This window comes from Lepisosteus oculatus, chromosome 13 (genome assembly GCF_040954835.1).
Source record: "Lepisosteus oculatus isolate fLepOcu1 chromosome 13, fLepOcu1.hap2, whole genome shotgun sequence".
NCBI lineage: Eukaryota > Metazoa > Chordata > Actinopteri > Semionotiformes > Lepisosteidae > Lepisosteus > Lepisosteus oculatus.
The window spans coordinates 19,446,742-19,718,372 of NC_090708.1; the positions used below are offsets into that span (position 1 = coordinate 19,446,742).

A 271,631-nucleotide genomic window follows, 5' to 3' on the forward strand; every position below is an offset into this window, starting at 1 on the left:
CTCTGCGGTTGACTCGCAGGGTCAGCTGCCAGGGGAATGCCACTAGGGTTTAGGACTGAAAAGCAAATGATGGCAATAACTTCTTGCATTCATCCAGAGCTTGACCCAGGAAATCAAGCATTTCGGTGCCGCACACACCTGTATGATGTACGGTAGCCAATCTGCATCAGCAGCCCCTGTACACGGCAAAGTGAAGACTTGCTTTAATTAATTTAGTGGGCCAACTTTAGAAAGGCCAGATGGTACGAGCACAGAGTTGAATTTAGCCAGGACGCTGGGGTTAAGACCCCTACTCTTATGAACAGTGCAATGTTGTTTTTTTTTAACAACCATGTAGCCAGGGCTCTGGTTTTGATGGATGACTACTCCTACAGCGCAGTGTCCCCCATCCCTATCCTTGGGTCTCCATCTTGAAGTACTGATCCAGAGGATTCAGAGCCACCTAGTAGTCCATCAACACCATGCATACAGCAGTGCCCCAGTCCTGCCAGGTCCAGCCTTTCTTAGCTTCCGAGATCAGACTTGAAACAAGAAGAGCTGAGGAAGTGGTGTGGATCAGCTCTACTGCTCAGTCGGAGACTCAGTAACGTACTGATGTACTGTGGAACACGCTATGTCAGGGGCTTCTCCTCAAGAGATAAGAGGGGGGAAAAAAAAAGAACAGACCAGACAAGTTCTTGTAAATGAAAACAGATATTTTAATGGAAGATTGGTGCTTTCTGTACAAGAACAATGTATTTACATCCCTCCTGTGGGATTATGTACACAGATGTATCAAGAGACAACAGACCTTGAACAGGTATAAATTAAAACAATAAATACTCAAAACAGGAGTTGCGAATGAGATGACCCCAGTCTGGGCTGGGGCACAGGCCTCCTGCAGTGATATGTGATATGAGTGACTCCTCTGAGCACTGTGCCCCATGGAATGCAGACCTCTTTGTGGCACCCATAGTGTCAGACCATGAGGAAAACCAACAATCAGCCAAACTGCTAAGAACTTTGAAATAAACTCCACAAGGGTGTGTTATGGCTGAAGTGGGTGGTGGGGAGGGCCAGGATTGTCACCATTCTCACCTTTTACACTCGACAGACTTTCGTTGAATGGAATAGAAAAGGCAACCGCTGTTGTCAACCTCTAAATCACAGAAAACATGCCTCTGCCACTGTCCCCTACAGCTTTGATGGGAGGAGAGGTGTGTTCATGAGGGGAAAAGGACCTTCCCAGGACACTGGAGATTTTCAATTTCTGCTAAGACGTGCAATGAGCCCAGTACCATACATTTGACTTCACAACTCCCTCCCCAACCTCCATGTCTCCCCTTTACAGAACCACCATCACACTGGAGCACTGCTCCTTTGAAACAGTGACAGGAGCATTTTCATGTTTTTTTTGTGTGGAAATCCAGCTCTTTTAAAATGACAGAATCACCAACACAAACCCTTCAAGACATCCAAGATCAAGATAGATGGAAGTGGGGCGAGTGTAATCGAACATTAGATTCCACATCCATTGTGTAGCTGACTAACAGATACATGGCAACACAGAGTACATCTCACAAAGCTGTTGGTTGTAAATGTGCAGTACAGTACATACAGCATGGAGACCAGCACTCTCATTTCTAAACTTCCATGAAATTGTATTAAAACATGCATCTCCGCCTAAAACCTTGCATATTTAAAATCCTTTTCATCAGGGTTCTCCAATACACAGCGGTCGCTTGTGTCCCACTTGACTGGCTTGACGCCCACACACGGGACTGCAGCAGGGCAGAGCAATCACAGGACGGCAGCCTCCTGCCAGTATCGACACACAGGCCGGTCGAAAGTGCCAAAAAAAAACACAGGACAGGGAAAGAGTGGGTGTGCTGGGAGCTCTGGGAAAATGTGCTTTCACATTCTCAATCCTACCCTTACTGCAAAGGTTATCTGGAAATGTTTAAAAATGTAACATTTCCGGTTTCCCATGACCAGCCCTGACAATATGTGGCCGGGGACTCTGGGGACATTCTTCTGGCACCAAGCAGCAGAACCAATGCATCTGGAAACCCAAGAGCAGGGATTTCAGATAGAAGAAGGACTGGATGCCATAGTTTACATGCACTTATTAAAGCTGACATATCAATCTATGATGGGAATATGCCAGGTTGGGCAATTTTGAATCTCTTCGTCTAGATTAGCAACAGCGAGCTCTGCGAGCACTCAGGGGGTCGCCAAATATGAACCCACTAATGCATTTTAATCTGACAGGTTTCACTTTTAAAGGACGTGACGTTTGTCAACAATGCTTTGTTGTGTATCTGATCACCGACATTGCGGAATGCATTTTCCTAACGAATTTGTCATCTAGATCTTATCCATTATATGCAAGCAACTGTTTCTAAAACTACAGCTTGTTTGATCTATGTGGAGATACGGGAAATTAAGCTGTGTGCAGCAAAAAAACGAATCCATCGCATTATTCTACACCAGAAGAAACACTGTTGCCTGTTCCTCGCTGTACTGCCACTTGAGCGGTACGCATCACTGACTTTATGACTCCGCAGCACCAATGTATTTCTGATATAAATAAACAGCTCACACAGTGTTCACTCCTGCAATCTGATGAACCCAGGAAGGCAATCAGCGTGGGAACTAACAACAAAACAGTGACTAGTCCAGGAATATGGGCGACTGGAGACTCAGCTTAGACAGACTGAGGAGGAGGCAGATCAATGCCCTTCCCTTGACCCGTTACTGACAGGCAGCAGCGCTCGAGAATTCCCTCTTCTCAGAAGTTGCTCTCTTACTAGAATGACAGCTGACCCAACACTATCAAAAGTGGCTAAAAAAGAAAGCAAAAGTAATATGTTCAATTTGATAGATAAGATCCCATTAAATAGCGAGCTCTTCAATTAAACAAGAAGGGGAAGTACAATCGTTTCTGACATGTTGTGCAGAATATCATGTCCTGCAAGGACACACTTGAGTATTGAGCATCATGTCTGTGTGGCCTAGGTAACACAACGGTGTTTGTCGGCCGCATTCTGTTAACTGTTTAAGAGCTCTGATGGCATGTCACTACATCTCTCATTGACAAAACAGGAACAGGACAGTTTTGGGTTAATTAAAATAAGATGTTTCTGAGCAGAACACACCCTAGGTCTGCCGCTGCAGATGCTACCTGGCTGGGCTCACCCTGCTTTCTTCCCTGTCAGTCACTTTTCTGACTTGGAGGGGTTCAGTTGTAACCCCACAGATGCCAGCTTTGCACCACTGGCGCCTCAGGCAAGCACAGACACCCTATGTCTGAACCTGAGTTTCCTCTCTTACTAAACAGGATAACCACTGCCAACAACACCTCAGCAGAAGGGTAAAACTAACCTGTCTCATGATGCTCCACACAAAGCTCAAGTTCCCAGTTAGTGGGTGAACAATCCAAAGCTAGGTGAATTCTGCTTCACAATGAAATGTAAAGCTGTCAATGAAGGATCAAAAAGGTGTCACAGCTCCTCCAGTTACAAGATAACAGCTCCTGCTTAAAAAACCCCAAATGTCTGAAGAATTGTGAGGCCCCACTTTCAAAGGCCTTTAGATTTCTGAAAGTCAGTGTAAATACATCACAGCATGAACGGCTCATTGCGTTAAAAAAGCCAGTTTCGAGGTTCTTTGATCATTTCAAGACAACACAAAGACATGTTGTGCAAAGACGTCAGAAGGAAGCATTAGGAGAGCTTCATTAACCAACAGCACGCAGAGTCAAGACACTGCTCATGTGTCAAATGAGAAGGATTATCATGACATTATCTGTGAAATTCATTTTGCATCAGACAGGACAAACTGAGCAGTCTAAACAAGGCTGTAGGCTTCTTTCTGATCAAAATGAGGTAAAATATTAGCAATAGCTTTTATCAAGTAGAATTATACAGACTTTGCAGCCTTATCAAGTTAGGGCTTACAGTATATAACTGTAATGCGATATAGAATGGTGGTTCTAACATCAGGGGAACTTGTGCTTGGCAAATTCTTGACACTTGGTAAACACCCTCTACAAATCTGTACTTATCTACAAAAGAATAGTACAGAAAACAGTACTGGGAACAGCAGCATGAAGTTGTTTGCATTGAAACCCTGGACCATTGCAAAACTGAGAAATGTAGAAAAACACAAGGCAGCAGGAAGGGATTTAGAAAATGATGGGTATATCCAGCGCAAGGGCACGGCGCAGCAAGTCCGAAAGACATGGGTAGCAGCCAGTGACTCATGGCAGTGGGTACACTGTGTACTCACCAGCAACTGATTAAAAGCACACACAGGGGACAGGACAGCGGAAAGAGCAACTAATCTCTCCTCTTCATACCTAGAAAAGGGGGCTTTAGAATACAGCAGAGAAAACACAACCCTGCTGACTACCACAACCTGTCCATGAGGATGCCACTGTATTAGTACCTGTCAAACAGCAAATAGACCTGTGTAGACACAAGGAAAACAGCTGTGCTTTGTTAACACAACAGACAGAGAAACATGACTGTCCTAGCAAAAGAAAGGACAAAACAATATCAGGTTACCAGTAAAGCTTTACGCAAGAGCTCTTCAAGGGACAGTCAAAACTGTTGGGCAGACAAAAAATCCTTGACTGTGGCTTGCTTGCTCAAATACTGAAAAATACCAGGATTGTTTTTTATATGATGTCTAACGCATTTTAGACATTTAGAGAGCTCTTGTTACAGTGAAAAACTACTGTAGGTTTTTGCTTTGTTTTTTTTTCCCCCACTTTGTTTCCGTTTTTGTAAATTAAAAAATACTGTTTTTCCAAGAAAAAGCCTACCCCCTTCCAAAAAAATACTATCCATGCACATGAACGGTTTTCCATTTCTGTTCTAAATTACACACATTCCTGGAGCACTAGTCCATTCCAGGTAGATATGACACTTCCCTAGTAATAGTTTTAACCTTTGGCACAATTGGGAAAATTAATGTAAAAACAAATTCAGCACTGCTATTTGGTAGTTTACCACAGCTACAGTGCCCAGTTCATGAACCCCCTAGGTTGGTCTGACCCGTTATAAATTTTAGACCAAAAACAATTAAAGTCTTCAAAAAAAATAGTAAAATAAACATATCAAACAAAGATATGATAGTTTTGAATTATTTAACAAAATGATAAAATAGTAAATAGCCTCTTTTGAATAAGTACATGAACCCTTAAAGAAAAAAACTTAAAATAACTTCCTTACACTTATACAACACTTTTCTGGACGCTCCTCTCAAAGCGCTTTACAGGTAATGGGGACTCCCCTCCACCACCCATCTGGATGATGCAATTTAGATTCAGTAGCTGCTGGCACTTCCCTTAGCAACAAAGACTAAAACTGAACACACAGATCAGAACACATTAGAATAGCTGAAGACATGATTTTACATTTTGGATTGGCCAAAGTCAAAGTCTGGAACTAATCCTCACTGAAATGTTGAGGCAGGACCTGAAGTGAGCTGTTCATGCAAGGAAGCTCTCAAATGTCACCGACATGATGCAGTTTTAAAAATAAGAAAGGGTCTAAAAGCCTCTGATGCCAGAGACTGATCAACTATGTTTCCTATAAGTGTTAAAGTCATTTCTGCTCAAGGAGGTGCTACACGTTACTGAATCTAAGGGTTCACACACTTGTTCACACGAGGATATCTGCTTCTGGATCATTATGTTAAATAATCTAAATACATTTAATGTCTTTGTGTTATGTTTAATCAGATTATTAAAAATTTCATGAAGCTGCTTTAGGTCAAATATTTGAGAATACAAATGAACCCAGTGGATTAATATTTTCTAGGCTCTGTATATACAGTTCACTCACTGGGATCATGAAAAAATGAGCAGCTAAGAGATGATGTGAACATTTTCAGGTGATGTCAAAACAAAAGCACAGAAAAGACATATGTTGAAACATTAGACTGGTCAGGAACTCCTACTGCCAAAGAGTTTGACTTGATCCATTTCAAGTTAATCATGGAATTTCTGGTGACAGAAAAAAACTGAACTGGACAGAATTCAGAATACTTGCTGCTTATTGGTCAAATAAGGCATGGCTGTGTTCTGATTGGCTGTGCTGGTGTCCAGGATTTTTGCACGTAGGTATGACATCATAGCAAGTGTTTGGTCTGTTACACAGGAGTAACAGACTGGCAAAGTGCTGTTTGTGAACATTCACTGTTTTCTAACGTGGCTTTCAGAAGCAGCTCTTAGTTTTAAGCCAGATTGACTGCCACAAGGCAACAACTGCAAAACACAGGTTAGTTTAAACTGTATAAGCCCAAAGAGGGGATGAGTGCTGTTTTTTCAATAATCCAACTAAATTAATTCGTCCTCCACTCCATTAACAATATCTTGATTTCTAATTAAAGTTTTTTACACCACATACAAGCAGGAATGGCAGATAAAGGAATTTTCACAAAGTGAAAACTTGGTTTCTTTGAGACATTTTTCCTGATAACTCTTTACAGAAGTAAAGGCAGCTTTCGATTTTAAACAGCTGGTTTGTTAGACATACTAAATCCTTAAACTTAAGAAAAGGAGTTCACTCATGTAGGCCCTTTTCATGTTTTTTTTCCGGTATTAATAAGAACAAAGGCTGCTTTCCTTTCTAGTTCAAGGCCTTAGTGATGTTTTGGACAACAATCTTGCACCAAGGCAACACTATGAATGCAAGACCAAAGCATGAATCAGCTTCTGCTTGGAGCTGTGCCGGGATTGGTCGATGGCACTAGAAGGTGCAGTGTGATTGGCCGATTAATCAGACCACTTAAGGCACAACGAGCTTCTGGTTGGTCCACTGATCGAAGGTGTGGCTTAAAGGAATAGAGCACTGTTTGAAAAGCCCTCATGGGAGAGGAGGTGCAGTGATGTCACTGGTCCCTGTCAGAAAAGTCTCAAAGCACTAGGTGGGTGTGGGGTGGGAGGCATTGGGGCAGCACAGAGCTAGTTTGGAACTAGTTTGAGATGGACAGACATGAGCTTAGCAGCTGGTCACTGGAGACACTCAACCAAGAGCTCCGTGATGATGCACAGCCTGGTCACCTCCGGGGTCTGGAGTCACAAGCACAGGCTGTGAAGAGAGAGACTACACCTCGCTGGCAGGAGTGGTCCGGCTCAGTTCCCTGATCCCGTGCAAAATCCTCTTCATGTGACCCACTTTCGTCACCCCAAGATCCTGGGAAAATGAAAAACAGTCATCTACCAAAAAAGTATAAATTATTTTTATAGACGTCTTGTTAAAAGTACACCGACGATATAAAGTAGCAAACAATCCATGTTTTAAACAGCTCATCACTAGAATCTGAACGTTCAGAAAAGCATCGTCCAGATGACATGGACAATAGACATTAAATAGAAAGGTAGGTACTCAGATACAACGTGCAAGCTCTTATTGTCTCTCGCAGGTGATCCAGAAACAAGCATTCCACAGCAACGTGAATTTGTAATCTCATTTCAACATATCAACAAACACTGTGAAGGTTTTTCAGCAAGGATTTAAAAAAAATCATAGCAGACAGCCTATGGCTCCATTGAAACCTGCCCTGAGGGGAAAGACCAAGGGGCACATTGCAGAAATCAGCCCAGGGCTTTGGAGTCTTTAGAAGCAAACAGTCCATTAGTGAAGGGAAAGTCGATGACTAGATGTGAAGAAATGAATGAATTTAGGAAGCAGGTTTGTCAACATTAGCCTCAAACTTTACAATCTATCCAATGTATTCAAGAGAACCACCTGATTACTCAGCTCACTAATTAGAATATAAACTGTGTTACTTAGCAGACTAAAGTCACTCACTCACAGTGTCTCAGTGCTTATTTGGCCCAATCTTCTTCCTACCCAGAATTTAACTTTTAAAGACATTACTGTTTGCATTTCTGGTTTTCCATCCCACTCACTCACATTTAGCCAGATCTCACCTCCTCTGCCTGATTTATCCCACAGACAATACTCCTCCAAATATAAGGGACCCATTCCTAAGACCTGCCTTCTGCTGCAACTTGGAACAATATACTGATCCTTTCATCCCTCAAAACTAAACTTTTCCTGCCCTCCTGCTGCATCTTCATCTTAGACTTAAGTCTAAGTCTTAAGACTTAGACATTAGTTCTGATGTCCAGTTGCGCACTGTGCCCCTCCTCCTACAACTACAAGTCCCTCAGTTCTGAACTCAGGATCACATGACGCTATAGCCAGATCGCAAGTCCCCTGCAGGAGTCTGATGTGACAAACCCGATCACACACCTCCTGTGAGACGTGTGAGGAGGGATCAGAGAGGAGCATGCACGAGGTGGTGGGGAGGGGAAGGCGATACCTTGAGGTCGCGCCTCTCCAGGTGCAGGAGCTCAGTGCCCCGGACATCGTGCCCAATGAAGATTTCCTTGTATTCGCAGAGGCTGAGCAGTTCCAGCCAGGCCGCCACCTCCTCCGTTCCCCACTGATGCACTGTCAGAGAGGAAGCCCCTTCAGTACCCGCTCACCAGAGAAAGAGAGTGTCCACAGCCCCACCACATTCCTCACACAGAGCGCACGGCGCAATGGGCCACAAGTCAGGAGTGGAAGATCCCCACTGATCCACTGCAGTAGGCTGCTGCCTTTGACGCAGTGTGGGATTTACTGCATAGCATCCTCTATGTACTCTTTACAAGCCAGAGGATAGCCAAACAGCCAACCAGTAAATATCAACTCTGTTCTTTCATGCCCATCGAGCTTTATAAAAGATCCTGTCGCACCGATGGCCGATCAAGCCTATGTTATACTACTGTCATTTAAGGAGCAAAACAAGCATTGTATCTATGCCAATCTACTTGGAACATGAGAGAGGGCCATTCGGCACACCACGCTTGTTTGATAAGTTAGTAGTTTATTGATCCTAGGATCTCCTCCAGTCATATCCTTCAAGACACCAGGGAATTGTCTTTTAACAGCATGGCTGGGGAGGTTGAATTTGTGAATGCCTTTGAGGATTCTGAACACTTGAATCATTATCTTTTCTGTTGTGGCAGAGTACAACAGATATTGTTTTTTTAGAACAGACTTCTAAAAAGAGATTTTAACTTGCCATTCTGAGATAACTAATAATCAGAAATTACAGTCTGAGAGAAGCCTGGACTTCAGTAACAGAGTGTAAACATAATATATAGCACAAGTACACAAAAAACTGCTTTCTATTGACTTGTAGAGAGTTGAGAGAGAGACTTTGAATGTGGGGGGATTGTAGAACAATCTGTAATCACCAACCCTCAGAGCACATCATCCCAGATGAAAAAAAACAGAGTAGACTTCTCTGTGTGAATAAGACTGACATCTTAATCATAACTCGTGTTGGAGTGGTGCAACAAACTCACAGAAGTCTTTTAGCATTAAAGAAAGGAAGGTTTACTTAGAATATGGGCTCTCGATCCAGAAAATTACATGCAGATTACAGTACCATTCCTCTCAGTAGCACATTTCAATAGCAAACTGCATTTCCCTAAAAGCAGCACCACACTGTGGTAAAATGAATAGGGAGATGTTAAAAATCTACAGAGCCCATTAGACATGTTTTTAATTTCCATTGTCATGGAAGTTTAATATATTTTGTACAAAAATTCATTTAGCAGTCAGTCCATCATACAGAGAAATTTAGGAAGAGAGATTATATAACAACCAAATCGCATAAGACCCCATTTCCCCCTGATTATCATCTTGATCCCTCAGGCTGCAAAGCACATTTTCTGACATTGAAGCAGTTACGTGTACAGATCTTCATAATCACATACTCGGAGACCAAAGAAAAAATTAAAAAGGAAATGTGGTGTCTTTGCATTGTTTTAACCAGCACAGAATGTCACCGATCCCACCGAGTATACTGGCCAAAGTAATGAACACTTCCTCCTGTCTGTATTGGTGCCACAGATCCACAGAGACATTTCTTCTCATGGGGGGTGTGTTAGTAGGTCTGCATGTGTGAACTCGAGAGTATGCCGGGCAAGACTTTCTACTGCAATCAGCTTTGAGAGAGATCTTTTCCCTCTTAAAGCTCAGGGCTTATGCAAGCTACTAATACACAAGATTGGGGAGCATAAGCTTCCCTCACCTGCCTACAAGATCACCGCAGATCAGATTATAAGCATGCTCCTGTGCTTCCCAGTCCAGAGCGCAAGACCTGTGAAATGTCAGAGGTGACCATGACGTAGTAACACGAAACCAGCTCATAGTCTGATCTTCTGGCTCATATGGGAGCAGGGAATAATGAATTCCCAATCACACACTTTACAGCCCACATTCTGGTTTGTGCATGGGAACTCCATGACACATGACTGTTGATATGACACTACCGATACTACCCTGCCTGTGGAACAAGACCCAGGTTTTTAAGACCCCTCTTACAACTAATGGCATTTCATACCTGGTAGCCCCAAGCTGGCACTGGCCTCCTTATTCTTGTTATTCTTGTCCTTCTTAAACTTGGGCACCAGGCGAAACTTTGCGCTGCGACTCCGTTTGGCAAACTCCATGTGAGCCTGGAGGGGCAGAGGGAGGGAAATCGGTCAGACTCAAGGGGCAGGAAATGCTCTTTGCTTCCCCTGGATCAAAATGAAGAGCACATTCAATTAATTGATTATATGACTGCAGAACATTCTGAAAGCAACTTGGTCTTCTTCATAAAAACCCCCACATAAAACAGTCTGATAGTGAAAGGGCAGTAGGGTCAGACAAGATGACAGGTTGTACATTCCCCACAATGGGGGGCGGTGTATGGCTCTGTGACTAAGGATCTGGAAGGTTGCCGGTTTGTATCCCGAAGACAGCAGAGGAATCCTACTCCGTTGGGCCCCAGAGCAAGGCCCTTAACCTCAACTGCTCCAGGGGCGCCATATAAATGGCCGCCCCTGCGCTCTGACCCCAAGCTTCTCTCCCCGTTTGTGTGTCTCATGGAGAGCAAGCTGGGGTATGTGAAAAAAGACAAATTCCTAATACAAGAAATTGTATATGGCCAATAAAGTGATCATATCCTATCATTCCCAACAGCTTTCTGGGAAATGTAGTTTAGACGAGAACTGTCATCTCATCTGGATGCTGCACACTGGTGGTGGTGGAGGTGAGTCCCCATTACCTGTAAAGCGCTTTGAGTGGAGTGTCCAGAAAAGCGCTATATAAGTGTAAGCAATTATTATTATTATTAGTATTAACCCACAATCCTCTCACATTAACTTTACTCTATAAACCAACGTTTGTGAAAAAGCGGTGAAAGAAGTGTACAGGTTTTCTTGCTCATTCCAGGTAGGAGGGTACCTCGTCGTCTAAGGGCTCAATGACCTGGCACAGCCACGATATGTCTGCCAGTTTGCGGAGCTGCTGGTCTACACTGCTCAGGGCACTGGTCAGCTGCTCCTTCTGAGGAGGATCCAGTTGCTAGAGAGAAATGCAGAAAGGTCAACACCAGGACTCAGCACAATAGGAAGTGTGCGAAACAGCACTACCTTTTTAACTGCCATTGAGCTGCACTGTTTTTTTTTTGCCTAATTTGTCTACATATGATTCTTCTGACAAAACAATAGCGTATCACTTTATAAATGTCTGTGTTTACAGCAATGTTTTGTCATTCACTCGTCAGACATAAAAATGGTGCTGGCAGGTTTAATTCCCTTGATTAAATCGGGCCAGCATCAAGCAGTTTGCTACAGTTTTTATCATTTAATTTTCAGACTTCTCAAATCTAAGACTTTTCATCTATTTTCATCCATTAAAAATGAATCCAGAGAAATTCAAAATTTGGAAAGATTAGAAAAAAAGAACAGCAACACATATTCTGTTCATCGTGTCTCCACTTAATTAAGAAACGGAATCACGCACTGAAAAAGGCAACAGTCTTTCCGACTATGGGCTGACAGCAGTAGGAGTGTGTTACTGCTCCCTGTCTGTTGCAGCAGACTCTTGGCGAAGTGTGAATTTGGCACTTACCAAGCACATCTTTCCAGCCAGCAGGAGCTCTGTTTCGTTGTGCAGTGCTTTGACGTTGCTCACCATCTCCATCACCACACTGCAGTTCAGGCCCTGGACAATTAAGACACGGGCAGGTCGGAATGTCATAGGTTTCAACATTTGTCCTACCGCCAACAATCTGACCTGTGCTTTTAATTTAGTCTTCCCATATCTCTGTGTCTAGACAAGATGGTTGAAGTGTCCAAGAACACCAAGTGTTCAAGAACAGTTCCAAATGTTCAAGTATTAGAAGGCTGTTGTGATAAAGTTTCCAATGTCAGTGTCAAAATAAATGTCACACAGTTTTTAAAATCCTCAAAGACACTTGCAAAGACAACTCAGTGGATTCCTGCAGAAAGAACAGTGAAACACGACCCACAGAGCAAAAATAGAAACTATGTTTAAGTACACTTAAAACTGAGTGCAGGGGGCACTTCTTTACTCAAAGTGCTGTCAGAGTATGGAACAAGTTACCCAACTATTTTGTTGGAACATAGACCCTGGTTCCTTTCAAGAAACAGCAGGATGAGATTCTCACATCAATAGGCTACCAGCTACCAAGCAGGCCATTTCGGTAGAATTGCCTCCTCTCATTGGTAACCTTTCTTCTGTTCTTAATAGGCTGGCTTAAAAGAGCAGGGTATCTGACAATGGGGACCTGTCTGCGCAGGCCTGTGAATACCACAAGAAGTGCTATTTTCTTTCTTTACTGGTGAAGGGGGCTCTGCTCTCCATTGCCATTGATGTATGCAGACTGCAGCTGCAGGACCTACCTCTGTGTTCTTCGATTTGGCGTAAACAACATCCATAGACTTGGAGCTGGCGTTGACCGCGTGGGCGAGCTCCTGCTCCATGTTCTGGTGAGACTGGGCAATCTCTCGGATACTGAGTGCCCAGGGGAGCAGAGAACCATGGTTAACACAGAGGTCCATCCAGTTAAAGCACAAGAACACCACCGAAGGGCTGTGTGTATGGCTAAAAAATGTGTCATTAAAGACTGTACACACACACACACAGCACCTAGTCCTAAAGACAATGGCGTGAAACCAGTTTGCCCTTAGACATCTCACAAGGCATAAAGTTAACAAGGAGGCTCAGGAACTAAGATAAATCCTGCAGAATATTTAGTATCTCCTCTATACTACGTCAGAAAGCAAAGAAGACAAGAAAAGAAAAGACTAAAAAGTAGGGAAATCAGTATGAATTGATTCAGCATATAAACGTAGAATTAAGTTACCTTCATTACAGTAATAAAGGTAAGGAGGTTACAGGAAGGCCAAATGGATGTTCAGTATAAACCGCATTTTGAAAACCTTGCTTGGCGCCTGTACCTGTGAATGAGGGCACCGGCTGCCTGGCCGAAGAGGTTGATCTGAGCCGCTTCTTCCTCTGACACGATCCCTGGGTGCAGTGCATGCTGGGCCGAAGGGCGGGCAAACTCACACTTCTGCTTGTCCTCCCAGGACTTCAGGGTGTTCTCAAAGGCCTGAGAGAGGGAGGAGGGGGAGGGGAAGAGTCTGAGTGTAACCAGGGCGGACCGAGCTGGAGCCAGTGGGTTCTGGGGCTACAGATCCGAGCTGCTACCCACCCTGTCCCTGGTGAGGGTCTGCGTGCGGTTCTTGTGGACGATGCGGATGTACCCTGGAGGCTGGACCCAGGCCTCCCCGTCCACCTGCACCGGCACACCTTCGTCCCCCAGGATGGTGATCTTCACGGTGCGACACTGAGAAGACCAGAGGCAGCGGGAGGGAGACAATGAACAAGGTACGAGCCGTGTGTTTAAAACCAGCATTAGTGCACCACTACTGGGCTATGTTTACCTGGGAAATCTGATTTTAACAAAGAAACCCACAGAGAGAGCATGCAAACTCCACACAGATAGCTGTCCAGATACAGAATTGAACCCAGTGCTGCAAAGCATCAGTGCTAACCATTGCACTACCATGCTGCCTGACAGAAGTTTTTTTTTTAAAAAGTAATCTTTAGCTCTGAATTCCTTTGTGTACTGTATTTCTCAGTCTTGACTGACAATTAGAAAGCAATCCCTGGACATCTGAACACTACCTACATAGACAAGCACAGCACCCAGCTAATTGTAGGGAAGCTAAACACCTCAGCACAGCTGAGCAGTTTTATTTACAAAATGCATTCTGTAGAACTAAGAGGAAAGACAGCAGTTTTCTCGGAGATCAACTCAAATTCACATGTCATTTCTACATTATTCTATACCCTTAGGTACAACGTGAACTGACTCTTGTTAAATAAATGCAGTGCTAGTAAAAACACATATCTTTGCACACTGCAAACATCAGAAAAGCCCCTTTGTCAAACATCCATAGCCTTACTGATGACCTGTTACACAACAGGTGAACTGTAATGCTTTTAAACTTCAGAAAACCAGTCTTTACAAAATCAGACACTCTCCCATGACAATCTGAAAAGCACTTTCCCTCGCCTGCCTCCTCTAAGACCAGCAACTGACAAAGGTACAGCGGAGCCTGTAAACAGAAAGCCCAGGAGGCCCCTCTGGCACGCCTGGGCTCCTCTCTGGCCCTTACCTGTGCAATGCGATGGTGCTGCAGGTTAATGACCCGGGACACGGCCATCTGCATACTGCCGAACACCGCAACCACCTCCAGGATCTTGTCATCGAAAGAGGGCGCTGTGAAGGTCTGGAGGAACGAAAAACAAAAGACAGAAGTTTCTTCATTACCACCCATTATGTAGAGACAGCATCAAAGCCCTTCTTCATTCTCAGCATTTTAGGGAACTGATGCACGAGAGGGTCAGGGAGTTTGTCTCTTCATCTGTGCTAATAAAAAGTGACGGAAGCGCCAATGAAGTACTTTAACACTGCTGTTGACGGAAGTGTTTCAAATCTAAGGGATATAATGATATCTACAGAGTATATATATATAATACAAGGGTGTCTGTAAATAAGAGATGGATTTAGCCTACTAAACATAATGGTTAGTATTGCTGGGCAACTTATCCTTAGAAGAAAACCATTTTGCAGTAAAGTAGGAAATCTTGATGCTGCTGATAAACCACAGCCTTGTGCATCTGTCACAGAGGTTAACATGTACACTACAGGCATAGACCTGAGGTGATACCAGGATCTCCCCTAAGCCTAGTGTGACGGCAACTTTATAATTACTAAGCTGGGTTTAATATAAATACTGCAAAATCCCACAAGGTAGCAGAAAAACTAGAAAAGGTGCGAAGAGAGGTTTCAGAAGTTTTCTCACATCATCCTCCTTGGTGCCCCCCCAGAAGTTGGTGCCCCCGGCATAGCTGGGTATGTTGAGCACAGCAATGCCCTGCAAGCTGGGCAGTGGGATGGGTCGCCCGTCACACTGGGGAGAGAAAGAAATGCATGAAATGAGGCACAAGATCCATGGCTGGCATGAATGGGGGCTTACTGAAATTCATTTCCAGATCGTGTGTCACATTTCTTCTTAAGATTTACAATTCTAGCCAAATATTACAATTTCCAAACAATTAATGCGTGTTCACCTCTTTAGATGTTTAGCATTTAAAACAAGATGAACATCACCGAAAACAAACAAGCAAAGGTTAACTGCAAGCTGAAAAACATTGCGGCTGTAGAGCCCTCTCTGTGTGTGTTCACCATGGAATGACCCTTGACTCGTTCCTTTGCAGCCATGCATAGGAACAAGTTAGCCACTTGGACTCTTTTGCGAAGAAACACTATAGATCACGGCTTTCAAAGAAATGGATTGTCTTAAAATACGGTGCTTTCTCAGCTAACAGCTGTGAAACGAGATCTGGGTCTCGCTCGTGTGATGAGTGCGTGTCTCCTCTGCTCCTGCTGGGATTTGATCACGGTTGCACCGAGAATGCACAGTACCTCTCCCATAGGCATCCATTGGGCCTCAACACAGATTCAACAGAACAGCCCTTAGGGCCGTCTGCACAGCAGAATTCTACACTGGCCTGGTTTCCAGGTGCTGACATCACTTCTGGAACAAGCTCACTACACTGAGCCCTGTTCCACCAACACTGCAGGGGTATTTGCAAGCAGGTCCTTACCTCCAGCAGCACCTTCTGCTCCAGGTTCTTGTAGGTCCGATGGAGCAGTTCCTTCGTCCCCAGGACCCCGTACCACATCATGTTCTTCGTGCGGCTCCTGGAGAGCCAAGCCAGAGTTGAGAAAACATTGCTTCTTCCCTGGCCACCCCTGCCTGGCAATACTCTGAACTACTCCAAGACAGGAGCTAAAAGAACTGCTCTAGATATCTTGCGATGGAGTTAAGTCTCTGAACACTACCAACAAATGCATAAAATTTGGTTTTAAAAGATTCAACAGAACTAGCCTTCCACAACGTTCACTCCAGAAATAAATATCTAATCAATTAGCCTCTAAAACCCTCGCATGCCATTTCTGACCTACTTTTACATGCTCCTCGTCCTTCTGTTTTGAGAAAATAACATTTTCATCGATGCATCAATTACCTGCACTTTTCTGGGTGTTCATCTCGCTTGTTGTTGAAGTCCAGGGAGATTTTTGCATCCAGTCCGATTCCAAAGTAGTTGTTCATCACACATTTTTCAGTGTAACAGTCACTACCAGGAGGGAAAAAGAAATTCAGTTCAACATTGCCTTGTTCACTATGTTTTTAAAAGACAAGGGAATAGTAGTAATGCTTGGCATTGAGCAGGTTGCATTCGATCATGGTTTCGAGCCCAGATCATGGCACCTGCCAACTGTGACCAAGATTCCCCAGCTGGCAGCACACAACTGGCCAAGTTCACAGTGACTCCTGCAGCCTCCTGGGCACAGGTTTGTGGTGCCATTAGTTTGGGACAAGTCACTCCTCCAGTCAACGCCTGACCTCCAGTAAGGAGCTGTGGTGTCCTTTATGTCTTAAAAGACAAGTGGCTCAAAAGAGACTGACAATAATTTTTTGTTCTCCCCCGTGTGCTGGGTTTGTAGCTACAAGCGGAGGAGTGAAACACAATTGGCAAATCCAAATCTGGTGGAAGTGGACAAAAATAATTGGCAATCCCAATTGGCTATTCCAAAGTTGGTGGGTGTGTACAAAAATAATTGGCAATCCCAATTGGCTATTCCAAAAATTGGTGGGTGTGTACAAAATTAATTGGCAATCTAATTGGCTATTCCAAAAATTGGTGGGTGTGTACAAAATTAATTGGCAATCTAATTGGCTATTCCAAATCTGGTGGGTGTGGCAGAAATATGATGATTCCAAATTACACATAAAAAGAACAAGAAGACTCTGTTTCCTCTGCTTTTCCACATATACTCACAGGTTCTCTGGGTCGCAGTTGAAGGGGTCGGCATTGACCAGCAGTCTGCTGATGACTGAGCTGCCAGGAAGGGATCCAGACATGCCTGCTCTCAAATCTGCCAGGAAGAGAGGGCAGTGCTGTCAGAGAGGACAGTGATTTTTGTGAAGCTGGGCCACTGATGTTGCGCTCTGTAAGCGGCCAACCACAGCACAGTCAGATTGATCAGATGGCTGACCTGAAGCGGACGACAGCCCCCCGAAAGTCTACTGAGCTGACACGGGTACATAATGGTAACCAAGCGAAATGTAACACATTTGCTCCTGGAATTAAGTACTGGGACTAACAAAGTATTACCCTCTGTAGCAGGATATACATCAGCACAAGAGTTGTACTCTTTGTCATTAACAAGGTACAGGGCAGATTCAGGAATCATACTTGGGAACAGAATTTTGGTGTTCAGCATTGGCATGTTGTCCCGGTTTCCGGTCTGTGCTGGGAGCGATGCTGAACTGCCCAGCGATAAACTCCCCTTGCTGATCAGTTTTTCGCATGGTGATTTGGACACTGTCAAAATAAGATGCAAACAAGATGCAGGTGAATATACCATCCTGAGCCATATCCTTCAGATTTGTACTTTTTGCAGCCACTGCACATAAAACAGCCGTTAAAAACTGCACTTAAAAAAATACATTTTCTTATTAAACAAATTTATTGAGAAGTAATCTTAACTTATATGAAATAATATGAACCAAGACAAGAATTTACAACAAAGTGTAGACATGCCAATGCAAGCTACAAAAGATAGTAAAATATCTGTAAAGTGACCCAGAGGAGGGTCTTCCACTCGTACTTGTCTCAGGATCCTTTCAAGTGATTATAAAAAAGGATTCTGCTCAGACTTCTTGAAGAATAAACCCTGATCTGCTTTACCTCACCTGTGCTAATACTGCACATGTGCTTCAGTCTAATTGACAAATTCAGTTTATTTTTACTTTCATTAGAAAAGGGCATTATGGGCTTCCTGCTCAGTTTATTTCCTGTCCAGGCAGGAAGCGACACTGGGCCGAGAAGGCTCACCTCGGCGAGCGGGCCGGGCCTTGGTGTTGTGGCAGGCGTTGTTCCCGCTCTGGGAGGACTGGAGAGAGAGCTTGTCTTCTGTGCGGCTCTCCTCCTCCAAGGATGGACTGAGCACGAACACCTCCTGCTCCTGGGTCTGGGCGTTCTGTTCATCCACAGCTGCATGGCGACACATCAATACAGACATGATCAGCTGGACACTGGCCAGTGACGAGCTCCTGACAGACACGATCAGCTGGACAATGACCAGTGACAGCCTCCTGACACAGTTACGATCAGCTGGGCAGAGACCAATGTCAAGCTCCAGAAACAGACAAGTAAATTCAGAAAGCACAACTCATTGTCCCTGACAACATTCAATCTTTAGAATAGCAGCTACATGACTGCTGTAACTTAAATCTCCATGACACCCACTACTCTTTGTGTATAGAAGTGCCTCCTGTTCTTGGTTTTAAATGCACTTTCACATAGATCCAATTCTGGCCTCTAGTTCATTTTACACTTTTTAAAAAATGTTCAGTGGATTGACTTTATCAATGCCTTTGCGGCATTTGCAATTTCAGAATGAAATCTTAATGCACAAGGCCCAGTACATTTGTTATGGTCTTTAGACACTTCCCTCTGACACAAAGGGCAGCATGATGCCAATCTCTGAGGTCTCCTAGAGGGGAGGAGAAAGCCGAGGAGCTCACCCTTCTCCGTGTGCTCGATGATCTGCCGGATGGCTTTCTTCAGGCTGTTGGCTCTTAGCATGAGCTGCTCCCGAGGTTTGAAGATGGCGGAGGCCGCGCGAGGGGAGCAGGGCGCCGGCGGGACAGCTGGCGCGGACAGCACCACCCCCTCCCCTTCTTCCTGCTCCTCCGCTATGGTAGGCGGGGGGGTGGGCAGCATGCTGGAGGCCTGAGCTTCCTCGTTCAGCGTCTTGAGCAGCGAGTCGAGCTTCTCTTTCAAGACCCCACACTGCCGGGGAGAAAGGGCGACGGCCAGTCAACGGAGAGGCAAGGTCACGAGCGCCCGCAGGCACACTTTCCACACGAGAACCAACAACGGGTTGCGGACACAGCCGCAGAAAAAAGCATCGGTACCCTGATGTCAAAGATACATTTTTAAAAATATGTATTCGTTTAGGCAGCTCCTATTGCTGTTAGCACACATAGGCAAGCTTTCTGAAGGCAGTCTGGAAGGAGGGCATCGAATCCCGCCGTCGGCAACGGGTGCGACAGTGTTATTGAATACCGTTGTCGGTAACGGAGGGTGGCAATGCTTTTGCCTGCAACAGAATAGAGTCTAGACTGATCTGACCAATAAAGCACACTGTGGTGAAAACTGCCAAATAAATGTAAAGATTGATGTAGAATGTGATGTTAAAGATTCCCACATCGACCAATAAAATTCCAGGGGCTGGGCTGGACAGGGCCTCACCTTTTTGGCCATGGCCTCGGACTCCTCAGAGCTCTCCGGGGTCTTCTCGTAGGCCTTCCCCACTCGGGCCACGAAGTCCTTCACGGTCTCACACAGCACCCTGCAGACACAGCGCACACACAGAGGCCTAGTTCAAGCAACAGCGCAGTGGTGAAATTCAGGATCTGGTCGAGTTGTTTTAGTGGCGAGGTGATCACCGCCCCATCGCAAGCCTTTGGGCCCGAAAACAAGGCATACTCCAGCTGGAGCATAAAAATCTGCTTTTATTAAAGGCTCTTGCCACAGCACTTGCCAACACTTGGGGGGTAAAGAACAAATGTTCAGAAAAAGCAAAGAGTGTTACGAGAAAAACTGATAAAAAGCACACCCCCAAATACGAATATACCGGGCTAAAAAAAAGGAAACACTTCCAGTTTTTAAAATCTTTTCTTTTTAAGGGTACATCAAATGGTGATTTTGTTGTGCTTAAACTACAGGTCTAGCATCGAATCCAAGACGCTCACTTGGCTGAGGAAATCACCACCGAGTGCTGGTCCGAGGTCAGGATCTTGGACAGGTGTGCTGCCACGGAGTCCTCATAGGTGAGAATCTGCTGCACCTTCAGCAGAGAGGCGACAGACACAGGCTTAAAACAGAAGCACACCATGTTAAAAACCTGCTCTTCTGGGAAAACCTCATTTTCCTAAATAACAGAGAAAAGTATTATTCTCCATAATCGGTGCTGGCGTTATATTGCGCTGTCTTTAATATGGAAATAAAAAGAAACACAAAATGTTTGCTTGCACAAAACACTAGTTTCTAGCATCAGTGTAGAGCCTGCACATGTTTTTGTCAGGCCTGTAAACACACGCAGGCGCACAATAGTGCATATCAGCCAGGCTCTGGGAGGATTTACAGTGCGGCCTACACGTGGCGAGCCGTACCTCGGAGTCCTCGCTGCAGTCCTCGGTGACGGTAGAAGTGGAATGTTGCCGAGGGAACTTGGTCTCATACACCATGATACTCCACCTGCAGGCGAGGGGTGGAAACACACAATCGATACAGAATCCTCTCATTCACAGCACTGAATATTAGCTTCTTTATCACACTCTGAGCAAAAAAAAAGTAAAGAAGGAGTGACAGACAGAGGAAAGGTACAGTAAATACTTCTAAGGTACAGTACTCTGGGGTTGTGCAGGTATCCTTAAAATGTGGAGGGGCGACTATTGCAGGAGCAAAGGATCCCCCTGTCAGCTTCAATCCCTAATCCCAGCAGTGTTCAGGACCTAACATTTAATCTCCAGTACCAACAGAGTTCAGGACCTCCTAAAATACAACAAATCTCTAACCACTCTTGCTTGTGGGACTGCCCAGATATAAACCATGGCTCTTCAGTGTCTAGAATCTGTTCTGCTCTTTGAATTGATGAGGCACTCTGAATCCCCATTAGAGATTCTAACAAAGAGCTGGTGTCATATTTGAGACAGAACCCGCAGGACTGACTCTCTTTAAAACCCCCGAGGCCAGTCAAGGCTGTCGGTTTAGCCTGCTCCAGTACTGTGGATTCCCTAGGGTCAGCCCGCTTCCCTCACCTGTCCAGCATCTTGGTGCTGGCGCGCTCCAGCTTCTCCAGGATCTGCGGCAGCTGCGTGTCGTCGTCACAGGCCGAGCCCCAGCCCAGCACCCGCGCCAGGTCGTTGCCGGTGCCCAGGGGCAGCACACCCAGCTGGCACTACCACAGAGAGAGGCAGGAGGGCAACAGGACCGTTAAACTGAGGAATTCAACTCAGATTCAATGTAAAAAATATCAAAGCTATCAAAGCGCGGGAGCATAAAAGGTCCAAGAGTTAAAACTCCGGCGTGTAGAACACAAGAATGCAGTTGCCTTACTTTTACTGTTTCCAATGCGGAGTTTAGGTAAAGAACAGGAAGAGCAGTATGTACCACTATCTGTGGGACTCTTAACTAAACCTAAATCTTTACTCTATCCGCATCTACCAAGAGGTAGAAAAACTGACATGTTTGACTGTGGAAGTTTATTGCAGCTTTCTTCCACTAGAGAGCAGTATGACTCAACTGAACACATTGAAAGAGCCCGAAACAGTCCCCACTGCACACTGACTTTTGTCCACTTGGGATCCTTCAGTGTCCGAAAAATAAAATATCCTGCGCTTTAACCATTGTTACAGAGGCACAAGTTAAATGTTTGTTTTGCTCATTTTAGGAATTTCTGCCTGTCGGATCAGAAATGCCCTTTTGTGAGTTAGAGAAAACAAAAAGGCTTTGTTGCATTTTTGAATTCGGCCACATGAAAAAGCCGACTTAAATGTAGCGGTTACCAATCCCCTCATTTAAAAACGCAACAGGAGCCTCCAAACATCCACACTCCCTGCCGTCAGTGGCCTTGGTTTTGGTTTTAAGGGTAAGGAATGTGGGAGTTGGGATGGTTATGTGGTTATATACGTACACAAGCTCAAGGAGGAATGAAAAAGGCCCTATACCTGCTTGTGCAGAGTGAGAGCATCAATCTCCGACAGCACCCAGCCCACACTCCCGTCCCCACCGCACACCAGGATGCGAAAAGTGTCGAACTTCTGGAAGAGCCGCAAGCTGCCCACACACATACACACAAAGGTGAGATCGCTTAGCTTCCGAGCTCCGCCTCAGGAGAAGCACAAAACACACACGGCGGCCGGGGGAAGAAACGTGGAAAAAAGCAAGCGAGGGAAGGAAGTCCCTCGGACGCCGCGGAGCCTGGTGTTAGTCGCCCGAGGGCTGCACCTGCACGCACCAGACCGAAAACAGGCCGGAAACGAGGGGAGTGCCAGGAGAAGACGCAGGCGTCCGTCTTACCCGAGGTGGGGACCCCCGTTCATCAGGTCGAAGACCTGGGCCGGGTTGAGCAGCTGTTTGAAGCGCCGCAGGAACTTCACCCCCTGGTTGTCGCCGCTCTTGGAGTTGACGAAGACGAGGAGGGGGCTGGTGCAGGAAGGAGGGCAGGTGGCCTTCCAGAAACCTGGCCGGCAGAGGAGAGCGGAACCACTGAATGAACACTGGCATAAAAGCCAAACACAGATCTCTACTATATCAGATCTCTGTTCTAACCCGCGAAACGGCATTCTGTGCGCTCACGGAAGTCCTCTAGGCCAATCCCAAACGGTCCTGGAGGAACGCTGTTCTTCCGCCAGATAAGTGCTTAATCGCAGGCTTACTGATTTCAGCTTTCTATCTGGGGCGCATTTGTAAATTTGCTTTCAGTTCTTAAAAGCTCAAATGGGGTTTGTAACTGCTATCCACCCTGTATGGGCTTCTGAGTTTCAGGGCTGCCATCATTCAGGCGTGATGCCTGAAATGTAACCAACTGAACCAACAGTAACTGTGGGGGTGCCTAATACAGCATCAGCTCATCAACTAGTCAGCTAGCAAGAGCTATTCAGTCAGAAATAAAATCAAAGCTGAGAGGCCATGTAAACATGGGAACAGTACCCTTGAAGTAGGGTTTTCCTGTCACTACACTGGATACCAGTCAGGACATTTTAGTCCAGAGGGACTTATATGGTCTACTGGTGTGCCTATATATACTCAAAGCAGGAACTTGATTCTCATTAGAAGTCTCCCATGCCTGTACTGATCGAGTGAAGATAGAGCTGTCTAAAGGAAAATGGAGAATAACTTCAGAGAGCTATTACTCACCGTCTGAGTCGATACTGTTGAGGGCAGTTGGGGGAATGACGGACACTTTGCACTGACCCAGCGGACACTTATTGGACAAGAGCTCTTTACACGCTGTGTGTACCTGAGACAGAGGAACAATCCCAAAATCAATATTGCATGTATATCCTGCCCCCTAATGTGACGTTTGAAGACACTTTCTTAGAGGGTGTCAAACTTTCTCTCAACCCACTGCTGACCGACAATGCTCTTCATAATGCATTGAGGGTGATCACAGCAAGATAAAACAAATCACTACACACGAATGGCAACACGTTACTCATAGAGACCTGGAATCCCACAACCAGTCTGGCTGTAAGGAGACTCCCATTTCCTCGCACAGTCCAAAAACATACTGGTAAGTGAGTTGGCTTCTGGAAAAAGTGTGTGTGTCTGTGCTGTGATGGACTTGTGTCCCATCCAGAGTGTGCCCTGTCCTATTTCTTGTGGGGATAGACTCTGGCTCCACTGCGGTCCTGAACTGGACAAAGCAGTTCGAACACAGATGGGCGGATTTCTAACAGTGACTACAGGCTTTTGTCTAGGGCCCAAGGTTTTGTATTTAATATAATTTGAAGTACATGAAAAAAGCACGCAATGACGAACACACCCATTATGGATTTGTATAGAAAAAGATCAAGAATAGAATTAATGATCATTTGTGAAACGCAGAAGTACAGCTTTTAATAATTTTTTACATTTTAACATTTAAACTAAAAGACAAACATCACCAGCCATTAACTGTTATTTATTAATGAAAGAACAACAAAACAGTCCAGACCTATAAGCACTGAAAACACTTTTGAAAAGTGTATATTATGGGCTTTATGCTATGATTTCTATTATATCAGATGCAGGGCTGTGAGCAGAGGTCCTGGCTGCTGGAGTCTTACCATGGCTTTGCACCACAGGCAGCGCCAGTCCTGCAGGCGCAGTACACTGCCACAGGTCTTGTCACACACGGTGCACTTGGCGCTGACCGGCAAGTTCCCCTCCAGCCACTGGTGAGGCATGGAAATCTGCAGGGAGCAGACATATTGGAGAAACAACACAAACGCCACAATACAGAGCTTAAACAGCTCAAAGCCCAATCTGAGCCGTTTGTATTCGGTCTGACGCCGAACTCCTCCGAAACCTCTCGTCTCAAAGAAAGGGCGCATTGTCACTTATCGGCAGTCACGGTTAAAACAGCCTCCAGATTTACACTGAAGACGCATCTGTGGCTTTCTCTTATCTGCTACATCTGTCAGTTCTCATAAGTCTCTTACCGATCTCTGCACATTGCTCGGCTTAGCAAGCCTGTGGTTTCCATATCATAACCTTACTTAGAAATGCCCATCTTCTTGTAAATGTACACGTTTCTCATGAATGAACAAACTTACACAGACCTCCGTTTTACCTGTTGTCTTTATAGATGATTTTGAAACGCCTCTTTTGGTTTGCAACTACAACCGACCCCTTCCCTCTTCTTAAGAGTTGTCACTTATTTGCTGATGCTGTACGTTCGATGAAAAGAGGCCGAGATGAATCTTTCCTACACGATAACTGATACAGAATTTTGGCCAAGTACAGAGACCCTTCAGCAGGCAAGCTCGACAGATAGCTCAGGTCCTCCAACAGTGAGTACTATTCTGAGCAGAGCTTCCAGTGTCAGTAACGCTGCATTAGAGAGCACAGCAGGCAGTCTTACCCCATCCTCATCCTCGATGATATCCTTGCCGATGGAAGCCAGAGTGGTCCATTTACAGTTGTTGGTTGCCCTGATGGCACAGCGCTTGTGGGCTTTGAACTTACACACTGAAGACAAAAGGAGAAACAGTCAAGAATCATGCAGCCCAGAGAGTTGGCCAAACCAGCTGCACAGCACTAGAAGAAATAAGACAAAGAACCACAAAGCAGGAGACCAAACACTGAAGCCTGCGAGTTGCACCTGTAGTTATGGTGAGTCACAGTGTCTTTCAGTTTAAAAACGTGAGAAAGGCTACAATCACGATGAGGTGATTCATCCCATTTTGCTCATTTGATAGTTGATAGTTAATTGATCCAAGAATATCATCTAACTGTTTCCTGATGGAAGAGAGAGTATCAGCTGTTCCACATTCCCACAACCCCTTGTAAACAAGTGCCTCCTGTTCTCAATTTAAATGCACTTCCATGAAGGTTCTACTTGTGTATTCTGGTTTGTGTTGCTGTTATGCCCCAACGAGATCCAGCACTGCTGCATTAGCTCCACCAATTGTCAATGCGCATTCCGCACATGCTGGAGACTTACTGGGGCCATCCTCAACGAGATCAGACCGGGCCTATCAGGCCAATTAGGGAACATTGCACAGTATTTAAGCCCTGAGGAATCAGTCCTCAGGGCTCAGACATTGAGTCACTAACCCTGCTTTGAGTTTGTCTCAGGCTCTCAGAAGTATTTCTCAGTAGTCTTCGGTCTTCAAATAGATAATCTTGATTTCTGCATATCCTGGCTCATTGACTCTAATTTCCACTGAGCCCGTTTCAACACCTTGTTGGGCCCGGCCCAACAGTTTCACTGTTGGATCTCAAGAGATCCACTGAGTTGACTTTGTCAGTGCCTTAGAAGATTTCATATTTATATCAGGTCCCCACGTAGTCTTCTCTGTTGCAGACTGAAGTGCTGTTCCCACTAGCTTGCTCTTCTCTGCACTGATCCCAAAGTAGCAATATCGGTCCTATAATGTTGTAGCCAAAACTGTGAAACACATTCTAAATAAGGCTTTACTAGATTCAAATTATACATTTTTACCTATATATTCTAGCATTTGGTTTGTCTTTTCTTTTTAATTGCTTCCCCACGTTGCCCACAAGATGTAAATGATGCGGCAACGTAAACAACTCTTTTTTTATCATAAGCCTCTTCTAACTTAGCAATTCCTTCTTGGTATTTATAAGCTATCTTATTACTACCTGTAGTGGTATTACCTACATCTTTTATTAATTTGATTTGCAGCTTCTACAGTGTTGAAATTGAAACTGTCTACAAACATGATTCATTCAATAACTATTCTGTGATCACTGAGATAAATTAAGAGCAGTAGTGGCTCTAATACAGAGTCCTGTGGTGCTTTGCTGGGTACATCAGCTCAATAGGAGTATGCACCCCTTACCTGTACCCTCCATTCTCTGTTTCATAACTGATTCTCAATCCAAACACTCATCTACTTGAATACCTACCTACTGCAATTTGAGAATTAATAATTAATTGAAAATCTAAATAAAAACGTAAGCCCTTGGTATATTCATTACTGTAGATGCTTGCTCAAAGAACCCTAACAATTCAACAATTCAATTCAAGGCAAGGCCTTCCTTTTCTAAATGCTTTTCTATTTCTTTCCTAGGATATAATTTCCCCACAGGTGATCATCTTGAAATAATCATTTCCTTGACCTTGTGTGCCACATGACTTGGAATCATAGGTCTATAATTACATAGTTCATTTTTCCCACTTTTCTTATGGATGGACACTACACTGGCATTTCTCCAGTCCCCGAGTATGACCCCTGTCTTAAGGGACTTTTGGAAGAGTTGCGTCAATGGCTTCTGAATAACGTCTCTTTTTTCCTTAACTACAATTGGTTAGATACCATCGGGCCCTGGGGATTCATTAATCTTCAGTGCTTCTAGTATCTAATACACTCTCCCTCTTCTGTTCTAGCAGTATCCAGTACAGAGCCTGGTACTTCCACTGCCTGAGGCCTGTTGTTGACATCTTCCCTAGTGAACACCTAAGAGAAATACTCCTGAGTACATCAGCCATTTCGCTTTTGTTGTCAAGAAGTTTCCCATTATTCTCCGGGAAATATTTTACTTCATCCTCGAGAGTTCTTTTTCAGTCGGAGTACTGGAAGAACTTTTTATTAATTTTAGCCTCAATTGCAATATTCCTTTTGACCTGTACCTGCAATACATCGGGCTATGTTAAATTCGATCCTGCTGGCTTTGTAAAGCACTCTTTTCTGTTATAATTCTTCCTCATCGTTTTCTTGAACCATCTGGGGCACTGTTTTTTTGGCTTATGATGTTATTCAATTTTGGAATAAAAAAATCGTTCTGAGCTTTAAGTAGAATCTGTTTAAACTGTTACCATCGATTTTCTACTGATTTCATATCCTGCTATTTGTCGCATTCCTTTAAAATCTGTTTTCTGGAAATGGTAAACTTTTGCTCTGAACTCTGGGAAGCTCTTCCAAAGATACTGAGACAACAAAGTACAGAGTTATTTTTGTTTTACAGTCAAGCAATTTCTGTTTGTTGTTTTGAGATGAAATGAATGATAAGTAAATGTACATTATATTTTAAAGCAATTCCTTAGAAACATTTGACCATATAAGAACAAATACGCACTTTGTGTTCAACCTCAATGTCAAATGACCATATGTATTGGGGCAGAGAATTTCAAAGTACAGTAGTCATTATTTAGTTGTGCTTCTCCTATAGACTTTTTGAGGTCTGCAACACAGTGAGCTCAACAAACTCCTTGGGTAATCTTGGAGCTGCTTTGCTGCAGACACTGAGCTCTTATCCATTCATGGGGTGCCCAGACTTCTTTATTTTGTCTTGTAAAATGCTTGTAAAATTTTTCTTGTGTGTAAAATGCTGCTCAATTGGATTTAAATCTAATTCCAGCTACAGAGGCGGTCATTTATGCTGAAGACATGACACTACTTCTGCTGTGCTTCAGAATTTGCAGTAAGCAAAAAGATGAGCAAGGAAAAGCCAGCACAGTGGAGCAGTGATTAGTAGCACTGCCTCTCAGCGCTGGGGCCCTGTGATCAATTCTGGACCTGGGGTGCTATCTGTGTGGAGTTTGCATGTTCACATGGGTTTCCTCCAGGTGCTTCAGAATCCTCACATAATCCAAAAATATACTGGTAGCTTAACTGGGCTCAGGGAAAACTGGCCCTGGTCTGAGAATGCGTGTCTGTGTGTGTCCTGTGATAAACTAGTGGCCCATCCAGGGTATATCCTGCCTTATGCTCGCTGCTTGCCAGTATAGGCTCTGTCTCCCCTTTGTCCGGGAATCGAAAGAAGCAGTTAGAAAATGGACTGATGAGTTTTGGAACAATGTCTTATACACAGATTATCTCAAGATACACCTGCAAATGTTCCAAACAAAACTACAGCAGCTATGAGTCCCGGACTGGACGTGAATGGGCACCTCTGGGACCAACTCACTCATCTGGATTGATGATTTACTGTAATTAACAATGGCAGCAGCAAAATGAATTCTGAAGTTTACACAAAACATTTCATCTTCTCATGTAGATGAAAGTGCACCCATATTTAAAGGGTGGTGCTTCACCATGCAGCACTACAGTGGCCCAAAACATGGGAGTTCACTAGCAGGAAAAAATTGAAAATCTGGTCGTCAATCTGCAGATTTAAATCCAATTGAGCAGATCTGACACCCCCCAAAAATTCAAAGTATTTCTGGATTGAACGTAAAAGTTTTTTTTTGTACTAATGTGATCAATTGTATTAATTGAATTACCAAAACTAAAACATTCATTAATTTCACAATCACAAACTGCAAAAAATAATCGGTTTTCACTTTGCTGTCCCCAATAATTTTAGAAGGAGCATAAGGGACACAGAGAAACAAGTGAAAACTGTTTATTCAAGAAAGAACTGAGTGGATGCTAAACTTGATTGAAATCAATAAGGACAAACACATACAAAAAGTACACAATCAGAAGTGCAGACGCCCCCAAATCACTACACCTTCTACAATAATAGTGTTATCTTAAAACTGGCACAGTATGCATCAGAAAAAAAACAGTCATCAAAAAGATCTGACTTGGTGCACCTGCACACACGTGTTGCAATGGAACACATGAATCAAAAGAAAAACACCAAGGCGTCTTACTTGTTCTTAACCCTGTTTGCTAATGAATCCTGCTCGTGTCCATAGCAATACTGCTGCTATAGTTGCAAGACTATAAAAAGGTCTTGGCAGAACAGTTCTCTCATCATGAGGTACAGAGGCAGCTTACAATACCATGTGATTATTTTCCAGATTCCAAAACTATCATGTTTAGAAATCAGGCAGGTGTATATCAAAGGTGCAGTATTCTTGAGCAAACCCTAAGTGACCTGTTAAACAAACACCTTACATATCAGACTTCAGAGTGCAAAAAACAGAGAGGAGCTCAAAGGGCGAGAGGCAAGGAGAGGCTTGAAACACCAATACAACAGGGCAAAGTATAAATCTTCTAGGAATGGATATGAAATCACATATTAGTGTAGGAAATTCAGTCCATCAGTATCTTCACAAACAGGTATTTGATATACCCATTACTGACTATAACGGCAAAGATGTTACACAGATTCTACTCTTCGCTCCTATCATCTCTGCATTCCTTTTTTTTAAAATTTGAGCCTAATAAGGCCACCACACACAAAAGGATGACTCAATGTTACTGTAAGAAAACCATACAAATTTCATTTCTAAAGAACACTGACCGACCTGGGAAGTTTTTTTTATATGAAACAGGCTGGCAAGATGCCCACTGACTTCGCTTGGCAGTAGGAACAACGTCAAAGCTGTGTTCCAGAACCACGGAGCTTATTTATCATCATAAAATGATGTGCCCTCACACGTCACTGGCTGTGCCCTTTAGCGAAACCAAAACGAAGGCTGAAAACACTCGGAGAAAAGACTGGGACTTAACAGGAACAAGATCGCTCTTCACACAACTGACAACTAGGGAACGCAAAGAAATACAACCACCGAACCCTAAAATCACAGCAGTCAGTGATGTGTTGGTTCTTCAAAGTGGATTTGCAAGACCATTAGTCTATGCTGACTACAGTTCCGGCCTCTGAGTAGGACACTGTCTGTGAAGCTTGCTCCTAGCCGCATTGTGCTGCAGTCATACCATACCTTCACAGGACAATCCGTGAGAGGTGACCCCCGACAGAGCCTCTCGACACACGTTGCAGTAGGTGGGGCGCGCGTGAGAGCAGGCGTACCAGTTGTGCATCCCTGAGAAATGGTCCATGCTGTACTGGGTGGACTGGAAGACAGCACAGAGCACCAGTTAGCACCGCCGCAACATCTCACAGCTAGGAAAGAATCAAATGAGTTAAAACAGCGCCAGTGTCCGCTTACAAAATGAATACGTCAGACTTTTCTCTCTTGTTTAAAGAGCCCACATTTCCTTTGCACCCCTGTGTTCTTCAAGTTCCCCTTGGGACACCCCTTCAAATGGGCATCGCATCTGGATTCGTATTTTATGCCTGTCCGAACGCAACATCTAAACAATGAACCTGCTCTGTCATGGCCAACCATGGCAGAGATACACACAGTCCCAAAATCATTAACATCTTTAAGACCCAGAAAACTGCTACAAGACCAATAGCTGTTACTTGCCTACAGACAAATCACTTACCTAATTCACTTACTCTCCATCACAGTCAAAACTGCTTTGAGTGTGCAAATAAATTTGGCGTTATATATTAGTGGTGGTTATTTAGATAGATATCTAAAATGTGTATAGAACTGTATTCTCCCAGGAAGTTTCTTATTAATTACACATATAATTGTGCCTTCTGTTTAAGGGTCACAACATGCTTTGAAATTTTATAGATTAAATGGCCTGCATTTAAAAATAAAAGAGATGAAAGCTGAATGGGCTAGTTCAGACAGTAGGTGGCTCTGGCACCACCAGGGATGGGGGCAGGGTTTTTTGTGTGTGTGGGGACTAATTTCACCTCAAAGTGTTCCCGGTTCTGAACGCTCTTCAATGCTGCGATCCAGTCCTCCATTTCTTTGCGGTTCTCGGCACACAGGATCAGCTTCCGGCACGGCGTGATGATCTGGAAAGGGAGCAAGGTGGCAGGGGCTTGAGTGGGGGCTCATGGGAGATCGAGGAGGGTCCAAAGTCAAGACGAAACCGCAGCTGAGCCGGTGTGCGTAACGAATCTGGCACTCCTGTCCTACCACCGCAGTACACTTCGCACACTTGGGGAAACGGCAAAGTGCAGAGAGAAGCACAGAATTAATTTCGACAGATGTAGCGCAGGGAGGTAGAGGCGGACTTACTTGGGCAGAAATCCCAGCTTTCTGAAACTCAACAGCAGCTTTTGAAGTGGGGGCATATTTTCAGTGCTGTAGCTCACAGTCTAATGCTGTTAATGTAGAAAATGCTAAAGAATGGCTGCCAAATATCTGTGGGAAAGGCATCCTGGGGCCGACCGGGGTCACATTCTGAACTCTCAGAGACACCCACAGCTACGCAATGCTACTGGACAGCCGCCATTTTCGCAGAATATAACAAATACGAGAACGCCAACGGGACTGGAAAACGAATGTAATGACGTCACAGAAATGTTTGAAATATCACAGCTTAGTATACGGATTCTTTGTACATTTGTCTTTTGAATGAAAAAATGCACTCTGTACTTATAATGCCAGCTTGCAAAGTTAAGTACAGCTCTCAACATTTTCATACGACAACAATCAGTAGGGGAAATTAAGCCAACCACATGCAAAAGAATATTATGACTTTCAGCAGTCTCCGTCTGTAAAGTCAGTTTGAAATCATTCACATCAGTTAAGTGTCCCAGGTTTTTCATGGGCATCAGCATGTTTTCCAGACGTGCTTGGTGAGATCTTAGCTTTTAATGTGCTCTTGGATGAACAAGTCAGATTTTGTCTATGCAGGGAAGAGCCTTGCTCACACCATCTTGTTCCTCTCCGAGACGCACACTCCCTTCAACGTAATTTAACCCCGCCACACACTACTGGCCCTTTCCATTGCCAAGTCATTATATTTCTAAAACATACTCATGTGTACAGTGATTACATGCTAAGCATTACAAGAAAATAGAGTACAACAAAAGCTTTACAATCCAGCCCTTTAGTTACCTAAATGATCTACTAATCAGCACTTTCTCCCAAAGACCATAAATGATCATCCTATGCTATTCGGAAAAACGGCCGATTCTAATCGGGTTATGCTTTCTGTTGCGGCTGTCATCCGGAGAGCTCAATTACATCCATCTTAGCACAGACACAGTGTATCATCTTTGCCTAAATTTCGGTTGAAATCTATTTACACCATTTGACACCCTGCTTGCAGCCTCAGTCTTGATCCTCACTGCCTCGTGTGTGTACCCTCTCTTCTGTGCTCGTTGTTGGGATCTAACTGCCTCTGTATGCTTGCAGAATTGGGTGGCGCACTGGTTAGCATTGCCTTCCCTCAGTGTTGGGACCCTGGGCTCAAATCCTGTGCTGCCATCTGTGTGGAGTTTGTATGTTCTCCCCATGCTCGTAAGGGTTTCCTCTGGGTGCTCTGGTTTCCTCCCACACTCCAATAACATACTGGCTTGTTAAGTGGCTTCTGGGAAAATTGGCCCTGGCGTATGTGTCCTGCAACAGTGCAATATTCAACACTCCTAATTTCCTGTGGATGCTGGGTAGTTAGGTTTTTATTGTACACGGCATGTTTGTATTGTGACTTCATTAGTGAGAGAGTTGACCGGATACAGGTGATGAAGCGATTTTACCTGCTGCATGAAGAGGCAAGTGAAAAAAAAAAACCAAAGTAAAATACAGAAAGGAACCAATTTTCCCACATATTGAGAAAACACCACCTTCCTGCATCTGGAAAATTGACTCAGTAAGTCTAGGTGGATTTGCTAACAGATGCAGAACCTCTTTAAGGAGGTACAATATCAGGATTTTTTGCCAACATTTGTTTAATCAGTGAGTATAGCATAGATGTGCAGAACTATGTTAATTGTCTGCCTAAAGAGACTAATCAACAAGCAGGTTCAAGTGTGATGGTCTGGGAAGGAGTGTCGTGTTGCTACAGAACTCCACTTGTAGAACACTGAACAAGACCTGGGACCTCATCTGCTGTCCTTCCTGTGGGATCATCCTGATGAGACGACATTCCAGCAGGAGAACGCACAAGACAGTTATCCCACACAACTGGCTTGATTCCCACTGAACATCTGGGGGTTGAACAGTGACAATGTGTGGCATCTACGGCTCAGAGACCAGTGAACAGGTATGTACTTGTCCAGGATCTAAGGCACATCTGGAATATGGTGCAAAGCATACATTGCATTTGTGTAGCTTACATTGCTTCCTGCTGTGATAATGCAAACTATCAACTTGTGACTTTCACAGGAGATGTACTAATCATTTCTATTGATGACAAATGTTGATCCGCATGATTCATTAATCCATGTCATGTATATTCAATGGTCAGCACACATCATATATACAGAAAAGATCTTGCCATTCTGCTGATAACTTTCAGAAGTTCTTGCAGTTATAAGTGATAACATTCTTTTGATGTTCTGTAAATTAAATTATGGCACCTTAAGCCGATATGTGCTGCCAGTATTCAGTATAGCTGTCACATGCTTGGAAAAGGAAAGAGGCAAGAAACTTTTAACAGCGTGGACGTCAGCATGCTAATCGACTTCCACTCTCTCCAGCCGGGAGACAAAGAGCACTCTGTTCCTCAGGCTGGTAAAAATAGTCACCCATCTTTCCCCAGGCACTCCGGCGTTCTGAGGAACTGTAGTGACCTCTGACTGCAGCTGACCCCGCGATCTGTGCACAGATTTGTTAGCATGCCCCTTCTCCCTTTAGAGAATGAAAGATCTTCCACACATAGCATCTATACCACCAGAGAGGATTACATTTTCTTGTAAAGTGGGAAAATGAAGAATGTGTATTCAACAGGGGAGTTGCGTTTCTAAGAAATCAAACAGGTTGTTAGTGGCTGCTCTAATCCTGATGATGAATAAAATGTTCAGTCGCTAATATGAGGCTATAAATTTATTCTGACCCTGACTGATCAATTAGGAATCCCCACATGGAAAGAGGGCACAATCTTCAGGAAATGTGAACTAATGTTCAGCGAGAAACAAAATTGTGTCACATCAACCTGGTTAGCTGGGCTGAGACTGCATCACAAGATCTGTATCAATGTCGTTAAAGACCAAGGCTTCGGGGGGAAAAAAACGGTTTACATGGAGAAAGAACACACAGGACTTTGTCCACTTTCTATTACGTTCTGCAATAAGAAACTGTTTTAAGTCGTGGCGTTGCTTCACACACATTTTTACAGCTTTATAGAACAAAGCATGATTACATATTAATGCTCTTGACTTAACACATAACATTAACCACACATAGAGAATGTCAAGCTCATCTGTTCTTCCACTGAACTTATTCTTCTCCAGTTTTTATACATCCTTGGCAACTACTTTTACAACAGCCAAATGGCACCCTACTAGATTCTCTCGGACAGCTAATCATGACGCAAGCAAAGGCAAAAAAAAACGATTAAGTAGCCAGTACCAGTATGCCTGCTGCTCTGTTACTGAACATGGGATTCGAACACAACAATGACTGGAATGAGAAGAGGAACATTGGAGCAGATGGGGAGGAAATTCGCTGAAGGAGTGACTTCATCACCGCTGGCCAAATTAGAAAGGAGAAAAAAAACAGCATAAAACCTTTCCTCTGCAAGACGTCACTATGAGAACAGAGGTCTTCATGCAGAGCACATTCCGTTCTACTTTCTGGAAGGAAGTCACTGAAACAAAACCACCAAAATCACCAAATCACCAGTTATTAGACATGATCAAACCCTGAACCGTTCACAGTATATCAGATCCAAGCTGCAACACCAGCAACATTCTTTAACCCACGTTTTGGCATCGAGTGGCATGTTAGAATAGCTCTTGTCGAGACAAGATGAAATGGTATCAGGGGGGTTGTAACAAGAGAGGTGAAAATCGGACTCCTATTACAAAGCAGTAACTACACAAGCTGCAAACCCTTGCATACTAGTAGGGAGCACGTGTTTATTTAATATCTTCATGGGTGTGTAGGAATAAAACCCCATGAAACACTTGGCCTATGTTTGTTCTTCTGTCTCATCACTACAGTCTCAAGGAAACCTTTCAAATTGCAAACCACGAATTGGATTAAATTGCTATGGAGAGGGACGCCGATTTAACTCCCCGCAACACAAAATCAGGCATACATTAAGAGGGCTTTATCTGCTTAAATGGCACTTCACAATCTGTTCTTCTTTGAATGTTAAATTTAGCCCGGCCACGAAACTGGGTAAAAACAGCAGCTAACGAAAGACAGCAGACACAAGACAGGATATGCAGCAAATTAGATATTAAATAACAGGAAAGGAAGGGTTTATATGAAGCACCCTTTAAGGATGCAGCTGGCGCAGAGACTGGCAAGGATTACTGTGATTACTGTGATTACTGGATACAGACCAGCTCAGGCACGTGCTCTGAACTAGGTTTGTGTGTGAGGCACAAGACGTGGATATCTGAGCTGAATCTAATCTGTACTGAGGAATCCCATCGCCTTTTTGTTTTTCAACAAACCACAAACAAAAAGTTTAGAGAGCAAAACGGACTTGCTTTGTTAGTCAAAACTCCTTGCATTTTAATTAGAACTGCCGATGAAAGGGCCTGTGGGTCCCCAGGTGTCCCTATCTATATCCAGGAAAAAGGAGTGACTTTTCAGCCCAAGTGTAACAATGTACAAAACCAAGAAGCATAGCACATCTACTGAGAAAACAGTGGATTAATGACTCCATTAATAAATGCAATCAAGTGGAAACAGCCGGGGCTCATTAATGAGAGTGATTCTTTGGAAAAAAGAACCCCCAGCCAGAAAAGGTAAAAAAAAAACTGAATTACAATTATCCAACAAAAACATGCTGGGTATCACTTGCACTCTATCAAGCAGTGAAAGAGGAAACAGTACCCCACCTTCTACAATAATAGTGTTATCTTAAAACTGGCACAGTTCCTCAATACTTCTCTCTGGATTTCTGAATTCAAACAAACATTAACAAAACAATTATTTCTTCACTCTGCACATTTTACAAGGTTGTGTAAATACATACAGTATGAACATCTTTAACCTATTCAAAAGAAACTTACCTTAGTGTATGACGTCTGATCTTTTTATACAGGTTAGATATCTGCAAACAGCACTACAATAGTAATGGGTGGCAGCTCAGAACTACAGGAGCACAAAATCTGAGAAAAATACAAGCATTTCTCTCAATGATCAGTAATACCTATAAAAACAAAACTGGAACTGGAACTAAGAACTGCATCAGCAGAAATATGAACAGTTCGGTAACTGGATATTAACAAAATTTCCTTGTGGATGTGCATTTATTTAAAAAAAAAATGTTTTACTTGGACTATAATTAGAGCACTCTCAAGGAAATGTAACATACATAGGTCACAGCACCGTGCCACAAACCACACCAGATTCTGCGGCACCAACAGATCGTTTATCACTGAGAGACTATGAAGAAGGACTACTGGCATTTAAAAAGCAATCTTTTACCACAGAGCACAGACTGCACCTCTCCCCCACCCTCCCTCAAGCCCCCCTCCACATTCCTGAAAGTTTTTTTTTTATCCTTGCGCCTGAAACGCATAATCAAACCTTTCTTTACCTTCGTTTACCCCTCCCTCCGCAAGCCGCATAACTATCTGGAGAGGTGGTTCACCCCCTACTTTCCAAAGCCACAGCTGTAATTAACAAGCCAAGTATAGCGGAACATGAGAGAATGGAATTACCTGACTGAGCGCAGCAGTTTAGCTGAAGACAACAACTATTCCAGAAGAATAATTCAGTATTTCTCAGGCAAACACGTTATTTAAACAAAAATAGTCCCAGCCCATCAAGCTGATGTTTTCTTTTCCCTTAGGTTTGTCAGGTAGTGCAGCTGAGCTTTCATCTGCTGAGCTAGTTTAAACTTTACACCCTAAAGTCTGGACACTGGAATTGACTCCTCCTTTATCCGGCATGGTGACTCACAAGCATCCTGTCGTCACGCCAACCGTAGCAGGGGGGTGGGGCTGAGTCCAAGGGAGCCACCCACTTTAGAATTTCTGAGCACTCCAAGGAGGCTTGCATTGGCCATGTTTAAACCTAGGCCACACCCACCCAGACTATTGCAAGCAATGTTGAGCCACTCTAAACATTTTGAGAAAGAGTTTTTTTTAAAGCTGATTAATTGAGAATATGACAGAAGTAGTAATAAATAAATGATAAATCATTTGGTATTCTTACTGCTTACTGGAATGCACTAAAGAAACAAACATCTTATTAGTTTTTCAGAAAACACTCTCATTGTAATCGTCAATAATACAAATTATCACTTGTACAGTACACTGTGCATATTAACAAATAATTACAATAGCGTTGTAATTATACTATTTTTCAGAAATATCAGATAACTAATAAAGTGAAATTACTTAGGAATTCATATTCTTGGCTGTACATTACCTAGTTCTGCTGAAAATGAACAATTGTTCAATGAACAAAGCATTACAATAAAACTCCCCCATCAGACATAATCCAGGGAATCGCCGGTTACTTGAATCTCATGGTCTAAAGACAGCGACAGGAAATTGATTGCATAAACACTAAATTGATGTCCATGTCAGTGCCTTTCAAATTCTTGGAACCTGCACAACTTCTGTGAATGAGAGCAACACTAATGAACAATATAAAGAAATCTTATGCAATGACCTTTCTGAATAATAGGGGCTTTTGTTTCATTTTGGCACTCCTCTTTTCTGTGAACATATTAGGTGTTATGCAACAATCTGGCTTTATTCAAAAACAGAAAAAATGTTGATAAGAAAATGAAAAAAAATGGTTTAAAATTCAGAACACTGCACAACAAAATGTTTTTGGCTTGCAAACTAAGTACAAGCATTCTTCTGCACTCCAAAACATAGTATGCTTTATATCAGCACTGATACATTCTGACAATATTCTCAACAAGATATTTTGGGTAAAACTGTAATAAACATCTTTGGAGTGGAAAATGATTTCTGCACAGCGGGTAGAAAGTAAAAAATTATTGTGGGACTTTAAAAAGGCCAGCTCATAATCAGATTATTTCGATTAGCTTTCCATAACCCATATGAAATAAAAGCACCTTATTGTTTGAAAGGAATTCAGAGGAGTTTTCAACCCATCCAACCAACAGCCTCGAATAACCCTGTTTTGCAACCACTTTTTAAGAATATTTTAAATCAGTCCATGGTATCAAAGAAGAAAGCATGTCTTGTACAGCAATAAACAGCAAAATGGATCTGCTGAATAATAACACTTCTGTCTTCCCCTGAAGTATGTATCTAATGTAAGTTTTTTTTTCCTACTTTAGCAAAGAAAGCCTTTTCCACGGATACACTCATGAGCACCAGCTGCAAAGCCAAGGGCTACAAAAATGCAGCCTCTCATCTCCACTCTAAATATAGAGACTATAACTTGGATGTTATTCAGGACCAGTCTCAGCTGTCCTTAAACATAAAGTGTGGGTGGCAATTTCTTTTCAGACAATGAAATAAAGATATTTGAAAAGTTTGTACAATTCAGTTGAGACTGCACTTAAAAAGAATAATCCCCACCAACCACCCCCTACTCTGACAATATTTTCCAGATGCAACCTCTTGAATAAACTCCTCATTTCCCAGCTCCTCTGCTCCAAACAAAAGGGCTACACACCTTACCAGTGTAGCACGTAAGACTACTGTAGGTGTAGGGTCTGACAAGTATCACACTGAGACAGGGATGTGACAAAACTTGCTGTGGTCTAGGTGCTCCAGTGGAAGAATATTATAATGGAACTAAACCAGGGAAATGAAAGACACAACCAGCTTTCAGTTTCTTAATGAAACAAAAAGGTGACCCTACATTTCCTTGGGAGCCCATCTCATCCCCTACATTACTGTTCAGTTCAAGGTTTTTTATGTGACTTTGTCTCATTCACAACAGTTTTGCGTCAAAATTCTTGCGTTTCGGTCGTTACAAATCGCACTGCTGCATACGCACTGTACTGCTTTGGGTTGCAAATTCGGACGTCGGTGAAACCCTCCCAAAAAACTTCTGGTAATTCTTTCCGAACCCGGAACAACCAGGATGTCAACCCACAGAAAGCTGTTTTCATGGGACAGCGGTTTTGTTTTGGCTTAAGAAAAACGGCAAGGAAAAAGCTGACTGGTCTCTTTTTATCTGCCCTAAGAAGCCGTTCAGTACATTGTTGGAGTATAAACACAAAGTATTTCAGACATTTCCTTTGGGGCTCACGATTTTAATATTAAGTACATGGTTCTTCTATGCTACAACTAGTTTTTGTCACTATTTCATAAGCACATTTACATTAGAAATGTAACGTCTGAATATAAACTTATTTCTGGGACTTGCGAGGTTGCTGTTAGTAAGTACCTAGTTATCTAGTAACTCATCAATAAAAGCTGAAAATGATGATGCACACAACTGAAAACATCATTTACTTTCACTCCCCTTGCTCTGCTGCTTATAATTGCCAATACTGAATTTGGTCCATCATTTTGCATTTATAGTCCATCGTTTTTCTTAACTGACATCTTATTTTACTGGTTTACTCACATCTCCATTAGTACGGGACGCCTAATGTTTGAAATCATGTAATGAAATCTACCCAAGCATGTCTTCTGACGTCTTTGGACGTCTGTGTGCATCTGTGTAGGAGAATGAGATTAAGCAGCGCGAGGGATTCACTTACATCACCAGCCGTTTCCTTATGAGCACTCCTCTTAGTTGTTTCATAATCTGCTGACTATGGTCCGTGGGGATCTGTGCTCAGGGGGTTCCTTGCTTATCCAGATAGACAGGCCTAATCCAAAGTGTAACTTCTGAAAAATGTTGCTTTACTGACTTGGAGGAATCACAATGTGGCAGAGAATCACGTAACGCTAACTGGTGATGTTTTGCACATGGGCAGTCATGAAATACTAATGCAGGCAGCATTACCCTTCCCGTAGTCACCCTTGAGCTTGGCAGACAAGACCCCTTGGACAGTCAACAGGGCAGTGTCAGTTTAAACTCACTAAATACCAAATCTATGACTAAGAACTACAAGTCTTTTCAATACTTGGGAGTAGAGACTCATCTTCTGGACTCCCCCTCCCTACAAACTCCAGGCTTTCAGACAAAGGCCAGTTGAGCCCTGCTACATAATTACTTCTTTTTTTACTAAGGAAGGCCATTTTCTTCACCTGATTATGGCACCAGATCTCTTTATTTCATTCTGCAGCATCACACCATTTGCGCCCTGGACCTTGCAGTTTTTCAGAATGTAAAACACTCAGCCCGAGCTCCATCAAAGCAGCATGCAGAACCGACAGAGCGGATCCATCTGGAAGCATCTCCGCCGCCACCACTCCTTGTGCAAACGGGCCCTGGCGTCAGTAAGGCAGGCTGTGACCGGGCCGGGCCGGGAGCAGGACGGCAGAACTCACCGTGAAACTGTTGTTGACATTCTTCGTGCTGGACTCCGCGACGCTTGCGTCCGTGAGCTCCACCTCATCGAAGATGATGGACTACGGGATGAAGACCACAGACAAAACGACTTCGTCAGCTCGCATGGGAAAGGTGGCAAAAAGTAGGCGTTTGCCATTTGAGTACCTGCGGAAGGTCTCAGCTCTCCTTTTACAGACAGGGTCTTCAGGAGAGGACAGACTGAGGGACTGACCATTTAATGGATGTCAACACTGAAAAGCGGGAAAGAGTGGAAAAACGAGGTGTTGGCCGTTGAGTCTTCTTCAAGTATGAGAAAGAGAAAAACTGTGGGGATTATAAACACATGAAAACAAAGGACATAGCAGGTGAGAAAGAGCGTCCTATCACAGAGAGAGATTTGGAAGAGGTGTAAAAAGCTTAAATCTGTAAAAGAAAAGGAAACTCAAAATTACTCATTTATTTGGCTGAGGCTTGTATGTTTATAAGATAAGATCCCTTTATTAGCCATATACAATTTATTGCATTAGGAATTTGTCTTTTTGTAAACCCCAACTTGCTCTCCATGAGAAACACAGACAGGGAGAGAAGCTTGGGGTCAGAGCGCAGGGGCAGCCATTTATTAGATGCCCCTGGAGCAGTTGGGGTTAAGGACTTTGCTCAGGTGCCCAACGGAGTAGGATCCCTCTGCCAGCCGTGGGATTTGAACCAGCAACCTTCCAGCCAAAGGTGCAGATCCTTAGCCACAATGCCACCGCTCTGCCCAGTAAAGAGACTTACATTTGCAGCCCTTTGTACATCTGGGTAGTTTACTGGAGCAATTCAGGACGAGCATTGCAGGGCAGAAAAGAAACTGAAGCTAAAAAAAGGAGTAATAGTCTAACAAACACAAAACAGTCTAATGACAGGCTTCTTTCTGATAGTTCTTTCCAGAACCTCTCCCATTCACTTTAAACACACCTCCCCCGTATTTCCATTCATTTGTTCTCTCTTCCCCCACATCTGAAGAGGACTCAACAGTCAAAACGTCTTTCGACTTCTCAGTGTGGTATTTATTTTTATCACATTCACAGAGCTACTCTGATGTGTTGAATTGGTACCACTGGCAGAGTTTGTGCTACAAGTTTTTTTTTTTGTTGTTCTGCCCATGTGTACCTTTGGTTGAACTATCTGGTATTAAACTGCGATACAGAACACTTTGGTAACAGTTGGTCCTGGCTTTTACAGTATATTCCCCAGATCTGAATCCCTTTGACTTTTGCAAGGGTTTCTTAATGGCAAATTAGGTAACTTTAACCACTGGATCACTAAAGAACCGAAAGGGAGAAAATATCAGGCTTTGATGAAGGCAGGCTATCTGGCTGAAAACAACAGCTTTGTTGTTTTTTTGCTTCAAGTCTCTGATATTACTTTCAACTGCACTGCAACACTAGTATGCTTGCCTCACCACACAAAGTTATTGTACCTACAGTTTATGCAAAATGGAATGACAAGTGCTTTCCTAGAGAGACTGACATTCCAACAGGGTTCATGAGCTGCTACTATCCTAGTTTATCTTTCAGTAGGCTGCAATAAAAAACGAAGGAGCGGAAAGTACTTCCCATGGAGTGACCAGACAACTAGGAGACGGAGGCAGGGAAGACTACCTTGGCCGTTTTTGCATAGTAGAGTGTCCGTCCTCGGAGCTTGAAGTACCGTTTCTTCCAGCGCTGGAAGGAGTTGGTCTGTTTCATCAGCATGCCTTCTTTCAGAATGGTCTGAAAAAGAGGAAGTGAAGAGGTGAGAACCGTACCACATGCCCCATCTGAGCAGAAGACAAGCGCTTAGGATTTTACTGCTGAACTCAACCTATATAAAAACGTTTGTGCAATCTTGAGCTATAAGCTACCAAATCACTTCACAGAAGAACGATTTACCCATTAAAAAATGATTAATAATGCAGAACCTTAGCTAAAGCTTTTCTGCCTTTGAAGGAGATTCTGGTACAACAGGTTTGTATGTTACTCGGCTTTCCACAGCTCTCCCTAATGGATTCTAGAGGTTGAATCTTACAGCACATGCTATCCATATAGAAATTTGCTATTGCTAAGTTGGACCTGAGGTTGCTGCTGAATTGGGCCTTTGTCTTGGTGTTACAGCCCTGTTGTTTAAGTCAGCTGTGTGCCTTGCGAGTCTTCGGCCAGAGGCTTATCTTCGTCTGCTTGTTAGGCGCGCTTTCGATCCATGCCAGTGGTGTCAAAATGTTTTCAGGCTCGAGCACGTGTGTGCATCCCACAGACTAATGGTGAAAGCAGGTCAGGCTGTCTCTTAGTATCGTACTGCTACAGAAACACCACAGACTGTACTGGTTTACACCTCCAAATTAGCCCATCCAGCACTGCCAACACACTGCTGCTACTGTTAAAGAGCGTGTCTGACTGTTGTTGACACTCCTTCTCGCTCCATCTGCGTTTTTTGTTCCATATTTAAATTCTCGTCTGGTCAAATCAATCCTGCGTGATGCCCACACCAGGCAAGTATCACTAAGCTGCAGGCAGGAAAGAGAGAGACTGCACTTTCACTGCTTCATTAGCTGTGGGTGAAAAAAAAAAAGACACAAACACCTCCCTCCCCCAAACCACAAAAATAATACAGACCCAAAGGCCAAAGCCTTCAAATGGAAAAAAACTCCACAGACTAGGTAGACAGATGACCTCGACTGACACTCGGGTTGCCAGTTCACTGATAAATGATGCACCACGGGTTTATTATTCAATGTTCGTATTACAGTCCTGTGGAGTGCATTAGAAGTGGCTGTCTAGTGATGCAGCCTCGCAACACTGTACGCAAAGGATCGTCTTTGCAATACGATACAGGCAGCACACAAATGAACACAAAAGTATCACCGTTCACACTATATAATTACATCTCGCTCTAAAAAAAGATGTATGGCTGGAATAATACATTACCCTAACACAACGAGAGAAAGACAGACTCCTCTACGTATATCTAGTGCATATTACTTAACACTCTGAAAGCAGGCACAGAAATTTGAGAGAAAGTCATCGACTTCCTCCCTGACCTCTGAACAAGTTGTACTGCCCCTTTCTGTTTCAAGTTCTCTGAAAAGGCAAGAGCAAACTCATAATGTGGTGCCATATTTACCAGCAAGACGATTAACAAAGCACCACATAATTTCTTATCTGCTGCTATAATTAGGCTGCTCTCTTTGCTCCCCAGCCAGGACATTTCCGTTTCCCTCTCCTCCCCCTCTTTACTTCATATCGATATTTCCTGTTGCTCAGTAACCCATTTTTAACTTTCAGGCCTAAACTTAACCCCTCCACCTAATTTTAGAACCTCAGCCAATCTGTGTCACTTCCTGTGTCAACACGCTTGGCGCAAAACGCACACCAAGTCAGAATGTACCATTGTTCTTCTGAGTCATGATCAGAGTCCTTTATCAATGCAATCTATCACCTGGGGGCTTAGGCTAAAATAGCAAAGACATGTCAGCAGCTGCAATGTCTTCTCAGAGTTACAGGACCTTTACTTGGAAATCACTTCTTTCTTGCTTCCACCAAGGCAAAGATGGCTTTGGTGTCACATAACCCAAAAAAAAGGAAGAGATCTAATGGGATCAGCTACAGAACACGAGTGGATCTTTCAAGCTGGCAAAGGTGTCATGGGAGAGTTCCTGCAGCCAAGACCTACTGAAGAAGGAACAGAAGACATATTATGGGAACCTCTTCCGGCCGGCCCAGGTTGCCAAGCTGACAGATGAGGGTTTGCGCTGTGAGGGACACAAGCACGCAGAAAGGCCCCCTGAGCTCCATGCTGAGTGATCCAGTCAGTAACAGGCTGGCCATGCAACACTCTTGATACTCAAAGCACAACCTTTACAGTGTGCAACTCAAAACTGAAGATGGCAGCACAGGCTCAATAATGAGTAACAGGGCAGCATGGAAGCTGGAACACCTCTCAGACACCTTGCCAAGTTCAGGTAACACACAAGAAGCAGTTCATAAGGATGGAAATAAGCCTCCTATTCCATAGTAGTTTGGTCCATTTAAGGTTTTCCATAGACAGGCTCTTATTAACAAAACATAAAATGTAAATACACATTTAAATTCATGTATATGCTTCAGCAAATTTACTCTACAACAAATTCAGCAGACAGTTTTTAGTTCTTACACAGATTGCAAATTAAAAAAACTTGAATCGGATCAAAACACTGTCTAGTAAGAGTATTCTCTTCCACCATTCCTACATTGATAACGGCACCAGACTGACACCACTGTACACTTCTGCTCACCGATGGGGGCAAGATGCTGTCCAATGCCTTCACATCACATTCCTACAGAAAGCATTTCCTTTAACTGATTAAAATGGAAAAGGTCATTATGAGCTCCACTCAGAAATTCACACGCCAAACCTTTCATCCCTTTGAGTGAACATAATTAAATTGCAAATCCCTTATGATCAAAGACGTGTTTAATTTTCTTTTCAAACAAAATAGCTTAATCCTTTCATGGTACAAGATTAGTAAAACACATTGCAAAGCCAGTGCCTTTAGGAAAGTGCACAAACTTTTATCACATTAAAGCTAAAATCTATTTTCATGGATTGCAAAGGAAAAAGGTCTGTATTCTAAGGCTTTGAACTACTATTTGTTACCATGCAGTCATCCTGTACAGTAATGTGTTTATGGCATTAAACCCATGAGGGTGAATCTGACAATCACGTGCCTAGATAATTCTGATCAAGATTCGCCTTTTTGATAAGGATCTTACAGAAAGTACAAAATTATATTTCTTCCAAAGAAAAGGTCAGATCCATGTGATCGCCATCTTCTTTGATTTCTCAGAGCCCCTGAAACATAAATGCTTAAAAAATACACATAAATACAGTAACATAAAACAGCCTATTAATCATTTAATGTCTAGTCCAGTTGATAACATTAGTTTTACATTACTGACATGATATATGAAATCTTATGAGTCTGTCACATTGATAACAGCAAATACATTTCCAGTTTATATTGATTTTGCAGATGTAGAGCAAAAGGAAACAGAACAATCCCAAATGATATGCTCCAGTAAAGCACACAAAATGTTTTGAAAAAACTTAATTCAGGTGCAGATTCACTGACCTATGCATTTTAGTCAGACGTACTATGTTCCTATAACTTACATGACCACTGCACAAGTCAGAGACCTGAAAGTGTGAGTATTTGCTATCAAGCAGGATGTTACCTAACATGGCTTAGAAACATGTGGACTAGGAAAGACGGCAGAGGTGTACAATATTAGCTCGTATCCCAAACGTGCTTTCTTACCCTTAAGCGTTCATGCCTAGTGTCATGACCAAGCAAAACTGACTCAAGGCTCTGCCATCCTGTGACATTAGAATCATTTTTTTTTAAAGATAAGATAAAAGGCAGGGATGACCAGAAAACCTGGTACAGGATACAGGGTGCAGGAAGATCTTCTATAGTCCGGACTTTATGTTACAAGCAATCGAGCTGAATCCAAATGAACAGAACCCACCTCCCCACTGCAACTCCTAAGATCCATGCGGTGCTCCCTGCTCAAAGTCCTCTCCGTGATACAAAAGGGCCGGTCACCCTCGCTCTGCATGCGGAAGCTGTACCACAACAACACCGGAAACTGGCCCTGCGAGTGCATTGCTTCTCCAGGCTGAGAGGGCCACTCCACACCCTACAGCCACCGAGGCTGCAGTGACACGGGGCCCTGCAGCAGGAAACTCGACAGCGACGGTGCGGTCTACCCTTCCTCCTCTGCTACATCAAAAGCTTCAACTTCAAGCTCAAATGAGCTGCCTAGGAAGGCAATTAAAAATCTCAACAATTTCTCCAATGTGTGGGGTGGAGGGCTGGTGGGACTGCGGACAAGGAAAAAGGGTGGGCTCGGTACCGCAGAAACGTCACGCCCCTTGGGTGCTTAAAAACTGGAACTGGAGCTGAAGGTTGTGGGTCCAAGCAAGAAAAGAGGAAATAAAATACATGCATACACCTGTAAGCACAAATCTAGGTACGTATTAACAGAAATCGCTCTGGTGGGTAGCTGCGTCAGCATGCATAGGCTGCTGAAAAAAGAAGAGAGGAAACAACTTTTCGGCTGTGGAGCCTTCTTCGGGTGTGATGAAGAACATCGTCACAACCACACCCAAAGAAGGTTACACAGCCGAAAAGTTGTTTCCTCTCTTCTTTTTTCAGCATGAAAAAAACCTATTACATGTATTAACAGATACACATGCATCTTGTACATATTCTCTACATAGACATACACTGATCAGCACTGACAGTGGTTTTGCAGTAAAGCAGAGCTTTTGCTTGAAGACTTTGAACATTTCTGTGCTTCAATGCACAACAGGCAGTCAATCGTACATCTTTAGAACCCAATCTAAAGCCCAACAGGGACTTGAAACGTAAAATTCCCAAATCTAACAAAAAAGGCCGACTGAGATTATCCTGTGCCAGAGGGCTATATGCAGTATTTGGGGAAACACCACTTGCTTTTAAAAAAAACTTCTACGCTATAAAATCAAAGTAGAAAACATTTTTTACATATCAATTATATTTCATTTGAAATTCTGAGTGGTTATTGAAGAACATACAGAACAGGGAAAAAATGGGACACTGTGTTCTAATCACAGGCAGTACTAAAAAGAATAAAAACTAAAAAGGGCTTCAAAACTGGACTTCAGTCCTGACTGGACACGTTCCAAAACGTGTGAGAATTATTAAGCAACTTCTTCCGAATGGACGACACTGTTCCATTAACTTGCATTAAGATCTTCTCATTTAGCACAGGATGGGTACACTCGTTAGTCGTTCATTCGCATTGCACAAAAATAGGCAGAATGATTAATCCCCGCCGAAAACAAGCATTACAACAATAATAAGACAAGGCAGCAAAGTCCACGAGGAATGCGCATACCATTCCCAGGCCTGCGCTGAGACTGGATGATGTTTTATAACAGGGACTGGCCCCTCGTTGTTCTTTATTAATGGACTTACGGGGGGCGTTGGAGTACTATAACTGAAGTCAAGAGATGGTAACAAAGTACTCTTTTTGTTACCGCATACATCGCACAAGATACAGCGTATTATTCGGACTGCATACACACTACGACGGTTTCAGTCCATCCACATCCATACCACCGATAGCCCATTCCCCAAGCGGTACATTTAAGTACACCTGGAACCCCCAGATCCTTTAAAAAGACATTTGAAAACGTGTATTCCCTGCCGCATAAACTAATATGTCGCCGTAAGCCTTTACGGTCGACGCTGCAGCAGAATGCAGTCCGGATGCTCACGGCGTTATTAGCCCGAAGACCCAGGTTAAGGGTTAATTTAATTTTATACACCGGTGTCTGAGAAAATCTTTATCAGCGCTAGTTCTGGGTTTCCAGCAACCTGTAGAGGAGCTACCGCCGCCCCCCGACACTGTCGCCACAGCAGCACCGCTATATTCAATATCGCCGAGAAGAGTACACAATGTCTTAACTTGTCCGTACCCCAGTTCAAATACTAAATGCAAAATAGCCGCGGTCAGAGCTTTGCTCTTATCGGCACGGAATCGCCGCAAGAGCCCCGGTCTCTCAATCATTAACCGGTGAACCGGCGAGGGAGACGCAGGGCTCGGCTGCAGAACCGACAGGCAGCTATACCGGCGTATGCATCAGACACCGGCGACACAACGACTCCCGAAGCGCTCTCATTGCCAAAGACATCTAGCTAATTTACTTTTCCTTCAGCGCAGGAGAAACTAACACGAGAGACAGCGCAAAGCCCCTTTTCCCCCACGCGTAGCGGTGGCTAAGCTGAAATTGCGGTTAAAGCACAACGGTCTCTAGCCTGACTTCGGGAGCGAATCAAATGGTTAAATGTAATTGTGCGTACAAAATGTTGTAGAAGCACAGTCCCCCCCGCTCTGTGACCAAAATATAAATAAAGAAGCCTGGACAGAATATTTAACTAACTTAAACATTGCACCTCAATGAGCGATACTAAGAAACATAATTAGATTGGCTCCGGCAAAGAGACCTTTCATGCGCTTCTGGATACGGGACTCTGTGCACAAATCCACACCCCCTGTGGAAAAAAAAATCGCACAGCCAGCACCGAAAGTTACACAGAGCAGCAGGCAGGCCTGAGATCCCCCTAAGCAAGGAGGAAAGGAATGGGAAACACCGAGGCATCCCCCCGGCCTGTCGTATATGCCGCTACAACACTTCCCCGCTCTGTGTCCATTTTGATGAAGTACCTTGCTTCGGATCTGGCCGGAGGTGGACACTTTGCGGATCAGTTTCTGTGGAGATCCGGGCTCCTGCTCCGGCTCGCTGTCTGACGATTCTTCCAAACACCTGGCCGCGGCCTCAGCTCCAGCCGCCGCCGCCATCCTGACATGCAACCCGGGGACTGAAAACCACGGGGTGTCGGCGCCACCGGGCGGCAGCACCGCAGACTCTCTCCGGCTTCGTTCGCTAGCACCGTGTAGCGGACACCTGTGGAAATGTGTGCCGTGTAGCCGGTGAAGTCAGTCAGCCAGAGAAGCAATTTCAGTCATAAATGTTTAATGAGCAACTCCTTCTATGAAATGCAGCTTAAAAAATAAGCGCCGAAATACAAAAAAAATCTAATATATTTACAATACTATATGGCTTTCTGCTTGTTTTCTTTTTTTTAACCAATAAAATAGTTTTTATTTTTGTTTTATTATTTTCAATTACATTTTCTTCAAAACATGTTTTTACAGCAAAAAGAATATGGATATAAGAATCCCAAGGTATCCCTTGTCGTACAATATTATTTGAATGTAGCGCTTGCAAAAAAACGAACCTCAACAGTGTGTTGAAGTGCAGATCAGCTTCTAATCTAAGTGTAGCGAGTCCAAATTTACTGAACGATATATATATATATTTGTTTTGCCAGCGTTCCTTTTCACTTTTTTTATTTAAAAAAAACATTCTGAAATCAACGCGAGGTCAAAAATGACCCAGAAAAGGTTATTTAAATGTTTTCGGGACAATTTCAAGTATTCCAAAATGTAACTATAAATCCATAAAATGTTGTGTGAGGCAGAAACACCAATTCTAGACGACAGACGGCGATTCCGGAATAACTGGTCAGGATGAAGGCAAGGGTATCATTGCAGTAACTGAAATCAGTCTCCCCAAATTCAAGGCATTGTTGAAGCTGTTCTTAAGGCTTAACCCGTATGTATGTCTCTGCACAGATCTTTTGACAATGCTTTACTTTCTACTCATAACCTCAGCCAAATTGTATGTTTCATTTGAGGGAAATAACTACATAAAAAATATGATCCTCAGGAGCTGTATGTGTTCTATGTATTTGAATGTATTGTAGCACTAATTTAATCTGGGAAACTATCATAGACTCACAGAAAGTCATAGAGTGGAAAAGGCCTATAGTGTATGATATAATATTCCAGCTGCATTCACCTGATCTCAATGTTCTTGACTTTGACCTTTGCACTCTCCTTAATGTCACATGCAAAACTACATTATGAATGCATAGCGCACATAGGGTCATGGTTACAATGGGACACATATATGAAACTATGTTCTATGAAAAAAAGGTTTTGCATGTAGTCTGTGAACTCTATTATCTTTATTTGAATTCATTATAAAGTGATGACAATGTCAAGCAGCCATATCACCCTGCAACTCACAACTGGCAACCCACTGAACATAAGCAGGTGTGAGCCTGGTCAGTACCTGGATGGGAGACCTCCTGGGGAAAAACTAAGGTTGCTGCTGGAAGAGGTGTTAGTGGGGCCAGCAGGGGGCGCTCACCCTCTGGTCCATGTGGGTCCTAATGCCCCAGTATAGTGAGGGGGACATTATGCTGTAAACAGGCACTGTCCTTTGGATGAGATATAAAACTGAGGTCCTGACTCTCTGTGGTCATTAAAAACCCAGGGCACTTCTTGAAAAGAGTAGGGGTGTAACCCTGGTGTCCTGGCCAAATTTCCCATTGGCCCTTACCAATCATGGCCTCCTAATAATCTATGAATTGGCTACATTACTCTGCTCTCCTCCCCACTGATAGCTGATGTGTGGTGAGCGTTCTGGCGCACTATGGCTGCCGTCGCATCATCCAGGTGGATGCTACACATTGGTGGTGGTGGAGGGGAGTCCCCATTACCTGTTAAGTGCTTTGAGTGGAGTGTCCAGAAAAGCGCTATATAAGTGTAAGCAATTATTATTATTATTAATGGAGTTCACACAGGATCCCATATACACTCTATCCAAAAAAGCCTTACCTTTGACCTCAGCATTAAAGCAAATTTATGTAAATGTATGTACGTTGCAGTGTTTGTCTTTGCTACAGTTTTGTAAAGTTGGAAACCATCAGTGGGTAGTAGAGATCATCACCATGTAGGCCAAGTCAGCCTCTGATCATTGTTGTTTTCAGCTATATTTATTATTTATTTTTCCCAGTACAATTCATGCAGCTCCGAAGGGTAGGTGTTTACGGGGTTGCAAGTGTGTCATAGTGGGTTGAAGATGGGCAAAAAGGTGTCTTCTGTGGTTAAACATGCACTAAAATGAGTCAAACAATCCTAAACCCTGAAAGCAAGAATTCTGTCCTTTTTTAATATGTGGTTTCCTGATTTTTATTTGACCATTCAAACAGGTATTTCACAGAATATTAAGAAAATGTAAGACATTACCAGGTTTGGACCAATGTTGGAAAGACTGGTGCAGATTGAACAGCATCATGGGAGATGAGGACAAACCCTGTTCAAATTATAGTCCTAACAGCTACTATTAAATTACAAAAAACTGGCAATTTGTTTCATTTGAAAAAATGTGTTTTTTGTTTCCCAGGTAAGAGATATGCGGTAACGGCCCAATTTGAACCATAAGCTACAAAATGCTTATAACTTACTAAAGACTGGCTGACAAGTTTCAGCTGAAGTAAATGAATAACCTGCCAGACCTAATCGTGTCTTGTTACACCACATCTCTAAAGGTCTGCACTGTTGTTGCCTCCTTGGCCTTTTGAATTGATATCAAATCTGTGTTGCACTGTTTCTTATCACTCGGCTGTTTAAATACAGGGGAACTATTTCGGTCTGATACATTTGTACAGGTCACTTTAGAACCACGCGTATGAAATATAATGCATGCCACCCCTCTGTACCCACAGAATGTACACGTGGACAAGACCTCCACATACCACACATTGTACATGCAATGCAGACACAATTTATTTTTTATTAGCCTTTTTATACCCCTCACACATCAAACATTGGGAGTGATTGCACTGTGGGAGTTTGTTTAGACAGGCAATCAGAACAGCTTTGAAGTAACACTGGGTCACTCTGAACGAGGTGCTCATGCTGTGTAACCTTTGCATGATGAAAACTGGCATCTAAAAACTAGTAAGGCTGATAAATAATACAAGAACATGATCTTTGAAGGTAAATATCAATAAGAACACCCCCCACCCCATCTAAGGCTCATGGATAAGCAAGGAACAGAATGACCTAGGACATTTATAGGTATGAAAAATAATGAATAACACCCCTCTGTATCCACAAATGAACAGATGCACACAATTATAGTTGAAGTAAAATATTTGTTTAATCAAACTGAGAACGATACTTCCCTAGAATTATGAATATGGTGTAATGCAGATATCTTGTTTTTATTTGAATAACTATTGTAATAGGTCCCACAAGACTGTATTGTACTTAGAATGCCTTAAATGTTGCAGTCAACATTTACTGTATATGTAAGATCACTGTATCACACTATAGGGCACCAAAGCATACATTTAAAATGCCACACTCTCAGATTTATGACTTACTCCTCACATACAGTACTGTACAATGCTTTGTTTTGCATTTTTTTTAAATAAAAACTCGACACTCAAGTCTCAGCTCCATGGAACAAGAGCTGAAAAATGACTGAAGATCACATTTGGAAGTTTCCAGAAGACAAATAAAGGTTTACATTAGTCCTGGAGAGTCCCAGTCCAGTAGGATTTTTACTGTAGGTGGCCTTCAAATCAATTTCTAAAGGCTTGGAACAATTTAACTATGCTTAATTAAACAAGTGGTGTGTTCATCCAAATAATTAAGAGATACATTGGAACACAAATCAGAATATCCTTCAACCTTCTAGGTCCAATGTTTCACTGAAACATTAATAACTTTGTCGATCAATTGCTTAAATAAACAAACCTAGTTTTTAAATTACACATGCTCTGGGATGACTTCAACTGCATTGAAGATTCTAAGGACCAGTTTTGGAGACTTTTGTTAGCTATACACTAATTCAGAAGGGAAAAAAAATTCAGCACAAATTTAATAGATTAAAAATCAATAATATCAGTATGGCAGTATTCTGATTTTTAATGTGCTTGAACTTATTTTAAATTAACTTGATTTTCAAAGTCTATATTGCATTATATAATCTAATATTAAGAGTTCTATACAGAGCTCTATGGCAATCCTGGTCCCAGGGGAACCACACCTGCTGTTTTTTTTATTTCCAGTCAGACCCTCAGTTACAAAATTAAATTCTCAAGTGACTTTATCAGAGGATTAATCTGAACTCTTTGAACATTTTCAGCTCTTACACATGTTGGATGTTAACTGCTTCATTACGTAAGTAAAATAAAATCCTAAACTCAACACTAGAGCTAGACATATTACAATCAATCTGTTACTTCAATTAAGGCATTAATTAGGCAATTAAGATCAGTTAGAATAAAAACCAGATCCTAGGATTGGGAACCCTGGGTCTACATGACAAATCTACTGTCCTTTCAGGTCATAGGCTAGTATGTTAACTAAATCAAATTGATTTTAGTTTCAGAACTGCTTTTAAATTATTATTATATTGGTCGTACAATATTATAGTTATATTTTACAGTGACGATACGAGTCCCCTTGAAATTCAGACAAGTATGAGAATTCCAAGACCATAATTTTGCATCATCATGTAATGAAGAAAAGAATTAAAAGTGTGATGTTCTGAACTGTGAGGAACACTAAGATGCTATACATGGCTGCCTAAACCACAGAATATCCATCCACTTTCCCAATTATCAAGTATAGGGTCAAAGGGGAGCTGGAGCCTATCCAGGAAAGCAACGGGATCCCAGTCTATCACAGGGCACACAGAGACAAGCACACACACACACTAGGGCCAAATTTCCCCAAGAGGAAACTGATGTACAAAGGCAGAACATAAAAGTCCACACAGATAACTCCCTAGAAATCAAACCCAGGGCCTCAGCACTGCAAGGCGGCAATGCTAACCACTGTGCCACCATGCCACCCATGACCATCTTATGTTTTCAAATTGTGACCATCAGTTCAAACTTTACATTGAATTTTCAGTTTTGGCATAATCGATCAACTGTATATTCGATGCAAACACTCCAATGGGCAATGGAATCGGGCTTAGAAACTGAATCACTTTTCTGAAGCGGTCAGGTTGTCAGTTTTGAGCCTTCCATATGTGAAGAATGCAGACACCTGTCTTCAACTTTCTAGGCGTAAAATCTGTGAGGGAATGTTAAGGTACACATTTGAACATACAACCCAAGGATCACGCTTTTGTCTTATTTTTTTCTGGAAATGAGGGCAGTTATTAGGTGTAGCAATCCAGGATCTGTTGTGCCTTTGTTGCTAAGCCCTGTCGGTCAGCTTCAAGTTTCGTTTCATTTGCTTTCTTTACTGGTCCATTGAGGCGGGATGAATAGAGCAAGCTCTGGTTCCCGTCTTAAGCCACACCATCACCGGATGGATGAAAAGAAGCTCTGCTTTGCCCCAGCTTTCAATCCCCATGAGCAAATGCCCCTCTGACCTGCAGGTATTCAATATCTCTCTGGGAGAGGCTGGAATGGAACCAGTGCGGTTACAGTGTTCGTTTTGCTTCAGGCAAAGTTTTTTCCATTACAGAATGGTTATTTTGCCAGGATTTGACCATCAGAAATTTTCTTCAGCTGTCAAAATCACTTTCCCAGTAAATTTGATATGTTCTAAAACAAAGGTAATTCTATGAATGGAATTACCACTGGGATAGAAGTGTGTTGTGTTGATGTCTATTGAACTCTGATAGGAATTTGATTACTTTGCTGTTAATAAGAACAACAACTTTTTACATTTCTGTAGCACTTTTCATCCTAACAGATCTCCAAACACCATGTACAGTGCCTTATAAGAGTATTCATACCCTTGTTTTCACATTTTGTTGCTTTAAGTTAGTGTTTGCAGGCATAACACTTTAAAATACTAATTAACAACTGTTATATACTGTACACAACCTACTGTATGATACACATTCTAAGCAAAAACAAAAATAAAGGAGTAAACAAATATGAAAGAACAATGTACAGTAAATGTCCAGACTGCATTAGTATTAAAACACTTTGTTGTGGCAAACATAAATTAGGTGCACAAAATTACCTAATGAGTCACACATTGAGTTGGGAGGCCTCTATATATGTCTAATAATGGTGGTTCACAAGATTTCAGAATAGATACACATCTTTATGTGGTTTTTCAGTCGGGTATTGAATTTCAAGTAAAGACTCATGATGAGGTTGTAGAAAAGTACAGATCGGGAGAAAGGTATAAAAGCATTTCAAAGACTAAATATCTCTGCAAGCATGGTGAAATCAGTCATTAATAGTTGGAACCCACCCAGACATCTTGATACCTAGATCAGCCTGTCCCTTCAAACTGTGCAGCAGGGCAAGGAGGAAACTGGTAGGATGTCACGATGAGGTCAACAGTGATTCTGAAAAAGTTACAATATTCTGGTCAATTCAATTCAGTTCAATTCAAGGTTTATTATCCTCTTGGGGAAATGTGTTTTATGGCACGGTCCAATACAACAATACAACAAGGAAGACAACATCACCAACAGAGAGCATGGAACAATAGTGTTACAGGAGATAAAAGAATTACTTTACATTGTTTGAGAGAGCTATTGCAGCAGGGATGAAAGATTTCCTGAATCTATTAATTTTACACCTGGGGCCACATAGGTGTCTCCCAGATGGCAGTAGTGTAAATTCACAATGGAGAGGGTGAAACACACAGTCCATAATGCTCTTGGCCTTCTTTACAACCCTTTGTTTATACAGGATACTTAAGTTGATTAGATTTGTGCCAATTATTTTGTTTCTAATTTTCACTAATTTTCCCCAACCTATTACATTTTAAAGTCCTGATGTAGCCATAACAATGAGTGAGACAGCATGTTATGATGTTTTCAATGAAAGACTATGAAAAAAGTATTAATATAGTTCTCTTTATCTTAAAACAACTGCTATTCTAAGAATAAAGTCTGTATTGGCTTTTTTCACAAATGGTTTCACAACATTTTTCTATCTCATGTTTTTTTCTATGACCAGTCCCAAGTACTTGTACTCACTGACAGTTTCTACAGTCTGACCATTAATCACAGCAGGTTGGAGGGGTGTCACATTTTTCCTCAAATCAATGACTAGTTCCTTTCTTTTCAAAATATTTAACTTCAAGGAGATCTTTCATACCATTTAGTAAAGTCACCATTTAGTACGAGCCCATGATGATTTTCTGTGTCCTTTAATAGGCTGACCAAGGCTGTGTCATCAGCAGACTTAAATAGACGTCTGTCAGTGTCTTTGTTCTTACAACTGTAAGTGTATAAAAAGTACAGCAGGGGGGACAAAACACGGCCCTGTGCTCATCCAGTGAAAGTGTATAAAAAGATTTAAAATGAAATTCTTTGAGATTTTCTGTGCAATCAACAGTGGCTGTATTGTGGCATTAGTTAAGGCATTTGTGGATAGGCAAGACAAAAGTCGAACTTTCTGTTCTAGATACAAAACATTAACATCTGACACAATCCAACATAGTGCATCCCTCAATCAACACCAAGTCAACTGTCAAGCATGATGGCAGCATTATGATATAGTCTGCTTCTCATCAGCAGGGACTGGAAAGCTTGTCAAGACTGATGAGAACACAGAGCAAAGTACAGGCAAATTTAAAACCTGCTTCATACCTAAAACTAAGACCAAAATTCACCTTTTAGCAGGACAATGGCCCAGGTCAAAGCTACACTGGAGTCACCTAAGAATAATATATAATAAAAGAATGTCCTTTAGTGGCCAAAGCAAAGACATGAATTGAATCATATTGAGAATATGTGGGAAGACATGAAAACTGCAGTCCATCAGACATGCCAAATCAGCTTGAAAGAGCTTGAGCAAATCTGCCAAGAACAATGGCAAAAACTGCACGAAGCTGGTATGCAAAGTATGTGGAGTCTTACCTGAAAATACTTATTTTTCTGCTTCTACCAAATATCGAGCTCATGGATCTAAATACATATGCAATCATCGTATTTCAGTTTACTGTATCTTCTTCTTAGACATGTTTAGTTTGAACAGTCAAAACAAACTTTATTTTGTATGAGCCCTTTGAAAGTGACTTTTCAAAGTGCTTTACAGAGAGAAAAAAAATACACAATGAAAGGAGATAGGAGAATTAAACAGTTACATTGAGGGTTTGGAATACAGAAGGAAATCAATGGAGCAAACACAGAACCAGTTAAATAAAAGCCCTTCTAAAAAAGAAGGTTTTAGATTTGAAAGAGCTCAGGAAAGGAGCCTCTCTGATATCCATATTGATAGATATCCTGAGCTCTGGGGCACGAATTTCTGGTGCTGTCAACTTTTGGACATATTGTAGCTTGTTCAATGTGGACTTGGATATCTATGTGAGAAGGGCATTATACTAATCAATTTGAGAGAAAACAAAAGTGTTTACCAGCTTTTCATCAACAGTTAGTGACAACATGGGATATAGTCTGGCAATATTTCTCAGGTGGGAGAATGATGTTTTTACAATATGTTGCACATGTTGCACATCAAGCCTGGATCAAATATCACCCTTAGGTTCCTCAAATAAGATTTTAAACTCAAGCACAGTACCATCCACGGATAGGGTTTCTGCATTGGCTTTACATAGTAGATAAAGGATGCCAAGAAGAATGACTTCAGTCTTGTCACAGTTTAAATGAAGGAAGATTTGAGTCCTAGTATTGATTTGGTCCCAGTATCGATTCCTGAGGAACACTAGACTTAAGAAGTCCAATTTCAGAACTGAAAATACCAAGAGAAACAAAGTTGTAGTAACCAGTGAGGAAGGACTTGAACCATTTAAGAGCAGTATCAGAAACTCCAAACATAGGCTAAAGATCAGAAAGTAAGAAATTAAGTTGAATGTTGTCAAAAGTAGAACTTAGGTCAAGAAGAATAAGGATAGAAAGAGAACCAGAATCAGAAAACATAATTGTTAGTGACTTTAACCAGGGCAGCTCTGTTCTATGTAGTTGTCTGAAACCAGATTGGAGGGGCTCGGAGAGGTTATTGGCAATGAAATGGTTGTTCAATCAAATTGTAACAGCACCATACACATTTTTTTACAAGAAAGGGTAGGTTAGATATAGAGTGAAAATTTGTTTAGGTTGTCAGATGCCATATTTGTTATTTAGGCACAGGGGTAACTGCAGCAGTTTTTAAGGCCGTTGGTACCACACCAGTACTCACGGAAGACCATAGGACAGCGATTAGAAAGACAGGATTGACATAAGACAGTGGGAAAGGAATCTAACAGGCAGGTGGTGGAATTCATACGTGATACCAATTTATTAAGGCATGCTAGAACTTTAAACTTTAACTTTTAAATACAATATTAAGTTTAAAAGATTGTAGGCACCATTTTGTAATGTCACAAAATAGAATGCTTTTGCAAGGTACTGTACAAGAGGGGACCCACTTTGTCCTCCACTGGATACCACTGGATGACGTAGAAAAGTCATTCTGCTCCAGCTTCCCCACTATACAGCAGATCAGGTGAAGGCGTGAGAAACTGTGAACTGAAAGGGTAAAGAGTAAACTGAAGGGAAGCTTTAGGCATGGTCAGACTGAACATATCCACACTGGAAATAACCAGTACACTAGAGATACCAAACCCCAATATTACAAACAGCCCTGGGATCTTAAATGACCAAGTAGCCAGGACGCCCAAGGAAAGTCTTGTCCAAAGTATGAAATTCTTACATTTGGCAAATTTTGCACCATTCAGAATTCCACTTGCTTTGGGAATTTTAATTGATGGACTAATTGGACTTCGCGGCCCCCAGAAAGTAAACATCAAAGCATGAAGGACATTTTAGGACACAGGAGAGTTCAAAGCATTCAGAATGTTTTTATTTCTATACTACTGTGTCTGGTAAAGAGGCAGATTAAATTAAGAGAGCTATACTTCTTAAGAAAGCCTAACTTGGGTTATACAGAATTCTTTAATTTGAAATAGTGCTGACGAAACAGCTTTTGATATCAAAAAGTCATGCTGCGAGTGCATTGAGACTTACTTCCACAATGTCACAATAGTATGTTTATGGACATTTAATGTTTGAAATCAGTATCTGTAAGTGAAGTTACAGTATAGTAGTGCATAATATCCATTTACAAAGAATAAGTGATATTTTGTTTGCTCGTGTCCACCAGACACATAACAAATGTGAGCAATGATGCTGAACTGACCAGTAGGTTTGGAAGGTTGTACTTTGTAGAGCTGACCTTCGTTGGACCTCATTCTCAGTAAACCCACTTAAAGACACGTGGTCATAAATGAGGCTGTCTAAGATTTACTTTCCCAGAACCCTGTTATGGAAATAATCGGGCCCAAAAGGATCATCTTTCAAACCGGGAAGGGATGTATGAACCGTTATCTTAAAATCAATTCAGATGCATCAAGGTCTGAAACAAAGAGGAGAGTTGTAGCTGAAAAGCCTATTATTATTTTTTTTGCAGCTGTGAAACATGAAATGCTAATAAGGTCATCTTACTTCCTTCAATAGGAAAAACAGAAGCCCTAGTTTTCTATCAGGGCTCACAAAGAGGTGTTATTTCACTGCGGCTTCTTTATGTCGCCGTTGTTTTATTCTGAACGCTAGTGAGGTATCACTAATGGCAGTGAGTCAGATTGCAGTAGTCACATTTTGGGCGAGGCTTATATATTGATAATGCCCAAGTCCCGGGTGATCACTTTGGAGAGGTCTTGTCATCCAGATTAATGACTCACTGTACCACTGGACTGGTAAGATTGCTGGTTTTCGCTAGTGGTCGATTCCTTTTGGTGGACGCAAGCCTTGTTTCGTCTAAGCTCATTCTGGTGTCCCTGGGAAATGTCTGGAATTCCTCAGTTTTTGGAATAGGGTGTAGGAACAATGAGCCCTGAGTTTCAAAGCTCACTGCCAGAGAATTCTGGATGGTTGTGTTATGCTTACATTGACAGTGGCAGTGCTGAAAAAACAAGATTATCACTGTACTCAGAACCCTTGTAAAGGTTGAGTTTTGGTTGTATGTAGTTGGTATGTTTCAGTTTCTTCATGTCTCTACTATGCATTTTCACTGCTAGATTTCTATTACGCTTTATGAGAACTCTTCTTAATCATGGTATGGTGTGATTGACCTAGGTGTACTATGCTATGAAGTAGTAAACTTTAATAAGGTTAAATAAAGACAGTGGCAAACTTTTAGTACTAGAGAGATTGTTCTCTTTTGATATCTTTCAACGGAAATGGTAAAATACAGTATGAGAAGAGGACAGCACCTTGCATGTTTTCGATTACATTAAGTATGGAGTGTGGAATTCTTGTTGTGTAGATCATTATTTATAATCACAGACTGCATAAAACAAAAGCCACAGAAAATTACAAATCTACAGTGTGTTTTTCTCAATTACTATGGTTGTAGTGTCGTTGCTAATGTCGCATGTACTGTATCAACACTTCCTGGAGTAGCAGTAAAGAGGACGGAAATGAAACATTAAAAATGGTCAAATTGTATGTAATATTTTTGGAAATAGACTAATTTTAGTCTTTTCAATGTGTTGGTTGTAGAAATGCCTTAATTGTCTTTTCTGACCACAGAATGTTTTATACCATGCCATGGTATACTGTATGTGAACTCCACGTATTGATTACTTAATGTTTTTTAATAGTTGTGTTGGAGTGGACTTTGGGTCTAATTCGGCTCCGCTACGACCCTGTATTGAATAAAGAGGTTAGAAAATGGATAAATGGAAAATGGAAAACAATAAATGTAAAAACTAAAAAGAGATGTCAACTCAGGATTCTTTATTCTGCCTACTGTGGTCTATCATTTCAAAATATTTAGCCCTAGTCATAGCTCTTCCTTTGACATCATGTTAATGTTAATAATAATGAATGTGACTTTGAATACAACCCTTATTGAATGTTCAAGTTTTGTTATTTTTACCAATATATACTTTTTATTGTGGATTAACCACAATCATTTTTTTGTGAATTTCATAGGTGTATAAAGGCCAAAAAGCAGTACGGCATTTTTTCACTTAACACTACATTATGTCTTGACCTGTTTTACTAAATAAAACATAAGAATATATAAAAGATTACAAATGAGAAGAGGGTGGTGCAGTGGTGAGCATTGCTACCTTGCAGTGCCGAGGCCCTGGGTTCAATTCTGGCTCTGGTGTGCTGTCTGTGTGGAGTGTGTATGTTCTCCTCGTGTCCGCATACGTTTCCTGCAGGTGCTCCAGTTTCCCCCTGCAGTCCAAAGACATGCTGCTAGATTAATTGGCTTCTGGGAAAACTTGCCCTAGTGTGAGTACCCTGCCTTGGGCCCGTGGCTTACCAGGATAGGCTCCGGCTCTCCCATGTCCCAGTACTGGATAAAGACGCTACAAAACGGATGGGCAGACAGATGAGAGGAGAACACTTGGCTCCTGTAAATTATGTATGTTAAGAAAATGGGAGCATTGAAATAGGAGTATTTAATAAGCATCATCTGTAACAATGCAATCGTACATCAGAGCAATTACAAAGACTCTATCTCCTAGGTGGACTAAATATAGTGATGTGGGGGTGTGGATGTCATAGGATTCAAAGAATTGAGTTTGGAAAATATCAAACAGCTTTTAACGGATGTTGAAAGGTGGTGTAAACATTGATTTAAATCAGAACAGACATTTTGTGTTGTGCACGGGGCCTAAATGACAAAAATAATTGGTTTCAGACTTTTTTGTTTATTTTTTCAGAATAGTAAAGAGATATTGAGAAAGACTCATTGCCTCTCAGACAAACTAATCCTGATCTGTAACAGGTTTGAGAACTGCATTTAAAAACCATGTATTTTCTTAGAGAAATTCCTGTTTATTGGTGAAAATGTAAGGAATTGAAAAATTCCACATCTTTAGTGTAAAAACGTAAATGAATGATTTGTGTAGGGCAATTGTAAATAGATTATAATTCAATGAATCATTGCATAACATATTTGGAGAATAATCAGTGGCTGAATTTACTAATCTTTTCGATTGCAGACAATGAAAACCCCGCTCCTCCTGCTGTGTCTACAGCTCCTATGGCCCTTGTGTGGAGCGATGATAACGCCACATCCTCCTCCAGAACGGGGTGGACCGGAAAAACCGCCAAACCCTCCTCCCAACCAAGACTACCACCCCATGAACCCCGCAGATCAACCACACATATACTCTCCTCAGCGCTTCCCCCTGACAGAGAATGACCCGTTTCCAGGGAACATATCATCCCGTTCCTTTGTCCCTGACATGAGTCAGACAGTGGGTTTGGAGCCCGATATGTCCTACTGTCAGATGCTGCTGGAATCTCCTGTCCCGCCGCCCATCGAGAGCGTCCCCTGGTTCTGCCTGTGCATGAACTGCAAGGGCACTATGGGACCGAAGGGGGATCGTGGGGAGAGAGGCCTTCCAGGTAGCGGCTCAGTTCCTAGAGGCGGGAGAAGGGATTCTGGTGTTCTGGTGTTTGTTCCGACCAATCTTTCTCCTTTTTTTAAAAGAGGACAAATGTAAACTTTATCTCAAGGCCTCAAAGTGATTTTAAAGACTACGCTAACTTAAAATTGAGCACCTCTTTTCAATTCTCTTAGTGCAAAATATAAGAAATAAGACAAGCTTATGATGTGAGTTTATCACAGTAGTGATATCAGAGTCTGTCAGGCCTTCTCTACAATGTTTCCCAGCATCTCTGATTCTACAATGCATCTTGGAAACGATTCTGTACACATAGGGTTTTAGGCAAAATGGGACTTTATTTTTCCTCTTACATCTCCGTGTTCTGTTCACCAAATTTAATCGGAAATAGCAATGTGGATCAGTCTTATTGTTTCTTGAACAAACTAATGATATATGCAATCCAGTCATTAATTCAGAATTAAGTAACACATTTTTGACAAATGAACCCTAAAAGGCTTTAACAGGCAGGTCTGAGACTCTGCATTCCAGATGTTTCTGCCTCTGGGCTTTCAAATTTTGTTTGTTTTCTTTCTTTCCTCCTTCTCCCCTGTACATTTAGCCTGGAGCAGGCTACTCCCTCTACATCACAGGTCTGGACCACAGACTGCTGCCCTGAGAAACGACCACAGTGCCCTCAAGCACACACTGTGAGAAGTCTTTTAGCACAGCTGTATGCTGAGAATGTCCCACCCTCCTCAAGACTTGGAAACTAGATTATTCTATTGCATTATGCTTCTTCCTATAAAATACCTACAGTACTAATGCTCTTACTGCAGTTAATTACAGTGGCAATGAAATCCAAACCAGAACTATATTTCCACAGGCCACCCAGGCAGTCCAGGGCCAAGAGGGTTCAGTGGATTCAGAGGACGACCGGGATTCGTAGGCCGACAGGGGCTCAAAGGTTAGTATCAGGCCCCTGCAGGAATTAGAACAATAGTTTTAATTAGTGGACAAAAATCGCAACTCTGTAGTAGTGTGATTTCAGCAGTGGGATATTTCCGGGATAATTCTGTTTCTGAAAGGTTTTGAAGAAAGGTTAAGAGACCCTCAATAATCTTCTCTGTGTGTTACGTATAGTACCTTTCTATGTTACAGAAAAAGTAGAGGTAGATTGAGTCTTTAGAATTATTACTGTGATCTATTATTTTTACATTTAGAAATATGTTAGATTACTTTTCTTCTGATAGTGTTCTATAGCGTACAGTTTTTTCTTTGATGGAGAAAATGCTGGACTGTGGTGCAGCAGAAAGCAGAGGGGTTTGTTGTTTCTGCCCTAGACCCTGTCACTGTGCATGCATTCTCATTAAGTGAACTGAAAGAGGAAACGATTCGTTTTCGCATGCTGGCCTCACTCTCGACCTCCTGTGTCCCTCACAGGGCAGAAAGGGGAAGACGGAGAGAAGGGCGATCAAGGTGTCAGTGGTTTCCGGGGAGCGAAGGGAGAACGTGGGCTGAAGGGTGAGTCCCCGACCTAAACTTCCACAGCTACCGAACTCTCATTCAACTCTCATGCTCTCCAGCTCTGGGAATGGGAAAACGATACAGCTCAGGCTCAGACCACAACATCTGGGCTACTGGGCAACTTGTAGTCCTATGACTTGCTATCCCCTCAAGAGTGTTTACAGGAGGAAACCGAAGATATTTTGATGCTCCTAGAGAGATTTTGAAGATGAACTGCTAGTTTTCTTACAGCCTGCTGTAAATAAGGGTTGAGCTTAGGAGCTAATGAACAGGGTTGAAGGTCACACTCATTGAGGCCGCTCTCTTGTGCTATTCTTGCAGGTGACAAAGGAGACCAGGGTTTGGATGGGATACCTGGACTGCCGGGTCCTCAGGGAGAGCCAGGCCAATGCCCAGTGGTGTGTCAGGGAGATCTGGGTCTACCCGGGATGACAGGGCTGCCAGGACCTGCAGGAGTAAGGGGACCGCCTGGGGCAGATGGCGTTCCTGGGCATCCAGGACAGAAGGGTGATATGGGTAGTATAGGGGCCCCAGGTCCGCAAGGGACGCAGGGGCCAAAAGGGGAGCATGGGGCAGAGGGACAGTGCAATTGCACGGATGGAGAGAAGGGAGCACATGGTGAGGTGGGTCCCCAGGGTCCCCCAGGGAATGCAGGGCACCCCGGTGCGAAGGGGGAGGCCGGGTTGCCAGGAACCAAAGGTGAGAAAGGGGATGAGGGCTTAAGGGGGGTGCCAGGACCCTGCTCTCCCACTATCCAGTCTGGGTTTTCAGCTGCCCTAGATTCCATTTACCCAGCTCCCAATCGCCCAGTGCCCTTCGGTAAAGTCATATACAACCTCCAGGGTCATTTCGACCCCTTCAATGGCATCTACATGGCACCAGTCAATGGCACGTACGTGTTCAGCTACCAGCTGGTGGTCTTCAGCAAGGTGCTGAAGGTGGGCCTGTTCCTGAACTTCAAACCCGTAGTGAAGACCACAGAGCCGAGCGACCTGGGCTCGGCCTCCCAGATGGTGGTGCTTCAGCTGAGTCGTGGCGACCGCGTCTGGCTACAAGTAAAGGACACCAGCACCAATGGTATGTACGCCAGCAGTGACAGCACCAGCACCTTTAGTGGCTACCTGCTCTACCCCGACTCCTGCGAAATGCCCCTGTCCCGAGATTTCCCCACATACGAGGAGGGAGATTACAGCTGGGGTGACGAGGACGAACCACCCACCAGGCATTCAACAACCCCGCCATAGGGCTCCCACCAGCCCCCTGTGTTCCCCTCTACTTCTCACCTTCCTGCTCCCCAAAGGAAGAAGGTGCCAACTCTCCCACTGAAACAGGACCTCCCTGGCACACTTTGGCCAAGCTCCATTTATTCCAGCCCTTCATTGTCATGAAAAGCTTATGCTTTCTCCTAGCCCTCACCACGGTTTGCTCTCCAAAAACATTAGAAAGGTCACGAACGAGAGCCCGTTTGGTAGTAAGTAGCAGATTGATCTGTGGATCACACCCAGCCTTTTCTTGAAAGAAGCCAGTTTACTGATTTCAACAACATGCCTGTGCAGCTTGTTCCACACTCCCAAAACCCCTTTGCAAAAGGAAGTGCCTCCTGTTCTTGGGTTTTAGATGCACTTCCACGTAGTTTCTACTTGTGTTCCCCTGATGTGTTTCATTGTTAATTCTGATTACGTCTATTGCTCTGATCTCTAATCTTATGTTTTAAATGGACTCTTTAATATGCGGGATGTAGCTAGTTCACCTCTTACCTCTTCCATAGCCAGAAAACTTGATCTAGAGCTGCCCGAGTCACAGTGAAAACTGAAATATGAGCATCTCACAGAATGCCATCCTTACTAATATGTGCATCGCCGTACCAGTGGGCAGGGAGCCCTGTTTATGTGAAGTTGGCACCTTTTTAGAAGCCACATAGCCTCTGTAGGTTTTGACAGTTCTGATCTGGTGAGATACCTTGTGCAATTTAATTGACGTCTGGTACTATTTCAATAGAAACTGGAGTTGGATCTGTAAGAAAATTAGACTGCTGGGAAATCTATTTTGATGTTGTCCTCAAAATAGACAATCTGGCAAAGATGTGTGCCAGACCTTGACTTTCCAACCTTTAGAGAAATTAAATGTCTTTCCAGAAAATTGCTTGTTTCTTCATAGGAGGTTGCCTAATTTCACAAAGGTTTTAATTAACAACAGGCTTTCAGTGTGCTGATTTAAACGAACCGGATTAAACAAACTTACAATGAAACTAAAAGGTCACTAAACACATTTGTTTTATGCCTTAGTAGGAATGAACAAAACTTTAACCTGTATAAGAGCAGGCTGGGATTATGCAGGTATATGTCCCGAAAAAGGTGCCACTGTCCCAATGGAAGTGACCCAGAAAAGGCTTTTAGAAGGTGTGAAACTCATGGAGGAAGGGAGGCAAACAGAAAGAAGCCAAATGCAGACCTGTCTCCCTGTAGAACTTTTTTCCTAGTATCCGGATGCCTGCCTGTCTAAATAGAGGGTGGATTGGATTTAATGGATTCCAAATGTTTCCAATAAAGTGATTGTACTTTGTGATTTATGATTCTGTGGATACATTTTGTGGTTTTTATTTTTATTTTTGCTGTTGTCATTTGATTTTGCTCTGTATATTATTATTATTATTATCCTTTCTAAATAAAAAAGATTTAAATGAAATGTCTAAGGAAAACGATCCAGCTACTGATGGCACATTATTCTAATGGTCTAGGAAGTAGTTCTGCTATAATACAGGATCATGGAATAGAAAATGCTAATATTTTTCAGAATCGAGCACCATGCAGTCTTGGTCAAGTAGAAACCATATTTGAATGTGAGCCTTCAGTATGGTAGGGAATATCGCTGCACATAAATTTTCAGATAACCAGAATTAAAAGACTGGTGCTTTATGGAGAAAAGTAGAATAAAAGACTAGTAATACGTTTTGCAGTATGTGTAATGGAAACTGAATGCATGTTTTTTTGCATTGCACTCATAATAAACAGCGTAACATTGTAATCCTGGTATTACCTATTCATCTATGTTCTAACTGCTTCAAACCCATATTACAGAATTTAATACCAACAATTCTCTGTACTGTAGAGCTCAGTTTTTGACATGTATGACTGGATTTATTTCAATTCAGCTGCTGTGTGAAGTTAAGAGCTTATATTTAATTGGTTATATGCAGTCTTTGCACACAAGGATTTATTAAGACACATCTTAATGCAATTAATGCAAATGTTGCTAATGCATCTTTTACCACAATTTTCCAGCTTTCTGAAACCTTTATCTCAAAGTGACTATCTGGGAAAATGCCTTAAGATACAGAAGAACATAAGAAAAGCTGGTTGCGAGAGGAGGCCTGGTAAATGGTTTAAAGTCATTTAATATTTTTTAAAGGGTCCCAAGGGCTTCAATAATGATGAACTTTGTACCAGACATCATAATTGTGTATTTAAAGCATAGACTCCCATGATCTTTCCTGAATGTTCTTAATCTGTAATTTGTCATTGTGTCATTGATTTTGCAGCTGTCGCCCTGATCAATTTGGTCAATAACCCATCATGATTACGAATATTTGAATCTTCTCTGTTCCAGGCGACAGACTTAGCTGACTCAATCTAAATTCAACATCCCATTCATGCCAGAAATTAGTTTCTCTTATCTACTTTGCACTGCATCAAGAACAGCAATACCCATCTTGCAGCAAAGTGACTAAAATTGAATGCAATATTCTACACGAAGTCTACCTAGTGTATTGTATAATTCTGATATCACTTTTGTTGATATATATATTTTGATTATATACCCAAACATGGTTGGCCTTTTTTTTTTGCTTCTCCACATTGTCACGATGAATCAGCAATAGTATTCTCAGGCTTTGCTTTTATTTCGGTTCTATATAAGGCATACATTTAAATTTATCCATGCGCTACCTGCACCTTATACATTACATTTATCCACATACAATTTCATTTGCCAGGTATCTCCCCAGATCAGAACAGTGTCTAAATCCTCTTGAAATGTGATTTGATCTCTACTCTTTCATCTGTATATGCAGGCATGTTGTGGCTATTCAATTGCTTTTCTGCTTTCTCTAGATGGTGTGACTGGTAGAACGGTATTTGGAACTCTACCTAGTTGTGTAGCATGTGCAAATTCCACACATTCACTAACTATTCAGGATTGTAAAAAAAGTTGGAAGAGTAGTGGTTCTGACACTGATACCAATGGCACACCATATGCAACCTCACTCCAGCCTGCAGTAACTCCCTTTACCAGTACCCTCTGCCCTCAGCCCATTAACTGCTTCTCATTCCATGTGCTGGTTTTCATTTCTACAGCCTTCATGATGTACATGGTACGTGAAGTACATAGTGTGTATCCTAAATGTTTCAATAACTGAAATGGAAATAAAGCACAACCTTTTCTCTTTGCATTACAGCAGGTCTTCTAGTACATATTCTTATGATACATTGAAACACAAATGATTAAAAAGTCAGAGTGATATCAAATTCACAATAAAAATACAATATGACCTGTAACCTACTTGTTTGTGAAGAAAATGCAGCGCCAGTCCTACAATCAATTCAGTGACATATTACTCTAGCAGTTCTATAAATGTTCACTTTCTTCGTGTATCATTTTTAAAATACAAAATACTAAGTGTCCTGATGGAAGTGAGAGACAGTCACTAGAAGATCACACGCATTCCTAACTGTATTCCTTTCTCATGTCCAACGTACATGAAGTATTTCAGGTCTTATTTATTTTTACTGATAAGCTTATTGTTGTTTCATGGAACTAAAATCCTTTTCTTATTTCAAAATTTAGTGTTGCCATTGGAGTTGACGACCAGAATAACTTCTACACAACAAATTAAAACCTGAAAGACAATGCATAATAAATTAATACACATTATCCAAACCCTCTATATCAGAACTTAAAATTGACCTTATAATTTAAATTGTAATGGGTTTGTTCAATGACAGTTTCCCTCTTAACAGGGGACCCTAGGTATACAGATATCCATTTCCCTCCACAGCAAGTATCATGATTGTTAATGGCGTGGTAATTAACATGACTGTTTGTCTTGACAGCTGACAGCTTAGTTTGCTTTATTTTTTTATTCCAGTCACATTGTGGGACATGACAACAAATTTCAACTCCATTAAATATAAAGACGTAAAGAAAGAGACCACAGATTGATGTTATTGACCATGTTATTTTCTGGTTTTCGCAAGTTTTACGTACTCCAAACAGGGATTTTCTGTATCTCACAAGCTGAATTGGTGCTCTTAAAAATGCTTGTTTCTTGTGCAGGGCTGATATACGTCCTTCGCATATGCATCAGAATGTGTTGTGCTTTTTGACAAGACACTCTGTAACAGCTTAAACAACCATTAATGGATCTGTGCAAGAACACTGTACTAAAGACATCAGCAAAATTGTGCTCATTATAATAAACCTTTATTAAAAAAGAAAAGCCATTACAGACCATGCAGGTAAAAGCTCTGGGAGATTTATGAATGAAAAATAATACATTACAGATAAAGTAAAAGGAAAGGAGGAACACCACCAAATAGCACTCCACCATCAATAATTCAGACTTGATCTGGGATGGCTTTACACTTAACAGACTCCATACAACAACAGGCAGTGCTACTGGACTTTACTCTGTTACCTTAGGTAAAATAGTGCTACAGGTCTGTAAGAGTTAACAGCTTTCTCTCCCATATACACTACATCTTCATAACACTTGATGCAGCCAAGATATCTACAATAACTTAACTCCTGCAGTTTTAAGATATTTACTACAGTCAGAGTGCAGCAAAGAGCTTTCATACAGATGGTCACATCTTCTCCAGATAACCCAAAACAAACCTAGAAATGAAGGTGAAGGTATAGGATTTCTGTTTTAATTTAGGTCTTATTTTGCGCACTGTTTTTATAAGACAACTGTACTGATACCATTCTTGTACACGTTCTACAATTAAGATACTTCCAATTCCTGTTGTAAAGGTCATTAACTTTCTGTGGTTTATCTCAACATCACTACCCTTTTTTGTGCTCATGCTGTTGTTTAGTTACAGCATACTCCCCACTAATCTCCTGTCAAAAAACTCACTTTCTAAAACTGGGGAGACTGGAGTACCAGCTCAGCACTCTCAGAACTGTAGCAGACTGCGGCATCTAAAATGTTGTCCTATCATTTGTCCTCTGCGTGGCTATCCAGTCCTGGTGCAGTAGAGTTTGTTTGCCATTTGTCATTCCAATCCAGCTGCCTGCTGGTTTAACTGGGCCAGCTTAACAGTATTTCCCAGCTCTTCCTTTAAAGAGATCCGGGAAACCTGCCCCATGCCAGCCCTCCAGATGCCATATTCCACACTTTGCCAGTCATTCAGGTCATTGTTGATAGAGCTACACAACCCGGAGAATAACATTACTGAAATCCTATTATATATATACAGTATCCTACATTCTCTTTCAGCGGCAAATGCTTGCAGATAGAAAGTTGTCTGAACCTACTGTAGAATTCAGAAAAAGTCCTTGTGCCTGGATGACTGTGAGTGGCAGTCAGCTTGAGCACAAGAGGAGTCAGCTGTGGGTTATGTCCTGGACAAACGATTTAAACACCAGCTGTCTGACTAGCAGGTGTCTGAAGGAGCCAGAAAGAGGAGCTGAGATAACACCAGGGCACTGGAAGAAAGCTGACAAGCTGAACGGACTGACTGGCAGAAGATGATGAGCCAGAGAAAATGGATGGAACAGGTGAAAAGACGTTGGCGCGCTGCTGTTACTGACCAGAAGGTCACACCAACCAGTAAGTCCGTGGCCCTTGGATTGTTTAACCACACCACAGCCTGTCACGTTCTGATACTCACTCCCTGGAATACTGATATAAAGTGCAACCACAGGCTCTTGCTACCTAAATTCTCTAGAGGACGGGCATGTATACTATGTCAGCTTCAGTGCCTTCTTGCCCTGGTAGCTCTCATTCTGCGGGGGAGATGTTGCCTTCCTCTTCATCCTCCACCATACCCTTCAAGTAGGATCTCTTGAACTCCTCGAACACCATGTCCTCTTCCAGCTCGCTGCCGGGAGACACCGTATAGTTTAGACCAAACTGCGCGGCCTGGAAAGAAGTGGCTTTTATAATCTGCCTTTTCCCCCCCCGATGTAATCCGTTTTTTTAAGAGCTGCCAACAACATGATCACAAGATAGAAACAACGAGAGAAGGAAGTGAAAACAAAGACACAAAACAGGATACAAGCCACCGGGCAGTTTATATAACAGGAAAAAACATCTGTATGAAAAGACCACTTTTATGTGTCTGGGGAAAAGTCCAGTTTTCCTTGAGCTCCTTGAGTTCCCAAAAAATGATACTTTAAATAACTTCCTTTTAGCTTACATTAGAACATTTAGCCTACATTTATCTTTTCACAAACAAAAGTCATTGTAATGGGCTGTTGCTGCAAGTACCAGCAGTTGCTTTTAAAATAAAACTGGACAGTGAAGACAGAAAGGAAGACATTAAAGCTGGTTGGCTACACAGCAGCAAGTCAACTCATTTTTGATAGTGGCCAGTTCCTCTGTTGCCATCATGAATTGGTTTCCTACACCCCAGCACTTTTAACTGCAAAGGGTAACAGTAACAGCAAATTACACAAGGTTCAATGTCAGTCTCAGGTGTGGAGAACTTGTGGATTATTGCTGGAACTGATATTTCAGATTTATTTGGTGTTTAAGGCGGTGGTTTCCAGTATCCACTTTGGACTATCAACTCCCCTGAAGAAGCCTTGAATGGAAAACTCAGTATAATGATTAAGGGGGTGAAGTCCTGTTCTACTTGAACACTCCAATATGAAATCTGTCTTGCAGTACTTGTAATGGGAAACAGCAATTGGTAGAGCTTAGTGGAAACATCACTGATTCTTTACCTTTCTTTCACTGCGTGTAAGATGCCAATCGAAGCAGAAAAAAAGAGAAAAGGGAAAACAAATTAGACAGCAAGAAATTGTATTGGAGCTCAACAATGAAGGATTACATCTATTACTCTCATACAAATTGTTCTCTCCAGCACTTTTTATTAATTTGCCCTTCAGCTTAACAGGATGGTTGGCGTGAATGTGAATTCCGAACCAACCCTGTACGTTTCACAGCAAATCTTTAGACCTTAGAGTAAATAAGGACTGTGAAAGGGAGCAGACCTCTAACCTCTTACAGACCGATTGTATTTTTTCCCCAGCGTGCCCGTGTGTAACTGCTCTGCGGCCAGCCCACTCACAGCATGTCTGCCCTTGTAACACATCATACTAGTCATAGGTGGAGCGATTTACTTGTTTGCAATAATCAGGTACCAGTAATAAAAACAATTATAAGACACTTTCATCCAAGGATTAGAGGATAATCTATAGGTTAACAAAACAACTGCCTCCATGGGTATTTTTCAGACCTCAGTTTCTGAGTTGGGGCTCAAAACGCTTTTCTTTCTATTAGCCTTTTATAACATATTGTTTGCTCCACTCAGATATACACTTTTATAATAATAATAATAATAATAATAATAATAATAATAATAATAATAATAATAATAATAATAATAATAATAATAATAATAATAATTGCTTATACTTATATAGCGCTTTTCTGGACACTCCACTCAAAGCGCTTTACAGGTAATGGGGTCTCCCCTCCACCACCACCAATGTGCAGCATCCACCTGGATGATGCGACGGCAGCCATAGTGCGCCAGAACACTCACCACACATCAGCTATCAGTGGGGAGGAGAGCAGAGTAATGCTCTCCTCCCCACTAATAAACTGCTGCCCCAGTCTTAGACTCATTCCCAACTTGAACCCAGGCTCATTTTCTTGCTGACAGCAAGCTGATACACAGCTAAGCAACAGGAGCCTTCGCACATTTTTACTCCATTTCCGATTTGAAAACCATCAAGCCTGTTTTTAATTCCACTGAGTATCATTAGCTGCTTTACTTGATCAGCAACGTACCGGATTCAGGTTTAGGATGCATCAGCCTGAAAGGCAGTTCCAGCCCAATCTCACTGGAAAGCAGAGACTTAGATTAGAGACCTGGAGTCAATAGTTACAGTTTTTATGCAAAGATTAGGGGTTGCAAATGTCATTTATAAACATGTTATAGATGGGATATATTAACAGAGTGATAGAGATAATATAATCACCACCTTCTACTGTAGATTATTTGCACGTTAGGAATAAACCCCAGTCCTGAACCATAACCCTAATTCTAGGGCCATTTGGGAAAAGTTGGATCTGGCTTATCTATTTACATATTCTGCAACCCCTAAACTAAAGTGTGATCAAGTCATCTCAATTTTATCCCAAATTACCCCAGGAGAGACTTCAATTTACAATCAGTAAAGGTACAGGACACTGCCCTCACATAACAGGACAATAGGTCTTAAAAACATTCAGTACTTTTTTTCTCAGCAGTGACCTCTGAATGATGCATTTTGGTTTGCTCAAACTGGAAATAACAGTCACATCACATTTTGGGCAATAAAAACAACATATATTTTACATCCCTAGGTTACTTCTCTTAGAGAAAAGACATTTTTTGACAGTAGGTATTGACCAAGAAGTATTTGTTTTGCAATAGAAAAACGTTTTTTTTTATCTTTGAGCTTTTGAATCAATAGCTGCCTTTCAACTACTAAAAAAGGGCACCCACTGAAGAGAAAATATTGAACAACTAACCTGGCACCCATATCTCCCACAATCCTACAAAGCAAAAGACAAAAGCAGCTTTAAACCTCCATTCAAGCAGACATGAACCTACAGAAGATGGTCTTCACAACAAAGCCTTGTTACACATTTCTGAGATTGTAGAGCAATAGTGTCAAATTCAGTTCTTGGAGAGCCCAAACTGAGCTCTCAGTTACACAGTAGTTCCAATCATTTCATTAACCACATAAGAGTAATACTGGTAACCTGGCTCTCAGGTGTTTCAGAAGTAACTATCTTTAATGAGGTAGGTATTTAGAGTATTAAAGTGCAAAAGACCTAAAGGAACAACCAGTATATGACTAAGATACAGTAAACCATCAATTAAATGGAGGGCCTGCAGGGCTGGGAAGGATGGAACTGCCTGGTCAAATGTGTACCTGCTGCACACTCATGACCCTAACTGATGGCTTGAGATCTGCTGCAGATTCGATCTGCTGCAGATTACTGATGGCTTAGGATCGGCTGCAGATTCAATGTGCCAGCAGATGTGACCTGCTGTCTCTCAGGCACCTGCCAGGACCTGAGGTGCACAGCATCATACTGCAGCACCACTATACCAAACTGTCATCCTCCCTCTGCTACTGTCTTGATCGCCACTTGGAGTCCTGGCAAAAGGTGTCACTCTTCAGTCACATCTCACACTAAGCTCTGCCAGAAAAGGCCACTCTCTACATTCTGGAAGAGCAGTGTGCCAAGGAGTCATACCGGCTGTCCTTAAGCTAGGCCTTTTATGAGGGTTCAAGCAGTGATTTAGATTAAAGTGTAGCTGGTACTTCCAAATCATGAGGAACATGGAAAGCCATAGCAATAAAGTAAATTTAAATCACATTTTTTCCACAAGCAAAAGTGTCATTACTATCGGCGCTAACATTTCTTATTAAATGGCAATATGAGCCTGCTTCTTAAAGTTGGTTCATTTTAAGAAAAAGAGATGAAACGGTTTTGTCCTATAAGGCTGTGTGTGAGGTGGCTAAGGAAGGAGCTGCAGGGCACTTCGTATTCCAGTCATTATTTCATCTGTTCTCATCTACCATTGCAGTGTCTTGAAGACAGAGAAAAAAAACAACCTTATTCTAAACTTTCCATTTCTGTACTGATATGAAATTCTGCATTTAAAAAAAACTTGTGTGTCAATGTGTTACTCGTCATCCTGGTTCTACTACCACTGGAGCTGCAGTACTGCTGGGGACTGTCCTGCCTGTCTGGATCAGCCGAGTCCCTAGTCTACACACCCGCCAGCAATGATCTTCACCACAATCCTGTAGGCCACCAGGATTCCCAGGATCTCCTTCAGGACACCTTCCTTCACTCTGCAGGACAGGGAAGGAAATCCGTTAGCCCTCACAGGAGGGACAGCTCCTCCATCCACGTCATCGCTTGTTGTCAGTTGTTCTTTTCCCAGAAGCCAATTAACCTTTAGTTAATTAAGCCTAAGAATAAATCGGTGTAGTGCTCTGTTCTAGCCCCTAAGTAGTGACATATTGGAGACAGATGCTTAGAGAGCTGCTATTTTATAACAAAAAATGTTTTAGTAAAAGCACGTAAAGTGGTCTGCTGTTATTTTACCATTTTGAAAGACCAACTCTTTGACACGAAAGAAAGACTGGGACACACTGTCCTGGGGGTTTTGTCCACTCACATGCTGGAAGAAGCCAAATTGGTGTCTTCGTGCTTCAGTTTCCCATCAAGGGACAGGCCCCGCCTCTCCCGGTTGTTAGCCAATAGCGGCAGCAGAGTGTAGACCTTCTTGAGGCTGGTGCCAGAAGGCACTTGATCACTGGCATACCACAGAAAGCCATGTTAGAGCTGGAGCACGATCACAGGGCAAGATAGTAGAAAGTTTAGCTGTGAGCACATTTAACTAACTATAGAGACAGAAACAGCTCCAGCCTAGCTGCTTTAGAATTGTTTTCTTTTCCTGGAGAGGAGAGGGGCTGCTCTGTCTCAGTGAGGACAAGTGCCACCTCTCTCTGTGCCCAGTGTAACCCTGAACTCTACATGGCTCTTCTGAAAGCCACTGTTACAGGAAATAGTTTTGGTACCTTTCATCTGAAGCTGCAATACATAACGCATCTAGCTAAATGAGGTTTTTTTGCTTTAATAATTTTTAGTTAGGTTTATTTTCAAATCTTATTGGCTTCGAAACAGGTAGATCCAATGCTGTAGTCATCTATGGAGAGAATGCCTTGTAATCCTAGTATTTTCTAGTAATTTCTATTTTATTAGAAAGATTACTGCTGGAAGATATTCTCTTATCATATCCTTTTATGCAGGTACACATGTCTGTTAAGGATAGTCACCTGGGTTCCTCTACAGCCACGGGCTTGACATACTTATCGTTGGAATACAGCACCACATTGGTGACCTGCTCCACTGAGAAAACAGAGCACAGAACAAGGTCAGGCGCAGCTAGCTGGCATCGGCCTAGCAGGCTCACTGAAGAGACCGCCTCTCCACAGCCCTCTGATTTCAACAGAAAAACACGAACCAGATGCCACAGGTGGCAACTAAGCGGACATTTATGTAAGACGAAGAACAGAAGGCACTTCTTTGCACAGAGGGTTGTAGGAGTCTGGAACAAGCTAATCAGCAACATCTATGAAGCTGATATCCTGACGTCCTTTGAGAAATGGCTGGATAAGATTGTCCAGTCCCTCACCGCAACCAAATGGTGTATATGGGTGGAAAAGAACCTCTTATGCTCTTATCTCATTCTTCTGCATCATGGGCATGATTCTATCATGTGCCATTAACGCAAACTGAACACTTAAATCTAGGCCTTTTGTCCCACTGCTGTTGTCTTGTATCAGAAGTATAAGCCATTCCTTGAGACAAACAGGCACATTATGGCTGAGACACGGTGTCAGGAATAATCGGAACATGGTGTCATACACGTATATTATTTAACAGACCTGAACCAACATCCTAACAAATATCCTCACCTGTTAAAGTTATGTTCTTTACTGTCTTGTTGGAGCTGTTATTAATGGCGACATGAACATTGATGGGCTCTCCATGATAGTATGTCTGGAGACAAAGAAGAGAAGAGAAGGAGGTTCATCGTTTCTATTCTTATAAACATACAGTATTCTTCCTTTTCTCAGTTTTGTTGCAATTGTTTTGTTTACCTGGGAAACACTCCTGCACTCCAGTACTGTAATATCATTTTACTAGTAACACACAGATTCTACAAATAACACCAATTTCCATGTTAAAAACAAATTGGAATAAGCGTCAAAATTTGAGAAATTGGAGATTGTGTGACTGGGACATCAGCCTTGAGAAGCCCTGTTTTCTTATTGCTTCTTTCCTCTGCAAGTAGCCTGCTTAGATTTTGAACCTGCTCTGCATGAGACGACAAAGACAGTGGGGAACTAAATAAAAGGTCAGGAGAAAAATGCAAGTGTTTCACCTTTTCAAATTTCAAAGCAGTTTAGCTTCCTGTATAAACTAAAAGTCAACAGAGATGAACATTGAGCTGCAGACATCTCCTGCACTAATTGTAGCAGAGTAATTGCATGTCTGTAAAACTATAGAACTTTAATTGTATCTGTTCTATCACTCACTGTGGTAGCCTGGTTTGGTAAGGTGAATAGAAACAGACTGAGCAGGATGGTGAAAACAGCCAGCAAAGTCATTGGTGCACAACAGCTAGAGCGGGCAGACACTGCATCAAACTACTTGTAGCAGTGCAGATGGCCAGGATAGTCACTGACTGTCATGACCGCCCTTTGCGCAGCAAATTTAAGCTCCTTCCATCATAAAGTCAGGAAGTTAAACTACCCAAATTTCAGCACAATAGAACTAAGTTAACTTTTATTCCCTTGTGTTATTAACCTCTTAATTTGAACAACTGATTTTACTGTATATTTTACTTTATTTTTTCATCTTGTCTGCATCTTACTTCTTTCACACACCGATGTCCCAGTTTCTTTGTTTTTCTGTAAATTGGGAAGATTACTTAAGCAGCTAACTTGTTTTATGAAAGCATGTTTCTTATTTGTTAACAGGGTCGTAGCGTGAATTGCATTGTGTATTGTGTTATGTCTTTTACCTGCCTGCAAAGCAAATTTCCCATCTGGGACAATAAAGGAAGTAAGTCCGATCTGGGAGTGGTAGATAAAATGCATTTGTTTAACCCCTCAGCCAAAGAATTTGCTTTCCTTTTAGCTAGAAATAAATCATTCTCCAGAACTGACTACTTCTCACTATTTTTTTCTGTGGTACACAATGTGGAGACACTAACCATGTCACTATCAAACCATCATGCCAATTCTTGCAGATTGGTTTAAACTTTAAAATGACCACAGTTTCCCCACTGGTATTTTAATACCACACAACAAATGGATGAAACTTTTGAGATACAGTTTCAAGCTAATCATTGTTTTAATACTGTACTATTACAAAATCACACTTTTTGGACACAGTTTAAAGCTAAATTGGAGAAATGACTTAATTTTAAGCAAGATATGTTTGTTACATCACAGCTGCATAAATCCCATCTTTAACAAAATAATGAATTGCACACTGAGTTAACTGCTGTTCCACAACACTCTTTTTTCAGAGGCTTTGGCATTGGAAATCAACCTGGCTTGAAAATAATTAAATTCACTGCTTAAACACTGTACCAATTTCATAATGGAAAGGACTAGGCAGAATTGTATTCTTAATGGCAGTCAACCCAGCCACTCTGTAACTCTATCTTAGTGATTCCAATCTGGGCCAATCTGTCATAAGAGCTGAAACCAACCTCACGGGCTGTCCAGGCATCATTGGGTCCTGGCTTCTCTTTCATGAGATTTCTATGAAATGTTTGTCTGCTAGGATCCATGGTGCCAGTAGGGGGCAGTGGAGGTTTGGATTGCTGCTGCTGACAGTCAACACTGGTTTCAGGGGGAAGCCAGTGTCGATGTGTGACTGGACTGTGGGAGTTCTATGTTGGATGAGTGGGAGAGGGGAAGGGTTGTGTGGGGTGAGGTAAAGGCCATTTCCTTTGTCTTTTTGCATTTGGTTTTCTTCAAATTGACAAAAAAAAACCATTTGTGGAACTGTTTTCTTCTTCTCAACCTACACATAAAGTTCAAATCTTTCAATTCCGTTCACCTTAAAATCAGAAAATATAGGTAGCAACCATTCTGTTTTGCCTGCTTTTGTCAGACACAAAAACCAAGCCAGAATCATATCTTGCAGGAGATCAGGTGAACCCCAGGCTGGTGCAGACTGTCTGCGGAGTGTATCCATCAGACTCATCTGGCTGGCAGGAGTCTGAGCTGCTTTTTGAGAAGGCCCATTTGAGAAGTATGGGGACGTCAGTCAAAGCCTCACAGGTCTACTGCAAGCATTCACTAATAAATCACCTTACACTAAGCATTCAGGATGTTCATCTCTGTGGTCTATCCACTGACGCAATATCTTTTTTTTCCCATTTTTAGATGAATTTCACAAGACTGCATACCTCCTTTTCCAGACTGACTTCCACGTGCAGGGGCTTGTCTGACATGATGAACTCCCTGGTGGTCTCCACCTTGGGTGGGGGGCCTCTCTGCTCTGGGGCGTACTGCACCTTGCGGATCGCGAGGCGGACAGAGCTCCTGGAGAGGGCAGGGCCAGGGAGAGGAGAGAGTGGAGAGAGTGGGGAGTGAATGCTAATGTAATGGGCGGAGTGGTGGCTCTGTGGCTAAGGATCTGCGTCTAAGGATCTGCGTCTGTGACTGGAAGGTTGCAGGTTCAAAACCCGCGGCCGGCAGAGGAATCCTACTCCGTTGGGCCCCTGAGCAAGCCCCTTAACCCCAACTGCTCCAGGGGCACCATACAATGGCAGACCCTGCGCTCTGACCCCAAGCTTCTCTCCCTGTCTGTGTGTCTGTGTCTCCTTGGAGAAAAAGCTGGGGTATGCAAAAAGACGAATTCCTAATGCAAGAAATTGTTTAGGACTAATAAAGAAACATTATTATTATTACATTATGTAAGCAGCGTTTGGGCGGCTCCTCACCATTTAAATCAATCAATTTAACCCGCTGATGTGGCCCCTTTTAGTGTTGCTCACTGTCTGAAAGCATTAAAACACCATAGCTCCAGTCCAGGGTAGCACAGCGATGCAGTGGTTAACATTGCTGCCTCACAGTGCTCAGGCCCTGAATTCAATTCCAGTCCTGGGGTGCTATCTGTGTGGAATTTGTATTTTCTCCCTGTGTTCACGTGGTTTTCCTATGGGTGCGTTGCTTTCCTCCCACAGACCAAAGGTTTCTGGAGCAAGTGTGTGCCCTGTGATAGACTGGCATCCCGTAAAGGCTATATTCCGCCTCGTGCCCGTTGCTTGCCAGGGCTCCAGTTCCCCCCGCAACCCTGAATTGGATGAAGCAGTTAGAAAATGGAGGGAAGGATGGATCTCCTGTCAAACTAAAATCCAATGTGGCTGACCTGCTGGACTGACTACACTTTCACATCAAACACAGAAATTCCCCAAATTCCAGCTGATCTGTGCAAAGCGATCCATGCAGTACACCACACATGTCACATGGGTGCTTCTGAGCTCCAGGAAGATAAGTGTGATAGGGGTCTGTAGAGTCTTCTGTGTCCTCATTAGGACAATGAGGGAAGCCAACAGAATGTTTGGATGTATAGAAAAAGAGTGAATTTGCATCCAGGAAAGTTATGCTCAAGAGCTTTACAGCAATTATTGAGACCTCATTTAGAATACCAAATTCAGTTTTGGTCACCATATCATAAAACAGATTACAGTCTTAAAAAAGGTTAAAAGAAGAGCAAAAATGATTCATAGTCTAAGGAAATTGTCATAAATTAAAGAACTTAATGCTTCTCAATCTTGAACAAAGGACAAGAGATTCAAGCAATTCTAAGGCATATAGAGTCAACTCAGGTGCATTATTTCAGATATGTGACCGGAAAGATACTGGGTCACATTTGGAAGCTGAAAGGAAATTTAATTAGCATGGAGAATAGGAATTGCTTCTTTACTAGGATTACCTGGAACAAGCTTCCCAGCCAAGGAGTTGGGTAGCCAATCAAAATTCTGGGCTCCTTCAAGAAGTAGCTTGATTATACGATAGATTCACCTACGCATATTTAACTACTACATGACCCAGATGGTTCAAATGACATCCTCCTTTAACTCTCTTATTTGTGAACAAAAATTGTATAACAGCATCAGAAACTTGTCAGACCCAGGCAAGGGTCTATCCCAGAAGCAAAGGGTATATACCCTGGACAGGACACCACTCCATCGCACCCCAGCCTGGAATCGAACCCAGAACAATTGTGGGGTAGCAGTGCTAGAAGCTTCCCATGGACATCAATCACTTCAGACACTTTGTGCAGAGCAAGGGTGGTTAGAAACCTGACAAGACTAGTTACATCTGCTCTTACCGCTTGTGAACCTTGTCATCCTGGTTATCTGCACAGAAGGCCTTTATCTCGAAATCCACAGCGCAGAACTGTGGACAGAGAAGAGAACAGATGTTACAGATGGCATAGCTAGGAGCAGGAGAGAAGGACAGGCAGGAGGAAAATGAATAAGGAATGAAAAGGGTGGAATGAGCAAGGAGAGAGAAGAATGACTGATCTTCTCTTTCTGGCCTCTCTTTTCTCTTCCATTCCTTTTGGAGCTAAAGTTGTTTTGAAAAGCACACTCAAACTACATTGTTTTATGAGCTAGATGTCATAAACATAGCTAAATGGGTTGATAATCAGTGTCTCTTTCTTTCATACAATTCAATTTGAATTCATCCATTTCAGTTAGTGATCAGTTAAATAAAGCTTTAGGCACCTAAACAACACCCTGGCGTTGAGGTAGAATAAAGGCTATTGATAAGATTACACGTGCCCTAGGCTTTGGGATTTCTGAGGAGAATATAGCTTCATGTGAACACCCAGTCTCAGTCTGTTTGAGAGGTGCAAGTCAGAAGGCACGGAGGAGCTGGAAACGCATGAATCGGTCAGCTCTGCAGGTGGATGTACTGCAGGATGTTGTCCACACGGCCCATTCTTTCCTGGGCTGTAGAGAAGCCCCAGCTGAGAAGCTGAGTGATTTACACTTCCAAATCAGTGGAAATAAAAACCATTATTGCCCAGCCCAATTTTGCAAAACAAATGACTCAACATAAATGATACTTCCCCTTTTCTTTTTTTTTTATTATGCCACAGGCTCTAGAGTTCTTGAAAGTTCACCGCTGGCATTGCCCTTCAACACCCATCCAGCAGGACAGCCGAACCTCACTGTCAGGCCTCACAAGAAACTTGGAAACACTGCAGTCTTGTAACTGGTCAGCTGGTTCATTAGAAAGGTGTGCAGGTAGCCTATGAACATTTTTTCTTGTGTGAAGAACAAAAAGCTTGGAACTTACTGGTGGTGTGGGAGCAACAAGAGAAGCACAAAGCCACTTTGTGGTGTGGATATCCCATAAGCCACACTGAGCCCTCATCTTCCGGAATATTCCTGTCTTACCTTTCCCGTATCTGTAGGAGCCGGCTGCAGACCAACGGAACAAGGCAGATTGTCCGGGAACTGAAACAGAAACAACCTCATTACTGTGGCTCTCTATGGTTATATCCCCGCCACTTATTGGAGATTATTCCTCTTTGCAGATGCTTGATTCATATTAAGCATACAGTGGGTTTCACTAAGACTCAAATATTGAACAAACCTGTGCTATACTACAAAACGCAAAAAAAAATTATTTGAAGTTTTTTTATATGTTAACGTCAATTACTGCAAGTCAGTAAATAAGAAACTGAATGAAACCAGCAAACCAGGAAAGTGGTAGGGATTTTGAAGACACTAGGGGTAAATCCATTAGCCCTATTGTGCAATTGCAACATGAAGAAAAAACAAAGAAAGCCCTGGAACTTCAAAGCAAGGAGCCAACAAATATGTAAAACAAAACAGCAGACAATAGAGAAATAGAAATTGAAATGTTTTCCACATCCATTAATTGAATGACTGGCCATTCACTGTTGGTCTGCAGGTTTTCTAGGTCTCAGCACTTGAAGAGCAGGGAGCAGCTGTTGAATTAAGCTATCAGTCAGCTGACAAGGCTTGTTAAGTGTTCAGTTGGAATGAAAACCTGCAGACACACTGACATTTGAGGTGTGGAATAGCCAGTCCTGGGCCTTAGACATTAACTGCTGGAGAGTCATCCTGCTCCATTTTGGTCACACCTGTTATTACAAGTACAAACACCACTAAGCAACTGCAACAGGCTAGTTGTTACTGGGTTACCCTGGTAACAGTGCACATTTGAGTGTTCTGGGACTAGGATTGGGCGGGGCTTCAGTCACTCAGAGTTTTTTATGGTTTCCAGGGCAACAGTGAATCCTGTAAACCAGTGGTGATGTCAGCACTAACTCTAGAGGATTCTGGGATGCACAATGTGTTGAAAGGCCAATAGGAAAAGGTCTGGGAGGAGTTTGTCCACTGATGTTTATCTCCTCCCCCTGTGCGGTACTTGAGTTGCAGCATTAAAAGCCGAGTCACCACCATTAGCAATTCCATATGGGCTCAGGAATACGAAGGAAATTTTGATGGCCATTTCAATGTCTTTTAAAAAATTCATGGCAATTGTGAAGTGCCTGAACATGTGCTCCCGTGCGCCGACTGGCCCCTCACCTCGAAGAAGAAGGGGTAGGAGTTGTCACCGAGCTTGCGCAGCAAGCGCTCTTGTGTCTTGGAGTGTGTCTTCCTGTCCTGGAGAGGAGGGTACACCTGCCGGGTGGACAGGTAGATATCCCGGCGGAAGGCGATGCCCATGACGTCCATGTCATCCCTCCCGTACCGGAAGGTGCAGGACAGCATAATGTACACTAAGGGAAGATTGGGACAGTCGCTGTGGTGAACACACTGTAACACAGGAGGCTTTAGTCTAGCTGCTCAGCCATTGAACATGTACAAGAGGAAAGAGGGGCTCCTGCTCTCGAGAGAACAGCCAGCCCCCTTTTCACTTGTGCTTCGTTTTTCCACAAAAGACATTTTTGGAGTATAGAATGATTTTATTTACCACAAGAAATTAGTAATGAATAATATTAATAATGAATGAATTAAACTTTTTGTTTTTGCTTCAAGACATGCACCTTAGACATTCTGCTAATGTAACATCAATTAAGACCATCTTATCTCCATCAAATCAGGAGTGTTTAGGGCTTCACATTCTTACCTTTTTTTCCTTTTAACAACTCAGGGTCCACCAGGACAACACCATCTAATTCACGGAAGGAAGAGAACAGCATCATATTTTAAAATGTACAATGTTTGATATTGGGCCACTATTTGATTTAGAGACAACAAGATACAAAGATGTATGTATCAATAAGAAAAAAATATTTTCTACTTAAATTCTGTGCATCACAGCAATTTGGCATTCTTTATAGGTTTTAAAAAAACGTTGAGAACCTACTGAAAACCACAAAAAAAAGGCTGGTGTGTGGGACGATGGAGCCCCCAGACACTTCAAACAAAACTTCAATACAGAAGAGACTGGTGTTTCTTGGTTCTGGTAATGTCTAACTGCTTAGACAGTAATGAGCACCTGGGCACGTAAAACTTCACTGAAAATGGGGTGCCTTGAAATCCAATCTTTTTCTTACTGCTTGTTCCAGTTCAGGTTCTTGGGGGATTGAACCCAGGGCCCCAGTGCAGCGAGGGAGCAATACTACCCCCTGCACCACCATGCCGCCTTGCCTTGAAATCTCTTAATGAAAAGATCAACAATATGAAAGGCATCAAGCTGTCAAATCCAAGAAAACTTGAGTGAGGATCCAGCCAGCTTTTGTGATGGATAGAAGTGATGAGACACCACATGCAGCAGATGGACCAGGGGCTCACAGCCAGCACTGAAAAGCATCTTAGCAGTAGAGCAAGCCAGGGTCCCATTAATTTCTATCCATTAGGAAACCTTTTATGATGGCCAGTGCTGATGACCGCCAGATGGAGTTCACCAAGGCATAGCTACAGGGGCAATTTAATGTTCTAATTTACTGGCACAGACACATTGAAGAGAAGTGGTCTACATGCTTTCCAGCCAAAGAGGATTGTATTTGGGAGTGAGTTGAAGACCTGGCAACTAGAACCACTACCAGTATCTTATTATGTGAATTTAGCCACCACCCTAATACTCTCTGAAATGCATAAGTTGCGGGTCCTGCAAAACTGCCTCTCTGTCTCCCCTTTGAAAGAGCTCACCCACAGGATCCACAAAGTCAACATGGTCCACAAAGTCCCTCTTGCCCATGTAGACGCCAACCTGGAGGGTCAAAGGAGAAAAGAGGGTCAAGCAGGACTTCTAGCAAAGAGGGAGTGGCAGAAGGCAGCTGTCCTGGGACTGTGCACAAAGGTGATTAACTTACAGAACTAGTGAGCATCTATCATTCTGAAGAAGAAAACACGTGACAGCGCTGACACTGAACTATTAGGATAAAACAAAAACTGTGTGGGAATGTGGGAATCTATTTAGGTTTTGTGTTTTCATTGGAAAATATTCTGGGTTGTAGGTAAACCTAGCTAAACACAAAGAAAGGGGCTAATCGTCATGTGCATGGATTCAAAGAAAAGTCCAAATTTAGAGCATGTAAAAAGAAGCCATTTCCTCTTGAGTGTAAGCAGTGTGCCAGACAGAACATCCCTTGGGGCAGGTGATTTAAGTCTGGCATTGTTCTCCAAATATATACAGCCTGGCTGCTGGCTTCTGTCCATGAAGGGGACAGCAGAGTGCAGAATGGAAGACAGGAGGGTTTGAAATAGCTGCTGCACCTCTAGATGGAAACATAGGGGGACTGAGGAACAGGATAGGAAAGCTCTGAGAGAGAGAGGGGTTATGCTATCTTTTGTTAATGCGGTTTCCTTCAAGGAAGATAATTTTTTATAAAGTAAAAGAAGGCCAGTGGCAAACTGCAATGGCTGGTTTAACATATGAAAAATGAATAAAAAGGGCTCACAAGCAGCAAGGAGCAAACTAGCTGAGAGGTGGAAACCAACACCTTCTAACACCTCTGTATATATGAAATGCCTTGAAATCCAATCAAAAGTATACCCAGAAGTGTTGTAGATCCATGTGTTGTCCAGTCAAGATGTTTCTTTTTCAAAAGTGTGTTTGAGGCCTGAAGCATTCTCATTTTAACAACAGCTTAAACTATGTTTAAATGTTGCGGTTTTGGATCTGTCTCTGAAGGAGATTATTGAGTTTAACAGAACAGATTAAGAAATAAACATCCTACACAGTGTGTGGGTCAAGAACTGTCCTTTCAAGGAATACTATTGACATATCCTGAAAACAGCCAGGGTTCCTGGCTCCTGATCTAGCATGTATATTAGGCTTTGCACTGTCGGTCTGCCCGCGTTTGATAATAATATTAATACATCGCATTTGACTCTCAAAATCTCAAGTGGCTTGACTCCTCCTTAAATCGATTTCCTTAGATTAGCCTTCAGTTGAGTCATGGTGGAGCCATGTATGCCACATAGCCCACACTGTGGGTGACAAGACTGCTGGTGCACGATTTCTTGGGCTTTGGAATTAGATCCACAAGGAAAATCAAGGAATATCACTCCCTGGCCACATTTAAATACCACCTTAACACTCAGATTTAAATTAAAAGTACATCTTAATTAATTTACCTAAAATTGTATTAATGTAATATCAACAGAACATCAGGGAAAGGTCTCTAGGTGGAAGGAGGCCCCTTCACACCATCAAATCTGTTGGAATCTATTTCTCTATAGTCCCACAGCAAACACTCGATCTGAAAACACCCCCCTTCCACCAACGTGCAAACTCCACTTGAAGCCCCTCACCTGGGAAAGAGGCATAATGAAATTTGTGCATCTTCATGGAATCAAATGTGCACGGAATGTTCTCTTCTCATGCATAAGTGCACCAGTAGAGAATCTTAGTGAAAGTATACACAATATTCTACATAGCTAGTGCTGCCCAACTTCACAGTGCTTAACCCACTTACCGACTTGTCCCGAGACAGCTTCTTAAAGATGATGTGCCTGGAAGAGCTCATGCTGCTGGCTCTTTAGAGGATCGGCGATTTGTGCGGAAATTGAGCTGGAGTTCTTGCCAGAGGCACAGACAATCCCGGCTGAAAGGTCAAGAGAAAGAGCTGAGGTGCTTTTGCTGTAGTTCTCCTTTTCTCTCCCGTCTATAGCAGAGTCTTGCCAGTCCTGGCACTCTTCAGTGTCGACTGTGACACACCTCACCTTTAATAATGGCCCTTAATGAATACTCAAAGTTTCCCTTCTAACCTTCATAGCTACTGCTGCAGCAATGGGTGGACACGTGAGTTTTCTAATAATGTCCAGTTTACTAAAGTAAGAATTGTTGATCACTAAACACTGAATTATAATAATCAGTTCCCTTTTCTCATGAATATTGAATCTCCAGTCTCTTATTAGGGCTAATACAATATCCCATTTTACTCCACCCATAATTGATAAACAGTTCTTAGTATCTGCCCTCTGGTGCTTTCCTGCCCTCACACATCTGCTGTTTTGAAGCCTTCCCCCCCCACCAAGATGCCCCACCAGCAGAAGGAAAGATACACACCAATGAAGAGCCAACCAAGTGCAAAGCCTTTTGAAGATTCTGCGTTCTGTCAGAAGCCTTGAACAAGTCGCGAGTCTGTCACCTGAGCCCGGAGTCGTCCCCACAATTTGTAGCCCAGACATATGGATTTCATACGTCATGACTCTCCATCAGGCAAGGGGAGCCGCCCCTCTCTGCAGCCTTTCCATAGGATAATTCCAAGAGTCTCATCAGATTGGGATCATTCCTTGTTGTCAGCAGTGCATCAGATTAGCGGGGCTAGACACCTTGCCATCACATTCACGGGTCTACTATAATAGCTCTGTAATCTCTGCCCACATTAAGCTACTGAACCTGCACGGGCAAATATGAATCATACTTACCGTGCTTTGAAAAAAAACTACCACTACATTTCCAGGACACAGGTTTGGAAGAATACAACGTCTGCAATACATGTGCACAGGGTGTTTCCTCAACCGTATTAATAATAAACTTTATTTTATGGAGCACCTTTAAAGGTGGCTTCTCAAAGTGCTTTATTAAGATACTCATGTGCCATAAATATACCCGTCAGGTTTAGATCAACAATCCAGGCTTGCTGACTAATGTCAGACAACAAAATTGCACACAATACCGACAAGTACTACACAAACTATTTTTCAAGATTGAGTTACAAGTCTATGATCCCATAAACCTGACACATATCTAGGTCAACATTACTTGGGACCTTATTGAGGTTCTTCACTCTTGTGATCTCAATGGATCTTTGTCCTTCAAACATATTTTCAAGACATTGCTGATCTGTGGAATACAGGGCTCAGCCTAAGCAGACAGCACATGCACATAGCAGGTGATGAAGGCACTGCAGGACTAAACACAAGCTCCTGCAATTCCACATTACATCATATCTGAGGATCTAACAAGTATGAGACAAAGCCCCCAGCAGAACTTGCAAGCTCGCAATGTCACAACAAAGAGAATGGAATTATCTGTATTAAGATGCTTCGCCTGAAATCGTAACAGTCAATCCCATTTGCTGCATACAGACCATCCATTTTCAAGGATTTGAACATTATTATAACCTGTTTTTGATATTCAGACTGGGTTTAGACAGCATTAACTTCAAGTAGTTAACGGAGGAGATAAAGTTGCGTTCACAAGCTGCAGCATTCTAAAAAGTATTTTGCTTCAAAAGCTGAATATGCCAAAGATGCACTTATTGTTCGTGCTACACAGTGATTGTGCTTACTGTCTGTATACCCTACTTCCACAGTCCACTGAAAATTTCAAGTGAGTTGCAGAACTACCAATGAATTAATGATACTAACCCCTCATCACATGAGTACATTTGATTACAAAATCTCTACTTGTAGGTGAAAACTTGTAAAGCGACACTAAAATCCAATTAAAAGCTTTGATTCATTTCAAATGCTTGTAACTGGACATAAACCAGTTGAGTTAAGGTACATTCTTGATGTATTTAAATAGCTTGGCACTGCACCACTATTATACAAGCTCTGTTTAAACATATTATGGAGCAGTTATTGCAGAAAAATAATTTACACAAACAAATGAGCTCAGCCAAATAGTTTTTACAAAAGGTTTTTGTAAAATTTACAAAACAGTTAAATCTCGTGCAAAGACTAAAACCCATAACTGAAAGGGCAAACCGCATGGCAATATCAATACAGTGCCCATGATAAACTTACTGTAGTTGTATAAAATGTTAAGACTTAATATTTGTATAAATTACACAATTAAAACAGAATAACACTTAATCTCTACTTGGATAGGTGAAGTAACAGCCGAGGCGAGAATGATAAAAACGGATAAATGAGCCACACGCTTGGAGTTTGTATTAGTAAGGGAAGTTCACTCATGTAACAAATATGCACTGCTTGTTTTGACAAGTATGTGTAGTAAAGAGCTCTTTTAACAAGGGATGAGTGTAACTCAATCAGTCCACGTGAGCTGTCACAGACCAAGAGCTCTCCGAGCAGGATACCACCTACTTAAAAGTATTTAGCATCACTGAACCGATCATCCTCTTTGGCGAGTGGTTCCCTATTCGTTTTTTCCCCCACAGAAACAGCACTACTGAAAACGCTTTTACCAGTTAGCATCACGCCAGCCATAACATTGAAATGTGATTTAAACCATCTCCACACGGTTAACCCAAAAAGGATGAATTTAAACAAAGTACCTCTTAAAGATTAAATCACCTTTTGAAGATAAGAATTCCAATATATTAAGGAAAAAATAAACCGCAAAAATGTAAATTTGTAGTAAAGATACAAAAAATGAGGCGGGGGGGGGAGGGAGTCTACAATGGGCACAAAATAAAATGCAAAAATTTTACGTCACAGGGCATCGTGCACCATAGAACCTGCCAAGACTTAATTTTGGCATTAGCTCCATGTACAATGGGTGTGCCCCTCAACTCCCAAAAACAGATGGGGACTGGGGGTAGCTCAGTCTTCACCCTGGAGGACAGGCATTTTTGCCATTAATCTGTGAGGCGGTACTTCACAAAGGGGGGTGGGAGTGTTACCAGTCATGTTGATGAAACCAATACCCTGGCTCTCTTCAAGTAAGAGTTGAACAGATCCTCTGATCAATAGACTTTAGGTTCTAAACTCAACAAGAAAAAAATGGTGGTCACAAAATAACCGTATTCACAGGCCTAAATGTATAAGGGTCCGGGCTGATGAGACGAGAAAAAAAAAAAGGTTCCAGAAGCATGTATCCCGGCTTTAATCCTCTGTGCCACGAGTCAGCAGTTCTGCTCTGCTGTGCTCAGCTGCAGGGGTGACATTAAGAGATTAAATCATTTTAGAATGGAGGGCTTAAATCTCCAGATTCTTTGTTTTCAGATGCATATTGCTTTCAGGCTGAACCAGGCACTAAGAACAGCCCCTTTTATGGGGAAAGTTCCCTGTACAAAGGGAATTTTCTGCACAGGCATAAGGGGCATGCTGGCATTGCTAGGCTAAACCATGATTAAGTAAAATGGTGGGGAAAAAAAAAAACACCAGGCAGGTTTAGTTTAACTTAAAGAGTATATGCAATATTTATTTACAGTGAAGCAAACCAGGGAATACACATTTCTTTAATGCAAATACATTTTCAAATAAAGTGCAACCAAACCACGAGTGTTATTGGCCTTAGACAGGGACACACTGACTCGGAGGCAGCTCAGAGAGGGAGACCCCATCTGACAGCCCAATGGGCAGCAGGCTTCAGCTTTTCACATGGACTTTTACCCATTACAAAGACCTACATCAAGAAAAGAAATCTTCCCGCGGACGACCAATCATTACATATTGCACTTTACTTCGAGGTGGCTGCTATACACACCCATTTTGGAAATGGGGGTCCAGTCACTTTCTAAAGGGTCACAAGCAGTGCCTTTCACTCTTATTTACGTAAGAAGTTACCAAACTGATTTGTCCAAATTTAAACCCATGTTGATTCAAAGATATAAAACACATGCAGGATTGACGCTTATGAACCAGAGTGCTGTATTTAGGATTTAGGACTTCGCCCGGGAACTGCAGTGATGAAAGATGCCTCTCCCAAATTCAGATGGGGAAAAAGGGCTGTGCAGTAGGTGGGGTAACTGGCTACTAGATGAACTCTGGCTAAGTGTCAGACTGTTCATTGACTACAGGGGATGTGGACAAAGGTGCATGTTTAAAAAGGAAACACCTTTCACAAACCTACTGTGGCCATACTTCTGAAAGGACAAATTAAACACGTGCTAGTGATTGAGAAGGCCAAGGGCAGTCAACACTTTCCCCACCATAACATGAGTTCCAGAAAAGCAAGAAAAGTTTGTCAAGGAGAGGGTCCTGACAGGAGTCCCACCCATTGTAATTGATCACTTTAACATCTACATCGGGTTTATACACTGTTTTCAGACAAGCATGCACGCGACATGAGTTTACCAAGTAGTAGAAATTGGAGTTTAAGTAGCTGAGACGTACCAGGGGGTCACCAACAGACCTTGAGGGATGACCTTTACAGTAACTGGAATGAAAATGCAAAAAAGATGAAAAACGGGATGTGCTTCTTTTCAGAGTTGCAGTTACCCTGAATAAAGCTATTCCAGCTAGCACTCTGGACTGTTTAAAAAAAAAACTGGGTAGACGAGACAAGGGTTTATCAAGCAAATCAAACAAGAGGGGTATCACTTCCTGTCATCTACTACCTTTGTGATTGAACCTGAATCCACTGTCCATTCAAAAAGCCAGACAGACAGAAGTTAAGGCTTCTATAATTCCTTGAACTGGAAAGCTACAATGCATTATATTCAACACCACAAACTAAACTGGAGTTCTACACTAACACCTTCTAAAGCTGCTGTGACTAGCTGAACAACACCCCTGGGCCCCAGCGATGCATTTCAGATAGTTCAAGGACAGCTGAACAGCTGGGAGTATCTGAACAGCTGAAGCTCAATCACCGCACACACGGCTCACAACCCTCCTTAGAAGAGATCTAGTATACACAGACTGGGAGGCCATGGATTTAAAAAAAAATAGCAACTGTTTTAAAAAAATCCAAATTGCATGTTACAGCATTGGAACATGTCTTAACGCAGTGGTTAAAAACATTTGGTAAAAACAAATTAGTGCCACACAGACCTTATCATTTAATCTCCTCTAACAGGTTTCTTTATGGCTGCCTACAAAAGGTAGGCATGATTCCAATCTAGCCGTTTTTCTTCATAAGACGGCGCTGTGGATGTGAAGTAGTTTCTCGATGTACGACAGATGCAGTACTTCAGAAGTGGTTTAGCAGCTAACAGAAGGCATCGGGTACATTTCTTCAATATCGTATACCACAGAAAAAGACTTCTGCACTGTGGAATACTTTGACACCTGCAGAACGCTGAGTATCAAGATGCAATGCAAAGATTAAGTTGCAAAACCATCAGAAAAACAGGACAAGAGGCAAGAAGTCTGTATGTTAAGCGAAGAATTTCATGATTCTCAATTTTTTACCTAGCAGTCAAATTCAGACCTATACAAGTACTGGTGTTTAGAGATAGGACATACATTTTTGAAATGTAAAGATGCCTAGACCATGTCTTAATCCAGGTAATGTCTGAACATGATTCTTTACTATAAAATCCATAAACTACCAGAGATCAAAACACTCATTGATAGCACATTTTTTAAACCAATAAAACTGCTTGGTGCAGTTCAAGGACAGAAACATGACTGCTTGCTTTACTGATTTGGGGCATCATGTGGTACAAAGACTTCAATGCCCAGGGGATATTCGTCTTCAAACACTGAGCCAGAACTGAACAAAATGCAATATTTCACAATGGAATGCTGTGGGTTACCTTTTTAGACAACTCCAATCAGTACTGACCGGAGGACAACACCAAATCAAACCCTCATTTGCCGTTTTCCATATAAACTGAACACACAGCAGTTAAAGAAAAGCACAACCAGTGACTCTTGTATTATTTTTGTTTGGTGGGGGAGTCATTAATAGTCAATTACATAAAACCAGCTGTCTACATACATCTTTACATAATGATCTGAACCAGCTCTGTTACAGACTCACCCTTGTTGCATCTTCATACAAAGTTCAAACTAAACAACTCTCCCTATGAATAACCAGCTTCTCTGGACTGGCATACACTGCCACCTTGTGATCAAAGTCAAGAACTACAAGAGAACCCCCTCTGAACAGGTGCAAGGGAATCTACTTAACAGAGAAAGGCCACTCATTCCTTTCCTGCTTTAACAAAAAAAAATCCAAACTGAAGCAACTAAATTCAGAAATTGCACCTTGAGTGGTTGTCCACATTAAGAAATAAACATTGGAGATAACAGGCTTACTATTAAGTGCTCATTTTCTTTAACCTGCACACCTCCCTCTTTAGATACGGTGGCTTCATAAAAGGATAAAGCTTGGTTAAATAAAAAGCAAGCTCACTAATACAACTTGCATGTCACTTCTGACAAGAGAACTGGCTCTGAAAAACTGCTCTGAGCAATCAGATGTGAGAAGTTACAGGTCTTTAAGCCGCTTCCTCTCCTTTGCGTCAGTACCTCCTGAACACCCGTATTGTGCGCAGATAATTTTACCCTACAACCTTTTGAAAAGGGCCTGGTATACTTTGTTTTGAGAGGGATTCAGAGAACAGGTTAACTTGAGGGAACTTCTGTGTGGTCACAAAACACCTAGTTAAAGATGTCAGACATCAGCAACTACATCTTGTGTTGGCTATAGTCATCGAGGCACATTTACATTCTGCTACCTTTTTCCCCCATTTAGACCACCTTTCTGTAGACCCTGGATTGTTTAACAAAATTGTTGAAAGATGCTTTTGAGATGACTTTGTTCTTGCTGTTCAAGCATGCAAATTGACAAAATATGCAATTATCTTTCTTACATTGAAAAGAATATCTGCTATTGGCTTTTCGATCTAAGGTACAGCTAATGGCCAACCAGTCTCCCATAGGTCCAAAAACTAACCGTTGAAGGAGAGTTTAAAAGATTTAAACAATTTCAAACTCCAAGGAATGGTAACTGATTCTTGCTGTACGAAAAGAAAACACTCCACCACATCTCCATACTGCAGGCCAAGTTTGACACGGCAATTCTGAACTGGATCTCGGGTTCTCCAGGATAATGATCAGGGGAATCTTCAAGAAGGTCTGGTGAGATCTGCTGTCCGAGGCAGTCCTATCTCCTGCAGTCCCATGCCCTGCCCAGCCCAGTCTCTGACAAAGCTGCACTCCAGAGGAGCTGGCTGGTCAGTCCATCAGCCAGTCACAGGTCCGACCACAACACAGCCTTGCTTCCCTTTTCCACACTGACCACATACGTTCCAGAGGGCGACCAGGCCACGGCATTGATAGTGGAGCTACAACACAAACGCAAGCTATTATAATCAGCACAACAAAACAAGGATGGAACAGATACAGTGCATAAATTGAAATATTGAACTCATCCACAGTTATCAACTCAACTAACAAATCCTAGTTGGTCAGCATTTCATTTTTTTCTTCCAACTTAATTGTAAAGCTATGGAGGCTGATCACAGACCTGTGACAAAGATTTTTGAAGGGTAAACAGATTAGGATATCAGCCTATCATACTGAATAGTTTAGTTCTAGTTAGTCCATCAGTCACGCCTCTTGCCTAGTAAAAGCAAACTTTTACTAGATCCCAGGATCTAAAAAAAACAGGAGTTTCTTGAAACAAGTGAGGCTTTCTGCTTCAACAGGGTGGGGTATCTTGTTTCAGACTCGCCCAACAAAAACCCTGACTGCTAAAAAGCCTCCCAAGCAGTGGTCCAAGACATGCAAACAAAATGAGTCCGATCCCTAGTTCCATGTGCTTCCCTTTCTAAAGGAATGCGTTTATCATACAAGTAAAAAAAAACAAAATGCCAAACTCCCCCCCCCCCCCCCCATTTTCCTCAGGGAGGAATTAAATACATACCAAGGGCTAGTTTCACCCACTGTTTATCAAAGATAATCAAATTCTACTGTTTTTCCCATTTGGAAAACTGCTACAAACCAATTAACAGCTTGGTCAGAGACGGACTCACCTGTGGTGCTTGCCTAGTGTCCGGTCCAATTTGCCCGTCAACACATTCCACACATACAAGGTGCCGTCAGCAGAGCCTGCGGCGATATAGCTCCCATCGGGGCTGGAGAAGACAGCACGGCATTAACACTGAGGTCTCTACACACCTGCGCCATGGCTCTGTTATTCAGGAAACAGACTCGTTTCCGATTTCAGCAACAGGACCAGGAACACAGATAGTCCACAGAAAGTAACAGAAGCTTGCTTAAGGCTATAGGAAACTAAAACATTTTCTTACCTAAAAGTTACTCTTGTCCAGTCAGAGCCACACTTGAATCCTTGAACACTGGGAAGGAAAAGACATTTTGGGATATTCACCTTTGCCATCGTCTTTTGGCTGCCTGTTTAACTGCCCCAACATCCCATCACCCGAAAGCACAGCTAGAATTTGCCACCAGCTTGATAAAGCTGTTTGTGAAGTCTTATTCAACTCATATCCAAATAAATACCAGTGATTTTCTGATTTTAAAAATATTGTAAAATTTTCAATTAAATTTTCCTTTTTGGATTTACAAAAAAGGTAATAAACAAGACGGTCATTTAAATAGCTTTTGGTGGAACAATTAGCTTACATACTTGAGTAAAAGTTCCCCAATGTCCCAGTATGGCAATATTAGAATACTGTGTTGTGGTAGGTGGGCTTGCATAATGTTAATTCAACCGATGAGAATTTCTAACTTCACTCCATATGCTAATTTAGTGAGGGTACTGGTACATAATGCCCCTGCACTACAGTGATGGATGAAGTATGTAAAGCACTTCAGGAGCCACTGAGGCGAGAGGTGCTAGGGCTCAGGGAACTATTATAGATATGAGGAGCTGAGGATGGGTTTCTATAGCTCAAGCGCAGTCTCCGACAGCATCTACTCAGCTAGCTGCCTCACCTGAAGGTCTGGCGCACCGCATTGGTCCGCAGGTCAATAATCTTGATGAGGTCATCGCGGGAGCAGGCGAGCAGCTCCGTCCTCTCAGCGTTCAAATCCAGGGAAGTGACTCTGCCGTGCAGCTCCAGCTCGCGCACAATGCTCTCCGCCCTGGGAGCGCCAGCAAAAACAACATGCAGTTCACATAACACGTTTCTGCAGAATTGGGGGTTTAGTTGATCCTGTTAAGGTTCTTAATTTGAACACAGTACAAGTACAAAGACTGCAGAGCCTATAAAGAAAAACAAAGGACAGATTTTTCTGAAAGATCTGATGACACTTTTTCTCAATTAAATTGTCTTGTCTGATGTGCTACCTTATCAATGCTCAAACGCACTGCACATTTTTTGCATTTCTCACCTTTGAAACTAGAACAGCCTCATGTTCAGTTCAATTTATTGGTGAGCACTAGGTAGATCTGCAACGTTGTCCTGTAACGTTCAATGAACACCGAGGGAAAGTGAATTTTAGAAACACTGCAATGGCATTACCACCTAATCCTAAACCATTTCAGATCCATCTTCACAATATACAGATGGGTAAAGATTTAATAATTTCTTGCACAAACCTGGTCCTCTAAATCCCAAGAGAAACTAGATACAGAAGGAAACCCACATCAGCCCCCCAGCTCTATAAAACACCAGATCAGGCAGGGAAATTGCTTTGTCAAGTGAAATGAAACTGATGACCCAGCAGTCATGACCTCAGTTTAACATCTTGTCCTACAAGGGCACCTCTTACCCCACACTGTATAGGGTCACTATAAGGCAGTACCGGTTCACAAATGTGCTCTAAAGAAAGAGCACCCCCTACTTGTCTGCCAACACTAATTACAGCTGCAACCTGTTTTAGTAACAGATCTCCCATCCCAGCACAGAAAGCTAAGCACAGCTGGGCCTGGTCAAGGCCAGGCAATGAGGTGGTAATAACCTCACACAACTGATTGATGGAACTGGCAAGGACTCACCTGATGTCCCAATAGCGCACTTTCTTGTCAAAGTGGCCACTCATGACGCACTGCTCAGTGCAGACGATATCGTTGCAGCTGGACCCTGCGAAGACTGTTTTTATACCTGCGGGTCAATAGACAACACATTTAGAAAAACAACCCCTGTAGTCCACGGTCATAAACACAAGTGGCATTAAAGAAAGGGTAATGGAGGTGCATACAAAAGTGCATGCCATAGTTAAAAGCGGAACTGCAATACTATTTATATTTTGGGGTTAGAAAGAATGATCACTAATGAGTGAATTTCATACTACAAACGTAAAATGCACTAGTACATTGTAAACAGTCACACACCTTTTAATCCAATAAAAATATTGCTTTCATTTCTAGATTGTTTTGCCAACAAATACTTCCTGTTAACTCTGCATGCAGATCACATTAGAACTGACATCGCATTACAATAGTCATTACAGTGACTAGTGAGCAGGAAGGGCCACATTATGTAGCAATTCATGGGAACTTGAATGTGAGTTTACAATACGGAAATTTATAGTGTTCATTTTTTGGTGAATTTAAAATTTGTAATTTTTTGTCAAAGAATGTTACGGGACTTAACTGGTTAGAGGAAATTGGCACTGCAGTTACCCTTTAAGTATTTTTATGGCATAAGGTTTTGCAGAACAATGATGTGCAATAAAAATGCAGAAGCATTACCCTGATTTTAATAACTTGTTTGCACCTATGATTACTAAACAGCAGTAGAGTATCAAAATTAGCAAGTTACATCACTTGGAGCAGTAGATGGTCTAGTTCAAATGTGACAGTTTACCTGCAGCTCCACATGTGAGTATATACAGTTTGTTTAGCAAAGCCACTATAAATAAAACTCACTTGAGCAAAATCACGAGAGTTTGAAAAGTTAAGGCAAATACTGTATCAATGTATAATAAGGCACCTCTTTGAAAATTTAGGTGCCTTATGAAACATCAATACCATAGGTCAGATTTGTTTTAAGATTTCAGGATTGTACAACAAATAGAACTTGATGTCTGGACTGAAAAAACTAAATTAACAGAGCACAGTCCAGATAACTAAACTCTTTCTGAAATCCAATCTGAAGACAAGCTTAAACTGCAGTCAGCACATAGTAGTTACAGAATGCAAGGTAAATGAATCAGAATAATTATCATTGATACTGACGCTCCAAAAGGAGCTCAGAACATCCTGCTCCAACACCAAGGACAACCAGATACCACACTGGCTAGTGGCTTATTGTACTGCATCAGCTGCTACAGGAAACCCATTCCAAGGGATCTCCTGTGTGCGCCTGTACTACTGTAGGTGCAGTGCTTTCATTCTTACAGACTTTGCTGCGCAGATCCCAGAGTTTAAGTGTCCTGTCATAGCTCCCTGAAACGATGCGCGCATTGTCCAGTAGGAAGCGGGCAGACAGCACCTTGCCACTGTGTCCTGTGAGAGTGTGCTAGAGGAACAAAGCACATGTGGTTAAAGAGCTCCAGTGTCCAATTTCACACTTGACTAACCTATTGAATTCAGCCAAAGCAGATGAAGTCATAAGATAGGCATACACAATATGAAACGCTCCTTAATCGGGACTTTTTTAGAAATTGTATCACTAAATGAAGGTCTCAGCTTGAAAACTTGAGATCAGGTGCCAGTGCCAATCCCTGCACCTGCCACTCCTTGAAAGCTGGCTCTGTCAGATGTCCTTCACTGCCGTGACCCCATGGTCTCTCGGAGACACAGATCAAAAGGTCATCCAGGCTGTCAGGAGCCCCTGGACCCAACACGCACAACTAGAGCATGATGGGAGAAGAGCAGGGGCTTCTGGGAGTCAAAGGGCTGCTGGGATGGCAGCGAGCATCAGACCTTTTACTTCACATCACTGACCTCATGGTGCCATACCACAACAAGGCCTTCAAGATGGATATGATAAAAAGAGAAGAAGCCTTCTTTAGGAAACACTACAATCTGCTTTTAGCATTCAAGCAAAGTACAAATGGAATATGATCCCTGTGGAATCAAAACGCTCAGGCAGATTCAAAAGGATTTACCTGCCAAATGAATGCTTATTCATGTCACACTAATACCTAAATGCAGTATTTCCATAATTGTGTGGCTGTACGTCTGCTGTTGCTCTTTTACAATTTACCTTAAAATTCCCCTTTCTAAAGTCTATAAACATTTGTTGCTCTTGTTGGTCATAAGTGCATCATCCAGTAAAAATCAGTATTGTTTGCAGTCTTCACACATTTAATAAATGACCCACATTTATGAGAGTACTAAAAAGAGACATGGGAACAGACTACAAGAATGCTAATTAATGGGCACAGGTGCCAAATGCAACCCAGCAAAAGTCAGTTTGAATAATTCATTAATGAATATTTTAATGGTCTTTAAAATATATCCCACTCTCAGGAGAGGGAGCAATCCAGCCCTAATCCACAGGAAGATAGCAAAGTGGGAACCGGGCACTGCGCACTGATACCTACTCGTAGGCGCTGGTCATCCACTGTCCAAATCCTGCTGGCAAAGTCATTGGAGGCAGCGAGCAGGTACGAACCCTGAGTTACAGAGGAACAAAGGGTCACGTTCAGAATAGCTGCACCAACAAGCTTCTCTTTAGTGAAGGAAAAAAAACAAGAACTTGTCGTGCGTCATAGTAGCAGGGCTTTGGTTGTGAACACCTCACAGCTGAGTGCAAATCCCCATCACTGCAGGCAGTTATAGCAGTAAGCCTTCCTATTTAACGTGCTCTCTTCTCTATAGCAGCCTTCTGCACAGGCAGAAATAGGACCACAGAGTGACCCAAAACAAAAAAACCTGCTTCAGTTACAGAATAGCACTTTACTTCCTTCAGTTTGCTAGTTCAGCTTCTAAAACTAAACGTTTTATTATGCGCACACATGCAGACAATCTGATTTAAGACCAACCCAACATAGGTTTTAAACCAATTGAACAGACTAATCTTAACATTTCTCTCTTGCCTTTAACCAGATAATTTAAGTTGCGAACCCTATCCATCCATATTCTAAGCACTTCTTACAATGCAAGTCATAGGGAAGCTGGAGCCTATCCCAGCAAGCAACAGGCACAAGGCAGAAATACACCCTGGTTAGGATGCCAGTCCATCCCAGGGCAGACAGACAAGCACATACACCAGGGCCGGTTTTTCCAGGAGCCAATTTCCCTAACAGTTTTCACTATGAAAGGCAATCTGAGCACGTGGGGACAACATACAAATTCCACCAGATAACAGCCGAGGTCCAGAATTGAACCCAGGGTCATAACTCGGCAAGGACAAATGTGGGGTGACATGGTGGCGCAGTGCCTTTTCAAAATCTACAGTAGACATCTTTTCAACAAGATGAGGTACACCACAGTGTGGGAGAAAATTATTTATGTATTGGCCAGACTGCAAGATGAGACTTAATTGCCAAAAATTAAACATGGACAATTCTTTCACACTTTGCCTTTGATACCTAGCCCTGGAGAACTACAGTTCCCAAATTTCAATCTCAAACTCTAAATCACCTTCTTCAGAGGTCAGTGCAATCGTCGCTGGGGTTAAGAAATCAATGATAGCCTGAACTGAAGCCCAGCTCAGCCCCTGCTAGGATTCTAGCACTGTCACTCCCTGGCCTGTTGCGAGCTCCACTGTGACAAGACAAGGGGGTTGTCTCACTACAGCAATGTTATTCAATACACATGCCTCCTGTACCATTGATGCAGAGCCTTATAATCGCATCCCGCAAGCACCACCTGATACAGACCAATAATGAAATCTAGCCATGATTAATCGCACATCCTCTCTGTTTGGCGTTTCAAAACCCAGGCAGTTGTATCAGTGGACTAGGAATTTAGGAAGTGACCGGTTTAGAAGATATGGTACAACAGGGGTTGACGCTTTAAAAATCTGTTATTAGGAACTGAAAACTGGCTTGAGGAAGAGAAATGCCCAATACTACCCACTTCACCCCAAGAAAACTGCACACCGCACTTTAAGCAACTTTTGTAACATAACTGCCACAAGAAAAGCAACTTCTGGCCTACCACTCAGCACAATACCCAGGGCAGTCTGACTTCACAGGTAATTTTCCAGACAGTCTTTCAGGAAGATGTAATTCTCAATGTAGAGGAATACACAACCCATACCAACTACAAACCTTTAGCCCCTAGTTTAGCTTGCTGAACACCACTATAATACTTAACCACCCAACCCCCATGAGCACTGTTGACCAGGGTATACTCACCGCACTGTCAAACTCTATGCTCGTTATGCCAGCATTACTTCCTGTCAGAGTTCCTTTTAGCTCACAGTGACCTAGAAAGAGACAGGCATTAAGTCTTTGCTCCACACAAAACGATTTCCTTTAATATCTTTTGTACATGGAAACCCTGTTTGCCAAACGGCTAAGCAGTCGGCAATTACAATAAATCCTTACAATTCACTTTTCCCCCCCAAGAAACAAAATTCCTTTAATAGTAGTAAGACTTCATAAGCAACTTTTAACATGAATGCACTCACACACAACAAGTTTGCATTTTTCTAATTTATAGATGGAGAAAATAAGTCAAGTCCTACTGAGAAATTACTTTTCCATCTTTAATTCTCACATCCAGAATTACACTGAGTACTTTAAGTATGCCAAGACTTCCTGCACATTGCTGTGGATTTTTAAAGTAACGTATTAAAATAAAGAGTGAGGTTCTGCTTTGAGTACATTTTCTAAACGAAGGTCTCAGCTTGAAAACTTGAGATCAGGCTCCAACGCCAATCCCAGCCCCCGACACTCCTTAAAAGCTGGCCGTGTTGGATCTCCATCATCACCGTGACTCCTTGGTCTCTGGGAGACGCGTGTCGAAAGGTTATCCAAGCTGTCAGAAGCCCCTGGACCCAACATGCACAACTAGAGCATGACAGGACAAGAGCAGGGGCTCCTGGGAGCCCAAGGGCTGCTGGGATGGACAGTGAGCATCAGACCTTTTACTTCACATCACTGACCTCCTCGTGCTCTCAACTCAATTGAAAAGCTGTCTGGGTTGATGTCATTCAAGTTTGACCACCTTGGTTCCTCCCAGGAGGAATGAATTCCACAATGACCCACTATTTTCACAGAATCAGATGTAGCAAAACCAACAAAGGAAAATGTATCAAAAGTAATGTTTAAATGTCACAGGAGGAGGCAGACTCATCTTGTCTTGAAGTAGAAACACCCAGTAAATGGGCTGTACCTGAAATGACCTCCCACAGCTTTACTTTGCGGTCCATCCCTCCTGTTGCCATCAGCCGGGACCCTGGACTGAACCTCACTGCGTTCACCTCCCCATCATGGGCATCCTGGACACGGATCACAGAACAAACCCATCACGTGCATTTCTGCCCACCACTGAAGCACAAATGGGTACATATGCCAAGCAGAAAGTCACCCAAGAAAAGAGCGATAAAAAGGATTTCTTACTGGTTGCATCTTACCAAAAAAAATAGTGTATAATGGAGAAAAATCCATTGTTAGAGCATCTTAAGTAACAGTTTTGCTAAGGGTTTTGTCATGTCTGATAACTCGAAAAAAGGTCTCAGCTTGAAAACTTGAGATCAGGCTCCAGTCCTCACAACAGACCCAAAAGCTCCTTAATGCTTTGAGGTGTTGGATGTCATTCATGCATTCAACACCACGGTCTCTGGGTGAAATGGTCAAGAGGACATCCAGGCTGTCAGAAGCACCTGTGCCCAACATGCATATCTAGAGCATGATGGAAGAAGAGCAGGGGCTTCTGGGAGCCAAAGGGTTGCTGGGACAGGACAGTGGGCATCAGACCTTTTACTTCACATCACAGACCTCTGGAGTGGTCACAGAACTGTGGCAAACACTCACGAAGACATGAAGCGGTGTGGTGGGAACCCGCACTTCCACGCACACCCCAGTGTGCGCCTCGGCATTTTCCGGAGAGCTGCCGAAGGAGTTCAAACTGCGACGTCTGGGTAAGCAGAAATCAATGTAAGGATCACAAAACCCAGATTTCAAAATGTAAAGAATTACCCAGTAAAAATTAATCACTCCTTAAATCCCTGTGAAATCTTCCTTATGCAGTTTTCTTTGTGCTTGTTTCTCACGTTAAAGCAATTGTGTTGCCAGTCTGCATATTTCAGATCATACTTAACCAGCCTTTGACAGTTTTAGATCTTACAGTTCTACCTTGATAGTACACTATCAGAATATAAGCAACTTATGGAAAATAGTATTTTGCTTTACAAGTATCTTTGAACTGACTAGACTGAATATTTACTCATTTTTAGAAGGTATACAAATTCCTACTATTAAAGGGTTTTAAAATTCAAGCAAAATCACTTGACTCTTTAAAACCATCAGTGAAATCTGCTGTGTTAACCACCTCATACTTTCAAACTGAAATATTTGTGCAATAATGGTGCCTGGCATCAAACCTCCAAGCCATGTAATTTTCCCTAAGATTCACCTGGAACGATCAGAAATATGGTGCCCTAGAATTGGAGACTCAGATAGGCTGCAGTGTAGACAGAGAATCAACCCCATGTTCCAACAAAGAACATTCAAGAGGTTGGGGGCAGGAGGGACAGTTGAAGTTGTACAGTTATGTTAACAAAAAGCAATAAAAGGAAATGAAGTTGAGGACACAGACGTCAAATTGAAGCCGAAGACAGGAGAGTCCAGGTGGAGAGAGAGTTGGGTTGAAGACACAGGAAGTCAGGACAGGACACAGCAAGGCATGGAAAGAAAGAACAAAATGTATCACTGCAATGCATAACAGCACACCTCTTGCTAATTACAGAAAGACTGGCACAGAAACATGCCCACCTACCCAAAGATATTAGAAATGGAGTCCAGAAGACCTCCGGGTGGCTGCTGGGAGTTTCGCTTACTGGAAAAAGGAGGTGACAAAGAGAAAACTGAAAAATTCTCAATTAAGAGGAAGAATCACAAAAGTATGCGCACTATTTTCATCAACGGACATTTATTTGTAGATCAGACAGTTGATGCAATTCCATGCTGACCTGAGAGACGTGCTCCTCACCAAAACACCTGATCTGTCCTGCACCGTGAACCCGTAACGCAAGCAGCAGAGCTCTAGTGCTGAACAAATAACAGACAGCCCCTTTCTGCTAAATGCAACCAACAACGGGAACAGCTCCTTCTAACACGGCCTAGTTTGAACCATGAGCCCCCAGGCTATAGGGTCAATCCTAGCCTCTGACAAAGGGGTCTGTCTTTTGATCAGTCTAGGAGCCTTCCTCCCCACAACCCTTAACTGAGAACATCAGAATTTGAATTAAACTGGAGAACCGTGGAAAGGTGTATTTAAAATACTACAGGTGCCACTGGGAAGAACAATGAGCTGCTCTACATTTTAGCACACTTAAATAACCTCAAATACACAGCACGATTGCTCTAAATGGCATAGAGATCATGCAAGACCGCCACATGATCCACAGATAAAGGGACCAGTATAATGCATTCAGATAACTCAGTATCTAAGGCAAAGAGAAGATCAACCCCCTGCTCATATAGGATTCTTTAGGAATCCGTTTTAAGGGAAAACTTTCAAAAACAATCCAAAGCAAAGAATTAGGACATGCAGCATAAAGTCTCAGAAGGGCAATTCTGAATCAGTGAGGATAGATGGGCTTTCATACTCCACAGTGACTCCAGATGCTCTGAGCTCCAGCACCCACAATCCAAGCCCTCAAACTCCCATAGCTCCTACCTGGGTGTACGGCAGGCTCCTCTGGTGGGTGAGGTGTCCCCTGCCTGCTCTGCAGCCTCCTCTGGTAGCACCTCAATATCATCATCTCTGTGGATGGGGAACACAAGATCACACCTGCATCTGCACTGCCCCCAGCCCCAGCTCCTGCAGTAGTGCCCCATCATTGTAGATGGTTCAGCTAACCCCTCCTACTCAGTGTGCGGCTGGCGTTGCCTTCTGACTGCTGGCCCGCTCATGGTCAGAAGCTAAAAAGATGTGAAGGAAGGTGGATCCTTCTCTAGGAACTGAAAGGGGAGGGTGGAGCAAACAGCTGCTGGAGTTAGGACCGGATCTCAGCCACTGGTTGAGCTGGTTAGGTGTTAAAACTGCAAATATTTCAACTGCAGTCTTAGCTTTTATTTTCCACCTCATTTTTAACTTGTGTTAAGCAATAAGTGTCGGAAAGCTTGACTGACTGTTAATGAAACACACTTCACTGCCAGCAGTTTAATTGCCAATTAAACTACTGCTCAATGTTTTTAGCTGAGAAAAATGTACTGTTTGGTTGTGAACAATTTTGTATTTGGCTTAGCTATATGGTATAAATTCTCACTTTGGATTTCTTTTATGTCTTTGCTAATTATACAGTAATTAGTACACATTCAGAGATATAGAGATAAAATTATGTGGCAAGTATGGCATCACTTCAGGAAGAGAAATTGCATAAACATGCCAATTTTATAGGGAAGTTAAACTCTGCTAACCCCACCGTTACAAGCTAAATACTTGTAACTGCACAATAATTTAGTAGCAAAAACATCTGCCCTGAATTTGAAACTTGAGAAATGTTTGATTGTATAATGTATATTAAAGGAACAAAACCCAATTTGTTTTTGTTGGCTCTACATTACTGCAGCGCAGCCCTCCTATAATAGCAACAGATTAAAAAGCCTTTCAGGATCAAACAGCCTGAAAATGGGCCATCAGCAACTTTCTACTCCCTGACCAGCTGGAAAATTGGCTTAGGTTTTCACAGGGCTAGAGTTGCATGCACACAAACCCTTTAAAAACTCTGCATAGTTTGGAGCTGATTCTTTGTAACAGATGATCTCCACCCCAGCTCTGCAGGTGGATTTTAACATGATACACAAAAAAAGAAAACAACAAGAACAGCTGAATTTTTACAAATGAGGGGAAGCCACCAGAACATCTCTATACATAAGGATACTAAAGGAATGAAGAAAATACTGCCAAAAACTGTTTTCACTTAAAATGGGAAGACCTTTGTTCCAAATCTTAAACGTAAATACATGCTTCTTGCGGAGCCAGTGATATGCAGCTAGTTCAAGTATTAAACCTGCTGTGCCACATTCTTTTTGCGCAAGAGTAGTATAACTCAACTGCATTACAAGACTTCATTTAAACTAGATCTTGCTTTACCAAAGCAAGAACATACTTTCCATTCATTTCTTGCACTTGTCTTCCCCCCCCCCATTCTTTTGATTTCTTGTAATTCACTTTGCTCCTTGTAATTTCATTTGTAATTGCTTTGTCTATTACCAATTTTTGATTGGAACATGATAGAATTTCTTCAAGCAGTCATTGTCTAATGTCACTTTAAGTGATGAGAAGCACATGCCCAGTACACCATGACACTGCCGAGAGATTTTGAATGGTGGACCAGATGCGAAATGACATCTTAACCTTCTGTGTAGTATTAACTTTAGTCTGCAGTAATGAAAGGAATTCTTACTCATTCTGGCTTGGGCCACTATCCTTTCCTTTAAACCTAGAGAACGGAAACCAAACTCTTACCTTCAAAAGGAGAAAAGTATATTCTAGAACTCATTTTAATTTCACTCCAACTGTTCTCCACAGTTTTGTGTAGGAGAAGAAAGCCTATTCCAACTAAATTGGATTCAGGGAAGCCTAGCTAGCACCAAGGACTCTGGAAAAACATCAACTCACTGATCTATGGGCAGAGGCTCCTTCGCTGCCTCTGCAAGCTCCTTCTGCAGTTTGGCTTGTCTGCGTCTGGAAATGAAAGTTACATTGCAATAAACTAGACCCGTCTACTTCAGCAGATTACTCACTCTCCACTAGTGGTAATATTCACCACCCAACAAGAAAGTACCTCCTTTGATGCAGGTTTATTTCAGTTCAAAAGGCAAGAAGCCTGCTGTCCACGATTCTATAACTGTTAGGCATTTTAAGAATCCAAGACACTTTACTGTGAGCTGTGATTATACCACACTATTACAGAAAAAAAGGTTCAGAATTACCAAACAGGAGAATTACTCATGTTTCCCAAAAACACTTCTGTAACGGATATACTTAGCCTCCATGTTCTAATTATATCACACAAGGCCAGGATGCAAGAAGCTAAAACGCCATTACTGCTACTCTGTTGCATTTTATGACAAATCCCTCCCTCTTGGATCAATATGACACAGCTGCCTGGAAGTGAGCTTTTGGCTGGCTGGAGAGGCCGGGGGGGAAGAGCCCTCACTGACCTGCAGTCCTTCTCGTTCTCGGCGTTGAGCCGGTTGGCCTCCTGCGCCTTCTCGGCCATCCAGCGGGAGATGAGCTCCTGGTTCTCCTCCGTGGTGCGGCGCAGCTTCTCCTCCAGGGCGCTGAAGGTGATCTGCAGGGCGTCGTACTCGTCCTTTAGGGTCTGATTGGCCCGCTCCAGGTCCTGCAGGCTGCTCCTCAGCTCCCGGCACTCCCCCTCCAGCTGGGCGATCTGCTGCTGGTATTCCAGCATCCTGCCGGGCCAGAGAGAGAGAGTCAAGTAAACCATGAGGCAAGAGCAACTCAAATACACCATCTCAGGCTTTGGACACTCAATGATTAATATTTGAGAACTACTCATTATCTCCTTTACCTCCCAAAGGCTCTCAAACTAAATACATCAATAGTTGCAAGCATGAGCATATAACAAAAGACCTGGCTAACCAGATGGGTTATAACCTTGGGTTCTTTCAAAACCACATGCAAGGCCCCATGTGGTCCAAGGGCTCTTAACAGGCACACACTTGTTAGAGCTTTCTGCCAGTAGCAGGAGCAAAAACTGACTTGAGTTTTTATAAAGAAATAATTGAATATGGGTAGGTAATTTTCATCAACAAATGCCAACATTTAAATACCTCATTCCTAGAATGGTCAACAGAAAATCAGTATTCATGATCCTGGTATTATTAATATGGTGGACGCCTTTAGTCAAAGTGACTTACGTGGGTACCCCTTTAAACAGCAGGGGATTTACCTGGAGCAAATGGAGTGAAGGACTTTGCTCAAGGATACACAAACGCAGAGTTTCACCTGGCCTTTGAACCTATAGCCTTCTGGGTCAGAGCCTTAACCCTTCATCTGAAAAAACTACTCTTCACCTTTTTTCAGGAAGAATGAACCCTAGATTATTTTACTGGCCAAGGGACACCAAAACAGTCATGCTAAACCACAGGTAGTTCCCTAAAGGTAGACGGGTCATTTTTAGTCAATCTTTGCATCAACCTGCATCTGGCCTTTGTTCTACAATTGGCATCTAGAACTATTTTTTTTCATTTCTAATCACTGATGTAGAACCTAAAGATCTGGAAAGAAAACTCTAATCAATAGAGGACCACGGACCAGATCAAATACAGTCCAGCAGATTAGGAGACTTTACTCCTCAATGCAATACAGCTGAAGCTTTTTCATAGGTTATCAGGTATTCAGATTTTTCAGATGTATTGGATTTCTCCCTCACAGCACGGAGAAATAGACTGAAATGCAAAATTAGGAATGACACCTTTCCTCTTTAGCCATGTCAGTGGCAAGCAGACCTCCAATTTTAATGTTCCAGACATTAACTTGGTTGATAACCTGTCACAAATACCACCCTTGATACTAAAAAAGCCAGGAAAAAATAGAGCTTTACATATGGCACCAAAGCAATTAATATGAATAATAAAATTAAAGAGCAGAGATCATTATTTCAGAACAAGGCAAGGACTAGAACATCCTAGCACAATGTAAACCAGACCCACGGAGTCCACAGGACTGGCCACTGATACTCACTTTGCCTCATTGGCTTGGATCTCCTTATCCTTCTGTTGCATTTGGTTATTCAGTTCTATAACATTTTGGGCCAGCTGTAGCAGGAATGAAAAATGCCACGAGATTAAAATCCACCTGAAGAATTCAGTGACAGAGACAGATGCACAAAACATCCCGATTCTTTTATCGGCCGGCCAGAGAAGCACACTGACCTCGCCGCGCTTCTTGTGCAGCTCAGTCAGCTCCTCCTGGTGTTTGATTCGGATCTGGGACATTTCCTGGACCAGGGTCTCACTTCGTCCCCCATCCGCCCCTGGGCTGCAAACCACAGGCAGTGAGCTCCTACAGCTCCGATACAATTCATCTTCTCAACACTCACATGTAGGGTTTTAGTGAAGTATTTAAAAACCACCCAACACTATAAACATAGTAAGAGGACAAGTACATGTTCATTTACAGCTTAAGTGTAGAGAGACTCCAATACCTCAGGTCATGTCTGTTCTGGATATCGTATTTCTCAGTCTGGCGTCTTTCTGCAAGAACAGCTTGCAAGTCTGCTTTCTCAAGGAGTCTGTTATCTGTGAGGGAAAAGGGAAGGAAAATTTCCTACGTAAAATGGCAGTATTTTAAAAAAATAAATCACGGTTGCCTTCGTTGAGGAAAATGTTTAACACAATAAGCAGCCCAATCGCACATCGAATCATTTGCCCAGCTGTCTCAGAAAACCTGAATAAAAAGGCAAATTAACATTCAAGCACTCCACTTAAAACTTACCCGCTAGCAAATAAGTTTACCAATGCAAAAGCGACTTATTTACCTTAAAAATAAAGCAGCAGCTCAAGACTTGCAAGGTGTCGTATACAAGTCCTTGAAACCGAGAATCGGAGCCCCCCGCCTGGGTGGCGCTAGCTGTGGGGCGCGCAATGACTCACACTGCTGAATGATCTCCTCGAAGGCCTGTCTCTGGACGCGGTCTCTGTGCTTCAGCTGCTCGGCGATGTGCCTCTTCCAGCTGCATTCAGCCCGAAACCGGACCCCCGACATCTTCACCTGCACACAGCACCCGTCAGTGAACTGTCACGGCATTTCCAAACTGTGCCCTCTCCTTCATAGCTATAACATTACGAGTGTGTGTTTTAACACGCCGTTATAAACAGCCGCCTCCATTACCCCGCGTTACTCGCTGCCAATAAGGACAGGGTTGGTGTACCTCCACACATTTCCTCTTCATATAAACCTTTACGGAACGGAGGCAAGTTTGTCGCAAAAGGCATGGGGTAAAAGGAGGCCAGGAGGACCTCGGTCTTGAATTGACCACCATGTGGCGATAGAAAGAGGTCAAGAGAAAGAGTGAGCTGGTGCCCTAGTCAGAAGATCACCCCGCCGGCTCCACGCCCAGAACTACACTGGGGCTTGTGAACATCAGGCACGGCCAGCGTCAGCGGTCGCGGCCACAGTCAGCAGGTCAAAAGCGACAGGCTTCCGATTTACTCACTTCAACTACACGTTTACTCGAGGACTACGGCGTGTGCAGCGAGATAGCCGATATTAACGTAAAACTCCTTAACTGGAACAAGGGCAAGAGCCAATCGTACATTTAATACCAAGGTCTCCGTCCGCTCAAAACAGGCTTCATCGAGAGGACAAAGCCAATTTCAGGGACATTTAAGACACGGTTCAATCAAACGTTTAAGACCCAGCTCAGACGATAAAAGACTTTTGGTACTGATAATGAACACGGAAAGAAAGTATTAAAACTACGTTTCAACAGATAGCTAAAGCACCAGGCAATGTGATAATGCACTTTTTAAACTTTGCGTTCTCTGCATTTTTTTTCCTCACAGAGGAGGAAAGTTATTCCACGCTTTCTAAGTTTGTAGACCGCCATAAATCGAGATTGCTTCATTTCCGACTGCCAGGTATCCTACACAGATCACTTTCAATTTAACTGGAAAAAAAAATGTAAGGTCACCATCTACTAGTTAAGTACGCATTTCAACAACATGTGCAATCGTTAGCAGGATGTTTCAGTCTTATTAAATCCTTTTATTAATAGAACGTTAGGAGCTGCATTAAGAAAATAAGCATGACCCTCTACTTATCACATGAATCGAATAAACAGCGCTTATCTGGAAAGTCGCTTCACGGCACAACGCATTTCTCCAGTACTGCTATTATTTCTCAAAACGACAATATATATACGTGTGTTCATCCATACGTCTCGATTGTGCGGCGCTAAAGAAGGCAGCGCTGCGATACCAAATCAGTACCGTAACCAAGCATAAAGATTACAGTACCTATTTTTCGGACGGCGATTTATCTTAGAGTGCCTTCCCTCCACCTTCCGCCATCTTGGCTCTCGCTCTACAGCCTCTCCCCCGGCAGGGTCCTACCTGAGTAGCTGTCGCGGAAAAAATGCATCACTGAGGCGTCTTCCTTTTCCGTGTCATTTTACAACACAGGAGGAGATTCTCGGATTTTATCGCGAGACGTGGGCTCTAGCTAATTGAGCGCGTTAGTAAAGTGTGGCTCCCCCCCCAACACTTAAAACAATAATATACACAACTAGAAAAAGATTGGTTTAACAACTTATAGCATTCTACAAAGTGATACAAAAAAACTTAAACGATGATGGGCGATTGAAGTTGTTCAGTGCTTTTCAATTTTGGTCCTGGGAAGCCTTTTATCTGTTTTGTTTGCACCAACAAAACCCTTCATGCAAAAATGTATGCGGTTTATTGTTTGTCGTTATTTTCCTTCGTTCTTCGTCTGCACACCAACTGCTGCTGTAAAAACAAAAAGTCACCCTCGAGCATAATAAAGACTCTTAATCACTAGTACCACTTGGCACCAATAACTGATCTGCTTGCTGGTTTCGACTTTTTCAGCAAAAGAGACTTGTTAAAAATACCCCTCCCCCAAATGCAGTCTCTTCCCAGCTTGCTAATTAAGAATTTCTTACAAATTCTGACTAGCTGTTAACAGTTGACCAAATAGTGATGAACCAGTAGAAGTGACACTTATCAGACTCATTCACAGTCAGATTATCCTCCTACTCAAGTTCAATTGGTTAGCTCACACACCTGAATAAAAGCAGTGCAAAAGATCATTAACGAAGATTACACATCTCATTCATCTTTTTGGGAGCTGAAGGTATATGTGAAATAAAATCTCAAATACATCTATCCATTTTCTAACCTTTTCATCCAAAACAGGATCACGGGGAGCTGCAACTGTTTCCAGAAAGCAAGGCCTTAAATATAAACTAAAAATCAATTATTCTTTGAGAATCACTGTACCAGAGTGCATTAAAACCAAGGTCAGACTACAGAATAAAGTGTCATCCGGTGCACAGATAGGGGTATTGTAGGACTAAGACTGAGAGCCTCTGATGTAGTGCGTATTGATTTTAAGAGTGATAATCTCTTAAATTTTAAAGCTCTTTTCATGCCAAAGGATTCTGAAGGGCGTTTTATAGGATGCACACACTTCCTTTCACTTGCACTGCTTCTTCAGCTTAAGACTTTACGTCCACTAGTGTTACTGTTATTTCATGAAAAATACAACCATTGTGATTCACGCACATACACCTAAGTGTGTGTTGAAGGGCGGTCAGTGTTTCAGGGCTGTCCTGGAGTGATGAAGCATATGAAATCAATTAGTTAATTTCCTGGTAGAAATTCCTTTTACAGTGTTTTGATTATATCTAGTTTTGACTATATATACATACTATACTGGTTCCTTTGCCAAATAATCCAGTTCTTCACACACAGTAGGCTCCCTAATTCAACCTCCTTATGGTTCAACACTACTTAGTGCAGCAAATAGATTTTCATTAGAAGTCTTCCATCCCAGCACTTAAAAAAAAAAAGATATAACGCCTGTCGATGTGTTGATGTAGATTAGGCATTGTTTTCTTCAATTTCGCACCGTTGAGAGAGTCTGCATACAGGGAGGAGGTTGAAACTCTGGCAGCATGCCAGGAGAACAACCTCTCTCTGAACATCAGTAAGACTAAGGAGATGATTGTGGACTATAGAAAACACCAGGGAGGAGATCACACACCTATCTAAATCAGTGGGACTGCAGTGGAGAGGGTCAGCAGTTTTAAGTTCCTGGGAGTTAACATCTCAGAGGACTTAACCTGGACCCACCACACCAACACTCTGTTCAAAACAGCACGGCAGCGCCTGTTCTTTCTCCGTAGGCTACAGAGGTTTGGCATGCCATCACATATCCAGGCCAACTTCTACAGGTGCACTATTGAGAGCATCCTGACTGTTTGCAATACTGCCTGGTATGGGAACTGTTCCGCCCAGGATCGCAAAGTACTGCAGAGGGTGGTGAAGTCAGCGCAGCTCATTACCGGCTGTGAGCTACCAAACATCCAGGATATCTACTCAGCTAGATGTCTGAAGAAGGCCAGGTCCATTCTCAAGGACCCCAGTAATCCCAGTCACAAACTGTTTTCCCTCCTACCGTCTGGTAAACGTTACCAAAGCATTCAGTCCAAGTCCAACAGACTACGGAACAGATTCTACCTCCAGGCAATAAGACTGCTAAATAGCCACCTGCAGCTCCTTCAGCAAATCACCTGTAATGGCTACATGGACACACAGTTTTTATTGTATTCAGCATAACTGCACTACTTGTATATATTATTCAATTTCTATTATATCTATTATTATGTAAAATTATTTTCATAACCTCAATTTTGTGATTTTTGTGCTTTTGTGATTTTTTGTGATTTCTGTGATTCTTGTGATTTTGTGAGCTTGCGGAAAAGACATTTCATTGCCAGCAACTAATGCTGCACGCTGTATTTTTGACCATTTGATAAATAAACTTTGATTTGATTTGATGTTAATTTTGTAACTATACATCCTGATTGCTTGAATTACAGTATGTGCAATGATATAGTACATATTGACCACAAGGGGGCACTACACTGTAATAGGTGTTCAACGCGGTAGTCTCCGTCCCCTTTTTTACATTTTTTATTAAACGTGTAAAGAATTTACAAATACAAATACAACCATAGGATCAGAAATAAATGCACCAAAGATTCCCCTTCAGCCAAACAAAAAACACACATATCATCCTGCTCATGCTTAAATTTAGAGAGCACTAATGTAATGGAAAATACTTATGAACAATTTTAAACGATATATCTTTAACTTTATTTGTAATACAATATCTAGCAGGAGTTATCCAAACTAATTTCCAATTTATATTTTCTAACATTACATTCCAAAAAGATAAACAAGGATGGACAAAAAATGGGGTTTACAAATATTTCTTATATGCGTATTATTACATTTCTTATCCTTTATTTCCACACCATCCAAGAATAAATCAGTTTTAAGACCAGAAAGGAAGTCAGTCCTAATAGCGCTTTGATTTGTTTTTAACAACTTCACTACACCTTCCGGAATGGCATCAAAAAAAATTGCATATTCCTTAGGGCTAACAGGGAACTGAAATCTCTCCAGGAATTCAGGATAAGTAAACAATCTACCGTCTTCATTCAACAGTTGAGCCACTAAATACATTTTGTTGTTATACCAAGTCTGTAAAAAAAAAGCCTTTATTTTTATACTTAATGTCTTTATTATTCCAAATATAATATGTATGTGGTGAAAAATTGTTTGTATAATAAAGTCCAGCAGCCATATCACCCTGCAACTCACAACTGGCAACCCACTGAAGCTAAGCAGGTGTGAGCCTGGTCAGTACCTGGATAAGAAACCTCCTGGGAAAAACTAAGGTTGCTGCTGGAAGAGGTGTTAGTGGGGCCAGTAGGGGATGCTCACCCTGTGGTCCATGTGGTTCCTAATGCCCCAGTATAGTGATGGGAACGCTATACTATAAATAGGTGCCGTCCTTTGGATGAGATGTAAAACTGAGGTCCTGACTCATTAAAAATCCCAGGTCGTTTCTTGAAAAGAGTAGGGGTGTAACCCTGGTGTCCTGGCCAAATTTCCCATTGGCACTTACCAATCATGGCCTCCTAATAATCCCCATCTATGAATCGGCTTCATTACTCTCTGCTCTTCTCCCCACTAATAGCTGATCTGTGGTGGATGCTGCAAATTGGTGGTGGTGGAGGGGAGACCCCCATTACCTGTAAAGTGCTTTGAGTGGAGTGTCCAGAAAAGTGCTATATAAGTGTAAGCAATTATTATTAATTAATATAATAACACCTGCTTATGAAAAATTAGATAGTTTAATTGGGATTTTTTTATATCAAAGTTACATTTTAATGTTTAATATCCCCAACATTCTGAAAAATCATGTTTGGAATAAGATTCCAAATTGTATTTATTATTAATATATTTCCTAATCCAATTAATTTAAAATGTTACATTTGACATATAAAAGTCTAACATTCCTGCCACCCTGATTTTTAGGTTTACTCAGGAGGTATATTCTAACATAATGAGGTTTATTTTTCCAAATAAAGTTATATAATAGTTTGTCAAAATCATCAATAAGATGTGAAGGAACATTCAGTGAAAGCGAAGCATACACAAAGCGAGAGATACCCTCTGCTTTCGACTGTAGAATGCAACCTGCTAACGATAGGTTCCTCATTAACCAAGACTGGAATCTTTTTTTAGTTTTATCTAAAATAGGTGTAAAGTTCAATTTACATCTTTCACCTTGGTCTTTACAGATTATAATACCCAGATAATTAACCACTTTCTTTACAGGTATATTCATTATTGCATCTAAACTAGAATCCTTAAGAGAAAACATATCACACTTGTCAATATTCAAAGACAGTCCTGAGACTGATGAGAACACATTTAAAACCTTAATTGCTTTAGAGATCTATTCACTATTCTTAAGAAAAATAGCATTCTCCGTCCCTTTGAAAAGTTTCAGGAGGCGAGATGACATCAGACGATTACCTGGGAACAGCAGTAATGAGTAACCAAGGCGCGGATAGGAGCAATACCTCTTTCACGTTAGAAGAAAAACTATTACAAGACTTGAATTAGACATACTAGAGAACAACTAGAAGACCGGGAATATTTAATTCCTGGAATGATGTACAAAAACTCCAAGCTGTGATTATATTTTATTTTGCAGTTTACAATAGTGGTTTCCACCAGGTCACGTGATGCTGAGAACTCTCGGGGTGCTCTTTGCTAATCTAGATACTAGTTATAAATGCTTATATTACTTATGACTTCAGCTAGTTTATTTAAGCTTCTAAAGTGGCTTCTGTACTGGCATGATGTCTTATATGAGGTAAAAATATGACACATCTGATAACTTAATTAAATTTTATTGAAAGGTTCACACACAGCCAAGAAATTAGTACATTGTGTTTCTGTAATTTGTAGTTGAAATTATTTCTTTTAAATGCTGGTGATTATCCCCCCACTCCCCCCTCACAAAAAATGTCAAAAGTGTAACAAAAAGTAAGAAAGCGACACGATAAGGAACAAGGCTGAAAGACAACAGACTAAACATAGGCTTTAGAAACTTCGGAAGGTTGGGAGGTCTTGTAGATCTTCTGGGCATTTTGACCTGCAATTGAGTAGTCATATCCCCTGCAGGAACACAACACAAGACAAAACCAGTGCTTGAGACACAAGTAAACTCCGCAATAGTAACAGCACTTTATAAAGCATTCAAACACATAAAGAAAACACAGGCACTATTAAATAGGTTAGTGGAAAAATCAACCTGGGACATATCATAACATTCACATGTCTCGTAAATAACCTGGAATTAATTGAATACATGGCTTGCTAAATTCAGCTAAATTTAAATAAAGTAAAATTTAGCCAGGACATTAGGGTTTGTACTTTACAAACAGTGCCCTGGGATCTTTAATGACCAAGCAGTCAGGGCCTTGGTTTAACATATCCAGCAGACATATCACCCTGCAACTCACAACTAGCAACCCACTGAAGCTAAGCAGGTGTGAGCCTGGTCAGTACCTGGACGGGAGACCTCCTGGGAAAAACTAAGGTTGCTGCTGGAAGAAGTGTTAGTGGGGCCAGCAGGCCTGTGGTCCATGTGGGTCCTAATGCCCCAGTATAGTGACAGGGACACTATACTGTTAACAGCCCTGTCCTTCGGATGGTGTCCTGGCCAAATTTCTCATTGGCCCTTACCAATCATGGCCTCCTAATCTATGAACTCCCTCTCTGAATTGGCTTCATCACTCTGCTCTCCTCCCCACTGATAGCTGATGTGAGGTGAACGTTCTGGCGCACTATGGCTGCTGTCGCATCATCCAGGTGGATGCTGCACATTGGTGGTGGTGGAGGGGAGTCCCCATTACCTGTAAAGCGCTTTGAGTGGAGTGTCCAGAAAAGTACTCTATAAGTGTAAGCAATTATTATTATTATAATTATAACATCCCAACTTAAGGACAGTGACTCCTACAGCACTGTATCCAAAATCATCGTCCTGTAGCATTGGGTTGGAAAATTTGATCCAGAAAGAGGAGTGCTGGTACCACCTACTGGTCCTAACAGTTACAGCAGCAACCTAGTAATCCTTGGAGGTCAACACCCATGTACCAACCACACCCAGTCTTGCTGAGCTTCTGAAATCTTACAAGATCACACCTCAAGGTAGTAAAAGTGGTGCAGACGATACATCTGTAGGATTTGATGGCCTGCGTTGTTATAGGCCTCCAGAACTACAGTTAGTCACTGCTGATATTGGCAGTGACCAGTCCTCTGACTAAGGTAAGGAGGTGTGGCTCACCTTTTAGAAACTGTGGTTCCTCTTCGGCAGGAACAGCAAAGAAATGCGCCTCCCAGGATACCCAAACAGGCACCACCCCAGCCTATGTAGAGTCCTGCCCCCAGCTCAAACCTGCAGGCAGAGAAAAAAGGTACTGTTCGAGAAATGTCTAGGATATTAAAAATCATAGTCTGAGTCTGCTACAGGGCTTAAATGTAGCTATGAAATTTGTAAGCTCTGTCTATGAGAAATATACAACCAAATAAATCAATTCATTCATGTAAATTAATGAAGTACTGAAAGACAAGTAAATGAAATAGGTAAATAGTAAATAGATAAAGCCTCAGAAACTTACTTAGTGCCTCCATAGAAGGGGTCATAGAACTCTTTAACAACCTGGGAGGCATACCATGACGTAGCCACCAAACAAGTCAAACCTAGATGAAGAGTCAAAAAAGTCATTTTTAGAACGTAATTCACAGCTTAAATGATGTGATTCTTGTGTGTGGCTGTTAATAAGTTAATTTCTTAAAAGACTGTCCTGAAATTAGTCTCTGGTTTGGAAATCCTTACATCCCAACTGTGTTTATCTTCCATTCTTTAATTCCAAAAATACCTTAACAATATAAGACTTAAATAGTCTAGATGCAATGAGTTGAACTAGGAATAGAACAGCAGTACGATTTAGAGCAGGCTAACGAAGGCACCGTTTTGCGGACTCACAAATTTGTGAATAACTCGAACTTTTGAGGTCACATGAAAGATTATATATTTATTCCTTTGTTGGTCACCAATAGAAACTTCATGAGATTTTAACTGTTTAACTGTAACTTTAACACTTAAATATTATAGTACCAGCATAGAACGTGGTACCGCATGTCCAGATACATTCATGAACACACAGGGTGTAAATGTGCAGATCTCCTTAGGTTTATACAGTATGTAGTGATATGCTCATGGCTGGGTGGGAATAGATTGACAGACCCGACAGGCACCCATAGCTGTCACTTCTGATTCTAAAGTACATTGTGTGCAGGTCTAGGTTCTCAGCTTAGGGCAAATGGCTGCTGCTCACCTGCAGTTATGAAGAGACTTCCCCCCACCAAAGCAATCTTTCCCTTGGCTTGTTCGCTGGAACTGCCAATCTTGGTGCACTTCAGTCCCATCATTGACACGATTACAGCAACCAGACCCAGGACCAGAGAAATGATCATCAGCGCCCGGCATCCCTGGATATAAGCTGAAAACAAGACAGCCAAAGTAAAAGACAACAAAGATGAGTGGAACTGCTTAGCCTACAGGGAGCATTTGGGTGGGTCTATTTGGATAACGTGGTAGTTGCATCGGACTGACACTACATTAATGTACCTTTTTTATGCTTACAGTCTTTTTGCTTAGTGTTTTTTCACCAATTCCTTAAACATGGACCAATGTCCTATCGCAGGTGAAATGCTTGAAAATCTTGTTTTTGTGTGTTAGAGGCCATGTACATTTGTCAAAGTTATACAGAGTGGCACTGCATGTTTTTTTGTTTTTCAAACTAATTCTTGTTAACAAGGATATTTCTAAATTATGGAATAAAAGCATCACATCAGCACTTTGAGTGGAGCAAACTCTTTAAAAAAATCCCTTTTTGACTAATTCTGATTAATTCCAAATCCAACGGAAAGGATTCAATTTAAAGAATTCAAAGAACAATTACCTGCTAACCTGGCTTTACCTGCTTTGTAGGCATCACCCCCAAAAGCAGTGCTATTCAGAGATTCCATAAAGGAATTGCATTCAGGCCAAGTGACAGACCTTCGTTGTAACTAAACCTATTTATGGAGCATAGCCATACCCTCTAATAAACAACAAAAATAAAAAGAAAATAATTTAAGAAAAAATAAATTGCCAGTTTTTTTCCCACACTACTTCACACCCAGGGAAGATGCAGATCCATGTTAGCAGACACAGATAAAGACACAATTATATGCAGGGTGTTGCCCTGCAGGTCTATGTCAAGACTGTATTAAACTGAGCCCTCAGAATTCATTAACTGAATTACTCAGAGTTCTAAGTACTGCATGGCCATCACACGTGGGTAGCAAAAACCATTCACTGGTGCCCTATGTCCACAGACACCTCTGTCATAAAAGCTTCAGTTTCCAGGATCTCAGACATTGGCAGAGCAATGTAAGGCACCTTGTCTTTCCTGGAACTGCACTTTATGGTCCATGGGAAAAACTCAATTAATTTAGTTTCTCATAGTAATACTGTAAGTCAATCTCATAAAACAAAGGCAGCAGTGCACTTTAGGTAACTGCTAGTTAAAAATGGATCACAGTATTCTGCCTTACACCACACTGTGGAGATGATATAACTATAGGAGGCTTTGAGGGCTCATTCTAGGGGGTACTGCAGGGTGTGATTTCAAATCCCAGGTGGGGTACACCTCTGTTGTACCTTTAAACTAGGGCCTTAGACCAGTGTTTCAGTACAATGCCCAGCTGCATAAATGGGTGCCAATGCACGTTGCTTTGGCTGACAACACCAGCAAAATAAAAATATATTTGAACAAATTACATAAGGCAGGTGCTATGAAACTGATATTTGCTTATCCTGTCATCATTCTGCAATGTCAGAAAGAAAGGGCTTCTTCAAAAAAATATATTTTCTCTCTCTAGCCAGGAGCACCTGAATGTAACATGAGATTTAAAACATTACATCTGTATGTCATAAGTTCCTAAATTGTACACACTTAAAATTTAAGTATCCTATATTGTTTTTGGGACATACTTATCAAAACTAATGTTTTAGCTTTTAATAAGCTGTTTAAGTGCCCTGGCTAGCTCTGCTGGTAGAGCATGACACTCATAATCTCAGGGCAGTGGGTCTGTGTCTCACAGTGGGCGCCAAGTCCTCCATGTTGGAGGTTGGGCACGAGGCTGACAACCGTTTCCTGTAAAAACCCAATGTTACGTTAACAGCAAAGTGATGTTGCTGCCCCTGTGTGCCTGAAGGCATAAGAGGCAAACATCCATAAGCTGTTTAAAATGCACATCTAATCAAAGATTTAAACATTTATCTCCTTTTCTCTTACTCACATTTTTTAAAAGCTTTGAACAAAAACAAATTTTATCTATCCACTGTAGGAAGAACCCAAAGTCAACTTTTAAAGCTTGCTGGCTACCTTACCACAGCATTAACAAAGCTTCCATTTTATCATCGATATATATTTCACTCATGAAAATTCTTGGTAGCTCCAGTCCCGCCAATTACTCTGAAAAGGTGTCATATATATTTCACTTTTGCCTTACTTTGAAATGTTAAATTTAAACATTACTTCAAAAAGTCCTAAATAAAACATGTTGTATTATGATCAATGAGTTATTATTATCATCAAAGTCTGAATGCATGGATTTTTCACTGCAAACTGCAATCTTAACAAATACTTGTCAATGAAGCACATTATTGTGTTATTAAATCACACATTATTTTGCTGTTTCTGTGAGGTTGTAGTGTGTATCAGATATCATGGATGGAGTTGTAGTGGCTACAACTTTCACAGAAACTTAATAGAAATGTATTAAGATATTAGCAATCCACAAATTAACACATCCTCAAAATATTCAGCAGATACTGAGAAAATGAACAGGTTTGTTTGGTAAATAAAGGTTTTAAAAAGCTTCATGTATTTCATACTACCTTGCAAATGAAAGACCCTTGGGTTGCTAAAATAAACTTCAGCTTTCTACCGTTATCTAAGTGCTATCGACTTCATTGCACATCTTCACTCCAAAACAGGTTTACAATACATGTCTGTTATCCAACATTTCACTGTTAATCGGCTCAACAAGTCTACAACATTAGAAGAATGGCATTGTCAAAAGTGGCATTATAAGTAGTGCAGTGTTTGTCATAACATTTACAAAATCAGATGAAGAACTGACCCTGTTTGTTACCCGAAAGATAAAGCACTTTCCAAGTTTTAATTCTGCCTTTCTCAGGATTACAGAAAGATTTATAGTGGCAAGTCTAGATGGTGTCCTACTGACTGGTGGAATGGAAGTTTATACGTTGCCGACAGGCTTTAAAAGAAAAAATGATCAATGAATGCTTTAATTGCAAAAATTGTAGTGGTACAATATTGAATAAGTCAATATTAAGATTTCTTGTTGTTTCCTAAATTCATTGTGGATCACCGGGACTCAACACGAGCTGGGGTAAAGGAGCTGTGAAATAAAAGCAAGGAGTGAGACAAACTCAATAGCACTTTTCTTTGAGAGCCCGATCTTGGGTGGGTTTGCATATCTCTCTACCAGAAGCTGCCTCACCCAGTCATAAAGACAGAAGGAAGTGAAACTGAGAACTAACACCCAAAGGCTTGGCAAACTTTCTGTTCGCCATATTGCCACCTTATACCTGAAAGAAAAATTGTTGAGTTCAACTCCCAAGATGGATTTTATAAGGCTGCATCATTCCTTTGCCAAACCATTCTGTGTCTATTGAAGACAAATGTTGTTGTTTTTTTCCATTCTTGTGTGTGCCATATTTAAAAGATCGCCCAGTAGAGCAACATCAAGAAACACGGCTCCTCAGCTTGGTATGCTGAATTTTTTTTATGGTACCTCCTTGTTTCTGTTAATACACAAAGGACTGTCTAGAAAAGCAAATGAAGGTTCTACCTCCTCTGCTGCTCTTGAACAATTACAGACACGAGCGCTTGGCCTTGTGCTCAGGATACCCACCAGGCAAAGTCATCATTGACATGAAGTCCCTGCAGTTCTTGACGCTTGTGCTGTCCTCAACACAAGCCATCCAGAGGTTTTCGTACTGCTTGTTGAAGATGTTGGCGCTGCCAGCGTACGAGGACACTTTCCAGTAGTCGTTGGACAGACTGACTCCGGTGAGGAGCCAGCATGCTATACAGAGCAAGAACCCCGACAGCTCTAATGCGGTTGACATGATCGCTGTCCACAATATTTCAAATTTTGAAAAAAAAAGACTAAAAAGGAGAGCTCAGACAGGTACACAAATATTTGATGAAAAAAAATAGAGGGAGAAATCCACAGCTCAAGATGCTCCCACTGTCCTTTCCCTGTGTCCTTAAGCTCTGATGTCCGGCCTGTAACTGTACTGTAACTGCGCTCTTTGCTCTGAAGCTATAAAATTATAAGAGTCTCTCCTCCCCTTTCATTTTACAAGGAGTGGCTTCAGCGTCATGGCCTTGACTGATCTTTATGAAGAGGTTGTATATTTTATGGCGAAAGTTGATGACAACATCCTTTTTACATTATTTACTTTTGAATAAACTAAAACAAGGAAGCTGGGGAGGCCAAGGTCCCTTTTTCACCTCATAGATACAAACACAAACTCACACATATACCCTTTTTTGGAAACTGATACTTAGAATGTGAAATCTCGTCAGCAACCAGTTAAGACATAAACGGGATTGCACATGCTAAAAGGCTAAAATTGCTCAATGCTTTGCCAGTTCACAATATTGTGGGTCTTGATCACTACAGGTTCTGTACTGACAGTATCCGCCCAGATTCAACAAGAAACACCAGGTTTTTTTTTACAAGGTAAAAGCAAACAGGGAGAAAGTGCTGAGAGCTATGGGAAATATTTAATAACTTCAAAGGAACAGTGGATGATCTGTTGAGTGCACAAAGGGAACCAAGCTTCTCAAAAATTCACGGGATCAATAGTCCATACCTTAGCTTTTCTGAAGTTTCTAGCTGAGCTAGATATCACAAGATGTTTATGTATTTCTGCGTAGTGGAGCCTGCAAAAGCAGGTGGCATTCAAGTGAATCAATGCTTCCCAATTTTAAACCAATGGATGAGGCCAGATAAGTTCAATTCCTAGTTGTGTGTTGCAGAAAGGGTATGGTTATACAGTGGTGGCACGGTGTCTGGCAGCGCTGAGGTCCTGGGTCAGTTCTGGGGTTGCTATCTGCATGGAGCTGTACGTTCTCCCCATTTTTGTGTGGATTTCCATCCAGGTGATCTGGTTTCCTCTCACAGTCCACAGGCATACTGGTAGGTTCATTGGCTTCTGGAACAATTGCCCTGGATGTGAGTGTATCTTCCCTGCAATAGACTGGCATCGCATCAAGGGTGTATCCTGCCTTGTGCCTGTTGCTTGTAGGGATAGGCTCCCACTCCTCCATGGTCCAGAACCCTTGGGCCCTTGTGTAAAATTTAGGGGTGGTTCAGCCTGTGTCTGGATGAGGCCTTTGTAACTGAAGTCCAATTATGTAACAGTAGAGGTTGGCTATAACATATAATAATGACTCTGTTACTCTTTCACTTCCATTGTGACACTAGGAGGGGTGGATACTGTAGTGAAAGAGCCTGGGTGACACATTATAATAAAATGAATGGAAATCTGACGATCAGCTCTTTAAATATCCTATGGAAACCAGTAAGTGACAAGCACAAGTGAAATCCCAGGCCATGCATCTATTTGAATGAATGAGGTGACAAGCACAGGAACCACCAGTGTGCATCCAGGTCGCAGATGAAAACTGCACCACTTCAAAATGGCCTAAAACCTACTGGCTTAAATACTTAAAATGGGATGAAAAGTCTGAAAAGACAGCACACCTGCTGGAGAGAAACCCAAACACTCTCTCTAGAGTTAGCAAGTAATAGGATATCTATGTTTTTCAGATAGAGTCCATTTACAGCTGGATGTGTAATATGCAATCAGTTTATTGGCAGTTTTACCCTCAAGCTTCAGGGGACTCAGAAACTGTAGCCATGTTTGTGAGAGTGAGCAACATGAATCACAGGGCAATAGAGAGAGGGAGTTGACACTGTTCAGATGAGACAGAATTTGGGAATCTGCCATACATGTAATCATGATTTCAGCCCAAACAGCCACAACAATGCTGGGAATACCAGTGTTACCTCAGTCAAAACTGCACTGTGAAACACTGGTTGGCACACTTTCATGATAAAGAAAAACATGCTTTGAAATTAATCTACTTCCCGCCTGTCAAGTTTTTGCTTTGCTGAAAAAAAGCATCATCACTTAATCTAAACTAATGTGAGGTGACCCTATTCTTTTTAAGCAGCGTTTTGGATTTTTCAATTTATGCCAACCCACTCAGGAGTCACCAAAATGTTATTTGCCTGTCTCTTCCCAGTTTGTGGAATATTTGAAATAATACAGTACAGACAGTGTTCCTACTGAAAGTTATAATGCATGGATATATCCTCAACTCTGAGTTCAACTCCACTGCTGCTCTTGCTGAACTTAGTAAATGTTTTACTAATGTTCTGGTAATCACATTTGTAGCAGTAGAAAATTCCTGAATTACCCAACTTTGGTAATTTTATTTTGCTATAAAATAACAGGATTAAAAATAATCAAATTGTTTTTCCAAAAGAAGCTTCTAATTTTAAAAGCATAACTCAAGAAAAAAAAATATTACTAGTTATTAGAAAACTTGTTAAAATAATATAGTTCTAATAATTAATTCTGAAAACAACACATTTTAAACCCTTGATTATAACACTTGGACTGGTTTATGCTTTTTTAAAATAATGTAACCTAAAACCAAATGGCCATAAATACAAACTGTGTATATCTACCATGTTCTATTAGAAGTGTTACCACTCTGTCATCTTGTCAGATTTCAGAAGCAAAGAATAACAATAATAATAAAGAATAACAAGAACATTGTCAGTAATGGGACGGGAGATTACAAAGGGAAACCAAAGTTCTCCAAGCGGTGTTGGTAGACCTGTAGGTGGCACATTTCCACACCAGTAATGGTGATCTATCTGAGACTAAAAGCACTTTTTGATCCTTTGGGACAGAAGGCACTGTTGAAACTTAAAAATAATAATAATAAACAGTGAGGTAGCCAGAGCACCCTGCAAAAACCCACATGAACCCTCGTTTGTTTGGAAACTATGGGACAATCAGTTTAACACATTCAATGTCAGTTTCTAAAACCGCATGTCTCAATACATATAAATATTGTCAACCACAAAACTATTAAAACCTAGGATTTAATTTCTCTTTGAAATATTAAAAATACAAAGTGCAAATTGCCCTCTGAAACCTTGGAGAGTCCAGTAGATAAGGAAACAACAACAGCTTACTGGAAAGGGCATTTGATAGAATGGTTCAGTAGAGAACATCTTTCTCAGACACACTGTATCCTCATCTGTAACTTTGATGCCTCACACTGGCATCCAAGTCATCTCACAAATGAGCTCATTTACTTACTGGCCCATATGTGAGGAAGGGCACATTAACAATAACATGTTGAGCTTGTGCAGGACATGTGGTTTGTTCCACCAAATTCTGAAATATCAGTAGCTCCCGCCAAGCCTGTCTTTCCAGCACAATGATATTCCATTCCATTCAAGTAATCCATTGATTTTCCAACCACTTTATCCAACACAGGGTTGTGGGGAAGCTGGAGCCCATCCCAGCAAGAAAGGGGAACAAGACAGGATACACCCATCAATTCAATTCAAATCAAATCAATTCAATTCAACGTAAATTTGTTTAACAGCGTCACATCCAACACAACAATACAAAACCAAAAACAGACAAAGATCAGGAACAAAGCAGACAATACAGCAGTAATTCCGGAGATAAGGGAGTTATTTTACATTGTTTGAGAGTGAGATTGCAGGTGAGAAAAAGATTTTCTGAGTTTATTACTTTTACACCTGGGGAGACAGAGGCATATCCCTGATAGGAGTAGTGGAAATTCACACCCTATTTTCCCAACAGTGGAATTTTCCCAACCTATTTTAATTAACATTACCAATGATTCAGCTGAAGCTTTGGTAAGAGGAAAGGTGATTGAACTGCACATTTCCATAGCTCCACCGGCTGTCAGGAGGACTGAGGTCTGTGGACGAATGCGATGGAAGTCAGTCTCACTCCTCAAGACAACCATCACTCATTTCTTTCCTTACCCAGTCAATCAGTTCACTTGCCAAGGGGTCCTAATATTTTGGCCACCGGGTGGTTTGTTCCATACATTATCATTCATGCAACACATTTAATGAACAGTCTTCCCAGTAAACTTTATCTTTAAGTCAGAATTTTTGCCACTCATATTCATACCAAAGAGGTAGAATTTTCAAAGGAAGACTTCTGAGAATGTTACACAGAACATGATGTTTTGAGAATGATACTCAGCTCACATACTGTCAAGAATCATGCTAATTAAATCATTTTGTAAAACTGACAGTTACCCTTGACTTTATTATGTATCACAAGCACAGCAATGCATCACCCAGCTTGTATTGAAAATAGAAGTGAAACATTTGTTTAATAAAAGCAGGGAAATGCCTTTCTTAGGAGGTTGCAAAAGGTGTGAGTGTGTAGGCACTTACCATCCAAGCCCAGCACAGTGGGGAACTTCTTGCACTGGATGGACCCCAGTGCAGTAGCAGCACATTGCATCCACAGGCCCTCAAACACCCAGTTGGCCGTGATCACAGAGTCGACCTTGGTGGACACCTTCCAGGTCTGCGAGCTGGTAGCGACAGTGTCCAGGATCCAGCCCAGCAATCCCATGACCAGCCCAAGGATCTGAAGTGCCACCACAGCCATGAGCTCATACGTTCTCAGTGGCGCAGCTCAAGCGTTTGGGGGAGATCCTGTGGAGACGACAGGCTGCACAGTGAGGGTGAGATGATGCACTGCACCCATTGGAACTATGGGACACACTACCACTGTACAGTAGGTGGGTTCTATTGGTTTTGAGAAGAAGATACACATTCCAGTCCTGGCAGAAGGGCACTGCCCAGATTATCAAGCACCTGCTCTGTGCAGGAACCCCCAGGCCCACAAATGAACGATGTGTTCCCTTGCTTGAGTGACAGAGGCTTGAACATTTTTAGATATCAGTTGCAATGATGAGGTACCCAGACTGAGTCCAATACTGTGAAACTGCTCCCACAGGCTCTACAGTATGTTGCACAGGTGAAACTGTTTCAACAGAAGAATCGACTCTTCTGTAGTTGTGTGAGTTAACATCCATCCATTACAAAAGGAGAGCCTGTATCTGTGTCTATATACCTGAACATAGTTAAGCTTAACTATTCCAATTTTAACTCTAATCCTACAAATGACAAGAAGCCTTTTCTGAAACGTATTCAGCTAAGTATTAATGTGTTATGTGTGTATAATTTTGAAAGCAGAAAACTGACACAGACAATTTGTTTATATAGTATATGTACTTTGGACAGCTTTTCGATATAAAAAAATAGTCTTCCTAAAAACAACTTTACTTGCTCCTGTGTTATATGTCAAATGTACCATGTCCCCTGTTATTTTAAAATAAAAACGTGTGGATTCATTATAAAAATCCTTGTGAAAAATATTCTCAGTGCTACAGTATATACATTAAATGTTTTCAGTAAAACCCTTCTAAATGTCTTGAACTGCTTAATATAGAGCGGAATCAATCTCTTGGCATCACTTTGAACACCTGGAACACTTTATTTACTTTAACCAGTTTATTTAATGTAGAAAAAAGACAATATCAAGCAAGAAGAAAATAATTTAAAGATGTTTAATACTTACCTGTGCAAGTAATTATAGTAGAACCAGCTTGAAAAGTAGAATGCTAAGGAGTGACACAACCATCAAAGCTGGAACAGTCAGATGTCGATAGTGAATTCTGCAGCGATGCCTCTGATCCCTCTGAGCAAATATTTCATGATCTCTGGAGGGCCAGTGAACTCTTCAGATTTACCAGCTGGGACAACTGACCATGTGCCTCTATACCTCTGACGGTCTCCCTCCCCTCCTCTTTTGAGTCGTTAATTTGAAAGGAAACTCAATGGCCACCTTTAAAAAACATTATTCAAGATGCTGTGTGATGTTGCACTCAGAACCTTAACCCAGGCTGTTGAAATACATTAACTTGTACCTTTTTGATTGAAACCAGAAAAAACTGATTAGATGGTGAATGTTTTATAATTATACATAATATCTGCACAGCTTGCTACACAAGTGCCACATTAAATAATATAAGGGTTGTTACATTAATACATTAAAATGCCACTGCAACTGTGGTTGTTTATCTTTGGAGTAAACTTATCTTAAGGTGGTTGAGTGTTAGAGTCATGCCACAGCCAGTTGTTGTGCACTGCTACAGTCAGAATGACAGGCTGAAACCTAACTGCAGGACCTGGATTTCTTCACCAGTAAAGCTGACTGGGAGGCCTGCAGCAGTGAGGCTGACTGGGCAGCTGGGAGCAGTGAGGCTGACTGGGAGGCCTGGAGCAGTGAGGCTGACTGGGAGGCCTGGAGCAGCAGGCTGACTGGGAGGCCTGCAGCAGTGAGGCTGACTGAGCAGCTGGGAGCAGTGAGGCTGACTGGGAGGCCTGGAGCAGTAGGGCTGACTGGAAGGTCTGGAGTAGTGAGGTTGACTGGGAAGTTGACAATCCTGACTGTGGGTGAAGATCAGGAAGCCAAAGGAAAGCAGTGATCTGAGATTTGACATCTCGCAAAGGGAACTGCTCTGCTCTAGGTATCTCCATGTCAGAGCACTGATCCAGTGGGGTTTTGGGACTTAAATGTGCCTATTGCTACTGGAGGGAATGATTGGATGATGGGTCCCTGATTGAAAGGGAGCTGGATGAACAGACAGGTGGTCCTCACGGCTTCGGGTGCAATGCTCTGGGCAACCACAGGTTGCAACCCTGTCTGAGCTTGACAATTGTGTGTAAGAACTACAGTATGCCAGGTTGAGAAGACAGCATCATTCTTCAAAGAATTTTAAGGTTCTCGGATGTTATCACCAATTATGTTTTTTCATTCTTAAAGAAAAATGAATTTAAAGTAAAAGAAAATTGTGAAAAAGTCAATATTTTGGATTTATAGAAGTAATATTATATCATGGCACTGAACAACCAATGTTTCTTGGCTATTCGTAGTTTTAATGACTGGTGAATTATTGATCAACATTATTAATTTATAGGCCAGGCGGGATTATGAGGTTAGGATCATACTGTTCTGCCAGTGGGTGAACTATAAAACTAATGCCTCAATGTGACTGGCAACCATTTAAATATTAAATATCCCAGTTTAGTGTTTCCTCTGTAAAACATAAAATTAGTCAGTTTCCCATTCTCAAAATCTGCTTAGAGATTCAAATGCTTTGCCATAGCTACTGTATTTAATTTATTTCCCCATGGATATGGTCATTAAACAGAACCACATTTTGATGTAGACTTGTAATTGAAGGGTATGCTTTCTGCAATTAAATCAGCTACAGTAAAGATAGATAATACTTTATTAATCCCATAGGGAAATTGACGTGTTACAGCAGTCCAGCCCAAGACAAGCAAAAACAGACATCAGAATAGTTATAAAACAAAAGAAAACAAAATAAATAAATAAAAAAAATACATAGGTGTGTGCAAAATGTGATGATCATAGTCACTGTAAAAACAATAAAATATGTGCACAATGTGCATAGGTTTATACAGACTGATTGTCCAAAAAGTACAACGGAGCAAACATGCTGTCCATAGACAAGCAAATGAAGGGCTAACAGTCCTAGCCTAGGGCAGCGTTATACACCCTGACAGCCGCCGGGAGGAAAGACCTGTGGAAACGTTCCCTTGAACACCGTAGCTGGAGCAGTCTGTTGCTAAAAGTGCTCCGCTGCCAAGTAACAGTCCCATGAAGCGGATGAGAGGTGTTGTTCATGATGGCTGTGAGCTTGGTCAGCATTCTCCTCTCAGCCACCACCTCCATGGTGTTGTATGTTGTTGTATACAGTTATGATCCTAAAGAGAAAAGATTATTAAGAAATGTTTGGCAGGTGTTGTAAAAGCAGAAGGCTAACATCCAAGATACTATATCTGATAATATCCTAGCCAAGAAACAATTATATTATAGCCAATTGTTATTAGAAAGGATCCTACTGTTGTTGTATTGTTATTTTAACAAAAATGCATATTTCACATTTTTTGCAGGTGTGAAGAGTGCTGAAGAAGGTTTAAGACTACAACTGTCACGATTTTGACATTGCAAATGCATCTGGCTGGATCTCAATCCAAACTAATTAAAAAAAAACTTAGTTTAGTAAATTCTTCCTCCTTGCTTAGACGGCCATTCTGTTTTCTGGATTACTAGTGTAGAAAATTATCAATTGTAACTTGTAACACTGCAAAGTGTTAAATTAAAAATACATTTACAAGCAGCAACACAATCTGTATGAAAGCAGAATACAAAAGTAGCACCGTTTATATCACAGTTTGTGCTACAACGTTCTCTCCTTAACCCCTCCCAGGGATACAAACATTTATTGTTGTAACGGTTAGTGGACTTTGGCAGATCCTGCACATCAAGAGAAACAGCTCTGTTCATATTGTACCATTAATGAATGACTTATTGTGTTAACATAAAGGTTAACATTAGGAAAACCAATAACACATCAGGGACACCCATAACACATGTATTGCAACTTATTTTCTGAAACACAGGATGTTGACTGTTGGTAAATTCCAGATTGTGTACTTTATTACTTATACCGTAAATATGCTTGTTGATCAATAGTCTTATACAGTATATGCGCAGGTCATGAAAATATCTCAGAAAAACTCTTTACTGCAAAATAAAATGGAAATAACTTCAAAAACAAGAACCGAAGAGCCAGAGAGCCAGCTCAGGTTTGTTTATTACAGAAGACAAGACTATGTAATGACTTTATGAGTCAGTGGGCTGGCATTGGGAGCTTATGAAAAAGGTCAAAGTCTGCTATGTGTTCTAATGCCAGCAGGAAACTCTTCATATTTAGTGGAGGAAATTACATTTCAGCCCACATTAACTGGAAGTGGTCTGACGGGAAGTCCCTACATATAGCTCCAGAGGATTATTGATCCTTCACTAATCAATCTTGGTGGCTCCTGTCTGTGTAAATGGAAATGAAGGGTCTCTGGTCAGCATTGACAATCCACAGTCTATTTCCCTTTCACATTTGCATGAATATGGAGAGATGCAAAACATATAGATCTATGTCAGAAACACCTTGAAAAGTGGAACTTTGTGTTAGATCAGAAGTATAGACATGCCACAAAGCTTCAAAGGTTTATGCTCTCCATGTCCTATATCATTGAGGATCCAGGAACAGATCATTACATTCGGGAATGTATCGATCCTTTCTGTAACCACAGAGTGCCGTCCTCCTTGTAGAAGAGCTCTTCCATGGGCAGGTCACATACTGTATACACCATCTGCCATGAAAGCTTATCAGCTATCAGTGGACATTGCACTTTGCTCTGAAAGGGCTGCTCTCCCTTGAAACTAGTGACTCAAGCAAAAGTAAATGATTGTCTATTTTAAATATGCCCATGCTGTCATTTATGACTTTTAGAAGTCACATGAAACCGCATTATCAGTCCGTCAGTATCCATTGCATTAGAGTATCTGTTCAAGGTAATGGCCAAGTCAAAAGGTTTTCTTTAATAGTTAGGCTACAGCTGTCCAGTACAATTAAATATAAACTACAATCACCAAATCTCAGAAACTATATTACCCAAAGTTAACAATCCAAAAATTCAAAGCTGGATTGGAAGTGCTTTCTGAAATGTACAGTTTACAAAATGTACAAGAACTTGAAAGTCTGATCTCACTCAGTATAGATCAGAAACACACAATGAAGTGAACCTGTTTCTCTGAGTTTCTAAGAGCAGACTGAGCGAAACATAATATCTAATTAACAGTACAGTACTTTATAAGCTGCATTCATATTTAAGTTAAATACATCAATAGATTAAAGTTCAGAGAAAGACTCCAAAATTAAGCTATTTTGTATTTTTGTTAAAAAACGAAAATGTGAAAGTAATTAGCATTAGCAGTCGAGCACTAACATCTTTTGGAGTCATTGTTGGTAGCAAGGACTCCAGTTTTTACCACTCTTGAATGGTCATGGGTTTTTTAAGTATTAAACTATTGTTCTCAGAAATGTGTGAAATGAACTTGGTGCGTTCTAGAAGAAGAGCTAGATAGAACCTTTTCAAAGAAAGAAAACCTTTCAGGCAAACCCTCTAACTGGAGCTGCTATACAAGGGGAAATCCTCCACAGAACTTTAGTTTTTTGGAAAATTACATTCTAGAAATTCAAAAAAGTCATTTAGGAGGGTAGCTGCGTCAGCATGCGTAGGCTGCAGATGAACAAGTAATAGGTTTATTCCATGCTTAAAAGAGAAGAAACATGGAAGAAAACCTATTACTTGTTCCATTCAAAAAAGTCTCTGAGCCTGTCACATGATGGAGGTCAGAGAATTTCCCTTGTGGCTTGCTTCACCAGTCAAGCTGTGTAATTGTGTACAGAGCTGTGTATTCCCTGTGCCTTTTAATTTCTGATTGGCCCTTCTCAAAAATGTTTTTGTGAGATGAAAAACTCTTACTGTATATAATATGTTTTTTGTTTGCTGGTCTGTATAACATTTACCTGTAGTCAAAGTCCAACACTTTTCATATAAAAAAGATATTTGTACTTTTGTAGATGTATTTTAGCATATTTCATCCTAAATTGAAGGCAGGTTTGTGGAGACAGAGAAGCATTTTTCAGGGAGCATTTGGGTAAGTAAAAACTTTACACTTACCTATTGAATAAGCACCATCTGGTGGTGAAGACACAATAACAGTAAAAGCTTCCATATTGGTTGACAGAAAGATAATGTAAAATACATGACAGGTCTGAAAACTTTTTTCTATCTGTGAAGAAAGGTAGAGACTAAAAGCATTTTTTGTTTTTAGTATTTTATCCGGTATCAGAAAGCCACTTAGCCACTGATAGGATTTATGGTCATCCTGAAGTCCTACACCCTGGATGAAATTTTACTCCAATACAACATTCAGATGTTAAGTAAGCTATCCAGAATGTCTCTGCAAAGTGGGTGGAAACTGGAGGTCCCAGGGAGCATGCAGACCCCACACAGAAGGATGGGGATACACAGGGAAACACCCTGGATAGAATGCCAGTCCATTGCAAGTCAACCACAGACAAAAAAAGCTTCCCAAAAAATAATTATCCAATAATCTTTGGACTGTGGGAGGAAAGCCACACAAACATGGAGAGAACATACAAACTCCACACAAACAGGACCACAGAAATTGAACCCAGGGCCCCAGTGCTGCAAGGCAGCAATGCTAACCATTGATCCACCATGCCAACAAAGTATTGGACAGTAATTGGTAATAGCCTATCAGACGACAATTACAGAATGTTCCTAAAGCCAAAAACTGTGACCCGCAGCAGTGGAATCAAATGATAGAAGAGCTGCTTAACTTTGACCATTGTTTGAATTCTCTTGGTTAATGTCGAGCAAAGCATTGCAAGATTGGGGCTTTTCAGAATTCTTCAGCTTTCATGTCCCCATACCACACATTGCTGAAAAGCAAAAAATGAGGTTGCTCTTCTTTTCACAGGCCAGACAGCTGGATTCATTCACTTGTCTTTCCATCCTTGCTCCTTCTCTCATTCCACTCTTACGATTATTATGATCGTCCTGATTATCCTCCCAGGCATGTGCCATCTTGCGTTTTTGTTATTGGCAATTCAATATCGAAGCTCCCTGCAAGCACTGAGAGAAAGTGGTTTTAGCAGGAACTACATTGTATTTTTTAAATAGGCAACAGATTGAATAGGAAGATTTCAGTGCTTAGTGCCACCTGACAATTCACAGCAGGATAATGACTACAATCTTCTAGAAAGAACTGTGTGCTGTCAAGAAACATCATTCTTTTTTCTTAGGAAAAACTTAAAAACAGTACAAATGTTGCCACAAAGAGGCTTATCTTGATAAGTCGGTAGTCATACAGTATGCTTTACTTATGCCGAGTAAACATTTTAAGACCAGAGAGGAAGATATGGCTTACTGTAATAGGAAAGAATAATTAAACATAACAATAATGAGGAAATCTGCCTTTAACAGTCAGAAACTAAGAGTGGAAGCTGGATTTGTCTTGATGTAAAAAGCTTCTGACCCCGACTTGATCCCTAACCTGTTTTGCCTCACAGAATCCCCCTGTAGTTGTAACCCGACAAAAGATTCCCCATCCAGGTGGATGCTGGACATTGGTGGTAATGGTGGAGATTCCCATTGCCTGTAAAGCGCTTTGAGTGGAAAGTCCAGAAAACTGCTATATAAGTGTAAGCAATTATTATTATTAACCAGAACTCTAACCTGGCTTTTCCTTTCACTAAAGGAGAGCAAACCTGCTTCTCCCTTCAGTCCAAAGACAATTATAACCCAACTGTTTTCCCTGTTCTAACTGATAAACCTTAAAGCAGGCTGACTAAATGATTAGACCTGTGTTCTCTTGGTATGTATAATGAGAACTGATCAAAGAGAGCCACTGCAGATACTACTCTACTACTTTCTCCACCTCTTGCAAATTCCTTTATTATTATTATTATTATTATTATTATTATTATTATTATTATTATTCGGGAGATTGTATTGCTGGTGCCCTGGGTTCAATTCCTGACCTGCTGTGCTATCAGTGTGGAGTTTTTATGTTCTCCCTGTGTTCACATGGGTTTCTACCAATTGCTCTAGTTTCCTCTCACACTCCAAAGACATACTGTTAAGTGCACTTGCTTCTGGTAAAACAGTGAGTGTGTGCGTGTTTTGTTTTGTATCTGGGTGTGCCCTGTGATGGACTTGCATCTCATCCAGGGTGTTTCCCTCCATGCTTGCTGGGATACTCTCCAGCTCCAATACTACTACTTTTGCTGCTACTACTCTGTTTCCTTCACCACAAGACCCCAGTCCATCACGTGTGTCTTGTGGGAAGATATGAGGAAACCGGAGCTCCTGAAATAAACACATGGAAACAGGCAAACTCCACGCAGTAACAAAAACATGAAATCGAGCACAAGAGCTGTGTGGCAGCAATACTAATCCCCACGCACTGGGTCAAGCCTACTGTAAACGCATGACTGATAAATCCTTCATTTGTTTTGTGGTAATTTTCTGAGTTGTGTATGACCATCACCTCCTGCCCTCTGCTGGGGGAAAGAGGTACTGTCACTGGTTTGACTGAGTGGCTCCACTGGGCTGGCTGTAGTAGCACTGATTTTTAGCTTTGAACATGGTTTGCCTCAATGGGAAAGTTGGGAATGGTGGGTCATTGTAAGGTTGGAGTAAAAAACATTTTTTTTGGGAGCCAGGAAAGGTCAGGAAGATTCAGGTCATTGAGGAAGGAACGTATTAATTTTGATTTCTGTATGCCTGTATTTCCCTGTCTCTCTGTCATTTTGTCTACTTCAATTAAATGACATCTGTTATCCACACCCACTTCATCCTATAGAAGGTTGTGATGAGGGAATTATATTAATAAAATTATCCACCATACTGTCGTATTGTAGACTGGACCTTAAGAGACTATATGAGTCATATCAACACTGTAGCCAGCAGCCATATCACCCTGCAACTCACAACTGGCAACCCACTGAAGCTAAGCAGGTGTGAGCCTGGTCAGTACCTGGATGAGAGACCTCCTGGGAAAAACTAAGGTTGCTGCTGGAAGAGGTGTTAGTGGGGCCAGCAGGGGGCGCTCACCCTGTGGTCCATGTGGGTCCTAATGCCCCAGTATAGTGGTGGGGACACTATACTGTAAACAGGTGTTGTCCCTCGGATGAGACGTAAAACCGAGGTCCTGACTTTCTGTGGTCATTAAAAATCCCAGGGTGTTTCTCAAAAAGAGTAGGGGTGTAACCCTGGGGTCCTGGCCGAATTTTCCATGCCTCCTAATAATCCCCCTCTATAAACTGGCTACATTACTCTGCTCTCCTCCCCACTGATAGCTGATGTGTGGTGAGCGTTCTGGCGCACTATGGCTGCTGTCACATCATCCAGGTGGGGCTGCACATTGGTGGTGTGGAGGGGAGTCCCCATTACCTGTAAAGCGCTTTGAGTGGAGTGTCCAGAAAAGTGCTATATATGTGTAAGCAATTATTATTATAACACTACAGTACTGTTATCTCTGTATCTTGTATTATTTATATGTTATCTCTGTGTCTTGTATTATTAATCGTGTTAAGATGAATTATTATGGCAAAAGATTATGTTCGGTTTGTACTGCTGTACATGATGGATTCTTGCTGCTCCTAAAAATGTACAGGTTTTGAATTATGTCAACATACAAATTCATTCATACTGCTGATAACAATGGATGTAAACATCACAGCTAATCCCAGGGTCTACAGAACAAGAGTATATAGTATGTTTAAGTGTTTGCTCTTTTATTCCTCGATTGATTCATTCATTTTGCCATTGTGTTCTATAGCTTGAATTGTTTTTGTGAAAGGGTTCATTTTCAATTTGCTTCTGCTGAAGCAGAGAGACAGACACCTGCTGTGTGGACTGTTTGCAGAGAAAATTCGCTGTGTGAAAAAGCGTTACGTACTAAAGGTGGTAATCTTCACACTGGTCCTAAATATGCTCAGGAGTTTCTCTCTCATTAATGTCATTTTTATGATAGGTCATGGCATTTGAAGTGTACCAAAATGCCCGAAAATGATTATATTCTGAGCTTAGCAAGTGTACATTTTGGACACCTGTCTCGCTTTCCGGAAAAGCCTGTCTGTAATTAAACTTCTTTCACAGCCTCACTGTGACTTCTTTCACCCCCACCGTGTCTTGGACTGCCTTGGACTCTCGCGTACACCGCTCGCTTATGTCTGAAACTCCTTGAAACTATCTTTCACGATGGGGCACATCAAACACACAGGCACAGGAAGAGAGGCCGACAGCGGGCGTGTGAGAGAGAAAGCGCAGCCCCAAACAAACCAGATCAAACCAAAGAAAACAGGAAGAACAGGTGGCAGGAAGGAACGTGAGCTGTCACTGCCTCGCCAGCCACCCTGTACTTTACTTGGCATGAAGCCGCACGGGGAGCAAGAGGCCTCACTGGCGCTGGAGAACATGCCTGCCTGCAGGTTCACACAGCGCTAGAGAATGGTGCTGAGGGAGACTCTGGCAGCAGCACAAAGCAGCCCCCTGTACCTGCTGATGCTCACATCTCACATACTGGCTGGTAGGTCTCTACCGCGGCTCAGAGTAAAGAGCAGGCTCCTCGGATCACACTGTGTTTCTCTGGCTTTGCTCTCCTGTGCCTTATTGATCTGCTGCTTTCCCTCTCTCTCTCCCGCACACCTGAAGAAGGCTCTGCAGCCAAAACGTTGTGTTTCTTTTCTTTACCTTTCAGCAGGGAATGAACAGTCGCCCTTTTCTGGCTCTGCCTTACGTGGGCAATACATTTACTTTTCCATCATCTCTCATAGTTTATAGCATGCTTTACAGGATCTGTGTATCTTTACCATGATTTCACTTTGCTTTACCACATTTTCTTTAAAACGTATTTTTCCACAAAAAAACTGTAATATGTTGGCTAAAGATGCAGGGTATCTTGCAGGAAATCTTTGCCTCACTTAAAAATGCTCTCTTGTAGAGGTTTTAAATGTTTGAGCAGAAGTTAGCAAAATTGTGTTTCTGTACAACAGTTTATCAAAGTATTATCAGGACCATAAATATTATTTTGTATACTTTTTAAACAAAGGACAAAGCAAAATAAGCAGGAATGTGTCAAGACTGATTAATGTAAATGACCAGTATGCATAGTAAAATTGTATAGAGAATAGAAAAACTCACATGCAGCTCACACGTGGTCAATTGGGTGTTACACAAAGTATTTAAAATAGAAAGGAATGTGTGTTTGGAGCTCATTATATTATTTTACTCCTCTCATGACATGATTCATGATCAATCATGGTAATAATGGTCCTATTGTTTTCTTTATTAATTCATTATTATTAAAAGTAGACTTAAAGTGGCTTGGAACAGCAGTTTAAAGAGTTTTTAACAATTCCGTATTGTTAAGTAATGGGCAGGTACTGAGAGTTCTGAGAACTAAAACCGGTATGACATAGTTCAGGTGGGTAGCTGCGTCAGCATGTGTAGGCTGCAAAGGAACAAGTAATAGGTTTATTCCATGCTGAAAAAAAAGAAAGAAAACACAACGTTTCAGCCATGGACCCTTCTTCAGGTGTGAGCTCCTGCTCAAAATTCTTCTTTTTTTCAGCATGGAATAAATCTATTACTTGTTCCTTTGCAGGTATGACATAAACAACTTAGTAAAAAAACTTTAATAACTTATAATAATGAAGTCAAAATCCAGGACAATAGCAACTGAGTGTTTACATTTGTTGCTTCTAGATAAATGGCTACATTCCTTACATAGAAAAAATATGACCACACGCCTTTACTTGCTAAATTGTGTAAGTGTAAGCACTTACACTTACACACTATTGTGTCTTTAGGGGGATAATGGCACAACTTACCTGGAAAAGGTAAAACGCCATAGCTTGATGCTCAGTTTAGCCAGTTCCAGTTTAGGACATTCCTTTCTACACTGAATTTTACTGAATCACTCTGAACTCTGATTTTACTGAACTGATTCCAAAGTAGCAATATCTTTTTTTGTAAATGATATATAAATTGTGCACAATATTCACATTTGTAAAAAGTCATAGTTTTAACATATTGTTAACTATTGTCTTTAGCTTCTTCAAGCTCGCTGTGTCCCATCTTATATTTGTAGGTTATGTAATACTCTGTTCTAGTCTTCACTAAAAAACACAGCCAGGTGTTTGGTAGTGACCACCACTTGCATTTGAGAATTAATCTTTTATGGGGACCTTTATCAAAAGTACTCAGAAAACCCAGATATACCATCATTTTTACTTCAAATAATTCTAACCTTATCTAAGCAATATCTACTTTTTCTAAATTTATGCTGATTAGCTCCTAGAATCCTCTAGCAGTACTTTTCTTTACACAGCCTATGTGTAATAACTTTATGTGTAGTAGAAGCATGGCGTATTAGGGAATCTCCTCTGCCTTGGATTATTTTGAAATGAGTGTGTCACTCTCGGTTATCACAGACCCTGCCGGCTGCTCCTGTTCTCCCAGCGAGCAGTCCTTAGATCTACTCTCCGATCCTGTCTGCATGCTGTGAATAGTCTTTACTTTATTTGTAGGCTCCTTACGAATGAAGAACTATGCCCCATGAAAACTAAACATAAAATTAAATGAACTTATTTCCCTACGGACACAAAGGTATAATAAAGAAAACCTGGCCCGGAGAGATTCTCTTGTAAACTTAGGTCGCGTTTTAAAGATTGATTTGTTTGCCTGTAGGTCTTCTGGCTCTCTGAGCACTCCAAGTGATGATAGTATAGCAGCAGAGGCACAATTACACTTCTGAAACACTTCAAGTCACGGTTGCTAGGTATCGTCTTTCATTTCGCATTCTTGTTGTTTAAAAAAATGCCTCATTATAAGTGGTGTCTCTACTCTTCCTGTTTACCTTTTTATCAACTCTTATTTTACCCTTTGGGCAAGGGCAGCTTGTTTGGGGAAAAGGTCTAAAAAACAATGAAAAAAGAACAAAAGTAAAATAAACTACAGCAAGAAACCATTCACAAAGAGAAACAAAATAAATTTCTGACATCGAAGACAGAATTCAGGAATGTCAGTTGAGGTAATGAGTTCTGCTTTTATAATTTCACAATGAGAGCTCAGACCTGTTATACAGGTTTTCCATCTTGACCCCTGAGAAGAGCCCAGATTTAATATTGCTCAAGCACTACTGTTCTTTTTTTATCCAACATAAACAAGAGGGCAGCATAATTGTACCTAGGTTCACCTGTACATATTAATTGCCTGTCCAAGATTCCTTTCTCAATGAATCAAGAAGCCAGCAAACAGAACAAATGTGTCAGATCCAGGACCATTGGAGACTTGGTGCACCAAACCAGCAATGTCTGAGCCATAGGACTTTTGATGCTTCGTAACAGCTGTGCAACCTGCTTATGGTCGTTAAGCTTAAAAACAATGGGGCTAATGAGCTTATCTGAAAGTCGCATAATCACATTTCCAAAATAAATGTAGCATTTCACAGGAATAGCTTTATCGGTTGTTTCTCTTTGTTTTCTTTTTGGCATTCTCAACTTGTTGTTTTAACAACTGGTTATTTTCTGATTATTTTTGAATGAGAAAATATATCGCTCAGGAATGTTATGAAATGGCTTACAGCTTGAGTCACACTATGTTACTCACTCCAGTCACAGATCCATTATAATGCATACGGAACTGTAATCTTGCAGTAGAGGCTAAAATAAATGACAAAAAGTTCTTTCAGTATTTCAATAGTAAATAACCATAAAGAATATAGTCAAATGTCTCTGGGAGAAAATTGGCAACCTCTAAACATTGAAAGAGGATAAGCTGATGTACTGTAGTAAATGAGAATTTCACTCATTCCACAATGAAAACGTCAGCATGCCTCATGCAGTGTAACAAGGTTTTGTATTAAATATTATGAACATAGAAGAGGCAGATGTGTGGAGGGTACTAGAAACGCTCAGGATTAATATACACTATTCTCAGGACCTAATGGTATCCTGCTAATTTTACTTAAGGAAACAAGATGTTACTCAGAAGCCACTGAGGGAACTCTTCCAACAACAGGGTGAAGACAGCAGTTGCACCCAGGGACGGTAGAATTGCTAATGTAGTGCCCTTTATAAGAATGGTGACAAAACCAGAAGTCTGATTTTGGACACATGGAAGGTTATAGAAACAATAAACTAACAAAACTTAAACTAGAGATTTACCTACAGTTTATGGAAACAAATATCAAGGATATAGCATGGATTCACTTTTTACACAAGTAACATCAGAAATTAATACTAAGCATATTGATAAGGTGTATTTATATTTTTAGAAGACTTCTGACAATGTTCCTCACAAAGGATTCATTCTGAAAGGACATGTAAACTGTGTGGGAACAGGATAATGCATGTGTTAATTTGAGTCTGTTTTAATGCAGTATCCCCAGGTATTGAGAAACTGCCTCCTCCTCAAAATGTTGAGGTTGAATCGACCAATATGAAGCACTTCCTGAAGTGGAGCCCCTTGCCTGCGTCCTTTGGCCTTGTCAGCTATTCAGTGCAGTTCCAAGGGTAAGCTGCCCTGATTCCACACCTAGAGTCACGTATTCACCTGTGTCTCAGCTGCCCTGATTTTCACACCTACTGTAGTTACGTATTCACTTCTGTCTCAGTTGCACTGATTTCCACACCTGAGTCAAATATTCACTTGTGTCTCAGCTGCCCTGATTTCCACACCTAGAGTATTCACATATTCACCTGTGACTCAATGTCACTTAGGCCATATTTGCAATGGAATTTGCTCAAAGGGTGCAGCACAGAGATACAATGGATAGCAATGCTACCTCACAGCACTAGGGCCATGGGTTGAATTGCAGATCTGGGTTCCCGTTTGCGAAGAGTTTATACAGTATGTTCTCCCTCACAGTCCAAAAACATACTGGTAAATTAATTGGTTTCTGGTAAAACTGGCCCCAGTGTGTGAGTGTGTGTTTGTGTCTGTGTCTTCCCTGCCATGGATTGGTATTCTGTCCATGATGTACCCTACCTTGTGCCCGTGTCTTGTTGGGACGGGCTCCAGCATTCCCAAGACACTGAATTGGAAGAAGAGGTTAGAAAATGGATGGAATTATGAATTTGCCCATAGTTTACCCAAAGGCAGAATACACAAGCTTTTAGCTGTATTGCTTCAAGAGTATTGCTCCTTTCTGAATGCAGAGAATGTAACACTTGACATTTACTGTCCAAAATGAGTCAGACATAGCCGGAGAGACACTTGCTCATCATTTTTAACACGTGCATTGTTTTCTGGTGGTTGTGGCAGGGAATTTGAGTTGCTGTACAGAAATGGGAGCTGGGAAGACGTGTTTGAGTGCCAGCTGATTGCCCACAGCACCTGCGACATGACTGACTACATTGCCTGTAATGTTGACTATAATATCAGGGTTCACGCACAGAAGGGGGGTCAGAGATCAGACTGGGCGTCAATCAGACAGCTCTTCAACAGCAGGCAAAGTGAGTAACAGCTAAGGAGAAAAAAAAAGAAAATCACTGCAAAATTTTTCAACACTAATGAAGAACCATTTCCAATACCAGCATATACATTTGCTTAAATTTAGATTCAGTGCTGAAAATACTGTTGGCAGATCTCTCTATTTTGGTCTGATATATTTGTCTGATTCTTCGGTAGCAAAACTGACCACACCCACAATGACAGTGACTGCTGCAAGGGAGTTCATTAGGGTAACCTTTGCAGAAATTCCCAAATCCATTGATGTCATCCTTAACTACTGGAAAAAGGGAAAAGAAAGTAAAGTAAGTATCGATTTCTTTTCTAGAAAGCAAAACATTTTTTGAACAATCGAAACTCTCACAGTGTTTCATTTGTCCACGTATGTCTTACTGGAAAAAAAAGTAATGTTCTTTTGATTGTATGATTTTAAAAGACATACGATTATTTTAGTTGAAAAGTTTGCAGCAATAGTCCATCCATAGTAGAAACATGGAAGATTTTAAGATCCTCTGACCATGTGCTCATTTCATGCATACAGATTACATTTCCTGTCAGTTTATTCTCTCAGCACAGTTAGTGCACACAGTGATGCACAGGAGCACAGCCCTGTTCGAACATCACACGCTGAAAGTCAGAAGGTGAAAATGAAAGGTTATTGAACTTCACAAATGCTGAATGAATACAAAACAGCAAGGTGACAGGCCTACCCACAGTACCCACTCTAACCAGGTAGTTTGTGAGACCTGAGCCCATAAAAAATACAATAGCTAACAAAATCTTGTGTGAAGAGATTTTTATCCTATCAATCATTTATTAAACCAAAAACATGGGAAAATGTGGATCTCAGCCATAAAGTAATTACCATTATCAAAATACCAAGCATTTATAGAGATATAAAAAACAACGCAATCTCTGTGCTGTTAAGGGATGCCTTATCCTGTCATGATGCAGGTTTCACATTTGGTCAATTGGCAATGGACATTTTCACCAGCGCTCTTAAGATATAACTAACTGTTCAGGATACAAATGCCCTCTTCTAGCTAAACTCTGCCATCTACAACATTGTAAGCAGCTCAGTCTCTCATAAAGTCACAGAACTGCTTTTGGAATGCCAATCCTTCTACTAGAGAAACCCTGTACCCTGTCCACATGTTCCAGGACGGATGCTTTTTGTTTGTACTGTTAACACTGGATCTTGTGTTTCTTTTGCAATCTTTTTCACTTGCCTGCTAGAAAAACAAACAGCTACCTCAGCATGGTTGCTTTTATTATCACACAGACAGGCCTTCTCAGGTACAAACTCTAATATTTTCAACACAGTACTTACATACTCTTGGTTATTGCCCGATAACCTCTTTCTTTCACATAAGGTTTTACCTCCCATCATTTTTTTCCTTTTCATTCCTTTTTACATTATGTTAGGAAACAGGTAGCATAGAGAGTAGAGAGTAGAGAGTAATTTATTGCCATACTGTACAGTATGTACACATACAATGGAATTCTTAATCCAGCTGATCTTTCGGGACATACACAGTACAACAGACATGACCACACAATTTAGAGAGTACTGTACATTCCAAACATAATAAATAATAACAACAGAACAATAAATATTTTTACGTGAACACTTCCAGACCTCTCAGGAGTGTTAGGATCAGCTTGAGGAGTCTTGAGACTTTCACTAACCACGCTGGCATAGGGAATGCTGAAATGCGAAAACTTCAACAGATTCAAGGGCATTCATCACTGATGGCAGACACTGGTGCACAGGCACCTGGGACACCCCAGCCCTGGGGAAAGTGGACAGAGTCACTCTCGTTACTGCCATGCTCTTTCTGTCTAAATGAACCTGTGGACCTATGGTGGTGACCTCACTTTGTTATCATTGCTACTTATTTGAAAATGAAAATTTGCATCACTTACAGATTGGTTTTTATGATGCTTTGGAAATGTTACATGATGTATAAATCATCCTGTATATCTGGTTGAGGAATTTTATAGATTAAGCAGATTAAGCAATGAAGCTAAATGGGTTGTTCTTTTGCAATTACAATGTAGGTGTTCCAAAAAACCATCACTTCAGAGGAAAACCCTTTTCATATTGTCAACATTGAGGAGGGAGTCATGTACTGTCTCAGAGCATTAGCCTTTGCAGAGTCAATCAATAAGAAGAGTGAATCTACAAACCCACAGTGCTACTTCGTTCCTAGTGAGTACCTGCCTTCCAGAAGTGGGCAAGAATATAATTTTACAGCTACCAGATAAGTGTCAAGCTTATTATTCATCAAGGAGATAACAGTGTGCTTAATTTACAAAGTTGACTAATCAGTAACTGTGTTTTTTATTTTATATAGTGTCTTTCAATGGTTCCACTTTATTTGCATTCACCGCTCTTCCCAGATCTCAAAACAGTAAATTTAACATTTTACTACCAGGTTTAATAAAAGCATCTACAATGTTTAACACATTGAGAACAGAATTTAAAATGACTTGCATGCATATTTTATCCTCCTAAAGCAGCAGAAAGTCTGGAATGTGTGCCGGCAGTGAACTTTTGCACAGAAGCAGCAGCAGCAACTGTGACAATAAGAATTACAGGTGTTCAAACCCATTGCCACATTTGGTGTACTGTACGGGTTTGTGCTCCGTATACTGTACATTACACTGTTTGGTGCCACATAAGAAAGAACAGTTCTGATAAATAGTAACACAAAATATGAATCACAATATTACCTGTGAAAAACACTTTCAGAAACATACTTTTGTCAGGTTTTGCAAGTTGACCTAACCTAATTCTTTTGTAAGGGCGGCTTCAAAATAATGACAGAAGCTGGATTAAGAAGGCTTTGCCTTGGCATGGAGTTGAAAATCAATTACGCAATCTCCTCCCTGGTCTCAGAGCTTGGCAGTAACACAGGAATCTCAGCTATGTTCCACGGCCTATGCTGTTACACGTCCAAAAATCTTCAAAGCGAAAGTGGATTGTTAGTGAAGTGCCAGTCATAACTTGCACACAGTGGCTCACACAGGTGGATAGATGGTGGAGCTCTAATGGAAAGCTTGAAGGAAACATAGCTTTCTTGCACACGAACTGAAAACACTCTGCAGATGGGTTAATTCCAGTGTCTCCCTTGAAAGGTCCAGTACCTCAGTGGCTGCTGCCCACAGTCTTATGCACCTCTATTTTCCTGGCTCTCCTGCTGCTCATCTCCCTGCGGAAGTATTACTCTGTCCTCCAGTCCGCCTGCTGCCCGAAGGAACCCCTGCCAGATGTCCTGGTGAGCTGAGTGTGATTTTTTGTTTCTGACATGGAAAAAAAAAAGAAAATAGATAAAGGAAATTGTAGAGGATGCCAAAGGTCATGGTGCAGTTCAGGGAAGTTTTGAAAAGAGGTTTATTCTGTAACGGAGAGGCCTCCAGGAGACAAAACTGACAAAGTGATTTTCTATCCCTGTTTGACCTACGTACAAATGTTCTCAAGCACTTCATATACTCTACAACATATATTTAAATTTAAAATGAACCTTTTGTTCCTTTATACAAATGACTTTGTAAAAAAATATATCATTAAAAAATATCTGCAAAGCCCTGCTCATCTGTAGCAGACTCATATCTGTCTCTAACACACTTTGCTTTTCCTATACTGGTCTCTTTCTGTTGTAATATTGAACTTGGCTTTACTTTTGGTTCTCTCGGTCCATAGAGAGGACAAAACATGTTTCCGTGTGGGCTATAGATCTGTGGGGTATAGACAATTTTCCTCATTTACATGTTTTTAAGGCCAATGTTTTCCAGACCACAAATTTGCTAACCTTTAGGACGATTTCTGTCTATAGTATATCTGTGTTTTTGACATTTAGCCAAGCTTTTCAAATGTGTCTTAAGCTGCCTCATTCTCTTAAAGCTTTCCTTCTTAGAATCATAAACCTTTTACTTAAGCTCTGTGCTTCTAAGTCTGACATACACCTTAAAGGTGATTGTGTTTCTTACTGTACCATGATCAACTAAAAAGAAAGGCTTATGTAGCACCTTTTCTTTGTTGCTCCTCTGACAGTTTGAGTGACAAAGTCATCATTTACTATATCATCCCCTTCACCTTCAGCATCTGTGCTTCCAAAATGGTTAATATTAGTCTGCGAGGACAATTGAAACACCCCAATATGACTTCATGCTGTATGGAATAGGTCTGAATCATCATCACAACTGACTGCTGTGACTAAACGTCTTGGACGTCTATTCACATTTTCAAACTGTAAAAAAAAGCAGAAGTATCAGTGCTATCTACAGTATATTTGATTTTTCTACTGCTCTGCCATTTTTTATATGTGCTAAGGCACTGCCTCATCAGTCTTTCATGTTTCATCTGAACAATCCACCCCTGCTTATATTAAATTCATCTCCATCACTCTCTGAATGCTACATTTCTGTAACCCCCTGATCCCTGTTAAATAATTCACAATCACCTTGCTCAACCCAATGCATTCTCTCACTCTTGATTGAACTGTAGAGCATTCTGCCTAGACCCTCTGTTCTAATTAGAAGCCCAGTGCTCCAAAAACCTAGATCCTTCTTCTCTACTCCAGGATTCCATTCCCTTGATTAATCTTTGTATATCTGAAGTCCTGGAATAGCATGTGGTACTAATGTGGTGAGAATATGGATCGTGACGATTGGATTCCCCCTAGCTCTAGCCAAGTATTGATATCTGAGCACCAGGCAGGGAAGAAATCAAATAGGTCTCCTTGTGACTTAGTACACAGACTATGCTCTAACCATCTTCTGGATAGGAATGTGTACTGTGGTGCCCCAGGACTCACTCAGTTTGCCCTTCATGTCTGGGCAGTCAGAATCCAAATTGGTGTCCAATAATTGGAATCTATCAGACACCAACTTTTAATACTCTGTAGGGCTTGTACCCAAACCTTTTCTACTCCAGACTGCACTAGAACCTCAATCCCTCAGCATCTGGCCTGCAGACCATCTCTGGAAAAGGCTGACTAACCAGTTACTCCAGATCTCTTACTCCCAAAGATTTCCACCTATTCCACATGCCAACAGTCTTTAGAGATTAATCTTTCCTGGATATATTTAGATAGAAATACGATAATTCTGAAAATCAGACCCTGAAACTGTCACGGATGTTGGAAGGGACAAACCATGGAGAGGCAGGAGAGCGAAAAAGACCCTATGCGAAGCGGCGGAATGAGGGGGTTAGCCCAGGCTCAGCAGTGCAAAGAGTTCGGGAGGGCCGTATAGAGACCTATGTCCTCAGGTCACGAACGGAGCGGCGACCTGGTGCAAGGCGGGTCTCAGGACATCCGAACGTCAATACTGAGCGAAGCAGAATAAGTGACCCGGAAATATATAGCCCCAGAGATAGAGAGACCGGAAGGAGAACAAAGGACAGGAAACTAGGGACAGGACAGAGTAGGAGCGCCCTCTGGCTGCAGAGGGCATGACAGAAACGGCCTTATGCTTTTAATTTGAGGTTCAATACTTTGACAGCAACTAGCAACTGTACTGAGGTTTGTAAATTTAAGAAAGAGAAAGAAACAAAGAAAAAGCTGTCTTATAAGGAAGCTACATCCTGCTCTCTTATTAGAACACAAAGAAATACCAGGAGCGATTTCATCTTAATTCTCAAGGTAAACGTGTTTACTCTGCTAAACTAGAGACTGAAAGCACGGATGATAGATTAAATTGATTAAAACCAGTCTAGCAATTTTCCACAAAACCAAAAAACAAGTACACCAAACTAAAGTACTAAACTGCAAGCTATGTGAATCACCCGTTGAGGGTTTTCATGGGGTTTCTGTAATAAATGAAAGATTTCAGCTTCGATCAAGGAGGCTTTACTCTGGGACTGAACTGCACATTTCACTGGTTTCATCAATTAACATTCGGGGGGGAATCTGTGCAGTTTTGGCATAAGGAGGTGATGGAGGTCTGTCTCGTTTTTCATTTTTCTTGAGCCAACCATGCACTGCCCACCATTGAGAGCTCCACATGATTTTGCCCTTGAGGTTACTTATTTTTTCTGGTATGTGAGCAAAACATTCGAGGCCAAAGATAAAAAGAGTGAGAACAAAGATATTTTTCACAAAGAAAATCAAATGTATGATTAAATGGGGAAGTTATAACAGTGGCTTTTGTACTACAGTTTATATATGTCCTCCAACTGAGATCTTAGTTGAATTGTAAAGCTAACTGTGCATAATACTCATTTACTGTGTTCTAAACTATGACAATGGATGCCTCAATGAGGCAGGCTTAGATGGCTGTTGGGAAAATTCTCATAGAATCTGTGAAATGTTTGTTTAGCATCAACATGAAACACAGTGAGGGGATTTTCAATGGAATAAACACAAAGGCATGAGAAAAGAATCACTAGACCTCCTAAAAAATGCTGTGTCATAAGCCTGTTGCACCTTCAGACATCTGTTGCCTGCCTGGGACTGTACCTGTCAAGAACAGATTGTTAGAACCAGTGGAGGGTGACAACTCTCGTGTTTTCAGTTGCAGGACCTGCTAGACTACAAGGTGAAAACACAGCACAGCAGCAATAGGCCCAGTGAAGTCTGTGATGCCATCCTTGTCCTGCCTGCTGAGGAAGGCTGAAATACAGGACTCAGAGGCCAAAAGGAAGAGGAACAGAACAAGGCAGGAAGAATTAAAAGGAGCACACCACTTGGCCAATGGCACTTGAGACATACCCTTCATTTACTTATTCATACTGCACAAAAAAGGGGGACATCTGGACACAGTTCCCAGGACACTATTTGGGAACTCATCTACAGCAGGAGTGACTGAGCAAACACTCTGATTTTCCTGTTGGACCAAGCTTGCGATGTATTGCTCCTAAGGTAGCATTTATCCAGTAACTGCCCAGTTCAATGGAATCGAAGCTGGACTAGGGAACTTTTAAAGGACTTTTTACTGCACAATAGTGTGATTGCAAGCACCCTGACTTTTTCCAGTGTTAAGATCATTCGAGAACTCTTGAGACTCTGAAACCAAAATTATTAAAAAGTATTTATTTATCACATTAAATTATCTATTTTCTCATATCTCAGGGTTATTTCAAAGACAGTTTGAGCCAAAACACATTGAATGCTTGACATGATCTGTTTCTGTACCCAGGATGCACAGAATTTGGATACCTGACTATCTTGGACTTTTTACTCAGAAACTTCAGTATTCATGATTAATTATTTAACAATATAATTCCCAGGCCAGGGCCAAAGATGAGAAAATGTTAAATATACTGATTGCGCTGAGTCCCGATAGTCCAGCATGATGTTCTGTAGCAGGACTTCATGATTCAAAATGGATTTTAACGTTCCATAACATTAAGCAATTCCTTTTCAAACATTGCAAGGACATAAGAAAAGGGTAACAATAAGAGGAGGTCATCTACAGTAGCTCATTTGATTGCTAGATAATTGATCTAAAGACGTCCTCTGCCTACTTTCTGTCTCAAACTCACAACCTTTAGGCAAATAAGTGCCAGTTTCAAATGCTCTTCTTACAGTGCTTCTGTAAAATCGAGAGAAAACACAAATGATCTCAGTAGACAATTCTCATTTCACATGTTTACTGTCCACTATTTAGACATTTATTTCCCTTACCTTTGATCTTGCACTTTCCAGACATAAATCCGAGGGTTAAAACTTTTACAGGGTATTATGTTATTGCTCTATCTGGTTTATTTTCTCCATTCAAAATAAAAATGTGATCATTTAACTTTTTATTTTTATTTTTTCCCCTCCCCCAGTGTGGAGAACATGTGCTTCTCATGTGCTTCTTTCCTGCATCTTACATCCATTCTATAAATTCCATATATTTTCATATCCTCTTATTTATTCTTCTGTTATATGATAAGTAGTGTGAACCACATTCTTAACATTCAAAACATGTGGGAAATACATTGAAAGATCACTGCCTAAGGAAGAACAAGAGATGAAGAAAATTACACTTCTCTGCAAACTAATCCAGAAAGAAAACACTTTGGGGTCCACATTGGGCATGAATTTTAAAACAAGTACCTTAGCACCATTTTAATCATGAAACCTTTTTTAAAATAAACAACTTGTATTTATTGTCCAGGAAGATCAGACTGGAAATAAACTTGTCATTTATGTTCTCTGTTCATTACTTACAACCCCAAGTCTGAATCACCAGTGATCCACTAGAGATGAAGAAAGGCTGAAATGCAAACTCTTATGGGACTGTATTTATACATAGATACAAATGGAATAGCTCAAGATAAAGAATATATTGCAAGGAAAATGCTTTTTGAGATGTCTTTGAAAATTCCACCTTTGTTTAAAAAATATTCATGCGGTATGCAATGTGCATTCACAGCAGATGTTTTTGCAATGTATCTTTCCTAACAGCAGGTGGCATTGCAGGATGAACTGGACCATCATCACCTCATACGGTGTTTGAGACTAGCTCATTAACTAACCATAAGTCCTTTTCAACTTTCATATTTCAAAGGTCCATAAACTTGACTGAAAATGTACATTTACAAAAACATTTCAGAGGTATTTCTTTTCTTGTACCTTTGCTGATGCAATGTTACTCAAAGCATTCTGAAGTGGATTGACACCATCAAAGACTACTCCTCTGGGAATGTATCCAAGCTCCAAAATTTATAGCTCCTGTTCTGCATATAAATCTACACAGGCAATCTAAGCAATAAATACATTTACATGAATATTTTAAGAGGCTGGTTCAAGTTTACTATTGCAAACTGCGTAAGTCAGTTTCAGGTGTGAAATGACAAATGTACTAATTTAAGGGGCGTGGTCACTGGAGAAACTGAACTAAAAAAAAAAGAATAGCAACTAACTTTTCAACCAAGTTGTGCAGTGAGCATCACAAATTCTGATCAATACTTTGTTTCTTTTCAAGAAGCAGGGGCATGTTTTCAGCATGCAGCTGAGTTTACTGACTCTTCTACTCTACGAAGGAACTGTGCCACATGAAAGACAAGGACGCAGGGGAACTGTCAGGACACAACTGCTAGCTGAAATAAGATTAATAAAGTAGCGACACATTGGGAACTACAATTATTTCCCTTCTTCCCTCATTACCAAATGTCACGCATGAGAAGACTGGTTTACCGTGTTAAAGCAGCTTGTTGCTTCCGGGAGGTCTCCATTTCAAATTGTAAACGTACTACCACATAGGCAACACGGCACAAGATTGTTTTTGTTTAGATGCTTCACGTTTACAGAAGATTGCTTTCCGTGAGGGGCACACATATATATTTGCTGTGTATTGGCTTGGCTCCAGCAAAAAAAAAAGACAAAATCAGCCAAATTAAAATCAAGTGTTTTGGCTTCTACTGTACATATAGTGATATTTATTTCATTTTATTCAGCTGGATAACGCAATTTTCTGCTTGGCGGGCTGACCACGATGGAGATGCCAACAGTGTGCAATGTGGTGTACCTACTGTAAGGATAGTTCTGTTGGGAAACATTCTGAGGTGTGAACACCAAGAAAGGATAGTTGTCCAAGTGAGAAGAAAACTACAAATAGAGCAACAATGTAAGAAAATTAAAGCGCTTTTCTCTTAAGGCCGTTGCCGTTCTGTGCATCACTGCGCCCCACCACCCCAATCCCAAATACAAGACACGGAAGCTACAGAAGAGGTCCTGCACCCTTGCAAATCCTAGCACTCGGCACACTTCCACTGTGAGGTCTAACACACTGGCGCTTAGTGCAGTCAGCAGCCATGAACACCTTCATCCTGGTGCTTATCTGCTAATGTAAATGCATGGTTTATCACGATGAAACACTCCCCAACGAATTTCTCCAATTACCTGCTTCATTGGCATTGCTTACCGGGGTCCTGAGATACGAGATAAAGCAAAAAAAATACTGAGCGGTCTTTTGTTTTCTCAAGTAACACATTTAGGTTTAATTAATTTCAATGTTTAAATGTATAAATTAAATTCATGAACAGATGCTATCATTATCCCAAGTTTTACCACAACCGTAAAGTAGTTTAAAAACCTTCGCCCCTTACCAGTTCAGTTACTCTGTATTGCATATATAGCAGTATCGGCCGAAACGGGGGAGAAGGCCTAATGGGAAATGTGGGAGATGACCTGCAAGCCTTCATCACCTGCCCAATGGGAGGTGAATGTCAACTGCCAGGTGACAAAGTTGATGCTTTGCTCAGATCAGGTGACTCCTCCTTACCTCCCCCTGACAATATTAAGAAAACATCAAGCAGCTGAGTATTACCAATACAGAAGGAGCCTGACTGAGCCATGATTTAGGGCAGTCATTGCAAAAACTCTTGCTTTCTCCAAATTTGAGATGATCTTGATGAGATCTGTCCGTAAACGAAAGAATGCAGGGTCTTCCCTATATGTGAACAATCACTATGCAGCAGCAGGAGCCTGTCTCTCGTCTGCGCGGATCCGCAGTAGAGCCTGTGCAGATCCGCAGTAGAGCCTGTGCTGCGGGTCCAGGTGATCTGACGTCCACGAGGCCTGAGAGCAGCTCTTCACAGACCCCGACACAGCCTGCTGCCTAGGGGGAGGCGCCCCCTCCTCCTCCAGGGCCGCGAGTCCTCATCTCGTGCCAGATCTTCACCAGGGGCTCCCGGTTCTTCCAGATCAGCTCGTGCCCGTAGAACACGTACCAGCTGCAGCAAGAGGGGATAAAGAAAAGCCGTATGAAAACAGTACAACACCAGGCATGCAGACTCACGGTGACTCTGCACTGTTTAACACTGGTTCTACGATCATCATCTTCAAGGTGCATTCTTGATATCCCATTTTTCACGGCTGAATTCAAATCACTGCCCGATCGCCTGCCAGTTCAGAAACAACCTCCCTTTTCCATGGGAAATCAGTGCTTGTGCTCCTCAGTTTCCAGAGTTACCCACTGATGAATAGAGTATGCACTACACTGAAAGCAGGAGGTGTTTCTGGAATAAACCGCCCAGCAACACTGTTGACTCCCTGAGATCCTTCAAGGAAAAGCTGGGCGAGATCTTTCAATCAACAAGTTACTTACAAGCTCGCAAGCAAGATGGACTAAAGGGCCTTTTCTCATCTGTAAACTTTCTTATGCTCTAGCGCTCTCCAGCAAGAGCCAGTTTCGGCAGAAGCAGACAGAAGCATGGCAGGCACGCAGGCATCAGGAGGCTGAGCAGTCAGCTCCCCCCGTGAGAAGGACGAGGACACGGGCTCACTCACATTCCGAACAGGGCTCCCCCTAAATGAGCGGCGTGGTCAAAGAACCTCCATCCCAAAATGAGGCCAGCCGTGTCCATGGCGACGATTGCTTTCAAAGCCTAGAATGATGAAAGGGAGACCATGCAAGATGAAAAGGCATCATGCTGCAGACACTGCCAGAAAGAAGAATGACCAAAAAAAAAAATGACGACTAAAAACATCATACAACATTATGTGGATTTTAGTAATAAAAAAAACATACAGACCTTCTGAGCCAAAAAATACCATTTAATACTTAAAGTCAGTTTAGAAAGAAAACCAGAAATAATCTAGGAGAGAACAAAATACCACTTGCAATTACATGGTCCAAATTCAGCAACAATACATCTATTCATTTTCTAACTGCTTCATCCAATTCAGGGTCACGGGGGAGCTGTAATCTATCCCAGTAACAAACGGGTACAAGGCAGGATACACCCTGGACAGAACACCCTCCCATCATAGGGCAAACACAGACACACGCACCTTTTGGGCTGTGGGAGGAAACTGGAGCACCTGGAGGAAACCTACGCAAACACGGGGAGAACAGGTCCGCAACTGAAACCAGAGGTCCAGCACTGCAAGGCCGCAACGCTAACCACTGCGCCACCATGCCACCCCTCAGTTACAATCAAAAACTCTTATCAGCAACCATGTAAACTGCAAAAGAAACCTGGGAGCAGCACATGCGTTCATGTGGGTGTGCACACACACACATTTCAGCTCAGGTCTGCAAGTGTGTTTTTTCTGCTTAGGCAACACCGTAATTCGTTGCCCATGCCAACGATGAGCCTTGAATTTGAGTATGGCAGCTGCTTGGCTACTCACACTGCCAGCTGTGAAGGTGAACATGGGCAGGAAGATGATGGCCAGCTTGGCCTCAGGCATCTTCGTGCAGACCGCAGCCAGGACGGTCATGATGGCGCCAGACTGGGGGCGGACAGGAAAAGACAAGCTGCATTTTCATGGAATTAAAATCCCAAAGCTCAGTTTCAATACTTTTACCACAAAAACGTCAAATTGAATTTTGATTGCACGGCTTGAAAAAAAGTCAATGGGAAACTGTGCACTGCATTGCGTTAATTCAATGCTTTGCAAAAAAAATAAATTGAATCTGCCATCAGGAGTGTACATTGGGGATTAACAAAAGCAATGCGAGGCACTCAAGTGAAAAAGGATTGATTAACACTTGCGCAAGCACATCTCCCCTGATTAGAAATTGTTTTCAATATTGTTTTGAATTACCGTCTAGTTCAGATTTCACCAAAACTATTTCAGTATTTTCCTTAGGTTGGTCACACAGCAGTAGCATACTGTTCCTAAAACAGCATTTAATCTCTTAATTAAGATTAAATTAAATCTCTGTGCATTTGTATTACTTACAGCTCCGAGCGAGGGGCCTAGTCTACCCATGGCTGTTTTGCATACATAGCTTACGAATGTTGAAATCACACCTGAGAATGACAAGGATTGAGCAGAGATAAACGAAATGTTCATGAAAACTGCACCACTAACCAAACGTTCTGAACTACAATCATTATTTGCTCTCACACGTTTACAGGTTAAACTGAATTAAGGCCATCTAGCCCACTTGGTAGTTAGCAGTTAACTGATCCAAGATTCTCATCCAGTCCTTTCTTGACAGAAATCAGGGTACTGGCTTCAACAATATGGCTGGACAGCTTGTTGCACACTCCCACAACTCTTTGCGTAAAAAGAAAACCCTCCATTGATGGCTTTAAATGCACTTCCACTTCATTTTCTCTTGTGTTATAAGGTTCATTTATCATTGAGGCACCTGAAATCCCTAGTGTGATGGAAAACTGAAATGAACAAAACACAGAAGGGATCTGATTAAGGACGGCACTTGCTAGTTGTGTCTGGCACCATCATCTTAGTCTCCTGCCCCCTTGAAAGCCCTTCCCTCACCTGCGGAAAGGTACACAGCCATGAACTGCTCGCGGCCCAGCAGGGAGACGACGCTGGAGGAGAAGCTCCACAGCACGTACATGTTGGCGGCCATGTGGAACAGGGAGTAATGGCTGAAGGTGGAGAGGATCATCGGGGCGCACACAGCCTCTGAGAGAGATGGCAAGAGACACCGATCAGACTCGAGCAGCTCAATCGGCTTTCATCGGTATACAGCAATACAGGCTTATATACTTACATGTAACAGTCGGTCTTCAGCTAGGTTTGCATACAGCAGGAAGCTCCTGTTGGCAAAACATCTGACTGGGGCTTGCTTTTAAGTGTTAAATATCCTATTTAGTTTAGAATAATAATTTGGATTTTTTTTAATTATTCAAATAAAAAAAATCTTCCAATTGCAAGCAGGTAATGTTTAAAGCATCTACCTTTTTTAAAATCAGTAAGTTTTCCAAATACTGGTACGTTTTAATGTTTATATTAAAGCGATCATTTACTGAGCAAGGCTTTGTCTATTTGTATCCTTTGTAAGATGAATTAAATTACCTACATGCAGGCTTTTAAACTTGTCAATATACCCGTGCAGGAATTTAAATTATAAGTCTTGGGTGGTAGCGAATTGTACTTGTTTTAACACACTCACAAACTACACTTTCGATCCATCAATAACTGACAAGCAGCTGTTTATTTCTATATTCATTACATGAACTGATTCTTGGTCTTGGTGTGCCCAAATAAACCCACACTCATACCTGCATCCTAATGTGGTTTCGATATAAAATAATTGTCTCACATTCAGGTTGGGCCCTGGTCTAGTGTATTCAATTGATTAACAACCTTTCCCTTATATACTGCATCCATGATATGCATATCCTGAATACAGGTTTTTTATTCCTTTCTTTAACAATAATTAACAATTTTGAGTGGCCCAGAAAGTGGGAATAAATAGGAATACATATATATATTTTGGTAGGAATTATATCAGTTGCAAATCAGGTCAGAGTATTTTAAACCACAGAAGCCCTCTAGCATTGATCAATTCTAGAAATCACTGCCAAGCTGGGAGGACCACTGCACTTGGAAGAAATTTCCATTTACAGGTATTCCAACCCAAGGATTTCAACAATGAAGAACAAGCAGCACACAACCATTACTGCTTTGGTTTCACATCATACTGGTTTATCTTGTTAAGTGATTGCAGATAAACTACCGTATGTAAGGATTAGCACTTTGTGTCTGGCTTTGCCCGGTTTAATGAGGACAAACAGCAATGCAAATACAATGTACGTCTTAGCTACAGTAGTTGAAGAGGCTTAATAAAGCAAGCCCAGAGGTTAGATGCTCACTGGAAGCAGGACTGGAGGTGAAGTATTTCATCATGGTCCGTTGCATGGAAGGCACTCTCCATAAACAGAACACCAGTGCGTTAGCAGCGATAATCCCTGTGGATACAGAAGGGAAGAGGAGAACATTAGGAGTGCATGATGCTTAGGGACTGCAACAAATTCCTTAAATGTCTCGCCAATATTTCTCTGATTTCGGAAACCCCCCTCTAACTAACCTTATAAAGCCATGTTGTTCAGTAATGAAGCCAAAAGTGACATACTGTTAGGCAAGAATTTATCTTGTTTCAAATAAGAAGTGAACTGTACCTATAGCTCCAAAACCTTAACTTTCCAGATGCCTTTGAAGACAGACTCGGTCCTCACTATTGCAAATAAAACATTTTCTTCCTCATCCATCCATTTTATTACCGATTCTTCCAATTCAGGGTCATGGATTGGCCAGAGCCTACTGGGTGCAAGCAACGGGCTTTTATTCTTCTTGTATGCTAAAATATCAATGCTGGAGGCCATTGCCTGAGAGAACACTACACTGTGTGTAATCGTAGTGTAATTTAAAAGTTTTCTCCAGTACTGGAAATTTGTCGTTCAGGAACTTTATCATAGAGGAATTGAAAGATAGAAGAAATCTAGTTGCACACAATACTATGAAATCCTCTGTCAAAAACTATGCAACGCTGTTGCACCTGAAACAACCTCCAATATTCACATGAAATCACTTCAAGCTTTGCAGGATGGGCAAAAAATACTAGACCTCACTACTTTCAGTCCAGACCACTCCACTTTCCACAATTTGCAGGTGCCGGGCTGTCAGAGGACAAAATTGGGCAGGTTCTGTCAGAGTTCAGCTTGTTGAAGTCCAGAAATGGAAAATGATAATATTGCACTACACTCCATGATGGAGGGCTATTTAACAGCAATGTAAATGTAAGGGGTTCAATAATTTTTTAGCAACAATTATTGAAATGCATAAAAACGCTAAAGTACTGTGGAAACACTGCACTGGTTCTTAGCAAATAATTTTTCTTAACTTAAAGGCAAACTGCAACTCTATTTTTGTATTTTGAGGGTAAAAACAATTGGCATTGATAAGTGCATTTCAAACTACAATGAAATTAAAATGTATGCAGTAACATTCAAAACCTCCCATTTAGATCGCAAAATAGACCATTTCCAGGTATGCCCAGCACCATGTTCTGGGATTCAGAACAAGGCAACAAGACTTCAGGTGACGTGAGGCAGCCCTATTACATTGTAATCAGGCTTGTGAATACATCTCTTTTGATCCAATAACTGCGAGGTGGTTTTGATTATTCATTTGTTAACTATCCATGGGTACCACTCTGGAACATTTCCGTGATGAAATGTTTAAAACAAACAATAACTGGAAGGCTGACCCACCTGTGACTGTCCTCTGCCCCTCACTCAGGCTGCTCCACCACTGGTTCACCTGAAACAGAACAACAGCAGCTCAGGGTAAGTCTGAGGGTTGACTCCACCAGCGGTGCCAGTAATTGGAGTCCTCAGTCTGTAAAACACAGTATCCGGGCTTTGGCTACTGCAGAAACTAAGAACATAAGAAAGGTTACAAAGAAGAGGATTCCTCTCTGCCCATTTTGTTTCCTTTGTCTTTTTAATCCAAGGACCCCATCTGGACGTTATGTGAAGCTTTCCAGGTAATCCATTTTGAAGATATTGCTGGCATCTTCCTCCACAGGAGATATCACATCCACTTGGTCTACTACTGGAGCAGACAATACCTTCCTGGATTTTAAATACCTGATCCTAGTTCTCAGAGTGAAAGAAATGGGAGTTTTGTACATGTTCCCTGAGTGAAGAGAAAGCTACAACACAACATTTTGGGCTGTTGAGTTTAGTTAAACATTAGTCTGCGAGACCAATACATTTGCCACCCATAGAGGAAAACAAAGCCCAGTAACTCCCAACCCAAACCCAGCAGGTTGTCCAAACCCTGAACTACAGCCCTAGTCTGCAGCTCCGTCTGTACCTGTTTCCGGATATCTCCCTGCTTCTGCGGGCGGATCCTCTCGAGCCAGTCCGCCCGGACTTCATTGAAGTAGCTCTGGACTCTGGACTTCAGGGACTCGTACTGCCAGATCGCCGCCGTAGCGAAGGAGCAGCCTGTAAACTGACAGGGTCTTAGTCACAAGGGCCTGCACTTCACCACTCAACATGGGTATGTCCAGTGTCAGAAGGTCGCCACATTTTTCCCTCACGTACAGATATGAGAAGTGAAGAAGATAAGAGAGCCGCTCGGGAAATTAGATAATATAATTTCTTGTTTTTGTAATTTTTTGCAAACTATGCAGTCTAGTGGCTTGAAGTAGGCTTTGTGCTCAAATATATATAAAGATGCTGCCTGTCCTTGGTCAGTAAGATAAGGGGCATGTATTTGCTAAGCTGGCTGTATGCCCAGAATATGAAAAGAACTATTGTCTAGTCGGCAACTTATATATAATTAATTGGCATGTGTTGCCGTCTTATCATTTGTTTAGAATGAGTCATAATAACTCCTTTTGTTTTAAGGTATAAAGGACCATCTTCAGCTACTTATTTTTTAAGTCTGGTGGCTGCAAGCGGGACTTCCACATGCATATGAATAAAGAGACTACTGCTTCAGAGACACCTGAACTTTGTCATTTGTTTGACACTACAGAAGTCAGTTTTATTTATTTTTTTCCGGACAATTTCACCGCAGAGGCATAAACCCTGTTCCACATGGGCTCAGCCTGTAAAAACCTCTGCTGGACGCGCAGGGAAGGGACACTGCTGTGGACCAGGCCACGTTATGGGAGTGTCCAGCCGCAGTCAGCCCCTGGCACAGCCTGTATTCCAAACTTCCCAGGATTCTGCCCATGACGCCTGTTCCATTTAAACCTAATGATCTGTATGTACAGGTGGAAACTGGAAAGACATGACGAACAGAGACTACCCGTCCTTCGGATGAGATGTAAAACCGAGGTCCTGACTCTCCTTGGTCATTAAAAATCCCAGAGTGTTTCTCAAAAAGAGTAGGGGTGTAACCCCGGCGTCCTGGCCAAATTCCCCATTGGCCCTTACCAATCATGGCCTCCTAATAATCCCCCTCTATGAATTGGCTTCATCCAGGTGAGGCTGCACATTGGTGGTGGTGGAGGGGAGTCCCCATTACCTGTAAAGCGCTTTGAGTGGAGTGTCCAGAAGAGCGCTATATAAGTGCAAGCAATTATAAAAAGCAGGTAACACATGGTCACTTTTACTGTTTTTGACCCCTGCCCCCATTTTCCTGCAATCTTGATCCACGTGGGCTACGAAGAGACCCCCCAAAAACACCCTCACCACCAGACGAAGAGCACCTACCCCTAAGGTGAACACCATGGGCTTGAAAAGCCTGGTGAAGGACCGGGCGGCTGCGGGGGCCGGGGCCTCCGAGTGCGGGGCCAACCCCTTTTTCTGGACCGCTGTGTCGCTGGAAACCGGCTGCCTGCGCCCCGCATCCTCGGCCTCCACCGGCTTCGTTTCGGTCTTCTTCGAGGCTCTGCGGAAGCCGCGCCGCTGCTGCGTCAGGAAGGCGGCCCTGCCACGCGAGAAGAAGCGCGCGTCACGGACCGCAGAGCCTCTCGCGGACCGTCCGCGGGGCCGCGCGGCCAGCCCCTCATTGCCCTGACACACTCGCACGCGCCTTACTCCTCTCGCATTGCCCACCCCAACACCCCCGCTACGCACACAGGCGTCAACCACATTCTAGCAGCTTTCAAAGAGAAAAAAGGAAAACTGTCAATAAAACACCTCTATGCGTGTACTAAGTGTGTTTATATATGCGTTTCTAAAGCCTACATTGAAAAAAATACATTATAGCCTAAATTCATTATAACAGATTGTTGACATTATACATTACACTTAGTATTAATGTTCATATAGATAATAAACCGGCTTTTGTCCGAAGAATCTGAATGATTGTTTGCTGAACAACAGTTGTCTTTTGTTTTACTTCACAACTTGTCAAAAGTTAATTAAGCCATTAAGCTCCTCTTGTCTTGAGCCAGACCTACAGATTTGCTAGGTAAGCGAAGTTTTCAAACATAGTGCCATTTACCAGACATTAGCAAATGCGCTGACCTTTACGGTACACTTAAAATAGTTTACAAAAAAAAACCTACACTACTTACATCATTTTTATAATACTGTATTTGAAAATACCTGACTTGCCAGACATAAGCAAAAACAAACACGACATTACAAATGTAGAAAAGCACGATCTGTGGTTTAATTAGAGATCTACAGACTCCAATGATGGAAGAGACCCTCTATAAATCGAGTTACAAAAATTGCATAAGGTCAGTCTGTCATCAGCTTCTTGTTTAGTTATCTTTTAACGTGACTTAACGAGAGTCGACGGTCGACTCGGTAAACGCTTTACCTACTGATAAATATTTAAGGCACGAACCTGCTTCCTCGGTAAGATAAAGTTAGGATATCCCCCTTACTCCAACATAAGAAACAGCCCCTCCACGCCATGTCTGAATTATCCCAACCAACCCTCTGACATCCCCTACCGGGTCAGCCCTAGAGATTTCTATTGGACAACAGAGCAGACGAGATCCCACAGGGACACCTAGCGGTAAGGAGGAGGAATGCAGGTATTTATAATATTCTATATACAGGCAATAAAATCGAGATAAAATTATTTTAATGTTTGAACTCTTTAACGAGCTGAGAAATCCTTGATTTCGTACACAACCTACAAAAAATGTTTGTGATAACTCCGTCCGTTTAAAACTTACGTGTTTGATGCATTGAACAGCGGGCATCACACTAGTGCAATACTTCCAGTCCACATGTGAACTTTATATAAAACAGAGCCTGTACTGCAGATACAGAGCCTCATTTATGTAAGAAAAAGGGCTAAACACATTGTTATTGTGGAAATCTTAAACCTTTGTGATGTGACAGAGGTAACAGAGGTACTTCCCTGAGCCAGGCATTCCTAAAATAATGTTTTGATGTGAAATATGGAGGTATTAAATTATGTTCTAAAAGCAACTACTATAATACTCCAGATGAACAAGTAATAGGTTTATTCCATGCTGAAAAGAGAAGAAAGAAAACGCAACGTTTCGGCCTTCTTCAGGCTGCTCAAACCTCAAAAAGGCTCCATGGCCGAAACGTTGTGTTTTCTTTCTTCTCTTTTCAGCGTGGAATAAACCTATTACTTGTTCCTTTGCAGCCTATGCATGCTGATGCAGGTACCCACCTGAGCTACTATAATACTGTATATACTTATATCTCCTTATTATTTCCTTACTAGTCCCTCTCTTTCTAGCTCTGGATTACTTTGCCATACAGCACACTGCCCATGTGATCTCGGGTGGCCAGTTTCTCATTCTGCCCAGCAAGGTTTTCTCTATCAATCTCTATCAGCATGTCTCTCTGGACGGTACTACTCAAGGCTAACGCATGTTCTTCAGGTGCAGTGTTACTCCGAAACCTAGACAACAGACCTCAAAAGTCTCACAGAATGTCTTTGGTGACCCATCTTTTATAAATCTTTTCAGGAGGAGAGACAGCCCACTGTTTGTCCCCTGTTGCAGTACTGCTGACACTTCTCTGCAAAAACCAGCAGCTAAGTGCTCCAAGATGATGATGTGTTTCCACCCTGTTGCTCAGGCGATGCAGTGGAGGGTGATGAATGTGATCTGGTTGCTGCAGCCTATTGCAGATCTCTCACTGAGCCCCTGGTGAGGGGGCTCAGTTCCTCAGTTCTGGGAGTAGCGTTATGTCATGTAAAAAATAAATTCAATTCATGTCTTTAAAATGCAACACACTAGTCTGGTTAACCCCTCTGAAAGAGGATTTCAGTGAGGGGCTTATCATTGAACCTCAGTCACATTATCACATCACATCACTTTCAATAACCACTTTTCCAGTTCAGGGTCATGGTAGCTCATAGTCTGTCCTGGGAAATACTTGGCGCAAGACAGGATATGACCTTGATACGACCCCAGTCCACCACAGGGTGCGCACACGCAGACACAAAAACACACTCACACGAGAGACAATTTCTACAGAAGCCAAGTAACCTACCAGACAGATGGGGGACCACAGTGCTGTGAGACAGCAATGCTAACCCCTGCACCACCATGCCTCCCTCTTTGGGACTGAGTTTGGCCGCGTTGAGCCATTGATCTTATTGAAATTTGGAAACTGTGGGCAAAGAGCACCACCTGGTGGTCCCAATGTGTTCTTGCTTGGGGTCTCACTTCCACTGAAGGGACTTTTAAGCCTCGGTGGACTAAATTCTTCAAGCCAAAGAAACTCAATTACCTCACCACTGTATACCTCTGTGCAAAATCATCCCAGATACTTATGAAAGCGAGTCCTAGGAGAACACTTCAGGCATGGCAGATTTTAAAAATAAAAACAGTTCGTTCTTAGCTGATGTTACTTTTCAAGGTGATGTAATATTTCTTCAATTAAGGGCTAACCAAACCTGGAAACAGAGCCTCAATCTTGGTTGTGAAGGTTACTTTTAAACATCTGTGTATATTTACTTGCAAAAATTAAAACGAGAATTTATTCATCTAGCAAGGGCTTTATTGAACTAAGTCCATCCATCTTCAAACCTCTTTATCCGATACAGGGTCATGGCGGAGCTGGAGACAAGCAACAGGCACAAGACAGGATATACCCTGGACAAGACATGAGTGCATAACTTTGGTTCTGGAAAGTGGCAGGATACTGATCTTTCCACTCCAAAGAATCTCTAAATCTCTCCATATAACAAATTGCTTGCCTTCTTAGCCAGTAGATTGTTGACCATTTGATAGTGATGGCTCAGGGGTGTAATTTGCCCTTACACTGCTTGACTATTTGAGCAGATCTCCAGTTGCTCTCTTCCCCCTTTGGAGCTACCTCAGCTTGCCCTTGCCCTGGTTGTGGAGAGCCGTACCCCAAGAGCTGCTACGGGTCACCCTTAAATCGGAAGATTCTCAACGCTCCGGACAGCTTTCCTTTGACTCACTGAAACAGCAGAGTTGTTCAATTAAGCTGTTTACAGATAATTTCAAATAGGAATCCCAACACCTTCAGATTTTCAAGGACCACTGTGCCATTCCTGACTTAAGCGAACCAACTTAACCAACTAAGTTAATGAATTGTCCAAAACTCAAGATATGTTTTATTTATTCAATGACATGACCTACTGTATGAAACCTGCTGGACCATGGCTCTTTGGGACTGGGTTTGGCCACGTCTAACCTAGAGAGCTAGCCTGCTATAATGGTCAACATACTATGGTCCGCAGTGAAAAACTGAGGGACTTCTCTCTCGCCAACCACCCTACTATTGCACTGTAAATACATTCCCCATTGTTGCCATGGACACGCACTGGTTGCACTAGCACACGCACCCTACAGTCTCTGGAAAGCTCTGAAAAGCGGCTTCCCCCGAGGGGAAATTGCACGGTACACACAATGGTACTAATCAGAAAGTGAAATGTTTTAAAGAATTTCATATAGTCTGACAACAGTTGACCCCTCCTTTGACAAATGATGATCCGTGTGTCTTATCTGATTAATTGCCAAGTTTGTCCACTATACCGGCAAATTATTTTTATTCCTTCAACAGTTATGTGTGAACAATGATTCTATATACTCCAATGCATATTCATGCTTGTTGACTTGAAACCTTAAAAGACGTGGATTTTGGAGGTGAGACACTTAAAAAAGTGCAGTGCATACTTTCCCACTGGTTTTAAATGCTCACTGTTCGGAAGGTTTTCATGCCTGAGTACGCCTTGATGTTACAATGGTGTCGTCAACAGCTGTAAATTTAATTTCACTCTCAACGCTGCACCAGCCGGCTGTGTTGTGAGGGCAGGTGGTTGTCTTTGAAAAGGGGGTAGACTGGCCCTTTAAACGCGCACTCTTTTGGTCTCTGTATTGTGGCTGGCTGGTATAAGCGAGAAACTGGCAGCTTGTTGATTACTGATCTCATCACTTTCACATCGGGGAGCATTCTCTGTCAAGAATGAAGGAATATTAAAACTACACCTTTGCGCCTCTCTTCCCCCCACTTTCTTCTGAACAGTGATGAACAGAAATAAAAGGGCTCGAGAATCTGTAAGTGGCATTCAGGATCAACGAGCTCACGAAAGTATGCAATCCGATTTCTAGAAAAAAAGAAGCGTTTCGCTTCCGCCTTGATCTCAGACACTCGAGAAAACGGGAGGACGTGGCAAGGTTTTTAGCGTTTTTCCAGTGTTGTGTCTTTCCTTATGAAGATGGCGGCTCCAGTTCTTGCCAGCAGGGCTGGAACTGTCAATAGTATCGGCAGCAGCACCAATTCTACAGCCAGCAGCACTAATAATAATAATAAAATCCATCCGAGCTTGCCCGAGCTGGATTTCAGGTCCGGAGCGAGGATTGAGGAGTTGAACAAGCTCATTCAGGAATTCAGCAAACACGACCAGCGAGAATATGACGACCAGAGAGCCCTGGAGATACACACTGCAAAGGATTTCATATTCTCTATGCTTGGTAAGGGAGATAATGATAGATTATAAAATGTCCTTTCCCCTCTAATTAATGTTTATCTCGAATTTAGAATCAAAACAGGTAGGATCACTCTGCCACAGTGATAGTTATAGAGCCATAGTAATTTTTTCCCTGTGGTGTTGGAGAACAGAATTAGTACGTATCTCAGTGATATTCTGAATAGTTGTTAATCCCTGGTGCATTTGTTTCATGAGTTTTTATGAAGTTCAGGTAGGTTATGCCCTTCGATACAAGCCATTTCTCTTAATAGCAGATTAGTTACTATGCATTGTATGCTTTGGTTCAAACTAGGTACTCTTGTCAATTTTTGAAGTTGCTTTTCTCAAATCTGCGTGGGGCTAAAAGTGAGAATATTACTGGAATAACTGTTCACTGACATCAAATGTGTTCCTTGCAGTTCATTTTCTTTATAATCACACAATGCCGGCTAACACAGGTCTTAATTTCACCAGGTACGATTTATTCTAGTCTCGAGAGATGATATTATCTCCCCTATGCAATGTAATGATTTATCAATGTAATGATAAATGTACATTAAGCAACTAACATAATCGCCATCACAACATAGTAGCTGTTATCATGCCATTATGTGTTTATAATCTCTAATCGATTTCGTTTCGTCGTTTCATATGGCGAAGCGGACGTTTTGCTTAGGTTAGCTTTTCAAGGGGACCGGGTTCAACCGCAAAGTGATTCCACCATTGTTGATCGCACCCGAAGCTTAAGAAAATATGAACAAATCTAGATTTAATAAAATACAGATATTAGATATTAGTTTTATAGTGATAAGGAAAATACAGTCAACTTTTGTCCGGTTTTAAGAACAGAACTAGAAGGGATTGTGTAGCGAAGCTGTGGAGGGTTTCTTTGTAACAGTGTTTTTTAAGGTGATTTAACACCGAAGATATCTGGAAGCTGACAGGGAAATAAATGTACATAACATTGTTCAGGCTCTCTGATAACGTTTTCGTTATTTATGGTTATTTTCATGGATTCAGAAGAAAAGCTATTCAAATAATAAACCACCGTCGCTGCCTTTTTCAAATGATATTGTTACACACTGCTGAGCTGATGTGGTAATTACTATAATACGTGTTATCATAATGATTTTTGTTCAAAACATGACTGACTCCTTCAGTGTTAGTCTAGGGACTAAGGGATGCTATTATTAATTATGAGTGGTCTTCTGCAGAACTTGTAAAATGCAGGTTCTCCTTATTGCAGCCAAAAAACCACAAAGAAAAAGAACAGTTCAGAAAAAAAGGCTTGGCAGTGTAACAGCTCTTAGATTGTAAGAAGCCTGTGCCTGTACTGTATGCCTAGAATGTTAGTTAATTTGTTTCAATTATAGTATATGATAGAATAGGAACTCACTCCATGTAAACCAAATTCATTTACATTTCAGAATCTTGTGTTTAAAAAAATATCCATCACTTCCAAATGTTATGCTTGCCCCTTGTTTACAAGTTCTAGCAGCATTCCTCATTTGTTTAATAGCATAAAATGTGGCAGCTGTTGAAAGACATCACCCTTAAATAGATTATGTGCGTGGTGAATTCAGATAAGGTTATACAGCCTACTACAGCTTCAAAATGGTAGTTGTTCTGTGCAGTTCAGCAGATTAACATTTTTTTGCCAGCTCAAAAATTCTTTCTGAATAGTTGCGCAGAGCAGTGTTGCTGGACACCATATTAGAATTTGTTAAAATGAGCACCATAGTAGAGTTTGTTAAGGCTTATTTTAGGCTTTTTGGAAACTTGTCCTCTCTAGGGTAATTAAAGCCAATGTTATGAAGATGAGAGTCTTTTTGTCATTGTTCGGGTATGGTATCCAGGGAATCACTGACATTAGAGGTGTTAATAATATTTTGATGTTTTTATACTGTTGGGCAGAATGTGAATTATCCTTGCCTGTCTCATTGCACTTGATTTAAGAGAGTTGTTTAAAGCCTGTTTTCTTAAATCTTCAGCTGAGAATGGAAACTTTAGATATATAAAAGGCTTTCCCTTTTGCTGTTTAGCAATGAAGATCAGGTTAAAATAAATGTTACCTTTTCACAGATAAGATTCTGAGGTATGTGTAGATACAGTAGTTTGCATACTGCCAAACTTTGTGGCTGTATTTGCTTGAGAGACATTTGGCCCTGCTCTCTCTTCTGGTTTTTAATAGCTAGATGATTGCCAGAGTCCCATTAGAACTCTTATTTAATTAACCCCTCCTTCAAGAAATAATTGAAAAATGGTTCGCAATGAACAAAATAATGACCCAGATATGTTATGTTTTCTCCGTAGTCTGTTGTCACCAGCCCAGCAGTATGCTTCTGAGTCAATTTTGTGAGACACGAAACATGAAATAACATGAAATCACACCTACCAATGTGATAGTGATTTGGATGAGTAACTCATAATCATAGAGAATCATGTGTTCTCATTCAGGACCGGAGCTACAGTAAACCACACAAAATTATTCATTATGGCCTTTCACCACCTAAAATGTGCAGGGTTATTCTGTATATGAACTAATACATATGTTGCTTTATGTAACCTAAAACACACAGACTTATACAGTATATAGTATGAAACAAAAACATTCTGTCAGATTCCTCAATTGGTTTAATAGCATATTGTTATTTATCAACATGGGTTGAGTGTTGAGTGATTTTTAAAAAAGCATGTGTTGGTCTTGCGTATACTACCTGTCATGTCAGTAGTATGTGTGCTCAGCTTGCAAAAGACAATTTTTGCTCTGCCCTTTGCTTACCTCTACTGCCAGAGAGGACATTTAAAAATGCTTATCTGACATCACTACTTGAAGTGTCCTTTTGTACCATGTCTGTAAGACCTGCATATTCTGTATTATGTATCCTCATGCAGAATCTGCCTCACCTGACCACAGTGTATAGAACAGTGTGGTCATTGTTAAAATTGATCTTGCTCCTCCACTTTTCTGAAACTACTTATATTAATAATCGTGCCATTCTCTAATCTTCGCAATACAGCTAACTAAGCCTGTGCTATGCTAATTTAGCTTAAGTAAACCGAAAATATTTCAGCTGTTACAAATTAGCTACATCTGATTTGGCTGAATTATTCAGCTGTTTAAGGGTTTAATTAATACTCTTAACAGTTTTTGGGGTTGTCTGTTTTTGTGAATCCCATTTGGTTGTGTACATGTTTTTATTTCCCATGGTTGCTAACTGCTTGCTTTGGAAAATGTGAAAATTTTACACTCGCAGAGGGTGAATCCCACATAGGTAGTTTTCTAGTAGCTTTCAAAGAATAATATGGCAAATGTTCCATGAAACATCTTTGTGCATTTAACATTTTACTAAGCCTACCTTGTAAAATTGATGTTATAGTCTAAAATTTCTATAAGACATTGTTGACGTTCTATGTCTCAATTTAGTATTAATGTTCGTATTAAAATTAATCAGGGTTTTATCCAAGGAAGTAAATGATTGTTTGCCAAGTAACAGTTGACTTTTGCTTGTCTCCACAACTTGTCAGAAGTCAATTAAGCGATTAAGCCCCTTTTGTTCTGAGCCAGAAGAATAGTAGTCTGGAATATTGTATAACTTCACTCACCTGCTGGGAAAAGCAAACTATTTGTTCTTTGTGAATCTCAGTTGAAAAAATCTGAGTTCTAAAAACATGTCTTCCATGCAGTGTTAGAGCAACAGGCTTTTTGACTTTTTCTATTTGAGTTTTTTTTTTATGTTCAGTAACATCAATGAAGAATAAAAATAGAACATAATGTTTTTGCTGGACAATAAGATACTGGCCTTCTGCCTAGTCTTTTAGGTTTACAATTTAAGAATGTCTGCTGTAGTGATTTGCCTGCAAAGCTACAGTCAATAAAATATATTGTTGTAAGGAAAGAAAACGTAACCTTGAAAAACCTAGAGGAGAAGACAAAGAAAATCAAGCAGATGCACAAGGTTTGCGGTGATGTGCAATATATCATTTGTTCATTAAGGCATTGTGATTTCTAACTCAAGGACATAAAAATAAGAGCTAGTGTATGTAAAAGTGAGAACAGAGGCACCCTGTTTTCAAAATGGGCTGTGGAACAAACTATTCAGCCATGGCGTTGAAGCCCATAACCTGACGTTTTAAAAAAATAGCTGGATAAGATCAAATCAGTTGCTACTAAACACGTCAGACATGCTGAATTGCTGCCTCTTGTTTGTAACACATTTTCCCATATGCTTATGAATCTGTATACCATATCTTATATTTATTTATATCATTTTTATCTTAAACCCTTGTGTTGACTTGTATAGAGCTCTGCTTCAGTCATTAAACCAGCTGTTGTGAAGGTGGTGTTTCTTAAAGTAACGTTTCTCTGAACTCCCGCAAAAGAAGAGGGTAGAAGCAATTTAGACAGGGGTGGAGTGATCGATATCGGAGGCATTTTCAGTGAGCTGCCTGGGAAAAAGCAGCGGTCTTTCATGTTGGTCTTAAAAGAGTCATTTAATTGAAATGATTGCCATCACACAAAAAAATTACGGATTTCACATCTGAAGCTTTTGCCTTGAATCTTCCTTGTTTCAGACTTATTTATTACAGGAGACTGTTTTGCAAGCCATGATGAAGAAGAGATTCAAAGCTCTGATCTGCTGTTGAACCCCTAGCCTTCAATCCTTTGAAGGCCCAGTTTCACCATACAATATTGTATTAAACACTAAGGTGGTTAACCTTCTGATCCAATGCTTGTGCCAAGCTAGTTTACCATGAATCTGCACATCTCAGTGCCTTGTAATTCTGTCCCTTTCTTAGTTCTTAACATACAGTATTTGTTCTATCATTCAGAGCCTCTGTGTTGCTAGAATTGCAAGAAATGCATGAGACGTCTTGAGTGAAGGCTCCGCGTTGTGGCCAGCACTCTGCTAGTCATGCAGAGCGGTGTCTTGTAAAGTTGCAGCTGTCCACAGGCTGAGAAGGTCTACCAGAAAAATAATGAGCTATGCTCGGTGTGTAGGGTCTTTTTCAGGCTAATGTTGGATTTGAAAAGGAGCAAGCTCTTGAATTCTGTGAACCGGAAAGCACATCCAACTAGACTGCAACCTTTCCCAAAGGACTGGTCCCAGAAATTTCTTCTCCACAAATGAAAAATGACAAATGAAGCTTTCTGAAGACTCTTTTATATTAATGTTTACGTGCCAAGGCAATTGCGGTGCTTGTGTCATGTGGAGACCCAATATAGTATTGTGACTGCAGCATACAGCGTAATGTTAGTGCCCTTATGAAGAGCCACCCCAGCCACTTAAATCAAGCACACTGTTGGCTTTCATTTAGAAACCACATAACAGCAGTAACCCTTGCCTAGTCTGACTAAATTGGATTGTGCGGGTTGCAAATAGATCAACACTTAAAGACTGACTGAGCCAGCAGCATAAAGAATGTTGTATTGTGAGTTTACTAATGTGGGAGGCACAGATGCACAGTCCTGCTGTCCTGGGTTCAATTCTGGGCCTGGGGTGCTATCTGTGTGGAGTTCTCCAGGTGTTCCTGAGGGTTTCCTCCCGGTGCTCCGGTTTTCTCCCACAGTCCGAAGACATCCTGGTGGTTAATTGGCTTATTGGCTTCAGAGAAGATTATCCTTGGTGTGAATGTTTGCATGCCTGTGTGTGCCCTGGGATGGACTAGCATCCTGTACAGGGTGTATCTCGCCTTGCGCCCGATGGTTGCCAGGATAGTCTTTGCCTCCCCTGCGACCTGGTGTTGGATGAAGGGGTTAGAAGATGGATGGATGAAATTACTGATATCTTTGATGGGCTAGTGTCCCATCTAGAGTGTAGACTTGTCTTGTGTCCAGTGATCTCAGAATGAGCTCCGGGTTACCCTGACCCAGAACATGGATGGCTAGTGAAATATACTAAGGTCAATCATGCTTGTGTTCACTGTTCCAAAGTGAGACTGAAAATGGTGAAGGAGGACTGGAATGTTCTTAGAGATTTATTTTGCTAACACTGCAAAGCAGAGACACCAACTCTGTAGCCCATCCTTCCATCTACATCAGAAAGTTCACTTGAGTGGGAAGGGCGATCAGATACAAATGCAATTAGCTTCCAACATTGCTCATTCCCACATTCGATCTTTTTTTTGTTTGAGAATAGTGCAATTAACTTCAGGATAGTGCAGCCATGTTTGTTTTAATTCAATTCCCATATCTTAGGTTTCCGCCTCTCCTTCTATTTACCTACCCTTTTTAACAAGGATATAAGATGCTCCTAACTGCAGCCAGTGATCACTCTTGGCTCGGTTTTTCTCGGTACACAAGTTGAAGATGGTATTTACAGACCTCTTTAACTGGATATTGGTTTCTGTTTTTGCACTGCTGTGCTTTGATGGGGAAACAGGACAGACTCATGATTGCTGCTTCTTTCTTAGGAAAAGGAGCTGGGAGGTGCTGATGACTCATTCTTGTACCTAGGAACGTCTGGGCTCAGTACAAGGCCTTCATCACTGCTAGCGCGTGCGTCCTGAATCCAAAGGTCACTGACATATCATATTGATTTGCTCTCCAAGGCTCTTTTTCTTGTTCTTAAAATATTTTTTTTCCTTTGACGCTTTAGCCCTTATTGATCGGAGGGAAGAGTGGCGTCTTGTGAGTGTGTCAAGGTGTATTGCATTCATTCCCGATGCTGTCAGAATATTGTTCTGACAGGGCTGTGCATTGGTCTTACTCACAATTGGGATTCCAAGCAGCTCTGCTCTTGCAGCCTTCTTTTCTTTTGTGCCAGTGAGACCTGAACAGGAACAAAATTCTTTTGCTGCACTGTTAAATATTGCTAATCTCTCAAAGCAACAAAAATTGCTTTCTTTTGACTTAACTCCTGCATTTTGTTCACGTGGTTGTAGGGGGTTAAAGCCACAGGCTGAAGCAAAGAAAAATCCCAGCTCTTTGTCTCCCTTGCCTCCCTCTTCTATTGACAGTATAAGCCTTATTGTAGAGCCCTGGGAAAGACACAGAATCAGTATTAAAGGCATTTTTCACAAATAAGTAATTCATAATTGTTGTTTGTATCATAAAAAAAAGATGCTGCTGCAGGTGTAGCAGAGGAATATTAATGATTCAGAAATCTAATTGTTGCCTGGGGGAAAAAGGTGTTGGATGTTTGATATGAACTGTAGGTAAAGCTTGTTAGTGCTGATTATTCCAGAGTATACTGAGGCAAAACAGGGTGGTGGTTGTCTAGTAGCATGTAAATGAATTGGCAGCTGATGTGTTGGTACAGCAGCCCAGTTATTCTTCACTTTTCCTTCTAGGTAAAAAAAAAAGAGCTAAAACACAGTGATTAGCTCAATATTCAATAGAACTTTTTGTTTTGTGTATGTGAGTGGTGTTTGAAAATCTCTATCATGTAGTTAGGCTATGCTCAGCCAGGCAGACATTAAAAGGCGTTTAGAAGGCACCTCTTATACAAGTTGGCCATTGAAGCAGGAGTGTAATTTTCTTAAAGATGTCGCCAATTAAAGATGTATTGGTTTTGGAGGAGAAAGCTCATTTCCAGCAACAGGAGGCTCAGATCAAAGGAGGGAATTTTTCAGAAAACCTGAAGAGCAAAAGGGACTGTGGGATAAAGGTTCTTTTGCCATGGGGAGAGTCCTGGACGTCTTGCTTCCAGCTGAAATCTCTTAGCCATTTCCTGGGAATGCATGATTGAGTTCAGTAATCCCAGTGACCTCCTCACTGCCTGGGAACTGGCACTCGAACTGCAGTTGCTATGCTTTGCATTTTGTTCTTTAAAGTTCAGTGGCAAAATCTCCCTTTGTTTAGTGTGATAAGGTGCACTGTCAATATTGAAAGTGTGAATGTGTTTGCAAAGATGACTTTACTCTACATGTTTGACAGAATATTGTTATAGCCATTAATGTTTTTCTTTAGAAGAAGATGCTAATAAGATAAACTGAATGAATGCAAATGGAGTCAGGTCCCTACTATACAAAGAATGTTTCAGTCTTTTTGCCCTGAACAGGCCAAGGGCTCATTGATAGCTCAGTTGTCAAAATAAACTGGTATTGATGCATTGTTGCCATCTTTCCATAAACGGAGTAGTCTCTCTGGGCTTCAGTGTTTATTATGGAGATAGCTAACAGGAGAAGTGGAGCTGTTCGAAAGGGTTTGCATTGTCCTGCTGACCTCCTGAGTGGTTTGCATCCAGTCTGGGGAGTGTGTGTACAAGACAGGGGGGTCTCTTCAGGCCTGGGGACAGCCTTTCAGAAAGGAATTCTCATTGCCCTAGAAAGAAAGGCTTTTGTCTTCAAGTGCGAAAGTTCCACTTGTCTCTTAACGTGAGCACGAAGGAAATGGAAGGTGCCACTTTTTTGTCCAGCGTTCTCCCCTCTTCGTTTCTAAAGATTTGCTGATCAAGAAATTGCTCCTAACGTGAAATACCAGCATTTTATTCAAAGTCTAAAAAACACTACATCCATCTTCTGCACACTTTTTTCCAATTCAGGGTCATAGGTGAGCCGGAGCCTATCTCGGCAAGGAGTGGGCGCAAGGCAGGGTGCACCCTGGGGAGGTCTCCATCCATCACAGGACAGACACAAACACAGACTCACACCAGCGCTGATTTTCCCAGAATCCATTTAACATACTTTAACAGTCTTTGGACTGTAGGAGGAAACCTGAGGAGGAGGAAACCTGGAGAAAACCCATGTGAGCATGGGGAGAACATACAAACTCCACACAGATAGAACCCCCAGACCTGGAAATGAACCCAGGTCCCCACCGTTGTGAGAGAGCGATGCTAACCACTGTGAAACTGCCGCCCCCAGGATCCCTAAATATACGCATTTTCTATCCACCCCATTTGGAAGTGGCAGTTAGGGTGCGGTTAGTGTGCGGTGAAGGTTGGACTACCAGCCTGTTCACCTGTTGGTGCCACTTGTCATTTCACACACCACAAGCTCCTCAGCGCCTTGAGGGTGAGTCTGCCTCATCTATCACTGAAGTCACTGTTGGCTCCCAGAAATGGCTGTTGCACCAAAAGCTGAGGGAACTCTGGCTGATTAAAGATAAGATAAGATCACTTTATTGGCAATATACAGTTTATTGTATTAGGAATTTCTCGTTTCTTATATCACAACTTGCTCTCCATGAGACACCCAGACAGGGAGAGAAGCTTGGGGTCAGAGCGCAGGGTCCGCCATTTATACGGCGCCCCTGGAGCAGTTGGGGTTAAGGGCCTTGCTCAGGGGCCCAAGGGAGTAGGATTCCTCAGCCACCCACTCATCCCTGGCTACTGGCTTTGTGCTGCCGTGTGAGGAATCCCAGACACGCTCTGCTGATGAGATCGCCCAGGGCCAGATCATCATGGTACTGCTGTCATCACATTTGTCACAGCAAGTGCAGTGTCATTCTCATTCAGTGTCGTGCCCTGGCTCATCTTTTATGACATCTAGCGATGGGGAACATCCCTAGATATGATGGCTAACAGTAGCCCAGTGGACTACGCATTGTGCTTTCCTTAATGAATAATTTAACACAGGTAAAAAGGATAAAAATAATTCTTCAATATGCTCTTGTGTGTTGCTTGTTGCAGTGCCCCCTGCCCAGAAAACAATGCCTTTCCTATCCCAAGTGTCACTGCTAATAATTCTGCAGCATTTAATTTGCCAGCTGTCCTTGCTGTTTACTTGCAATACCTTGCCTGTGGCTTTAATTTCACTATAGAGACATCAACCTTTACAGTTATGCCGGTTAGGGAGGTGAGCAAGGTTTGCTTGAGTTTCTCATTTCAGCAATTTATGAGCATTCACTCGCTCTTTCTTCCCCCTGGCCCATCTTTTACATTTATTTGAATTTTTTGCCCACCGGTCAGAGCTTTAAACTTTTCTGTTCTTGTCACGCTCAGCTCTGTGGGTTAGTCCGCCCTGCTTTTCTCAGAGGTAGTTGCTGGATTCCACTCCCAGCTGTGTTGTTTTTGTTGTGAGAGCTCAGTTGTAATTAACTAGTGTCCTGGCTTGTAGGAGTGCCACTGATGACAGAGTTTCAATGTGAAGTGTTTTTCCTTTCCTCCCTTTGCCCTAAAAAGACCTGCCTTCCATAAGTTATTCTTTGCAAAAAAGGGGAATTCTTGTTTCATCTTTTAATATGGTGGTCTGTCATATTCCTTCCCTGAGTAACAGTTTGATTGCAAAGAAGAGGCTTTATCTTGCACAAAGATGCATAGCTTGCATCTACTGTATATGGATGTGTTTATAGCGTATTCATGTAGGAGAGGACGCATTTCATTTTCCACTGAAGTATGACACCCACCTGCCTGACACACGGCAGCTTTTTTGCTCCGCTGCCAATGGAGAAACTGGCAAGTGTTGCACCAGCTGAATTTTGGGGAAACTTTAGGTAGACCAGGATGATTGTGAAAGTCCAACAAGGCTCACACCACTTCTCTTAAAAACATTGTCTTTGAAGACCAATCAGGACCTTGATTGAACATCTTAACTAATGGACAGCAGCTCCTGCAGTGTTTTGTTCTGCAGTACTGGTTTGGAAATTCTGGTCCACAGGGAGAGCGCCACCTACAGGTCTAGCTGCACTAGTAGTGCTGGTGGGCTGCTTTCCCAATATTTGTTTATAAAGACTCTCCCTCCCTCAGCTTCTGTGTTCTGATGAGATTCAGGGGTCATGCAGTTGCATATGCACTGTAATGTATTTCAAAATACAGTAATCCTGAAAGAGGCTATAGTTGAGTTCCCAGCTAATTTTACTTGTTTTCTCGTGTGCAGTGCTGTTAGGCTGAGGATCTATAATAATAGGTACCATACTTTGCTGCAAGGTGAAAAAAATGCCATGAGCTCAGATTCTGTCATATTTCATTTCACACTTTAGCTCGTTGGTTCTGAAGAAAGTATTTACCTCTCGCTTCAGAGCAAGAAAAAAGTTAATAAGGTTATGACTTAAACCCCCTTTTCCCTTAGAGTTAAAAGGTTTGTCATGTAACTCTGCAGCCCAGTGAGTAAGAGACTTTCATTGCAGCGTTTTTGTGTGGTGGTGAGTCATTGCTGTGTTGCAACAACCAGCCTTTATTTAATGGCCAAAGGTGAGGAAAACAGTGCTTGAGTCAGACACAGGACTTTCATCTCCCTAGTCATCCTTATGTAAGATATGTAAACTGCATGTAAAACGTATGTAAATTGGACCTGTGTGTGATGCATTAGTTACCAGACAAAGATGTTTCTAAGTGCTGAGGTCAGTAAACGAATAAGTTGCAGCATAGTTTAACATGCTAACTAAAGCAAACAGAATTCACTCAAGCTCTTGTGGAATGCCAAGTTTAGCCTCTATCTTATCTCTGCTAGGGAGAAACTGAACTTGTGCTTTTCTGCAGAGTTGCATTAGTTAACTGACAAAGGGGTGTCTCAGTGTTGAGGTCATGTAATGAATAAGGACAGCATAGCTCACTAACTGTTGGAATACTGTATGTCAAGCACTAAGTTCACATAGTACATTTTGTACCACGTACCTAAATTAACATTAGGTGGTCTGGGTTTATAGCTGGTCAGATCCTGGAGCTACTGTAACAAGTTTGTGATGGGTTACTATCTCTTTTTTTTGTATCCTTTGGGTTGATCACAAGAATTAATCTCCATAAACCTTAGAATATCTTGGTTATATTGGATTGTTCCATTCAGGATTAATCCTCTTTATTACCTGAGAAACCAACAATAAAACATCATGTACCTTTGTGCTGATGAGTAAGTGATAACAATAATGGTATTATTCATTGTAAGTCTTATGTGGGCTTGTATTGATTTTATCATCCAAACATTCCTTCGAATGTAATTATTAATATAAACCTTTACTGTAATTGGATGTGGTAACACTGTGCATTGATATAACAGGAATTTCACGTAGTGTGTCTGGTATCGAACATAAGGTGCCCGTTTTTAACACTGACCAACATCACTAAAGTTTGACTTGCTAATCAATCCTTACTCATGCTTCCACCTTGAGATGTTTTGCAATAAAATAAAACTTTATTAAATAAACCTTTATTAAGAATAGGCTTGGACAACAAAAACAAGAAAGTGAATCATGGGATTCTGCTCATATCAAGGAACGCATGAGTATTTCAGAAAGAATCTGACATGTTTGTTTATGCATCATCTGAACCTCAATACTGATTGGGAGGGTGGAGAGCTTTTCCTTTGTCTGTTAAACATTGCCTGTTCATAAGTGGTACACTACTGCTTATTTCTACTGAAAAACACAATACAAGAATTTTACTTTCTACATATAGTATACCTAAACACTATATAATACCTTTAAGCACCTTTGGGTTGTTAGTTGGCTGGTTATTTTCATAGATAATTAACATTTCTTACTGCAAAAGAGCTTCAACATAATAAAACGGATATGTATATTTGATTCGTTACTTAAGCCTCTATTTCTTTGTTTTAATCCAGAGTGGGACCCCTATGACGTGCTCTGGTTTCAGAGCTACATTTCAGTGGAAATGCTGTCTGCCAGTGCTGCTCATTCATTAACAGATCTGAGGGCAGTGAGAAAAAGAAAAGTCAGGGGCAAATGATCATCACAAATTAGGTAGTGCTGCCAGTGCAAGACAGCTCTTTTTAAAAGACCTCTAAATTTCTCTCCCACTGCATACAAAATCCCAGTGGCTGTATCCCAGAATCATGCGATTTGACCTTTATACACCAAGCACTAATACCGCAAATAGAATTCACTCAAGCTTGCATTGGGTAAGACAGCATTTTACCAAATTTTGCATCTTTACCACAGTCTTATCCCCGGGAGGCAGGAGAAACTGGAACCCCGATGTTGGCTCTGCTGTGGACTTTGCTTACTTGACAAATTAAGAAATGGAGGATTGTATTTAGATCAGGGGTCCTGGAGGGCTGGTGTCTCTATGGGTTTTCATTCTAGCCGGGTCCACATTGACCTGAATCAGCCCTTTATTAGCCTAATTGAACCAGGACCAGCAGGACCAGGACTGGGCACCTCCGCGTTAGGTTTAGGAGATGAAATGCAGCCTGGAAGGCTTTTGAGTTTCACAGGCATGAGCCTGTTATGATTACTAGTACTGATTAATTTGGCTGACTCTTTTATACAAAGCAACTTACATTTACAGCATATATATTATCCAGCTGGCTGTTCAGGTGAAGTATCTTGCTCTAGGTCTGACCCCACAAACTTCCCCGTATAAGTCAGGAATCCTAACCACAGCTCCCCTTGAGTTAACCTGCATTCTGAATGACAATTCTGTGTATTCACTTTTGGAACTCACTGAAAGCTTGCATGATGCTGGACTGAAATATTTAGAATTGTCTTTCCATTGTGATCAAATGGGGGAAACAGTTTACCATCCTGCTTCAGAAGAAGTTGCACGTGAAGAGAACACAAAGGCATGTTAAGGTTTTGTTAGGGGCTGGCGCTGTCAGTGATCACTAGAGTGGTTTTCTTCGTTTCACGCTGAGCAAATCTTGCCATGCGCCATTTAACAAATCTGTAAGTCATCCATCGATCACAAAGGCTATGGAATACCGAAAATGATTCAGACCTGCAGCATATCAAATCAAAGAATTATGGCGCTGCAATAGCTCCTGTGCTATAGTTTATGGAGGCTGTTGTTCCACAGTAATTGATTTATTCTGCCCCTTCGTGTGATCCCTGGTATTGTGACATTTTCTGTTAGTAATACACCCCTTTTTATTTATGATTAATACTAGATGGGCACAAGCTGAAGAGAATTTAAGTACTGGTATCTTACGTTGCCATGCGCACAAGGCCATTTTTACCTACTTCAAATAACTGACTGGTCATGTGGGGTTAAAAGCAGAAGGAACGAGAGAAAATGTCCGCATTAGTACTGCATTAATATTTGATAGCGATTGTCTGAGCTCTGGGAGGAAACAGCTGCCGCACCTGTCAGGACCTGTTCTTCCACAGTGTGGTCCCCACAGCTCAGAGGATTTGCGTGGCCTCGATCGAAAGCCCTGTAGTTAATTTACAGTGGCGACCTTACATCACTGTAGTCCGGAATAAAAAGCACAGGGGACAATGAGGACATCTGCTTCCCCTGAACTGGGCCCGGTCATCTGCCTGGATGAGGGGAGAGAGGAGTGTGGTTGTCATTGTTAATCTGCTGTCTGGCTGTTAATCACCTATTGTCCAGCGCTCTGTGGTGGGGGAGGGCGAGCTGAATTTTTTGGCTCCGGAGTGTTCTGATTTAGTGCTGACTAGGGGCGAGTGTTCCAGAAGAAATCCTGCAGGACCGGGCCATTCCCTGGGGGAAACGGAAGTGTCAGAGAGGACCTCAGCCCTTTCAGTTGCTGGCGGCATCTTAAAACTGTTTAACAAAACACTCCAGTGGTGCTTCTTGCCAGAAAGCAATCCCTGCTTGAATTCATAGCTCCAGGGTGTGAATTATATAAATTCTATTGATCTTATCCTCCTGTCTTATTCTAGTGTACTGTATGTTCCTGACGTGGAATATTGTTTGCCCTGACAGTCCTGTTGATGACAGTTGTGTTGCATTGCAGGGACGGACTCACCAATAAAACTGTTTTCCCCTAGGGGAGGATAATAAAGCGGTAATTTTATCTCAATTTTCTTTATTGTTTTTAAAAAAATCGCTCTGCTCTTCACCGCGAGGGACAAATAGGCCAATCTGAATCTCGAGGGCCTGAAGCTGTTGAGGAAGGAGGGCTGTAAAAAAACTGATCGGAGTTCAGCTCGAGGTTCGAAGTGCCCGGCTCCACAGTGGTTCAGCAGGTGGGGGCTGCTTGGAGGGTGGGTTCTGCACTGTCGTCCAGAAGCCCCTGCTTCCAGCCTGGGGTGTGTGGCACTAGCTTTCTGCCCGGGACATGCCAGGTGGCAGCTCACAGCTGGCAGAGCGCCAGCGTGGGTGAGTGGTTTTCAGCTGACCAGACACATTAGTGACTCCTGCCGGGTGTAGGAGGCTAGCCAAAGAGAGACGCAGTAACACCCCTGCAGAGTGTCAAATGAACGGTCAAAATCCTCCTTCTTTCTGTGCTGCACGTGGCCAGAAGCGGTAAGCGACGATGATGAACAAATTTGCAGTTAGAAAAATTCTAAATTCTGTTGTGCAATTGAAACGAATCGTTGCTTCCTGATTTAAAATCGCTCCCCCTACGTGGGGAAATGCCATCACAGCGGCATTTTAGCAGGTGGTTTCAAGTGTGTTGATCATGGGAGCAGGCATTACAGACATGCTCCTGTCCTGTCGATTGGCTGTTTTTTGACACTCCCTGGCACAAATCCTATGGTAGGTCTTCCAAAGCCAGCCAATACATCTCTTCTTGTCTGCAGAATCATCAGGCTTTAAATCCTGCACTGAAGCTTTGGCTTCAGTTTGGCACAAATCATGCTTCAAACACATTTTCTAATTCTCTTTTGTTCATGTGATATTTCTCTATTGTGTGAAATAGCTTTAAAAGCTGCCAGTGGCCATCAGTCACTGAAATGGGCCCATCTTGCTAAGTGGGCTTGCATTCATTGGCCAGCATTTTGCACCTACATTTTCTATCATCCAAGCCAGTAACTGTACAAACCAATTGATGGCAATGCTTACTGTTTTTTCATTCTAAATGATTAAGCTGAAACGTTCACTTTCTGGTTGTTAATGACAAAACTGTTTCTTTTCTGTAAGATTTAATATTGCTGTTGCCTTTTGAGTCTTAAATAATGCTTCTGTGCATAGAGTTTCTTTTTCTTCTTTTTTTTTCTGCATTTTAGAGCCTCAGACTGGTCTGATTCTCCTTTGGTTTGACTGGGTGTTTAATGCATAGGCTGTATGTCTCGGGTTATGCCTTGTTAAACTGACGCCATGCTTGATTTAATGTACTGCTGTCACGTGCAGACAGACTTGTTAACGTTAATGGGATGAAGTCTGGGATTTTCTTCGGTAACCAAATTCACCTTTAATTTAATCAGTGCCTGAGTAGTGCTTCCTGAGATGATCATAGTGTTAAAAACCTTTTAGTCACAAAGAAATGTTTGAAAATACCTTACTGTGTATGGAATGCCAGAGAAAACCATTTAGCTGTGGATCTGCCTGATTTATGCAAAATCATTAAAAGTAATCCAGAATATTAGCTCATTTTTTTAAATGAGGAATCTGACTGTAAGTTATTAGGTCTTTCACATTTTGTATGCCGTTTCAGTTTGTCTGTATTATGAGTACCTGAAAAATGGCACACGTATGTCAGCATTGTGAAGGCCTGTTCTTTCAGAATGGTGAGAGGGTGAAATTGTGAGATCATGTGTCCATTGAGACTTGCGTCATTGTCACATGGCTTGTCCATTGGTGTTAAAATAAATAAAAACACACACACAAAAAAGAAATTTTGCTGGAGCAGGCTGGTTGCAGATAGCTGTAAACCGACTTGGAGAAGTCCTCATCTGGCGGCCAATGACTATATACTGTACATACACACGCACATATGTACTGTATGGAATATAAAAGTGACTTTTATACCAGGCGACAACTAGCCTACATGGTTCTGAATGATCGAAGCAACTGTGGCACGGCTTGTCAAAAATGTGTTCTGAGCTGCTCTAACCTTGCCTCCTGCTAATCGATGTGCCCGAGGGGGTAGAAGCTTCGGCGGCTGAACTGAACAAGGAGAAGGTCAGGGCGTCTGCAGCAGTAACTGATGCACAGCCACAGAGGGAGGGCGTGTCACAGCTGAAGGAGCACTACCGCCGCGCGGCTGTCTCGGCGTACCTGTCACGGCTACCAGCCGGCCGGAATCACAGGAGCACAGGGGGTCAGGAGGTCAGAGACACAGCCTGCATTGATGCTGGAGGAGCTGTGGAAAAGAATCTCGATTGCGATTCTACAGTGTATCCCTGTTGATTGGCTATTAACTTCACCTATAGTAATATCCAATGATATTCTCAACAATAATGATTAGAATGAACAATAATAGAGATTTTAGCCTTACACTGTGTATCCTGCCCTTTACTTTCTAACTTGTCTACATATCCTTTAGAATCAGTCAGTCTGCATGTGAGAAATATGATCAGCTGTGCATCATTTATGGCAACACCTAATCTCCATCAAGTGAAATGGAAGTGGGAGCTTTTGACTCTTATTTTAGCTCAGGAAATTCAGATAAGTAGAAAATTACAGTTAGAAACCTGTGGGGGATTATCTTATTTTTTGCTTGACTTTATTCAATCTGAGGTCTTTTGAATCAAAATTGGATCAAGGAATGCTGTCTGGAGCTTTACTTGTAGAGGATTTAAAATGACACAGCTTCCAGTACTGCACTGGCCTCTGAGCAGACATAAGCAATTCTGTTTCTTGTGTATGTATCCGGATTGAGTCATTAGTCAATCCTTGTGATTCATTTATGGCTGAAATAAATATTAATTTCCCCCAGATAGAGCAGCTTTTTAGGATCCATTTTTGTGTTAGTTGATCTCTGATGTTCTCTTCCCTGATGGGTTTCATTTTTAGCTATTTAGTTAAATTAGCTAGTGTATCAATGAGATAAAATCAAAGGTTGCAGAGGTCTCTGGTATGAGTCATCAAGCCTGGTTGTCAAATTATGACATTTGTAGTCTGTTTATTTTTGCAAAGCATTTGAAAATACCATAAATATGTCATTTTGTCTCTTTTGAATGTCAACAGGATAATACAAACTCAGTCCGTTTTGGTGAAATTGGGTCAGGTCTGCATCTTTCAATAACTGTTTCTCTTATGGTTGAAAGGTAAGATTAGGGATACCAGACAATGGGAAAACATTGGCTGCTCCTTCAGCAAAGCAGAATGTTTTCCTTAGTTTTTAATCTAAAATATAAATGTAGATCTAATAAATCATTATGACCTTTTAAAAACTGTAAGTGTGTAGTGGGAGTGCTTAATTTTATAGTGGTGCACTGTCAATCGCAATTATGCAAAATAAACAGTAGGCACTAGTTAATATTTGTGCTTTTCATCATATAACAGTTGTTCACTGTAATGACCAATCAGCCAGGCCAAAATGTATTGTGCTGGCAATTTATTTTATTTTTGACTTCCATAAAAGTAACAAGCTGCGTGAATCCAAACAGGATAGAATTATTATGACAAGAAGCTGTGGAGGGGGAGCATTTACATCTGCGAATGCCTTTTCATTCACTGCTCGCGATCTGTAAAAGACGCCTCAGAGACGTGGTCTCCCACAGATTTCATTATGGGGACCCTGACAGGGCTCAGCAGCAAGAAACAAGTCCTTTCTAGCAATACGATCGGGTGATGTAACAGTTCCCAGGTTCAGGGCTGACACCGTAACTGCGGTTATTAAGTGTGAAGAGAAATGTGTTTGTGGAGTGAGGAAATGGCCCTGATCAGGCTGTTAGCGCAGCGGTTGTACCGTGGAGTTTAATGTATGCAAATGACAGGGTGCTGTACTTGCAGCCCACAGCTCAGTTGACAGCAGTATGGGAAACATTCTCAGAATGCCAAAAGGTTCTGACTCTCTCTGAGAGAGAGCGCCAGCGCGGAAGTTCAGATCATTAAAGCCGCCGTTCCCATGCAAGATTTATTAAGTTGCCTGTCGGGAACATCATTAGCCCTCTCCTCGATGGAGTGCGTTGCTGCTTCTTGAATGTTTGAGGGTGCATTTCTACCGGTCGGTGTTTGTCAGTCGCAGGCTGAGCGTAACAGTCCCACGAAGAGTGTGCTGGTCTGTTTCCGACAGCTTTAAGTGATGTCGAATGGTGGCAGTGGCACACATCTACTGGTTTGAAAACCTCACATTGTCTCATCTGAACTGAGCCCCCGAGGATTCCGACTCTCTAAATTAGAAAAGTGCTTGTAGAAATGAGTTGAATGACGTCTTTAAAGGACACATCATAGCTGCAGTTGTAGGCTGGAGGACAGGCTTTCCTCCGGGGGTTGAAGATAAAAGGGGGATACAGTGATTCAAGCTCCAGCTCTCTCACTGGCTTTCTGTGCATTCCTGTAACACACTTTACTCAACATCGTCTTACTCTTCGTCCTCTGAACGAGACAGTGTCAGTGGCCTTTTATGTCTAAGCTGCACATGTTTTGATGGGTCTGTCACCCCCTCATTTTTGTGTAAAACGCACTTTGTAAAAGGATCTGTTAATGATTAATGTAAAAATGCCTCACAGGTGTGAAAATGTTTAGCTGCCTGGGAAATATCTTTATATGCCTATTGTTGTTAATCCTGAATTTCTATAAAGTGCAAACAATATGAAGACTTAAAGAGAGGAAGAAAACATACGGAGGATTAGAGTAAATGCCTTTGATCTAATCCATCTATTTGATCAATTCTGTACATATTACATGTCTTAGAATTCATTCAATATCTGCGAAACAGTACATGTGTCTCCATATGTCGTCGATAAGGACAGGTTAAATGCCTCACAAATCTGTGGTGCGAAAACGTTTGAGATGAGGTTTCCACACCTCCTTTGCGGTTCTTCATGTGATTTTTTTTAACCGACACTTGTATAACTCAGAGCTCCGCTAAGCAAGTGTGATCTCAAAAACGAGTTCTGGAATGCCTCTGTAAGGCATTTCTGCAGCTGTTCCCCATGAAACAAATGACATGGCATAAATATTTGCCGTACTGGGCGCTGTATCTTTGCCTTGTCTCGCAGCATGTGAACCCTTGTCTTGCTTTTGGGTGTGCCCCCCTTGCTATGCGTGCCGACGGTGGAATCGGAATTGCTGTAATTACTCACTGGCTGCAATAGCAGTCTGAGCTCCTTGCAAACAAATTGCGGTAGTGAGCCATTTCATTGCAGCCCTAGATTAATTAAGATGCTGGTTGTGTCAGTGATCAGTCCTTTCTGTTAATTTTACAGATGTAGCAGCTCTGACACACTCCCCTGCTTTAATTGGTCCCTGTGAAATCCAAATGGTTTCTTCGCTGCTGCAGCCTCCTGTAACCTCTGCATGCATTGATGCGGCCTCTCCAGAAAAAGCATTGACCCCTACCTGTTTAATTGAGCGTCATGCTGTGCCATTCCGGGTTTGTTCAAGATGTCTTCTGCAGCTCAAAGATAGATGTGTTTCAAATTTTGACAGTCTTCCTCTCTTTTTATACAGGTAGCAGCATAAAAAAATCCAATATCTGTATTTGCCGCATTGATAAAGGACAGAATCCAATGGTGCTGTTTTCATCTAGCTCTCTCTTTGGAAGTCACTTTAAGTGCATCCAAGGAAAATCAAGCAGGCAGTCTTAATTCTTTCAAACGAGGCCAGGATGTTTTGAGTGAGGGCAGCCCAGAAGAATTCTATTGTGGAAGAAAAAAAGCCAAGTACACCTCACAACCTCACCGTTCCAAGAGCTTTATGGATCGAAATCAAGCTTCAGTGAGCGTCCAGGTTAAGTGTGATCTATCGGAACAGGTTGCATCTTGATTCATTCTACAAAAGACATGTTTCTTTTTTCTTTTCATATTGCTGCAAGTGGTTATAAGTTGAAAGAATGAATGAAGTGTTCTCTTTTGGTTCTGAACGGGATTTCTAACTGCCCATTAGCTCTGCTGTGTCTCCTCCTTCATCTCAAGCCCACTTGATAAAGGACAGGATCCAATGGGGGTTTGGATGTTGGCGGGACTGAAGGGGACCAGTAGACTCCCTGATGGGATTGTCTTTGGGCCATAACAGAGAATTGCAGCAGAAATTGCAAAAAGCCCAAGAGTTTGCACTAAAGCTGTTTGCATAATGATTAAAATGTTTAGCTTGCAAATATCCTCCCCTGCCTCATTTTCCCAGCTGACACACATTACTAGACAGATATACAGAGTGGAGTGAACAGGTTTGCTTTCATGCCTATCTTGTCTCTCCCATCACCTTGAAATGTGATGCTTGGCTACTTTCTAATCAAAATGATAAACTAGTGATCTCACATGGTTTATTTTGTATTACACATTTCCTAACAGATGAGTTTAAGCAGGTCTTCCCTAGTGTTACAGTGGCTATGCCGTATGTAGCCTGTTTGGTTGAAGGGTGTTGGTGTGTAATTTAAATGAAATGTAAGTGAAAGATCTGCGCTTTAGTGATCTCGTATTTGTCACGAAGGAGCATGTTTCGTTTGCCTTTTATTTTAGATTTGTAGTCTTGAACAGTGAAGATGAGGAGAGGACTTGATAAAAGTATTCAAAATCCTCAAAGGCAGTGACAAAGTCAACCCAGCAGATGGTCCTCAGAATAAACAGTGAAACACCACCCTGAGGGTACAGCTGGAGCTACATGGAAGTACATTTAAACCTGAGAATAGGAAGCACTATTTTACCCAAAGGATTGTGGGAGTTTGCAACAAACTAACTCAGCCATGTTGCTGAGGCAGATACCCTGGTTTCTTTAAAAAAAACAGCTGGATGAAATCCTTAGATCAATTAACTGCTAACTACCAAATGTACTGAATGGCCTCCTCTCATTTGTAACCTTTTTAAAAAACATAAAATGGCAGAAAAGGAATGATTAAGAACTCCTTTAGCATACAGAGCGGGCCACATGATGATTTATGACTGATACTTGTACAAGAATAGTTGCTACAGTTTTTGACCATGGTTTATTTCTTTTTTTATTAAAGGTTATATCACCACAAGGAATGCAACATTAATTTTACAAGCTTTTAGGCTCTGTAGTGATCAGGACATCCTTGAACTGACTTTGCTAGAAATATGAGATTCCTTTGGAAATTATACTACTACTGACCTAGTGCTTTCACATTAGTATTGGGCTTTTTTGTGTATGAGATACTCTAGCAAAATGAGGAAAGGTCTTTTATGTATCCTGAATTTTTAAAAGGTTTGGTTTTGTCCTGACCTGTAATGGACTTAGTTGTCACGGCAGTGCTCTGTAATTTGTCTTCTGCATCCAGCATCTCACTTTACCCCTTAGCTGTTACCCTAGGGAGCCTGAAAAAAACACTGCACTTTCTGATAATGTCCCATGTTTAGAAGACCTCTGTATAGATAATATGAGGATATGAGGGATTAAATCCTGTGACAACCAATTGGGGTTTTAATGGTGTACATTATTAATCTGTGAGTGAGCAACCACACTGGAAATAGTTCTACATTTTCTGTGAGGGAAATGTTTCAAAATGGATGTAAAAAATGACCTGTGCAGTACAATAGAGAGAGGTCCATTTTCCACTGAAACATGAAAACATCCCTTAAAACAAACTAATCATCAATCCAAGGAAATAGTACTTCCCCAGTATCACTATCAGTATGAGTATCGGGGAAATCCTTGGAATGTAGAATAGTCTGACCATTCATGTTTCTGTTGCTTCCCCTGGAATTTGTATTACAGAGGAAGTTGCTTTGGAATTTCTTTGTTTAACAATCATCCTTTCATAAATAACTCTTATTTCTAACTCTAATATCAGAAAGAAAACAGCCAGAGATTAGAAGGAGAAGTGAAAACATCATTCCACTTCGTCTGTAGTTGAAGACAATAATGAGGGCACAGAATGTACTGTTCTGCAGAGAAACCAGTCAGAAGTTTACCCCAGAAAACAGGCTGTGTAAACATGAAGGGAGCACACAAGATCTCCCCACAGCCAGTACTCTCTTTTAACCTTTCTCTGGGTGTCTTTGTTGACATTTCACTTAAACTGGTGTTTTGATCACAGATTTTGATGTTGTAACAGAGAGATATTTTTACTGTTGTTTTTATGACGCTATATGAAAATATCCATATAACTTTACAAAGGAGTGCTAAAGCAGTGTTCTGTCATGAAGAGTTTGACCATTTTAAACCTTCTTATTAAGTGGTAATGATTTTTTGGTGTATTTTAAGTTTATCTGTGATTCAGTCCACAAATAATTGGATTTAATCTGAAGCCATTTTTGTTTTCTCTGTACTAACTAAACCCATATATCTTAACCTATTTTTTGAAAGAGATGTACAGTAAGCTTCTTACTGAAAAAAAACTCTCAATATGGTTATAGGAATTACAATTTCTTGCTGTAATACCCTTGTTTAATCAAACCTGGTCTTTTCTTAAGTACCGAAAGTACTTAAAGGGAACCGAAAGTACCGAAAGCACGAAAGGGATTATATTTCCCAATTTACTGTTTTCTGAGATGCCATGGTGTAGTGTATGAAGTAGAATAAAAATAGCTAAATAAGTGAAGAGCAAAGTAAGGGCTAAGTAAACAAGGACTGGGGTTTGGGATTTGGCAACCCTGTCTTCTATAATGGTCAGAGTTTAGTGTTCCCTATACAAGTTAATGGACACAAAAGCGATTTCAGAGGAGGTCAGAAAGAATTGTTCAGTTAATACAGGGAAGGGTTTTCATGAGAGGCTAGCCAGGAAGAAAACATCTGCTCTAAAAAGATCATTGCCGCCCTTCTCAAGTTCACCAAAGAGCACCTGGACGAACCACATGATGTGCTGGAGCATGTTATCTGAACAGACCAGACAAAAAATCTTATTCTTGACGTGAGAAATGTTTTGTGGGACAGAAGCAAAACAGAAGAGCCTCATTTTGACCATCAAGCATGGGTGTGAGAGAATCATGGCTCAAGGCTGCCTTAGTGCCCCTGGTCCCTGGAAGACCTGTCATCCTTTATGGAACCGTGAATTCAGTGTTGTGTCAGGAAAACCAGGAGGAGAATGTCAAGCCATCCATTCCTCACCTGAAGCTGAGCTATGAATGGCTCATGCAGCAAGACAATGATCCTAAACATACAAGCAGATCAGCAACAGAATGGCAGAAATTTTGCGTTTGGCCAAGTCAAAGTCCAGGCCTAAATCTCATTAAATTGTTATGGCAGGACCTTAAATTGAGCTGTTTATGAAAGAGACGCTCAAAGGTCACCAACTTAATTAAATTCTATAAGGAAAAATAGGCCAAAATTAATTATTTAAATTAATACAATCTGATGCAAGAGACTGATAAACAGTTACAAGGAACACCTAGTTAGTAAGTCTAAGGGTTCATATAATTATTCACGTGAGGATCATTTTTGTTGGGTTGTTTTATTAAATTCAAATGTATCTTGTCTTGTGTTATACTGTACATTAATCTTGATCTTTTCTTAAGGCTTTGATAAAGATCTGATTTTGTCTAAAATATTTGAGAACACAGACCAATCTGGGGGTTCCCAGACTTTTTCTTGGTGCTGTTCTTTTGTGCATTCGTGAGTATAAAAGAACATGGCATTTTGGCATTTTCTTTGCTGTCCTACTTTTAAACTGTGGTTGAGCACAGTTGATTCAAATAACTCAGAGGTAACGTAACACTGCCTATTTGACAGAGACGTAGGCCTAAAGAGAGTATGTGGTAAACCCTAGAGTAGTTATTTTTGAAGAGGCCTGTGGAGCCTTTTTTAATGCACAGCTGGCCCTGGTAACAGAGAACAGCAGAAAACCTGCGGTGCCCAGAGATCTCTTGGGGCAACTGAATTGCTAAACATTTATGCTGCACTGTCTTCATGGCCTGGAGCATCCTGATGTCATCAAGTGCTGATGGCCACATGCTTCAGTGGTCTTTCCCTGTGGAGTAGCAGTGCCAGTCCCATCAGGACAGCTCACCACCTGTAACCATTGTCTCCATCTAACGCTGTCTCTATTTTTAATTTGCATGCAAACATATTTCCTTAGCAGAGCAGTATTCCACAGCTTTAAACGTTAGGCTAAATAATGGCCAAAATATACTTTTCTGTCAAGAAATTCTAATGAGAACAATTTAACATAATGTAGAGTGTGCTCCTGTTCATCTCCCTGCATCAACAATACATCTACACGTGTGAAGTGCTTGCATTTGTGTGGTGCCTTTCATCCCAAAGCAATTTACATATAGGAGAGGACACACTTCACCCACCACTGACGTTTTCTGTTGTGGGCATATTTTTAAACTGTTTCAGCTCTTAAAAGATCAAAAAGGTTTTGTAATTGGTATAAACTCTGTACCAATTTCTGAGCTTGAGGACTTCCCTCATTCAAATGAGTTGCCTGAAATGAGCAGTTGGATCTTTGCAGGAGGAAAATACCCCCTGTGGGCATGTCCAGTGTAGCAGCAGCCCCGCTTCCTGTGGGTGTGTCCATCAGAGTATCACGTCCATTGTGGGTGTGTCTCATATAGTGCCACTCCCACCTTTCTGGTCAACATTTGTTTATCAGCTAGTGAGAGCTACTTAAAACTGATATCAAGTAGGTTACAGTGAGGACTGACTGACAAAATAAGTTAAAAGTCTTAGGAAGAAAGAATATCAAGTCAGTGATCAAGTAGCTCTGGTACTGTGAAGAGCTCAGCTGGAATGGAACCCAGCAGATAGTGTTCCTCCAGGACAAGGCTGGTAAATAATGCCTTAGAGGTCTTCATCCCAGAACTGATTAGCTCTTTACAGCTAACAAGATCAGACAATGGTGGCAGCGTTGCTGTCTGTGGGAAGAACTGCATTATATAAGATATAATCTTGGTCAAGGCCAGTGCTTCTGGTGTACTCGACTTTCTTGGTGGAGCCCTTTTGCCAGTCATTGTGTTTGCTGTAAATTAGAAAAGCACAATTACACTATATTAATACCACTATGTAACATGCATCATGGACACCATCCTGCTTAGGAGGTTAATATGCTCCACAGATAAGATGTTGCAGTGCCCAGTCTCTTAAAGTCTCAGGAGTTTTCTAGAATGGCGGGGGATTCAATCTTTTGCCAGGGGCCTCCTTGTCAAAATATTGCTTCCTGAGTGAGAATCAAGAAAAGATTGCAAATAATGCTACATGCTGTTAATTAACAAGTGTTGCAGACAGCTGTATGGGCCAGTGGGTTCTGCATAGGTCCCGTGAAAGCATGAACATTGTGTGTGATGGGGAAAAGGGATATTTTCCCTTGTTTTATTGGCAGCTCCTTGGACAGTCTATGAGGAATCTCGAAGTTGGGTAGAAAAGGAACCTTAATTCCTGGTGTATTTCAAAGGGATCTGAAGCTGCAGTAGCCCAGTAACTTCTTTTGTGGCTGCTTGCAGTGCTGTAGCTGTTGTTAGTGATTTTCTTCAGGCCAGTGGTTAATCACTTTTAAAGCCGTCCTGTTTTCAGCCCTGAGCACAGGGAACGTTATGTTCGGCACGTTGTTATGAAGTTCATCCAGGGCAGCAAGCCTCATTGTTCTAAAGATGCAGCATAGTGAGTGTCAGCAGTTTCCATGGGACTCCGAGTTCCTGTAGATCCAGGTTACTGATCGCAAACTGAGATCATGGCATCACTCTCCTCTTTCCTCCTGTCTGTTCTTGCTCTGTTGGGATTTTTTTTTAGTTCTGCATTCACTATCCTACAGTCCCTTTTGAAGTGCTGTCACAGTGGTTGGACCCCTCAGTGTACAAATCGTTTCTCTTACAGAACTGAAACCTGCCTCAGGAGTTATAGAGGCAGACATGTTTTGGCAGAAGGGATGCATGTCACAAAACTCTGTTTCAAACATCAAGATAAACTCCCTAGAATTTGGCTGGTGTTACAGTATATGGGTTATCTATGATATTTCATTCAGGATGTGCCTTATTGCTTTGCGGACTAGGAGGTGGTGCTTTGTGCTCAATGATGACAATCTGTAATGCATTATGGAGTGGTGATTTTCTTCACTGGGGTGTTAACTCTGGACTATCATAAGGGCTGTTTTTCTTATTTAACATTTTCATTTAATAAGCAGATAAAAACATGATAAATCGTGGTTGGCAATGCAGAGTTCCCTTTCTTACATTAATACTAGAAGAATTGCAAAATTTATGAGCTTTACAGTCTCGGGAGAATATTCTACAGCATTGGCTCATGCACTTCAAAACTTGTACAATTTAGATGCAATAGTAGGGTCAGTGGGTAGAAACTAATTACAAATTGAGGGGAAACCCCATTCTGGCACTGGCAGAGCTGATGAGAGCATTGCTTGCAGCAGTTTTATTCATTTGTGACTGTATTCACTGCCATGGGAATAACATACAGTAGGTGTGATAGTTTTGTGATTTGTTTTTTCGATGTTTGTTAAAAGTTGTGGCTTGCTCTTCTCTGGACTGATTCCAGAGCAGCAGCACATTTTTGTAACAGTGACCACATTTGCACACTCTAGTCTGAGGTACTGTATTACTAGTGTATTGTTTAACATAACATCCCCAGATTTACATTCTGTACCTCTAACGGTGTGTTATGTTATTGTTTTCTGGCATAGCCTAGAAATTGAAATCATCAAAGTATGTTCCAAAGTATTTTTCCTCTTCAAGCTTTAAGCTTTCCCATCTTAAATTTATTGTTTTTCTGCAACCTGTCTGTAACACTCTGCAGTTTGTCTGCTTAAGTATCATCTGCCAGATGTTTGTCTTATAATGTCAAAATCATTTTGATTTTCCCTTCGTGCTTCTACTGCTTGCTAATCCTCTTATTTCCATCTCATCTGTGAACTGACTAGTTTCTACTAACTAGATCAGAATCTAGATCATCAATGTAAATTGGGAAGAGCAGTGGTAAAATATTACCTGTGTGGTGCCTGTGGTACCCCAATATTACACTATATTGGAGCTTTCACCCCTTATCTGTATTCTGTTTTTTATTCATTTACTAGGCTTCAATCTGAAGACATGCATTTTCTTGAATGCCTACTGACTGTCAGATGAGAATTAGTCTTTTACGAGGAATAAGAATCTTTCTGAAACTTTAAATCCTGTATGCCACATTGTATCATGTAGTGGACAAAAACAAACACCGGTATAAAGTCTCTTAATAGTGATGTGGCATCATTCTTCCACGAGCTTGTCAGTCACTCTAAAATATCCCACAAATGTTCAGCTGGGTTCAGATGCGGTGACTGAGAAGGCAATGACTTATGGATAACACCAGTGTCATGTTCATTAGATCATTGAGCGGCCACACCTGTTGTGTAAATGGGGCATTGTCATCAGGACACCCCTCCCAGCATGAAGAAAATACTGCAACATGCAATCAAGATCACTCAGTATCATTAAGTATTGATTAGCACTGACCTTGCCTTCTACAGTAAGTGCACCCAGACCACACCAGGAAAATATGCAGCTCATCATTACAGAATCACCAGAACCCTTCGCTAATTATTATAAAGAGTGTGTTGGAAGGCAGCACTCAGGCTGTAGGTTGATGCCTCATGTCCACCAGGCCTGTCCAGCATTTTTATATACAGTAGGACTCTAAACATGCTTAGAAGTTATTTGCTTAATTAGAGCACGTCTCACAGCTGTGCGGTAGTCCCTGATTTCAAAATACTTGTTGTCCTTCATTTATCCAGACGTTTCCATTTTTTGTGCACTGACGGTGCACCCTGTTTGTATCCATTACAGGTCAGTCCTTGAACATTTGTATAGCAACAGATATTGGACTAAAGTTGACAATAACATGATTTTTTGTGTCTGTGCTGGCACTGTAGGAACAGCGATCTGTTGTACTTCGAAGATAATTTTGAACAGTGCAGTTCAGAAATGAAGTGGTAAGCACAATTCCAAATCAGGTGTCTGCCACCAAAAGAAACGTGCAACAGCTTCTCACAGGGTCAGAAAAATACAATGGCTTAAACAATCTCTTTATTATAATTGGTTTGAGCCATGTGACATACTTCACATATGAGGCAAATAAGCAGATCTTGGAGATCACCTGTGCTGAACAGCCTGCTGAGCTCTCTGTTCTAGAATACCTGTGTGAACAGCCTACTGAGCTGTCTGTTCTAGATTACCTGGGCCAAACAGTTGTCTGGGTTGTCTGTTCTAGAACACCTTTGGAAGTGATTTAAAAGACAGCAGATCTTTAGGACCAGCTGCTTCAGTTCCTGCAGATATGATATGTGCCTGACCTCTAGTGGACACATTTAAACCTATGCCCAGATGCTTCAGTGGCTGGTTTTCCAGAGTGGTGCAGTAAAGATCCCCAAAGAAGATTACAGATGAGACCAGGCCATCATCCAACCTTGGACGGATGGAGGGTTGAGATTTATTTATCTTAATATTTGCATCTTTTACATTTCTTCCTTCCTGTGTGGGTTACCCAGAATGCAGCTATTCCTGATCACGTTTGTTCTGGGAGCAGAGGCAAGTGATTTTCTTCACTCAAGCAGTTTAGAGAGTTTTTTGTGGTGAAACCTCCCAAAGCCCTGTAGCTCAGTAGGAACAAAGAGCTCCATAGATCATAGATTTAAACTCGGGTGTTCTCAAAGTCTTTACAAATTGTTGATTTAAAGGTGATCTACAATCACAGTTAATTTAGTTAGTTCTGTTAGTCTGTTTTTGACTGCAAAACCTGTCAGGTTCTGGCTCTTCAGGACTAGGGCTGGTGCCCTCTCTTGTGCAGAGGAGCTCCAGATCATCTTCTGAGACACTCTCATCATCCAGCAGCAGTCAGTTTACCTTCCAGCAGCACTTGCTTTACCTTGAGCTGCACAGCATTCTTGAGACTGTGATGCTAAATCTCTACATTTGTTCATGTTAAGAGCAGGAAATGTTCTGGTTGATGCTTTCCTTACAAAGCTGAATGCTAGCGCCATCTTGTGTTCAATTTTGAGGTAACTCCAGAAATCCACCAAATGAGATTTGCTGAAGCTCTGAAAGGTGGTATAAAATAAAAAAAATATATTGTCTGTTGATGACGCCAAACTCATTAGAGCTGTGAAGAAAAATCCTAAAATAACAGCCAAAGAGACTGCAGACTTTCTCCAGAGTGCAGGGCTGAAAGAAGACTTTGACAGGAGAATATTATAAAGGCTACATCATCCAGGTGGATGCTGCACATTGGTGGTGGTGGAGGGGAGTCCCCATTACCTGTAAAGCGCTTTGAGTGGAGTGTCCAGAAAAGCGCTATATAAGTGTAAGCAATTATTATTATTATTATTATTATTATTATTATTATTATTACACTACAAGATTTAAACCTTTCTTCAGCACTAAAAACAAAAAGGCCAGGTTTGCATTGGCAAAGAAGCACCAAAATAAGCCATAACATTTCTGAAACAAAGTTTTGTGAAAAGACAAGATGAAGATAAACTTGAAAGTGAAGGAAAGGCAAAAGTGTGAAAAAAGAGAGGTGATCCTAACTACACAACCTCATCCGCGAAGCATGGTGGAGGATGTGTCCTCGCTTGGATATGTAAGGCTGCCTCTTGAACTGGCTCACTTGTCTTTATTGACGATGGCAGAAGCAGAATGAAATGTGCAAAATTTGCAACTTTGCAAAGTTGTATTTTTTTAACATGCGTCCATTCAAAATCCATCTATGCATTTTCTAACCCCATTATGTGAATCAAGGTCACAGGAGAGTTGATTCCTATCTTGACAGACAATGGGTACAAGGCAGGGTACACCCTGGACAGGATGCCAGTTCATCGCTGGGCACAAACACAGAATGAACATACTATCACCAGGGCCAATTTTCCCAGAAGCCAATTAACCGGCCAGTACTGTATATTTATGGACTGTGAGAGGAGACCAGAGCACCGAGAGGAAACCCACACACCCTGGGTCTGGAATTGAACCCAAAGCCCCAGCACTGTAAGGTAGTACTGCTAACCACTGTGTCACCCCAAATGAAAATCAATTTCCCTCTATGTGTGGAGGGAAGAAAAACACACTGAGCTCCGCAGATCTGCTAGATTTATGGCCTGTTTGGCCATGAGGGTAGAAGATGGATTGTCCCATTACTCTGTGTCCCTAATACGTTGAACATGTTTTAAGCATAAAAATGTCAGCTGGAGAACAGACTGACACAGAACCATCAGAGACTGCAGATTAGTCACTTCGCCTATTACCAAGGATTGTTTTGTCTTTTTAAATAACATATTACAAACCACGAAGCAATCCTCACACTCACAATTCGTCCAGGGTGTGCACTGGTCGTACAGTTGTTTTTGTTTGTATAGGTGTAAATATAGAATGACCTGGGGTGAGGAGTCTCTTAAAGTCACACAGATGGCGTGGGTGTGCATAATGTGAATTTGAAACACAGTGTGGCTGTTTCCAGCCCCACATATCATACATACTGTTAATGGGACACCTCATGTTGAGTGATTTGCTGCAGTGAATTGTCAAGGGAAAGTGAAAGAGAAATCAAAGCTCTGCAACTCTGTAGACCAGTTATTGAAACAGACTCTCGACAGGCTCCCAGTTATTGAGCAGTGGGCTGAACGGCAAGAATATCACAGTAGAGCCTACATGTCAAGGTTCCCCTAACACTTTTATTAAATGTACTTTGTTCTTAAGAAGAAATGCAAAAAACATTGATATGGAAACTTAAAAACGTTTCCTGAGTGAAATGAAATCTGTACTGTTTTTGTTTTCAACACAAAGGGGGTAGTGGTGGGTATCATTTGTTGCACACTTGTTTTACAAAGATTCTTATTTTTTACAGTAAATAAGGCAGATACAGTATTGCATTGTAGACAAATGTGGTAACATAAACAGATCTTCATCACTGTAGCCTAACAAATTGTAACCTTCTGGAGGTATCTTCGATATTAGCAATCAGATTTGGCTCTAGGAACCTTAAACTTTATTTTCTTTTGATTTCAAGTGTGTGTGCCTTGAAGTTAGATTAATACAAACTGTTAATAATTCAGGCCTCGGTAGAGAAAGGTTTCTGCTTTCTAAAGTCACTACATTTCTAAAGTCAAATAAAAGAAAATATTGTAGGCTGGCTACTCCTGGTCTGAGAAAATGCACAGTCAGGATATTTAAAGTGTTTTCACTTGACTGCTTCATAAAATGAGACGTATAATACATTTCACAATTAGAATTTACTGTAAGAAAGGGTACAGATGTCAAGTAATCAGTGCCTCTTTTCCTTATTCCTTTGCAACTGGTTTATTGATCAAAGGATTTAATCCAGACATTTCTGGAAGGAACCCAGGAACTCTGCTTCACAGCATGGCTGGGCAGTGTGTTCCACACCCCCACACCTCTATGTGTAAAGAATTTGTGGGGGGTCTTCAAGTCTTTGTTTCACTAATAATCCCGAGGTAGTTCAATAAGTTAGGTTAAAGGCATTTAAGCGGAAATCAAGCCTTTTACATGTTTTAAAACATTTATTATATTCAGCCCTTTAAAACAGTTTTCATAGACAACCACAGCATCTTTTTCTAAGATGGTAGTGTCATGACGAATTCCAAACCTGCCTGTTTTAGTTTGTAAAATGTGTCCATAAAACCACTCAAGCTTAAAATGGGTTACAGACTGTTTCCCGAGTCTTCCAAATGATCTTGTAATCTCACTCTGACCTCCACTGTTAAACAAATGAATAGTGCATAACCCTAGTAATGTCATTTTCAGAATTCTCCATCCATTCAGGTACTTTAGAACTGTTTAATTTCAAATCTCACCACAGCAGTTATAGCTAATGCCAAGAATAATTTGTTCATCTGAAGAAAAACCAAAATGTGAACCTCTGCATTTCACATAAGTACTTTTTGAGGACAAGTTCCAAGGACATGGTACAAAGCCAAACAATCTCTTGGTCAGTAAAACAACCATAAATATTTTACTAAGATTATAGGATCGAAGCAAGAAAGTAGTGAAGTAAAAGCGCTCTGTTGCCCCAGCTAAGGTTTTAAATACCATTACTTGCACTCTGTCAGCAGGATTGCTTTAAACTGGGTAATGCAACAGCTTAAAAGTGTTGCAGTGAAAGAAGAGTGTCTCTGCATTTGTGCCTTGTTGCAGGAAAGCAGTGTGGAACAGTGGTTAGGGCTCATGACCTGGAACTAGGGAGGTTGTGGGTTCGATTTGTTGGTGCTCGGCCATTTTATAAATAAATACATGTTTTCATGAGATTGATTTAAAGAGTTTTTCCTCGTGTTTTTCATAACAGAAAGCAAATAAATTAACATGTAAGAACATATCCAATTACGAAGCACTATAATAGAATAGTTTCCCGTAGCTATTTTTGAAGAGATGATTTTCATTCCGGGGTCTTTAATTCTGCCTTTTGTACTTTTTTTAAGGTGCCTTTTAAAATCCTGCGTAAAAAATCTAAAACCTCTTTTTTAAAGAAGACGTCGAATGCTTCATCTGTAAAATACCTTTGATTAGAACCACACAGTAATGCTTTTAGAAGTACAGTTTCCTAAAGCCTAACATCCTGACAGTCTTTTTCCTTTAACAGACTTGGTTTAACAAACTGCGGTAGAGTGTACTGTCAGTTGGTAAGCGCAAAATGCTTTGTCATGCTTGATTTTGCAGATGGTTCTCTGAGCTTTTTTTTTTGAGGTTTACAAAACATTATGCGTACTATTGCGCATTATTGAACATGGCATGGGTGCCAGGAGTTACAAGGCTTAAAATAACACAGACCACACACCCAGGGGATCGTGGGAGCTCAGCAGGGGGTATGGGTGCGAAGTCCTCATCTTCCTGTCGCACAGAGTGTTGTTTCTGGTGCCCTGTATGTCACGGACGTCCAAAGGGACTAACCGTGGGGAGCAGGAGAGCGGAAAAAGACCCATATGCGTAGCCGGGCTCATTAGTGCAAAGAGTTCAGGAATGCCGTATAGAAACCTATGCCCTCAGGGAGCGGACGTGGGGCGCCCTGGTGCTAGGCGGGTCTCAGGACATCCGAACCTCAATGCTGAGCGAGGACAGAGTGCAAGACCCGGAAATATATAGCCCAAGGGAAAGAGAGGGACAGGAAGGACAGCAGACCGGAAACTAGGGACAGGACAGAGAAGGAGCGCCCTCTGGCTGCAGAGGGCGTGACACTGTAGTCTGCACGTTAGTAGCCAGGGGAGAGGTCTGGGTTTCAGGTTGGAGGGCCTTGAGTGTGGGGAGTGACTGCTGTGCACTCCTCCTGACACCTTCATGGTTGTGAGCTCAAGGCGTCTTTGAGATGGTTCGCCTTTCGAACCCAGACAGAGAAGGGCACTGGAAGGGTAATTGCCGTGTTTTTTTTTCACTGCAGCTGTAACACTAACCACACAGTAGTCATTTCAGAAGAGAAAATAGAACAAGCAGCACGTGATGGAATTTCAGATGTCAGTCACTGAAGTTGTTGTTCTTGGTGAATGTCTCTTCCTATTGCAAAACTTGAGATGGGCTTGGCGGGGGATCAATGATTCCAGCGCGCTGAGGTATGCAAGGTCATCCACCCACACAAGAAGCCGTGTTTCATATATCGTCTGCGCTTTTGCTGCTATTTCAACCCTTGCTCTTAACACATCCCAGTTTCTACAATAGCTGCTTTCCCTTCAAACTAAAACGGCTTCCACTGGAAATAAAACTATTCTTGAAACTCATTTCGACCAAACAATGAAAATGGCGTCACACACTGCTCTTAAGCCCGCTGGTGTCCTTTCCATTCTTATTCTCTCTCGTGATATCTTTTTTTGCAAGTAGATTTAATATTACCCTGAGAGACGTCCTATACAGAAACAACTTAAAAGAGACATTGAAAAGGCAAGCGTGATCTAAGGTAAAAAAATATGCCATTTATAATGAGGCTTTTTGTTTACCAGCAGCAGTGGGTTTCGAACCCTGGTCGTGGATTTTCCACTCCTAATGCTCAGTTCTCTTTTATTTTTCTCTTGCATCACACCACTTCAGTGATTATCATCCACACCTGTTTCCAGTAATCCTCAAAACTTCAATGTAAACCAGCTTCCCTCTTCACTCACTGCTCATTTGTGAAGTTTGCTTCAGCCTCAACTTTCGCTCTGCTCCTGTTGTATTTCCTGCCTTTGGTTTTGACCCTCTCCTGTTCCTGACTCCGACAAATGTATTTTTCTCTTGGATTTGACCTCCGCCTGATTTTTTTTACTTCATCACGGCCTCGTGTTAGTGTTCATGTTTCCCGGAGTCTGACCCATACCTATCTCCACTGCTGGCCGATGCTGTCACAGAATCCTACTTAACCATCTCCGCAAGCTTCTGAGCATTGTTCACAAACACCTCCTGTTACTGGGAGGTATACAGCATATGTGGGTCCAGCCCAGACGCACTGGGGTTGGAATACCACCTGTGTCAGGGGCCCTGACTGTGATAAAGATGCAGAAGGAAACTGGGAGCGCAATCAGATCCAGCTTTTACTATCAAATGCCCTCTATTTCCCCTCTACCAAGGATTTGAATCATTATCCACAAGCAAGGGCCTTGACCTGATTATAATTCAATGGCAATGCCACACGTGGAACATCCTGAAATTTAAGAGCTATATTTTGCGATTTGACTTAGACACTGTTGGCTAGAATTTTACAAATCAAGATTATACTTTGTATGTTGCCATTTGAGAAAGGTACCTGCCAAAAGGAATAATTAATACTAAAATTGTTAGAAAGTCCTGTAGTTGTCCTTCACAATGAATCTGAGAATTAAATGATGGGCAATCGATTTCTCTTTCACTTAATTCTTGAGGTTAATTTCTGTAAAAGGCCAGAAAAAAAGCACGAGGAATTATTCAAGTTGTAATTGTTCTGCTGAAAATGATAATTACTATGCTTGTGACAATGACACAACCTTTTTTCCATGGGCCATGAAATTTGTGGTTAATACTTTATCAGAATGTTCCAACAATGATAATAGCACTTTATGTCCTTGCTATGAAGATGAAAAACAATGTCAAATAGAATTACATATTTATTTTGGTATAAATTCTAAGTATTTCTTTGGTTGATATAGAACTTGGTGTTAGTTGGAATAATGCTGAATAATACTGCAAGTTGACTCGTGTCAACTTCTGAATATGTGTTGTATAATCCGAAGTCCCATTACTGTGCTGCCAGATATGTTCAGTTTTATTTTAGAAGGGCAGCCTTTCTCAAAGTTATCATGGGATATGGGTCTTAGAGTCACACTTAAATAGAAGCTACGTGAAAATCTAAAAGAAGGTTCTGTCAGAATTGGAGATACGTCATCATGCGCAGTGACCCATACTTCTGTTTACTCTCCTGCAGGGATGGTGCAGAAGCTGGACCAGAAACTTCCTGTTGCCAATGAATACCTCCTGTTATCCGGCGGTGTGCGCGAAGGGGTCGTGGACATGGACTTAGATGAGCTCAACGTCTATGCCAGGGGCACAGACTACGACATGGACTTCACCCTGCTTGTCCCAGCCCTCAAGCTGCACGACCGCAACCAGCCTGTCACCCTTGACATGCGCCACTCTGCCCTCTGCCACTCTTGGCTGAGTCTGCGGCTCTTCGACGAAGGGACCATCAACAAGTGGAAAGACTGCTGCACCATCGTGGACCACATCAATGGGGCAACCAACTACTTCTTCTCTCCAACCAAAGTTGCAGACTGGTTCTATGAGTCTATCAGCGTGGTGCTGGTGGAGATCCAGAAGAAGCCACAGAGAGGGATGCCCAAGGTGGAGAAGGTGGAGAAGAATGGCACCATCATCTCCATCATTTTGGGGGTGGGCAGCAGCCGGATGTTGTATGACATTGTTCCTGTGGTGTCCTTCAAAGGTTGGCCAGCAGTGGCCCAGAGCTGGCTGATGGAAAACCATTTCTGGGATGGCAAGATCACAGAGGAGGAGGTCATCAGTGGCTTCTATCTGGTGCCTGCTTGTTCCTTCAAAGGTAAGAAGGAGAATGAGTGGCGGCTGTCGTTTGCCCGGAGCGAAGTACAGCTCAAAAAGTGCATTTCCAGCAGCCTCATGCAAGCCTACCAAGCCTGTAAGGCCATCATTATTAAACTTTTATCTCGACCCAAAGCCATTAGCCCTTACCACCTGAGAAGCATGATGCTTTGGTCATGTGACAGACTTCCAGCTAGTTACCTCTCCCAGGAAGACTTTTCAGCACATTTCCTTCTCGGCCTCATAGATGACCTCCAGCACTGTCTAGTCAACAAGATGTGCCCCAACTATTTCATCCCGCAGTGCAACATGCTGGAGCACCTCTCGGACGAAACCGTGATGTTGCACGCCCGCAAATTGTCTTCTGTCCGGTCTGACCCAGCTGAGCACCTGAGAACGGCCATCGAACACGTCAAGGCGGCCAACCGGTTGACCCTGGACCTGCAGAGACGCGGCAGCTCGTCCAGCATCCCTTCCCCGCAGTCGGATGGCGGCGAGAGCCAACCGGATGATCGACTGGCAAAGAAACTCCAGCAGCTCGTGACGGAGAACCCGGGAAAGTCCATCTCGGTGTTCATTAACCCCGATGATGTCACGCGGCCCCATTTCCGAATCGATGACAAATTCTTCTGAGCCCTTTTGTTGCTTTTCTATTTTGCGTTCTCGTGATGTTTGTTCTAGAACGTTGTGAAGTACGGTGTACTGTGTCGGTGTCCCGTTTTTGTTCCTGAACCCGGCAGAGAGTGCTGGTGCTGGGTTTGAGAGACTGAGAGAGCGCGAGAGACTCTGTGCCTGCAGGGGGCAACGTGCGTTGCTCCGGAGCGATCCGCTGGTAGCGTAATTCAAGTCCAATTCGACGACAGTTCAGCCAGAAAAGACTTTTAAGGGGGAACAACAAATGCATTGTACAATATCCTACAGTGATTGTTTTTTGCAATTTTTGTGAGGAATGTCTTACTAACTTTTGAGCCATTTGAAAGTATGCATAGCACATGTCAATGTACAAAGAAATGGTGTGGTGGGCGAAATCTCTCCCATATTCTGTGGAATGTTGTACACTTTACAAACACCTTAGCTTACTCTTAGCCCTTTTGAACATGGAGAGGTTCGCTGGGAATGAGCTACTTGCTTTAAGGATTCAAGCAGTTTTTTTCTGCATGAAGCTTCTCTGAGGCAAGGCGTAGCAAATCTGGGTAAAAGGTGAGAAATTTAAATTACACTCTCAGTAAGCTTTTTCCTCCTCACATAATCCTATCTGTTTCTCTTTCTGTTTGTGTGTAGTGTCTTTGTGTGAAGTGAACACTTAGAGTACATGCCAAAAACGCAATTGAATCTGGCTAAAGGAGCGACGCCTGTCATAGCTCCATTTACAAGTGCAATTAGACCGTTCGGGTTTTTAAATAAACACACACATGGCCTAAATATAGCTTTTCCTTTAATCAAAAGATTGTGGTTGATTAACTGCTTTGAATGGCAGCTTGTGTGGAAGTATCTGCTATATTACATAGATTTTAAAGTTCTCCTTTTAAAGTTGTAAGAAATTGTGCTTCATTTCCATGATAAGTATACATGAGGATGCTCATTCTGTCTGTGCACTGTAGTTCATTTTTTGCGGGTCTTTAAAACACTTGACATGAAACCTTAGATGTAATTCCCATGCTATTTATTTGCTGCTATTCAGGTCTAAGATGAATAAAGTTATATGATGCTGTTTAATTATGCAAATTCCTTTAATAAAAAGACATCACGCATATAAATACAGCTTGGACCAGTGTTTAGCTTACTGTGTATATTGTGACCTTTACATAGAGGACTTAGGACAAGAGATCTGCACAAGGTGAGAATTTGCCACATTGTAGCAGGAAGCTGATGAGGAACCTAAATCCTTTCGACTTCATTCATCCAGTTCCCAAGAACTATAATGAAAGATGAGTTTTATATATATATGTAAATAAAGTGACACTGTAATAAAGGGAATTCATATGAGACTACTTGTGGATTTATTGTGCTCCATTGTTTGTAATGAAAAAGATGTGTTAAAAATGACAAAAAGACATTGGCCTATCTTTTCTCCTTTCCATCCATCACTCTCAATATAAAGAGTGTTGTACTGTGGTATACCGTGTATATTAGCTAACGAAGGGAGGAGAAGAGCTGGAGACTATTTCTAATGCATGAGAATATTTGTAGAAAATGATTTTATTTGACAATGGTGCCTCCAAAACCTTGGTTCAACCTCTAAAATACTTTTATCTTAACAAAATGTGATCTGGGTAAAGAAACATTATATTTTTTACATGCTTTTATATAGATTATTCATTTTGTTGTCCTGTAAACCTGAGAAATTAGACCTTTTCAGAGACCAAACTATGATCCTTACAACACTTACTTAAAACATCTTTTCAAAATGAGGAAAAAAAAAGCTATAGGCCCCAGCAAAAAAGGTGTTTTTAGGTGTGGAAAAAGTCAGATCTTCTGAGTTTCAAACAAAAGAGGTGCTGAGCCTCTCCTTTCCTGAAATGCCAGCTAGGAATTCTTCTAAGTGGTCAACTGCATTATGCAGCTTGCTATTGGAAGCCTTAGCAGAGACGTCAGCCTAAAATGATAACCACAAAAAAACACCTAACTGCATGAACAGGTGAGTGGGGATTGCCTCTGTTGTGACTGGCCCCTGCAGTCATACAGAATGACTATACTGTAGGCTCAGAGGTTGGGCGCGGTGACCGCCTGGGGGATACTAGAAGGCTGATGTTTATTGAAGTCCAGAGGAAAGCAGGGCCAACCTTCTGAACTTCCTTTTTGAGCTAAGCAGGAAATTAGAGTGGGAAATCCCATCTGCTATCGGAAGGTTGTTTATTCCAGCTTAGGGTCACTGGTAGCTCAAGCATATCTCAATTCTGTATGTTATTTGGCCTGCAGTACTCTTCACACTCCGATAAGGACCAAATCAACAATTCCTAGAGACCTGAAACAGTTGCTCTGTGATTAATTAAATGGGAAAATTTAGAGATAGAACAAAAATCAGAATATCTTTCAGTTGTCATTAATTTGAGTTCACTTAAGACAAATTGACCACATTGATTTCAGGTGACCTTCAAAGGCTAACTGGCTGTGGCTCTACAGGACTAACTGTTCAATGTTTTAACATTAGAGACCTCTGTGTTAGGGCCTTATGAGGGTCCTGTTTGAGGAGTTGCCCACCTAGGCATCAGTCAGGAAAGTAGGTAAGGCAATCCTATGGTTTGGTTTTTATTAAAAAATCCTTTTTTATTTAAATTTTTTTTTTAGTTTGTAACACTTCGATATTTGTGATCACTTTTAAAAATCAGTGTTCCTGTAGTAATAGTATAACTTCCTCATAACAAAACCACTTATTTTACTTTGCTGTGCAAGTTATGTTTTCATTTTAATTATGATTGGACAGCAGCATTTAAAAGAACTTTATCTTCTATGTCCCACATTCACATTTACATATAAAGTAATTCCCAACTGGAAAAAAAAATGGTTTTACCCATTCCAGAGTGTTCATCATATCTTCTAAGATTTATCGAGATGATAATGTCAGCTATGAAGGAATTAATTAAAACTAGGAGTTTCATTTAATAGATTCATTTACATGCATTGTAAGCAGCTGATTCCATTTCAAATGAAAATGCAAACAAGGCCTGTGTTTCCGTTTCTTTTTCTGCTTGGAGTTCTCCAATCAAGGTGTTATTATTTAGCCCAGTTTTGGGATTTGCAGTCTGGGAGGCGTGAGTTTGTGTTCAGCATTAAATTAAGTCTATACTGCCTCAGAAAAAGAGCTTGTGTGGATTGGCGAAGTGGTACGTTGTTGAGGAGCCAGCCTGATGATGTATGAGGTTTAAGGCTCAGCGGTGCTGTGCCTGTTACGGAGCTGACATCGCCCTCTTCAGTCCTGCAGCTGCAGACCTGGTCTTGTGGGTGCAGCGGAGTCTGCCCGTGTCTGGGGCGTGGCACAGACTGGATCATGAGCCACTGGGGTGGGGCCCGCGGGGGACAAAGTAGACCCCGTTACAGAAGTATTCTTGAAACAGGCACCCATCATCGAAGCCCTTAAGTCAACATGGAGGGAGTAAATGTGAGTCACAAAGTCAGTACTGCACCTTTTATGGCTGCCATTAGCCTCCGTGACTACAAAGTGTCTGCATGTCCTACAGACATGCACCAGCTAGCTGATGTCACTGCCCTCTGAAGGTGATGACAGAGGTGTGTGATCCCGTTCCATCTATCCTGTGCTGATGTTGGTACCCATGGACATCTCGGAAATGCACTAATACACTGAATATGGGGTGATCCAGTTTGAAACCTACCCAGCGTTTTATTCCACTCATCGCTGGGCGATTGTGCCACCATCACAGGTGGAACAGAGTTAGGACAGCTCTTCTTGTGAAGAAGGTCTCTTTTTTTATTGCTGTTCCTGCACAAGTTGCCTTGTCCTCACTGTAAATGTGGTCTTCACTTTTTCACGTTCAGTTCAAGGAATTAATAACATGATATATCTACAGTAGATGTGTTCTTTTTGAAATGAAAATAGTAATAATATGTACATTTGCAGTATTTCCCTTTTTATAGTATTTGACAGTGAAAGATCACTATCAAAGCTTTTTACACTCCGCACTAATCACCAGCATGCCATGTCCTTTCACTTACATAATCTATTGTTTATGTGTCTCTTCCCATTTAATCCAGAGTTCATTCAACGTGTATTTCTAGGTTCTACATAATTATTGGGTCCCATACCGGTTATAGGTGTTCGACTCATTTTTTCATTCATTTCACTTGTGCATTATGCTTAGTATTCGAGACCTTTAGTGCTAAAAACAGATATGCATAACTCCTCAATTACTGCTGATGCATCTGTTTACAGTGTTGTATAAATCAATTATTTTTAAATCCAATGACACAAGGCTGTGGTGTATTAAATATACATCACAGAAGACAAATAATCCTTTTTGGATTTTTACAAATTAACTGTGTTTTTTAATTAATAAAATACATTCTTTTAGACTGGGGAAGGGAGTTTAATTGCATGATCCCTGTTTAAATTCACATTACATTTCCAGTTTTAAATATAACTTTAAATAAGCTTTGGTTTATAAAACACAGTAATTTACAATTGCGATATTACCATATTGTTTAAATAGGTGCACATTTAGTTCCTACATTCTGTATAACTGTTTAGTTTATCATTTGTAAATCAAATGGAAAAAAAAACAAAATGTAAGTATGGCCTGTACTTTTACAGAAGATTTATCTTCTTTAAAAAACAAATTCTTCTAAATGCTTCAGAATATAGGGATAATTCATTTTTGGTCCTTTTCTGTATTTATTGGTCCTTAGACGTACTGCAGTATTCATTATAATTTGGAGTACTTTACCATTTTCTTTTTTACAATATGCCTATGAATATTACTCAGACAGGAGTTTAGAAATTTAAAACCTCATCTTTACGAACAATGAAAGCTTCGCACACAAGACTCCAGAATGAAAAATTAGTTGTTTGTTTTTTGTTCAGAACGTTAGAGAAAAAGCTTCAACAACGCAAGGGAACAGTAAAGAGCATTAGGAGCTCAAATGATGCATGCTTTAATAACCTTACTGCGCTGGCCCTGCATCAGAGATCAACAGAAGCACTGTGTTTATCTCTATCTTTGCCCTGTGAGAACAGAGCACCAAGCTATGTGACTCTGTGATTCAGGGAAAACTTCATAAAGCGTTAAACTTGATGATATTGAAGTCTCATCTGAATTCACCAGCACCCTGCTTTGTGCTCTGTATCTTGCCTAAAATCTTTATGTACTTTGATAACTCATTTACTGCTGTCTGTATTTCTATCATCTCCACAGGCTGCAGGTGGAGAGACAGCTCTAATGTATTTTTAGTTTCTGCAATATTGGCAACAAATTTGTATCTGGGGAAGTGTTTGACTTTCTGAGCTTTTTCTCTTGGGAAGCATCATTTCATGGAAACAATTTTTGGGGAATGTTCTAAGTGAGAAAGTGACGATTTGATTTAAAAATAAAATACAGAGCATTGCAATAATGCTTAAGAGAAAAGCTAACCATAGCCTGAATTCACATACAAATGACTTTTTCCCCTTTTCTGCACTTACTGTACCACTGGGGCAGAGCTGACAACTTTAAATCACTGCCTTCATTTCTATAAAACTCCAGGGAAGCATGAAAGAGCTTTGTAGAGAGATGAAAGTACTAGATCTGATTATTAGCTGAGGGAAATTGCTGTAGTCCACTCACGCTGGAAGCTGGGCAGTCCATCTTTGGAATCTGAGACGACTACATGCAATCTAAAGAAACATAGACTGAGAATCAAGATGAGTAGCAGGTAAAATAAAGTTTTTTTTTTGTTCTGTAAATGTTAACTCTGGTTTCCTTATCTGTACATGTGCTTTGTAAGGACAATGCAAAGCCACATGGAGTTTGAGCTACACAGTGCAATCCTTACACCCACAGGAGGTTCCACAGCTGAAATGTTGTGTTTTCTTCCTTCTCTTTTCAGCATGGAATAAACCTATTACTTGTTCCTGTGTTACAATCAAATCAGGTATCTTCACATTAATCATTAATATTCAGTAAGACCACCAGGAACGTGAATTCAAGTGTGCAAATACTGCAGTTTAGACTTGCAGAATTTGCATACAGACATGGTATTCCATTCAGTCTAATATCCAAGTAATCTGTTGGTGGTTGGCATTGATGTACTCATCTACCCAAAATTGTCACAGTTGGTCTCATGAATCCAGTGATAATGCAAGGAAGAGCACAATTTTATTTTGACAGACTTATACAAGAAGACGTGATGATGAAAACAATGTACTCATTTGACCTTTGTCAAACTTTTTGTGTTTTTAATGTCTACTCATGCTGTGCCACTGCACAATAAATAGTGGACCTAGAGTTTATTAGACAGTGCTATGCTTTCTTAATATCTATGTGCTTGGTAATTGTATTGACATGGAAAACACAACAGATCAGTGTTTTGCAGCAGAACCTTGCACAGATGCATATTGCTATCTCGATGTGTATTTGACCTGGAATCTTCATATTGAGAGGCATTAAAAAACAATAAATTAGTACTAGATCCATTATCATTTGCATTGTGTTTTTAATGCCGCACAGTGTGTTGCAAGTATTCAGACTCTTTGAAATGGTGTCCTGTTTTGGGAAATTACAAAAGGATGCATATACATTTTTAAATGTAACATGTTGCTCTAAACCTGAATGCTCAAACTAAAGACTACTAACCACCTTGATCAGTGTGAGGTAGTGAGAGAGCTACCTTTTAATGAGAAAAACCTGTAGAAGGAGTAGAAGGAGCTAGTCTGAATGAGTAATTAGCACAGAGGAAATGAAATTCCACGTGAGGGAAAGGAACCATCAGGATAGGCTCAGTATTGAATTAGACACACCTTTGGGCTAAGTGAGAGGTGTATAAGAACAGCCAGGAGGTAAAGGGTTTCACTTTGTGTCTAGACTTTGGCCTGGAATGATGTTAGAGACAGCTTCAGGGAGAAACTGCATTAGTAATTAAGTGGGCTGTCTTAGAGGCTTGTGAGCCTGCAAATACAGTTTAGACTATATTGAGTGGTGTTAAAGGTGCTGGACTCAAGGGCTACCTGGTAATGAAAGCAGCATCCAGCTTCCCAGAAGTTCCAAGGTGAGGGAGGAATAGATTTACCACCTGCCACACTCAGAGGGTTAGTATCCACTTTGCATGGTGACTTGATGCAGTTTTGCTCATTTTCCTTGCAAGAGTCTTTGCTCAAGCTCTCTCAAGTACCTTGGGGGTCACTGCATTACTTAGGGGTATTCGCTTTCTTATTCAAAGTTACACTGGAGTGGCTTACAACCTTTCCTGCTGAAAGGAAGTTATGTTCCAGTTTTTGTCCTGAAGTAAATTTTCCTCTGAGATTCACCAGTTCTTTGCTCCATCAATGTTCCCATCAGTCTTGACAAGCCTCCCAGGCTTTACTGATGAGCAGCAGAACTAAAATGCAATGCAGCTATCCTGGTGCTTGACAAGTGATGACTATCACCTCAGATGTGATGCTTTACATTTAGACCAATTTTGTCTTGACAACTACAAACCGTTTTGCTGCATGTTGGCAGTATCCCTTCAATACTTTTTTACAAACTGCCTGTGAGATTTTATTTTTCAGTTCCATGCAAGCCCCCGCTGTGGAATGATCAGGATATTGTTGACCCAAGGGCATTGAGATGTGTCTTGGAGATAATACTCTTCAACTCTTTTGAACTCCAAATTAGCCTCATAATGGTATCCCTAACTAGTTTCCTCCTTACCTGGTTGCTCAGTTTGGAGCAATAGCCTGATATCAGCTGTTTCTGGATGCCTTCTACTTCTTGATTATCTACCTTGCCATGCACAGAGGGATATTAAGGGACCTTTGAAATGGTCATATGATCTGTGCCTTTATACTTCTTTATCCTTGGGTTGTTTTGAAAGCTCTTTTGTCTCCCTTAATAGCAAGGGGTTTCAATACTTATGAAAGATGAATGGAAGATTCATGATTGTGTATTCATTATGTTTACATCTTCCTGAGTCACACTTAGAATAGATGACATAGGTATATGACAAATATTAATTGCTATTTCTAAGTGTCACTAGTGCATGCTTTAACGGTTTTAGAACTTTTTCCAATACTGTGTTCCTGTCAAAAAAGGATGCAAGAAGGCACATTCTATATGTCATTTCTTTAAACTAAGATGTGTAAGGAGCACCAGAGCTGCTCTGACTGCTTTTCATCCGGTTTAGCTTGAGCTGAACTTGTGTGTTGTGCATTAATGTATGAATCCTTAATATGATTAATAATTAAAAAGGACAGAAGAGGAGAAGTGTTCATAACCAATACCTTTCTCATGGCTACAGTGCAGAGTCACACTGACATACTGTGGAAGGAATTTCTGTAGGTACCACCTCTCAGACAAATGTACCTACAGTAATATTAATGTTACACCAAACATAAAGTAAAAGTGTACCTAAAATATGTATGCATATTTATTTTTACTATTCTGCTATGTACATTTTTAGTGAAATAAACACAGCACCATAAATTAAAATGAGTTAGCCCTTTACTGAATCATGTTACACATTAGTAATTAAGAGTTTAAGTATGTGCTTGAGCTCAAAAATTGTTCCATGTATACCTAATAAATTCAGATGCTGAATTTAAACCTTTTTAGGAAAAGGTTAGTTAACTCAGTCATTTTAAGTGCTTCTTACTGCACAGATCTTTTCCTTAACATGCACCTCTGCCTTTGGTTTGAGCACACTTGATGGAGCTCCAATCTCAAAATGTTTTTATTTTTCCCTTTGAAGTGGGCCTTTACTTTTTTGTTTAAACATCTCACCCTGGTGCAGCTTCCCACTCTTAGGCCTGGGTGGATGGAAAGATGGATGGTTTTGTTGGTAGAACTGGGATGAGTGTTTTGGGTCCACATTGCTCATGTACAATGCATGAGTGAGTTTCTGCTGTGCAATCCTTTCATTACAGTATGTATTAATTTATTTCACTTCCAGTGAAGTTTAAGGTTAAATCCAGGTGAGCTTCAATGTTTTTCTTTAAACTGACAGATTAAAGAATCTTCCACTGACAGATGAAAGAATTTTAAATATGAGAGAAATCCCTTTGTATGCATTGCAAAGCACTCGTGTTTACAATTTAAAAAGAGAAAAGCTTCTCAACCTGTGTAGATGGTCTTAGGTTTTCCAGATATTTGAATTTCCAAATATCTATCTTGCACCCCAAATGTCCTTTCTTCAAAACCTGGGAGCAGCTTGTTTCAATATAATTTGGGAGGAGGTTAAATTCAAATTTACACTTTGTTTATCGTACATATACTGTAAATACCCTGTCTCCCCACAGCTCTGCTGATAGCTCTTTCCCTGGTTCACACTTCTGTAGCGGCGAGGCTTATTAATAAGGCAGAATTAAGTGTTTCTGAGCTTTCCCAAATGAGGCCCCATTTCTCTGTTCATCTCTGTGGTGCAGCCACAGAGAAACTATTCATGCAGGCTGATTTAAGGTTTGATAAGGACAGCTCCCAAAGGGGGATGCACTTAGCTAAGCCTGGCTATCATGATCAATGGTCATCCATTGGCGCCTATTTGTCTAGGGAGTGCCAGATGGACATCTGGACTGCATTCCTAAGTGTCAGGAGTAAGTGACTCATATCTCACCTTGATCAACCAATCAGGGACTGGTAGGGCCGAGTAACCCACGTGGGACTCTGATGCCCATGGAACTTTCAGCCAATCAATGAGCTGAAGTTCCTCCAGGTAAAAACAGGCAATATCGGAGATTCAGGGAGATTCAGTAAGATTCTGGAGAGGATTCTGTGGAAGGATTCTAAAGGAATTCTAAAGGGAATTCAAAGGAGAATTCCAGGGCAGGACGGCCCAGGAGCAGAAGGCTCCCAAGGGCAGGACATTCTCGCAGCGCGCCTCCTGACCATCCTGAGACTCAGCCCGGACAACCACGGAACGGCCAGTGTGTCCGAGTGCCAGAACTTTCCTTTGTTCTAAGAGTCTAGAGTGGAGGTTGCCAGAGAGTAACCAGCAGCAGGCCTCGTGAACAGGTCAGAACTGTGGACAGCTGAATCACTATTCAGAACTAGCTCTTCATCAGGAACGAACTGGTCCTCTTCCTGACTTGCTGGGACCCACAGTCATCTTTTCTCCTGTGCACAAACTTTGCTAGTTAAAGCCAACAGTGAGCATCAGCAGCGCACCGTTGCAAGCCGCACATCACAGCCTGGCACGGAGCCAGAGAGCGCGGATTGGACAGCAACAAGCCTGCAACTGTTTCTTTGTGCCCGCAGGAGATCTGAATCCCCAGAGATTGGATGAGTATTCAACTTCAATGCATTACAGCTCGAGAATTCAATTGTTATCCCACCCAGTTGATATCAACTTAATTCCTAAGAGTTATGTACTTGTTTTGAGTATCTAATGTAGAAGTTATAACCAAGTTCATTTATGAAATGGTCTTAATGAATGATATACTGAACGTATGTCCTCTTGATATGTGTAACACTTTGTAACTGACTGAATATATATCTTTTGTATTCTGATAACCCTCTTGATAAGATCTGTTAGTTTTGCATATTCTATGTATTAATAAATGTATCCTCGTGTATTAGTACCTGTGTGTGTGCGTTGTTTGAGTTATATCGCATGGTTGGACTCTAAAGCCATCAAAAGAATCAACTTTGTGATTTACTGCTACAATTAATAATTGTCTCAGTAAATGCCCAAACCCTACAGAACTGGTGCCTTCAGAGAGCCACTACATTACTGTCACGGACGTCCAAAGGGACTAACCGTGGGGAGCAGGAGAGCGGAAAAAGACCCATATGCGTAGCGGCGAGACGGGAAAAAGGCCCGGGCTCATAGTGCAAAGAGTTCAGGAATGCCGTATAGAAACCTATGCCCTCAGGGAGCGGACGTGGGGCGCCCTGGTGCTAGGCGGGTCTCAGGACATCCGAACGTCAATGCTGAGCCAGGACAGAGAGCAAGACCCGGAAATATATAGCCCAAGGGAAAGAGAGGGACAGGAAGGACAGCAGACCGGAAACTAGGGACAGGACAGAGAAGGAGCGCCCTCTGGCTGCAGAGGGCGTGACAATTACATTTTGGCTATGGCAACGTTACATACAGTATTTGACGTCCCTGAGTTGGTTTTCTTACATATTTGGCGTCCCTGAACGGCTATGAAACATTACACTTCTTAAGTGAGCGGGGGTGTGGCAGCACTGATACTCAGCCAAGTGAGTTAATGCTAAGATGTTAAGTACGCAGTTCCTTAATATTTGTCAGCTTGCTTCCTCATTCTTAGAATTCGATTGAACTATTGAAAAAAGGTTCGAGCTGTGCAATGAAATGTACAGAAACTATATCCATGTTTCATGTACATGTGCATCATTCTTTACCTTTAGAATTGATATGCTTACAAATTCCTTTTGGTTTCATTCAGCAGGCCATTTAAGTGCTTCGTTACTTCTTCAAGCTGCATTAGAGGGAACACGTGTTCATCTCAGATGGCATTCTTTGTAATGTGTGCAAAGTGGAAGTGTTTTGAAGGAGGAAAATAAATACTTGCTGACACAACAGTCTTCTTCAAATGTTTGATGACAAAGCAAACACTGAACCATAAATAGGCCGATATGGCCCTCTGCAATTCTTTACCATGGTTGTCTGTGGTGATGGATTGTACTGTTATGATCCCTTGAGATACACTTTCATTTGGCTCCAGCTATGCTGAGATAGAGAGAGAGGGGCTTCATTAATTTGTTGCTAGTAAAAACAGTACAGCAATTCTGCAGTCAAAGTTATATGCTAATTGACTTAACCCAATATATGTCTAGCTCTATGTACAGTACATTTCGTTCAGAAATGGTCCAGCTGGATCTTCTGCTCTTACCACATCTTGCTCTTCAGCAAGACAGATCAGCAGAGCTTTTGGCTATAAATGAAGTCTGAATAGAAATTCTGTGCTTTATTGTGCTTAATTTTCTACCATTTTTGGATATTTGGAGGAAAATTAAACTAATTTTTAGTGCTGTCAAGTGCACAGTTTTCACACATTCGTGTTGATTTTAGCCCTGGATTGCAGCACAGTTAACAGATTTTACCTCCTTCCATTCCTTTTACAACCCATTCGATCCCAGTAGTATTACACCCAGGAAGTCAGGTTATTTGTGTACAGTATGTTTCAGTAATGAGTGGCCCTGAGTTTAGGAAAGTTGCAGACCCAACTTTAAAGATCTTTAAAGGTCAGCTGCAAATTTATCTGATCTCTGATGAGCCTGTACAATAAATCTGCTTTTTCTCGAGTCAGCTAAAGTAAGAGTGTGCACCTGGTGGAAGAAGGTGTCAGCACTTACTGTAGTTCTGACCCCTGAAACAAATACCAGGGACCATTCTCTCTGGAAAAGAGAACAGGCTATTTTTGCTTTTTCAGTGAGCACAATCAAGCTGTGTAAGGGGTAAAGAGGTAGTTTATACCTGGTATGCTTTAGTAAAGCAGACTTGCTCTGTCTGTGTCTTGGCCCATGAATTGCATATCAGTTATATTGTATCATCATTGTGATCTTCAAACTGTTGAATTAACATCTGTACAAAGACCTCTCCCCCCATTTCTTCCATTCAACCTGAATCCAGCATGCTTCTGCAATCCTCCCGAATTTCATGTAACGTCCTGTCATTTGCCAAACTACTTTATACCATATGGTGTCATGGGAAGCCAGAGCCTACCCGGCAAGCAACGAGTGCAAGGCAGGGTACACTCTGGATGGGGTGCCAGTCCATCGCAGGGCAAGTGCAAGCCAGTCATACATGGGGACAATTTGGTGGCCACGGTAAAGGCAGAGGGGGTAAATTTGGCCAGGACACCCTTCTCATCAAGAAATGTCCGGGGATTTTTAATGACCACTGAGAGTCAGGACCTTGGTTTAATGACTCATCTGGAAAACGGCCTCCTTGAATGTATTGTGTCATTTTATATCTTTTTCTTTCTTGCGTATAGATCTCAGGATCCTTTCTAGCATTTCCTCCGTCAAAAGTTTATCACTTTTCCTCACTGCAAGTTAGATCTGTTTCAGTGTCCTTTCTCTCACAAATTGTTTTAGTGTCCACTCTATTATAAACTGTTTATATCACAAGCCTCTGGTTTTGTTTTTGAGATCTTCAAGTTATTTTTTCAAGCACATTTTTCTCTTTCTTTGGGTTAAGCTATAATTTCAGTATGAATTATTTGTTTAAGAAACATGTCTTCAAATTCTCCAATACCACTTTAAACTTCAAACTAACATTCATCATCAAAGATTCAAAGTTCAGTATGTGCTCTCTGTTGATTCTCTCTGCATGGTCGCAATGTGCTTTCTAACTTGTAAATGTGAATAATCTCAGCCCTCGTTGCCCAGAGTAGATCCAAGTTTAGGCAGATCTGGTCTTAAGATGATTATTACTGCTGCTTCACAATGTTGTGGTCTCCTGTTTACTTCTGATTGTTGGTGCATGTCTATGTTTCCTTGTACCTCCCAGAGATGGACAGGTAAAGCACAAATACTGTACATTTTCACTTTCTGTAGCTGCAGATTATGTAAAACAGAACCAAATGAACAAGATACTGTAGGCTGAATGACATTCTCTCATTGGTGGACATTCTGATGTACAGATAGTCAATTTTCACAACAAAGGGATTTAATGAATTTATATGTTCATCTGATTAGTGTTTTTACTGAAAATATATGAGTATATTGGTGTTGACTGAACTTTGGCTTTTTTTTTACAAATTATATATATAATGGATGGGATGAATTCATGCTTACTCAACAACTCTGAAAATTTTATGCATTCCCACAGCTTGGTGTTTATGAACAAATCATTTAAGAGCCTCAAAGGTAGCCAGGGTACATGAAGCCATGAAACACTTAGACAATTTATATGCACAATAAACATCTAAGTACAATATAATCACCTGGCAACCTTACCTCCTGTTTCAGGTTTATTGCACACTTTCAAAAGAGAGGGTGAGTTTTCTGAGCGCTTATTGTATTACTGGGCTTCCAAGTGCAGGAAACCTATTATGATTGTAAGCATTTTTTCTTCCCACTTTTAAAACTGCTCTTTGAAAAAGAATGGATGTCTTGGCACCTTCATACCGGGCAGGTATACTGGGACAGGTAAGCCATTAAATTTTATGACAAAAATCTGGTCCTGCACTAATATGGTGGTTTTGACCTACATAATGGAAACTCCTTTCTTGTGAAGAGCTGCAGCGATCGAATTAAAACTTGGCAATCGAATTAAAACTGAGTGACCACAATTCCTGCAACTGAAAAGTTGCTATGATAATTTTCACTCCCAGAGCAGCTCATAAACTGTTTTGAGAAACATGTTATTATTTTAATGTAACAATCACTGCTCGGAAACGTCAATTAATTCCAAACATTTCAGGAAAATGCACAGACACTGTGGTTCCTCAATAAACCAAGATGGCTACCTGCCTGTAACATTAACTTCTGTATGTTATGTGCTTTTCCACTAAGTACACTATTAACTCTCCCGTGTATACAAAGATATTGTCATTTTATTTTCAGACTGCTCTATCTTGAGAACCACTACAACAATAGATTAACTTCTACTTCTGATTTTCACCTCGTATGGTAAGATATATTTTTCATTCACAGCAGGTCATTGAGTGCTTGGCAAAACAGTCTCATACTAACTGTTCCAATTCAAGGGCTGTTTGATGACTAGTTAATTCTAAACATGGTGGGTATCATGCCATTGGGTATGACAGCTTGATTAATGTCTGTCAAAATGAGGGTTCCTGCTTAAAACAAGATGGCTGGCTGACAATTTTTTCTAAAACTTCAAAATGACTGTCAGAGCAAACACTTACCATCCCTAAACAGACTTTTCAGACTTTCACCTCTGTGTTTCAGTGACATGTTTTACAACCACAAAGGGTCTTCACCTTTTTATTGAAATATTTTCTTTACCGGTTGTCTTTAGAAGTAGTTTGGTCAATGAACTTCTACAGTAGCTTGCTAGGTATCATTCCTATATCTCTTCAGTTCAGTTGTAAGTCACACCCACTGTTAAGGACAGTGAGTGGGAACTTCCTTGAGGTCTTCAAAACTTGCAGTTTTCTAGATTTTATTTTAAAAATCAATTTTGAAAAAGAAATAATCCACTTTTCAACATACAAGGGCTATTAGGTCTTTATGGATATGCTCTTGTAATGCAGGTAACTACTATCAGATGATAAGGTACCATAGGAAAACCCAAGAAAAGTTAGAAATGACAGTCGACCATTTGGCTAAATTCAGCTTGTTTAGTACTTAATTGATCCAAGGATCTCATCCAGCTGTTTCTTGAAAGAAACCAGGGTATTGGCTTCCACATCCTGGCTGGGTAGCTAGCTCCATACTCCCACCACCCTTTGTGTAAAGAAACAGTCCTTGTTCTTGGTTTTTAAATGCACATGGCCAAGGCCGGAACCCAGAATATCTGGATTATATGGCTTGAGTGAGTGCATTGAGCCACAAGAGTTTTATTCTTTAAAAGTACCTTGAAATTGTGAATATGACATTAGCTCTTTCTGTAGAAAATGGCTCCCCACAGACTACACAACTGACACTTGTTAAAGGGGAGCACAGTAATAGAGGAAGCATTGCTTAAGTTTTCAGTGCATGTAGTATCTTTATAACTTTTAAAACCTATGAATTATATGCCTAGATGAATTAATCTATGGTTTGACTCTTCTACCCATCATTTTTAATTTTCTGCTTTGAATGTCATGTGTTGCGACTTATCCAGCCTACCTGTTCATTCTGCTCTGTTTTCACTCCAATGCAACAGCGTTTGTTTTGACTTTCTTCTCAGCCAGCTATCACGTCAATACAGACAGGTCCCTTAAGAATTAGCCTGAGGACATTCTTGAATCAATAACATGCAAGTTGAGACACTTGGCAAGAGACTAAGAAAAGGAGGAAGTAATGGTATCTGCATTTCCAAACAGCAGGCAAGAATCAGAACCACTGGGGATTAATCCACTCCAGTCACACTACATGTGCAGCTAGTCCTCAGGTCTTTATGAAACCCTGCCAATGTAACTTTGCAAAGTTGCAAACAATTTGCATCTTTGCTGTATTTTTCTAAAACACGTGCTCTCCGTTTACCTCCCTTTTTCTGATTGTCTGCTGCTTTTACTGTGCTGTACCATAAATGTCTATTCTTTGGAATGTTTTTGCTATGATTGTACCAGGGTACACCCCAGTAAACTTGCAAAAGAAGGGCAGGAATTTGGGTTGGGCCAGGGTAATGTGAGCCTTTTGTGTTTATCCTGGGAAAAGACAAAAAAGAGGATCTGGATGAGTCAGGAGAAGGAGTTATTTTGTATATGAACTGTCTTCTTCCACCCCTACCTACTAGGAATGTTATTGGAACATTCCAATTTCAGGGATTACAGAGAAACAAAAAACTGACACAGCCAATCATATTAAGACAATTTGTAGGTGGCAATCTTATTACTTTTGCTGCCCTAGGGAGCCCTGACTTATGATTGTAGATACATCTGGCATGGATGTTTATTGTATGTTTGTTACAACAGCCCTTTTTAATAGGAACATTTTCCAGTTTTACAAAAAACTAATTTCCTGTAAGTGCTAGTCCCATCCCTTCCTCCTCCTGCTTCTTAATGAGGCCATATCCACATGGCCATGACTAACACTGAATCATCTGAAGTCAGAATTATCATAGCCTTTGACAAGCCTGCCAAACTCGAAGAGAAGGAGAACAATGAAGGACTGTTAAGGTGCATTTAGTATTCTCAATAGTCCAATTTTAGCACGTTCAGTGGCATGGAGCGTGATTTAGCTAAATGCGCAGCTCTGCTTAGGAGAGGTGGGATGGGCAAGACTGTGCATGACATTCCTCTCAAAGGAGCTGAAATTCAGAACAACACTGTAAGTACATGGGGTGGGAACAGTTGTTGCAGGTTTGCACAACAAAGAACCAACAGGCAGTCATAAGGTCCAACATGAAATATCTGGAGTTCATCATAAAGACCCTGTTCTCTGCCAAGATGAAGAATGAAGTCAAAAGCACATGGATGGTTAACACTCTCACTTATAGCTGGGCATTTTAACATGGTCTCTGATGTCTCCAGACACTCGAAACAAGAAGATCAGTATAGACTTGGCGGTCAAGTGCACGCACCACAACCATGTCTCAGCTCCATTTTCTGGCTGCTTCATACAATTCAGAGCTGCAGCAACAAGTGCAAGACAGGGTACACCCTGGATGAGATCTCAGCGTACTCACAGCCATGGACACTCACACCAGAGTCAATCTTCCCAGAAGCCAATTCATCTACCGGTATGTCTGGGTGGAAAACCTCACAGACAGAGGGAAAACATGCAAATTCCACACAAATGACACACCAGGTCCAGAACTGAACCCAGAGCCCCAGGACCGCGAGGCAGTTATGCTAAATGCTAAACACTGTGCCACTGTGTCTCCCCCATGTCTCCACTTTACTTATCTAAAATGTTCGTTGGCTGATCTGTGCAGAAGTCAGCAAGACGGGCTCCTTGACTCGACCTCACTACTCCATGAAGAAAGATTTTTTTAATGCCAATCATTAGTCTGCAATGAAAAAGAGTGCACCCTGCTACTCTTTACTTATTTGCTTGGAGACAAGAGTGGAACAGAAAAGAGGGGACGAGTAGAGTGATAAATCTTTCTATAGAAATAACCACACAGGGCTTAACTCTGACAACATCAGGAGTCATGCATATATTGTAACTAGGGAGGGTGGACTTTTTTCAGAGACCAAAGGATTCCTCATGTCTATTCAGGACCACAGGGTGCTAGTGGCCAACAGCTACAGGAGGCACATCTTCACAGAGAATGCCTCTGACAAATGCTATCTTGGCAGAGTACCACTTTGTCCATTCTGCCCTTGGTTACTGAGCTCATGAGCTTGGCAAAACTGAACACTTTCAATCACTGTAAAAACACAAAGGCTGTGCACCAGAAGCTTGCTAAGCATGAAGGAATTCAAAAGGAAGAAGAAGCCTTTTATTTCAGATTTTAATGACCACAGGTACTTGGACTAAATAGTCCCAGATGTATTGGAACAAGCTCATTATTGCTGATTGCACGGTCAATCAAAATCCATCATGCATTTTTCTGCTGCACCAAAAAAGTCCCTTTGCAATTCCTCTACATAAAAATGATTGTGAAGATCAGAAGGCATGTAGATCTTATCAATGACCTGCAGCTGATCAGCCAGATGGAGTGTGTAACAGTGATATTGATTGTTACATTCGAGAGAGGACAGGTACTGAAAGCACCAAATCCAAGCAGTGACCTGTTCTTGTTAGGAAGACTACAGGACTCTATGAGCATCTAGGCACCTTTAGGATGGGAGGTGTAGTGCTTTAGCTAAAATTAATAACGGAGATGTCAAAACCCTACCTATATTTGATAAGGAGAGACAGACAATGCCAATAGATTGTTTTAAAGAAAAGAGACAAACTTGTCTGGGCACTACTGGCAGGAACCATAATACAGGAGACTCCCACCCCCATGATGATGATGACGCTTTTCTCTCTAAAAAGATCACATATTCTAAATCTAAAAATTACATGTAAGTGAAAAACCTTGTTTTTACTTTTGCTTTTTCTAATCCATTTTATGTCCATCATCTCGGACATCTTTGTAATTCTTTGAAATCTTTTAGCAAATTAAAAGCGATTTCTGCTCGGGGGCGAAAAGCTGTGAAAAGCTGTTTGAATAGCATTCAGAGCATCGGTACACAGCTGCGTGCGCCTTTAAATAGCTGATTATGCAATTGCATAAACTACATCGACCATATATTGCACTTGGTTGATACATTTTATCCAAGTACGCCTGCCTACAGTTAGAGGTAAAACTGTATTTATATTAAAGGTAAAATATGTTCCTAAAATCTCGGTAAACTATACATATTAATTTGTGGTACGAATCTATCAACATTTCGTAGTTGCACAATGCACTTTGTAGGTTTCATTTATTTTAATTTTATGTGACATAAGTTCCTCTGTTGGTTGATTCTCATCATTGCAAGGGTGCCTTATTTACTGTATTTGGACAATTTGCATCAAAACCTAACTTTAATAGATTTTATTTCTCCATTATTTTCGTTTTTAAGGACTGTTGGGGTAATACATGTACAGAAGGGTATTATATCCAGCGTACAACGTTATCCAAATAATTCTCTGTATCTTTGCCCAGTGGTGAAAATAATAAGAGGTGTGGCCCTCAAGTGCATTCAATACTTGTCTACTTCAATCGAGCGCTAACAGTGAACATACTGTACTGTATGAAGCACGTTTCGACACACCGAAAACGCGTGATATGAAGGTTGTTTCGTGACTAAAAAACGTCTTTAACTGCGAAGATGGTGCACTTTTACACACGTGCTACTTGTAATTCTGCCTAATTGCATTTTGTAAAACAGCTCTTTGTAAAACCTGCATGCATGCGGTATCTGCCCAATCATACGACTTTGACGTGTGACTTCAGAAGAGGCCAAGCTGCTCGATGTTAATTAGTCGTACGGAGATCGCCCGCTGACACGTGTCTAATAGATCTTTTGTCATTGCTATTGTTAATACAGAGCCCCCCCCCAAAAAAACCTGCATAACTGTGGACTCCTGACTTTTTAGATGTCACCTTAAACCTGGTCCCGGAGTTGTGACGTCACGCTCGTAGTTAGTATGTGAGAGTCTGCAGTACCACAGAGAGAGGACAGCTCCCGATTGCAGCGCACAGGCACAGGTAACGCGCAAAGCTCAACAATTTAGTTCCCTTGGCAGACTCGTCACTCCTTGATTCCCTCACCGCTGTCGACTCGCATAGCCTCTCTCTTTCTTCCACACAGACACAAACGCGCTGCTGCCTCAATAGCTTTTCTCCTAAGTCACGTTTGGTGGTTTCCTTACAGCTCGGGGAGGCTCAGGGATTCCTGTCTGAAGAAAGAGGAAAGGCACATCCAGACCAGAAAAGGCACATATTAACAAAGCACACCGCCGTCAACTTTCCGAAATCACCCGACAGAACCGCGGGAGATGGAGACCAAAGGTGTCGGTAAGGAACTTCATGCATTTCTGGAATATGGGTGGAACATATTTTGCAGTCTTACGGAGCAGAGCAATGTGGTGTGTGTGTGTTTGAAGACTGCGGTACTTGGATCCCGTACACCGGACGCCTCGATTGCTGTATTTTACGTACTGTACATTGCAGCAAGGGGGCCTAAAGTATGGTGTAAAAACCTGCGTCTTACTTTTACCGAAGATGATGAAGAGCGATGTGGCCGCTCACACCGCTACTCTTTATTTGTGATGTGCATGTACATCAGATAGATGCTTAATGCAGCAATTTCCTTGTGTCACGGGACTTCGGTATTGAATGGCTTTGCTATCGCTGTTTGTGGTTTTGGGCGACGAAGCAGAATAAAAGTGCTTTTTTAATTATGTGGCCAGCACAAAATTCTACAACAGTCACATAAAATGGACTAATTGCTCCTATGAATATATGGATATTTTTACTGTTTGTTAGTTTGAGGGCCGGGGGGAGGGGAGGGTCTTCAGCTGCATTCAATTGCTCGACCAATATAAACACGGCCTCACTCCACACAGTTAATGATACTTTCTTCTCAGTAATTAACTATCGACATTTCTTTCCGTCAGTGGTAGAAATATTAATAACAGCAGCAGTTCAGCAGCCTGCGACTAGCATACGGGAACTGAACAGCTTGTAGTAGTGCCTAAACTAGACTCAAATGTCAGAAAATGTTTATTTGTCAGTAGACTCTGTGAAACATATAGATAAGGAAATCTTGACTTGGAATGTTGACATTCACTTCTTGTTAAGTTGAGACATAAAGTCCAATTATTGTTATTCCTATTGGAGGCCTTGTAATGTGAATTTTATTTTGTTTTCCTAAACACCACTTTTTAAAAAAAAAACTGAATATTTTGATGGGATTCTAAAGTATTAATATATTATTAAAGCATTAGTCTATCACATTTTCTTTAAAGCAAATGGAAGTGCCAGTAGTTTAAATTATAACTGGTCTCAAAAGCTATTTAAAATTGGCTGTTCTTTTTAAGTTCTGCTTATTTGTTTCTTCTGGGTAGAAATCTAGTGTTAAAATATGTTTTTTTTCTTACTTTGTTTTGGTAGGTATGATTCTTGAAATCCTTTGTCAGTCATCCTTAAGTCAGCTTTTTGTTTATGATTCGTCATTTGAAATATTACCTTGTTAAGGTACAATATTTTAGAGAGATTGACTGCTATTTACTTTGGGTAAACTTATATACATGCAGTATATATTAGATGAATGAGGTCTGTGTGGAATTGCATTTCCACATGTTTTACCTCGGTGAGGAGTGTAGGTAACTTTAAGTACTGTATGTCATGGAATGCAAGCCACATTTGTCATAGGTATTTGCATTATAGTGTAGTTAGCATTACTCTCAAAGTAAATAATTCTACACTTATTAGCAAACATGCAGCCCAACATCAGTAGTTAATCTTTCACCTTGAGAAATGTGAATTTCTCCAGTGCTAATGTAGAGTTTAAAATAAATAAACTATATATTATTTGTGGGTCAGAGAATGTTTTCTGTTGATATTTTCTTTTAAATACTTCAGCATCGAATATGGACTTGTTTAAGAATCTGAGCATTCACTTGCATGATCGTCTTTTCCTGAAGTCTGTAGAAACTATGCCAATATATGCTTCTTTCCACTGTGTTATTGTAAATAATATCTATTTTCTACAATTAAACAGTATTGGAAAACTACTCATCTCTTGATTATTGAACTATTGAATCAATTGCCCCACACATTAAAAATTGTTCTGTCATGAATTGAGTGGATTTCAGAAAGTAAAGCCAATATCCTATCATGTCATAGCTTTGTGTGTCAGATTTAATTAGTGACAACTTAAACCCCATGAGAGTCATCCAAGTGCCTTTAAAGCTTAGCGTAACTACTGATGAATGTATCATTCCAAAAGTACAGCAGAAATGCAAAAAAAGCCCTTGGAATTTGCTTCTAGTGTTAAAACAGATTTTTCTTTGGACAAAATGTCTACTAGACAGACTTGTTTTCTCAGGAAGGACTTGGAAATAACTGATTGTGTTGTAAAGATGCATACTTTGCATGAATTGTATCGTAGCATGTATGAGTAGAAAATCCGTGCCACATGGTATGAATTAATAACATGATTTGTAGAATAAGTTTCTATTCTCATTTGAGAATATTCTGTAAAGTATGATTTGTGTGGTAAATCATAAATCATAAATATCGACTTGTTTCCTTTTGTTTCTTGTTATCTTGGACTGTGGCAGAAAAGCGGGTCTACACATTTGTTTTTCTAGAACTGATTACTGCATTGCCTCGCACTCCAGGGTAACAAAATCTACTTTAAATAAGCTCTAATATGTTCAGAATTTGGCCGCCAGAATCCTGACCAGGCAGCACACAAGTGATGACATTACACCTTTCCTGGAGACCTTGCACAGGCTTCCTATCAGTTGTTGAGTCAACTTCAAAATTTTCATGCTCACCTCTAAGGTTTTCTATGGCTTGGCACTTCAATATCTCTCTGACTTATTATCCATCTGTCCCCCACTTGCAACCTTGATTTGTCTGGCTGTGGTCTTCTAGGTGTCCCTCAAGCTTGTTGACATTCTATGGCTATCTTGCTATGCCTTAAAGCTCTGGAATTCTATCCCTAGATATATCAGTCACCTACCCTGAATGCATTTACTGTAAATCTAGACTTAAAATGTTCTGTTCAGAAAGGCATTTACTTACTTAATTAGTGTCTGTGTCTGCTCCATGTTCTAACTTCTGCACCACTTTTAACCAATTGTTTTTCTTATACAGTATGTGCAAACTTTATTATTTTGCTGTCCTTGTTACTGTTATTTATAACTACTGTACAGCACTTTGAGATGCTACATTTAAAGGTGCTCTATAAAATAAAGTTTGTTATTATTGTTACTGGTGCTTGGCGAACAAAAATACAAGAATTTCCCATGTTTTTACTTTTCTTTATTTTCAGTTAACAAGTAGATTATTGTACATAAATGAGGGAACAAACAACGTAATTTGCCTCATATGCAGCAAACTATACATTTGTAATTTTCTTTCTATGATGTTTCTTAAAATATTCATATGGAGTTCTTATTTAGTGGTATGCAGTCATTAATAAACCGACAAACTCCTAATAAGCAGAACGTTGATTTTATTTGCAATTACTGTGGGGTAGAACTTTCATACTGTATCCCAGGCAGCCCACTTGAAAACATGGCTATAGCTGTTTTATTCCAGAACCCACAAGAATTTGTGTAAAGAAGTCCCTCCTCGTTTAATTGTGTTTGGGTGTCTCATTTCACTGTGGTCCTGATGTACTCCCCTGTGTTAACATTCTCAGCATGTTTCAAGATTTTACCATGTTTCAAGTCCCCTCATTGTCTCGTCTGTCCAAAACTGAAAAGGTTTAGTTCCTCTAAACTGTCTCAGATTTTTTACCTTTCTCTGATTCCAGAGCAATATTGTGATTTTTGATGTGACCAATATTATATATATTGCAAATGCATTGCATGGTTTTAACATATCATCCCTTGATTTAAATTTTACATTGTTCACTAAATATTGTAATATCTTGTTGACCCTTTTCAATGTCTCCACACTTTAGCAGACCTGTGCCCGTCGGTAGTGTTGGATGTTCACATTGGACTTTCTAGTGACTCAAAAGGATTTTCAGTAATATTTTGTTAGAATGCTGATTGCAATTTTTATTTTTATTTTAAAATGTCTGTCTTACTATAAATGTACATTCATTTGGCCATAAAAGTGACAGACTTAGTTAATGGCATGTTGGGCCTTGTCCAGTACTTTATTAAGCATTTTTACTAACTGCACAAAAACAGTTTTTTTGCATTCTACCTACAGTAGTGTGCCAAGAGTCACTATTACAGTACCTAGGAATTTATTTTCTGTAAAGCTGCAGAGGCAAACTCAACAACCCGAAGTCTGAAATGAGCCCCAAACTGAAGGGTTAATCTTCTTATCCAGATGAACAAGTAATAGGTTTATTCGATGCTGAAAAGAGAAGAAAGAAAACACAACGTTTCAGCCGTGGAACCTTCTTCATATTACTTTTTCCTTTGCAGTCTACGCATGCTGATGCATCTCCTCACCTGAACTTATTATCCAGATGCCTTCCAAAATTATTTGGATTCTTTTTCGCTTGTGATTGCATTTATCATTGCAAACACTGGAAGAATCAGTGTGGTTTTAAAGGGAACATAACAGTGATTACAAAGGGGAGGTGCCCATTCAGTGCGCCATAGTCATTTGGTTGCGGGTAGATCTGTGAAACAAGTATTCCATCAGTCATTTCTTAAAGGATCCTTTGGACTGGTGTTCATGATAGTACAATAATAAGACTTGTCTAGGAAAAACTGTACTGTATGTGTCCAACAATATGAGCAGCCTTGCTTCTCCTGCTTATTTGCACCCCTGTACCCAATTGTCAAATGGAACACCAGAGAGATAACCTTATTTTACAAATATTTTATTAGCCATATTCATCCCGTGTGTTGTGCTGAAGTGGAAAACAAGAGTCTTCTAAATTTAACATTGTTCATGGCAAACATAGACATTTTGGTTGGCCTACTGACCATACGTTTGCATTGTTTGCCTCACACCATGAAATCCATTAGGTCTGGCTTAAATATACTGTTCCTAGACTCACTGAATGCGATCTAGAATGTTGAATCTGTTCAACTGAGCTTGCGTGGAGGCTGTATCGTGATGCATTGCTATCTGCGTGATTAATATTCTATGAAAGAGATACTGTATACTGTAGTATTTGATTTTTTTCTAGTGATTGCCAGTTTGTGCAAACAAAAAGATTTTGTTTTCCGCTGCGCAGTGGTTCTAGTGATGACTTTTAACATCCTTATACTAATCTGTTAAGGAAAACAGATTAATCACATTGTCAGATTCACATTGGTCGGCAGTTATTTCTTGAAAGGCCTTATTTGCAATTCTTGATTTTTCTGCATTGAATGGTAGATGTACAGTTTATCATGTGGGCTGCTTTCAAATATAGTTCCATTTAGAGCTGCATTATGATCTTGGTGATTCTCAGATCTTTTAGCGGACTGTTGATTTCACCCGAATTCATTCTGCTGATCATACTGTTCCCCCAGTCATGCTTACTCTAAGGAAGACTTTGCTGCTCTTGCTATACAGAGGAAATTATTTTTTTGCTGGGTGTAAGTGGAAAGATTTAAGAAATATGCACTTCTAGATGCCAGCAGCTATAGCACCCTGCAACTCACAACTGGCAACCCACTGAAGCTACAGTAAGCAGGTGTGAGCCTGGGCAGTACCTGGATGGGAGACCTCCTGGGAAAAATAAGGTGGCTGCTGGAAGTGGTGTTAGTGGGACCAGTAGGGAGCACTGACCTTATGGTCTGTGTGAGTCCTAATGCCTCAGTATAGTGATGAGGACACTATACCATAAAAAAGTGCGCTGTCCTTCAGATGAGATATAAAACCGAGGTCATTAAGAATCCCAGGATGTTCCCTACTGAAAAAAAGGTTTACTACTGTATTTAATTCATTGTCCTAGCAAGGAGCTATTAAAATGCATTTCCATATTTTTCGTACTTACAGGTATGCTAAAATGCTTTACTAAAAAATTGTTAAGCTTGTATTCAATGCTACTGCTTCCTAGCTCCATTCACGGAAGGATTACATATTGTGATTTGTATTCATCTGATTAAATGTTTTGAATCCAAACCAGGTAGGCACTAATTCTCGATGTCTTCAAATTAAAAATTAATATAATTGCAGGAAATGATTTGGCTTATAATACCCCTGGCTACTTACAAATAGTCTTGTATAATCTCATTTGATGGTTTCTCAGATGGTTTTCTAGAAGCCTGCATTCTCATGCTGTCTAACACAAGAAAGGTTACAGATGAGAGGAAGCCATTAGGTCCATTTAGTCTGTCTGGTGAGTAGTAGTTTATTGATCAAAGGATCTTATCCAGCTGTTTCTTGAAAGAAGGGTATCAGGGTATCAGCTTCAGCCAACAACTTTGCAAGGTTCTGTAGCCCTATGCATAAAGGAGTGTCTCCTGTTCTCAGGTTTAAATGCACTTCCATGTAGTTTCCACTTGTGTCCTCTGATTCGTGTTTCACTGTACATTCTGAGGAAGTCAACTGCCTTGATTTTGAATACTTATAATAAGGAATCTGTTCAGATACATTCAGTCTCATTCAGACATAAACCTCTAGAAACACAGTAGACCATGTTGACCTGTCCCCCCTTTTTATCAATAGTGATTTTTAGCACTCTCACAAATTCCTGTGACTGTATCTACAGTAGGAAATCAAGTACTTAATGAGTTTCATATACCTTCACGCTGTACCATGTGAGATATAGAGAGGATGAGGAGGCTTTCAGAGTGAATCACATTGTGTAGGCTTTCAGACAGAAAACTAGATGCAGGCCCTTCTGTCAACTGACTGTAGTCATGCTGCCTCAGGTGTTTCACATGGTCTGGTCCTAGGGCAGGGTGTGGGAATTGCTCATGACCTTGTTCACATGCTCTCAGGAGCTAGAGATCATGGGTTTTACCATCAAGCGAAAGAGTGAAGCAGAGGCAAAATAGCACAGCACACATCTGGGGCATGAAAGTGATTTCAAAGATTAATTGCACAAGAGAAAATTATATTTTGTCAATGGGATTTAAACAACTTTATTTAAAAAATAAAATGTATATCTTCATTTAAATTCCGGTCTTTTTCTTCTGCAGCTGACGGCAAAACACTTCCAGGTGGCAGTTTCTTTTTTTAAAACGCCATATGTTTGACTGTTTCTGAATAGTACATCTCGGCCTCATGTTACTTGACCAGTGACGTGATTCCAAATGTATGCACGAGGCAGACTCTGTATCAGATGAATACAAAACTAAACCTTAAAATAACACGCCTGTAAACCTCTGATGAAATTTAATTTAATTTCATTGTTAATAGGAAAGTCAGGTTTAGTAAAGCACAGTGAAATTATCATAAAAACAAAGTAAAATGGATACGGTAAGTTTGGGAACTCCAGGAAAACCTATCAATGAAAATGGAAGAAAATGTCAATATAGCAGGCTTTCACTAGAGAGCTCAGTTACCTACCACCTGACCCAAAGATAAGCCGTTGTAAATTAAGATAAACAGTTTCCATCTTTCTGAAATTAGAAACTAAGTTAAGCTTTATGGTTAGTGTTCACATTGTTAGCAGTAATAGTGCTTACAGTAATGAGAAGAATGACTCACACAAATGCCATTTTATATATAATTGCCCTGAAGATATACCAGAGTTGTCAGAAACTTAAAATTGAACTTTTGAAATTGTTGAAATTGGCATTGGGATCCATTTAGAAAATAGACTGAGTTCATTGTAGTTTAAAAATGTGAAGCTCATTTTCCCCTGCACCTCTGTGGCCATACAGTGTTAAGGTAGAGTAGATCTGCACTAGCTGCTCCTGTTTTGCGCCCATTGTTGCAAGTGCTATGGTCCATACCAGCAGAACAGCAGAGCAGCAGAACACCAGGCTCGGTATCCTGCTTTGGGTTTTACACTTCAAGTCCAATTTTGTGCATCTACCATACACGCATTAAGTGGAGCATAAAAACACATAAATTAGTAATATAATACAAAGGAGATATTTCATTTTTTTTCATTATACCATCCCAGTGTCATCTGCCAACAGCCCATTAGCCCCAAAATTCTCAGAGGCTTGAAAGCTTCTGAAGAACCACATTCTTACTAGTTTCTCAGAGCAGTCAGGCAAAACCCTGCGGCTGAAACCGGACCTGCTGATTAGGTCAGAGTAGACCATGAGGAATAAAACTGTGTCCTGGATCCTGTGTGCTTTCAGTAAAAAGTTTAATTAAAAATAATGTCAAAGATGGACAATGTAAAACTAGCTTTTGAAAGAGCTCTGTGTTCCCAGAAGAATGTGTGAAGAATGTGCTGCATACATCATCATGTACTGTATCATCATCAGCAACAGCTGTGTGACAGGGGGGATCGTGCTTGATTAATTTCAGATTTAGAGCGAACATTAATTTGGGTGTCTTACACGTAAAAATGATAGCTGATGCCGTACCTGTGAAGAGTCTTAGCCAATGGCAACACTGAAACTAAATCACTAAAAGCTCAAATAATTCATGCTGTTTCAGTTTATGTATTGTATAATTTATAAGGCAGTGGGTTCTTCAGTCCTTCAGCAACCTCAAGGAATACATCACCACTTCTTCAGCCAGATGAGGATAAAGGAATCATGCAGAGAGGGAAGAGCTGTGCCAAGCCAGGACATTGTCTTATACTGTAGGTTTCTTTGTTGTGCTCTGATGAAAAGGAAATAAACCTTTTTGGTGTTTTTTTGCAAATATGTGTGGCAACAGAAGTGTGAACAACTTAATACTTGAATGATTACCTTTTTACGAATCTGGTAATATGAATCTGGTAATTATTGAATTCATGTACTTGTTATTTCAGCGTCCTTTGTCAGTTAAACTTGATAGTATCACTGACAGAGTAAAATCTGGGTAAAAGTTAATTACTTCGAGATGCTGACAAGGCATATATTTCTGTTCTAATATACAGTAAATGAAACCATTTGCAAAGCATACATGTAAGAGAAGAAACAAATTCCTTCAAAAGAGGGGATAAAGATCTGTGAAATGGCTCCTCAGACCTTATTGAGCATTACTGGGATTACATTAAACAACAGCTGCTACGCTTCAATCAAATACTTTCAAAGAAGCATTTAAGCAAAGTATATTAGTCTGCTGTGCCTTTGCATGGGAATGGAAATCAGGGAGCTTTTTGTCAGTGGTGAATATCATATATGATATTTGTTGTGTTACAGTATTAATTAAGATGCCAAGCAACAATGTTGTGTCAGAGTGAAAACTTACAGTAGGTGGCATTGTTTTAAATGTCTGTGTAGTAGTGAGAGATAGCTTTGTTGGAAAGCCACAGTATTGGCTCAGTGGTGTGGTCGTGAGCTAAGAAGGCTACCCACTAGTTGGGAAAACCTGCAGAATGGTGCACAGCAAGTCTGAATGAGTAATCGACTGTCAGAGATAGTGTGATGCCTTGTGATGAAAAGGTGTTGTCAGGAGAGACTATGAGTCAAATTTACCACTCCTCTGGGTTCGTTAAGAGGCTTATAATACCACTTGGGAAGAACAGGGTTTCAATCAGTGTCTAGCTGCCAGTGGGTGGTCTCTTTACTGTAGGTCTATGGACTCCTTGACTTAGGAAGGCTTGAGAAGATGCTGTTTAGGCTTTACTGGAGGTGGGACTACAAATTATGGATAGGTGGGATGTGTGGTAGTTCATTTGCCAGGCCCAATAGGGATATAGTTTGCTGCCAGGGAACAGGGTTGGGCTGCTGCATCAGGGTGGACAGGAAACGTTAGCACCTGGAGGAGTGGGGCATCACCTGGTGGAATGATAACCTTACAGTTCAGAGAGAGATGAATCTAGGTTGCACAGGTGGAGTTCCCGATCGCACTCTTTTTTATTAGACTAGCAGAGAGATGGGTTGCCTCTGAAGAGTGAGAAAGAAAACAGCAAGTCTCGCTTCTAGAGAAGCATCTCTGAAGAAACAGGATCAACTGGATGTTTCTGGGTGAGAATATTAGTAAAGAAGTAGAAATTGCTTATTCCTGTGTCAGAGAGGAGTCTTGGTGGGGAGAGAGGGGCATGTTTACTAGGCAAATGAAGTATGCATTCAAGTGAGGGCTTAGGGAAGAGTCAAAGAGAAAGCTGGATGTGATGGGACAAATTGGAATTAATATGAATGTTCTAAAGCCTGTTGATTAATGAAGATAGAGAATACTGGGTGATAGACTTAGAGTCGTATATTCAGTGCATGTTGTATTAAAGTGAATAATGTGAAGATTGAGAATTGGGTGACGTTCAGTTAATTAGGTTCAGTACTCCAGTGTCTGGTGATTACTGGAAGGTCAAAAGATGCTGTGGAAGAAGAGTATTATGACCAAGAATGATGTGTGTGTAAGACTCAATTTGTGAAGATGAAGACATGAATGAGAACTGAAGTCTATCTCTTCCCTGGTCTAACTGATAACTCCAAGACTCACACTGTTTCTGTGTCTTCACTGTGTCTAGTCTAAGTTTAGAAGATTAGACGACTTCTCCAGTGTTCTTTGAAGAGCTAGTTAATTGACATGGGATGCAGCAGATTTCATTCTCACAACCAAGTGTGAATGTCTGCCCGTATTGTCTCTCCGAATTGTCTGTTTGCCGTACAACCACAGCTCAAAGTGACAGCTGCTCCATTACAGTGCTTTAGCAAAACATGATCTTACTCATGACCTCTGACCTGTTTCATCTGATAGCCGCTTGGAGTACAAAATTCCCTTCTCCACAAACTGCAGTCTGCCTACTGTTTAGGGATCTTAAGTGGATCCAAATGCGAGTGAAAATAATTTGAATTTTTAGAAAATCAATCTTAAGGATAAAAAATATAGTCTTCAAAAATTGATCTGTTAATAACCAATACAAACAAATAACTCTGCTATTAATAACAGCTTAAATGCAACTGTTGTCACCTTTAGGGCTTTAAATATCTGTTGATGTTTTTTACAGCCCTGTAAAGTTTACGATTTAACTGTCATAAGCTGTTGAATTCAGATATTTTTCAAATGGTCTGATTAGAGAAATTTTCAAGAAATAACCTCAATGCAGTATGACACTATCTCTGAATTGCTCAATAGACGTTACATAATATCACAGTATTATCGCTTACCTATTTATTTGAAATGTAATGGACTAGAGAATGTCATGGGAAAAAAGAGAGGCAGTATTAAAATCCAATAAACAGATACATAGTCAGTCCTTCACAGTGTCCACCCACCTTTATCCTTTGTGATTGAAGAGGGTTATACCTGTGGTAATCAGCCCAAGTGGACTTCTGTGCTTGGTCACTTTGTCTTTTAGCCTGCTTAATGACTCCCATCTATACCTTCACTTTTCTCAGGGCAGTGTCCATTAAAACCCAGTTCAGTGGGAGTCTGTTTCTGCCATCCCCTTAAACAAATGCCTGTTTGTGAAGCAGGCTTCACGTGGTCCTTTAATATTTCTCGCTTTACTCCCTGGTTACATCTCCCATTTCCACACTCAGTTATTGACCTTCTCTTCCTCCCTCTCTCACCTACGCACCCCTCCTGCTCTGGCCAGTCTCCTGAGGGAGGGCTGCTGCTTCACTGCATCCCTGCCTCCCGTCTGGCTGGCTTCGGAGGGAGAGGCTGAGCAGAAGCAGGCTGAATGATGAACAGTTTGAGTGCGCTGCAGCAAGGAGAATAGCTAGCTGAGAATTCTGCAGCGATTCCAGCCCCCGGGTTGGTTGTAAGAGAAATTACATGGACTGGACATGGAGAATAGGGTGAATTTCCACTGTAAATCCAACCTGAACCTTGTTGAAAGTGTGCAGTGTGTTGCATATTCACACCCTTTTCTTTCTGGCTCTGTCTGGCTGCTGTTTATATTACTGTTCCTCCACGTCTCTCTCTCTCTTCTGTGGGCTTCACTGCAGTGCTTATACATGTGGAGCGCATATCAAGGCAATGTGATAGAACTGCTTGGCAGCAGCTGGTGCTTTCGAGCTATCAGCCGCAGATTATTATATACAGTACAACAAGCTGAGAACATGGGACAGCAGACCAAGGAGGTGAGAGAGTATTTGGAACAGGGTTTGTGCGAAGGTTGCATCACAGAGATAGTCAGAAAAAGTTTATATATTTTATTAGACACACCTCTTAATCATTGGTGGCCAATCCTGTTCCCGGAGGGCCAGTGTATCTGCAGGTTTCCCCTTCAGTTCAGCTGATATTAAGAGTTTGTCCCAGCACTCTCCTGCTGCTTTAAAGAGATCTGGAAAACCTGCAGGTGCACTGGACCTCCAGGACCAGGGTTCCTTTCCCAAACACAAGCATGACTGCTCGCAAGGGAGACAGGCACCAGAACCTCTTCTCTCTCCTCTCATGAGTGGTAAAGTGGGGTTCCCAGGCAGGCCAGGCAGGGGCGTCTGCAACATCAGGTCCATACTCCAACCCATTCGCTCACTATAATGACACTGGAAGCTTGCTTCCAGTTGAAGGGGATGAGGCACCTTACAAGGAGAGATGCAAAAGCCATGCTGTCAAATTTTGATATGGATGGTTAGGATATGGTAAGGGTGGCACACCAAAATACATGTTTTGTAATATTACTGTAATATATTAACTTATGCAGCATGCATTTTTGCTGGTGTAAAAAAAACAATTAAAATGCTTGTGAAAAAGGATCCTGTTCTGAAAGACACATCCTAATGATTTCATCCCTATTACTTTTATGAACAGGACATTACAGAAAACCAAACTTCACTGAATGCATTTTTAATTTTTACAACTAAATTTTCTTGTGGTCTAGACACATTTGTGGTTCACAGTCGGTATCACTCTCCACTTGCACTAGTTAAGCATTTGAATAATTTACTGTACAAGACATGATGGAAGTGGTTACAAATAGCTTTGATATTAAATTTGTTATGTAATGACTTGTTTTTTTTTCAAAATCCTCAGCACAGTTTGAAAGTTTGAAAGTAAGTGTCATGCCCAAAGTAAATTGATCAGTAAACGTTTTTTACAGAGTAATTGTAATTGAAGTACAAGTTCAAAGTGTTCAAGTCTTTTGAATTTATAAAGGAATAGTAAATGTAGGCGTATTTTCAAACACACGTTTTCTGTGAATAACAATGCACACATGCCAAAATCTCATGGTCTGAACGTACTTTGCAAAACAGGACTGTGGGACGTAACCAGAAACCCATGAGAACATGGGGAGAACATACAAACTCCACACACACAGCACCCCAGGTCTGGAATTGAACCCAGGCTTAGGTTGTACTGAGAGGCATCACAGGTGCTGGGCAAGTGGGTTGTGTGGTAATTCATTTTCCAGCAGCAACGGGGTTGAAATGCGCTACTGGGGAACTGGGTTGGCCAGCTGGCAGGAGGTGTTGGTACTTGGAAGGCTGTGACATCACCTGCTGAGGTAGCAGTGTATCTTCTCCCCACAGCTAAGTGATAGAGAGTTTAGATGGCAACAGTTGAGTACCAAATACTACTTATGCTTTAACTGCAGCAGATAGGTCTTTGTATCTGTGAAACAAGAGCGAAAACCACAAACTGGGTACTGCTGTGTTAGAGATGCAAGTGTTGATTACAGAGAGGAGTCCCTGGCCCAACAGGATCAGCTGTGAAAGTTCGTGATGAAGAGTTATTTGTTGTTGTCCAAGATCAGGTAAGAGTAAGAGTGAATTGTGTTCGTGAATAATGACTAGTAAAGATTAAAAACTGGGTGACCGAGTAAATTAGAGTGGATACTCCAATACCTGGTGTTTTAATGAAGATGGAGTGTGAAGAGTTGCTGAGAAAATCTAGTAAATGTGATGTCAGTGCTCACTGACTAATGAAGACAGAGTGAAGATCCAGTGACTTGTGTCAACAGAAGCAAGAGAAGATCACTCCTGAAGGAAGAGGGCCATGAAGTATTCTCCTGGAGGGGGACACCATGGAAGAACAAGGATCCCGAGGGGGTCGAAAAGAAGAAAGAACACGTAAAACGTGAAACACTAAGAAGACAATCTGGCAGTGATGGTGGTGTGTGTTTGCTGCTGTCATGTACTATATGGTGTATTTTATTCCTTGGCCCAGGTTTATAGAAATATAAACCTTTCTATAGGTTTATATTTCAATACAATTTAAAATGAAAATTGTACACGGTTGTTCCATAACTTCTGCTCAGTCTAGCATAGGAAATTAACACCACAAACTGTTAGGATTGAAAAGAGGCTCTAAACTTTTCAGCTGCCTGTCAGCATTTCTTCTGAAATGCGAAGAATAGAAAGAAAAAATATTGGTTATTTTCTGTGTTTTAAAACTGTTTTCCTTTGTGCACTGAAGAGCTGCATGTTTTCCGTTCTCTTTTACTTACTGTCAGTTCACACATTCATGCATCAGATATAAAACAATGACTGCTGTCTGTGGCAGAGTTATGAAATGTACACTGACAATTACCTAGGACCTTGTCAGTACAGTTGTAAATAATACAGGCAAACACATGGCTAAGAGTACAATTGCTATGCAATATTTTGTGACTTTGCTAGTGTTTAGTACTGTATGTGGCCTAAAAGTTTCTAGCACGATATCCATGCAGTCTTTATTTTTCAGGCTGTGGGGCTCTTGCAGTTCAGGGGCACTAGCCTGTCTGCAGAAATTAAACCCTCCATGATCACACTATAATTCTTGCTTGTTAGCTCTGAAATGTTGTTCCAGAAGGAAAGTATTACTGGGCTTCTGTGTGTTTCCTAAGAGATACATTGTCAAACATTTTCAGCCCTTTGGTCTTTTATCTTAATTAGTGCAATTTAAGGCTTCTACTAGATTAGACATTCAAGGGCAGTATTGCCTATTTCCCCCCAAAAAATGTTTGGTCTGTTGGCTGAATTGCTGCAATCCCTGTTAACAGTGGGTGCTGCAAAATGATCTGCTTCTTCTGTGATAAGGCAACCAAAGAAAAACACGTACAGGATCTTTAACATTAGTCATCAAATCAAAGCTCCCCACCTCTGTAACTGAGAAGATTAACAGAAAACTTTGATGTACAAACTTCTCATATTTCAAACCAAAGGTTATGGCTCAGTATTGGGGAAAAAAAGAGTTTGCACGGACAAATCTGTGATGCTGTCCTTTCTGAGACCTTTCATGAAAAAGATTTAAAAACCATCAGTCCTCTAGAATTTCATCAGACCTTGTACTTTTACAAATGTTGCATTTAAAAGATACTGAAGTTGCTAAATTTCACATTGCTTTAGTAGTCAGGTTTCACAATGTCTTTTCAAAACTGGATCGTAGGGAGATGCAGTTGGGTGGCTGTTCAATGTGGAATTTATCGTGCACGCTAGCATTTCTTAATGTCAGCACTGACATTTTATTGACCTTAATGCTGAGTATAATTTTCAATGGTTGCTTTTGTTTTTCTACAAGGGTTTTTGAATGTTTGGAATTCATTTTGAATAATGTTTTCCTTTGTGAAATTAAAAAACCTTTAAAATCAATATATTTATTGTGCATACTTCATAACTATCGATAATACACAAGCTCATTGGTAATCAGCCTCCATCCCATAAGGAGCTTTTCCATTCAGGTTCTGAAATGTATGTTCCTGCTTTTGGTTGTGTAACGAGGTAGATGCTCCTCACCACTCTTGTGTTTTTGTGTGATGTTTCTCAGTTTGACCATAAAATTAAATGTAGGAAATGCACCTTGCTCTTCTGTTGTTACAGATTATATGGAGAAAACCAACCACGGGGCAACATATTTCATGCACAAATGAGGACAGACGTGGTCATAAAAAATAAGTTAAAAGATACAGCTGAATAATCAGTTAGTGAAGCTCAGATGCACTCAGCCATGGAGAAGAACATAGCCCATAGCCAAACACGGCCCTGCGTGACATCTGGAGGATTTATGTTCCAATTATCTTTGTAGGGTAGAAGTAAAGTGTGAATAGAAATTAAAATGTATGTATAGCTGTGAACACCAGCTAAGCATTCCTATCTGTGTTGGTACTTGGTCCCTGAACTGGATAGCAATAACTTTTTTATTTTATGGTTCTGAAGAGCATGCTTCCCATTTCCCCCAAAAAAATGCTTATGGGCCTATTGCCTGTCTTTCTGTGTGTGTTTCTTGTTCTGTATTAACTTCAACAGCACTAAATTTGGCTGTTCAGTTAGTAGGTCTGTTGAATTGGCCTCTCATAGATCTTCCAGGTCTTTCATTTGGCAGAATTAACTTGTGAATTGAATGTGGGTTTTAATGGCATTACTAGAGCACAACTGTGTCCAGTTTGATTATTCACCAATGATATCTGCACAAATATTAATGACAGATGAAATACAAAATGTTGGAATATTCCCTCTTCAAAACCCTTATGCACTTAAACACATTAACAATCCATCTGAGCACATTTTAATAAGATGAGAAGTAGATCAGACTTAATAATCACTTTCTTGTGTTTTGTTTGATTGGAAAAATACAGTTTCAGCGGTTGATCCCACCTTATCCATTGGTACAACAGAGTAAACTGCTTTCACGAGGAATGACAGCAGCCGAAAGCTTGGGAGAAATTAGAATCGTTTATTGGGATGTGGAGATTTGGCGTAACCCGCTTGGCTGAGGGCCAACCTCCCGGCCGTTGGACGGGGAGGATAGGAGCCCCATGCGACCAATGGGGTAGCTGCAAAGGTGGAGAGGGGGTGGAGGAGGGATGCCGAAAACAAACGAGGAAGAGGAGAGGGTGACGTTTGATATATATGGAGACCGGTTGCTTACGTCAGGATTAGAGAGAATTGCAGCAGCTGTGTCGAATGAGCGCGGCTGCCTTCATTCCTCCCGAACTTTCATTAAAAACTCAATTTAACAGACAAATTCATGTTGTCCGTAAAAATACTCATACTGGGGTTCCTGTAAGTTGCGTACAGGTAGCCCTGGGAACATGATTTTATAAAATGCTTTGCTTACTGTGACCTGTGAAAGAGAGCTCTTCTGCATACAATTAGGCTTGAAAACTTACGGCAGTAAAAATAAAGGTAATGTTAAAGAAATTATAAAGATAGAATATTTAGGATGTGCAGAAAGGGCAGAATGAACCAGGCAGCCACTCAATATAAAAATATCAGCAAATAACAGAATAGTTTGTGGTATGTTTAGAAAGTGTTTAAACTAAAAAATATTTATAGTGATCATACTGGGTGAGTAGAACAGATGGATTTGATCAAATCAGTTACATAATCCATAGTGGGACTCTGCTGGTGAGACTATTCTTTTAATCATTAATTTGCTTGCATAGGCCTACACTATAAACAGTGATACTTCATCTGTGAAATCAATGTGACTTTTCAGTAAATACATTATTTCTCAAAGCTGTACTGATTTACAGTAGGTAGAGCAAACTCTTTTTAATGTGGTCATAGCAGCAGTTCGCAAGTTCTCCATTAGGTATTTTTTGTGCTTTTATTTATTTAATATACTGTAATGTTAATGTCTTTACATCTTAAACTATTAGTCCCCTGTCTCCTTTGTTTCTCTGCAATGTGTGGAAACCCTAAGAATGAACATTCTGCATGTCTGAAAAGCAGCCTTGTAGCTACACTCCTTTAATGCTGTTAATGCTATTTACTGTCCTTTTCTGTGTCTTTAGTAACAATAAGATGAACGTGGCTCTGTTTTATCCAAAATGAATTTCTTCTATTATGTTTAGAAAAACACAATTTTTACACAATTTACAACATATGATTTTCTTTAAAATTCTGCTTTGCTACATTGTCATTTACAACAGCATGCTTTATTGTTTAACTTTCACAATTGAGAGGTATAAGAATATAATACAAGTGGCTTTAAAAAAAAAATCATTATTATTATTATTACCCGTGGTCCATGGTTGGCTTCTGTGGAGTTTCCTGCTGGGGTGTTTTCTCTCCTGAAAATCCTTTTAGCTGCATACAATTTCCTGTATTTAACCAGACGGCCACTGGATAGCGCATGACTTGAAACCCAGATCTCCCTCAGGGTGTGCCATGCTCAGAGTGAAATCACTCTGTGTCATTTCAGGTGAAATTGAGATGAATAAATTGTACCAACAGGGTAAAGTTTAATGCTTACTGTGTTGGGAGATATTTCAGTAGAGGCAGTTATTATTATTATTGCACAAGGAGTTAAGCAGTTTCCTGAGATTGTTACTCAGTTCCTATCTTTAAGTATTATTTAAGAAAATTCTGTGGTTCATAGACGAACATGGAGATCATAGATTATTTTAGATTTACATATTACTGACCTAAAAACTACAAATAGTCTATCACATTAACCCATTCCTGTAAATAAATGAGTAAAATAATTTAAGGGGGCTAATTGTAGTACTGCAGCAACCTGGTGCCACTTTGCAGTGGATCAGGTAGGGGAGTAAGAAATTGATTTTCCTCCCAGCTTGCTTAAGCAGGAAATGTTTTATAAAACAAAAATAAGTGTAGGGACATTTGTTTGTGGGCAATATTCTCAAGAACTTCTAAGCATTATGAAGTTTTTTAGCAATATGAGTTTTTTTAAAAAAAATATAAAGACAATGTGCTTTCTTTTCATTCATTTAATAACTGCATATTTTTCTTTTAAAATAAACTCAAAGCAATTATCTCTCAGCAGTCTTAACAAAGAAAAAGAGGTGGTTTTACTTCTTTTTTCAATTTTTTTTCACCTTCCAGTGAGAACCATGAATTGTATAAAACACAAGATAAGATGTCTCTCCTCTTTACAGAGTACTTCCATCCATCTTCAGTCTATCTGTCCCGGAAGATTTTACAAAAGTTTCTGAGCCAGCTGATAGATAAAATCCCTCCAGCATGTGCTGGGTCTTCTAGGGGGAATTCTTAGCAGGAATATGAACCATGTCAACTGGCTCCTCTTGATATGGAGGAGTAGTAGCTCTACACAGAGGCTATTGCAGATATCCGAGCTTCTCACTCTGTCAGGAGCATGCCCAACAGCCTTGCAAAGAAGTTCTCATACCTATTGCTTGTACTTGTTATTTTAACTTTTGGGTCAATGTCCGAAGTTTAATGACTGTAGGTGAGGATGTCGATGTAAAATGATGTAATATATTAGAGCTTTGTGCGAGACCTTGACTAGCAAAATCCTGGAAAATTTGTGAGAATCCATATTCCACCTTTAAGGACATTCCATAGCTGTGCTGCATTGCTGCTTTGAACTCCTTCCAAGATGACACAACAATAGCAGTCTTGGCTATTGACCAGATTACAAGGACTGTTTTGTCTTTGACCTGATAATGTCCCTAACCACTGGTGTGCACCTGTTGGTTCTAGGGTTGCTGCCATGATGCGTTGAACTCAGGGTCCATTCAGATTAAATGTCTATGGCCTTACTTGGGAAAGAAGAAGTTCTTCTGGAAGTGGGTGTTAGAATCTTTCCATCCATCTGACATTCCAGGAAAACCCACACTGATTTCAGGGGTTTCTTGAGCCTGTAAGGACAGCGTCCTCTTCATCAGATCCAACTCACCACCAAGTCGTGATCAGTTGACAGCTCTGCTTTTCTCTTTACTCGAGTGTCCAGAACATACAGTCTTAGGTTTGATAATCTGACTGTGAAGTCAGCCATTGACTTTGGGCCAGTGGTGCTCTGGTGACAGGCGCATGAGCATAATTATATTTGACTTATATGAGAATATATTTGAACTTTCTTGACTGATGAAGAAATCCAATAGCAACTTACTGGTCAGCTTCAGATCAGGAAGTCCATACCTTCCATCACCCTCCTAAAAGCAGCTACATTTAACCATTAAAGCCCCCCCAGGAAAAGATTTTGAAGGCCACTTCTTCTAGGTCCAGGTCCTTTCCTGCTGGATTAGTAACATTCCAGATCCACAGCAGCCCATGGCCCAAGATCCAGCCTGTCCTGTCCTGTGCCTTTCACTGCTGGGAGAGTCTTGGAATCAGAAGCATCACAAGTCCTCTTTGTGTGCAAAACACAGACCTATGCAATTTCAAATCTTAACTCGTCTTCAACTGTCTAAAACTGCTTTTGTAAAAATGCAGTCCACTAATAAAGCAATGTAAGACACTGTACGTACAAGAAAGACCTTTGCATCTTTCACACTCATTTCGATCTGATTTGTGAGTTTTGGATTTGTCCCAGGTTGGTCAGTTTTTGAATTTTGATTGTTCAGACATGGACACATCCAACAAACTGTACATGATGCCAGTCCTTTGTCAGGTCTCTTTGGCATCCCCTGCAGAAACACCCTGCTCCTCAAACTGTGTCTGCTCTATCCTGAAAACGTGTTGGCTGGATGAAATTTTTCCAAACTGGAAACAATCTGCCACATGTTAAGCCCACATGCAGAGAGGTGTGATGCAGGATGTGAAATTGGTGAATACACAATTAACACTATAAGCGCCCACGGGCAGTTTTTGTTGACTGTGCTTTTCAATGGCTTCAGGGGTCCTCTATGACTCTTGCTCTTCTCTCCATTTCTGCTTTGTCATCATCTTACATTATTTTGTACTCTGAATACATGTTACATTGCTAATCAATGCTAATGCTGCATACAGAAAATTCCAAGAAGAAGGGTTGAAACATCATATCAAAATAATAACAATCTGATATCTTAAGATATGGCAGGAAAGTCATTAAGTGCTCAAGCAAGAGTCATAAAGTCCAGTCAGCCTTCAGATTGTTTAGGGTGATTATCCATTAATTTTTGTAAAACAATACAATTTCAGAGCACATTTCTGTCTCTAATCAAAGGAATTGCTCCCAGTGCTTTTGGTCAACTTAAACCTAACCTTCAATCCTTATGATATTTGAGAATTTTATAGCAATTCCATTAACAAAAATACTGTACTTGAATATGATTTATGATAAGTATAGAAAGAAAATGGTAAGCATATTAACCATTTCCATATTTCTTTACAGTAACATTTCTAGACTGTAAGAACAGAACAATACAGTATGTACTGTAGGTTCGATACTGTATGAATGGGTTTGGGAAGAATCTTGGTGTTTTCCTAACAATCAACATACTGTACAAAGCCAGTAAATGTTAAGTGTGACAGATTATAGGTGTTTTATCTGGTGCACATGGTTACACTTCATCATTTTTGACATAATTTAACAAATTCCCTATTAAATGTAATTAAATTAAATGCAATTCCCTATTAAATGGGAACATTAATGAGCGACTTACTCTGATATAGTTCAAGTAGGCAGCTGCTTCAGCATGCGTAGGCTGCAAAGGAACAAGTTAAAGGTTTGTTCCATGCCCAAAAGAGCAGGAAAGAAACACAACATTTCGGCTGTGGAGCCTTTTTCAGGTGTGGTTACTTACTCTGATATTGTGCATCATGTAATGTATAGGCAGCATGATATATTGCATTTATCATATTGATTTTATTTGATGTTCATGATGTGTTGATTACCCTGTGATGGACTGGCAACATGTCCAGGGTGTATCCTGCTCTGAGCCTGTTGCTTGCCGGGTTAGGTTCTGGTCCCCTTTAGCCCTGTAAGGGATAAAGTGGTGAGAAAAGAGATGGATGAATGTGTGTTGATATTATTAATGTACTGCAGATCATAATTGAATACAGTTTATTATAACACCATCACCTGGTATTATAAACATCAAATTGGAGTGTGCCCTTGTAAAAAAATCAAGGTCTGCAGTTTGTTCTGCAATGTACAGACCAGATTAATTAATTTCCTTCCTTGGCAGTTTTTGTGCAGTACATTGTGTGTCTTAACTTTTTTAGATTTAGAGATATCTATTCGGAAATGACAGTCTTGAAAGCCTTTGCAGCACTGTATTATAGTACGGCTTTCAAGCTGGGACAGTGGATTCTTAAAATTAAGGTTTATGTTTTTGTTTTTACTTTGTGGTATGAACTCTGAATGTTAAGAAGGAAGTTTGACCACAGCAAATATTCTTATAAACTATAAGCCTTAGTTTACATAATCGAAAGGGTTTTATCTGAATATTTAAATGTAAATTTACAAAGTATGATGTCTTATTGTAAAGAAAAGAGAACTCCACGAGGAATTATGGTAGCTCTAGCTCCAAAGCAGAAATGCAAGCAGTCATTCCACATTGAAGGACTAGTATTATTGATTCACATTAAAATGAGTAAATTTTAAAATTAAGATGTTTCATGATTTAACTTTAATAAATGAAGCCTATACAGTACATATGTATCAATTATTTCAATAAACCAATTTTTGCCCTGCTTTTATAATCAACAATGTGCCTTGCGATTCTGTATTTATAATGTACTTAATATCCTTGTTTTCTTACAGATTTATAACATTTTATTAATCTTTATTTGTAGTTTACTGTTACAGAAGCAAAGTGAAAACATAGTAGGTTGTACTTTTACCAGTGGATTGCTGTTAAGCCATTTTAAAGAACAGGAAAAATGGCTGTATTGCATATTTCTATGAAAGGGGTCTTCTAGATCCATCTAAATTTAGCAACAGCAATTCATCATTCTGACAAAACTTGCTGATACTTCCAGTTGCTGTCTAAATACTATTCACATACACCATTAGGAGGAGGAAAATGTCTTGCGGCAATTTAACTATATTTACAATTTCAGCATTTGCAGAAAACATTAATTTGTTAGCTTCTGGGGATTTTGAGCAGATCTGAAGACAAACAAATTTCTTCTGAAAATATTGCATTCCAAGGTCAATATCCACAACTTTTAACTCATATCCATTTGTAGTCATGTAAACGTATACATTACTAATCACATTTACAGTAAAGTCAAGATAAAAAACTTGTGACTTTATGCAGATCTTGACAAAAAAATACACAGCAGATATAAATTAGTTTGCCATTTCATTATGAGCAAATGTAATGTCACTGTTCCTCTAGCATTCCTGGAGCCACATCTTCATTAAATGTACAGTATATACTGTAGTTCTCTGGCTTTGCCTATGTCAGTTTAATAAAAGGTCCAGTGTGGGTACTATGGTTGTGGTGGTAATGACTCACAGTAAGAACTTTGGCAATGCTTGTTGTTTATTTCATACAAACATGGAAACATATGACTTTACTATTGAATGGACATACTGTAGCCCATTGTTCAGCTCCTCCCAACTTAAGCAAAAAATGTTCATCGGCTGTCTAACTTAAATATATCTCAGTGCATTACAGGATTTACAGCTGAGCTCATGAATTTTTCAAAAATCATGCACAAATACACTGCTGAAGGAAATCTGAAAAGACAATGTATCAGACACAATACTGTTACTGTATGTTAAAAATATAGAGTGCTGGACAAGACGACACTCTTATCCACAAAAGCAGAACAGTGAACACACCAGTCTGTTTTGTTGAATACTAGTAATGTAGGCTCCTCTGCTTTGGGTCTCTAATTTCCATGCTTCTTTGACAATGACTCATAGCCCACCAAGCCACTGCTGGTTTTGTGTTTTGTGCCTAGAGTCTTCCTGTATTATCAGTTTTATGTTTGGAGGACACACTGGTTTTGTTTTGTGCCTAGTGGCTTCCTGTATAACGCCAAGGTTGTTTAGTCATATTGGTCTGGAGGACACACTGGTTGTGTTTTGTGCCTTGTGTTTTCCTACTGTATACTGTATATTCCCAAGGTGGCTTGATCAGACTGAGGTCTGGGGATTAAGTCTAGGCATTCTGCTAGCCTTCAACCAGTCTAACACAATGTTTTGCCTTGTTTAATCTCGCATTGTTATCCATTGAGGAAGCTTGGATAAATGATAAATGTGACGATGACGCAATCAGTGTTGTTGTTGAGGAAGTACAAGTGTGCCATCCTGTCACAATAAGGTCTGTGTCTGAAGAGTGCTGGACACTTAAATTGAACATACAGTAAAAAAGGTTACAAAAGAGAGGAAGCCTCTTGAAATAAAAGACACATTCAAGCTTAGACATTGTTTTGGATTTGTGTTGTGCTTTCCGCTCCCAAACCAAACATCAATACCCACATCCCAGCACAGTAATATAGATATCTGCTATATACGTTCTACTGTACTTGCTCCTTCAAAAGCAGAGTTTTATTTTAAAGAACACCAGAAAGATGACAAAACATCTCCTTGCAGCATGACTTTGCAATTTGTTTCAATGAATCCTTCTAAGTAAGCATCGAGTTTTATTTTTTTATTTTGAAGACGTCCGGGACAAAGTGCACGACGTCTTAATAATGAAGCACAGAATGTCCTGCCATTACTTTTTAAAAGACCCTTTTACACTGAACTGGGCTTGAATCAACCGTTATTTATTCCCTTTACAATTTTAAAACTTTAATCAAATCTTGCCTTTATTGTAATCTACCAAGAAGGAAGAAATTAAGTTCATTCGGGCTGCCACTGTAAATCATATATTTATGATTTGGAGACATGTTTGGTTAATCAACCTTGACCACTTCATTAGGGCATGTGTAACTCTTTAGAATGTGAAGAACAGAGGTGTTTGTAATTTTTATAATATTCCAAACATGGGCTAACTAGGACATTACTTGTTTCCCCTGACTTGTACTCTGTGCTTGTTATTATAGTATGTATTTAACTGTGCAGGTTGACCTTTTTCTTTCAACAATAAACCAGAAACCGTTAAAAGGCATTATAATTCAGTAGGCTTTTTTTTCCTCTCATGGCAGCACACAGGTACCTCCGGGTGCTCTTACAAGACGATGTTCAAATGATGTAATTCTTCTTCAATGCGGATTCAATTTTGGAGTCCTTAAAGTACAGTAGAACAACATTGCAATCTCTAAACACACAGTCTCACCCATGGACCCGGGAAGTGCTGCATTCTCCTGTGGCAGGAGAAATCTGGGGCCTTTGGTATAGTGGAATTCGCTGTTGTTCCGGGAGTGGCTCTGTGTGGCTCTGAAGTCAGAGGTGCTCATGAGTGACTGCATTTGAATCTGAGCAGGGACAGAGCTGCGCTATATTACTGAAGATCAGAACTGAAATAAATATGACTTGGCAGTAGCTTGAAGAAAATGGTAGGGAGGTGGAGGGATATTTTTGGGGCTGTTACAGCCCATTTCTTTTTGTCCTGCAATTATAATAATGCTGATTCTGCTGTTGTATTTGTGTTTTTTTACAGTATGCACTTGGGCAGGTGTGCTATTAAACCCAGGAGGAGCAGAGGACTGTAACCATAAATAATAAAATGAGTCCCAGCTGAACGGCTGATTTATGGATTATTCAATTCTCAGATGTCCTGCTGGTAAAAATAGAGCTCTGAGCTCTGTGGTGTGCACTGTTGGGCAGTGATGTTGGTGAACACACTGACAAATGTGCTTTTTACTGTAGAAAAACAATATTTACTGTAATATTGAATGAAACAGCAATTTAAGTAGCAATCGTGTTATGTGCAAAGACACACTTTGAACATAAAGATTAAATAATCACCTTAACAGTATAAACAAACTAAACAATGAAAGTGGATAGAAGTCATTTCTCATTTTTACGCCTGATCTGCCATGTACTTTGCAGGGTGGGCAAAGGGGTTCCTGTTGTATGCAAGGGATATGTGAAAGGGATCTTTCTGGATAAAAAAATGCCAGGAATAATAAGGAATTATTATCTCATATTATCTCAGTGAAAGTATTCCAAATAGGAATTTACATTTCTAATTGATGTCATTGGACTTTCAGAGGGTAACCAGAATTAATAAACGGCACTTGTTGTAAATCAGACAAGAACCCCACATTTAGTAACCCTTTTCAATCACTTTAATCGCCTCTCACTAAAACCTGCAACCTTCACATTTAGAGTCTTCCTGCCTTCCTCTCTAGTAGCCACTGGTAATGTTCACTGAATTCATCTGAAGACAGGGGTAGCTTGAAGGGTGAGGCCAAAGTCCAAGCAATACAGTACATCCTGAAATAGGTGTACATTCTATTGACATCTCTGTAACTTTAGTAAGAGGTTTATTAAAAAAGAACTCCTCTGAGTAAATTAAAAATCTGATCATATTCATATTTATCTCAGCTTTGCACGTATTGAAATTTAAAATGTAAAAAAAACAAGTATTTGAAAACTGTTGAGTACTGTATGTTATCCTGTAATAGAGAAAAATACTACGATAACATCCATCACAATATTGGCAAAGCAGATGGCTTCAGAAAAAGCATAACAAATATTTTTTTTTTAAATGACTTGATTTTACTGCAGGTGAACTGATACTTTTTCATGGTCTTCACTGACTTTATTCCTGAAAGAAAATCAAATATGAGGAAGTAGATTTTCAGAAAATATATATACTGTACAGTATATTTGAGCTGATTTATAGCATCTGACTAAATTCATGGACTGGGACTGAAGCAGGGTCAAATATACAGTACAGTGTCTGGAAAGCAATGGAAGGCAATTGAAAATGGGACACAATTGATCAGATGATGAATCTAATGTCTAAATCATGTAGTATATTTATTTCTAAATACTATACATGCACAGGGTCAGTAATATAGTTACATTAGACTATAGTATCTACCTTCTTTTTTGGTTACTTTGTGATATTCCTATATAATGTCTTAACTAATTACAAATATCAGTGAGCTCTTCCTTAGTCCTGAGGTGTTGGTCCCTAAGGATGAAAACTCTGCATTTGCTCTGAAATGATCTGCTAGCTGCCCTCAGAGCAGACAACAGAAATAGGGCAGCCTGTTAATGTATCTGTTGTAAGACGATTTATGTTCAGAAGTCGCCCAGCTTGAATGTACATTCATGTTTGAATGTAATGGCACAGTGCCCTTGAAAGAAAAGTACATTGTCTTCAGACTGGTTTCACTATCTCAGCTGGAGCTGCTGCATAGCCAAAACAAAAGTGTGCAGACATTGAGTATTGGTATGCAGGTGAGTGAGATTAGAATTTGACCTCCTTACAAACTTCTGTTAAATTAATTCCTGTTGTGCACTAAGACTGATGCAAGTGTTTTTTTGTTTAAAGATATTGCATATCTTATTGAGCTGTGAAATAATTTATATTGCTTACCATTCAGAAGGAATGGTATCAATACTTTTGGTTTTCTTGTACAGTTAATGCATGTTATACTAGAATGTACTTTTAATACAATATAGAGGGCAAACTAAATGTTACAGTAGCATATATACAGTATACCTAAAAGTGCAGAATTTAAATCAAGGGATGGTACGTTAACATTGTAAAATGTGCTAACTTTATGTACAAAGTAAAACCTTATTTTAAAATACTGTGGACAATTTAGATCACCACTTTAAGAAAATAATATTGCTGCTCTGGAATCAGTCAAGAAGAGCAAATAGATCGATTCCAGAGATTAATGGCATATACTGACAGGCTGAAAGATATGAACCTTTTAGTATTGAATAGAGAAAACCAAGAGGGGACTTCACGTTTTCAGAAAGATACTGAATACACAAAGATGCTGAAAAAGTCAATCCAGAGAACTTCCTCAGTATCATCTGTGATACATGATATAGGGGAATCTCAAACTTGTTACAGCACTGTTAGGGATGTTCAAATGTGCTTCTAAAGGTCTATAAAATTCTTCATTTATTATCCAAAAAATAGTTACCTTATTCACTTTCAATAGAAGTTGTGTTATGGAGAAATTTGAAACATTACAACCTACCTCATCTAGAACTAAAGTCAGGACATGTCCTGACAAACCCAAGAGTGGAAATTATGTCAATCGGAACAGAATAAGACCAGGACACATTTTTTTCACACAGAGGGTAGTGGAGGTATGGGATAGACGACCCAGTCATGGAGTTGAAGCCGAATCCCTGTATGCATTCAAGAAAAGGGTTGATGAGCTCTTCAGCTCAATTAGCTGCTAACAACAAAATAGGCGGGAGGAGCCAAATGGCCTCTTGTTGTTTATAACTGTTCTCATGTCTGTGGCAGGCCAGCTGTGTACAGATAGTGTACAGATAAAGACCCTATTCTTTGTATACAGTATATGTTCATAGGAGGTGCATTGTTCGATTAATTAACTAATTGCTGTAAGGATGAGAGCCACATGTTCACTCGGGGTTAATTTAGACTAGTTAGGAAATGTATACAGTGGGACTCGGTTGTCATTGTGGAGTGCAATCATTAGGTTTTAAGTAAATAATATTGCTTTGTACAACAGGTCTACTGTCTATTGTGATTTCCATGTGCTCAGACTTTTTAGCGGTAGGACTGGCACAATGTTCTTATGGGTTTTCAGTGTGGAAAATCATTTTGTTGAACCTTAATTAATCGTAGTATAAGAAAAGCCAAGGTGAGATTTTGGATCAATATACCAGGGGGAATACGGACTAGGTAGCACTCTCTCATTTTGTAAGATCTTTTAAGTTTTAATGTTATTCTCTTTATACTGTATAGAGATCTGGCTCTTTTTGGACGTTTCTGGTTTTATTCAAACTATGAGCCTGCCGATGTTTTGGATGGGTAAGAAAGCTTATTCAAAATTAATCTGCTCCCTCCCTCTTGTGTCTGTTTTTCTGTTTTTTACTCTTGTGAAAAATGCAGAGGATGAAATGAGGCAGGTGAAAAAGGACTGTTAGGAAAGGATTGTGGAGTGGAAATTGTACTCATTGCCTTTTAGGACGTGAGTGTATTGGGTGGCTCAGAAATGTATAGTTCAGCCTTACCTCTGAGTGGTATGTGGTGACTTGCTTTTCCAGGATTGCTGTCAACATATCGCCTGTTTTTCCTAAAGTGGGTTTGTGTGTACCAGAATACTTTCCCAGGCAAAAGATATAAACCTCCTGAGGAGAGCTTAGCCTAGTGCGCTTATCCTAATTGTTTTCCTAATCACTGCAGTCACCCAGTCCCAGTCCTAATCACCCAGGGGTCCCAATTAACAAATAATGCAAACTCGATAGACACTCTTAGTTGGTTATGAACTTAGTCATCTTTGTGCGATGTTGGCATTTAAAAAGTAAAGCAAGTTGCTGCCCATTGGACATTTTAAAAAGTCAGGTTAATTTTATTTTAAAATGTGTAATGCTTGTCTAGTACTGATTCTGTCTACCCCAGTTTTTAGATTCAGTATTTTAATTTTACCATCTGTAAAACAGGTCAGTATGTTTTTCACTAGATCGTCAGCTTGTTTGTAATTTGTCTGAGAAGAAAATCTTCATTAGTTTTGAATAGCACTAGTTTACATATCATTGCTGGCTTGTCTATTTGCACTTAGTGTTCTGCACATCCTGAATATTACTTTAATTTTAATTTCCATTTGTCTTGTCTGGCTGCACTTCTTGTGAGTTTGAAGCACTTCATTTTGTCTGTCCCTTTGAAAGGTTTTTAAAAGGTGCAAGATTGTACTGTGATTTATAGGTACAGTACAAAGCTCAGGAGAAAAAAAGGGAGTGGAAAAAGGCAAGCGAAAGAAGCAGAAGCTGAGTGTTCTTGCAGTCTTTAACCCATCAATGGTCAGCAGGCATTTTACATAGGCAAATAAATGAGTGGTGTCTTTTTGAATCAAAAAAGATGTTGCGGTATATGGAAGATCAATTAATCTATCACTACATAGGGATTATTAAGATTGATTAATATCAAGCCTTATATCCATCCATCCATCCATTTTTCTGCTCACTTTATCCAATACAGGGTCATAGGGGAGCCAACGCCTAGCCCAGCAAGCAGCAGGGACACGGTACACCCTGGATGGGAAGCCGCCATCACAGTGCACACGCTCACACCAGGGCCAGTCTTCCCAGAAGCCGATTAACCCACCAGTATATCTTTGGACTGTGGGAGGAAACTGGAGCACCCAGAAGAAACCTAAAAAAACTCAGGGCAAACATACAAACTCCCAGCCCTGCAAGGCAGTAATGCTAACCACTGTGCCACTCAAGTACCCAGCTTATGTTTGAACTTCATACACTTACGGGAAGGAACTCTTTGACTATCATGTCCTATTTTGCAGGGTATTTAAGAAAAACTCAATGGCAAATCTATGCAGAGGCACTTTTGAGTACTGAAAGGCATCAGAGCCCTTGAAGGGAAAAGAGAAGAGGGCTGCATCCCTCACTTCCTCATTTCAACCCTGGGAAAGTAAAATAGCAAAGTAGTAGTAGTAGTAGTATCAAACGTATCCTGCGTGTCTCAGAGTACCCAGAGAAACAATGTACGATAGATGCTGGTGTGTACAGGAGACACAGTTACCTTTTGCCTGTGGCGGCAAAATGAATTCCTTGATGTTATAGAAAAAATTACAGATTTCAATTGAAGCACAAAACCATGAACTTTGTGAAAGCACTGTAAGTCATTATATTGTCACAAAACCACGTTCGAGTTCCCACAAAGTGCGACGAGATGCGGCCCTGCCCGCTCGCTAGACACTGTAATGACTAATGTAATATGATGCATGCGCAAATAAATACAGGTTGTGCAGAGGACATTTCACCGCGGAAATGTTCCAATGTGATTCATTCTGAATCGCAGAATATGGCACTGCGCATACCTGGTAACGTCGGCTCTTTTGTGATGTAAATTGGAGGTTTTACAAGTTATGTACATTTTACTTTTTTTGTGGCTTGAAATGCACTCATCAATGCTGATTTCTTTCTAACCCTGAACTATGAAAATAGCATTGCAGTTCCCCTTTAATGCAGCTACTGCTGAATGCCTTATGTGTGTTACTTCCTTTTGTATCCCAGGGTACAGGAATCATTCTGAGGACTCTATATACAGCAGTCTTGAAGGCTTTTACTGCACTTCCAAGGATCTATAATAACATTCTGTTTTTTTTTTTACCCTCTTGCTTTCTGGTATTTAATTATTGATGACACATGACTTTGCTCAGTGCAATACTATTATGATTACAGTAAAACATTCTGGTTTTAGAATTTTGGTAAGATACACTATACAATCTGTAACTCATTCTCTATGATGTTTTTTGTTCCTATCTTATTGAGATTATGAATAAATCTGAAGAGCATCATAACAGTATGAAATCTATTCTTATGTGGTAGTGATCATTCCATGCATACACATACAGTAAAACAGCACAAAGCAATTTCCATGTGATTTGCTGTCATGTGGTATTTCACAATACAGGATAGTTCATTCTCCAGAAACCACAATATATTGGATTAGGTAACTGCTGTGTTGAATGCTGTCAGAGAACATTGAGAATATAGTTTCTGTTTGACGGAGTGCATGCCTGAACAGCAGCGAACAGTTTCATCCTTTCCTGGAATCTTCAGGTCAGCAGATTTAGGCTGTTTCTCAGATGCTGAGTTTGCCATTGATTTTTTTTTTTTGCACTCCAGAGATAATATCTCACCAGAAGAGATGTGGATGCATTTCAGTATTCCAATAGTTTCATGTTGCTCATTTTTTTTTAGAATTGCCAGTACAGGTACCCTGTCTTTCACAAGGGATGAAACAAAATTCAGGTATACGTCACATTTAGAAATCTGAATTTCTTTTAAAATACAAATGCACATTATCTTGCAACATCATATGGGGTGCCATTTTGGCGTGTCTAGAGATCCCTTCAATAGCAGGTTTTTAAGGATTCACCGAGGTTGAATTGCATCATGTAAGAGGTAAATTGCTTCACTACCCCCAGCCTGTCTGAGAGAAATCTAACCACAATTTATTCACATTCAATAACTTATCCCTGTTCGCAAGAAAAATATCCCTCTACTACCATCTAGTGTTTGATGTGCTAAATGAAATTATTTTTCTTAGTTTAAGATGTGGGATGTAGAACTTCCCAGGACATTTTGAGGTGAACCTTTTCTGGGTGTGTTTGTCATTAAAAGGTATCAACATCTTGCTGTTGAATCGGACTTCTTTGAATCTTTGAATCAAAGTTCTTTGAATCTGATGGTTCCTGTAGCTGACAACAGGCAGTTTTCTTTATGGATACAAATACTCTGTATCTCTGTTACTGTCTCTGATGCTTTTGTTCTCCTTTGATAACTGTGAATCAGTGCTTTTTCCTTATGTCAGTGAGAATATTGGCTATATGTAGTTATGTGCGTTCTTTTTTTTTTTACGATGGCATTTAAAAATCCCTTTCAAAGTCGATTAGCCATCACTAGATCCCAATTTAGCAAATGCCTCATGGTCCAATGAGATGTAGCATGTTTATTACAGTATATATAGCTAAAATAATTTTAAAAGTTAAAGTTGGAATTGTTGTCAGTGTTAACTTAAACTGTTTTGCCTCATCAGTCCATCAAGCCCACTCACTGAAGTGAAAAACAAGTCTGCTTCTTCCATGGTTTGGAATATCAGTTTTTAAATGGGTAAAAGTGGTCAGTGACAGGTAAATTGAGGAATGTCACGTGACCATAACTAAACAAAAAATCACAAGATGGGACAAACTATTATGATTAATATGTGTGTATTGAGGGAAATGGGCACAGTCTGTAGATTTATATAAGATTTTTGTTTGACCTTTAAAGATGTTCATAGATGGACATTGTATTCTCTGTATTTTTACTAGAAGGGCATTACCAAAGAGTGAGATAGATAGATAATACTTTATTAATCCCATAGGGAAATTGATGTAAATAAAAGGCTGTCATATATTTAAAATATCAAACTGTAGTAGTTAACAGAAATAATTTATACATTGAAAACATGAAAATGCTGTTGAAAGAAAACAAGAGAGGCATGCCGCATCATGACAGTCACTCAGCTTGAAGCTGTGCTAAAATGGGCAAGTATATACAGTATAAAGACCTTTCTTGCAGACACACAATATTTATTCTGGCAGAATGTTAGGAAATCATACCAATTATTTAAAGTACAAGTTCTGCCCTGAGGGACTTATTGCTACAATTTGATGAATTATTTTAATGCTGACAGCACAAATGAAGGAAATGTAAGCATCTGAAAAATAATCACAAGAAGTACACATACTGTAGGTGACAAGATATCTTACTTTTACTAAACTTTAGTTAAGCAATCTGAAGACCATCAAAATATTGTGAAATTAGTAAATGTAAAATAGCAAAATTAAGGTAGTGTTCAAGCACAAGAGCTATTGTTTTCACTGTATATAAAAATACTACTTGTACTCTGCAATAGTTTCTTGTGTTTAAAATCTCACTAATTAGTCTTTATTAGCGTGAAAGGAGGATAGATTTGACTTGTTTGCTTTAATTGTCTGTTAAGTGATTTTAGTTAGGTTTCATGTTTAGTTTCATGTTATACTGCCAAACTCACTGGAAGCATTTGAAAACTAGAAGAAGGTAACTTTCGGTAACTTGGCATAGTTGCCATACCACAGTGCTTTGTCTTTTTTGTAAGCGGTGCTGATATTTCTTCAACTTGACAGCTTTTCCAGTTAATTATCTGTTGTGTTATTGTTTGGTGCAAGTTTGGTTTTCCCCCAGGGCAGGAGGCACTGGAATCCTTCATGGAAAAAAATGCTGGAAATAACAAATAGATGGTGTTATTTAACAGACTTTGATGTCGCTCTTCTGCTCCCCTAAGTATAAATACTGTGCAGTCTGGCTGCACACAACTGTTTGAGCATCTTTTTTCTAATACTTGGTGTCTTGGGCTCATCAGAGACAGACATGTCTTGCATTCAGTGTTACGAAGATTTGCATTTATCACCTCCTACACGTTAGGACTGGAGTCGCTTTCTCGCCTCTTCTCGAACGAGCAACTCGAATTCGCAACTGACTCTGCAGTCATGCTGTTGGCTCTTTTTTTCAGTTCTCCTGATGTTGTCAGACCTCCCCTAAATCCAGACAACCACCCACTATTCTCCTAATCCTGCTCACTCCATTCTTTCCGTACATCCATCCTTCGGTTTTCTGAAACACTTAAAGGGGAACTGCAGCGCTATATTTACGTTTCGGGGTTATAATGAATCGGCAACGACAAGCGCGTTTCAAACCACAATGAAACTACCAACTACGCGGTAATGCGTACAACCTTCAATTTACATTGCAAAAGAGAAGAAGTTTCAATGCACTGTATGCGTAGAGAACAAGGCAACAATATGGTCGGTGACGAGAAAGCTGCCTTAATACATTGTAAACATGGTTAAGACCAAGTGAATTTGGCTACTACAGTATATTCATAGTCAATATTTTCATGAAACTGACACATACAAGGTGACTTGTTTTTAGATACTTTATCTAAGTATTGCAAATAAAAGAGCAACCTGCCAGCCAACTAAAATATACTCCTTACTTTTTGTAGAAGACCATGTTTCTAATTCACTTAAAGCGAATGGACAGCAATAAGGGGCGCTTTCACAGCACAATTCTCGTGAACTCTCACTCTCGCCTGGGGCAAGACTGGCGGTTTCTTGTCATGCTGCCTCAGCATGGCCACTGTATAGTACTTTCACAAAGTTCACGAAATTTCTACAATTTGCGATACCTTCAGTTAATTTATTTTGTTTCCAAAATTTAATAACCATCTCAGAAATTAGGACTGCAGTTCTCCTTTAATCCAGTATAGGATTACGGGGGAGCTAGAGCCCATCCAGACAAGCATCAGATTCAAGGAAGGACACACCCTGGATGGGACACTCATAACATACCAAGGCCAATTTTCCCAGAAGCCAATTAAGCTACCAATATGTCTTTGACCTATGGGAGAAAACTCGCACAAACATGGAGAGAACATACAAACTCTACAATGATAGCACTCAAGGTCTGGAACTGAACCCAGGGTCACGGTGTCACCCTCCACAAAGCTCAAGCCTGCATCATACGTGCTTCTCACTCATTCCATATTAGGCAAACAAAATTTCCTTGGTTACTGTGAGACATTGTATCAGAATCAATGCATTCTTAGCTCCAATATCTGCTTTGGTGTTTTGAGGATCCTTTTGGGGATTGTAACAGCTCTGACATTTCTTCAGCCAGGTGAGTTAACACCAAACAATTAAGTACCCTATTCCTTTACATACAGTATGTCATCTTGTTTCATCATTATTAGAATTTGATCACTGAAATGCTGTTATTAAACAGAAGTTTGAGAAGAGGTTTAATTCCACTATCCTGCTATCCCAAGTTTTTGAAAACTACTCTTAGGCCTATGCTAAAATAAGATATTGAAAAAAAAATATTGAAAAAGATATTGAAAAAAAAACTTAAGATTAGGGATATAATTCAGTCTTCATTACACAAATTATCTTCTGATCTTTTCAAATTGAGAATTACTATTGACATGCTAGCACTGAAAAGCAGTAATTCAGGAAACAGAAATTATTAAGGTTAATATTAATAAATATAAATAAAACACTGAAAACTAAAACTAGAAGTGCATTAAGAAGAAGAATTTCAGTCACAGAACTCTGGTTGGCCTGCTAAAACTAATATTTCCAACTGTTTTGATACATAAATAGAGTAAAAAATGATTACAGGGAGAATATTCCAAGGCTTAATTGTCATTAATACAACCCAGCAAGTTAGTCACTGATGTGCATCTCACAATTAATCATTCTAATTAACAGCCATCATGGGATTGTCAGAAATTCTACCTGCTCCATATTGTACCCTAATTATGGTTTTCACTTACCATCCTATAAATCACATCTCTGAATTATGTCCAGTTAAATGTTTCGTTAACTTCCCATCTACCTAAATATCAACATTCAGACTTTAGTACATACAGTATGGATCTCTAAACCAGAAAGGTGTCAACTCACTATGCTGGGCAAATTCCCAAAGGCTGATTTTGAGAATGTTACAGGAAACAGTTTAAAGGAGTTCATAGATACAAAAATCAAATCTAATATGGTATTATATAAAACTAGTATCATTCCGTTCTTTGTAACTGTTGTCTCATTATTGTATTCAAATACAGAAATTATGCATCCTCCTGAATAATTGCTAATAATTGCTAATATTGCTATGACCACAGTTTTCAATACATTGAAGTGCATTTTTCCCCTCCATTCACACAAAAAAAACAATTTAAAGGGGCAAAAACATTTGTGTAAGAAATTGATTAAACACTGAATAAGCAGTTTAATAAAATATTACTGTGTCAATACTTTGTAGCAGCACCTTTTGCAGCAGTAAAAAGCTTGGTGTCTCCTTCACATTTCTTTGTTGAGTCTGTATCAGCTTTGTATATCTGGATTTGGGATTTTTCACCTGTTCTTCCTTGATTATTTTCACAAGCTCGGTCAAGTTGGGTGGGGAGCATGAGCAAACTAGTCTTGGAGTCCTTCATGATAGAGAAAACCAACTGCTGCTCTCTTTACAAAAATTGGTTTCTTGAATAGTGGCAAAATACAGCATGAAAGCAGAAAGTTATCAATTTTATGGGCACATTTATGATGTCAGTGTTTCACTATACTAGAATGCATAGAGGCCTAAGATACTTCTTGTTACTCTGGTTTTGGGATTTAATCCAGCTAATTCCTTGAATCCTTCCACTTGGTTAATCACCAGGAAAGTCTAGTTGCTGGTGGGCAGTAGAATCAAAGTAATGTTTCTCATAAGAACATACTGTATGAGAAGTTACTGACAAGAGGAGGCCAATTGGCCCATCCTGGCTTGTTAATAGCATATTGATCCAAGGATCTCCTCCAGCTGCTTCTTGAAGGCAGCCAAAATATCAGCTTCAACCACATGGTGGGATAGTAAAAGTGAAGCAAGGAGAAGTGCCCACTCTTCTTGGTTTTAAACAAACCTGAAGGTGCTGTTCTTCTGCTGGATGCAGCACTTTGTTACTATTGGCTTCCTAGTACTAGCTATTGCTTCATTAAAATAGTTCATGCAGTCATTACAACTAATACATGAAGAGATAGGTTACTGCATTATGCTGCTTGTCTGTAGTATTAGCTGCAGTATTGAATAGAAATCAGGATAATCATTCACATCTATCAAGTTTGATTAGCAGGTCGAGCAAGAGGAAAATAAGGCATGTTTATCCTTCATGAGGCGGTCACTACAAGCAATTAAAAAAAAACTTCTAACTGGTTTGCTCTCCATCTACATACAAATCTAATTTGACAATGTCATTAAGAGCTTTTTGTGTAGAGATTTGTTTCTGAATGTATCTTTTCCCGTTTCTTATCATGCTAATGGTTCAAGCTGTATTACAGTATACGTGCCTAGTAGCTGACCCTAATAGTAAATATAGAAACTGTATAAGAATTTGAACAGCTTGTTCTAATGTATTTTACTACATAGTCTACAAGGGAAATAGTTAATAATACCAAGCACAATGGTGGGGTGCGATTGAGAGTATGTAGGACGTACAGTGCTGAGAAAAGCTTTTGGAAACCCAAAAATAAATATGGAAATGTCATAGTATTATGTCAAAATCCTTTTTAAATCAAAACCAATCTTTGTACGCAGTTTAACAATGAGTCATTAAGGAACAAGGGATGAGGAAAAGGAAGATGCCACTTAGTTTCATTAGCTCAATTAAGGGGATAATTAGAATCAGGTTTTTAAATAATTAGGTATGATCTTGAGGACTGAGTTTGGAACTTATTTAAAGATAAGAAACGATGTGAGCAAATGTTATATTAGGCACATTTAATGACAGCCAGCATAACTTGAGAGGGCAGTGAACTAATCTATTTCTAGAAATCGGATAGGTCTAAATTAGTTTCTAAAATAAAGATGTTTTATTTCAATTACATTGTTGGAAGTGCACTTGAAAGGGGTGTAGTCTGAATGGGATAACTGTATTATAGCGTGAGCTAAGATTTAAAGGCGTTTGCTTGAACACTCAGGGTAAGAGAACTTTGCTTAAGGCTACAGCAGTAATGTCCCCACTTTGGATTTGCACCCACAACACTCTGTGCAAGACTCTATAGCTCCAACAACTAAACCATACTGCCTCTGTGGTACCCACAGATGGCCTATTTGTTCCTAGTCATTTGTTGTGGGAGAAAGCATGGCGAACTGCTATATCTGTACCATTGCAACTTCCGACGCGGCTTCAATACCGACCATTGTAATAATAGTACAAAACAGAGCTGTTAAAGACATAACGACTAAAGCAGCTCACACCTGTCAGGCCTAAAATAATTTACTGGAATTGTGAGGCTATGTTTGTTCCAGTGTACCATGTCACACAGCCTTAGATTTACTGAGTTGAAAGACCTTGCAACAAGATACTGCCATTAGAGAGGGGCTTGTCAGGGGGCTAGTGTCTGTGTGTGTATTGTCAGTACACACAGTAGAGGTGCTTTGTGCTTTTCGGTATCTCTGTTTCCACCCAGTGGCCAAAGCAAACCTCGAGTTCATTCTGCTTTGAGGTCCCCCTGGCCTCTTCATTAAAACCAAACAAAACTGCTAATGTACACCATATTCTGTTAATTTCATAGCTACTGCAAAACATAAAGAGCTGCGCAAATATTAGAACAGTTAATTAATTTGCCTGTGTTTACTTGAGTAAATATCTAAAGCAATATAGCAGGCCCACAGCTGGTGAAACAAGGCAGTGAGTAGAGAAGGCAATGAAGCAGGTATTGAATCTGCAGTGTACTTTGTTCCAGCTGGAGTTTAAATTACAGTAAGTGATATACAATTCCAGAACAACTAATGTTACGGTACTGTACCTGCTTATGTAAATACCAGACATGCACTTACTTATCCACTAAGAATAAACTATCTTATATTGCCCGGTTTGCTTTTTTATTAAAATCCCAATTAAAGGAACAAAATGTGTGTATGCTTTTTGGTAAGCCACCCATTTTATTTCAGAGGAAAATCAATGTCAGTAAGAAAACAAACCTCAGTGTGTCTGGCACCTTTCTGGACTGTGTATATTCTAAGAGGCTTTGTTTTTCATCATAACATTTCGAACGTTTTTTTTTTCTGTGCTAACAAGCAGGGAGGTTCGTCCTGCAGAAACTGAAATGGGAAAGACTAAAGGCATGTGTTCAACGAACAGATGGAGAAGTGTGGTGCAGCCAGAATATAAATACTGACTAAAAAAAGCTAAATCTTCTCATAATAAAACATAACTTTTGAAAAACGAGGCAGATGCACGTTTTACTTGTCTAGCTTTTCTAAATGAAGACAATAAAACAAAACTTAAGCTCTGCAATAAACTGCACCTTTTGGATGTAGTGCTTCCAGTCTGTGCACCATATGAAGGTGTGTCTGCCCAGCCTATTAAAGGTAAGTATTCCTGTTGGACAGATGAGGTCCCTAATACTACACAGCCACTGTAGCCAATGGAAATGATGTTAGATTTGTGGCCGTTCAGTGAATAAGGTCAGTGAGAGAATACACATGATGAGTCTGGGTGTGACTATAATTGACACTGTACTGTCATGGTGCCAGTATTATTGGGCTTCAAGGTTGCATTGTCCCCTGCAGGGACTCGGCTATCTGAGAAACGTAGAGAGCTCGGGTAATCTATCATTGCGTCTGGTCAAGATGCAGAAGCCTGGAAACATGACCTCAATAACCACAGTTTTTCCAGCATGGTGACAATGTACAGGGCTTGTCTTCTGTAAACCGAAGGTCAGCGATTTGACGTAAATGACTATGCTAACACATTAGTGTAGAAACAAACAAGTCATGCCAGAGCCATAATATTTGTAAGGATGCATACTGTATGCATTAAAACATTTTACAGCAGCTGTCCTCTTTCCAGCTGTAGTGGATGACAGATGTGCGCACCATCACTAAGAATGGGCCTGTCAATTTGGAGACAGGGTATGGGAAGCTGGCCTTGGATGTCTTCATCAAGCAGCAGTCTATCTCATAATTGTAGCTGACGGACAACTTGTGCAACATGTTCAGCTGTTCCACTGATCAACGCCAACAGGTTTATAGGGCATCTTAAATTACCCCGTTTAAAAAAAGTGTGCGAGTGCAGCATTGTGAGCTGTCTTGTTCTCTCGTTCCTCCTGATGACTGCGTATTGTGGTATTCTATGGCTCTTTCTTTCTTCTGACTCGCCGAAGAATGATGAGGAAGCGAATGAGGAAATATGCACGAATGATGACATTACAGAACTTGGTAAGTGGCAGAGCATCATGGATGTGCTCAGTACCTTACCGCTGTTGTAGTCTGGGAGCAAAATGTGAGTTGCGGGAAACTGTTGATATTAGAAATGCGATCCTGGGGTTATAATGAAAGGTTTCTGACAAAATAGAGGGCTGCCTTTAGCTTTAGATTTTAAATGCTGGGCATATTGGTGGATAAGTGGAGCCCCTGCAGGTCACAGGCATTCCTTTGTGGGCTCATTCGAATGTTCAATTAAATATTGCCTGCTTCTGAAGAAATCTGTGAATTCACCACTTTTTTCACAATGATGTATTTCATAATCTGAATCTTAAAACTCTTACCCTTCCGAAACCAAACAAAAAGGCTTCTCTGATGAATCTAGGGAAATAAAACAAGACATCACACACACAATACCCAGGAGTGATGGGTGGTTGTCTTCTTGTCAGGAATCCTCCGATTGCTGCTAGTGAAATTATCTTATGATTAAGAAGCCCATAAGAGTTCACTCCACGTGTCACAATGTCATCCACATTTGCTGGATGTCCCGTTTGTGTGCAAGCTTGGGTGCTGGTGTCTAGTTTTCTGAAATAATCCCAATAAAATGCGATGTGAGGTAGACGTGGTTTAGATGCATTTCTCTCTTCACGTTTTCAGAGTGATACAATGCTGTATAAAGTGAAACATGTTCCTTTGTTTTTTATAACCCTTTAATTACTAGTTTGTCAGGTATAATAACTTTTTTTATAATAGCTATGACTCCATTGTTAAAAAGACACTTTTAAGTAAATAGAAAGTGTGCTGCATGTGTTATGATAAATCCTGCAATCTCCTTACAGGATTAACTATTGTAACACAAGGGGAAAAAACAAATAACTAAAATAATTAGGGCAGGAGTTTATCCACTATGAACCCCAAAACATGTTACCTCTTGTGGTTGATATTTAATATTTGAAACATGAACCATATCCACTGGCTTACGTACAGTATTTCACACCTCTGACATGTGCAGCCTGCAGTCACACACAACCCTAAACAATGTGTTTCCTTTCAGTCTTCATTTGCAGTCTGTAATTGTCTGTGCTGTGCCTTTCTAGTAGGTTGACCTGTTTTAAAAGGTCATTCAAACTAAACAGAAAGGACTTTTAATCTTGTTGTTATTTCTGATGATCAGAACACCTTATAAGAGTAGAATAGTGGCACACCACAATACAATTAATTATAGCCCAAAACATAAATAATTTAGGAAGCAAATGTTATGTACAGTAAGGTATTTCAGAAAACTTACTGCATATTATGTTTTTCCTTGACTTTAGTGGCTAATGGAGGCTTTGATGCTTCACAGAATTGGAAAATATGATCACATGTATTCTGCTATTCTTGAATGTGTAGTTTTGGCCTCAAATCTTTAAATAAGACGGTCATTTGACTGTGCTGTTGTTCTTGTAGTGTGTGATCTCTGCCTTAAAGATACTGCTTTCCTTTGTGTCAGGGTGTCTGGGGAATATGTGTCTGAAAACAAACTGAGCTGGTATTTATAGATGACCAAAGGCATAGCAACTGCCTGTTTGTTTAGAGCAGCACTGCAACACTGACTCATCTAATCACTTTTTCACCGATTTCAGCTAGCATCGCAATAGTACATGTGAGAAACTAACAAGAAATTTTGGGTGTGGGAAAACGCAAGAGACAAGATGGAAATTCTCTAATTCAGTACATTAGTTATTGCAAGGGGAACAATGAATAATCCTCCACTTTGAAAACAGTTCTGGATTATACTGTACTGAATATCATCGTAACTGAATGAATCTACAGCCACCTGATTTTGGAACTCTAATTGCAGACCCTGAAAAAGAATTGTGATAGGTGATAAAAAGAACACAGAATTTAGAGTCTTTCAGTATCTATATTGATACTTATTTGTTCCATCCATTCCAATCTAACTGTTGTCTAGTATTTCACAGCAGTGATTTTATTATCAGATAATTGAGCATCTGCAGTGTCTCTCTCAGCTCTAAATTCCCAGAGCACTCCACCACACCAGCTCACTTTTTATTGCATTAGAACATAAAATAGGGTGGATGACCTCTTCTCGTTTATACTGTAACCTGTCTACCCCTGTTGGTAGTTTATAGCTAATTGGTCAGAGGATCTTATCCAGCTGTTTCTTGAAAGAAACCAGGGTATGGGTTTCCATAACATACCCAGGAAGCATCATAACGACTTACCTTCCGTTCTTGGTTTTAATCACACTTCAGTGTAGTTTCCACATAGTATTATATGTTCAAGGGGGACAACTGTGAATCTGCATCACAGTTACCTGCAAATGATATATTGTTATTTTCAAGTAAAAATGTAGTTTCTTGTAGGGGTATAAAAATGATTCAACCATTGAAGGGGCTTGTTTGAAGCGCAGGCTGAGCTGTAACAGCCTACACATCTCTGATTTGACCCTGGCCTTTGTCAATAACCAATGCTGATTAGTCAGGATAAAGTGGACATGTGATGCCCAGGGTTTCTTTGTCATGCTTCACTAAATGTGTGATATTAATGAGAGACGCTCTTCTGTGAGGCACTGGGCAGCTTGCGGAGTGTCTGACAAAGAATGAAAGAGTGCAGGAACAGGCCTTCATTGATAAGCCAGCTTTATGAAAACAGAAACTTTTTAGTTTTTTTTTATTCTTAATTTTGTTGATCTTCACCATTAGATTTAATATACAGAAATATTGTTGGACAAAGAAAGTCAGAACTCTTCATTTGATAGGATAAAGGAGGCTGGAGTGCCTTAAATCTCTCCATATCCTGACTTCTGAGTAAGGTGAATAAGGTAACCTGTTGTGGGATAATTCCGTTTTTTTAGACCAATGGGAATACAATGGAATTTCCCAATGGAAGTGTTTGATATTTCTCTAAACATACTGTACTGTATGCATCTGATGTGATGTAAGCTGGCATCATTAAACCATTGGTAAAATACAGTGTGGATTTCCTGTTTGTGATCCAACATACCTCCATCCATTTACTAGGTTATTGAGGAGTCGAACTCGGTGTGAGCCGAAGTCTAAACTGGCAGACAGCGGGCACAAGGCAGGACGGCTGTCACGAAAGCCGAATCCGACTGCCATGGAGTGTGTTGTTAAAGATCCTATGCATGACGGTATAATCCGGAAGTGTCTGGAGAGGCACATCAGGGAACACACAGCAAGGTTAGGTCGGGTGACCGGTGCACGGGGAAAGGCCGAGGCAACAAATCCAATAAAGTCCAAAGGGGTAGTTAGAGCTCGGTCCAATGTCCAATGCCGGGACGTCCGTCCGAGACAAAAACAGTTAAAAACAGCGAACATGGAAGGTTAAAATCATGACTGGGCAAGGTGCTCCGAGCCCGGGACTCAGAGGTCCGGATGCCGTGATAAAGCCTATGCCCTTGGGCTACTCCTGAGCCTGGCGATAGGCGGACTTCCAGGCGTCCGTCTTCCAAAGCTGAGCCCAGAACTGCGGAGACACAGGGTTTAAATAAGACAAACGAGGATGAGACGCAGGTGAAACTACTAAACCAAGAACAATCCAGAGAAAAGGTAGGAGCACCCTCTAGAGAAGGGATGACAACCATGACAATGGCACCTTGGATGGGACACTGTCACTGCCAGCATGTGTGCGACTGAAGCACGCACGTGCTGGACAGTTTGTGCACAGTATACCAGGTTACCCAGCCGGCATGTCTTTGGATTATGAGAGGAAACCAGAGCGCGTGGAGATAAGCCACATGACCACAGAGAGTACATGCAGACCCCACTACTCAATTTCAACAGTGTTCAGTATGCAGTTTATACCTGCTGTGACCTGTATCTGCAACAAGGGTATTCATTGATTTATTATTAACTGAAATATGTTTTTTGGCTTTACCAATACAACACTCATGCATCCAAGCAAAATTAATGTATTTAGGCTCATGACCCAGATGATGCTTATTACTATACTAAAGATTATTATAGATTGAGGCATGCCAGTCACAGAGCAAAATAGCTGGGAAGTCAGAAAAGAAGACGCAGGTATCTGCTAAATGCACATGAGGAGAAACGTAGTAGGAGCTCCCCCCTTTTTATTCTAGTGTATTAAATAATTTAAGATACATGATTCTTAGCATGATATTTATATGATATGGATATATGGAGGTTAGTCTTCCGTCTCTTGAGTCCTGGGTTAAGCACTGGGGTGCCTTCTGTGTGGCGTTTACATGTCCTTCCCATGTCTGTGTGTTTTTTCTAGCTGTTCCAGTGTCCACTCCACTGTCATTAGCCAGGCTACATGGTTTTCTAAATTGTGGGTTGAATGTACTGAACTGCTGTCCTGTCCAGGGTGTACTCTCTCCTTGTGTCCTGTAATCCTGAGATGGGCTCCAAGAAGCCATGCCCTGGAGCAGGAAAAACAAGCTTTTTTCATAATAGTAGGATGGTTCCAATATTTGCTTTGTGTCTGAATTCCTATAACATGTATTTTCCGCACATGAATGCACTTCATGGAAGAGAATTAAAAGACATAAAGATTCATCTGGCTTCTTGGAACTGTGCCCAGATGCGAGGCTTTTTCTTTTTTGATGTTAATGAAATTTACACTGCCCACCCAACAAAGATTTGGAAATAGAGGGCTTATCCTGTTTTGTGACTCAGAAATTAAACTGCAGTTCCTTTTAAATCCGGTTTTATTTGATTACCAGCCTCAGAGTACTAAATACAGTATCTTCACTGAATCAGAGAGTCATCTGATGTGCCAGGATTGAAACGGGAATACCAGGAATTCCTTTTCTAAGTATTTATGGAAACAAGACAAATCTAATAAGAAACCAGGCAGGGAAATCCTGTGTAACAAATGAAGGATTTCCATCAATGTCCATCTCCTGTATACCGTCTTTGCACCTTGAGTGACTAATTTCGCTTTTCTGTTATCTTTCTGGATAACCGGATACACCTAGATTTTTATGATAGATTTTTTTTAATGAAATGTTCGATCAAACGTATAATTTTGTTTTATTTGTATGTTACAGTATACTGTACTTTGTGTTTTTCTTTCCATAATTGGCCATGCACTGTACTGTATATGACAAAATATAAATTACTCGTGCTCGATTTTATTTATATATTTGAATAGCATTTATACAAATTTGACAGCAGTTACACAACGTAGTGAGAAAATCAGAGCTGAAAAAGGCTGCCAGCCTCCAGAAACATCTGGTCGCTAATGCAGGTGGTGTGCAGAAGAAACTGCAGATGGTTGTTCCGGCTCATGACCCAGAATATTCTTATCATTTAAGGTTATTATAGATTGAGGCATGCTGGTCGCAGAGCAAAACTGCTGGGCGGTCAGAAAAGAAGATGCAGGCATCTGCTAAATGCACACCAGGAGAAAGAGAATAAGAGTTTCCCCCTGCTTTTATAAACTAGGATGGAATGAGTGTAGCAAGGTGGACCTGTCTCTTAGGATGATTGAAATAAACAGCAATGATACACAGTAGAATTTACCTCTGATGTATATTTGGGTCAATAAATACCCATCCATCCATCTTTTAACCTTTTTATCCAGTACAGAGTTGTGGGGGATCCTGTTCCAGCAAGCAACGGGTGCAAGGCATGGTACATCCTGGAAAGGACACCAGTCCATCATAGGACACACACAGACACAAACACACACTCACAGCAGCGCCAATTTCCTTAGTAGCATATTAATCTACCAGTACTATATATGTTTGGACTCTGGGAGGAATCCAGAGCACCCAGAGGAAGCCCTTGAGAAAATAGTGAGACCATACAAACTCCACATAGACAGCAAACCGGGCTGGAATTGCAGCCAGGGCTCCAGTTCTGGAGGCAGCAATGCTAAACACTACGCCACTGTTCTGTCTTCAATATCATCGGCTTGAAATAAGATGTCTTAAAGAGAGAGAAGAGACACGGTAGGCCGGGGTGCTTTGGAGGAGATTAAAGTAACTGGCTTTGTGACCGAGATAACACTTTTTTGACCAATGTTTCCTGCAGTTTCTAATAGGATGTGTAAAGTGAACTCCAAGAGGAAATAATGCAAAACAGCACAAGAGAGTGTTATACTGATAACCAGCACCTGAAAGAAATAGTTTCACTGTTGGATCATTAAATGTCTGCCTGTTCCTTGCAATATTTTTCAAGCAAATATTGAAATGGATCCTGTAAAACAGTTGAGAAGAAGCCCTATGAAAGAGGAACATGAAATTCCTTCCTTCAGCAAAACCAAGATGGATGTAGACACTGCATTGTACTGGCAGGTAGAAAATGTTTCCTACTTACAGTAGGTGTCACCTTGCGCCTTGTTTGTGTTTCGTAGTGATTTATTTATTTTTTTCACAGTGCTGAAAAACAGTAAAACTATTTTCGAACCTCTAACCCCTCACTAATAGTGAGGAGGTTAACTGTGGAACACCCCGCTTTTTGCACTGTATCAAATTGCAAGAAAGTGTTTTGCTTGATGTGTTGCTTTATGTGTGTGATAAAATTACACACAGTGAAAATTAGAACTCTTAAAGTCTCCTCTTACAGAAAGAGTATCATGTGCATTTAATTTCCAGTTATCAATATTGTGTAGAACAGTTTTCTTTATTTTTAATGAGGTAGTAATATATTGTACATGAAGGAACAAGTAAAGGTTTATTCCATGCTGAAAAGAGAAGAAAAGAAACAAAATGTTCGGGTGACACCCGAAGAAGGCTCCACAGCCGAAATGTTGTGTTTATTTCTACTCTTTTCAGCATAACCTTTACTTGTTCCTTCGCAGCCTACGCGTTCTGACACAGCTACCTACAGTACGTAATATACTGTGCATGTTTGCTTTGCTTTGCTTCCCCCTGCTGGTGAAAAGGGTTTAATACACATTTATTAAATGTACACACAGTACACACAGAAAACCAACGGGTTTTGCTTCATCAGCCATTGAAAGACTTCAAACTCTTAAATTACTTTAAATTGTCTTCTTTAGTTGTGCTATTAGAAATCACTGACAGGCTTGTGATGAAGACTAACAGCAAAATCTTTCTTCTGATTACTAAGGGAACCTTTATTTTTTATTTATTTTTAACTAGCACTGATGAAAAACCTCAGGAATGCTAGGTTTACGGTTAAACACGTGTTCTTTTGATGTATTACTCATCATAAAAGCATGTTATTGAGAGGTTTTACGTTATTGATATCATATTCAGAATGCATTGAAGTCTTTTCTTCATTAAGCACTTAAAGGATCCCTCCTTTTAATGTATCAGACCTCTGTGAGTTTTTAAAGAGCAGGAGGTTATTTTAACTTACTGCTGAGAGCTTTGTTTTCATTTAATGGCACAAGAGGTCCTAACAGAGATAAAAGTGGCATTTAAGAGGTCTTTTCTAACAAAAAAAATAAATCAAACAACATTAAAAACCTTCTCTCAACATAAAAATCAAATCTGAAGTACAGTAAGTAGAGTCGTTGATACCCTTGAAACCTCCACTACTGATTTTTATTTGCAATCTGCATTAATTTGTAATGACTTCATTAACTGGAAGGCACGCAGACCTTTTATTTAGATTATTTCTAATTCACCATTATGTAAATTCCATACTAGTGGATCATGATTAATGTGGTCACCAATATGTTTAAGTAGGATGTCTGAATGGAAGTTGATTTTTCACGGTATTTCTTGCAGTTGATTCAATAACTCATATGTGCAATAGAAAAAATATACAGTATGTATTTTGAAAAAGAAACAAGCACCTCTAAGTATGTACTTCATACAGTATTTATAAACAGAGTAGAATTGTTGGTTTGGGACTTGTCACGATCGCTACTCCTCCCCTTAAGGGCGCTCCAGCCCTTCCTTGTTCTGCCTCATTCCCAGCCCCTGTTCCTTGTTCCAGCCCCTCTTCAGTTCCCCCTTAAAAGCCAGGCGCAGACGTCATTCGAGGCTCTTCATTGAATTCCGTTTCGTGAGAGCCCGGGTCCTGCTGCGTCTGGCTCCGTGATGGTTTTAACTTTCTGTTCCTGATCCACCCTGCCGGTTCCGACCCGGTTCCTGGTTTTTAACTCTCTGGATGGATCGCTTGGCCATGGACTCATGCTTCTGTTTTGGTTTCCCATTTGGAATTCATCTTGGATTGTTCGCCCCGGACTCACTTCCCCTGGACACCTGCACACCTAGGACACGCCCCCCTGTCTCCATACCCGTCTCCTGCATGACTTTTTCCTAGTGTTTCCTCACAAATCCAGATTGTGTCGTCTGCATAGGGCCCGGAAAAAACTGTTTGTGACAGGACTCTTACTGTACTAATATAAACTCACTTTCAAACCTGAAAACTGTGGAACACAGTGCATTTATCCATCCATTTTGTATCCGCTTCTTTCAATTCGGGGTCATGGAGAAGCTGGAATCTATTCCAGGGATACCAGTACATTGCCGGGCACACACAAACACCAGGGCCAGTCTTCCCATAGGCCACTTAATCTACCAGTATGCCTGTGGTCTGTGGGAAAAAATCGAAGTGCCCAACATAACCACTTACAAACACAGGAAAAACAGATGAACTCCAAACAGATAGCCCCCCGGGTCAAGAACTCTACCCAGGACTGTAGCGCTGCAAAACAGCAATGCTATCACCGTGCCTTCATGCCAACAATTGAGTTTATTTATTAATGTACTGGATTTATGGGGTCTGATGGGTAAGTTGTTGGACTCATGACGGACAGGTTGTGGGCTCAATTCCCTTCTGCAATTAAGCTGTTGAGCCGCCTTGAGTGAGCTGCTTTAACCCCGTAGGCTCCAGTCCACCCAGCTGTAAAAGTGGGGAGCAGCAGCATTACTGGGGGCCAATCCATGTCTCCCGTCCAGGAGAGTGAGGGGTCTGGTGCTCTCTAGTCCAATTAACACTACAGAAAACCTGGATTTACAGTCCCTTGACTGAGCATTAAAACATTACCGTTCTTTGAAGATAACTATTTTCTCATACTGAGAGTACACTAAAATCATCAGGCCATAATAAGCCAATGCTGAAACCCTATCTGTGGATGGTACTGCACTTGAACTTAAGTCTAAATTGAATGGGGTGGGACGTACTGTACTGTATTTGATTCAGGCTTGACATTTGACCCACATGTGCAACATACTGTCAAAACATCAGTCTTTCACCTCAGAAATATTGCCAGACTATGTCTTATGTTAGACTCAAAACCTTCTTCTTTACTTAACTGGTTCTATTATTTACCCCTGTCTCCTCTCATTGTGCATATCTTGTGTATTTTTTAATGTTGTTGGCGTTCTGTAAAGCACATTGAGAAGCCACCTTTACAGGAGCTATATATTTTTCTTTTCATCATTATTAATATTTTTTGTTGTACATGTACCATCTGGCAGTTGCTTCAGAGTGGATTCTTAATTGTTTGTTATAATGCCATTGACCTCCAGGGCTACTCAAGGGCCTTTTTCATTGTTTGAATTAGCCGCTTCTGTTAAGAAGGC

At 41.0% G+C, this 271,631-nt stretch overlaps 8 protein-coding genes and 3 non-coding genes across 19 annotated transcripts; 3 read left to right on the forward strand and 8 right to left on the reverse strand.

Annotated features, from left to right (window-relative positions):
* Nucleotides 1-674: 674 nt before the first annotated feature.
* LOC102694240 (diacylglycerol kinase delta) lies at nt 675-49,289 on the reverse strand. Of its 6 annotated transcripts, none has more exons than XM_069197511.1 (30): nt 49,047-49,289; nt 42,420-42,530; nt 40,776-40,856; nt 31,176-31,280; nt 30,346-30,478; nt 25,126-25,232; nt 24,329-24,454; nt 23,418-23,520; nt 22,578-22,740; nt 22,226-22,334; nt 21,317-21,456; nt 20,669-20,753; nt 20,249-20,370; nt 19,746-19,845; nt 19,016-19,283; nt 18,324-18,482; nt 17,682-17,810; nt 17,265-17,361; nt 16,449-16,559; nt 16,026-16,122; nt 15,221-15,328; nt 14,531-14,644; nt 13,561-13,695; nt 13,304-13,458; nt 12,746-12,857; nt 11,952-12,044; nt 11,283-11,402; nt 10,396-10,510; nt 8,320-8,450; nt 675-7,184 (listed from the first exon to the last, which is right to left on the reverse strand). In XM_069197511.1, the coding sequence occupies exons 1-30, from the start codon at nt 49,179-49,181 to the stop codon at nt 7,095-7,097; spliced, it is 3,654 nt and encodes a 1,217-aa protein (XP_069053612.1). In that variant the 5' UTR covers nt 49,182-49,289; the 3' UTR covers nt 675-7,094. The 6 variants fall into 6 exon arrangements, with proteins under 6 accessions (XP_069053612.1, XP_069053614.1, XP_069053611.1 ...); XM_069197513.1 differs by having other exon boundaries at nt 20,249-20,343; nt 49,047-49,288; XM_069197510.1 differs by lacking the exon at nt 49,047-49,289 and adding an exon at nt 46,302-46,759.
* A 490-nt stretch (nt 49,290-49,779) lies between these two features.
* On the forward strand, nt 49,780-68,637 carry LOC102694436 (complement C1q and tumor necrosis factor-related protein 9A). 2 transcript variants are annotated; one of them, XM_069197518.1, is made up of 5 exons: nt 49,780-49,936; nt 62,190-62,598; nt 63,463-63,543; nt 64,020-64,100; nt 64,425-68,637. In XM_069197518.1, the coding sequence occupies exons 2-5, from the start codon at nt 62,193-62,195 to the stop codon at nt 65,345-65,347; spliced, it is 1,491 nt and encodes a 496-aa protein (XP_069053619.1). In that variant the 5' UTR covers nt 49,780-49,936; nt 62,190-62,192; the 3' UTR covers nt 65,348-68,637. The 2 variants fall into 2 exon arrangements, with proteins under 2 accessions (XP_069053619.1, XP_006638028.3); XM_006637965.3 differs by lacking the exon at nt 49,780-49,936 and adding an exon at nt 59,845-59,924 and having other exon boundaries at nt 64,425-68,636.
* Nucleotides 68,638-69,212: 575 nt separating this feature from the next.
* Nucleotides 69,213-87,551, reverse strand: saga (S-antigen; retina and pineal gland (arrestin) a). Its single transcript, XM_015361557.2, has 16 exons — nt 87,441-87,551; nt 86,848-86,976; nt 85,076-85,136; nt 84,051-84,095; nt 83,507-83,700; nt 82,346-82,405; nt 81,268-81,335; nt 79,337-79,472; nt 76,824-76,908; nt 76,182-76,254; nt 75,521-75,658; nt 75,114-75,191; nt 73,852-73,875; nt 73,126-73,178; nt 72,054-72,063; nt 69,213-71,206 (listed from the first exon to the last, which is right to left on the reverse strand). The coding sequence occupies exons 2-16, from the start codon at nt 86,896-86,898 to the stop codon at nt 71,107-71,109; spliced, it is 1,176 nt and encodes a 391-aa protein (XP_015217043.1). The 5' UTR covers nt 86,899-86,976; nt 87,441-87,551; the 3' UTR covers nt 69,213-71,106.
* A 2,908-nt stretch (nt 87,552-90,459) lies between these two features.
* atg16l1 (ATG16 autophagy related 16-like 1 (S. cerevisiae)) lies at nt 90,460-111,092 on the reverse strand. 2 transcript variants are annotated; one of them, XM_015361553.2, is made up of 20 exons: nt 110,987-111,092; nt 109,622-109,739; nt 109,174-109,267; nt 108,902-109,007; nt 108,711-108,784; nt 107,165-107,416; nt 106,620-106,685; nt 104,673-104,759; nt 103,770-103,829; nt 103,407-103,454; nt 102,806-102,908; nt 102,165-102,270; nt 101,183-101,253; nt 99,422-99,493; nt 98,271-98,391; nt 96,927-97,032; nt 95,921-96,070; nt 95,275-95,322; nt 94,999-95,100; nt 90,460-94,308 (listed from the first exon to the last, which is right to left on the reverse strand). In XM_015361553.2, the coding sequence occupies exons 2-20, from the start codon at nt 109,731-109,733 to the stop codon at nt 94,215-94,217; spliced, it is 1,872 nt and encodes a 623-aa protein (XP_015217039.1). In that variant the 5' UTR covers nt 109,734-109,739; nt 110,987-111,092; the 3' UTR covers nt 90,460-94,214. The 2 variants fall into 2 exon arrangements, with proteins under 2 accessions (XP_015217039.1, XP_006637931.1); XM_006637868.3 differs by lacking the exon at nt 103,407-103,454.
* On the reverse strand, nt 98,554-98,820 carry LOC138242295 (small Cajal body-specific RNA 6). The gene has a single exon (XR_011191503.1). It is a non-coding gene; the product is annotated as a small Cajal body-specific RNA 6 (non-coding RNA).
* Nucleotides 101,668-101,935, reverse strand: LOC138242296 (small Cajal body-specific RNA 6). Its single transcript, XR_011191504.1, has one exon. It is a non-coding gene; the product is annotated as a small Cajal body-specific RNA 6 (non-coding RNA).
* Nucleotides 102,503-102,770, reverse strand: LOC138242294 (small Cajal body-specific RNA 6). The gene has a single exon (XR_011191502.1). It is a non-coding gene; the product is annotated as a small Cajal body-specific RNA 6 (non-coding RNA).
* A 4,875-nt stretch (nt 111,093-115,967) lies between the features above and the next one.
* Nucleotides 115,968-128,092, reverse strand: cldn15lb (claudin 15-like b). 2 transcript variants are annotated; one of them, XM_006637967.3, is made up of 6 exons: nt 127,953-128,092; nt 126,758-127,024; nt 118,477-118,641; nt 117,757-117,838; nt 117,423-117,533; nt 115,968-116,251 (listed from the first exon to the last, which is right to left on the reverse strand). In XM_006637967.3, exons 2-6 carry the CDS (start codon nt 126,975-126,977, stop codon nt 116,164-116,166), a joined length of 666 nt encoding a protein of 221 aa, XP_006638030.2. In that variant the 5' UTR covers nt 126,978-127,024; nt 127,953-128,092; the 3' UTR covers nt 115,968-116,163. The 2 variants fall into 2 exon arrangements, with proteins under 2 accessions (XP_006638030.2, XP_015217054.1); XM_015361568.2 differs by lacking the exons at nt 126,758-127,024; nt 127,953-128,092 and adding an exon at nt 122,132-122,530.
* Nucleotides 128,093-137,244: 9,152 nt separating this feature from the next.
* crfb16 (cytokine receptor family member B16) lies at nt 137,245-150,103 on the forward strand. Its single transcript, XM_015361560.2, has 7 exons — nt 137,245-137,432; nt 141,288-141,420; nt 142,172-142,362; nt 142,538-142,662; nt 144,419-144,569; nt 145,499-145,638; nt 148,877-150,103. Exons 1-7 carry the CDS (start codon nt 137,354-137,356, stop codon nt 148,976-148,978), a joined length of 921 nt encoding a protein of 306 aa, XP_015217046.1. The 5' UTR covers nt 137,245-137,353; the 3' UTR covers nt 148,979-150,103.
* Nucleotides 150,104-152,261: 2,158 nt separating this feature from the next.
* On the reverse strand, nt 152,262-161,415 carry LOC102695026 (presenilin-associated rhomboid-like protein, mitochondrial). Its single transcript, XM_015361558.2, has 10 exons — nt 161,317-161,415; nt 160,230-160,446; nt 158,878-159,018; nt 158,271-158,319; nt 156,873-156,968; nt 155,530-155,679; nt 154,984-155,054; nt 154,429-154,530; nt 153,583-153,680; nt 152,262-153,026 (listed from the first exon to the last, which is right to left on the reverse strand). Exons 1-10 carry the CDS (start codon nt 161,385-161,387, stop codon nt 152,912-152,914), a joined length of 1,110 nt encoding a protein of 369 aa, XP_015217044.2. The 5' UTR covers nt 161,388-161,415; the 3' UTR covers nt 152,262-152,911.
* Nucleotides 161,416-164,760: 3,345 nt separating this feature from the next.
* On the forward strand, nt 164,761-203,895 carry LOC102694373 (nucleotidyltransferase MB21D2). Its single transcript, XM_006637871.3, has 2 exons — nt 164,761-165,406; nt 201,279-203,895. The coding sequence occupies exons 1-2, from the start codon at nt 165,145-165,147 to the stop codon at nt 202,538-202,540; spliced, it is 1,524 nt and encodes a 507-aa protein (XP_006637934.1). The 5' UTR covers nt 164,761-165,144; the 3' UTR covers nt 202,541-203,895.
* Nucleotides 203,896-271,631: the final 67,736 nt, after the last annotated feature.

Excerpts from the sequence above, each read along its gene's own strand:
- LOC102694240 (XM_069197510.1), bottom strand. The coding sequence starts at position 46,439 with ATGCACTCGCAGGGCCAGTTTCCGGTGTTGTTGTGGTACAGCTTCCGC. Across the intron at positions 23,521-24,328 it reads GCCTGTGGTGCAAAGCCATG|GTACACACAGCGTGTAAAGA; the intron begins GTAAGACTCCAG and ends CCTCTGTCTCAG. Across the intron at positions 21,457-22,225 it reads CTCTCACTCTGCACAAGCAG|TGCCAGCTGGGTGTGCTGCC; the intron begins GTATAGGGCCTT and ends TCTCTGTGGTAG.
- LOC102694436 (XM_006637965.3), top strand. The coding sequence starts at position 59,901 with ATGACTCACTGTACCACTGGACTG. Across the intron at positions 59,925-62,189 it reads CTCACTGTACCACTGGACTG|ACAATGAAAACCCCGCTCCT; the intron begins GTAAGATTGCTG and ends TTTCGATTGCAG. Across the intron at positions 62,599-63,462 it reads TGGGGAGAGAGGCCTTCCAG|GCCACCCAGGCAGTCCAGGG; the intron begins GTAGCGGCTCAG and ends ATATTTCCACAG.
- saga (XM_015361557.2), bottom strand. The coding sequence starts at position 86,898 with ATGAGCTCTTCCAGGCACATCATCTTTAAGAAGCTGTCTCGGGACAAG. Across the intron at positions 85,137-86,847 it reads AGCTGTCTCGGGACAAGTCG|GTTGGCGTCTACATGGGCAA; the intron begins GTAAGTGGGTTA and ends TTGACCCTCCAG. Across the intron at positions 79,473-81,267 it reads GATGACAAGGTTCACAAGCG|GAGCTCTGTCCGCCTCGCGA; the intron begins GTAAGAGCAGAT and ends TGCCCTCTCCAG.
- atg16l1 (XM_015361553.2), bottom strand. The coding sequence starts at position 109,733 with ATGTCGGGGGTCCGGTTTCGGGCTGAATGCAGCTGGAAGAGGCACATC. Across the intron at positions 101,254-102,164 it reads GCTGTGGGAGGTCATTTCAG|GTCACTGTGAGCTAAAAGGA; the intron begins GTACAGCCCATT and ends GTCTCTTTCTAG. Across the intron at positions 97,033-98,270 it reads GGATCTGCGCAGCAAAGTCT|GTATAAAAACAGTCTTCGCA; the intron begins GTAAGAATGAAA and ends ATTGACCCGCAG.
- cldn15lb (XM_006637967.3), bottom strand. The coding sequence starts at position 126,977 with ATGGCTGTGGTGGCACTTCAGATCCTTGGGCTGGTCATGGGATTGCTG. Across the intron at positions 118,642-126,757 it reads CACTGTGCTGGGCTTGGATG|CTTATATCCAGGGATGCCGG; the intron begins GTAAGTGCCTAC and ends TCTTGTTTTCAG. Across the intron at positions 116,252-117,422 it reads GGAACCACAGTTTCTAAAAG|GGGATATGACTACTCAATTG; the intron begins GTGAGCCACACC and ends GTGTTCCTGCAG.
- crfb16 (XM_015361560.2), top strand. The coding sequence starts at position 137,354 with ATGGTGCTGAGGGAGACTCTGGCAGCAGCACAAAGCAGCCCCCTGTAC. Across the intron at positions 141,421-142,171 it reads TATTCAGTGCAGTTCCAAGG|GGAATTTGAGTTGCTGTACA; the intron begins GTAAGCTGCCCT and ends TGGTTGTGGCAG. Across the intron at positions 142,363-142,537 it reads GCTCTTCAACAGCAGGCAAA|CAAAACTGACCACACCCACA; the intron begins GTGAGTAACAGC and ends ATTCTTCGGTAG.
- LOC102695026 (XM_015361558.2), bottom strand. The coding sequence starts at position 161,387 with ATGGCGTGGAGGGGCTGTTTCTTATGTTGGAGTAAGGGGGATATCCTA. Across the intron at positions 159,019-160,229 it reads CCATGGTGTTCACCTTAGGG|TTTACAGGCTGCTCCTTCGC; the intron begins GTAGGTGCTCTT and ends AGACCCTGTCAG. Across the intron at positions 153,681-154,428 it reads TCACCTTCACAGCTGGCAGT|GCTTTGAAAGCAATCGTCGC; the intron begins GTGAGTAGCCAA and ends TCATCATTCTAG.
- LOC102694373 (XM_006637871.3), top strand. The coding sequence starts at position 165,145 with ATGAAGATGGCGGCTCCAGTTCTTGCCAGCAGGGCTGGAACTGTCAAT. Across the intron at positions 165,407-201,278 it reads TTTCATATTCTCTATGCTTG|GGATGGTGCAGAAGCTGGAC; the intron begins GTAAGGGAGATA and ends ACTCTCCTGCAG.